We start from the raw sequence: 250,807 nt of genomic DNA, 5'->3' as shown, positions 1-250,807 counted from the left end.
CTTCAGCCTTGTCTCCTCCCCGCTTCCCTTCCTCCCTCCCACACGGACTCCTTCTTACAGCCCCCTGTGTCCTTGTCCCTGCCTGCGATGCTTTTCCCACATCCGTCATCCAGGCTTTATGTTCACCTCCAGAAAGGTTCTCAGCCGTTCACCTCAGGCATCTTTGGAAGCACCTGCTGTCCAAGCCCTGAGGTTTCACAGATGACCAGAGACAGTCCCTGACCTCAGCCATCTTAGAATGGACAAATGAGACACCAATGAAGAGAGTAGGGTAAGTGTCGTGATAGGTAAAATGTGACACAGACTTGCTCCGTGCCAGGAGCTGTTCCAGTATCATCTTCACAACAAGCTAGTGAAGTAGGTTGACTGTTGTCATCTCCTAGATGAGAAATTAAAAGCTCAGGATGAATAAAATAGTTGACCTGAGTCCCACAGGAGGTGGCCGGGTCACAGTGACCCGCCCGTGCTGCTAGCAGTTGGGCTGTGCCACGTGTAGTGAGAACCGAGATGGTTCACTTCTAAGAGGCTAACTTAAAAGCCGTGACGCCTCGGGCTTTTAAAGCCCCTGAGAGATTTGGGGAAAAGGGAAGACGGTGGACAAGACTAAAGAGAACTGAAAACCTGCAGGAAGCTAGGCACTCGGGAGGCTGTGAGGGACAGAAGGGACAGTAGATGAGACAGCATGTTGCGGCTTTCTCTAGGTGCTGGGAGCCGTCAAAACCTCTGCGTTTAGAAGTCGGGGGCTGGGAGGGGAGGAAGACAGGGAAGTGCCACTGAACCCCCAAACCTGAGGCGGAGACTGGGGTGAGCCTTCGGAGCTGCCGTCAGCAGGACTCCCGTCGAACAGACCAACCTCGACAGGGCCGTGGCGCTGTGGCCCGTGGCCAGTCACACTGGCAACACTTTACCGGGTGTTTTGGTTTTGGTCTCTTGCACAGTATTGAAAGGTTTTCTTGAAAAGTAGGAGCTTTGTCATTTCTTTGGTGTTCACTTTGCGACAGGCACGTCGTAATCCTCTTTGGCAAAATGGCTCGCCTACGGCTGCGTCATGTTCTTTCTCGCTTCAGCCAAGCGTCGCCAAACCCTGGCGTCCGGTGAGAGGTCACCTGGTAGTGCCCGTGTGACACGGAGGACGTCAGCTGCCGCGGCAGGAGCTTCATGCGGGATGGTTTCTTAATCAGAAGAGCACGCTTAGGAGCCCACTGCAGTGGTGGACGTGCCCCAGAAGAATTTCAGGAGACGGGGGCTGCAGCGGTGTTCTGCTGCAGAGCGTCCCTGTCCCTGCCCTGTCTCCGACCCACAAGAATGATTTTCTTGTTGACAAAGAGGAAAGTGGGGAGGGGTTGGAAAAATCCCTACAAGATCAGAAGTCCCTAAGATTTGCAGGACTTCCCAGGTTTCGTTCATCGGGAAATCCCTTTTAAAAAGAGCCTTTCTTGTCTCGTTTTGATGCCTGAGAGATCAGGAAATGCAAAAGCTTGTGATGTTAAGCTGCCTGGTCATTCCCATGCCATCGAAGAGCTGTAAGACCCTTGTGGCCTACAAAGCTCTTTATAAGTGTCCAGTTTGGGCCTCAGAGCAGACGTGACCTGGCCCACGAGACTGCGTCAACTCGAGTAAATATAAATGCAGCCAGCCTGATGGCTGGGGCTCAGTCCGCAAGTTCGTGGGATGTCAGAGCTAGAGCTCTGGGGGTCAGATACATCTGGATTTAAATCGTGGGCTCTGTCACTTTGTGACCTGTTGACCCGGCACAGTTTAGGTGATTTCTCTTGAGCCTGTTGCCTTATCTGTGGAACAGTCTCAGAATTGGGGGAAATTGGATGAGCTAACCGCACATAAACAGGATCCAGCTTAGAGATGATACTCAGTACTTAGTGGTTCTGGTCCCTTTTACCCATGCTTATCAGTCAAGGCAAGAGTGCAGGGAAAGAGTTTGCATATAATTAGGGAGTTACTGCCCCACATTAAAACCTGGGGGCGATTTACTGTATCTCTTCACATGACCACAACAGCTTGATTGAAAAGAACTACAGATATAATAACAGAAATTATATTCTCTTTGTAGCTGATTAGCTATGAAGAGAATTCCCGTGTAGAGAGACGTTTCTTAACTGACGAGCTGAACCCCCACGGGCTTAGAGGGTGGAGGGTCAGGTCAACGGGAAAGCCAGGCTGGCGGCCTACCTACCCTCTCCCTCCTTTGCAATGTGGAGCCCTTGCCAGGGGTGAGTCCTGGTGGGATGTGTGAAATCTGCCTCCCTTGCTGTCCCCCAAAATCCTCAGTAAAGGCTGGGGTTCTCAGTGGCACAAAATGCAACCTTCCCCAGGGCAAGGACTCTGCACCAGCGATGGCCGCCTAGCACAAAACTAGGACTGCATCACAGATTTACTTCAATGAGCACATAATTTCCAGCTATTCGCTATAAAGTACATGTTAGGGGCACCTGGCTGGCTCAGTCGGAAGAGCATGCAACTCTTGATCTCAGGGTCGTGAGTTCAAGCCCCCTCCCTCCCCCGGTTGGGTGTAGAGATTATTAAAAAAAATGAATAAACTTTAAAGTACATGGTTATTCTCTGTGGAGTCAGGTCTTCAAACAGTCCTTCTCAAGCTTCAAAGTGTAAATAAATGGGTATCTTGTCGATCCCCAAGGTCTAGGGGACTGGGCTTCTGCACGTTGAGCCAAGGGTCAGGTGAAGCCCATGCTGTTGCTCTGCAGACCACCTTTGAGTAGCAAGGTTTTAAAATGTCTCCAGGGGTACTTGGTTGTATTAAGTGATAATTTGTACCTGTAGTTTTTACCGCCCACCGTGGTGTTGAGGGTCTCTGATCAGCATGAGAGAGCCCTGTGGCCAGCCTGAGATGACAGAACAGCTTACCCACCAGTTTTTATAACACCTGTCTGGTTCCTTTCAGTGAAATCCTAAAACCGTCTCGAGGATGTCCAGCCCCGTTTCCATTCAGTAGCTGGGTCCCCGCTCAGTCCCCACTGCTTTCGCCGGCACAACCAGGCGACCTGGGTGGTCCATGAATCATTTTGATCCTAATGTTCTGGAACCAGAGTCCTCAAATAGGCTGGGTTTGACATCTCGGGGAGACCTGCAAGAAAGGGGACACCTTGCATGGCCCTTCTTTTCTCTGAACGACCACAAAAGGTGGCACAGGGCATTGCCTTTCTCAGGAAATATGTCTTGTGGGAAGTGTGCACAGGACAAAATTTACCACTTAACACTACTTTTAAGTGTGTGTTTCGGCGGCCATAAGAACCTTCATAGTGCCGCACAGCCATCACCACCATCCATCTCTAGAACTTTCTCATCTTCCCAACTGAAACTCTGCCCCCATTAAACACTAACTGTTCATGCCTCGCCACCTCCCGTCCCTAGTAACCAGCATTCTACTTCCCGTCTCTGATTTGTCTAGGTACCTCAGAGCAGTGGGATCCTGCGGTACTTGTCCTTTTGTGTCTGGTCCGGAGGTAACAGTTTTGATCTTCATTAGCAAGGAGATGTGGCCTCAACAGTTCTCACGGTTGCTCTTTAACCCACCGCAGATGGAGTCTTTAGTTTGTCAGCTGTGAAACTCCTTTGATGATGTGTCTGCTGATGGTTATTTATGGACAATTGAGGGCAGTTTAAGAAAAGCATCAAAAGATTGTGCACTAGGCTGACCCAGACGAAATTCATCATGAGGAGTCTGGGCAGAAACATCAGGTATAACAAAGGGAGTTCAATAGATAGGACTTGAAATATGTAGCTCTTGTCAGGACGAAGTCCGGCGAAACCATTTGGTGTTACAACAGATCTCCTACCCCTTCCTTTCTTTCTCATGCAGCCCCAATCCACTTGCGGCCAGACTGTGTAGGCAGACATAGGACGCTGTCTCCTATTAACTGCCTCGGTTTCTCCTTTGCATCTTGTCCGTATCTATAGAAGGAAAAACTTGACTGATTAGAAAATCACAATTCAGCTCGTTCATTTTTTAGCGTTTCATGGCACATGTTCACTTTTTAAAATGTCTTTCCATCCTCCACCTTCCACCTATCACCCTCATGAAGGAAAATAATCCCCTGGCCTTTGGTGTCATGCGGCTGTTTATGTGACCTTGAGGACATCCATATGTCACAATGGACAGTGAGTTATTCCTTCACACTAAGCGTTAGCAGATGCCAGGCTAGCCCACGGGGCTACCAGATGAATGAGACCCAGCCCTGCAGGTTCGTAAACAAGATGGCCACATAAACATAACTGTAAAGCAAGTGGTAAGTGCTGTGATTGACCTACTCCTGGGGCATAATGAGAGAACAGAGAAGTGAACGTTCGGCCAGCCTGGGCTTGGCCAGGAGATGCAGGGGGAAGTGGGTGGTAGGGAGAGAGAAAGCAGAGGCTAGAGCTGAGAGATGTGAAGCTGGGCTCGTGTCGACAAATCAGAGCTGGGAAACCGACCTTCTGGCAGTTCATGACTGCGCCTCAACAGTCCCTCTCTTCCTTCGGGCCTTCTCTCTTAGCCTTGCCCTCTTCATGGATTTCTCTGCCTTCTTCCTTCGCCACCATGTTGCCACTGACTCCTAGCCCTGACCGGCCTCTGTTCTCACTACACCTATAGCCCCTTCCCCCTGTCCCCAAATCCAGCCTCGAGAGTAGAGGTGAGTCTGAAAGAGGAGGAGGAGGAGGAGGAGGTCAAAAAATGGTAGTGAGCTTCCTCTCCCTTTTCTGGAACCAGCTTTTGTGGACAAGCTGTCTCTCATGGGCCCAAACTGAATGGTGGAAATACACGAACTCCTCAAACTGGCTTCCAGGGCAGGCCTGTCCGTCCTCAAGGCCACCACTAAGGCCACTGTCCATCCAACGAATGGAGGCCCTGAGCAGGCACCCTTCCCTGGGGACTGTCCACAGAACAGTAAGCATCAGCCCACGCCAATCCCTTTGGGTGGAATTGTACTGTCCCAACCCATCCCGCCTTCTCCTACCCCAGCTGCCATCCACCTGAGGCCTTCGTTCTAACCTTCTGTACATGCTACCTTACATCTCATGGGTATGTACCCATTTCGCGGGTGCTGAGGGCACCCACAAGTACACTGGCATTGTGGATGGCAGACAAAGCCAAGGCTGGTGACTCAGCCAGTGCTTCCAGACCGGCCTAGGACCCCGCTCCGTGTTCGTCAGGTCCCTGGGGGAGAGGTGGGGAGGTGAGCCCCAATGCCGATGCACAGCTCTTCGGTATCAAAGAGAGTAGAAATGGTTGTAGGTGCAGAGATGGGTGTGGCACCCAGGGACCCCCAAGGAACTCTGTTCCTCCTCCCCTAGATTGCCGAGCAGAACGGTGTCCCTCTTCTCTGGTTTCTGTCTTTGGGAATCTGGCTCCTTTTTGGGATTCCATCCTGTAGGTCAAGTGCTGCCGCCCTCACCAAGCAAACCGGAAACAAGCAGAGATCTTCCCTGGAGGCTACACCAGGTACGATTCCCGTTTCTAAAAGTACTGGCATCCTCCACTGGCCACTCCTGAGGCACCTGAGCTGCCCCCACGTCCCCTTCCCCCAGAGCTTGTGCCACAGGAAACCATGACCTGCCGGCACCACGAGATGCTCAGCACCACGTCCTTTCTAACAGGCCCAGGGGGGATGGGGGCTGGTCCACTGGGGGAGTGCACTGAGGAGCCCCCCTCTTACCACGCGGGGCTGTCTCGTTGCCTTGTTTCAGGCTTGCCTTCCGTGTGCGACCACAGGGCCCCAGCCGTTCCATTGCTAAGCGTCTATGGAGCCCTTGCTATAATCATGCCTTGTACCACGGAGGACACAAAGACGTGCCTCGGGAGCTGGCCCTGTAGGAGGGGGGAGGTGGTGGGAGGAGGAAGAGCACAGCAGTAGCGGCTGGTGGCAGTGGCCGTGATTAGGCAGCCAGCGCTTATAAGAACACGTCCTAGGGGCCGGCCGCCTGGCTGGCAGTCTGCAGGAGTTAAGGGGTTGAGTCCTCACACAGCTCTAGGTGGTTGGCGCCATACTTATCACGCCCATTTTACATATGTGTATACTGAGTACTGAGGCCAATAAATGCCATTGAGGGGGCACAGGAGCCCTGTCCAGGAGGCTCAGAGGAGCAAGAGAGGACTACATGAGGGAACAGAGGATGTCAGAGGGGCGGCTCCAGAAATGTTTGTTTTCTTTCATGTTTACTTATTTTTAAATGTTTGTTTATATCTGGGAGGTAGGAAGACAGTGTGCAAGCTGGGGAGGGGCAAGGAGAGACCTAGACAGAATCCGAAGCAGGTTCCAGGCTCTGAGCTAGCAGCAGAGCCAGCCTGATACGGAGCTCGAACTGCGAGATCATGACCTGATCCAAAGTCAACACTCAACCGACTGAGCCACCCACATGCTCCCAGAGATGGGTTTTCACAAGACACCGCAGCTGTGAGGAGAAGGGCCCCCGGGACCTTCGTATGCAGAGGGCAGATAAGCCGGCACAGATGAGAGTGAGGGTCGTGTGTGGGGAACGTCAGAAGATACGCTACGGGGAGTAGAGTCGCCCGAGAGGGAAGTGATGGGGATACAGATGGTCATGGTTCACGGCTCGGCTGAGAAGCCCCAAGCACGAGGCTGATGTCCTCTGCGCTGTGGGCCAGGGTAGAGCCACTGAGGGTTTTAAGCGTGAACAAGTCGGGATGAGAATTCTCTTTTAGGAAGGGTGACCCGGTGTGGCTTATAGAAAGTAAGAAGTTGGAGCACAGGATTTCTAGGGCACTGAAACTGTTCTGTATGATGGTATGTGTGATGGTGGATACATGTCATATGTTCGTCAGCACCCATTGGACATACAACACAAAGTCAATCCCGATGTAAACTAAAGACTTACGTTGATAATAATATCGGTTCGTCAGTTACGAGTAATGCATCACACTGTGTTAAGATAGTCATAGGAAAAATTGTCTATAACCGTGGGAAATGCTCTCCTTTCCAAACAATTTTCTGTAAACCTGAAACTGCTCTAAAAAAAAAAAAAAAGTCTATCAATTATTTAGAAGTCTTTTTTTAAGAACATTTTTAAAACTTTTAATTTCAATATAGCTAACATACAGTGTTAAATTAATTTTAGGTGCACGATGGAGTGATTCAATAGACATGTTTTATTAGCAAAATAAGACAATAGTTTTACATTCCTAAGAAAACTCAGGTTTTCAAAAATTGCATTTTGAAAGCAATTGCTTCAAAGGGAGAATTGAGTTTCGTTCATTTTTCCTACCAGAATTTCAATGATAAAGGTCATTTTTTTTAATATAAGTAATCATAAGTACACTTAAATACTCCCAGCGTGGGGCTCAAACTCACACCCCTGAGATCAGGAGTCGTGTGCTCTTCTGGCTGAGCCAGCCAGGCACCCCAATAAAGATCATGTTTAATAGTAGGCTGTGGACTGCCATAAAAGCCACACATCAGAAAGCACTCTGGCCTTCGTGTCTGGTCTCTGCTCGAGACCGATAAGCTCTCTCAGCACATCAGCAGCCGCAGGGTGGTGCGTGCAGCCTTCCACAATGCGCTCCCTGAGGCATTGTTCTTGCCTCATCTGCTCTTAGTCAATGCCACAGACTTTTCCTCTCTCTGAGGTGCTGAATCTGATGGATCCATGTTTCCATTTCTGATTGTGTTACAATCAATAGCACATTATACCCCCTAATCAATTGTGTTCTATGCAATTCATCTGAAAACCTGAGCAGGCGGCATGTAGTGATGGAGAACCTAATCTGCACCAGCTGCTAAGCCGGGCAAGCAGATCCTATGGGCAGGCAGATTCTGAGGCTGAGGAATCCAGGGAAATCAGCCAGGAAAAGCCCCCTAGGCATTTTGGTGAGAAATCAGGCAAGAGCTAACGAAGCCCAGACGAATCCTGGGTTCCCTGTGGGCTCTCACCTGCTTCCCAAGGGGGTCCTCTTCTCACTTAGACCAACATACCCAAAGCATGGAACCCCGTAATCTCTCAAGTGGGCCACAGGCACCCGGGGGGTTCAGAGAAAAAGCAACAACACAATAGTAGTCAAACTTCTTGAATTGGGACTGAAAGATTGTAGTTAGTGACTTCACAGAAACCCTATTTTGTTCTCTGCAACCATTCCATATTTAAACGTTGAGCATTTGGGGTCCCTGGGTAGCTCAGTCAGTTGAGCATTCGACTCTTGGTTTGGGATCAGGTCATGATCTCACAGTTCGTGGGTTCGAGCCCCACATCAGGCTCGGTGCAGAGCCTGTTTGGGATTCTCTCTCTCTCTCAAAATAAATGAATAAACTTTAAAAAAATGTTGAGCATTTTCCATAAGGACAGCATCAGATTATCTTAAGTAACATCCGGTTGACAAAGTTCACTGTGGTTTAGTGTATTTTTCATACCATTGGCTGGTATCAAATTTGCAATCTTTATTGTGATTGGGTTATATTTGACTCGATTTCATTTTTCAAGAAAATTAGTGGCCCAAAAGTGTTCACTGAAGCATAAAATAGTGATGGAAACAGTGTTATATATCCTACAAATCGGAAAAATCTTATGAATACCCAAGGTAACTGTCTCTCCAGAAGGATATAGAATGTCAGGATTTACCGGGTCCAGCAAATCTGCAGGTGTGCTCTTACACAAAGAAGTTAAAAATGGAAACTCAATAGGAGATATGACTCCGGATCTTGGGGTCGTGAGTTCGAGCCCCACGTTGGATGTAGCGCTTACTTAAAAACTTAATAGGAGGTGCCACGATGAATATCTGAAAGCTGAATTTAACTAGATTAGAGCTTGTACTTGCCCAGGTCTTCCCCAGCAAAGTTACAAAACCTGGTCAGACGGTACCACTGAAGCTTTTGAGTTATTCGACAAAGATGGTGGGACTTTTCCAGAAGAAGTAAAAAAGTTGCTCTCTAGGACAAAATGATTAATTGCTGAACACAGAGTAAAGTCAAAAATGGCCAACCTGTTATTGAAAAGTTTTACTTATTGAAGCAAAAATAGATGCGGGGCTCAAACTCATGAACCACGAGATCATGACCTGAGCTGAAGTCAGACACTTAACCAACTGAGCCACCCAGGCACCCCCAAAGATCTTATTTTATTTTTACTTTTAACATGTATTCATTTTTTGAGACAGAGAGAGAAAGAGTGTGAGCAGGGGAGGGGAAGAGAGAGAAGGAAACACAGAATCCAAAGCAGGCTCCAGGCTCTGAGCTGTCAGCACAGAGCCCGACGTGGGGCCCGAACCCATGAACTGTGAGAAGATCTTATTTTTTTAAGAGAATTTTTTATTTCTTTTTTTAGAGTGTATTAATTAATTAATTAATTTACTTAAGTAATCTACACCCAGTGTGGGGCTTGAACTTATGACCCTGAGATCAAGAGTCACACACTCTCCCAACTGAGCCAGCTGGGCGCCCCATCAAAAGACCTTATTGTACTGCTATTAATAATATGCAATATGGCAAAAGCATTTCCAGTTGCAGACGCGAGCTGGTCTATAGCTGTTGATGTTATGTGTTGTATATACACATGACGAAGAAAGCCACAGTGATGCTTTGCTCTGCGTTACTGAACATGCAGTGAAGAGCCACTGGAGAGGCGGATTGTAGGCAGAAACAGATGCCCAGGTGTCCTACCTCAGGGGCAGTGGAGGGAGCAGTGGAGGAGCGCTTCATTCCAGAAATGAAGGGCACGTCTCTGAATGCCCCCCGCCCCATACCATCTCACTCCCAGGGAGCTTCCTCTTGGTTTTCATGTCACTGGGACGGATACCGCGAATGCCACGTACGATCAAGTTGTGGCCACTGCGTGCCCACCTGCCCTGTAAAGAAACGGGGACAGAGTGAGACCACTAAGCGTCCGTGAAGATGACGGATTAAAACCTCCAAGTAATTCCATGCCTCCACATTGGAACGGAACTGCAACACTGGGACGTTTCTTAAAAAGACATGACCCAAAGACGAGATCTGGAGAGATGCTAACATCAGAAACATTTTGGAAGTGGGAAGGTAAAAGGATGAGGGGTCGCTAACGGTTTGGCAAGCTAAGAACCGGACGGCCCTATTATGCTTCAGAATTCTCAGAATGCGACTGCGGGTGACACCGGCTTTCCTGGAACTAAGGGCAACGGGGAAGGTGGGCCAAGAGGACGGTTTCTGAGAAGGTGGACCCTCAGATGCCTTCCCCCACTTCATGTCTCTGCCCGTAACCTAAAGAACTTCTCTCTGGAGAGGCTAATCCAGGGGCTGCAGACTTGGGAGGGGCCAGGCCCACCAGGGGGTGCAAGCATCACACTGTAAAACAAGGAACAGACACCCAAACAAAACAAGGGATTATGTGAACGTATGTGCAGTAAGTGCCTGATACGAGGGCCCCCCCAGCCCTCCCCCTCCCCCCCCACCCTACGGCTCTGATTTATCCTGTCACAGTGAGATACTTTAACACCCTCCAGATCAGGGAGGGTGGACTCTTACTGGGAGGCCCAGGAAAGGCCTAAAGATGATCGCATTAGGGGATCCTCCCCCAAATGGTCTACCCAAAGCCTACAAGCCCCATCGGTGAGAGTAGAGTTTCCTGCCAGCTTTTTAGCACCCCATTCGATCTCACAGTTTGTGAGATGGAGCCCCACGTCGGGCTCTGAGCTGACGGCACGGAGCCTCCTTGGGATTCTCTCTCTCCCTCCCTCTACCCCTCCCCCACCCTCAAAATAAATAGACTTTAAAAAAAAAGAAATGGTTGTGTTGGTAAATTTTCTGTTATGTGTATTTTACTGCAATGAAAACTTTAGGTGTGCAGGATGGTTTAGTGTTGGTCTGGCTGTATTTCATGGACATGAGACCCGCAAAAAGCTCCCATGCTGGTCCGCCATCTTGGCTCCTCCCCGTGCAATTAAAATTTTAAAAAGAGGGAAGCAAGTTGAAGGAGAGATCTGTAGAGAGACATATATAGGTAAGAAAACGAGGCGGAGGAGAGAAAAAAAGAAAAGCGAAAAAGGAAGAGAATGCTAAACACTAAATTTAGGAGGGTGGTTCTCCCCGGGTGTGGTAAGGGAAGGGTGGCAGTGAGCGGGGACAGAGTGCTGTTCCTGACATTCTGTCTCTTAGTCCGTGTTTTGGGCACACGGAACTCTATGATTATTCATTCCCATTTGAATGCTGACGTGCTTCTCTATTGCCTTTTCTATTATTTACTCTCTAGTAAAGAAACTGAGCTCTTTTCGCCTATTTAGGCATTGAGTTTTATTATATATATCTGCTGCTGTATTTGGTACCTGCTTGTGATCATTGCTAAACTGGTGTTCTTTTATAGATCAACGTGGTCGAAAAAGAGCAGAATGTGAGTCACTTGTGTGATTTTAAGTTCTCCACTAGCCACATTCAAAAAAGTAAAAGAAACGGGCAAAAATAATGTTAACCGTTTCATTTAACCCAGTGTGTCTGAAATAGTGTATTTTCAGCAGATAACCAGCATGCAAATCCTTAGTGACATATCTTGATTCTTTTTTCTTACTACCGCACGTCTCCGTTTGGACTAGTCACAAATCAAGGGCTTAGTGGCCACGCTTAGCCAGTGGCCACCATACTGGATAGCGCAGACTGAGAGAAACACTGCAAACATCGATTCAACACAGCCTGTGCTACCATATTGCATATGATTAAGGTGAATGAACAACAGGCGTTCAACAACGTCGTTGCCCTGAACAAAATCAGACCGAGCAACACCAACAGCCATGTCCAGTTTCATGCGAGTACAGGCCATGAAGATAGTGTTGTTGATGGCCACTGGGCCAACATCAACCGTGAGACCCCCGCTGGTTGTAAAACATATCCCAGTTTTCAGAGATTTTAAAGTGTGAAGTTGCTACGAGACGGTAGTTACAATGCAGGACGTGTGGTGGAAGGACTGATTATTATATACCATATATGGTATATATATATGGTGTATATACCATTTCTTTATCCATTCATGAGTCGATGGACATTTGGGGTGTCTCCACAGTTTGGCTATCGTTGATAGCGCTGCTATAAAGATCAGAGTGCATGTGCCCTTTCGAATCTGTATTTTTGTATCCTCTGGATAAATACTTGGTAGTGAAATTGCTGAATCATGCGGTAGTTCTATTTTTAACTTTTTGAGGAACCTCCATACTGTTCTCCACAGTGGCTGCCCCCGTTTGCATTCCCACCAACAGTGCAAGAGGGTTCCTCTTTCTCGGCATCCTTACCAACATCTGTTGTGGCCTGAGTTGTTCATTTTAGCCACTCCGACAGGTGTGAGGTGATGTCTTATTGTGGTTTTGATTTGTATTTCCCTGATGATAAGTGATATTGAGCGTCTTTTCATGTGTCTGTTAGCCATCTGGATGTCTTCTTTGGAAAAGTGTCTATTCATGTCTTCTGCCCATTTCTTCATTGGGTTATTTTTTGGGTGTTGAGTATTAACTCATTTATTATGTGTATGATTTTCTGTGTGCCTCCCCTCGCTGGCATGTAAACTTCACAGGAGCAGAAATGTTTGTTCTGCTTGTCAGTGTATCCCAAGGGCCTAAGCTGTGCCTGGTTAATAACAGGTGTTCAATGAATTATTTGTAAATATTTTGGAAATTTTTCCTTTACACTTCATTTGCCTTTGTATTCCTAAGGCTTAGCCCAGTACCTGACACATTATAAACACTAACTGTTGTTGGATCAATGTTGTCTTACAGCCAAAAATTCAGTCAAGAAGGAAGAAAGGAAAGAGAGAGAGAAATAGAGAGAAAGAAAAATAGGAAATAGTAGACACAAACTTCCAGTGAGCGCCATCTGGTGGCACAACAGAACCATCAGACTTCCTGGGCGGGAAAGAACAGATTTAGTTGTGGGAATAAGATAAACTAATACCTTAATTAATTATTTTTTTTAAGATTCTGTTTTATTATTTTAAAGATTTTATTTTTGGGGCTCCTGGATGGCTCAGTCTGTTGGGCCACCGACTCTTGATTTTGCCTCAGGTCATGATCTCACAGTTCGTGGGTTCAAGCCCTTCATTGGGCTCTGTGCTGACAGTACAGAGCCTCCTTGGAATTCTCTCTCTCCCTCTTTCTCTCTGCCTCAAACCCACTCACTCTTGCTCTCTCTCTCTCCAAAATAAGTAAATAAAAATTAGAAAAACTCAGACTTCTTTTTTTTCCTGAAACTCAGTTACTTTACCAGAACATGTCTTAGTGCTAGCCATTCTGATATTTTAACATGTGGATTCAAATTTTCAATTCCAGGAAAATCTTCTTTTTTTTTTTTTTTTTTTTTTGAGTTTATTTATTTTAGGAAAATCTTCCTGAATTAAAAAAAAAAATTTTTTTACATTTATTCATTTTTGAGAGTGAGAGAGACAGCGTGAGCAGGGGCGGGGCAGAGAGTGAGGGAGACACGGAACGTGAAGCAGGCTCCAGGCTCCGAGCTGTCAGCACAGAGGCTCACACTGGGCTCGAACTCACGGACTGTGAGCTCATGACCTGAGCTGAAGTCGGACACTTAACCGAATGAGCCACCCACGCCCCCCATGATTATTTTTCTATTCCATGATGTGGGGCTTTTCCCTTTGAGGTATCCAATTAAATATTTTGTATCTCCATCGTCTACCTTTCAGATCTATCACTTTCTCTCCAAGTCATTTTTAATAGTTTTACTGATAAACAGTTCACATACCATTAAATTCTTCCCAAGTGCACAGTTCAATAATTTTAAGTATATTCAGAGAGTTGTGCAACCATCACACAATTAGTTTCAGAGCACTTTTATCACCCCCAAAAGAAACCCTGTATTGACTAGCAGTCACTCCCCATTCCGGCATGCCCCCCAGGCTTAGGCTACTTTCTACTAATCTACTTCCCGTCTGCATGAATTGCCTATTTTGTTCATTTCATATGAATGCACTCATCCAATATGTGGCCTTTGCGTAATTTTTTCAAGGGTTATCATGTTGTAGCAGGTATGAGAACTTCATTCCTGGTTATAGCTGAATAGTATTCTATTGCATGGAAATACCACATTTTGTTTATCCATTTATTACATGATGGGCTTTTGGACTATTATGAGTAATGCCACTGTGAATGCTCCTATATAAGTTTTTGTGTGGACTGTGTTTTTATTTCTCTTGGATACATACCTAGGAGTAAAACTCCTGGATCACACGGCTGCTCTGTGTTTAACATTTTGAGGAATAGCCAAACTGATTTTCAAAATGACTGCACCATATTTTATTTCCACCAACAACGTATGATGGTTCTAATTTCTCTGAATCCTTGTCAACACTAGCTATTATCTGTTTTTATTACAGCCATCGTAGGGAATGAAAGATATCTTATTGTGGTTTAAATTTGCATTTTCCTGATATTTCATGATGTTGTGTACCTCATGTGTTTATCAGTCATGTGTTTATAGCCACGCAGCCACCCCTCTTGCCTGTTTTTATTTTTTTTTAAGTTTTTTTATATATTTTGAGAGAGAGTGCAAGTGGGGAAGGGACAGAGAGAGGAGAGAGACAGAGAGACAGACAGAGAGAGAGAGAGAGAGAGAGAGAGAGAATCTCAAACAGGCTCTGCGCTGGCAGCACAGAGCCCGATGCGGGCCTTGAACCCACAAACTGTGAGATCATTACCTGAGCCGAAACCAAGAGTCAAATGCTCAACGGACTGAGCCACCCAGGTGACCCCTTGCCCATTTTTAAATCAAGTTACCGTATTTGTCTTTGTATTGTTGTGTTGTAAGTGTTCTTGTGTTCCTGGACACAAGTCACTTGTCAGATATATGATTTACAATTTTTTTCTCCCATTCTGTGAGTTGTGTTTCCCCTTCCTTTAGGGTGTCTTTGGAAACACAGAATATTTATTTATTTATTTATTTACACAGAAGTTTTAACTGATGAAGTTCCAATTTATCTACTTTATTATTCTTGTGCTTAAGCTTTTGGTGTTGTATCGAAGAAACCATTGCCTAACCTAAGATCATGAAAATTTACTCTTATGTTCTTACAGGGGTTTTATAGTTTTACCCCCTACGTTCAGGTCTGTGATCCATTTTATGTTAATTTCATTGTATGGATTGAGGTAAGAGTCCTCTACCTCTATGGATTGAGGTAAGGACTTCATTCTTCTGCCTTGAGATATCCAATTGTCTCTCTACCATTTATTGAAAAGACTATTCTTGGGGCCCCCAGGTGCCTTAGCAGGTAAGCGTCTGACTCATGATTTCAGCTCAAGCCATGATCTCACAGTTCATGAGATCCAGCCCCTCATCTGGCTCCTTGCTGACAGCACGGAGCCTGCTTACAATTCTCTCTTTCCCTCTCCCGCTGCCTCTCCCCCATTCATGCTTGCTCTCTCTCTCTCTCTCTCAAAAAACAAAAAAAACAAAAAAAACAAAAAAAAAAAGACTACTCTTCTTCCACTGAATTGTCTTGCCCACCTTATAAAAATCAATTGATTATACTAGTCTTCCAAAAAGAATTTTTAACTTCTTTTTTCCTATTTACATTTTACTTTTGTTTGCCACAATAGCTACTCAACATTGCACTTCTTTGAATTTCATCTTTAACTCTATTATCTATAAATTTTTATTTAGATTTATATAAAAGAGAAGGAATGCTGGATTGACATCCTGGCTGATTAAATGAGAAGTCAGAGTAAGCACAGACTCAAGCAAGGATGCACAGAAGCACAGGAGATTGTTTCAGAAAAAAAATGAATTGGGCCAGCTGGCTGAAATGGAGAAGACGTTATAGCCTTGCGGTGGCATAGAAATATGATTTTTAGATCATGGGAAAGTGTTAGAAGCAGATTGTGGTTAGTTTTGTAAGTCTGATCAGGAAGATATAAATCTTATCCTAAAAGTGAGTAGTAAAGAACCAAATTAGAAAAAAAGGACTAATGAATGGTTGGATAAAGAGGTGACTTAGGATAGATTACAAAAATAACAACAATAACATAAGGGCTAAGAAATGAACTAGAATAGTTCAATTTGAAGTCAATCAGTCTTCTTAAAGTTTATTTTTAGAGAGAGAGAGAGAGAGAGAGAGAGACAGCATGGTCAGGGGAGGGGCAGAGAGAGAGGGAGAGAGAGCATCCCAAGCAGGGTCCGTGCCATCAGCACAGAGTCTGATGTGGCGCTCGAACCCATGAACCATGAAATCATGACCTGAGCTGAAATCACAAGTCAGATGCTTAACCAACTGAGCCAGCCACACACCCCAGAAGTTAATCAGGCTTCTTATTAGAGTCATGGCAATGAATTTGGAAAGAATAGGTAAGATAGTTTTTAAGAATCAGTTTCAAAACAAAGGGGTAGTTAAGAGTTGAGATGGATAAAAATGAGGACTGTAAAAACAACATTAGAATTGATTAAGAAGTCAGTATTGCCTTCAAGAATGCAATTTTGGAGGTGCCCGTGGGGCTCAGTCGGTTAAGCATCCAACTTCAGCTCAGGTCATGATCTCACAGTCTGTGAGTTCGAGCCCCGTGTCGGGCTCTGTGCTGACAGCTCAGAGCCTGAAGCCTGCTTCAGTATCTGTGTCTCCCTCTCTCTCTGCCCCTCCCCTGCTCATGCTCTGTTTCTCTGTCTCAAAAATAAATAAAAACATTAAAAAAATTAAAAATAAAATAAAATAAAATAAAATAAAATAAAATAAAATAAAGGGCTACTCTAAGGTTTAGTCAATGGGGAATAGCCCAAAGTGAGAAGTATGTTAGTGAAGTCAGAATCAGAATGGATAAAAGCATCTTTGAGGGGCACCTGGGTGGCTCAGTCGGTTGGGCATCCAACTTCGGCTCAGGTCATGATCTCACGGTTTGTGGGTTCGAGCCCCGTGTGGGGCTCTGTGCTGACAGCTGGAGCCTGGAGTCTGTTTTGGATTCTGTGTCTCCCTCTCTCTGCCCCTCCCCCACTCACACTCTGTCTCTCTCTCCTTCAAAAAATAAATAAACGTTAAAAAAATTAAAAATAAATAAATTTTTAAAAAGCATCTTTGAGCTAATGATCTGTTAATAATAGCATTCAACATGAGGGAGGTGTCCTCAATAGTAATTCTGCAAAGAGACACAGCAAGAAGCTAACCTTTCTTGTGTCCCATTCCCTATTGCCAATCTCACGGTAATGAAATGAGTACAGATTTCTCAGATATTGCTTTGAATATATGTATGAAGGGTTGCAAGAGGGGCCACTGATGTCAGAAATCATTTGTCTGCATCAGCAATTCGGACTAAAGTTCAGCGTGTGCGTGTAGTTGGGGCTCGAGCCAAGCCTTCTTTAAGGGGAGAAGGGAGAAAAACGTAGTGTCCACCAGTCATGGGAAAAGGCAGTCCTCTCCTGCTGGGTGGCACCACCAGAAGACAGGTGGCTGCCTGGGAGACGCTGAGAGGTTTTAGATGAAGGAAGCTAGAGAAATATTTTCCTTTGCAAGAACTAACAAAAGTACAATCAAGTCTTATTTTAACTGGTGGTGATAGACATGTTTATGAAGCCACCATGCAAATGTAGGAAAGGGGGTCATCATGCTGCATTATATTGTCTTTTTTTTGGTCATAGATATTGACATAGTGTACTCACTAGTGACTGTAATATATTTGGATATATGTATTTGCATCTCTTTCTATTTATTCTGGATTTTTCTTTCTTTTGCTTTTTTTAATGTTTACTTTTGAGAGAGAGAGAGAGAGTGTGCATAAGCAGGGGAGGGGCGGGGGCGGGGGGAACAGAGGATCTGAAGCAGGCTCTGTGCTGACAGCTGCAAGCCTGATATGGGGCTCGACCTCATGAACCACGAGATCATGATCTGAGCAGAAGTCGATGCTCAACCAACTGAACCACCAGGTGCCCCCATTCTGGGTTTTCCTGTTTTGCCGGGAACAGAGGAAGAACCTAATTGTTGTTGCTTCATCCCAAACACTTTTGGTTCTTCTCTGATTCTCATCCCAGTTACTGCAGCTACTAGTCAGGATACAGTGGTTCCCAGGAAGGTATTTTCCCTCCTATATTCCCTGATCTCCAACAGAGGTTTCACTGGAATAAATTAAATCAAGAATGTGAAGATTGTGGGGTTTATCTAGTATTTATTGCTGTGTAACAATCTGCTCAAACCTTAGTGTCTTGAAATGTCTATAATTCATTTTTAAATTTTTTTAAGTGTTTTTATTTATTTTTGAGACAGAGACACAGCATGAGCAGGGGAGGGGCAGAGAGAGAGAGAGGGAGACACAGATTCTGAAGCAGGCTCCATGCTCTGAGCTGTCAGCACAGAGCCCGACGCGGGGCTCGAACTCACAGACTGTGAGATCATGACCTGAGCTGAAGTCAGGTGCTTAACCAACTGTGCCACCCAGGAGTCCCTATAATTCATTTTAAAAAAAATTTTTAATGTTTATTTATTTTGAGAGAGAGAGAGAGCACAAGTAAGGGAGGGACAGAGAGAGAGAGGGAGAGAGAGAATCCCAAGTAGGCTCTGTGCTGTCAGCACAGAGCCTGACATGGGGCTTGAACTCAAGAACCGTGAGATCATGACCTGAGAAGAAACCAAGACTCAGGTGTTCACCGACTGAGCCACCCAGGTGGCCCTGTAATTCATTATTTGCCATAATTTTGGAGTTGGCCAGCTCAGCTGAGTGGCTGTTGTTCTTCATTTGGGATCATTTGGAGTCACTCATGCAGCTGTAGCCATCTGGAGGCTCGAATGGGGCTGGGTGATTCCGGATGGTCTCACTTACATGTCTAGTGGTTGGTTTTTACATGGTGGCTCAGAATTCCAAGAGTGTGAAGCAGAGCTCCAAAGCTCAAGACCTAGGCTCTGGCATTCACACAAGGCCACTTACACCACATGCCGTCGGTCAAAGACAAGCCCTCATGGTGTTGGTCAAACCCAAGCATAAGGCCAGCCCACGGTCAAATGTGGGAGCAGGCTAGACTACCACTTACTGATGAGACCAACTGTAAAGATTCTGTGCTGTTTCTTTCTTTCTTTTTTTTTAAGAATTTATTTTTGAGCGACCTCTATACTCACCATGGGGCCCAAACTCAACCCTGAGATCAAGAGTCACACACTCTACTGACTGAGTCAGCTGGGCACCCATCTGTGGCCATTTAATCCCTCACAAAGGGATTAAATGCAAGTCCATCTGTAAAATGCATACTGGCATATCTGGCTCAAAGCAAATTATTTCAAAATGTTCATTGTTATTGTTATTTTATTTTTTTTTAATTTTTTTTCTTTAACGTTTATTTATTTTTGAGACAGAGAGAGACAGAGCATGAATGGGGGAGGGTCAGAGAGAGGGAGACACAGAATCTGAAACAGGCTCCGGGTTCCGAGCTGTCAGCACAGAGCCCGACGCGGGGCTCGAACTCACGGACCGCGAGATCATGACCTGAGCCCAAGTCGGCCGCTTAACCGACTGAGCCACCCAGGCGCCCCAAGTTATTGTTATTTTATTATCATTATCATCATCATTGGCCTTTTCCTCTTGAATAAAAAGTACTTTTCCTGAGTAACGAATAAGTGAGTTTTTCTTTGGATAAACTGAAAGTTGTTCAAATATGTCAGACAAAAATCTTAAACCACTCATATAGGATTCTTTGAGTTAGTATGAAATGCCTGAGGATATATGTCATGTAAGAATTTGAGGTGTTTCAGAGAAAACATTTGATGGGCATGTGAGTAATTCGATAGTCCTAAAGGAAGAAGAAAACTTAAAATGGTATAAAATTTAAAAAGTAACCATAAGAGACTCTCAAATACAGAGGACAAACTTAGGGTTGCTGGAGGGGAAGTGGGTGGGGGGATGGGCTGATTGGGTGACGGGCATTAAAGAGGCCACTGTTAGGAATGGGCGTTGGGTGTCATCCTACGTAAGAGATGAATCACTGTGTTCTACTCCTGAAACCAAGACTACACTGCATGTGAACTAACTTGCGTGAAAAAAAACCAAAAGGGCCCCGCTTATGAAGTTTTAGAGACTGTAAAGGTGTTACCCCCGCCAATATACTTTGCTGGATGTTTCATGTTTCACTTTGTCTTCTCTTCTATTGCTTTGTCAGGAAGTCGGGAATAAAATCCCAGCACAATGCTCCTCACCAGGGCCACCGATCCAACTGAAGATGAGATGGCGGACAAGCCTCCCAGGTGTTCAGTACGTGCTTACAATTCTGTAATAATCTACACGGGAAACCTTACATTCAAACATTGTGGGGGGAAAATGTGGAGACACTGAATACCGGTGACATGCCTGGGGGCCACAGGGAATACAGACATTCCTCTTCACTCACTTACGCTCTTTTGTCCCAGTGAAAGGCAACACTTCCGTGGGCAGGCCGGTGTGAGAGCTAAGCTGTCTTCGTGATAATGGCAACCAACTGAAAATGCCATTCACCCACCTTAGCCCGCTCTGTATTTGTTGCTGTTGCACAAAAGTGCCTAGGACCGAAGGGGAGCCCTGCATTGGGCTGACTGATCCAAATTTGGGCTCTCACTTTGGCCTTTTTGGCCTTCCAGCTGAGTGGCCTGAGAAGCTTCTTAGGGATAATGGAATGAAGAGGCAAGATGCTCTGGAAAATGATATTTTATTCCTCCAATACGGGATTTTAAATAAGAAAGGTACTCTGAGGAAATATTTTTGTCTTTGCCAACAACTACTGCCAAACACCCCACAGATGTAACTATTTGCTTTGGTAAAATATCTCCGTGAATTAGGACTTTTATAGTTTCCTTTGCACTGCATTCCAGAACATTCTGAGCCCTTCGGACACCAGGATGAAGCTTTGATATCCATACTATCTGGCTCTCTTTCTTCCTTAAGAGAAATGTAGCCTTCCTCAAAACAAAGGCTGCAACCCCCCACAGCTCTTTCTCTCCATTGCAGCTCACTGACTTTCACAGTGGAAAAACCTTATAGAGTTTAGAGTCTAAGTTTGATGGGCTCCTTTCATAATGGAGGGTTTCAGTGACATGTTCCTAATAATATGTCTTTCTGGAGGGCGCCTGGGTGGCTCAGTCAGTTAAGCGCCCAACTTCAGCTCAGGTCATGATCTCACAGTTCATGGGTTCGAGCCCCGCGTCGGGCTCTGTGCTGACAGCTCAGAGCCTGGAACCTGCTTCAGATTCCATGTTTCCCTCTCTCTCTGCTCCTCTCCTGCTCACACACTCTCTCTCTCTCAAAAATAAAATAAACATTAAAAAAATTTTTTTTTTAAATATGTCTTTCTGGGAATGACTGAGAGATTTGACCCTTTGGTCTCGGTTCCACATTGCCATTCATTATTAACTCGGGTCAGTGAGGCAGACATATCTTCCCTAAGATAGATGCTCCCGTTTTGTGTTATTTTTGTTTATTTCTTTATTTTGAGAGGTGGGAAGGGCAGAGAGAGGAGAGAGAGAGAAACCCAAGCAGGTTCCGCTCCACACTGTCAGCGCAGAGCCCAACTCGGGGCTTGATCTCACGAACCGTGAGGTGATGACTTGAGCCGAAACCAAGAGCCACCCAGGCGCTCCAATGCTTCTGTTTCCATGGTTGTTTGTTATCCTCTTTATTCTAGGGTTTATGGGTCCACCAGAGAATTACATTTTCACCAATCTCATGACTTCCCACTCTTTGTCCTACAGCTGCCAGAATTTTATGCATTTCTTGAGAATTTTAATAAGGAGAGCAAGAAATCGAGTCTCCGAAAAACTCACGGTATTTCACCTAGTGAGGCACAGGAAATGCTTAGTCAAAACCTCAATGCCATGTCATTCACCAGTGGAGCTGATGTGAGGGATGAAGATCCCCGGCCCATTTTCACGTGCAAGGTGGTTAGAAAAGAAAAGGAGCAACCAGAATCGATGACCGAACTGCTGTACCGAAGCTTGTTGACCAGCTCAACCTCTCCGGGGAAGGGACTCTCCAGATCCCAACAGAGGCTCTTGCGGCGTGGGATTCCTCCCCCTGCACACACTTTTCCTCACGAGATTCTCATCGGTCACTCCAGCTCCTCGTCACTGTTCCCCACGCAGAAGACTCAGAGAATTAACATATTACACGGGCTGGGCATTTCCAGGATCATGCCGGAAAATTTCACCTTTGAGCACAAAATTGCTAAGTACTTCTTAGTTGATCCAGGTAATCTACACGGATGAGGATGTGTGAGACGAAATTCGTGGAAATCTGACTGCAATTTTGACTTAGGTTGCCGGAGCCAAAATAGTCAAATAGTGACCCCCGGGAACCTGGCAGTCACGGTGCCCACGACTGATGTGCTTGCCGCCTACAGCGCCAACGCGAGGTAGAGAACAGAGACTCGAACGTTCCAGGGTCAAATCTCAGGTCCAGTCTCAAAAAGGAGTATAGATGCAGTCCTTACACTCACCTTTACAACACGAGCAGGTTAAGCTTGGCCTCTAAGGCACTCATAACTATTCTTTCTTGTTACGTGAACTTAGCCAATTATTTACTGGAAGATGGCTTCTTTTTCTCAAGCATCTTGGCTTTAATGCAACTGAGAGCTTTTTTAGATACTTTTTCATGAACCTTTACCTCTTCTTTACTGTTACATTAACAAGAGGAAACTCCTCCCTTCATTTCTGATTCTTTAATAGGGAGGTATTCATAAAAGACCAAAGGTTATTCAGAGAAAGTTGGAAATGTATGGTGGCGAGTTTTAATGAGAAGGGAGTGTCTTATAAGGTCTCCATTTTCCTTAATTTGAGGGAGGTAATAATTTGTGAGTCTGTGTAGCTGTAAAAAAAATGATAGATTAAATCAACGATATAAAATATTTGAACCTTTCTGAAGTAGGTTCTCGACTCAAGAGAAACCATCTGCACCGCAAATATTTTGACAACACCATTTTTATATTAAAAGTCGTGGGAGAGACAGAGGAGCAAACTTAAAGGCACAGATTGATTAATTTGCTCATATCTGGTCCAAGATACTGCAAGAGTCTTTGCCGTAACTCCCCACACTGATGTCCTGACAGAGTCTAATGCAGGTTTCAGATTCCTTCGGTAGAGTCACACTTTGTGGGTTCTGGAGCCCAGGCAGAAGTAGAAATCGGGGCAATTATAGGAATGGCCTAGATAATCCACAGAAGTGCATAAGGTCAAGCCTTGGACCAGAGAGGAAAAGTCATGGAAAGTATTGGTAATCGGTAGATACTGCCAGAGCTTATTGAAAAGTACTGAAGGCTTTGGATGCTTCATAGGATGTTTGTGGTTTTGCCACACCCACAGGAGACAAATTGTCCTCCCTTCCCTGGCTACCGAACTTCTCCAGGTCTCTCGTGTGACCTTCCAGACTCTGTGTTAGAGTTTCTTCTCTGTCTTCATGACCTGATATCCTCAGATCCTTAGGTAGGATTTCAGGCACACATCCTGTCTGTTCAAGGAACATGCATGAAGCCAGGTAGGCATCCATATGAAGAATACCCAGTAATTTCTTAGGTTTAATTGGTATTGTAACAATTCATCTTTTACAATCCTATATTCCCCAGCATTACTATTATTTTATCAGCCAGCCAGTTTCTAAAGTATTCTCAGCCCAGGAGAACTTTAGGACTCCTGGTGTACCAAAGAATGTTATAGAACATATCCTTACTAACATCAAGCACTGGGGGAGGAAAAGAGAGTGAGTGCTGCCATTTTCTTCTTCTATCACATCAGTTACTCTTGCTCAGGCTAAATCATGTGGGACCATGTAGGTTAAGAATGTGTTTGACAGAGAAAGCAAATGAAGATTATTTTTCTTGTACACTTAGAAGTCTGGAGGCAGGCAGACAGTGTTGGGACAATGCTTTTTTATATTGTCAAGGACCCAGGCTCCACCACCTTTTCGTGTGTGGCTTTTGTCTTCATGGACAAAAGAGGTCTCCTTCACCTCCAGGTACTATGGCCACATTCCAGGCAGGAAAAGGGGCTAAGGCAAAGGACCATATTGGCTACTTCTGTCCTCTTTTAATAGAGAAGCAAAACTTCCTCAAACACTCCTCCTCCGGTGACTTCTCCCTACATCTCATTGGTCAGAATTGCATCCAATAACCACCCCTTCTGCTGGGTGGTGACTAGAGATCTTAGCTTTTCACCCTCTATAGTCAGAGGGTGACCCTCTTCTATAGAAGAGGACCGGAATGGGTATGGAATGAACCAACCTATAGTATCTACCACGGATCACAACATAAAGCTCTGTGGTAATCAAAATAATCAACTCTGTGGCTTTCTCTTGTCAGATATCCCTTTCCTTCCTTCTATAACCAGATCTTCCGATGCCAAGCCTGCCAAGATCTTGTTAAACTCCCTGACAGTTGGTAACTGCCCTTAGGGAAGGACTGTTGACCCCCAGTGTTCACCACCAACAGCCTGCTCCAGTATCTATTCCGCTAGGGAAGGTATTAACTCAATAGTAAGAGAGAAATAGATCAGACTTCCTGCTTGTTTGCTGTACTGTTATTCTCCTTGTATTACATTTACCATCTTGGCTCTTTGGCCTCTGGCTTTACACTCAAATCTCTGCCTTGGGCCTTGCTTTTTTTTTTTTTTTCTCTCTTGAGGGGTGGTGGTGGTGGTTTACAATTTAGTCATTAAAAGATCTGTTCTTGGGGCACCTGGGTGGCTCAGTCAGTTAAGTGTCAGACTCTTGATTTCAGCTTAGGTCATGATCTCACGGTTCATGAGTTCAAACCCCACATCAGGCTCTGCGCTGACAGCACAGAGCCTGCTTAGGATTCTCTCTCCCTCGCTCTCTGTCCCTCCTCTCTCATGTTCTCTGTCTCTCCCTCAAAAATAAAATAAACATTTAAAAGATCCCTTCTTGAAGGGATTGTAACCACTAGTGATACCCCAAATTAGTAGGTCCTGAAAAAGTAGGGGAAACAGCCAAATTCTAGCTAAGCCACTGCCATTTTATACCCAGGGCGTAAGCCAACATCTTGGAAGAAATGACACTAGCAATCTATGTACTTCTAACCAATCCTTGTCCCTGTATTAAGCCCTCATTAGAATCCTCCCTGTTGACCTCAGTGCTCTGTAGGGTCTCTCCATTTGTACATTATAATATCCAAGCACCAAATGAGAGCCCATCCACCTGCTATGGCCCTGCAGCATCCACTCCGGCCCAGTTAGCCAGACCCACCCAATTTCCTATTTGGAGGAAAGCTCTAGATCAGATGAACACTTTAGGTGACCTTTTAGTTTATAAAGCTCTAGAAACAGCTTTCCACCAGAAGGGAGAAGGAGACTCCAGTTCATCTAAGTTTCATTCTGTCCATGAAGCATCTCTGGATAACTGAAGGTTAAGTCACTCCATCATGTAATTCTTTGAAAATGTGATTCTTTGCAGAAAAACAATTCATGGATCTAAGGGATCTGGAGTGGCGATATTACAAGGGGATCGTGAAGTGCAAGCACGGTACTTCAGATTCATTCATAAATATAAGATACAACAGTGAGAAGAGATTTGTGGAGAGCCAGCAGATGCCTGGTGTTATTTCCCCCCCTCTAGTTTATAGGTCTTTAGTCATTTATCCTCAGGTTGATTATCCAGAAAGTACAACTTCCTCTTAAATAAAACATGGAGCTTATTAAAATATCTTGGATGTAGATTTTGCTTTTGACAGCATTGAACTTATACATGAAAAGTAAAGAAGCAGAGGGGAGGAGCCATGGAACATAAGAACTGGATCCATACAATATTCATGGAGGGTCCAAAATCAAGCCATTAATACGGAGAAAAAAAATTCGAATTGATCTGCTTGGGTAAGACCAGGTTTGGACTCGTGAAACCCATCTGGACCAAGGCTGAGGCAAATCTGGATCATGTGAAAGGTAAGGATACCGAGGAAGAAGAACTACCAAGTAAGAATACCTCTTTAAAAAGTAAGCACACGAAGAAGTATATTATCATAAAACTAGTTGGTAAATTTAACAAATGGAAGAATTAACCCCTGAGGATATAGAGATCAATCTGTGAACTTAACAATAATATGTTAACTGCTCAAAGACATGAGGAAGGAAGTAGCATTTATGAAAAAAACAATTTGGAAATCCTGAAAGTGAAAAATCTAATTATTGGAAATAAAATAATAATTATAATGTCCCTCAATAAATTATCTCAGTGGTATACTGGATATATCTTAAGACAGAGGATTAGTGAGTTGAAAGATAGCACTGAGAGAGAATATCACAGTAAGAAAAAGGAAGAAATTACAAAATAAGTTAATGGGGCACCTGGGTGGCTCAGTTGGTTAAGCGTCTGACTTTGGTTCATGTCATAATCTCAGTTTGTGGGTTTGAGCCCTGCATCACGCTCTGTGCTGACAACTCAGAGCCTGGAGTCTGCTTTGGATTCTGTCTTTCTCTCTCTCTCTCTGCCCCTCCCCTGATTGCCCTCTCTCAAAAACAAATAAACATTAAAGAAAAAAAAGAAATAGGGGTGCCTGGGTGTCTCAGTCAGTTGAGCATCTGCCTTTGGCTCAGGTCATGATCTCATGGTTTGTGAGTTCGAGCCCCACGTGGGGCTCTATGCTGACAGCTCAGAGCCTGGAGCCTACTTCGGATTCTCTGTCCACCCACCCCGCTCTGCCACACCCCTGCTTGTATTCTGTCTTTCAAAAATGAATAAACATAAACAGATTTTTTAAAAGAAATAATGGTAAGCAAATAAATGATGAATAATATATGTGTATGTGTAGATATTAAAATGTATTTCTGGATTCTAGTTCCTAATATTTTATTTAGAAAATCTGCCTCCATTTAAGTCAAGTTAGTCTATGTTTTCCTATTTTGGCACTATTTTTTAAATGTTTATTTATTTTCATTTATTTTGAGAGAGAGCAAGTGAGCGAGGGTGCATGAGCAGGGGCAGAGAGGGAGAGAGAGAATCCCAAGCAGGGTCTATGCTGTCAGCACAGAGCCCAACACAGAGCTCAATCTCACGTACAGTGAGATCATGACCTCAACTGAAACCAAGAGTCAGACACTTGACTGGCTGAGCCACCCAGGTGCCCCGGTACTATTTTTTTTTTAATTGGATTTTACCTTCAGCATAATGAATACCTTCAGCATGAGAAATGGGCATGAGGGAGGTTTCTGGGGTGCTCATAATATTCTGTTTTTTCATCTGTGTGCCCAGTTGTGTTGAGCATGCAAAAATCTCCCCAGCTATGCACTTCTGTCGACTTTTCTTCGTGCATGTTATAGTTAAAAAAATTCTTTAAAGTTACATGACCTTCATAAAATGAGTTGGGGAGTTATCATTTTGTATGAGGCCATAGCTATTTAAATATTAGACATATTTATTCTTGGAGCACCTGGGTGGCTCAGTTGGCTAAGCATCCGACTTGGCCTCAGGTCATGATCTCACGGTTCCTGAGTTCGAAGCTTGCATGGGGTGAGCTTAAGCCCCACTTTGGACTTTGTGATGACAGTGCAGAGCCTGTGTGGGATTCTCTCTCTCTCTCTCTGGCCCTCGTGGAATTCTCTCTCCCTCTCCCTCTGTCCCTTGCTCACTCATGCCCTCTCTCTCTCTCTCTCTGTTAAAAAAAAAATACATACATACATAAAAGCTTTAAAAAAAAGAGAATATTTCCTCTTGGGGCACCTGGATGGCTCAGTCGGTTGGGTGTCCAACTATTGATTTTGGCTCAGGTCATGATCTCGCAGTTATGGGATTGAGCCCCAAGTCAGGCTTCATGCTAGGTGTGTATCCTGCTTGGGATTTTCTCTCTCCTTCTCTCTGCCCCTTCTCCCTTCAAAATAAATAAATCAGTAAACATTTTTTAAAAATATATTTATTCTTTAAAATCTAGCTAGAAATCAGCTATAAAACCATCTAGTCCTGACATCTTTCTTCCCATTCTTGCTATGAAAATACTTAAACAGTCATAAAAATAAATAAAATTGTGTAATGAACCTGCACATCCTCATCACCTCGATTCAATATTTATTACGATTTTCCCACACTTAGTTAATCTATTCCTTTTGTTACTGGGTTTGCTGTGTCTGCTGAAATATTTTAAAGATTTTATTTTTCTAAGTAATCTCTACACCCACCATGGGACTCAAACTTACAACCCCAAGATCAAGATTCACATGTTCTATAGACTGAGCCAAACAGGCACCCCTGCTGAAGTATTTTAAAGCAAATCTTAGGTTTCATGTCTAAGATATCATCTTTATATGCTTGAGTGTGCATCTCAGAAAAATATGCACATTTTCTTTCATAACCCTGATACCATTATTATACCAAGAAGATTAACAGTAATTCCTTGGTACCATTTATTTATCCATATTTAAAATCCCCTTATTGTCTCAAAAGTTCCTTTTTCTAGTTGATTTGTTTAAATCAGGATCCAAGCAAGGTCTAAAGATTGCATTTGATTGTTTGGCCTCATAAAGTTCTTTTCACCTAGAGCAATTCTTCATTGTTTTTTTCATCCAAGTGACTTACTGAGGAACTAAGTCTACTGTCCTATAGAAGTTCCCACAAATGAGATTTGGACCCTCATGGTGTCGTGTAACTTCTATTATCCATATTTTGTAAATTGGATGTTTTCTAAAAGTTTAATTAGATTCAGGCTCAACTGTTTTTCGAAAGAATACTTTGTTAGGTGATGCTGTGTACTTCAGACAGCCTCACAACAAGGCAAACAATATCTGGTTGTTCCTGCTTTAGTGATTATGAGATTTAGTGGATCCAGGTGGTGACCCCTCAACCTTTCACCTGATGGCTTCCATCCATTGACGATTACAGTTGGCATCCTCTAGGAGGGTTCCAGTGACCTCTGCCTCCCAGTAGTTACACCCTTGTGTAATTTCCTCCCAGGAGTCTAAGCGAGACTTACGATTTGCTTCTACGTATAGAATACAGCAAAGGTAATAGCATCTCCTTTCAAGATTAAGTTACGCAAAAACTGTGGCTTCTATTTTGTAAGTTACTAAAAATAGTCTATCTTGGTTCTACCTTGGTTCTCTCTTGGACTCCCTCTCTTGCTCTTACTTGCTACCTCATAGGGAAGCCAGCTGCCCTCTTCTGAGATGCCCTATGGAGAGGTCCCTGTGGAAGTAATTGATGTATCTCTGGTCAACAGCCGGCGAGGATCTGAGATCAGCCTACAGCCACATGAGTGAAACTGGGACCAGACCTTCCCCCTGTCGAGCCTGGAGAAGGCAGCTGACTACAACCTAGTGGGAGACCCTGAACCAGGGGCACCCAGTTAAGCCAGGCCCAGATTCCAGATTTATTTTGTGTTTCAAAAATGAATGTTTACTTATTTTTGAGATAGAGGCAGAGAGAGGGGGACAGAGGACTCAACGCGGGCTCTGTGCTGACAGAGCTTGGGGTTTGAACTCACAACCCAGGAGATCATGACCTGTGACGACACCAGACACTCAATCTACCGAGCCACCCAGGTGCCCCAGTGACATGTTTGTTTTAAGCTGCTACATTTTGAGGTAATCTGTTATTAGCAATAGGTAACTACTAGAGTGATCTTCGCCTGGATTATTTTCACGAGGGTTTATTGATTGATAATTTTCTAATTCCGTTGTTAATTCCACATTTATTAATCAGAAATAATTTGTAAAGAAGACCTTTCCCTCATCAAGTCGGGCTATTTGAGTTACACTGAAGTACAGTCTGTACAAGAAAGGAAGTTTCCCTCGTTAGTGTCCAATTTTCCGACCTTAAGGTGTTATTCTTCTAGTTACTTCCAAAGGCCACCAACAAAGTGTTTTTCTCTCTCTCTCTTTGAATAACATTGTGGACTCATTGGTGTTTGTTTTGTTTTTAATAAGCTTTTTAAAACTTATAGTGTCATACACAAAACCACAAGTTTGGTGAATTACAGCAAACTGAAAATGTCCACGGAACCACCGCAGGTCATGAGCTAGAACACTGCCCACAAGCCCCTCGCCTGTCCTCCCCTAATCATTACTCCATCCCTCCCCTCCGATGGTGACCAGCATGTACCTTAGATTCGTTTTGTCTATTTTTGCACTGTTTTATACAAATGTAAACATACATTTGTACATGTATACAATGGATTCTCTTGTACCTGGCTTCTTTCAGCATTATGTTTGTAAGATTCATCTATGTTCTGTATGTAGGAGTAGTCATTTTCATTGCTGTTCAGTATTCAACTGTATGAATGTAGCCTCACTTATTTATCCAGTCTGCTGTTGATGAACATTTGGGTCATTTATTACAAATAATGCTATTGAGATACCAGTGGCAGTTAAGCAAGGTTTGATTGCTAGAAAAGACTCACAGGACCCAAAGTCTGAATGCTTGTAAGTCTCCAAGTTATTATACTAAAAATATTTATGATGGCAAAGCATTAAAATAAGGATATGCATCACAGATAACAGCAGGGGGTCCAGAGGGACCAGACCCAGGCTCTAGTTGTCTTCCCTCTGTAAGGACCATACTCTTTTTCTCCAATCAGGAATCAATGTGTGCATGGAACATTTTCAAATCAGAGAGCATGAATTAGAGTCTCAATTACTTTTCACATTTTGTTGGCCAAGTAGGCATCTGCCTGTTCCATAACCAGCCTCTGATAATCTCATCAAACCAGGTGAGAATCATCCATTTCATCAATAAACAATGTTGAAAAGTATACAAACCATCCCAAAGCTTCTTAGACCTATAGTTACAAAGCAATACTATGTATGAATCAGTAAGCTTCTTGCTTGGCCAAAGGACATTGCAATGCACCTGTAGCAGAACGGCTCAGGCTAATTCCAGGCCTGCTGGAATTAACCCTACAGCACTGTTGTTATGCAGTCATGTTCCTGTCTTTTGATACATGTGCACACACTCCTCTTGGGTGGAATTGTAGGTTACTGGGTCTGAAGATATGTAACTCTAGTAGATAATGCAAAACATTTTTCCAAAGTTGATTGGAGTTTAGAGTTCTACCAGCAGAGTATATGGATTCTCGGTACTCTCTAAGACTATATTGTTGTTCCTTTAAGTTTTAGTTATTCTGGTAGGTGTAGTGATATTTCATTGTATTTTTATTAGAATATCCCTGCTTACTTGTGAGACGATCTCCCTTTTCATGTGTTTACCAGCCAGGTAGAACTACTCTTGTGAAATATGCTATTCAGATTTCATTCCTATTTTGCTATTGTGTTGCCCTTATTTTCCTAACTGATTTGTCAAAAATCCTTATTCTGATATGAATTCTTTGGTATATGTATTTCAAATACCTTCTCCGGTTCCGCACATTGTCTTTTAATTTTCTTAATGGTGTCCTTTGATAAACAAATTCTTAATTCTAATGTAGTATAATTTATCAGTCTTTTCCTTTGTGGCTAAAGCTCTGAGTGTTCTGTTTAGGAATTCTTCACTGAGAATTCTTTACTGAGCCTGGGTGGCTCAGTCAGTGAAGCGTTCGACTTCGGCTCAGGTCAGGATCTCATGGTTGGTGGGTTTGAGACCCGCACTGGGCTCGGTGCTGACAGCTCAGAGCCTAGAGCCTGCTTTGGATTCTGTCTCTTTCTCTCTCTCAAAAATAAATAAAAACCTTAAAAAAATTAAAGAATTCTTTACTTTGGGGCGCCTGGGTGGTTCAGTTGGTTGAGTGTCTGGCCCTTGGTTTCAGCTCAGGTTGTGATCTCACGGTTGATGAGATCACCTTTTCCAAAGTAAAAACTTCAGAATCAATCCCTGAATAATCTGTAGGCTTCCCTATTGAAAAATGAAAGCCATGAAGTCACTCCTATTCAGGCAGGGAATAGATGAGTTTTCCTGGCACTGGATCTTAAAGATAAAATCATCTCTCTCACTAAGATCTCAGTTATATATTGCCATTGCTGTCATTTGAACTTTTCCCACTTGTAATAAATTGCCTCCAGATTTAATGCATCATGCAATTGAGGACCTGTTGTGTGCCAATTTTGTTTCTGATCTCCCTGTAATTTGTATCTGTTTCTAAATGGTAATAAAATCAACCTAAATCATATTTTAAAAAATAGGATTAGGGCCTGCAGAAATATATGGTGTTTCGTTAAAAGAGCATGTAATATAATCAGGATTCTGAAATAATTAAAATATAATCAGGATTCTGAAATAATTAAAATATAATCATCTGCAGAATTACTGTGGGAAAATTAATGCTTGAATGATACAATCATATGATGAAAACGAGCACAATAATTCTGAATTCATGTAGCTCTCTATTAAGAAATTATTAACGGGAAATGGACCAATTAAAAAGGAACTGTTCTTACCAGGTCCAGAAACAGAATAATTGAATGACTGTCAAGTCTGAAAATAGAAATAGACATTGTGATATTAAGAAAGGGAATTATTATTTTTTAAGTGTTTATTCTGAGAGAAAGAGAGAGGGAGGGAGAGAGGCAGAGAGAAAGAGAGAGAGGGAGAGAGGCAAAGAGAGAGAGAGAGAGAGAGGGAGAGAGAATCCCAAGCAGGATCAATTTCCTGAACCGTGAGATCATGACCTGAGCCAAAATCAAGAGTCAACACTCAACCGACTGAGATACCCAGGTGCCCCGGAAGGGAATTATTTTTCATGTCGCCAGAGGCATAGGGTGATAATAAACCAGATCCTTCGGCGACACTAATCAAAGCATTTGGGATACGCATGAATAGAAGGAAGAAAGGAAAATAAGCAAAACCTATCGTGCTGAGCTAAGCCTCAAATCGAGACAGAGCCACCCTGTACCTTCAGGTTTAGATTTAGGATATAATGTTTATTTAGATGCCCCCTTCTTGCCCAAATAATACCTAGGCACTTACTTACTGATTGACTGATTGATAGACTTTGTTTTTAAGAAATTTCTATACCCAACCTGGGGCTTGAACTCACAACCCCAAAATCGAGGGTTGTGTGCTCCACCGACTGAACCAGCCGGACGCCCCTGCCTAGACACTTAATTTAGTCCCAGTTGACAGCATGCCCTTTTCTGATGCACTTTTGTGGTCTCTGAGCTGTAGAGGGGATGATGATTATTTGTTCAGAGTTCTACCACTTATAAAGCATAATCTCAATTTCCTCTCTCACCTAAGATAGGGTATTCAGACAGCATTACTGCTTATTCAAGCAAATACACTAAGGGATGAACATAATATGTTAGTCACTTATATTTTCCACTCACCACCTAGTGACTCTGCTCAGAGCAAAAAAAAAAAAAGAAAGAAAAAGAAAAAACGTACTTCAAGTTGAATTTTTGACTTCAATAAGCAGAGAAACATCTGATAGATGGTTTCACCTTACAAAGAAAGGAAGAAATTTAATTCTACAATACCAAATATTCCATGAAATTCAAAAAGTCTATTTTCTTTTTTGTTGCTTTTAAAAATGTTTTATTTTTGAGAGAGAGAGAGAAAGAGAGAGAATCTGAAGCAGGCTCTAGGCTCTGAGCTGTCAGCACAGATGCGGGGCTCGAACCCACAAACTGTGAGATCATGCTCTGAGCCAAAGTCAGATGCTTAACCGACTGAGCCACCCAGGCGCCCCTCATTTTTTTTTTTTTTAATATTATATGGTCGAAAGCACTAGAAGTGGAAGCATAACTTAACAGCTTTCTGGAGGCCAAGGTTGCAACAAGTGTGGAAGTCTGTCAGAATGCACATACTCGGAAGATGTCTCTCCAGCAGTATGAAAATACGCGTGTAAGCACAAGAGATTGGTTCAATACTCACACACACATTACGTGGAGAAGTACACAGCTACAAAAAAGAATGGGGAAGATCTCTATGTACTGATATGTCGTGATTTCTCGGAGATACTGTTAACGGAGAAAAGCAAAGTGCAAAAGAGCATTATGTGGAAAGCTACATTCTGCTTAAGGAGGAAAATAAGAAAACATACGCATATCTGCTTATTTCGAAAAAGGAAACATAGGGGATCAACCTGGAAACAATGAAGTTGATTGCCGACAAGGGGTGAGGAGGTACAGGATTAAAGGGAGAGGGGAGAGAATGGCATTTTCCATATAAAAGGGCATTTAGTTCTGGCTTTTGGAAACATGTAAGTAATCACGTGAGCAAAAAAGGGCAAAATGCTCTGAGTCATTATTTTACCCCTCCCCTTTGCCCCTCCCCACTCCTCTCCCCACCCCTCCTTGCTCCCAACTCCCCCAGGGCTGAGCACAGGATCTGGCTGGAATGTTTGACAGTTGAATAGAATAGGAATCAGACCTGACATCCACCTTGCTGTCCGGACTCTTCAGAACTGGAAAGAACCATACAGATGTGGCCCAACCCTCGTCTCTTAACAGACGAGAAACCCAAACCCAGCAGGGTAAGCAAAGTCAAGGGTCAAAACTGACTTCTGCATCCAAGGTCCAACACTTTTTTTTTTCCCCTGCAACTATGCCGCCTCTAACTTGAGTTGAACAAAATGTGCTTTGTGTACCTCAATAAATGTTTACTGATTATTATTTTCAATCTCTTATTAAGCAATAACTGATGAACATTCTTGTTCTTTCCTTCTCTTTTCCTCCTTTCTTTTCCTCTTTCATCCTTATGATCACTTTGACCCCAAAAGGATTTTAGACCGAAACACTACTACCACAAGAGAGGCATTCTAATGGATGCTGGGATGCAAAGTGCAGGTCCCCTGCCCTCGGCGGGGGACAGCTGGACACAAACAGGTGCAGGGCAGTGTAAATGCAGTCATTGAACTGGAGCCAGTATAAATGCCTTCCCTGAAGTCCTCTTGGTTTGGACGGATCATGAGCAGCTTCCCAGAGGCAGAGATGTTTAAGTCTCATCTCAAAAAAGTAAATGGGAGCTTTTCAAGTTATTTGGAGCCCCAGGAAGGAGGGTGTCCCCAACAGAGGCAGAGCAGATGTGACATAGCAGAGGCAGTAAGCTTTAGTCCTTGCTATGCTCTTTAGACTTTAAAAAAAAGTTGGGGGGGTGGCTCAGTCGGTTCGTGGGTTTGAGCTTCCACGTTGGGCTCTCTCTCTCCCCCTTTCTCTGCCTCTCCCCCCCCCAAAATAAGTAACTTAAAAAACTTAAAAAAAACCCTCTGACTTAATCAGTTCGTCAGTTGTAATACCACATCTCGCATTCTGCCGTTCTGCTAACTGCTGGTGCTTTTTACTGATGCCCTTTCAAAAAGGAGTAATTGATTTGGCCCCTCCTACGTTGAATCCGCTCCATTTCACAAGTTGGCTACAAGGTTTTAAGTACTCAGTCCACTGCCGGTGGGAACCCTCATCCCCCGCCCCCCCTCACTCCACAAAGCTGTGTCGATTATCACGCGCTGAGGCCTGAGCTAGGTGCTGCTGCAGAATCACAGGTGAGAACAGGGATGGCAGGGGGCTGGCCTGGGGAAGAGAGGAGGTATCATTGCTCATCCACTGGGAAAAGTCCCTCCGTAGACTAATTTCAGCTGTCGTTGTATTGGTTTAAAACAATTTTTTAAATGTTTATTTTTGAGAGGGGGGGAGGGGCACAGTGAGAGGGAGATACAGAATATGAAGCAGGCTTCAGGCTCTGAGCTGTCAGCACCGAGCCCGACGTGAGGCTTGAACCCACGAACCGCGTATTGTACTGGTTTAACTACTGCCCCTTCCTTGAAAGCAGGAACCATGCCTGAAAGTGCCTGGAGGTCACTCCTGACTCTCCTCCTCACACATCCTCCATATCTATCACCGAGTCCTGTCCATTTTACCTCATATGTGTGTTTCAAATCCATCCATTTCTCTCCATCTTTAACACCACCTCCATATTTTGAGCCACCATTATCCCTCCTGTGGATTACCACAATTGGTTTCCTTGCATCATTGCCAATCCTTCTGTAATCCTCTCTGATGTATTGTCCACACCTCAGCCAGCATAATCTTTGAGAGATGCAAGCCTAATCCTGTTCAACTCTCACACAGGCTCGAAATCACTCCGTGACTTCCAACTGTTCTTGGTATAAAGATGTGATCTAATTGCACCCCCAATGGGAGCAGAGACCCCGAGTCAAGCCTTGAGGGCCCTGTGTCTCCATTCTCAGCAGCAAGGTGGGGAAGGACAACCCATGTCATCTGATGCCTCATGGTCCTTAGTCTGCCACAAATGAACGCTCCACATATCATTCATTCACTTAGCATCTAGAGATCTTTCTGTATTGGCAAATAGAGAGTTATTTCTTTTTTCTAATGACCACACGGCATTTCATTGGGCTGATGTTTTCTAATTTATTTAACCAGTCTCAACCCCACTTAAGATTTGTCCAAGGCTGTAGGCACACATTCTTGTACGTATATCTCCAGTGGCTATTCTTTTTCAAAATTATTTTTAGCTCTTCCTAAAACATTCTTCCTCTTTCTGTATCTTCCACATAAACTGTCGATTCAAAAAGCTCCCTAAAAAATTCTCTTGAAATTTTGCTCAAGTAATTGCAAAGAATTGCAAAAAAGTACATAGGGTGTATGTAAAGAATGAACAATGAGGATATGAAATATGATTCTCCGTAGTCTGGCACAAGCTATTCTATGGGAGCAATAATTTTGTGCAAGAAGCCAAAAAAGAAAGAGCAAATTGGAAGCATAATTCAAGAAAGAAAAGAAAATGTAGTTTTGTTGAATTGGGAGCTCATTCAACTAGTGATTAGAAGAAGACTAGTGATTAGAGTCCCATAATCAGGCAAATAGACAATGTCTCTATATTCCAGTAAACATATAAACATGCACATAATGCACATATGCAAAGGTCCCGGATGGCGAGGGGGCACTAGGTGAAGGAATAAACAGCAAGAGATGGGAACTGGGTGACCAGGGAAGCTCGCCCTGAGAAGACACGTTCAAACTGAGCTCTGAGGGACAAGGGTCCAGAGCTGCAAAACCCCAAGGGGAGAGCATTTCGGGCAGAGGAAACACCCAGGGCAAAAGGCCCAGGGCAGGCTGAGATGGGCAGGCTGGAGGAGCCAAGAGATTGTGGGCGGTTGCTGAGGGGAAGCACGGTGCCCTGGAGACAGGCCGGCTGAGTGAAATATGTCAGAGACTGACAAATACCACACCCTCTCACTTATATGTGGAACCGAGAAACAGACAAGCAAAAAACAACAAACACCAGGGCGCCCAGGTGGCTCAGTTGGTTAAGTGTCAGATTCTTGACGTTGGCTTAGGTCATAACCTCACAGTTCAAGAGATTGAGCCCTGCATCGGGCTCTGTGCTGACAGTGTGGATTCTCTCTCTCCCTCTCTCAGCTCCTCTCTTTCTCTCTCTCTCTCTCTCTGGGTCTCTCAATAAGCAAACATTTAAACCCAGCTCAGATACAAAGAAGAGATTGGTAGTCACCAGAGGTGGGGGTAGGGGTGGGGGAAATAGGTGCAGAGAGTCAAAAGGTACAAACTTCCAGTTATAAAAAAAAAAAGGGACGTTTCGGGGGTGTAACATACAGCATGGTGACCGTGGCTGATAATACTGTATTGCAGGGGCGCCTGGCTGGCTCAGTCGGTAGAGCATGTGACTCTTGATCTCAGGGTCATGAGCTCAATCCCCACGTTGGGTGTGGCACCTACTTAAAAAGAATATACTGTATTGCATATTTGGAGTGGATCCTAAAATTTCTCAACAGAAGGAAAAAACATGTAACTCTGTAAGGTGATGGATGTTAACTAAGCTTATTATGATCATTTATATATATATATATATATATATATATATACACATATACACATATATGCACCAAATCATGTTGTACACCCTAAACTTATACAGCATTACATGCCAATTATATCTCAATAAAACTTGGGAGAGCTTGAGAGCCCCGCAGATAATGATCTTCTTCAGCAGGGCCAGAGACTAGCAAACCTGGCCTTCTACGTCTAACTCTCTGGGAAGGACCACAGGTGCCCTGTCAGTACAGAGGTGTGTCCCAATGTCGTCATCGGTCACCTTCTTCCTAAGGGTCCCGATTACCCAGGGCCTTTCTCCCCAGTTCACCTTTGCAACATTCAGGTTGAAGAAAAAAACAAAAGACAGCCCAGTAGGAGCTCAAACAAAAAACTCCTTTGAGGATTCTGCAGGGAAGGACTAAGAAGGTCTCGGCTAGAAAAGAGCAGGGGTCCGGTTTCCTTTCACACCTGGATCCCAGAAAGTCAGTAACTGACGTCTGAGAGAACCTCTAATGGCTCTAGCCTGAGCCAGGCCGATTATGAAATGGAGTTTTCACTCTCACTCCCTGGCTAGCTCCTATGTATCCTTCAAAACCCTGCTCCAGTATCACCTCCCTACATGGTGTGGGTTATTGTTCCCATTTTCCATCTCTTGCCCCAGGCTAACACTAATGCACCTGCCCCCTTTGCGTATGACTTTGCACCTCCTCCCACTAGTGGGGAGAGAGCATATTTCTCTGCCTCCTGGCTTGGCCATGTTGAGCTGTTCTGGCCAATGCCACGTGGGTGGAAGCTGTGCTGTGACAGTTCTAAGCCAAGACCTCAGAGACGTTGCATGTTTCCACTTGTCCTCTTGCATTCCTGCCATTTGCCATGAGACTATGTCCTGGGGTAGCCGCTGGTCCAAAGTGGGTGAGACACCCGTGGAGCAGACCTGACCCCCTTCTGCCTACCAACTTGCAGACTGTAAGTGAAATAAACAAGTATTTGTTATGATAAGCCCTGGAGTTTGGGGGAGGGTTATTATGCAACATTATTGCCTCTGTGAACCCTTCTTGACCCCACACCCATGCACACACATTAACACTCCCTCCTCTGAGCCACTTTCTCACCTCCCACACTGGTTAAAGTGCACACACTTATACATTGGATGTAGCAAGCGTGTATCTGTCTGCTCTGCCAAGTCAAGCACCTTACTTCCCAGCAGGAGCACAATTCACCGAGTAGCTTCGTAAACTTTTCTTGAACTAAAATGAATCCAAAAAAAAGCTCCTTGAACTTTGCATTACATTACATCATTCTCTTCAGACCTCTCTGCCCTCTCCCTTTCTGCCCAAAAGCAGGGCATAAGATTTCCCTTTCCCTTTGTGTCCCCCCTGCATCTTCTGTACCAGCAAGGGGAGATGATTCTTACCAGTGGAGACAGCGCCCACTTGAGTCCACATATCAAATCTTGCTAAATGTCCTTTCTCTTCCATTAATTTTCCCTGTATATTTACCCTCGTACAGTTAGAAGCCAAAACTTTTCTGTCTTGTCACTTCTGCACAATGTATTGCCCTTTTTAAAAATGGCACAAAGCCCCCAGGCTTAACCACCTTTGGGGGTGGGGAGTCACATGGCTCCCCATGTGCATATGAAGTAAACTTTTTCAAAGCATCTGGATAGCTCAGTCAGTTAAGCCTCTGACTCTTGATACTGGCTCAGGTCATGATCTCTCCATTCATGGAATCCAGCCCCACATGCTGGCAGTGTGGAGCCTGCTTGGGATTCTCTTTCTCCCTCTCTCTCTGCCCCTCCCGTGCTCGCATCCCCTCTCTCTCAAAATTAAAAAAAAAAAATTTTTTTTAAAGAAATAAACTTTTTTCTCCTGTTAATCCATCTTTGGTCGGTATAATTTGCAGGGCTCGGTCATTACATCTGAGAGGGTAGAAGAAAAGGTTCTTTCCTTCCCATACAGAATCCAATGCACCTTTAAGGAAAATCTTCCAAAAGTCACTGCTGGATCAATACAACAACAGATACAATTTGGTGACTATCATTAATTTCACACCACTGTTTTGTAATTTCTCTAGCCAGTAATTCACAAGCTGTCATAAAGTGTATGATAAAGTAAAGCTTGAGAGTTTATTAGCACCAGGCAAATTCTGACTGAATAATGACTAAAAGAAAAAAAAATGTTAAGTTCCTTGAGGCTTTGTCTTTAGCCTTATATCTAGGTAGCAAGTGCTTTGCTGTTTAGAGGGCGTCTTCTGTTCTTGAAGAAGAAAACCTCATATTTGTGTATGGAGGGGAGTCCACATAAAAGAAGGGCTTATATTCTTTCCCTTCCCAGGTGTAATCATCTGAGAAGGGTAGAAAGCAAGCAGTGGGGCCAGAGAGAGGACATCCAAACGCCACCCCTCCCCCACATTTATGCAGACCTTGCAGGTCAAGATAAAGAAATGCTATTTTTATTCAAACCAGTGGTAAGTGTAAAGCAAATGTTCTCAAACATCAGAGTGCATCAGGGTCCACCTGGAGGACTTCTTTAAAAAATTTGCTGGCCCATCCCCGGCATTTCTGATCTAGTGGGTCTGGGGTGAGGTCTGAGTATTTGCATTTCTAAATAGTTTCTGGTGGTGGTTCTGCTGCAGCAGGTGCTGGCCCCCATCGAGGGGCCACACTTTGAGAACTGCTGGTATAGAAGAAAGGAATCCGGGGCGCCTGGGTGGCTCAGTTGGTTAAGCGTCTGACTTTGGCTCAGGTCATGATCTTGCAGTTCGTGAGTTCAAGCGCCCCATCGGGCTCACTGCTGTCAGCACAGAGCCCTCTTAGGATTCTCTGCCCCTCCCTGCTGGTGCTATCTCAAAAATAAGTAAACATTAAAAAAAGAAGAAGAAAGGATTCTGTGAAGATTAAGTCACCTCCCCAGGGAATTTTGTGGCCAGGTCACTGACACCTCTTAGGAATCCTTCTGCTTCTCACAGAAGCATAGAAGGCTGTAGTCTTTTTGGTCCATGGATGGTTGGTGTCCTGGGCAGGGTGCAGAAAGGAAAGCTACAAGACAAATGCTCAGAAGCAAGGACCACCCCTTGTGCTAGTTCAGGTTCCCCCCGAAAGCAAAGCCTGAGGCAAAGACTTGGGAGCAGTGACTGTCTGGAGGTGATCCCAGGACGCAGGAGTGAGGGCACCTCGAGAGAGACAGGAAGGGAGGGCACTCCAACATAAGGGCGCACTATTCAGGTCCCTCAGTTCTCCTGGGACCTCTGGGAAGCTGAATGCAAGAAGCAGACGCCAGAGGCTGCAGGCGCAGGTGTGTGTGAAAGCTGGGAGGACCCGGATGCAGGTAGGTACTGTGGGCTCTCCTTGTAAGCCCTTAAAAAGAGTTCTACTTGGGGTGCCCGGGGGGCTTGGCCCGTTAAGCCACCACCTTCGTCTCAGGTCATGATCTCACAGTTCGTGAGATGGAGCCCCCCTCCCCCCACACCGGGCGCTGTGCTGACAGTAGGGAGGGAGTCTGCTTGGGATTCTCTCTCCCCACCGCTCTCCGCCCCTCCCCTGCTCATGCTCGCTTTCTTTCTCAAAATAAATCAACCTAAAAAAAATCTTTAAAGAAATAAAATGAAAATAAGAAGAGCTCTAGTTGCACACCCAGGTTCATAGCAGGACTGTTACAATAGCCAAGAGTAAAAGCAAGCCCTCTTAAACACAGAGAAAAAGCTGGTGGTTGCCAGAGGGGAAAAAGCGGTAGAGGGATGGGTGAAGTACGTGAAGGGGATCCGGAGGTACAAACTTCCAGCTGTAAACTAATAAGTCATGGACATGAAAAGTACAAGGTAGGGAATATGGTGAGTAACGCTGCAATAACGTTGTACTGTGACTACCCTTACTGTGCTGAGCATTGCACAACGTGGAGAATTAGCGAATCACTGGTGCACACCTGAAACCAATATAACCAATTGTAGGTGAATTAGTCTTCAATTAAAAGGACACTAAGGGGCGCCTGGCTGCCTCAGTCCGTAAAGCATGCATTCGTGGTCTGGAGGTTGTGAGTTCAAGCCCCACGTTGGGCACGGAGCTCACTTAAAAAAATAAAATTAAAAAAAAAAAAAAAAAACACTGAAAATTATGAATTTAGACTATCACATCATTGCTTATTCGTTTTATTTCCTATTACCCACAGAAAAGTCCCAGAATAGGCCAACTATAATTTCTGCAGTTTTCATGTCATTTCTTTTTCTTCTTCTTTTTTTTTAATGTTTATTTTCATTTTTGAGAGAGAGAGAGAGACAGAGCACAAGCTGGGGAGGGGCAGAGAGAGGGAGACACAGAATCTGAAGCAGGCTCCAGGCTCTGAGCTGTCAGCACAGAGCCCGACGCAGGGCTCGAACCCACGAACCATGAGATCATGACCTGAGCTGAAGTCCGAAGCTCAACCGACTGAGTCACCCAGGCGCCCCTCGTGTAATTTCTTTAATCCCCTCTCCTTCAAGGTTCACCGTAGACCTTGCCAGACGCATGTGCGATGCACAAGTATGGAAGAATAACGCCAACAGGGACCAGGGAGTGGAGAGCCAGGGACCCCTGCTTCTCTCCTCTCTGGCCGGGCTGTCCCCAACAGCCGTCCTGTGTGTGCCTCTCAGGAGCCAGTCCTGTAAGAAGGAGCCACCAGTCACGGTGAACTCCCCCAGCGGGTCTCCCTCCAGTCCTGCTCCCTTGCTCCACTGTTGTCTCCAGGGATAAATCTGGGGTATGTAAACCTTTGCCTCAGGCTCCACTTTCTGGGAAATCCAAGCTATCACTTTAGTCAAAGACGATGTGATTTCTAAAAAGTGGTTCCATTTTACACTGCCATTTACCCAGGAGCCCAAGTGTGACCAAACCATATCTCTGCTAATCAGATAAATGGAAATAATCCCATTAATTGAATCTGCATTTCTTTTGTGGTGAAAGAAATTGAATACATTTTCATATATGTTTGTTGGCTACGTTTATATCTTATCTTTTCTGAGGTTTTTGATGTGTTGTGGCCTGGGAGCCAATTGTCAAGAAAGCATTCTTAAGATGTTTTTAGTGGGGGCTCCTGGGTGGCTCAGTCGGTTGAGAGACTGACTTCGGCTCAGGTCATGATCTCATGGTTTGTGAGTTCGAGCCCCGCGTTGGGCTCTGTGCTAGCAGCTCAGAGCCTGGAGCGTGCTTCTGATCCTGTGTCTCCCTCTCTCTCTGCTCCTCCCTCACTCATGCTCTGTCTCTCTCTGTCTCAGAAATAAATAAACATTAGAAAAGAAAAAATTTTTTAAAAAAGTGCAAGTCTTGTAAAAAAAAAAAAAGATGTTTTCGGTGCACAAACGTGTTTTTATTAACGCTCATGGGCAAGAAGAGCTTCACTGGGATTGTGAGGAGCGGTTGATTATATATTTTTAAGTTGGGGATGTAGAGATAAAGGAGGTTTCCGGAAGAATTTTGATATGTTAAAGAAGACTTACGGGATCCTGGAGGTCTGGCTCTTGTCAAGCTAAGGTTGCCTTGAAGGCAGTTGTGAGCTCCCTGAGAACTGTCATACTCAGCCTGTCTCAAATACTGGTCCATGGGCGGCAAGTTGTAAGGAAATTTAATTTCTCTACATTTCTTTTGCCTTTCTTCTCCTTATCATTTTGCCCATTTTCCCTTGGGAGTATTTGTCTTTTCTCACCGATTTATGAACACTCTTTGTACTAAGGACATTAGGCTGTTGACAGTCATATGTGTTGCAAATATATTTTCTCAGCTTGCATTTTTTCCTCAGCCATGCAGAGAATTTCAATTTTCACTTATTTAAACTTATCAATTGGCTTATTTATTTGCCTCATCCAACATTATAAATGTATTTTTCTGGGGCACCTGGCTGCCTCAGTTGCTATACTGTACGACTCTTGATCCTGGGGTTGTGAGGTCAAGCCCCACATTGGGCATAGAGATTACCTAAAAATAAAATCTTTTTTATTTTTTGTTTTTTAGAGAGAGAGAGCACAGGTGGGGGAGGGGGCAGAGGGAGAGAGAGACAGAGAGAGGAAGAGAAGCTTAAGCAGACTTGACAAGGGACTCAATCCCACGACCCTGGGATCATGACCTGAGCCGAAATCAAGAGTTGGACACTCAGCGTACTGAGCTACACAGGTACCCCTAAAAATAACACCTTTTTAATGATAATAATAAATAGATAAATGTATTTTTCTATGTTTACTTTTATTCCTTTTTTTGGTTTTGGTTTTTATCCTTGAATCATTGCTATATCTAGGTATTATTTTGCCATGAGGCATTCTATAATTTCATCTAATAAGAGGCCTAGAGTCCAAAATGTACTAAAGAAAAATCTGCCTCAAGAAAACAAACACATAGTTCTGGGTATAAGTGGATTTCTGGCCTACAGTAGCAGCAAAATTTTAAAAATCGGGGATCCTTTATGCAGAAATTAATTCTGAGGTAACATCTTTTTTAAAAAGTAAAAAGCTACATGCACAAACACTTTTATATGCATTTTATTTATAATATAAAAAGTTATACCATGTATAATAATTGTGTTATTTTAATTTGAAATGTTTTCTTTAAAATTATAATTGTCAAAACTATATAAAAACATGAAAATACATATATATTATTGTAAGGAAATACAATATCATATTTATGCAATGATTACAATATATAAAAAGTAACATGGAAAAATGAAAATTTTTTTCCATGAGAATCTGAGTTTTTCTGATGGGGAAAAAATCTGAAGTAACCACAATGAGATCTTGGCTTAGGGAGAAAATGACAAAGATAGGTTATTTAAGGCAAACAAAGGCATGTTGATTTTTAAGAAAAACAGAGGAAAAATACAAAATATATTTCAAATCTTATAAATGTGAAAATATATTTCAAATGAAGTTGTTGCTTGTAATATTCAATGTGAAAAAAGAATGGCCCATAGCAATGGAGGAAGACTGTTGTGGGGTTTATGTTGTCCTTAACTGGGAACTTGGTAACCAAGGCTCTTGAAGGCATTGAAAGATCATAGCTCTCTTTCTGCCCTGTGCAGAAGCCAACACATTCCCTTACAATTTCCAAAAGAAACTAAGTGAATGTTTGGTTTGGTTTTTAATACACTTTATTTTTTAAAGCAGTTTTATGTTTACAGAAAAATGGAGTGGAAAGTCCAAAGAGTTCCCATAATCTCCCCCTCCCCCAGTCATCTATAATTAGCATCTTGTAGAGTGTGGTACTGAATAGGGAAAGAGTTAACATTAGGCAGGAAGAGATAAGGGACCTTCAGGGAGGCTGGCTGCAGCTGAAGGGGGGGAGGCTGCAGCTGCAGGGGGGAGGCTGAGAAAGCTACAGCAGCAGCAGAGTTTAGGAAAAAAGAGGATGAGAGAAACGTGTTCTAGACCTGCCCGAGCTAGGTGCCATGCATGAAGTCTCACAAACTTTCTTTTTTTTTTTTATTAATTTTTTTTTTTTTTTAACGTTTATTCATTTTTGAGACAGAGAGAGACAGAGCATGAACAGGGGAGGAGCAGAGAGAGAGGGAGACACAGAATCTGAAACAGGCTCCAGGCTCTGAGCTGTCAGCACAGAGCCCGATGCGGGGCTCGAACTCACGGACCGTGAGATCATGACCTGAGCCGAAGTCGGACGCTTAACAGACCAAGCCACCCAGGCGCCCCTCTCACAAACTTTCTGATAAGGTTCCAATAAGAAGTCGGGGACAGAAATCCTCAGCGGTAACCCATTCGGGACTCCTCTCACTCTTGAGAACTTTATATTCTCCCTCAATAAACTCCATCTTTGCTCACTCTCTGCTGTTGGCGAGATTCATTCTTCCACTCCATGAGACAAGGGCCACCCTCCTGTACCAGTACATTTGTTACAACTGATGGTCATTATTAACTGAAATCCATAGTTTAGATTTTGGTTCACTGTTGCTGTTGTATATTCTGTGGGTTTCATGTAATGACATCTATCCACCATTAAAGTATCATACAGAAAGTTTTCACTGCCTTAAAAACCCTCCCTTCCTCCCTCCACCTTCCTGGCAACCACTGATCCTTTACTGTCTCTGCCGTTTCTTCTTTTCCAGAATGTCCTATGGTTAGAATCCTACAGTATGTGGCCTTTTAAATTTTTTTTAATTTATTTTTTTTTTAATTTTTTTAAAGTTTATTTATTTATTTTGAGAAAGAGAGTGAGCAAGAGAGAGAGAGAGCACAAGTCGGGGAGGGGCAGAGAAAAGGAGAGACAGAATACCAAGCAGGCTTGATGCCATCAGCACAGAGCCAGATGTGAGGCTCGAACTGTGAATCTCGAACTGTGAAATTGAGAGTCTGACGCTTAACTGACTGGGCCACCCAGGTGCCCGTGGCCTTTTCTGACTGGCTTCTTTCACTTAGCAATATGCATCTAAGTTTCCTCCAAGTCATTTCATGGATGGATAGCTTGCTTCTTTCTTTCTTTCTTTCTTTCTTTCTTTCTTTCCTTTTTTCTTTCTTTCTTTCTTTCTTTCTTTCTTTCTTTCTTTCTTTCTTTTTCTTCTTCTTCTTCTTCTTCTTTTCTTTCTTTCTTCCTTCCTTCCTTCCTTTTTTTCTTTCTTTCTCTCTTTCTTTCTTTCTTTCTATTTTATTTTATTTTAGAGAGAGAAAGTGTGCCCGAGAGGGGGAAAGGGGCAGACTGAAAGGGAGAAGAGCTCAAGCAGTTTCCACGCTCAGCAAGGAGCTTGACATAGGGCTCGATCCCATGCCCCTCGGATCGTGACCTGAGCCGAAATCCAGAGTTGGATGCTCAACCGACTGAGCTACCCAGGCGTCTCTATAGCTCATTTCTTTTTGAAAAATATTTTATTCCATATATCTAGCTGTACCACAGCTTATTTATCCGTTCACCCTAGGGAAGGAAGGTTTAGGTTTTTAATTACAAGTTCTGTTTTAATCAGCTTTAAGTGGCTAATGATAAACTTCCTGATATGCTCATTCATTGAAAATCTGGGCTGAGAGTAAGGGCAAGCAGCATCAAAATGGATGAAAGCAGCCTACTAACCCTGAAATTCATATTTTGGCTTTAAAAAAAAAAAGAAACTTCTCATTCCCTTATTCATGCTTTATTACACTTTGAAAATAAGGGGCACCTGGATTAAGCATCCAACTCTTGGTTCTGGCTTGGGTCATGATCTCACAGTTTGTGGGTTCAAGCTCTGTGTTGGGCTTTGTGCTGGCGGCAAAGAGCTTGTTTGGGATTATCTCCCTGTGTCTGCTCCCCTCCCTGCTCACGAGAGTTCTCCTCTCTCTCTCTCTCTTAAAATAAATAAATAAGCATTAGAAAGAAAGAAAGAAAGAAAGAAAGAAAGAAAGAAAGAAACAAAATGATCAAATACTGGAAAACGTTGATTATATTTCCTGTGTGAAGATATGCTGAGTCCATTTTAATACCTACAATTCAAGTAATACATTATGAACAAACTAGAAAATGCAGGTTGGTAAAAATGAGAAAATGCCAATGACTCTAATTTCCATTCCTTACCCAGAGATAATCACCATTTGTATATCTGTGTATCATTGGCATGATCTTTCAGATCTTCCTATGCACTTGTAGACATTTATGCATGACATCAAACTTATTTAAGTGGGTATATTGGCTCTCATTATTCACAGGAGTTATGTTCTTTAAAGTCACCGCAAACCCCGAGTTAGAGAATATTTAACCATTGCTCCTAGAGAAAATACAGGGTTAGGTTCCTATGACCCTTTGATTGCAACATTTTATTCAGCTGATCAATACGTATTTTATATAGATTTCTGTTTAAAGACCACTTAGTATATGTTGTCGATTCACTAACAACTCATGGCCGACTGCACCAGAGCTCTCCCTGAATGAAGCTTATCTAACGCACGTATTTTCTCCATAAGACACATCACAGTCCTCTCACACCTAGGAGCTCTGGTCTACTTCAGTACTACACACAGGGGCCATTTAAACCAGCAAAGAACACAAAAAATGTGAAAAACATAGCACCAAATAGACAGCAAAATGGACTTGTCAACAGCCTGAGCTGAAAAAAGAAGGCAGAGTATTGACTGTCTGAGCTCAACTGGGAAGATGTGCATCGAGCAACTCCTACTTTTGGCCTCTCTGGGCACGTCTGCAAATGACCATGAAAACACCATGAGGATTGATTTAGGGATTACAAATAAATTTTAGCAAGTAGGCAGATCCACAAACATGGAATCTACAAATAAGACAGTTGACTGTATATGTGCCGAGTCAATCATGTCATTCTATAGCTGGAACTTTCTTCTTAATATATGATTAACAGTCTTCCACATCATCTCCTGTACTTCTACAGGATCATCTGTAATGGGTTAGTGGGTATTTTATTGCATGAATACAAGAACATTGATTTAGACAATCTGTTCGTTTCCTGTGGTTGTTCTAACAGATTACCACAAACTTGGTAGCTGAAAACAACTGAAATTTATTGTCTCATAGTTCTGGGGGCCAGAAGTCCAAAATCAGCATCACTAGACTGAAACCAAGGTGTTGTCAGGGCCATTCTCCCTCCTGCCGTTCTAGGAGAGAATCCACTCCTTGTTTCTTCCAGCTTCTGGGGGCTGCGGGCATTCCTTGGCTTGTGGCCACATCATCCCAGTCTTGAAAGCTGGGATCTTCAGATCTTTCCCTGCTACTTCTTGACATGCCCTTCTTCTCTGTGTGTCAAATCTCCTTCTTACCTTCCTCTAAGAGGGATACCAGTGATTGCCTCTAGGACCCACTCTGATAACTAAGACCTGAGCAGAGGAAAACTCAGGCACAGAGATAGTGTGCAAATCACATTTGCCTGCATCAGGCCTAACGACAGCTTTTAGCAAGAAGGGTGCTCTGGGTGAGGGTGGCTTCTGGCATCTCCTTTTGGGAGATAAGCTCAAGGTGGCGGTTGCAAGGGTCAAAGGTCTGATCTCATGACAGCCAGATCACAACCTGAGCTGATATTAAGAGTCAGATGCTTAGCCAGCTGAGCCACCCAGGTGCCCCAAAAGGAGCATCCTTATCTCCAAGGATGAGGGAGAAGGAGAGGCATCTGAACAAACATTTTTCCAAAGAAGACATATGAATGGCCACGAGACCTGTAAAAAGATGCTCAACATCACTCATCATCAGGGAAAATGCAAATCAAAACCACAATGAGATATCACCCCATACGGGTCAGAATAGCTAGTATTAACGAGATAAGAAATAACAAGTGTTGGCAGGATGTGGAGAAAAGAGGACCCTCGTGCACTGTTGGTAGGAATGTAAATTGATGCGATCGTTCCGGAAAGCAGTATGGAGCTTCCTCAAAAACTTAAAACCAGAAATACTATATGATCCAGTAATTCCACTACTGGGTAATTATCTGAAGAAAAGGAAAACGCTAATTTGAAAAGACATCTGCACCCTTATGTTTACTCCAGCATTATTTATATACCCAAGCTATGGAAGCAGCCCAAGTGTCCCATGAAGATGTGGTACACATACGCAATGGAATATGACTTCGCCATAGAAAAGAATGAAACCTCGTCATCCGCAACAACCTAGAGAGTATTATGCTAAGTGAACTAAGTCAGAGAAAGACTAATACCATATGATTTTACCTCTATGTGGGATCTAGAAAACAAAACAAATCAATAAACAAAACCAGACTCATAAATACAGAGAACAGAGGGAAGGTGGGCGGGACGATGGGCAAAATGGATTCAGAGGTAGAAGTGCCTAGTTCTGAAATAAGTAAGTCGCAGAGATGAAATTGCAGCCCAGGAAGTGTAATCAATAATCTTGCAATAACATTGGATGGTGATAGATGGGAACTACGGCTATAGAGGTGAGTGTTGCCTAATGTATGGAATTGTTGAATTACTAGGTTGTACGTGTGGAACTAATATAACAGTATAATATACCGCAATAATAAATTTTTAAAGATTTCCCTAATGGGGCGCCTGGGTGGCTCAAGTCAGTTAAGTGTCCGACTTTGGCTCAGGTCGTGATCTCACAGTTCATGAGTTCGAGACCCGCATCGGGCTCTGTGCTGACAGCTCAGAGCTTGGAACCTGCTTCAGATGTCTCCCTCTCCCACCCCTGCTCACGGTCTGTCTCTGTCTCTCTCAAAACTAAATAAACATTAAAAAAAATTTTTTTTAATTTACCTAATTTCTTTTTTTTTTTTCATAAAACCCTGAGTCAACCCTCTGTAATTAGGACACTAGATGGGTTTCTAACTAAATCTGCATACCCCCAATTATAATTCTTTGATCCCAAGTAAACACCTTGCCTCTTAAACAGGTTTCTTGTATGTATGTATGTACATATGTATGTATATATTTTAAGATTTTCTTTCTGTGCAATCTCTACACCCAGCATGAAGGTTGAACCCTGAGATCAAGAGTCACATGTTCTACCAACGGAGCCAGCCAGGCACCCCAGGTTTCTTGTTTTTGGAATGACAATATTCATAGTAATATTAGATGAATACATAGTATATATGTCAATGTCCTGTATTGTTATATACATCTCATGTATGTTGTGTGTATCCACGTACATGTCACCTTCTAGTTACTTCATCAGTTCATGAAAGAATAACCTTTTAGTACCAAAATAGTACGAGGAAAATTATCTCAGAAAAAGCAAGTGTCAATTTGGTAACCATGAAAACTCAATACATGCTTTTATTTTTCCCATCGTGCAGCTGACAGGTAACTGATCTGTGGATGGGCTCAGAACCAGCACTGTTCTGTGGGAATCTCTGCCCTTCATTATGGAAAACATAGGATCCGATTTCACCATAGGTGTTGGCCACACAACAAGTAACAGAAAATAGATCACCAGAAAGGTCTGTATAATATAAAACCTTTTTCGGGCAAGTGGTGGAGAGAGAAATCTTCCTGCAGGTAACTCATTCATTCATCCATTTACTGAACAGTCATGAATGGAATATCTACCAGGGTCAGGAGCCACGCTCCTTGGTGCGGTCACAGGGAAGAAAAAGGGATATTTTTTGTCCTCAAGGAGCTCACATTCTCATGACTTACAATACAGTATGATGCATATGTGTACAGGTTTTAGTATTGGATTTCAGAGGGGCTGACCCAGCTTGGGGGGACAGGAAGCTCTAATAGGAGGTGACACCTGAACTCTAAAGGTAGGTGGGCATGGTTGGGGTGGGGGGTGCCTGAGCAGCTCAGTCGGTCAAACCTCCGACTTTGGCTCAGGTTATGATCTCACAGTTCGTGAGTTCAAGCCCCAAATTGGGCTTTCTGCTGTCAGCATTGAGCCCACTTCAGATCCTCTGTCCCCAGTCTCTCTCTGACCCTCCCCAGCTCGTGTTCTCTGTCTCTCTCAAAAATAAATAAATGTTAAATAAATAAGTAAATAAATGTAGGTAGGCAACATAGAGGTGATGGTGAGAAGCAGAGGAGCTATTGGGAGAGGTGCAGGCAGCCTGAAGGAACCAACACATGTCTCACAGGCAGGAATACTGAACCTACTGAGAACTCATAAATACACTCTGACGGCTACACATGTTCATATTAGTGCGATTTTGAACAATTTGTTCATCACATAAAAGAAAAATGAAAGGGAGCTATGGGTTTTTTCCTAGCTGCTCTACATTCATATTTTTTTATTAAATTGCAAATGTCTAAGTAAAATAAGCTTTCTAAAAACTAGGCATTGTCTCCCACGATCAAGGCATCATGTGCAAAATGATTTGTCTTCAGCACAAAACCAATTTTCTCCCCAACACAAGACTTGCTAAACCAAATGAGCTCACACAGAAGGGTCTCAAGGAAGTGGGGAATATTTTCAGTGTTTGTTTCACAGATGGTGAAAACCACACATGTTAAATCCGTTTTTACAGAATCCTGTCCTGAGTCACGTAGTACATCTTCAAGTAAAGGTTTCTTCCTGAAGAAATCACGTGCAACAAAATTACATATTCATATTCAAGTGAGCCTTGCTGCACAGCAGGAAATTAGACAAACATTCATCTAAATAATTCATGGTTAGGACCTCCTACCAAAGACAGAAGACATCAGGATTTCAAGACAAACCTGAGCAGGAATCTGTAGCACCAATTTGTTTTTTACCCAGTAAATGCAGGGAAGTCCTTAAGTGAGCATTTGTTTTTTTGAAAGCTGTTAATTTTCAGGAAAGCTTGGAGAATATCCATTTGGACTCAGTCACATCTCTCCTGTGTGAATATGTTTACCATATTCACAAGTGCATTCCATGTCTGGGAAGATGCATGCCCTTGACTGCTTTTTTTTTTTTTTTTTACCACACCAAAGCCTGACTTACAGCCTTGACCTCCCCAGGGGTAACATGAGGCCAGGTAATCTAGAATCAAGGCAGAAATAATGTGTTAATCAGGAATTGTTTGGGGACAAGTAGCAGAAACCCATTTGAACTAGCTCGGATACAGAGAGGATTTATGGAAAGAATTCACCATGCTGTCTCTCGGACATCTGAGGGGACAGACCGGAAAGGCTGGCCGCCCAGGAACAGGTGGCTATTCACATGGACCACATGTCGGTTTACTTCTTTCACCCAGGATCTGCTGCATTCTCCTGCTGACTCTTTTTTTTTTCCAGTTTCTTTGCTTATTTTGAGGGGGGGGGGGGCGGGGCGGGAAGGGCAGAATGAGAATCCCAAACAAGCTTCATACTGTCAGTGCCCTGACAAGGGGCTCGAACCCACAAACTGTGAGATCATGGCCTGAGCCAAAGTAGCACGCTTAATTGACTGAGCCACCTAGACGCCCCTCTCCTTCTGACTTTTAAAAATAGCAGCTTTGTTATATTTACTTCACATACTGTAGAATTCATTTAGAAGATACAGTACCTTGGTTTATAGTATGTTCACAAAATTATGCAGCTACTCTCTGGTTTTAGAAGGCCTCATCACTCCAAAAATTACCCCTATCTGTTAGCGATGATTCCTCATCACCCCTCCTCCCCTAGCCCCTGACAACCGTGAATCTACTTTCTGAATGCCTCTGGATTTGCCTATTCTGGATGCTTCGTGTATTCTGCATACTTAGTGTATTCTGGATACACTATGTGTTTTTTTATGACTGGTGTATTTCACTTAGCATGTTTTCTTTATTTTTTTTTAAAGATTTTATTTATTTTTTTTAATGTTTATTTATTATTGAGAGACAGAGAGACACAGAGCATGAGCAGGGGAGGGGTAGAGAGAGGGAGAGACACAGAATCTGAAGTAGGCTCCAGGCTCCGAGCTGTCAGCACAGAGCCTGATGCGGGGCTCAAACTCACAAACTGTGAGATCATGACCTGAGCCGAAGTCGGACGCTTAATCGACTGAGCCACCCAGGTGCCCCATGTATTTTTAAAAGATTTTATTTTTTTAAGTCATTTCTATGACCGATGTGGGGCTCAAACTCACAACCCCGAGACCAATAGTCGCATGCTCCACGAACTGAGCCAGCCAGACGCCCCTCATTTAGCATGTTTTCAAGGTTAATTCATGTTGTAGCAGGTATCAGTACTTTGTTTCTTTTTGTGGCTGAATAATATTCCATTGTATGGATATGCCATATTTTGTTTATCCATTCATCAGTGATGGGCATTTGAGTTGTTTCCACTTTTACCTATTATAGAGAAGGCTGCTATGAACATTTATGTACAGGTTTCTGTGTAAATATGGCTTAATTTCTCTTGCATGTATACCCAGGAATGGAATTGCTGGATCATATGGTAACTCTATGTTTCACTTTTTGAGAAACTTCTAGACTGTTTTCCACAGGTGGCTGGGCCATGTGACCCTCCCACCAACAGTTTATGAGAGTTTTTATCTCTCTCTATTCTTGTCAACCCTTGTTATTGTCTGTCCTTTTTATTTTAGCCATCCCATTGTGGTTTTGATTTGCATTTCCCTAGAGATTAGAGATTTTGATCATCTTTTCATGTGCTTATTAGTTATTTGTACATGTTTCTTGGAGAGCTATCTATTCAGGTCTTTTGTCCATTGTAATTGTGTTATTTGACTTTTGATTATTGAGTTGTAAAATTCCTTTATATATCCTAGAGATAAGTCCTTTATCATATGTATGATTTCTAAATATTTCTCCTATTCCATAGTTTGTGTTTGTTTTCTTGATGATATCCTCTGAAGCACAAAATGATTTTTCAAATTTTTAGGAAATCAAATCTATTTTTTCATGTATCACGTGTACTTTCAGTTTCATATCTAAGAAACCATTGCATATTCCCAGGTCATGAAGATTCGTTCCTCTTTTCTTCTGTCTCTCAGTTTTAGCTCTTTCATGTAATGTGTAATTCTATGATCCATTGTGAGTTAATGTTTATACATGGTGTAAGGTAGGAGTCTGACTTCATTCTTTCACATGTGGAGATCCAGTTGTCTCAGTACCGTTTGTTGAAAAAAACTATTTTTCCCATCGAATTGTCTTGACGCTATTGTAGAAAATACACAGTAAGCTTCTACTTTTTTTCTTTTAAGATGAGCTCTCTCTATCTCTCTGCCCCTTTATGATTTCAGCCCATGTTGCAAACCGTGGGACCACCTTGGCCTTGAATCTGCCTGACCTTTCAGGCAGGGGGTCCATTATTCTCTAATTCCCTGTTTCTCTTCAATTCTAGAAAGAGAGAATCTGAATGACGTGGCCCATTCTACAAGTTGGCTTCTGTTTTGATCAGATGTCTGCTATTGTCCAGTCAGCTCTGCCTAGGGTGAGGGCTGGGGCCTGTAGCCCACATCTAGGGTGACCGACTCATCCTGGTTTGCCTAGAACTTTCCTGGTTTTAGCACTGAAAGTCTCATATCCCCCAAACCTTCTCAGTCCTGGGCAAACCACAATGGTTTTGGCCTCCCCCTCAGCAACACTGTGTGTATGTAGGGTTGGGTGGGTCATTTATAAGAGGGACAGCGTGCACATTCAGCACAATGTTGTCACTCTCAGAGCAAATCAAATTTGTAAGTTCATTACAAAAAAAAGTGCAGTCCTAGAAGTATTATCAATGCTTGTTGGTCAATGTGTGCTCAGGGCCATGATGTGAGACGATTTTTAGACACGGCCCTTGGGAAGACCCAACAAACAAAACAGAAAGAAAAGCTGTGTACACGAGATCTGAATCTAGGGATTAAAATCTGGTGGCCCACAGGCCAAACTCAGTCTTCCTTAGTCTGACTCAGTCTTACTCAGCCAACAAGGTGGTTTTATAAAATTTGCGTTTGAATGCCTCTCAGGCTCCCTGGCTCCTTCCTCCTTGTTAACCTCCACGCAAACATCCCCAGCCTGATCCTGGTGTTTGAGTTTGTAACCACCCCCACCCCCCCACCCAACCCCGACCTAAAGAGGACCATTTATCCTATTCCTTGTCTGGTGGTGAGAGACAGAAAAGGGTAAGTGTTCAGGGATTGAGAAATACTATTGCCAGCTGCAAAAATGATCACTTGGGCATTGAAAACATTGGGTTCATTTAAGTGCATAACACGATTGGTGAGCTAATAACACTTCTTGAAGGTCACTGACACTGAAAGGGGAATCCCCAGGAAAGGTTCAAATTGGCACAGGGGACACAACTAGAAAAGTCACAAATCTGTGAAGATTTGGGTGTCCTCGCAAGCAAACCCTGAGGTGAGGACCTGAGTGGGAGCAGTTCAACGGGAGGTGATCCCAGACAACCCTGTAGGGAGTGGGAAGCTGACTGGGCAGAAAGCCAATAAAAGGCATGTCAGTGGGGAATCAGGGAGAGCGAGTAGACCAGAGCCCCAGGGCTGTCCCTCAGGAGGAGTGAGGGGAGCTGGCTGGGGTATTTTGCCAGCAAAGTCTGTCAGCCATTGCTTGAGGGCTGCTCCCTGCCCCAAAGAAAGCCCTGAAAGATGAAGCTGCTGGCGGTTGAAATTCAGGCCACATATGCCGGCCTGGTGCTCGCTGAGGGCAGGGGGACCAACACCCCCCACCGCGTGTCCAACACCCCCCACCCGCCACTCTGCTGTTCAACACCCACCCCCCCCCCCCCCCCCCCCCCGCCACTCTGCTGTCACTGTAGTACCCACATCTGACGGGAACACCGCATGTCTGTCCTGAAACGCAGGTGGTTTGGAATATTCGATTTTGTCAGTCAGCATTCTTGGCTGCGGGCACCAGAGTCACACTAGCTGAGAGAAGCAGAAAAGAAACATATTACTCAGTGTGGTATGGCTGCTGGCATCTCTGGGAGGGCCACGGGGTGGGCCACCACACAGGATCTCCCAGTGAAGACTCCACTGTCCCGCTGCCGGCCGGGGACTGCACCGCACAGAGCTGTCGCGGGGGAATGTCCCTTGCCTGCGTCCTGGGTGGGAATCCGTGAGGACCACCCAAAGGAGAACAGGCAGAGGCCATTTTTGCAGAGTGGGCTGTAGCAAGGGAGTCCGCCACCATCGCTTGCATTTGGCGGAGGCTCCAGGGCAGGCAGGGAGTGGGGCCGCTGGAGGGTGGGGAACAGGGACAGCTTCCGGTGCAGGGCATCCCATACACCTGGGCACGTGGATTTCTCGGGTTGGTCTCGAGTCGGAAGCGGAGGGGAAAATCAGGGAAGCGGGCGGTTATTGATCGCGTCCTGACTGTTTGGGGCTGAGTCGCTGCAGTTTGACTTCCTGGGCTCATGGCTGCAGAGGTGTGGATCCGAGTTCTGTTTTCACGTGCGGTCTGACCATTGTCCAATCGTGTCTTCAGTCTGTCACCCACCAAATCACATGCCTCTGCTGCAGCCGTCTCCAGTCAGAATACACCTGGCACCTGCTTCCTCGCCCCGCCCCTTGCTTTGAATGAACCCCCTGCTGTTGAAAGTAGAGCCCAGATCAGAGGCCTGAGCTGCAGGGGGGTCGCCTAGCTCTTGGGGGGTGGGGTACCTGTGGGAGACCTTCATCCACAAGAGGAAGGGGTTCAAAGATGCTGGACAGCCACACAGTATGACCGCTGTCCACCGCATAAGTACAGCCAGTGACCAAAGATCTGCAAAACTTTGGAGTTTGGATCCAGAATGTTACATGAATCAATAGATAAAAAGAGAAATGATTTCTGGGTGCATATTCCTCCAGGGGATGAAACTTAAGTCTATTCTTCCAGAGAAAGTGCAGAAAAATTTTAAAAAACACAAGGAAATCCTCATGCTTTCTCTACCAAAAAATAACTATGGTTACTATTTAGACACAGTGTATTTCTTTGGTCCTTTTAAATTTTTTTTAATGTTTATTTTTGAGAGACAGAGCACGAGCAGGGGAGGGGCAGAGAGAGAGAGAGAGAGAGAGAGAGAGACAGAATCTGAAGCAGGCTCCAGGCTCGGAGCCGTCAGCACAGAGCCTGACGTGGGGTTCAGACTCAGGAGCGGTGAGATCATGACCTGAGCCAAAGTCGGACACTCAACCAACAGCCACCCAGGCGCCTCTGGTCCTTTTAAAAAAAGTATTGAGATCACACTGTGTACACAATTTCATATTCTGCTTTTTGGTTTAACTCTGGATTACAAACATTTTACTACTTCCCCAAAACTCTTTGTAACAACATTTTATGACTTCATAGTATTCCACCTTGTGGCTGCATATGCATAATTTATGTAACTATTCCCAGAATGGGTTATTCAGATTGTCTCTCATTTTCATTGTTATTATGAGCATAAATCCTTGTCTTTGTTTCAAAGTGGGATAGTTTTAGAAGGGAATTTCTAAGCATAGAGTATGAATGCATTTGCTTTAGTTGACCCTTAGTCTACAGGATTATTTACAAAGACAGGAGGGAGAAACACCTTTAACAATCTTTGTACTATCTCCTCTTTTTATTTTATTTTATTTTATTTTATTTTATTCATTTCATTTCATTTCATTATTTTATTTTATTATTTTTTGAGAGAGAGAGAGAGAGAGAGAGAGAGAGGCAGAGCCCTATGCAGGACTTGATCTCACAAACCATGAGATCACGACCTGAGCCGAAATCAAGAGTTGGACGCTTAACTGCTTAACCGACTGAACCACCCAGGCGACCCTCCTCTTTATTTCTGTATGAACGACTTTCACCAGGAGAGAGGGACAGGGTAAGTGAGGATAATGTAAAGAAATAAACATTCAGGAAGGAGAGGCTCTCTGAAAAACTGTCCTGAGATGCCTCCTGGCTTGGATTGTATTATGAAATGGTTTATCATCTGCTGAGGCACCCTGCAAGTGTACATGGGAAATTTTTGGCTAGCTTGTGGTTTGTACAGAGAGGAGAGAAACTCATCCTGATTCTGAATGAATAATGGGAACATTTTATGGTAAATGTAGTGGCAGCCAATACGTGATACTCTATTTTTTTTAATTTATGTATTAATTTTGAGAGAGAGAGAGACAGCATGAGAGAGAGAGAGAGAGAGAGAGTGTAAGCCTGAATAGGGAAGGGGCAGAGAGAGAGAGAGAGAATCCCAAGCACTCAGCCACCAAGGTACCCGATACTCTAATTTTTAATTGGGGTGAAAAAATTGATGGGTTACTATCTTTTAAAAATGCACATCCTAGGGTGCCTGACTGGCTCAGTTGGTGGAAGGTGCAACTCTTGATCTGTAGGTTGTAGGTTTGAGCCCATGTTGGACGTAGAGATTACTTAATAAAAAATGCATACCCCCAGAGAGAGAGAGGCAGAGCCCTATGCAGGACTTGATCTCACAAACCATGAGATCACGACTTCAGCTCAGGTCATACTCTCGTGGTTTGTGGGTTTGAGCCCTGCATCGGGCTCTGTTGCTGACAGCTCAGAGCCTGGAGCCTGCTTTGGATTCTGTGTCTCCCTCTCCCACTGCCCCTCTTCCCCGTTCATGTTCTGTCTCCATCTCTCTCTCAAAAATAAATAAACATTAAAAAAAAATGCATGTCCTAAATATCAACACATAGGGCCAAGCTTCACAAACATTAGTGGCCCATCAAAGTCACATGAAGGGCTTGTGGAAGCACAGGATTCTGATTTGCTGATGCAGTTGGTTCTGGGGACCACACTGTGAGGCTTTATTAAACCCCATTTTTCAAACAGATTCTTTCCTTTTTTTTTTTTTTTTTTTTTTTGGTGTTGAGTTGTATAAGCTCTTTATATATTTTAGGTATTAATTCCTTATTGGATATATTATTTGCAAATATCTTCTTCCATTCTGCAGGTTGACATTCTGGAGGTTTTGTTGATGGTTTCCTTCACTGTGTAAAAGCTTGGTATTTTGGTATAGTTCCAATAGTTTATTTCTGCTTTTGTTTTCATTGCCTGGGAGACAATTTAGAAAAAAATTGATATGGCCAATGTCAAAGAAATTATTGCCTATGTTTTCTTTTAGGAGTTGGTTTCAGGTCTCACATATAGGTCTTTAATCCATTTTGAGTTTATTTTTGTGTATGGTGTAAGAAGGTAATCCAATTTCATTCTTTGGCATGTAGCTGTCCAGTTTTCCTTCATTTATTGAAAACACTGTCTTTTCCCCATTATGCAATTCTTGCTTCCTTTGCTATAGATTAATTGACCATGTAGGTGTGACTTTATTCCTGGCCTCTCTATCCTGCTCTATGGATGTATGTGTCTATTTTTGTACCAGTACCACACTGTTTTCATTACTATAGCTTTGTAGCACATCTTGAAATCTGGGATTCTGATAACACCAACTTCGTTCTTTCTCAAAATTGCTTTGACTATTCTAGGTCTTTTTTAGTTCCATACAATTTTAGGATTTTTTTGTTTTAGTTCTGTGAAAATGCATTGTATTTTGATAGGGATTGTATTAAATCTGTAGATCACTTTGGAGAGTATGGACATTTTAACAATATTAATTCTTTCAACCCCTGAGGATGGTAATCTTTCCATTTATTTGTGACATCTTCAATCTGTTCCATCAGAGTAAAGGTCTTTCACCTCCTCGGTTGAATTTTTTCCTAGGTATATTATTCTTTTTGGTATGGTTGTTTATGAGATTGTTTTATTAATTTCCTTTTCTGCTACTTTGTTATTAGAGTATAGAAACACAACAAATTTCTGTGTCCTGTAAATTTGCTGAATTCAGTTATTAGTTATAATAGCTTTTAAGCGGATTCCCTAGGGTCTTCTGTATATAGTATTGTGTCATCTGCAAACAGTGACAATTTTACTTCTTCCTTATTAATTTGGATATTTTATTTATTTTTCTTGCCCAAATGTCGCAGCTAGATTTCCAGTACTATGTCGAATAAAATTGGTGAGAGCGGACATCTTTGTCTTTTTCCTGATCTTAGAGGAATTATCTCAGTTTTACACCAATGAGTATGATGTTAACATGGGCTTTTCATATATGGCTTTTATCATGTTGACGTATGTTCTCTCTAAACCCACTTTGTTGAGAGTTTTTATAATGAATAGGTGTTGCTTTTTGTCAAATGTTTTTTTCTGCATCTACTGGGATGATAATACTGTTTTTGTCCTTCCTGTAGTTAATGTGATGACTGATTGATCATTAATTGATTTCAAATGTTGAATCTTCCTAGCATCCCTGGAATAAATCCTAGTTGATCGTGTCGAATGGTCCTTTTAATGTATTGCTAAATGTGGTTTGCTAGTATTTTGCTGAGGAATTTTGCATCTATGCTCATCAGGGATATTGGCCTGTAGCTTTCCCTTTTTGTAGTATCTTTGGTTTTGGTATCAGGGTAATACTGACCTTGTAGAATGAATCTGGAAGTTTTTCTTCCTCCTCTATTTTTTAGAACAGTTTGGTAAGAATAGGAATTAACTCTCTAATCTTATCTTGGGCTTTTGTTTGTTGGGAGTTCTTTTGATTACTGATGCAATTTCATTACTTGTCATAGGTCTGTTCAAATTTTCCATTACTTCCTGATTCAGTTTTGGAAGGTTGTATGTTCCTAGGAATTTATACATTTCTTCTAGGTTGTCCAGTTGGTTGGCATATAATTTTCCTTAGTATTCTCTTATAACTCTTAGTTTTTCTGTGGTGTCACTTATTATCTCTCCACTGTCATTTCTGATTTCATTTACTTGGTCCTCTCTCTTTTTTCTTGATGAGTTTGGCTAATGGTTTATCAAAAACACAGATCTTAGTTTCATTGATCTTACGAAGTTTTGTTTTGTTCTGTTAGTTTCTATTTCCTTTATTTCTGCTCTAACCTTTATTATTTCCTCTGTTCTACTAACTTTGGGCTTTGTTCATCTACTTCCTTTATAGGTAAGATTAGATTGTTTATTTAAGATTTTTCTTATTTTTTAGGTATCAGTATAAACTTCCCTGTTGGAACTGCTTTTGCTGTATCCCAATGATTTAGGACTCTTGTGTTTTCATTTTCATTGTCTTCATGTATTTTTTAATTTCCTCTTTGATTTCTTCAATAACCCATTGCTTGTTAGCAGCATGTTGTTTAGCCTTCATATATTTTGAGGGTTTTTTTTTTTCAGTTTTTTCTCATTGAAAAATGAGAATTGATTTGTAGTTTCATATCATCATGGTAAGAAAAGATGTTTGATATAATCTCAATCTTTTTAAAATTTATTGAGACTTGTTTTGTGGTCTAACATGTGATCTCTCCTGGAGAATGTTTCATGTGCCCTTGAAAAGCATGTGTATTCTGCTGGTTTTGGGTGAAATGTTCTGTATGTATCTTTTAGGTCCATCTGGTCTAATGTGTTATTTAAAGGCATTATTTCCTTGTTGATTTTCTGTCTAGATAATCTACCTGTTGATGCAAGAGGGGTATTAAAGTTCCCCTTTTTTTATTGTATTGATATCCACTTCTCTCCTATATTTGTTAATATTTGTTTTATTTATTTAGGTACTCCTATGTTGGGTGCATAGATGTTTACAATAGTTATATCTTCTTGTGGGATTGATTCCTTTATCATTATGTAGTGCCCTTGTTTGTCTCTTGCTACAGTCTTTGTTGGTTTTGTTTTTGTTGTTGTTTGTTTCTTAGAGAGAGAGAGTGAGCATGAGAAGGGGGGAGGGAAGAAGGGGAGAGAGAGAGAATCTTAAGCAGGCTCCACACTCAGTGCAAAGCCTGACAAGGGGCTCAGTCCCATGACCTTGGGATCATGACCTGAGCCGAAATCAAGAATTCGACACTTAACCAGCTGAGCCACCCAGGCTCCCGGCTACAGTGTTTGTTTTAAAGTCTATTTTGTCAAATATAAGTATTGCTCCCCTGGCTTTTTCCTTCTTCTTCCCTTTGCATGGAGTATCTTTTGCTTTCCCTTCACTTTCAGTCTGTATTATATCTTTAGGTCTGAATTGAGTCTCTTGTAGGCAGCATATATATGGGTCTTGGTTTGTTATGAATGCAGTCATCCTATGTCTTTTGATTGGAGCATTTAGACCATTTACATTTAAAATAATTATTGCTAGGTATATACTCATTGTCATTTTGTTAATTATTTCCTGCCTGTTTTTGTAGTTCTTGTCTGTTCCTTTCTTCTCTTGCTCTCTCCCGTTGTGATTTGGTGACTTCCTATCGTGTTGTGCTTAAATTTCTTTTTATTTTTTGTGTATCTTTTGTAGGGCTTTGATTTGTGGTCACCTTTGATTTAATACATAACATCCCATGTGCATGTATAGCAGTTTATATTAAGTTGATGGTCACTTTAGTTTGATCACTGAAAGCACTAAATTCTAACAGCACTAAATTTTTACTCCCCACTCCCATGTTCATATATATGATGTCATATTTTACATTTTTAACATTTCATTATCCCTGGACTAATTTTTGTACATATAATCGATTTTACTACTTTTGTGTTTTAACCTCCATGCAGGCTTTATAAGGAATTAATTTGCAACCTTTATTATGTTTGCTTTTACCTGCAAACATTTTTTCCTTACATACTTTTCTTACTTCTAGTGATGGCCTTTTCTTTCCACTTAAGTGGTTCCCTCTCACATGTCACATAAGGCCAGTTTAGTGGTGATGGACTCCTTTAACTTTTGCTTGGAAAACTCTTTATCTCTCCTTCAATTCTAAATGAGAGTCTTCCCGAGTAGAGGAACTGACTTGGCTGCAGGTTTTTTCCTTTCAACACTTGGAAGATACCATGCTGCTCCCTTCTGGCCTGCAAGGTGTTGGCTGAAAATTAAGCAGGTGGGTGTATGGGCTTTTCCCTGTATATAACTGTTTTCTTTTGCTGCTTTTCAAATTTCTCTTCAGCATTACTTTTACCATTTTAATTATTGTGTGTCTTGATACATAATATCAAGTTACAGGTTTATCTTGTTAGGGGCCGTCTGTGCTTCTTAAACCTGGATGTCTATTTCCTTCCCCAGTTTAGAGAAGTTTTCAGCTATTATTTATCCAAATAAGTTTTATGCCCCCTTTTCTCTATCTTCTCCTTCTGGGATCCCTATAATGTGATTATCATTATGCTTGATGATGTTGCAGATGGAGTTCCCTTAACCTATTCTCATTTTTTTATTATTCTTTTTTCTTTTTGCTATTTGGCTTGGTTGCTTCATTACCCTGCTTCCAGATCGCTGATCTGGTCTCCTGTATTCTCTAGTCTGCTCCTGATTTCCTCTAGCATATTTCTCATTTCAGGTATTACATTCCTTAGCTCTGATTGGTTCTTTTTTGTATTTTCTGTCTCTTTGTTGAAGTTGTCACTGAGTCCATCCACTCTCTTCTCAAGTCTGGTGAGTATCTTTATGACCACTACATTTTTTATCTATTCCTGTCTCTTTTGATTGGAGCATTTAGGCCATTTACACTTATTTTTTTAAGTTTATTTATTTTTAGAGCACAAGTGGGGGAGGGGCAGAGAGAGAGAATCCCAAGTAGGCTCTGCACTATCCGCACAGAGCCCGATGCGGGGCTCGAACTCATGAACTGTGAGATCATGCCCTGAGCCAAAGTCAGGTGCTTAACTAAGCCACCTCTCTCTGTCTCAAAACAAATAAAAAATAAACTTAAAACAAACTTAAAAAATAAAAATATAAAATAATATAATAAAATAAAGGGGGGACAAAAGAAGAAGAGAAAAAAAGAGGAAAGAGAAAGAAAAGAAAACACCAAAAAGAACAAAACAAAACAAAACTAGGCACCTTATTTTCTGTTCCCTGGTGCCACAGGGACTGGGGTGGGCTTGTAGACCATGGGCTCACTGGGACAACCAGACCTGCTAATTATGGTGTCCAGATCCTGCTTCTGTCTGGACTTTCAAGGTGCAGTGGGAACCTAAACTGTGCTATTTTCCAGTCCCTCTGACCTAGAGACCACTCCTGCAGCTCCTCTGCCACATGGTACAATTCTAGTGTCATCTCTTCTATACAAGAGTTGCTCTTTTAAACTGTGGCTCTTTTCTGTGCCTAAGGACAGAGGAAGCTGTTCCTGGTCCCTCAGTACTATCCCACCCCACCGAGGTTCGTGGCATCAGGCGTTGGGCTTCCCTTTGCCACCATGTCTCTCTCTCACCGTTCTCTTGCTGTTCTCTCTACCTTTGGCTGTTCAGAAGCTGTTCAGTCGGCCCTCAGTTCTTCTTCACGAGGAATTGTTCTATAAACAGGTGTCATTTGGTGTGTTCTGTGGAGGAGGTGAGTTCAGGGTCTTCGCCACCTGAGACCAGAACCTGCCTTGACCTCTTTATCAGGCATACTGTCTATCTCCATTTCATTTAGCTTTTTTTTTTTTTTTCTGTGATTTTTGTCTTGTGCATTCATTTGGGACCTATCTCTGTGTCCTCATGTTATAGAATTCTCTGTGCTTGTTTCTATGTGTTAGGTAGGTCAGCCATGTCTCCTGGCCTTAAAAGTAGTGGCCTTGCATGGAAGAGGTCCCATGGTGTTCTGTGGTGCAACCCCCCTGGTCCCTAGAACCAGCTACTCCATGGGTGTCCCCTGTGTGGGCCACATGTGCCCACCTGTTGTGGCTGAGCCACAGCTGCCATGTGCACGTGGGTAGGTGGCGCCGGTCTTCAGCCCAGGCGGCTGCAGTGACCTGCTTCGGCTGCTGTCACGCACCCTGGGCAGGGTTTGCTCCCCGTGAGGTTGAGAGCCTTGGCTGCAGCTGCCACCGGGTTGCTGTTGGGTGCGGCTGGCGCTCAGCCTAGAGGTTTGCAGTTAGCCTCTGCCACGGCTGCGGGCACACTGATGGGCAGGGCTTCTCCCTAGGTAGCCAGCTAAGACCCCTGACTGCACAAACTGTAGGCACGCTGGTGTTTGGGGCTGTCTCCCCAACTCCCCAGGAGCCACGGTGGAGGGACACCTGCCAGGGCAGGTCTGCAGGGGAAAGTTGGGGCGGGACATGGGGTGCTAGCCTGCCCCCATAAGCGTCTGGCTGTCCAGGCTGGGGGAGGGCAAGAAAAATGGGGTAGCGATTTTGTTCCTGGAGAAATGTCTAGCGGATCCTTGCCCCTCTGGCACACATTCTAAGATTAGTCAGTAAATCTTCTTCCCATAAACCCTAGGCACTTTTCAAACTTGCTGCTTCTGTGCTGTGTCTCCGGCCAAGTTATGTAGCATGCTGGATCTTTAAGGGGGGCCTTGGTTTTGTCTCACCGTCTGGCTCTCCCAGAGGTAGGCCCCGCTAATTTTTAAAGCTCCTAGGGTCAAGCCCTGCTTATTTTTTTTTTAAGTTTTATTTTATTCATTTTTCAGAGAGAGAGAGAGAGAGAGAGAGAGAGAGCAGGAGAAGGGTGGAGAGAGAGAGAACCCCAAGCATGCTCCCTGCTGTCAGTGCAGAGCCCGAGGCAGGGCTCAATCTCATGACAGTGAGATCACGACCTGAGCTCAGATCAAGAGACAGATGCTTAGCCAACTGAGCCACCCAGGCGCCCAAAGCCCTGCTGATTTTCAAAGCCAGACATTATGAGGACTTGTCTTCCCAGTGGGGGTCCCCGTGCCAGGGGGCCCTGTGACAGGGGAGGGGCTGATCCCCTCAGTCCTTTAAGCTTGGCACGTCCCTCCATTTGTACTTAGTTGAACCGAGGGGTTCATGTCTCCCAACAACCATGTCTCCCCCAGTTCCTACCCTTTCTGATGTGTCCTTCTGTCTACAACTCCATGTGGACAGTCTGTCCTGTCAGTCTTCAGGTCATTTTCAGAGTTAGTTGCACAGATGCAGCTATTACCTCTGTGTGACCAAGGTGAGCTCAGAGTCCTCCTACTCCACCCTCCTCCCCTGCTTACATATTTCTTCTTCATTGTTCTTAAGAACAGCGATTCTCAGGGTGGAAGGAAAGAGGTACAGCTGTAAAACAGAAGAGGTTAAGTAGTCTTAACCTCTGTAGTCTTAAATTTGACCTGGAAACACCAGTTGAAACTATGATATACTCTTCATAAAACAAAGTGAAATACTTTTCTTCTATGTCTTTCTACTGGAAAAGCTTTGGAACAAAAAAAAAAAAAAAAAAGACAAGTTTTCATTGGTTTCAGCGAGCACCCTTAGCACATGAACTGTTCTCCAAATCATTTACCATTAAAAGGAACCAGAACTCCTTGAGGAAATCACTTATTCCAGGTTTGAGACTGGAAATGTACAAGATAAGACTGGATCTCCTATCATATTAGAAAACGAGGAAAAAAAGAGAAAGTAAGGAAGTTATCGAAGCTACTGGAGACATATCAAGAGAACCAGAAGCCAACTGAAGGGCTACCATTGACCAAAGATAGATTAATTTGGCCTCTAGGACGGGATCTGCTCGAGTCATAAACAGACCCTGAAAACTGAAGGGTATCTCAATCCCATTTCACCAAAAACCTCTACTCCTGTGCCATGTTGGATATGGTACTATTTGGGATACAAAGTTTGGATCTTCTTTAGGCTATATCTGGGGGAGGAGTGGCCAAAAAGTTTTCAGATTTCCCCAAACTTATTTGATTTTTCCACTCCCCACCTTCTCAACCTCACCCCCCACACACACCCCTACACACAGACACACCAACCACTCACCCCTTCCCTCATCGAAAAGGCCTCTCCATTCTTGATAGTGAGAACAGCTTTCACATGATAACCTCTCTGTACCGTTTCAATGGCTACGGTCAAAATCAGTGATTTGAGTCAACCAAGTCTTGGCTCTTCCTATGTCAACAGATGGTTTTTGAAGTTTAGAAAGACATTTAATCTCTTCACCAAGCCTTTCAACAACGATTGATTGAATGGGTGGGAAGCCAGAGGGTAACCTAAGATTGAAGGGTCTGAGGAGAACACAAAGTTTATGTCTTGAAACCTGATATCCTTCATGTCCTGGGCCCGGTGGCCAATCTCCGTATCCCTAAAGGTGGAACAAAGAGACATTGTGTGTCCCTGAGGGAATGCGATATAACATGTTCATTACCGCTTATGAAACAGTTCTTACCTAAAATGTGGAGTCTGAATCTGAGAATCTAAATATAACTACCAACTGAGTGAAACCAAAGGTCAGAATAAAAGTTAAATCACACCATGGGAAAACAAACATAAATTATGGAACATTCTATGGGATGAAAGCACATGCGAAATAGGGAGAGATAGGTGCTGTAGAACAACAAATACAACACGTGGACCTTGCTTGACTCAGACCAACTTATTATAGAAATACATTTTTTACACATCCCTGATTTTTTTATGCAATCAGAAAACTTTGGCTATAGAACAAACATCTGAAATCAAGGAATCATTGTTTCCTTTGTTAGAGGTAATAACGAATGACATTGTGGTTTTTTTTTTTTTTTAATGTTTATTTTTGAGAGAGACAGAGACAGAGAGACAGAGTGTGAGTTGGGGGAGGGGCAGAGAGAGAGAGAGAGAGAGAGAGAGAGAGAGAGACACAGAATCCGAAGCAGGCTCCAGGCTCTGAGCTGTCAGCACAGAGCCCGATGTGGGGCTAGAACTCACAAGTGGTGAGATCACTTCTTAAGAAAGCATATTTTATCGAATATTTGCTTTTAAGAAACAAGGAGAAGAAACGCTAAAATGTTAGCAACTGAATAATGCAAATACCAGTGTGGTCACGATCAGCTTTGGGCTTCAAATCCTAAATTTGAATCCCAGCTTTGTCACTACAGGTGAAAGCGTTCATATATCTCAGAGGAAGCCTGTTGTGTGTGGCCAGAAAGGACTGTGATATCTAATAAAGCTAGCAGTTAAAGTGATAAGCCCCTGATTGTGGTTTATCACAGCGCAGATGGCACTCACCTTTGAGATAAGTGTCCCCGGGACCTCTGCTTGCCGTTTCTGCCTCGGTCAAAATGCTAGCCAGTGATGGTCTCCCTGCATCTGAAGCCGGTGCAGAGACAACGTGGCCACCTTGACAGATCATCTTGTGCCCACGTAGTGACACTGCTTGAAAAGACGCCCTTGAGGCTTCGGCATGAGCTGCTGTGACGCGCCCTTCTCTGAGCTGTTGGTTACTGCCTCTCTCCCATCCCCCTCCTCCCCCCTCTGCCCAGCCGAGAGGGATATTTTCTGCTCAAGCCCTTGTTGCTGTGGGAAAGCACTTGTGGTCTCTGCAGTTTGCCCCAGTCTCTGAGATTCCAGCCCATTTTGCTCAGATGTTCCTTCCACAGTGTCCTACGCGATTCTTACTCACGCACCACCCATCTTATTGGATGGATCCCACCATCTGTCGGTCGTGGCTGTTTTCTTCTGCATCCAAACACAAAGCTGTTCACTTTGTCTCTTGGTCTTATTTCTCTTGGATTTTTGGTTTTCTCCCTATCTTTCCTGTTTGCAGTGCCCACACAGCCCCCCAGTAACTGTAGGAGCGTGCTCTTACATCCATGTATTTGATGGCTAGAAATTGTAACGTACTAATATTTGTAAACACTGACTGATGGAGGCTGGCATTGATTTTGAGGGGAAAATTGCCATCAGTTCATGGAAGGATCACACTCCATGAGCCCATTTTTTGGCCATGCCCATGTAAGTAAGGTAAGTTCCTACCCCAAACAGATGCTTCTGACTGAGATATTAATCACTTAATGTAATTTATACTGCTTTTTAAACGCAGTCCTTGGGGTGCCTGGGTGGCTCAGTCAGTTAAGCGTCTGACTTCGGCTCAGGTCATGATCTCACGGTTTGTGAGTTCGAGCCCCACATCTGGCTCTGTGCTGAGAGCTCTGAATCTGGAGCCTACTTGGGATTCCGTGTCTCCCTCTCTCTGACCCTTCCCTGCTCACGCTCTGTCTCTCTCAAAAATAAATAAACATTAAAAAATTTAAAGAAAAATAAAGGCAGTCCTTGTTAGGGCCAGAGTACGGCTCTGCAGAGATTATAAGGATGTTAGTAATTTGGAGGGTGGCCCTGGAGGTAGGGGAAGGGAGGAGGGCTTCCTGGGAGGAAGGCAAGGAGCCCGCCCAGCACTGCGGCAGGGAAGGGGTAAGAGGGGCTGACCCCTGTAAGTGGCTTTCCAGAGCCAAGCTATCTACGATCAGATATGAAGTTTTGTTTTTCTGTATTTTTAGTTTGTGACTGGACTTGGTATGACAGACGATCTTGTCTTCTCGGTGCCTTGTGGAAAAAAGAGAAATAAAGGTCTGTGCCCATACTTTGGGAAGAAGCGAACTCACGGTATGAATAAGGATTAAATGTACTTGCAAGTGATAGAAATCTGAAAATGAGCAAGTTTAAGCAAGATAGAAATTGTTTCTCTCTCAAGGAAACACGATCCAGAGATACCTAGTTCAGGACTGGGAAGGCGGTGCCGCGATCCATGGGAACCTGGGATCCTGTTGCCCTGTAGCTCCATGAACATGTGGCTTTGACCCGTGGTCTGAAGTGCCAGCCACCCTGTCCACATGCCGGCTGCCAGGGAGGGGGAAGGAGATAAAGAAAGGCACTCCTCTGGCCTCTAAAGACACCCGGTCAAGTTCCAGATGACACTTCTACTCGTCTAACTGACCCGAACATACTCATGACCTCACTGCAGGGAGGCTGGGAAACGTCACTTTTGCTTGGGTGCACACGGATTCAGCCAGAAATCACAAGTTCCACTAGAATAGAAGGAGGGAAGAGTGATATCAGCCATGTGGCAGTTAGAGTAGTGTCCTCCCCCCCATCCCCAAGAAGTCCCTGTCCTAATCCCCAGAACCTGGGAATGTCACCTTACATGGCAGGAGGGACTTCGCAGATGTCGTTAAGCTAGAGCTCTTGAGATCAGGAGATAATCTTGGATTATCTGGATGCGGCTGATAATCCAGATCACCGCTTGAATCCTTAAAAGCAGGAAATCTTTCCTGGCTGTGGTCAGAGGGAGGTGTGACTACAGAGGCAGGACCAGAGACAACGACATTGCTGGCTTTGAAGATGGAAGGGGCCGCGAGCTAAGGAATGTGGAGGATCTCTAGAAGCTGAGAAAGGCAAAGGAACAGAATTCCTATAGGGCCTCCAGAAGGAATGCAAGCCTGCGGACACTTTCTTTTAGCCAGAACAACTCACATCAGACTTCTGAGACCTACAGGAAATAAATCTGTGTTGTTTTAAGCCACTAAATTTGTGCTCATCTGTTAAGCAGCGTAGGAAACAAAGGTCTACAACCGAAAGTCTCTTCTGCACCCATGCAGACATCAAAGCGGTCCTCAGATGGGTAGCGGTGAGAGACCCGGGCAGGACGGAGCAAGCACCAAGCAAGGGATTTATACAAACTCACACACTCATCCAGGATCCTAAGCAGTAATCCCTGGAGAGGGGGCTGAACGTTCTGCCCACATGCAGGATGAAGACTGTGCTATTAGTAAAGGAGAGGGTGACTTTCCCTTCTTAGGTGATGCAAAGATGTCATATTATCCCCTCTTGCCCCTCACAAATCTGCATTCCCGCAAAGAAAACTATGGCAGGGAATAGATTTTCATTATCTGGATGGAGGGGGTGGTGTGGTGGAAAGTTAAGATCAAGAGGCCCAGATTTCGTTCCTTTTTTTCATGCAACATACATTCATTGAGTATCTACAGGGTGTCCATGAAGTCTGCACACATAAATCATCATTTGTGCTTTCCAAATTGAAGAGGTCCTGGGTGACACTGTGTGCATTTGCCTGTATCCCCGGGCTTTGTGGACACTGGCCGTGCACCCCAGAAAGCAGTGAGCCAGACAGACGTGGGTCTGCTCCTGCGGAGCTTAGCGTCCACCAGGAAGGTTAAGGACTCCACACGGGGCGGGGGTGGGGGGGTGTGACTCTAGGTGGGGAGGGGTGTCGGGATGGGTCTGCTGTCACTGGCTCACATTGTGGTCCAGTCACTTACCAGGCTGTCCTTGAGCAGCTTCGCCTCTGTGTGCCTGGTTTGCAGAAAACAACATCTGGGTGGTTGCTAGGATTAACTGAGTTCACACACTTCCGAAGCATTTAGAACATAGTAAGTGCCCAATATGTATTAGCTGCTTCTGTAATTGTTGCTAGCTATGTGACTTGGAGCCTGGACCTCATTTTCCTGTCTTTTTTTTTTTTTTTTTTCACTTAGAGAGAGAGAGTGAGAGAGTGAGCTGGGGAGGGACAGAGAAAGGGAGAGAGAGGATCCCAAGCAGGCTCCACATTGCCAGCGTAGAGCCTGATGTGGGGCTTGAACCCATGAACTGTGAGATCATGACCTGACCAAAATTCCAGAGCTGGATGCTTAACTAACTGAGCCACCCAGTTGCCCCGATGGGGGGGTCTCCCTGTCTTGATAACCTGGTACACCTCACAGGGTCCATGGGCTCAGACCAGGACAAGTGTAAAAGACATTTATGCGATTAAAGCACATTACAAAGCGAATGGTGCTTTATGGGTTTACTGACTTGAGTCTGTTATGTACTGCCTGTCTCTCCTTCACTACGTGTAAACTCACAACGGCAAGGAATCTTGATCTCTTTTGTCACTGATAATGTCCCAAGCTCCAAGAACAGTGACTAGTACATAAAGCCCTCAATAAGGAATTGTCAACTTCCTTGAATGAATGAACAAATAAATGACTGATTAAGTGATCCTGGGTGTAGTCTGCTTAGGCTGCCATTACAAAATACCACAGATTGGGTGCCTTAACAAACAAAAATTTATTTCTCACAGTGCTGGAGGCCAGAAAGCCCAAGATCGGGAGCTGGGTGATTTGGTTCCTAGTGAAAGGTCACTTCCGGGCCCACAAACAACGGCCTTCTTGCTGTGTCCTTACAGGCAGAGAGAGAGAGAAGGAGAGGGAGAGAAAGAGAGGGAAGGGGAGAGGGAGAGAAAGAAAAAGAGAGAGGGAGGGTTGGCTCTCTGGTGTCTCTTCTTATAAGGACAGGAATCCTACTAGATCAGGGCCTCACCCTCTACTGCTAAGCTGCTCTCTTCCCTGAGTGTCTGGCTGAGCCGCTGAAGGTCACAAACGATTCAGCAGGTGCAAGTACTGTCCACAGACTCTAATAATTGATTTTGTGTTCATGGTGCACTTATTACAGGACGTTGTTCATTATTAACTTGTTGCAATATGCACTTATGCTTATGAATTTATAGGTATCGTAAATAATGTGACAATTGTTCAAAGGCGTATTGCTAAATCTTTTTTTAAAAAATTTTTTAATGTTTATTTTTGAGAGAGAGATAGAGGACATACAGGGGAGGGGCAGAGAGAGAGGGAGACACAGAATCTGAAGCAGGCTCCAGGCTCTGAGCTGTCAGCACAGAGCCCGACAAGGGGCTCGAACCCATGAACCGTGAGATCATGACCTGAGCTAAAGTCGGACGCCCAACCGACTGAGCCACCCAGGCACCCCTACATATTGCTAAATCTTATGTCCATACTGATCACCAGTGTGCAAATATGTCAGTTTTGTGTGAAGGGCAAACATTGTGCGTGGTTCATAATTCTCAGGGCGCTTATCTCTAAAGTACACACATGCCTGGAGATATCAAGTAAAACAAGACTCCAGATGCTAAGTAAATGGCCCCTGTTCTTGTGACAGCTACTTACTGGGTAACAAAACAAATAAACATGAAATCTAGACAACATATAAATCTTACGACCAAGAAAATACGTCGAAACCAAACACAGCACATTGCTCTAGGCTAGATCTCACAAACACACACAGCATCGATTTCACAACGATTTCAGAAGAGACTCGGAAAACCACTCCGCCTCACTCATAGGTTCAATTAGCTTTAGAGTCCCAATTCCAGCGGAGCGCTGACCCAGGTCACACCTATTGCACAGTGCTGCAGGGACTCCAAGGGCCACAGGCATGGTGGCAGCCAGACCAAGAGACCAGGGGCCACTCCAGTATTTCAGCAGAGTCAAGTTAACGGTGGTTGTTATGGAGACAGCTAGTGTTCTTCATGAATGAACAGCCGTTCCTTTGCTCTGCCCAAAGAAACACTGTCTGTGCCTGGGGACCCAGCTGGCTCCTTACAAAGGCACATGTCACCAAAGAGGGGGCTCGGAGGCAGAAGTGACCTAGCCTTCTTCGTACATGTTGATTGAGCTCTGCTATAGAGAACGCGACGCAAGCCTATTTTCTCCCCTCCCTACCTCTGGCCCAAACATGGCTGGATTGTGAAAAGGACCATGAACAACCACAACTGGCTTTTTGCCCTGTCGGTGACTGCACACACTGAGTTTTCCACAACTTTCAAAGCATTTCCTAAAGGGAGTGGTGGGAAAATTCCAGAAGACAAACACTCGGTAAGTGAACCCCAATACAGAGGGGTGTTCTCACAGACCGTAGAGCAGCCTGTCAAGCCCGGAGAGTTTTTCCGGAGATGCCACCTTCTTGCTAATGGACAGTCTGCTTACTCTGCAAAGCTGAAGCCGGCTAGATGCAAACTTTGCGCTGTGCTCTCTCTCTCTGTATCTGCTATGTGCAGAGCAGAACATGGAGGACGAATCGTTTAAATGCATAGCTTTAAAGCATCGGGGCGCCTGGATGGCGCAGTCGGTTAAGCGTCCGACTTCAGCCAGGTCACGATCTCGCGGTCCGTGAGTTCGAGCCCCGCGTCAGGCTCTGGGCTGATGGCTCGGAGCCTGGAGCCTGTTTCCGATTCTGTGTCTCCCTCTCTCTCTGCCCCTCCCCCGTTCATGCTCTGTCTCTCTCTGTCCCAAAAATAAATAAAAAATGTTAAAAAAAAAAAAAAATAAAGCACCAACAACAGGGCTATGCAGCCATCAAAAAGAACAAGGCAGAGCCACATGTGCTAAGAGGGAATAACCCTGGGATCCACTGGACACTGACCAAAGTAAGGAGCATAACAGTGTGTGTGATGTGTTCCCCGTTGGTGGAGACAGGCAGTGGCCAGGGGGAGGAAGAGAATGTGAACACGCAGAGAAAGAACCCAGAAGCATTCCCAAGAAACTGGTGTCAGATTTCCCTTTAAGGACAGAAACTAGGAAATTAGGAGTTGGAGTGGGGGTGGGGCGGGACTTACTTTTCACTACATGTTGAATTTGTTACAGTGTGGGTGTATTAGCTTCTATGATCTTTTGAATTTAATTTAAAATAACTTCTAAGGGGCGCCTGGGTGGCGCAGTCGGTTAAGCGTCCGACTTCAGCCAGGTCACGATCTCGCGGTCCGTGAGTTCGAGCCCCGCGTCAGGCTCTGGGCTCATGGCTCGGAGCCTGGAGCCTGTTTCCGATTCTGTGTCTCCCTCTCTCTCTGCCCCTCCCCCGTTCATGCTCTGTCTCTCTCAGTCCCAAAAATAAATAAAAAACGTTGAAAAAAAAATTTTTTTTAAATAACTTGTAAGACACCTATACGTAGCATTCTTTAAAAAATTTTTGTTTAACGTTTATTTGTTTTTGAGAGACAGAGATAGCACAAGCAGGGGAGGAGCAGAGAGAGAGGGAGACACAGAATCTGAAGTAGGCTCCAGGCTCTGAGCTGTCAGCACAGAGCCCGACGCGGGGCTCAAACTCACGGACCGTGAGATAATGACCTGAGCCGAAGTCGGATGCTTAACCAACTGAGCCACCCAGGCGCCCCTGTTTTTATTTATTTTTGAGAGAGAGATACAGAGCATGAGTGGGGGAGGGGCAGAGAGAGGGAGACACAGAATCCAAGGCAGGCTCCAGGCTTCCAGCACAGAGCCCAATGTGGGGCTCGAATCTGCCAACATGGGATCATGACCTGAGCTGAAGTCAGACGCTTAACCGACAGAGCCACCCAGGCACCCCTCCACAATAGCATTCTTTATTTGGGGTAAAGAGAAGCAACATTATGTGTGTGTGTGTGTGTGTGTGTGTGTGTGTGTGTGTTGAATGCAATCCCAATCCAAATCTCAGCATGCTTTTTTGTAGAAATGGACAAGCTGATTCTAAAATTCAAATGGAGAAGCGCCTGGGTGGCTCAGTCAGTTAAGCATCCTACTTTGGCTCAGGGCATGATCTCATGGTTCATGAGTTCGAGCCCCGCACGGTACTTTGTGCTGACAGCTCGGAGCCTGGCGCCTGCTTCAGATTCTGTGTCTCCCTCTCTCTCTCCCCCTCCCCCACGCACGTTCTGTCTCTCTCTCAAAAATAAACAAACATGAAAAAAATTAAAAATAAAATAAAACAAAATAAAATTCAAATGGAAATGCAAAGACCCAGAAGAGCCAAAACAAGTCTGGAAAAGAACAAAGTTGAAGACCTAACACTACTTGATTTCAAGAATTATTGTAAAGCTGTGCTGTTCAAAACACCATGGTATCAGCCAAAGAGTAGGCAAGAATTCAAGGAACGGGATAGAGGGCATGTACATAGCAAACTCTGGAAGGATATACAAGAAACTAATGGCAGTGACGATCTTTCAGGTTGGGAGCTGGTTGGAGGCAGACCAGGAAGGGACACTTTTCACTGTGTCCGTATTTAACATGCGGATCATGTGAATGTATTAACTATTCAAACAGTGAAATTCAATAAGCATTTATGACACTCCTTAAAGTGCAGTTTATGCTAACTTTCCAGTTGGGAGAAGAGTTATCAGGAAGTATTATACACTTTCCATTTGGCAAGCCAAAAAAAAAAAAAAAAAAAAAAAAAAAGAAATCAAATTGTCCATCAGAACAATACAAGATAAGGTTTAGGTCCTGGGGCTCTTGGACTTTCCAAAGACAGTAAGTTCTGTCTGAGAAGATGAGGAGAGATCACATCTGAGAAAGGTGTTCAGCCTTTGTCAGTCCAGGGGGGTTCACATCCAGTCCCAAAGTCAAGAAACTTTGTCAAGAAAGGGGCTGGATTTCTGATTCTCTCCCCTGTAAGAGGTCACAGTCCACAAGATGGTTTTTTTTTTTTGTCTTCCTTTCTTTTTTTGAAGGTTTTTTTTTGTTTTGTTTTCTTCTCCTTCTCCTTCTTCTAAATAATCTGTATGCCCAGCATGGGCCTCGAACTCATGACCCTGGGATTGACTCTCATGTTCTGCTGTCTAAGCCAGGCAAGCACCCCTGTCTTCCTTTCTTTTTAAAAGCAGCTTTATTGAGGATAAGGCAGCTTTAGTGGCAGATAATAAATTGTACACATTTAAAGTGTATAATTTGATATTGGACGTATGTATTGAGAATTGCAAAAAGTCTCAGCATTAAAGACTCCATCCAGCCCCCCAACACCACAAGAATCTACAACGGTGCCTAGTAGCCTAAGGTCTGGAATGACTGAGCCCCCGCCTGGGAAAGCTCAAGCTGACAAAAGAATTTACTGTTTGTTCCAGCCAAGACAGATAAGCCCCCAACCTCCCTTGCCTTAGAGCATTTGCTTTAGAAAACCTGCAATTGTAAATCCTTTATCCTGTCTCTATAAGATATATACAGATTTTCGGGCACATGGGTGGCTCAGTCCATTGAGTTTCTGACTTCAGTTCAGGTCATGATCTCACAGTTCATGAGTTCGAGCCCCACATCAGGCTCACTGCGGTCAGCACAGAGCCCACTTCGGATCCTCTGTCTCTCTCTCTTCCCCTCCCCTGCTCAGGCTGTCTCTCAAAAAATAAATAAAAACATTTACAAAAAAGATATATACATGTTTCTACAACTCAGGAACATCTTTCTCAAGAATGTGGGAGCCTTTCCTTTGAAATGTGATCATCAGGAAGGACGTGGCCCCCCATTTCCCAGTCTCAGGAACGGTAGGAGCCTAACTTGGAGAAGCACCAGGTAGCAGACACAGATGGTCTTTTCTTTTAACTTTTTTTTTTCCTTAGGGTCAAAGAGAGGGAGAGAAAATCCCAAGCAGGCTGCACCATGAGTGCGGAGCCTGACGCGGGGCTCAAATTCATGACCACGAATCATGACCTGAGCCCAAATCAAGAGTCTGATGCTAAACCGACTGACCCACCCAGGCGCCCCTGGACACAGATGGTCTTAATCACATCCCTGAACATCCTTCAGTGGCCTTCCTTCAGCTCACCCCACTTATTAAGGGCTTCCTGCCTTTTGCTTCTGGGGAGTTAAGCTTAGGTCATACTGAGTCTTTCCCCCACGGCAGTAGTACTGAATAACTCTTGTCCTATGGCCTGTAACTAGTGTGCTGCTTTGTTTCTCTTTGACCCTGTACACCAATGAGATGATCCTCCCGATCCAGGTAGAGAACATGCCCAACCCCCTCAGAAGTGCTCTTGGGCCCCAAGGTAGGGCCGCCCTCCTGACCCTCCCCACCTACTTCCCATCCTAGGTAACCACTGCTATGCTTTCTGTCCATGTAGATGTGTTTGCATTTTCTAGACTTTTATATATACACAATCATACAATATTTATTCTTTTCTCATCTGGCTTCCCCACTCAGAAGAATTATTTTGAAATTCATCCATATTGTTGGGTGTGTCAAGAGTTCTTTCCTTTTTATCACTGAGTAATATTCTGTATATGCATATATTACATTTTTTGAACCCATTTACCCATTGACGGAGGAAGCTTCCTGACTTTGGGTATTACAAATGAAGCTGCTGTGGGGGCACCTGGGTGGCTCAGTCAGTTGGGCATCTGGCTCATGATTTTGGCTTAGCTCATGATCCCAGGGTCGTGGGATCAAGCCCCGTGTGAGACTCCGCGATGAGCATGGAGCCTGCTTAAGATTCTCTCTTTCCCTCTGCCCCTCCCCTACTCATGCTTTCTCTCTCTCTCTCAAAACAAACAAAAACAAATGAAGTTGCTATGAACATATTTGTACAAGTCTTTATATGGATGAATATTTCCTTTTGGTTAAGTATTTAGAGTAGAGGACACCAAGTGTGTGACTCTTGGTCTGGGCGTCATGAATTTGAGCCCCATGTTGGGTATAGTGATTACATATACAATAAATACACTTAAAAAAGTATCTAGAAATGGAATGGCTGGGTCATATGGTAGTTGTACGTTTAACCTTTTGAGAAATTGCCAAATTCTTGGTTCTCGTAGTTTTGTTGTGTTATTAGTTTTGGGGCTTTTTTTGCAGGTTGCATCAGATTTTCTGATACAATGATCTGATTGATGCTGATGTGTGCAAAAAAAAGATAGTTTTCTGACCTGTTATGCCTTTTATTTCTCTTGCCCAGTTGCACCCTTGGTGCGGCGTTAAAAGTGGTGGGAGCAAGCACTCATGCCTTATTCCTGACCTGAGGGGGAGAGTATTCAGCGTTTCACCACGAAGTTTGAAGTCAGACGTAGGGTTTTTGTAGATGCCCTTTATCAGACTGAAGAAGTCCCCTTGTGTTATTAGTTTGCGGAAAGTTCTTAGCAGGAATAAATGTTGGATTCTGTCAAACACTTTTTCTCCATGTAAGGAGATAGCATAAGATTGGGTTCTTGGTTTTGGCCTTTCAGTTAATACAGTGAATTACAATAAATGATTTTCAAATGTTAAACCACTCCGCATTCCCGGGATAAACCCCCTTGGCCATGTTGTTTTATCTTTTTAATATATTGTTGCATTCGGTTTGCCAAAATTTTGTTAGAATTTTTGTATCCACGCTCATGAAGGATATCGGGGTGTAGTGTCCTTTTCTTGTGATATCTTTGATTAGTGTCAGTATGAGGATGATGCTGGCCTTGTAAAATGAGTTGGGAACTCTTTTTCTTCTCCCTCTTCAATGTTTTGGGAAGAGTTTGTGTAGAATTGTTACTATTTCTTCTTTAAATGCTTTTAAAAATTCACCGGTAAAACCACTGGGGCTTTGTCTCTGTGTCTTCAGGCTGCCACAAATAAACAATATAGACTGGGTATGGCTTTTAAATACCAGAAATTTATTGCTCACAGTTTTGAAGGCTGGAAGTCTGAGATCAGGGAGCTTCGGTGGTCGAGTTCTGGTGAAAGCACTCTTCTGGGTTGCAGACTGCTGACTTCTCATTTTATCGTCACACAGTGGAAGGGACAAAGGAGCCCTCTTGGGCCACTTTTGTAAGGACACAAATCCCATCCATGAGGACTGCACCCTCCCAAATGTTCCACCTTCTAATACCACCACCTTGGGGGGTAGGTTTTGATATAGAAATTTTGGGGTGACACATTCAGGCCCTAGCAGCTTGAAGTTTTCTTTATGGGATTTTTAAAAAAAATTTTTTTTCAACGTTTATTTGTTTTTGAGCCAGAGAGAGACAGAGCATGAACAGGGGAGGGGCAGAGAGAGAGGGAGACACAGAATCTGAAACAGGCTGCAGGCTCTGAGCGGTCAGCACAGAGCCCGACGCGGGGCTCGAACTCACGGGCCATGAGATCATGACCTGAGCTGAAGTCGGACGCTCAACCGACCAAGCTACCCACGCGCCCCTATGGGATTTTTTTTTTTAATGTTCCTTTATTTTGAGAGAGAGAGAGCAGGGGAGGGGCAGAGAGAGGGGGAGAGAGAGAATCCCAAGCAGGCTCCGCACTACCAGCACAGAGCCTGATGCAGAGCTTGAACCCACAAACTGAGATCATGACCTGAGCCAAAATCAGGAGTCAGACGCTTAACCAACTGAGCCGCCCAGGAGCCCTTATGGAATGGTTTTTTAATTACAAATTCAATTTCTTTCATAAATATGGGGCTATTCTGACTATGTATGTTTTTCTTTGGTGAGCAAAGGTAGTTTATGTCTCTGAAGGGATTTGTCCATCTCATCTAAGGTGTTGAATTTATTGGCATGAAGTTGTTTGTAAAATTCTCTTACCTTGTAATATCTATAGCCATTATTTATTCTTTCATTCCCGTTTCATTTATTGTTTGGTTGGGTTGTTTAAAAGTGTCTTATTTAGTCTCCAAAACTGTTTCCTGTTTCCCTGTCTTGGCTTACAGCAGAATCTGGGGCAAGGTTGCCCAATGGAGGCAGAGTCTTACAAGAGCTGAGAAGCTCAGTTTGGTGCTTAACCCCAGTCGTTATACCAAGACACAAGGATTTGAAATTGATAGGCATAGCTGATGTGCCCCCCACCCTTTCTTAAGTGCCTATTTATTTTTGAGAGAGAGGCAGAGCGTGAACGGGGGAGGGGCAGAGAGGGAGACACAGAACCCTGTGTCAAACTCACGAACTCTGAGATCATGGCCTAAGCCAAAATTGACCGCTTAACTGACCCCGCCACCCAGCCACCCCATAATGTGCCCCTTTAAGACAGGTGTCAGTGCTCAGGTCAGTGACACAGGGGGGCGGAGGGGGAGGGGCAGTCCCCAAACAACTACCTCAAATTAACAGCTAAGAAAAAACAGGAGGCTTGTTGTGCAAACACAGGTCAAGACAAATGCTCAGTTGGGGATATCTGAATAAGGACAGTACAGATGATATTAGGAAAATTATTATTAATTTTGTTAGGTATCTGAATAATGGCTATGCAGAACAATGTGGGTTTTTTCCCCCATGTGAATATTAAGGTATTTGGAGTGAATTTGGAACTGTAATGTATTTTATTATTTTATTTTATTTTATTTTATTTTATTTTATTTTATTTTATTAAGTAGGCTCCATGCCCTACATGGGGCTTGAACTCACAACCCTTAGATCAAGAGTCGCATGCTCTCCCGACTGAGCCAGCCAAGTGCCCCTGCAATTTATTTTGAAATACTTAAGCAAAAGAAAAAGGGTTCTATCTCCTTCCCTGTTATCGAAACTAAGTTATGGTCTGCATCAACAGAGCCCATGACTCAGCACCACTGAAGCTTTGCAGCTGGATGTAGGATGGAGGAAAGAAAGCCCACACCCCTTCCTGGTAGGGACATGTTGCAGTGAAACCGCTTAAATACATAAAGTGAACAGAAATCAAAATGGCTGTGCTGATGCTTCAGAGAAGCTCGATTTTCAGGGAACCTTTATCCTTTCTTCTGCAAACCTCCTCTCCTCCCTTCTTAGCCTTTTGTATCCAGAACCCGGAACTCAGTACCACCCTGAAAACAGGAGGAAAGAGGCCAGCAGCATACATAATTCCTGTCGAAACTAGCTAGATCCTGTATTTCCCTACGAATCCCCACCCCCCAGCCCCTTCCTCCAAGAGGGCTCACGGTGTTTTGAAGACCACAGCCTGCTGAACCTACTTTGCCCAGCAAAGCAATTAAAGCTACTGTTCCTCTGTATCCCAAACTCTGTCTTCGAGCTGTATTTTGGCTCCAAAGCACGGAGGTTTTCAACACCACCAGGAATTACATACGGCACTTCTTCCATCCCGCTGGCCAGAACTTAGCCACAGGGACAGACTTTCCTGCCAGAGCAGGTGGGGAAATGGAGAATAGAGTCAAGGTGGTCCCATGCCCCATGGAAACTCGAGGTTCCTACTACTGCAAAGAAGAGAACAGATAACAGCGGACAGTGACTAGTGTCTGCCCCCTGTAAAAGTAACTACCAGAGCCAATTCTCAAAAGAATGTGCTGCTGTGGGGTTGAAGAGTTGATTCCAACAGGATACTGGAATCCAGCTGGGAATTCCAGGGAAAACAAGCCCTTATTTCCCACGGTTAGGTGTGAACAGAACATGTGCCCTTTTTATGCAGAACTCTTCAGACCTATAACACAGCACTTCTCAAACTTTAACGTGCAGATTAATCACCAGGGCATCCTGTTGAAATGCATATTCTGATTCCGTGGTCAGGGGTAGACCCCAGGATTACACATTTCTTTTTTCTTTTTCTTTTTTTTAATGTTTATGTAGTTTTGAGTGAGAGAGAGAGAGAGAGAGAGCGAGCGAGCATGAGTGGGAGAAGGGCAGAGACAGAGAGGGAGACACAGAATCCAAAGCAGGCTCCAGGCCCTGAGCTGTCAGCACAGAGCCCCACGCAGGACTTGAACCCATGAACCGTGAGATCATGACCTGAGCTGAAGTCGGACACTTAACCGAGTGAGCCACCCAGGCACCCCAAGGATTATGCATTTCTAACAAGCTCCTGAGTGAGACCACGGCGGCTGGTCTGAGGATCATGCTTTGAGTACAGCACCCTGTAATAGGTTGAATTGTGTCCACCAAAAAGATGTGTTCAAGTCCCAAACCCTAGTACCTGTAAATACAACCTTATTAGGAAATAGGATATAATTAAGACATAAATTACGATGAGGTCTATACTGGATTAGTGTGAGCCCTAAATGCAACCATGGTGTCCTTATAAGAAGAAGAGAGGACCCACGGATTCGCACAGAGAAGGAGGCAGAGGTTGAGGTGGTGTACTTATAAGCCAAGGAATGCCAAGATTGCCAGCATTAAGCAGAAGCTGAAAGAGGCCAGGAAGGACCCTCCCCTGGAGCCTTCAGAGGGATCATGGCCCCGCCTACATCTTGAATTCAGACCTCTAGCCTCTAGAACCTTGAGAGAATACGTTTATGTTTTCTTAAGCTACCCAGTTTGTGCTAATTTGTTATGGCATCCCTCGGAACCTAATACCCACCCTTGATTTGGTATATGGATGAGCTGGAAGATTCTCTCTGGGTTCTGCATTATCAATGTTGTGCCACATTTCATTTCCTTTATTCCCAAGGCAGCATTCTCAAAGTGTAGAGCAATGACTTAGGATCTTCACTTAAAATCCAGATTTATGGGCACCACTCTACACATGGCATCAATATTCCTTTCTTTTTTTTTTTTTAATTAGAGAGAAAGAGGGAGAGGGAGAGAGGGAGGGGGGAGGGGGAGAGAGAGGAGGGAGAGGGAGAGAGAGAGAGAGACAGAGAGAAAGAGACAGAGAGAGAGAGAGAGAGAGAGAGAGAGAGAATCTTAAGCAGCCTCTACTTCCAGCATGGAGCTCGATGCAGGGCTCGATCTCCCAACCCTGGGATCTGACCTGAGCCGAAATCAAGAGTCAGATGCTCAGCTCTCTGAGCCACTCAGGCGCCCCTACTCACGGACTCAATATTCTTCAACACTGGGCCCCACACTCACTTGATCAAGGTGACAGGCTCTGTAGCACTTTCCTTCATGTTCTACGGCATACTCAGGCTCCCTGTGAGCCATGGATTCGAGGCCAAGATGCCTGAAAGCTGCCTTTCCACCTACGGTCTGCCCTAAAATCCCACTGTCAAGACCTCAGTCCTTCAGCTAAAGGGATCAAGGATTGAAATGCAGGTGACCTGGGGCGTTTGGCTGGCTCAGCTGGTAGAGCATCGTGAGTCTTCATCTCAGGGTCGTGAGTTGGAGCCCCACGCATTGGGTATAGAGATTACTGTAAAAAAAAAAAGCTGATGCCACTACATTTGAGCCAGATGCTTTCAATCTCTTCCCAGAGAGCACATCACCCCCTTTATCTTAGATCACTTAATGCACATACAACTCAACGGGTCTCTGTCCTAAGAGATAGACAGCAGTATTTCTCTTGGACACTGGTCAGTGTTGGCACCCAGGTGGTGAGACTGTCCAGGGAGCCATTATCAGTCATTTTGACTGTAGTCTGAAAAGCGCGGCTGCCATGCTGCTCACTGGCCGTGGGTACTTCAGCCATCTGAACCTCAGTTTCCTCTTCTGTAAAATGGGGACAGTAATACCTGCCCATCCTACCGGGCAGGGGCTACTGTGTCTGCCACAGAGCTACAGGGAGTAGAAGCTAGTCCTTAAGAAGGACGCAGGCAGGGAGGGTAGAATAGGAGCTCGCGGGTAGTCCTGGGTGAGGAGAAAACAGCCTGCTTCCCTGCAGAGAGCTCGCACTGTGGTGGCGTTTCGGAAACTGTGATTAATTAACTGTGGCTGACTTGGTTGGCTATTCTTTTTAATCAATTGCCCGGGGGTGACTCTTTAATGCTATGTAAAATTGCTTTAAGAATTCAGAATAATCAGCCTCTATAGATCTTCCCCCCCACCCCCAACCCCAGCCAGATTTAAAAGTGCAATTTTCCTTTCCGATCTTTCTTCCTTCCTGCCCAGCCTCCACTGCGTTTTGAGGGAGCTTGAGACCAATGTGGCAAATGCCTTACAGGCCCCTGGGAAGCTTAAGTGCAAATAAGTCTTTAAGAAGACGACACAGCAGCGCCTGGGTGGCTTAGTCAGTTAAGTGTCCAACTCTTGGTGCCAGCTCAGGTCATGATCTCACGGTTCGTGAGATCGAGCCCCGTGTGGGGCTCTGTGCTGACAGCGCCGAACCTGCTTGGGATTCTCTGTCCTCTCTCTGCCCGCCCCCCCCTCGTGTGTGCGCTCACTCGGGGTCTCTCTCTCTCTCTCTCTCAAAAAATAAAAAATAATAAAAATAATTTTTCCCGAGCAGGGGAAAAATTCGGAACTGTAGTGGCCTTTCTGGGTGGGCAAGGATTAAATTGGAAAGGACGCGTTAGAGATGCCGTGACAATAATATGCTGTATCTTGATAGGGTTTGTAGTTATGCAGGTAAATGCATTTATCAAAACCCAACCAGGGTCCAAATGTCCATGCATTTCATCGTATCTAGATGTTTTTTTAATGACCAGCATTAAAAAAAAAAATGTTTATTTAGAGAGGGGGGGGGGGAGAGGGTGAGTAGGGGAGGCGCAGAGAGAGAGGGAGACAGAAGATCCAAAGCAGGCTCTGCACTGACAGCATAGAGCCTAAAGTGGGTCTCGAACTCATGAACCATGAGATCATGACCTGAGCCAAAGCTGGATGCTTAATCGAAGGAGCCACCCATGGGCCCCTCCTTGTATCTAAATATTAAGAGAAATTGGGGCACGCAGCTGGTTCAGTTGGAAGGGCATGCAACTCTTGATCTTGGGGTCGTGAGTTAGAGCCCCACAGTGGGGGAAGAGATGACTTAAAAATAAAATCATTAATTAATTAATTAATTTAGTACAGCTGAGAAATTGACCGACCAAAAGGTGTCTTTTCTCCTTCACAGCCCGACACAGGGTTCGATCGCACAAACTGTGAGATTCATGGCCTAAGCCGAGATCACGAGTCAGATGCTCAACTGACTGAACCACCCTGGTGCCCTTGTATCATTGTTTTTTCAGAACAGTTTCAGGTTTACAGCAAAACTGAGGGGAAGGTACAGGGATTTCCCATTATTTTTCCTCCCTCCCACACACATGAATAGGCTCTCCCATTAATATCCCTCATCAGTGTGATACATTTGTTACAATTGATGAACCTATACTGATACATCACTAAAAAATTCCATAGTTTACCTTAGGGTTCACTCTAGCTGTTGTATATGCTACAGGTTTGAAAAAAAATGTATAGTGACGTGTATCTATCATTACAGAGTATTTTCATGGCCCTAGAAAAACTCTGTGACCCGCCCATTCATTCTGCTTCCACCCCAACCCCTGGTAACCACTGGTCTTTTTAACCACTTTCTCCACAATCTTGCCTTTTCCAGAATGTCATATTGTTGGAATCATACAGTATGTGGCCTTTTCAAATTGGTGTCTTTCACTTAGTAATACGTATTTAAAGTTCCTCCACATCTTTTCATGGCTTGGTAGCTCATTACTTCAAAAAAAATTTTTTAATGTTTGTTTGTTTTTTTGAGAGAGACAGAACCCAAGCAGGGGAGGGGCTGAGGGAGAGAGAGACAGAGCATGAGCTGGGGAGGGGCAGAGAGAGAGGGAGACACAGAACCTGAAGCAGGCTCCAGACTCTGAGCTGTCAGCACAGAGCCCAATGTGGGGCTTGAACCCATGAACCGGGAAATCATGCCCTGAGCTGAAGTTGGATGCTTAACTGACTGAGCCATCGAGGTGCCCTGATAGCTCATTACTTTTTAGTCCTGAATAGTATCTCGTTGTCTGGATGGACCACAGTTTACTTATCCATTCATCTACTGAAGGACATCTCGGTTATTTCCAAGTTTTGGCAGTTATGAAGATAGTCTCTGTAAACATCCGTGTGCAAGTTTTTGTGTGAGCGAAAGTTTCCACTGCCTTTAAGTGAAAACCAAGAAGCACAATTGCTGGGTCATTTGGGAAGGGTATGTTTTATCAGAAACTGCCCAGCCGTTTTCCAAAGTTTCTGTGCCAGCATTTCCCACTGGCGATGAATGCGAGTTCTTATTGCTTCGCATGCTTGCCAGCATTTGGTCTTACCAGTGTGGTGAATAATTTTTCTTTCACCCTAGTCCTGAGAATCTTCGACAATTCAAAAGTGCATCTTTAGCAACCCCCTCTCCATGTTTCTCTCTTCTCCCTTCTTTGTTATAATATGTGCCTCCTTCTGTCCCCTTTCCAGCTACTGCTATGTGAACTGTGCTCTATTCTGGTACAGGAGAAGAAAAAAAAAAAAAAAAAAATATATATATATATATATATATTTAAAATTACCAAATGTTTTAGTGCCTTGATATATACATATATATTTCTATCTCTGGAGGGTCTGCTTAAATTTTTTTTTTTAACATTTTATTTATTTTTGAGACAGAGAGAGACAGAGCATGAATGGGGGAGGGGCAGAGAGAGAGGGAGACACAGAATCGGAAGCAGGCTCCAGGCTCTGAGCCATCAGCCCAGAGCCCGATGCGGGGCTTGAACTCACGGACCGCGAGATCGTGACCTGAGCCGAAGTCGGACGCTTAACCGACTGAGCCACCCAGGCGCATGGAGGGTCTGCTTAAAAATGCACATATGTGTTAGGGAGAAGACCATGTAAGCAAACAAGGAGATAAAGTTCCCCTGGTACCTATCAGGCATCTGGAACAGTTAGGCTTTTTTTGTGGGGACCATTGGGGTTAGGACAAGCTATAGCCAAGCCTCCCGAATGTCCCCCTCTGCCACCCTGCCCCTCCCCTGGGTTAGGCTGGCTTGGCTGCTGTATTTTTTTCTTCCACCATTAATTCAACTTCTCACGTCTCACTTCTCTGATTCTTTCCAGATTTCAAACTGTGGTCCTGATTTATCCTTTCTTTTATCAAGGTTGCTCTTCCCGGACAGGCTTGAAAAGCTTCCCTGGCTCATTACCATAGCAATAGGAGCACGCTGCAGAAATCAGCGCCAGAGAAGGGGGGTGGTGAGCTTTCACTCCCACACACAACACCAGATCTGGGGCCACAGCCCCTCCAGGCCCACCGAAGAAGCAGCCCTGTGTTTCTGAGCTCAGAGACACTAACAGTGGGGAAATATTATCTCCTGGGCAAATTACTGCATGCCTCCAGACCTCCACCCTCTCTTGTTATCATAGGAGTTTTTCTCCAACCTAACGCAGAGGAAAATCTCCAGATGGTTCTGACCAATCCCACCCAACACAGGCGTGATCAGGTGTATAGATCAGGGCCTCCTGTTCCATGGTGGACCTACCCCCAGAAGGGCCTAGGTCCACCTCATATCTAGGGAAGAGGCAGAAATGGGTTGTTTGGGACTGAGCACAACTGGGTAGCTGACACAGGCACAGGTCTCCTAGGCAGTGCATGGGGGCCTCTGGCTGCAGAGGAAGGCGACCCTTACCAGTGTCTGAGTGAACTGAGACAGGTCTATGGCCTAGGCAAATATAGCACCCACTCAGATGGAGAGCAGAGGGGCTATAGGCCTGGAAGAGCCCCCACAGAGGCCTCCTGGGTGCCAAGAGGGGGCTGAAGTCCTCTGGAGGTGAAACCTACCCTCCATTTCTCCCTAGCACTGGGGCTTTGGAAATTCAAACAACAATTAAACCTTTTTCGTCTTTCTGTTGTACCTGTGCTAGTCACAGAGGGCCTAGATCAGGAGTCTCTGGACACCTTTTCAGAACAAAAACTTTAAATGCATAAAAATAAAATGGGGGCACCTGGGTGGCTCAGTTGGTTCAGATAAGTTCACGATCTCACAGTCCATGAGTTCGATCCCCGCATTGAGCTCTGTGCTTTCAGTGCAGAGCCTGCTTGGGATTTCTCTCTCTCTCTCTCTCTCTCTCTGCCCCTCCCAGACTTGTTCTCTCTCTCTCAAAATAATAATAATAATAATAATAATAAATACATAAAACATAGAAAAACAATAAAGAAACCAATCATATTGAAACATAGTTGGCGATATATTAAAAAATGTGTAATATATGTGCTTGCTTAATATATTAATAAGATCAAGTACCTTGATTTCAAAGTGTTGACTTGCATACATGTTATTTGATACAAATATGTGTTATGAAAACATCTGTGTTCTTATTGGTTACAAAGTCATAGGTACTGTGAATACGAAGAATGTTTTTAAGATTTCTCAATTTCAATGTCTAAAATATTCATAGTGAAACCCACATGATAAAAATAACTCTTTGGGGTCATCAATAATTTTTAAATGTGTTTACTTAAAAATTTTCAGTCCTAAAACCCAAAATTTGAGAACCTCCGGCTTTGCTGATCAAAGATGAGAGATGGGGGCGCCTGGGTGGCGCAGTCGGTTAAGCGTCCGACTTCAGCCAGGTCACGATCTCGCGGTCCGTGAGTTCGAGCCCCGCGTCAGGCTCTGGGCTGATGGCTCGGAGCCTGGAGCCTGTTTCCGATTCTGTGTCTCCCTCTCTCTCTGCCCTTCCCCCGTTCATGCTCTGTCTCTCTCTGTCCCAAAAATAAAAAATAAAAAAATAAAAAAAAAAAAGTTGGAAAAAAAAAAAAAAAGATGAGAGATGGCAGGTGATGAAGGAGCATAAGGCAGGCTGAGGGCAAAGTACAGACTAACAGCACCCACCCCCACAGGTGGGATGTGTATAACATTCCTCTGGCACTCCTGGCTGCCCAAGGACAAAGGAAAGGAAACAAATGGTTGACTGATAGAGATCACAGTCATGCAGGACAGGAGTCTCCTTCAGTTTACAGAGAACTTAGTAAACTGCAAGAAAAAGGCAATCTTATCCATAGTCTAATCTCCGGAAACCTATAGCCTCCATTTCCTGGAACCCTAATGTCACCCTCATCAAGACGTAAGGGGGTTTAACTGCTTGGCATGGCAATGTGGGAAACAAAGGCAAATGAAAAATTAAATTCCCCTTACTGCCTAGAGCCCATTGACAAGTCCTTGAAACGGGCAGAGTGACCTTCCTCTAGGAGCTCAGCTGCCTCAATCATGACACTTTGCTAGGGGCAAAGGAAATCTTAGCTTGACATTATCCCAACCTCTAGGATCCTGTGAGTCTAGTTTAACATATAAAAATTCCTTTGGGGGGCGCCTGGGTGGCTCAGTCGGTTAAGCGGCCGACTTCGGCTCAGGTCATGATGTCATGGTTTGTGAGTTCGAGCCCGGCGTCAGGCTCTGTGCTGACAGCTCAGAGCCTGGAGCCTGTTTCAGATTCTGTGTCTCCCTCTCTCTGACCCTCCCCTGTTCATGCTCTGTCTCTCCCTGTCTCAAAAATAAATAAAAACGTTAAAAAAAAATTAAAAAAAAATTCCTTTGGAAACTTCGTTTATCTCTACCAGCCTCCCTCCCCCCCGACCCAAGATATATGTTGATAATCATATTCCAGGCTTATGGCCCCCTGATACACATCTAAAGGGCCACATGACTGAGGTTTTACTAAACAGTAATAAATGGCATTTTCCTAACAACAGCTAGCCCCTCAAGGTCTTGGAAACCTTGCTTCCAAAATTCCTTACAGACTTATGCTGTCCCTAACCCCCTCCCAACCTAAAGGTATATAATTAGTCACTCTTCACAACCTCAGTGCAGCTCTTTCTGCCCTCAGGTCTGGTCTCAGGTCTTGTGGATTTGTGACTTTAATAAAGTCACTTTTTTTTTTTTTTTTTTTTTTTTGCACCAAAGACATCTTCAAAGAATTCTTTCTTGGCCACTGGCTCTAAACCCCCACCATCACCCCAAAGCACCATCAGCTGGGTAGGCAAGAGGCAGAAAGAAGTGCTGGAAATAATTTTTAAAAAGATATGTTAGATAAGAATAAAAAACATTTAAAAAGAGGATGTTGGACCCAATGATACCTAAGGTCCCAACATTAGGATTCTGTGACATGGGGGACAAAACTCTCCTCAAGCCTCAAGTCTAGGCCACTTTGTTGGAAGATGCAACAGATTACCGGACGGACTAGCTTCCTAGTGAGCAGCCTAGTGAGTCCAAGGCTTAATTCTTCTCTCCACCAGACACTTGTAGAGAGAGCAGAGGAAAAGGAGGAAATCCAGAAGAGATTGAAATAGACATTAAGACATTAACTGGTGGGTTCCGGGCCTTCCCTCCCACTCCATGCCATTCCTGATGGGGGCTCGAACTCACAACCCAAGATCAAGAGTCACATGCTCTATTGACTGAGCCAGCCAGGTGCCCTCAGAAGGGATTCATTCTACACAAGAGAGCAGCTGTGCTCTCCTTACGTATCCAAGTTACCACCATCCTGCCCTGTGACAGGGGTCTGGATGTCAGAGCAGATGGAGGAAATGGTGAGTTAAGGCTTCAAGTCTCCGGAAGTCCAGGGTCAATGTGACGTGATCATCAGGCAATGCCTTGGGGCGAATCTGGGCTTCTGACAGCGGAGACTGAGCCTCTGGGAGGCTGGGGTTGGGGGACAGAGAGAAAACTGAGGGCAGAGGAGCCCCAAAGTAGACACAGAAGTTGTGTTCGTTCCTCACAATTCTGTGTAGGATGACCACAGAAGACGGGAGTGTATACCATTTAGATTTGTGGATACTTTGTCTTTCCTGATTTCCAGTCCTGGCCCCTTGGCACACATAATACATCCCCCCCCTTTTTTATTCACATCGTCTGCTTTTTTTCTGGAAGTATTGTGCAACAGACTAGTCCCACCAAGGTCGAGGGCTGAAGAAGATGCCGTTGTTGAGGAGGAGATGCTGCTGTCTTTCACAACATCCTCTCTGCCTGAAACCTCCATCCCTCCCCCTGGGCCCTCAGTCACTGTGTCCTTGATGCCTCTCCTGATTGATTTCCAGTTGCTGGCCTCAGAATGGTACTGGAGGACTGGTCAATGCTAAAGTATCAATGCCCTGCTGGCTTTTGGTTATCCATTACTGCATAACCACCCCCAAACGTAGTGGCTTAAGACAACAAACATTTTATGGTTATCACTAAGGGTTGGCATGCTGACTGGGCTCAGCTGGCCACTTCTGCAGCCACATTCAGATGGAAAACTCGGGATGGGCACAGATTACCATGGGGGAATCATCTGGGGCTTTCTTCCTACACACGTCTGGCAGTCGATGGCAGATGTCAGCTGAGACCCTGGCTGGGGCTGGTGGGCAGGATACCCACATGTCACCTCTCCATGTGGCCTGGGCTCCCCCTGCCCCAAGCATGGTGGCTGGTTTCCAACAGTGAACATCCCAGAGACAGCCAGCTGGAAGCTGTGTCACCTTTTGTGACCTAGCCTCAGCATGCATTCTGTTGTATTCTTTCTGTTGGAGCAGTCAGAAGCCCCCACTTAGATTTCTGGGGAGGAGACACAGTCCCCAGCCTCCACAGATGAGCATCGAAGAATTTGGGGGCTAGAGCAAGCCAATGCTTTTCTCTTCCCCTGAGTCAAGGCTGGACCACTGAAACCCAGCTTGACCAAATACTAGGGCTTCACCTGGCACTGATGCAGGTAATTGGCCCTCCTAGGAATGGCAAAGACTGCCAGCTGTCACCAAAGATCTCTTCTTTCTTTTTTGGAAACAGTACCCATGGTTTCTAGCTGGGCACATGGCAACCCAGAGTAGGAAGCTCTGTTTCCCAGATACCTTGCAGTTGGGTGTGGGCACGTGCCTAAGATCTAGCGAAGGAATGTAATTAGAAATGTCACATGCAACTTCTAAGAGGTCTCCTTAAATGGAGGGAGCAAGCCCTTCTTTTTCCCCTGTCACGTTCCCTGGGTGGAACGTGGAAGTGACAGCTGCAGCTGCAATTCCCATCTTGGACCCTGTGAATGAGGGTCACATCTGGGCGCAGGGGAGCCTGAATCTCTGCCAAGACAGCCAAGACCGTCGGCTCAAAGACTTATCCTGTGAGAGATGAAACCTTTGTGAGCTTAAGCCACTATCATTTAGGCTTCTTGTCACCGGCAGCTGAGCCTCATCCTAAAATGATGTAAAAAGCAAGGCTCCCTTTCTCGGTTTGAATTTCATGTTCCATACAGTGGAAGCCTACAGGGAAAAAAGCTCCAACTTCCCAGGTCCTTCCACCTGGCGAGTGTCCTTGTACTGCCCCCTGGGTCATTAGATTCTCTGTTGAGACCAGTGTTTGTCAATTGCAGAGGGAGATAGGGAGCCAATGTTGGCATTGGTGGGGGAGCATTTTTTCTTGTGCAGGATACTTACCTAAAGGTCAATAGTAGACCCCTCCCCTACCCTGTGAATCATCGTGAAAAAACAGAACTCTCTTATAGACCACAATATTGTATTACAGTCTTCGAACTTGCCAAGAGACTGGAACTTAATTATTCCAACCACTAAAAAAAGAAAAGATAATTTATGTGGCCTGACAGAGGTGCTGATTATCGCTACAATGGCAATCATATTACATCATATAAGTGTAATCGAACTCACATGTTGTACACCTTAAAACTACACGATGTTAAATGTCAGATATGTTTCAGTTTAAAACTCTTTTCCCATGACTAATACCTGGCATGACCCATCCAGTAACCATAAGGGTGTAACCTCACTCTGGGTAGACACAGTGGAACGACCCATCCAGTAACCATAAGGGTGTGACCTCTGGGTTACTCTGAGTGGACACAGTGGTTCTTCAGTCAGGTTGTTGGAAGATCTTGCTAGGTGTGGGGAACTTGCCAGACTGGGTAAGACAGTAAGTCAGTGGGCACATAAATCAAACTAGGAGAGGGAGCCAGGTACGTGTGCTCTATCCCACAGCACTTTAAGTACATACTTGTATGCAAAAAGAATACACATCAAAACAAAGCATGGAAACCACTGAAATACAATAGACCTTTCAAACTGTACTTTCAAGAAATAGCCTCTTTTTTTTTTTTTTTTTCAAACATCACTGGAAAGTCAGCTCTAATAGGAAAGCCATGAGCCAGGGAACTTAAGTTTGTACATTTTCAAGTATTCTTAATATTGCTGCAAAGTGAAACTGTGAATCTGTCATTCTGTGTTCCTAAGTCTCAAGGTCAAAGAACCAACCCGCTTCAGAAGTCTTTTCTGAAGAGGCTGAGGGAACGTATTTTGAGAACAAAAGAGACGTAAAGCAGGAGATCCACCTTTTCTAGAACAACTTCATTTTGGCACAAAACACAGGACTTATCCTGGGCTATGGCATCACCTTGTATATGCAAAACATCACGTCTTCAGGTTGGTCCCCAGATTTCTGGATACCCTCAGCTTGGCCTTTTTCTTCTCTGCTCAAGGAAGCTGATAGGCATTGCACCGCCCACTCCCCTGCCTCCAGCTGGGTCCTTCATAATCCTTTGCTTCTGGACCATTCCGTAACATGTATGTCACACAGCCAGAAGCAACTGTGAACACAGCTCTGTAAGGGCATCAGTTTTAAAGGAAATTGTAGGTTTCACAACACACAAAGGCACCTTTTTACTGCTTTGGTCAGTGGTAGGAGACCTTTAAAAACTGAGTCTGTCTTTCTCAACTTCAAAACACATTAAGGTTCAAAACACCATGAGTGTATAATTACACTGTTTTACAACCCCGGTTAATACAGGACACTGAAGACAGTTATCTGTGTGTGTGTTTTTAAGTTTATTTATTTTGAGAGAGAGAGAGAGAGACAGAGCGCACGCATAGGGGAGGGGCAGAGAGAAAGGGAGAGAGAACCCTCGATTTTCCTGAGAATATCGAACTGTCAGTGCAGAGCCCAATGAGGCTCCAACTCACAAACCATGAGATCATGACCTGAGCCGAAATAAAGAGTTGGACGCTTAACTGACTGAGCCACCCAGGTGCCCCAAAGATAGTTATATGAATGTCTAAAATTAGAAGAAGCATCTACTTTAGAAAGATTATTCTTACCTTTTGTGCTATAACAACCTGGCTTTCCAAAAGTTTCCGATGATCAATAAAAAAACTTCTTCTGACACAGGATTGCCTTAGCAAAAGCCAAAAACTAAGCATCCAGGTTGCCCAGGTAACTTTGAACTGCAGATAAGTAACAAATAATGTTTTTTGTGTTTTTTTTAGTTATCTGACCCATGCAATATTTGGAAATACTTATGCCAACTTGTTGAAGCTCACATGTAACTCAGAACCCTACACCAGTAACAAAAGGCCTATAAGTCAGAATTCTTTGGCTCTGCTTGCGACAGAAACCCAGTGCTAACTGGCTTAAGTCAAATGGGAAATTAATTGGCTGATATAACCGGAAATCCAGGATAGCCCTGGTTTCAGATACAGCTGGATCCAGAAGATCAAATGACATCAACACTAGGTGTCTATCTGTCTTTCTCAGAATATCAGGCTAATGTCTCCACACTGTGACCCTCGGCTCTAGGGTTATATTCTCCCAGGATGGGCTGCCTTAGTAGGAAACAGAGCTTCTCTTTCCCAGTGGGTGCGGTGAGTGCCAAATGGAGTCTCGCTGAGGTAGCTGGCTCATGTGCCTATCTGTGAACCCGCGGACTCCAGGACTGTGTTAGTTTTCCTGTGGTTGCCGTAACAAATCATCCAAACTGGGTGGCTTAAAACAGCACAAGTTTTATTGTCTCATGGCAGTGGGGATAGGGCTGGGCTCTGTCCAAAGCCGCTAGGAGACCATCTGTTTCTTGCCCCTTCCAGCTTCTGGTGACTCCCGGCCTTCCTTGGCTTGTCGGTGCATCACTCCAGTGGTCACACTGCCTCTGTGATCACATGGCTTCTTCCCCTCTCCGTCTAAGACCCTCTCTGCCCTTCTCTCCTATGGACATTTATGATTGTATTTCCAACCCACCTGGATAATTCAGGACAAGTCCCTCAAGATCTTTAGTTTAATCACATCTTTTGCCCTCTAAAGGTCATGTTCACAGGTTCGGGGATTAGGCCATGGAAATAGCTTTTGGGAGGGGATGGTCACCATTCGGATCGCTATAGACATTTAGGACTAAAAGTCAGTGAGGAGTGATGAAAAAAATGGTGATGCTGGTAACTGGAGACAGGAAAAATGCTGGAAAGCAAACTTGGCAAGATGTATGTGATAAGGACCTTCTATTCTATTTCATTCCATTGATCTCAGGTATTTAATATTTAGAGTGTCTCCACTGTGCTGGGCTCTGTATGTGTGTATATATAGAATATTCTTTAGCCATAAAAATACCCCAGGAAATCCTGGGGTACCTGGGTGGCTCAGTCAGATAAGCTTCTGACTCTTGATTTCCACTCAGGTCATGATCTCATGGTTCATGGATCAAGCCCCATGTTGGGCTCTGTGCTGACAGTGGGGTTCTTGGGATTTTCTCTCTTTCTCTCTCTCTCTCTTTCTGCCCCTCCCCTGCTGTCTCTCTCAAAATAAAAATAAACTTAAAAAGAAAAAGACAGGAAATCCTCCCATTTATGACAACATGGGTGTGCCTCGAGGGCATTATGCTCAAAGGCAAATATTGTATGATTTCACTATATGTAGAATCTTAAAAAACCAACCAACCAGGGGCACCTGGGTGGCCCAGTCGGTTGAGTGGCCGACTTCGGCTCAGGTCATGATCTCGCGGTTTGTGGGTTCGAGCCCCGCGTCGGGCTCTGTGCTGACAGCTCGGAGTCTGGAGCCTGTTTCAGATTCTGTGTCTCCCTCCCTCTGCCCCTCCCCCGTTCATGCTCTGTCTCTCTCTGTCTCAAAAATAAATAAACATTAAAAAAATTAACAACAACAACAACAAAAAACCCAACCAACCCAACCACCAAACAAAAACCTCATAGAAAAAGAGATCAGACTTGTCACCAGAGCGGGTGGGGCCGGGAGTGGGGAATTAGAGGAAGGTGGCCACAAGGTACAAACTTCCAGTTATAAAATAATTGAGCACCAGGGACGTGATGTACAACGTGACGGCCAGAGCTAACGCTGCTGTATGGTGTATGGGAAAGCGGTGAAGAAAGTGACTCGGAAGAATTCTCATCACAAGGAGAAATTTTTTCTTCCTTTTTAACAATTGCACCTATATGAGAAGATGGACGTTAGCTGAACCTCCTGTGGTAGTCATTTCACAATATATATAAATCAAACGATCATGCCGTACGCCTTAAACTTCAATGGTCAGATATGGCAATCATTTCTCAATAAAACTGTAAAAAAGTCACTAATTACTTGCTGATAAATGAAGGGCACAATGGAACCCTACTGAGAGGGAAATGAGATGAAGGTGTGGCCCACCAGCCTAAGAAGGCAAAATATAACGAGGGGAGCCAGAAGGAACAATTAAGGGAATTTATTCTACCTGTCCCCAAACCCTGATTGTGGTCACTTACGGTCACTGGAAGATTAGAAAGAAGTGACACAAGTCTTGGGAAAAGCCAGGGTTGATGTCCAACACACCCTCGGCTCTTGCAGTCTTGGTCCAGCAGGGCAACGGTTTAAAAAGCAGGTAACAAAACTACCACTTGGGGCTAGAGTAGAATATTACTCTAAATTCAGTTAAGAGGTTTTGCTTCATAAAGGATCCTTTTCCTGAATTTAAGGAGACCCTGCTCAGGTGGCAGTAAGGAATCTGGGTCACCTTTCTCAAGGTGAGTCTTTGTTTTGGTTGAAAACCATGTCCACCGTGAGCATTCCCTGTAGGAGTTTGTGTATTTACTTGTTTTTTGTTGTTGCTGGTATTTGGGAAGGGTGAGAGGAAGGCGTTCCTTTCCTAGAAACCAGAGCTACGAAGGCTAGAGAAAAAAGATAAATCTTAAACTTATTCTTAGTCCTGAGCACATGTTAGAATTATCTGTAAAGCTTGATAACAAAGAAAAACACCTACGTTTGGGCTCAAGACTCTGGGGATGGGACCCTAGCACTGAAATATCCCAAAAGCTCTCAGATCATTAAAACGCCTGGCCGAGGCTGTCAGGATCAGGAACCACTGTTAGAATTTTCTAGTCTGGATACCTTGCAGATCCTTAGTAGGTGATCCGGGAGGTGTGGCCTGACGGTGCTTCTGAAACTTCCAGGGGTTCACACTTCCACGCTTCACCCTTAGGGCGTCCCAGAAGGTCTCCCTTGCGCAGCGTCCAGGATTCTTCCTTTTAACCACTACAAAGTCTGGAGGGTCACAGCCCGAAAAATTAAAGCTTGAGAAGGAACAGCCGTGGGGACGTCAGGAACAGGGTAGGGCTGGTGGATGAGAAAAGGCAAATTTGTGAGTCTAGACCCGCGAAGTTCCTGTTACTGGTCGGCCCCTTTCCTCTGCGTAGTTTGGACCGGGACCACCGAGCAAGGAGACGCGAGTGTGGCAAGGTGGGTGGCGCGGGGTGCGGTGTCCTACATTCCGGAAACCCCCCCTGCGGCCCGGGGTCGGAGTGAGGGGTGAGGGGGGTCGTCTCTCCCCCAGGTCCCTTCGCTCCGCGCCGCCGCGTCCCACCTTCGCGCCTCCTCTGCGGAAGCATCGCGCCCGCTCGATGGCCGCCCTCGGAGCCGCGTCCCGCAGGGGTCGCCGGGGGGCCGCGGCCGAGGCGGGGGCGCGACGGCGGCGTCGGGGCGCGGGCCTGGGGGCGGCGGCGGGCCGGGGCGCGCGCACCGTGGGGCCGGCGTTCGGGCGCGGCCCCGGCCTCGCCTCCCCGCGCTCGCGGCGCCGCCTCCTCCCCACGCCGCCGGCGCGGTCCGGGGGCGGGGACTCGCCGCTGCGGAGGCCGGAGACGCGTCGGCGCTGGGCGCGGCGCGGGGCGCACGGCGCGGGGCGGACGAGAGCGCGAGGCCGGCGGCGGGGGAGCGCCAGGCGGCCTGGGAGCCGGGCCCGCAGCGCCGATCGGCCGCCGGAGCCGCGGCAGGAGGTGAGTGCGCGGCGCGCGTGTCCCGGCTCCGGGGCCGCCCCGGCCGCCTTGCCCCTCCCCGTCCCTCCCTGGCGCACCGCCCGCGTCCGGAGACGGTCCCCCGGCTCGCGCCCGGGCCGCAGCCCGTCACCGGAGCCCGCTCGCGGCCCGAGCCTTCGCCGCGGGGCCGCCTCGGCCCCCGGACCCTGGCCGCCGCGAGGGGCCGTGCGAGCTCTCTGCCCCTGCGGAGGCCGGTCGGGACGCGCGGGGCCTTTCTTTTTTGTTCTCCGCTTTGTCACGCGCGTCGGCATCCGAAGTCAAAGGCTTGCAGCCCCGAAGTCGCACTAGTGCCGGTCCCGCGGGCGTGACTGGCGCCGGCGGAGGGAGGGGGGGCGCGGCGCGCCGCTCACCTCCGCGTCCTGGCACTCGGTCGCCGCGCGGGTGCCCACGTTGGCAGCGGTCGCGTCCTGGCAGGTGACCGGGAGCTGGGCGCCGAGTCCCCCCGGCCACGAGCGCCACAGCGCATCCGGAGCCCGTGTCGGGGACGCTCCGGGCGCCCTCCCTTACGTGTGTTTCTCACCTTTGGCTTGTGTGGAGCATCGATAGAACTTTTGCTCTGGTGTAAAGATAGTCTCCTGGGCTTATACATTAGTTTCTGTTTCACACCCTGTGTGCTATTTCAATGATTTTTTTTTTTTTAAACACAATAAGAAAATAACCTAGTTTGATGAATGATCTTTTCAGAGGAATTTGAGAAGCCTTGTATTGGGAATGCCATGATGTTGGTCGTTTTCAGATAGCCCCTTTCCAAATTTGCGTGACCAAACTTGTGTGGCCTTCATGGGTCTGAGATTTCCTTTGTCTGGGTTGGGGTCTTGAAGGCCCTACGGCTCAAAATCCCGCAAATGGTGAGGGGCATTCCTAGGGATGGGTTATTAAGATGTCCCACAGCCTGATGAAATGTTTAACAACATTCTGGTGACTCTGTTTGGCTTATGGCCATCAGATTGACTCAAATTTAGGCAGCTTTAGTATTTCTGAAATTTTTGGAGCATGGGACCTGGGGAGGCGTGGAATCTCTTGGCAGTTTGGTCTTTGTGGGTCTCCTAGGGCATTCTAGCTCCTCCTGCTTGTGTTATAGAAGATTAAGGTAAGCTCATGTGATTGGGAAGAATGCAGAAACCAGTAATTTGGTAAGGCTTGCTGTCCCTAGGCCAGAACTCAATTTTTAAGGCATCATTGGTCAAAAAGACGTTGAATTCTTAGGATGTTTAAAGAAAACAATAAGCTGTTCCAGACGTATCTTGTTCTCCTATGGAGAGGTTTTCATGTGTGTGTGTGTGTGTGTGTGTGTGTGTGTGTATTTATTTATTTATTTTAATTGGTTTAGTTCAAACATGAAGGACTGTGAACGAGAGGACCGAGTGGTGGTAGGGAGTCTGGGGGGAGGGGGTGGGTTATCAGATATGGACGACGTTGCTTTCGGGAGCTAAGGATGTCATCTCCTTTCTAATTGCTGGCCATGGACCCACTTATTGATGGGGCATGACAAGACTTTGTATTTATATTATTTTTTGAGGGGTGGGGTAGAATGAGGTTGGTTGACTGTGTCAGCCCAGGGCTCTCTATCTTCCGTTGGCTTTTGTGGCCACCTTCCCCCAGCAGGGAGGAAACTGCTGACCTTATTGAATATCCTCTGAATGTGCAGGCAGGCTTTCTGCATCTGAAGCACAAAGGGGAGAAGGGCAGAGCCTGGGGGAGCTGCCTCTCCAGGGAAGAGTGGGAGGCGTGGGAGGCGTGGGGTGTCATTTCCAGAAGCCTGGGCTGAGCAGGTCCCATGGCTGAGCACCTTGGTGGAAGGGAGCTTGAAGGCCGCATGGCTCCCAGGAAGGGAGGGACGAGAGGCTCCATGCCCTGGTTTTAATTTAGTTGTATTATTTTTATTCCTTTTTTTTTTTTTTAATAACCTAATGTGAGAAATAACATCCATCATTTGGATAACGGAGGGGGTGGGGTGGGGGGAAGAACCTCTTATTTTTGTTGTTGTAGTTAATATATAAAAAAAAGACTGTTTTACACTTTTTTTTTTTTTTGCAGAAGTAGGAGGAATGGTCTTTATAATGCTTTTGTCTCACTTCAGAAGAGTGTTGAGTGGTATTTCCATTGCCTGCCCCCCCCCCCCCCCCTCCGGAAGAAACATTTTTAGGTTGTGGTCATTTTCTTTTCTAGACTTTTCCAGTTCCTGATGCCATTACATGAACATTCTTGGCTTGAAGTTTAAGAGCTGCTTACTAAGTTCCCAGAGTCTACTTTGCCTCACACAGAAATTTCCTACACTTTTCAGAAAAAAAAGAAGAATAAAGATGCGTGCCTTCTCAGATTGTTAACAATAGCTTGATCTTCTTTTTCTTAAAACCCTTCAGGGCTGTGTTAATAGAACTTCCCCTAGCTAAGATTTTGAAGGTTAATTAGTGCCTGACAGGAGATAAATATCTATAAAAGTACTATATGATTACAATGATACAGATTATAGTTTGCTGTGGTTTCCCAAATTTTTTGATTATTCTCATAATTAAACGAAACACTTAGGATTAATTCAGTGTTGTCTAGCAGTTATCTTAATAGAAAACCATTTTTTAGTTCGTTATTTATAAATCGGGGGCACGTGCTGTTATTATGGTCTTCTATCTCAAGGCCCAGTGTGCAGTCGGGGCTGGATCCCTGCTTCCCCACAGTGGAGGTGGACCCCTGTTCCAAATACTCCTTGAATTTTGAGTATTTTTTGGTCTATTTCTTGTCAGGTCCGATTCTGTCATCATCGATTTTGCTTTGTGATGCGGCTCCTGTGGAGCTGACCTGGGATAAGAAGCCTGCACCTTCCGGGGGCTGGCTTGTGTTTGCCCATGCCTACGTTTATTGCAGTAACGTTAATTTGTGCCTTCTATATGAATCTGAAAGCTTCAGTGCCCCTGTAAGGTTTGGTTTAGTTACAGTTTTTCAGTCTGCCTCGCTGTGCCGGGTGCTAAAATCCAAGGAGTTCCTCAGGCAACTCAGAGGGTGGTGACTTTGACCTTCAACAGAGGGGTTGAGAATGCAGATTTAGTTTCTACCTCTCCTTGCACCCATTAGTATTTTATGGTTGTATAATTAGGATACATATAATATATACTTCTAAGTTATTTTTATGTAATTGTTGTGTTACTGAAACATAGTTGCTCTCACTTTTTGGATAAAAATAAAATGTAACTTTTAGGATTTTCTGCCCAGCCCTGTGGAACATCTGCTATACCCTCTGGGATGCACGGTCCCTGCTGGTAGACTCAATTCTTACAGCCCAACAGCCATAGACCAGGCATACGTGAATGGGAGTGGTTGTGTCCCAATAAAACCTTATTTATGAACACCCACATTTTAGTTGCATGTGCCTTTCACATGTCATGAAATCTTATTCTTTTGATTTTTTTTCCAGCCATTAAAAACTATCAAAACTAGGCTTACGGGCAGTCTACAGAAACAGGTGGCTGGCAGGATTCAGCCTTTGGGCTGCAGTTTGCCAACTCTGGATCTGGAGGAAATATTTGGGAGTTCTTGCCAAGAGGTAGTCTTGGCATTCATGTAGGAGGCGACCTTTCTTCAGAAAACTCCAAGTGCTGGAAAAAAACACAGTGGAATTTGGTTGCTCTCATTCATTTCATTCATCCGTCTTGCTCTCTGATTATTTCCACTATGTAATATTATATATGCTTATTAACCTTTAAGGGTTTTTTTTTAAAGGTTTTTTTGGAGGTATAATTGACATGTGATGTTATGTTAGTTTCAAGATGTACAGTGTAATAATTCAGTCTTTGTACCTATTGCAAAATGATCACCACAGTACGTTTGTCACCACAGTTACAAAATTGTTTTCCTAGTGGGGAGAACGTTTAAGATGTACTCTCAGCAAAGTCAAATATGCAGTACAGTGTTACTAACTGTAGTCTCCACGATGATGAAGCCTTTTCTTTATAAACCGTCAGCTTCCAGACTTGGGGAAAACATGGTGTTTTTAATTGGGGGTTGAGGAAGTGAGAGGAGGAGATTCTCTGCCCTTCCTGGTAAGTTTTTAGAGCAATTTAAGAAGAGTGCAATGGACCTGGTCACTCAGTCCTAATGGTTTAGAGCAGGAGTTGACAGACTTCTCTTAGGGGCCAGATAATAAGTATTTTAACCAGTTTAGTCCTCGTAGTAACCCTGTGAGTAGATGTGGATAAGCTCTTCAACTCTGCCTTGTGGCCACAAAACCACTGTGCGCGATAAAAGGAACAGGCCTGGCTGTATTTACAGAGCAGGCCTACTACAAGGGGCTGGTATGCTGACCCCTGGCTTGGAGACCTTCTTGGGGCATCTTAGAATAGCTTTAAATCCTCAAAAAAATGTTGGTGACTGACAGCACCGAGCTGGGGCATTCTCAGGTCTGTTTGCTCACTGCGGGACGTCTCAACTTCCTGCTGAGCACCTCTCTGGCTGTCCAAGATCATGCGAGGCCATTTCCTTTGAGAAGGAATAAAGGTGGGGCTCTCTCACTGTTTGGAGAAGCCATCTTATTTCTACCGTGGTGATGTTGGTCTAGCAAGCTGTTCTGATCTGATTGCTCTTAGGTACAGCTTTTGCCTATAGGATTAAAAACCCCTATGTGGAGGGCTGCCTGGCTCGGTCAGTAGAGCAGGCAACCCTTGATCTTGGGGTTGTCGGTTTGAGCCCCATGTTGGGTGTAGAGATTGCTTAAAAAGAAAATCTTTATTTATTTAAAAAAAATTTTTTTAAGTTTATTTATTTTTGAGACAGAGAGAGACAGAGCATGAACGGGGGAGGGGCAGAGAGAGAGGGAGACACAGAATCGGAAGCAGGCTCCAGGCTCTGAGCCATCGGCCCAGAGCCCGATGCGGGGCTCGAACTCACGGACTGCGAGATCGTGACCTGAGCCGAAGTCGGACGCTTAACCGACTGAGCCACCCAGGTGCCCCAAAAAGAAAATCTTTAAAAAAACACAACCCTATGTAGAAGTAAGGACATGAGAAAAAAATAAAAGTATTTAACCAGTAGGTTCAAGGGGCCAGTGCATTTAGCAGATTGCTCATTTTCATGTGTTTTTTCTTTTCTTTGAAAAAGTAATTAGTGGTTTTTGTCTTCTATAAAAATTTTTGTCTTCTAGGCAAACAGTAATTTTAACCAGTAGGTTGAATTTTTTTTTTTAAGTTTATTCATTTGAAGAGGGAGACTGTGTGAGTGAGCAGGTATGCACGAGCAGGGCAGGGGCAGGGAGAGATGGAGAGGGAGAATATAGGGCTTGATCCCACGAACCATGAGGTCATGACCTGAGCCAAAATCGAGAGCCGCTTAGCCGACTGAGCCACCCAGGTGCCCCTCAGTAGGTTGAATTTTAAAAATTAAGCTGGGTTTGGGGGGCACCTGGGTGGCTCAGTCGGTTGAACATTAGGCTCAGGTCATGATCTGGCAGTTTGTGGGTTCCAGCCCAACATTGGGCTGTCTGCTGTCGGCACAGAGCCTGCCTCAGATCCTCTGTTCCCCCCCGCCCCAACCCCTGCCCCTTTCACACGTGCACATGCTCTGTCTTTCTCAATCAAAAATAAACATTTAAAAAAAATAAAATCAAGCCAGTAGAAAAAATTGGCGGTTTTTCATGACTTCTCCAATTTACCAAGAGACTTTCGGTGCAAAAAACACACCGCTTTCTCTTTCTGCAGGAAACCTGGGCTTTCACAGAGTTCAGCTAATTTAGGTTAATCATTTTCCAGTATGTCAGATACTTGTAATCCAGTATGAGACAAAGCATTGTGAAGCCTCAGTTGCAGCCAGTGTTAACACGCCTGATGTGTCTCCTAATGCTGCTGCCACCCCCCAGGTCCACAGCACTTCCAAGGTCAAGGGAGGAGAGTGTTTGGTGTGCCTGCCACCTGTAAACCGTGGCTCTGCGTGACCGTCTCAGTGTTCTTCAGGCTCCGGCATTTCCTACCTGGAAGTGCCCTTCTGTTGCAGTCCCGGAAGTCGGCGCTGAAGCACCTTACCAGCCAGGGGTTCGGTGCTGGCCTCCCTTCCGCATCTCACCCTCTTACCTGGGCGGCCCTGTGTCCATTGGGAGCCCAGGGCTTTCCTAACCGTGCCTTCTGGGCAGCCGCACCCCTTCCTGGCCAGCCAAGCACTGGGTCGTAGTGAGGGGCTTCCTCGAACCTCTCTTTTTCATAACGTGGTTCTGGTCGGGGGTGCTCCTGCTGCAGCGGCAGCCAGGAGCCAGCACCGGTGATGGGGGTTACTGTGCTTCGGGACAGCAGAGTCTATAGGATGAGCACGTCAGGCTGGTTCCTTATAAAGCAGCATGGTGGTGGAAGGAAGACATCCGTCACCTTTTTGTTATGAGAAGACTCGCTGTAGAAATGGTTTCTTAATCCTCTTTCCATCTCTAATATAGCATTTATTGAGCAGGTACTATGTGCCAGATGTGGTTCTAAGCCCTTCTCCTATCTCAACTCATGCGGTCCTTACAGTAACCTTGTGAGGAGGAGAGTGATGCTCAGATAGGTCCTGTGGCTCCTGACAGGTGGAACCAGGGCCCCACACTGGCCAGCAGGTTCCAGAGTTTGTTCTGTTAACACTGCCCTGAGCTGCTTGCTGCTAGCACAGCACCTGTCTCCTGGTGGTTGCCCAGTATCTTTTCAGTTGGCTGGCTCAAGAAAGGAGAATATTGAATGATCATCAGAACACTTCCCTTGAAGTGAGAATTGAGTCTATATTTATAGTTTTCAGACTTGTAGTCTACCCATCCATTGACTTCTATCTGCTGGGATAACAAAAGGTCATCCAAGGATCCCATCTAGAAATACAGTCTTAGGGAATTAAGTATATGATAAAGATAGGCTTTCAAAGCCCAAGGTAAAAACAGATTTTTCAGTAAAGGGTGCTGACAGAACTGACTAGCCATTACAAAACAAAGAAACAAACAAACAAACAAAACCACCAAAAAAAAAACACAACCTGTATTTTTTGCATTTTTTTTTTTTTTTACCTCTTACATCAAAAGGGAATTCCAAGTGGATGAAAGATTTAAATAAATATATGAGACTATAGGTATGTTGAGAGGAGATATGGGTAAATGTATTTCTACACTTAGAGTAGAAAATGTCTAAGTATAAACAAAATCCAGATTCAATAAGAGACTGACACGATTAGGTTACTTTAAAACACCACCCACAACTAAAAACTATGGGCAAAAGATTTCAAAGAGAAAGTCAAGGAACAAATGAAAACTTGAGAAAAAAAAGATATTCCCATGAAAGACAAAAGGTTTGTTTAACAAAGAGCTCTTACGGATCAACAAGATGAACACCGAAGTTTAAATATGGACAGAAAATATGAAAAGGCACTTTACCAAAATGAACATACAGATCACCAGTAAATGAAAAGATGTTCATTTATGCTTATAACTAAAGAAATGTTTTTTTTTTTTTACTATTTATTTTGAGAGAGCGGGCGAGCCAGGATGTGGAGGAGGGAGGAGGAGAGGGAGAGGAGAGAAAAAGTCTCAAGGAGGCTCTGCACTGTCAGCACAGAACCCTGGATGGGGCTTGATCCCATGAACTGTGAGATCGTGACCTGAACTGAAATCAAGAGTTTGGACGCTTAACTGACTGAGCCACCCAGGTGCCCCAAGGAATGTATTTCTTCTTAAGTAGATAGACTCCATGCCCATTCATGGGGCTTGACCTCACAACCCTGAGGTTAAAAGTCATGTCCTCTACCCGCTGAGCCAGCAACGTGCCCCAAGAAATGTATTTTAAAATATCATTACTGATGAGATTGCCAAATGTTAAAATGTTTTATTTTGTGTGTTATTGTGTGAGAGAACAGACATTTCTCATACTAGTGGGAGAGTAAATTGTTGGAACTGCTTTGGAAGCCAATATAGTAAGAGCTATCAAACATTTTTTTTAGAGAATTTGGATTTATAAGAGAGTTGCAAAAACAGTACAGAAGGTTCCCATGTATTCTTCACCCAGCAGTCCCCTTAATTAGTTGTCGTGTCTCTATGACAGTCTGTCAGTCTTTCCATTGCTTTTCACGATCTTGACACTTTGAAGAGTGCTAGTCAGGTGTTTCGTAGAAGGTCCCTCGATTTAAGTTCCCCTGAACTTTTCTCCCGGTGCATCGTATTAGGCATTACGTGACGTCAGCGTGGCTCAATGGTGACGTTTACCTTGATCACCTGGCTAAAGTGATATCTGCCAGGGTTCTCCACTGTGTGCCCGTTGTAGTTTGCTAAATATTTAGGAGGCAATAAGATTTATAAGTTTTTTTTAATGTTTGTTTATTTTCGAGAGAGCGAGAGTGCACATGTGCACAGGCAAGCAGGGGAGGGGCAGAGAAAGAGGGGGACAGGATCCAAAGAGGGCTCTGTGATGCGGGGCTTGAACTCACAAACAATGAGATCATAATCTGAACTGAAGCTGGACGCTTAGCCAAATGAGCCACTTGGGTGTCCCAAGGGCCATCAGTTTTAAAGGCCTATGACCCCGCAGTACCACTTACTGAAATTTATCTCCACCTGTCTGTGATTTATTTCATCACCTGCAAAATGGGGGTGACCAGTGCCCCTGTCAGAGCTGATGGGAAGATTCAGTGAGCGCTGTATTTGAAACATTTGATCAGTGCCTCACGCACAGTAAGCTCCTTGCTGGTTCAGCATCCCTTGCCAGAGCCCCTGGAAGCCAACTGTGTTTGGAATTCAGAATTCAGAGGATAATAAGATGTGCTTATATATTACATGACAGCCCCAGCAGGGTCATAACCAGACACTAATGCTTCTGTAGCAAAACCTATGAATATTCACATGAAGGGAGAAAGATAAAGACTCTAAGTAGCTTCAGGTGAGTTCTGATCAGACCTTGATCTGAGTTCAGGTCAGGTTTTGTTGCTGGGTAAGTCTTTTAAAATCCCTTTGGGCTTTTAGAGCCTTTTGGATTTCAGGATTGTGGGTGAGGGATGGCACCCCTGGATAGGAGTTTGCAGACACAAACGTGGATGTGAAAGGTGTTCGTGGCAGCATGGTTGGAAATAAGCCTAGAAAACCCCGAATGGTCCTCTGTAGGAGAGTGGTTAAATAAATCCTGGCACACAGTTGTGCCCCATTCAGACCTTTAAAGAGAAAAAGGCACACCGTAATCTGCCTCTAGGAAAAGTACGATAAGATACATTACTAAATAATTGACATTTACAGAACAGTGTGAATGATCTTGTTTGCACTTAAAAATATGTCACTGCTCGTTTATGCATTAAGAAACATCTAGAGTGACCTCTAGAAGAGTTTCTGTGTATTAGAATCCCCTGGGAAGATTGAAAAATACCAATACCTGGGTCCTCCTCTGAAGCTATTGAATTGGAGGGGCGCCTGGGTGGCTCAGTCAGTTAAGCATCAGACTTTTGCTCAGATCATGATCTCACGGTTTGTGAGTTCAAGCCCCACTCTGTCAACCCAGAGCCTGCTTTGGATCCTCTGTGCCCCTCTCTGTCTGCCTCTCTCTCTCAAAAATAAACACTAAAAACAAACAAACCCTTTAAAGCCACCCAGTTGGAAGTGGAGGAGTGGGGCCCATGCTTGGGTCCCAGGCAGTGCTGGTGTCCTGCAAGGGTTGACATCACCTGGAATACAAGGGGTGATGACATCAGGTGGGAGGAGGGAGTCTTTGCACTGTGTTTTTCTCCCCAGTTGTACTTGTAGTTATATATTTATTTTTTTTTTAAGTTTAAAAAGAGTATAAAAAGACTTTTGGATGGAAATCAGATATAAGGCAGTGAAAAAACACATTTTCAGCAGATACATAGAATTTTCCAGAAGTTCAGGATTTCTGAGCATTACTCTCCTTTAATAGGTACATGCTTGCTGATTGCAACTGATAATCGATTTTTAAAAAAATTCTTTTCCTCTTTCATCCTGAGAGAGCAGAAGCTGGTGAGGAAGGCACCAGCACAGGCTGAGGTTAGTTCTGTGCTTCAGCATTCTGGGGGTGCTTTATTTTAGGTGAGTTGCCGAGATTGTGCATGTCTCCATTTAGACTCCCACACTAGTACTAATTATTCAGAAGGAAGAGGTCTCCCGGTGACATACATAGAAATACTTTAGGGCTAGAGCCGGCCCTGTCAGCTCTTCTCTGTGCTTACTCAAATGAACTTAAGCTGGAGGTTGAGTCCCACATGGTCTTTGATTGCCCCTCCTCTCCCCCCTCGCCCTTCACACCTCCCTCCTGCCTTTATTGTGGCCTACACCTGGCATAAAAAGGTCCCTGTTCTCAGAGATGCCTTTTGTTGTGCGTGCCACCCTCCCTCTGATAAGGTCTCATTTTATCTGGCTCAGCAAAGCCATCTGGAAAGGTCGGCTTTCCTTGTGTGTTGTGCCCAGTGCTGGTGTCTAGGCAGACCTGGTCTTGGGTGGAAGCCCACGGACAAAGCTGATGGCTCCCTTCTTGTAGAGGCCATGTCTGGGCCTCTCTGGAGAAGGGGATCGCTCCGTGCAGTTCTCCTGCTTAACGTGGACATGCACCCAGAGAGAGAAGCAGGCATTCAGAGCAAGACTGGGCCAGTGCCTCACTCCTGCTGGCAGAGCCCTACGGGGGGCGGGCGGTCCACTTACTCTGTGGGCATCCACAGTCCTGGGCGCTTGCCCGGCTTTGCTCACCAAATGGTTTAATTGGGTGTCATTAGTAATTCTGTCCAGTGTGAAAAACCATCTCTTATTAGGCCTCAAATAAAAAAGCCCTCTTTGGGGAATAAATCAGAAATGGATTTTTTTTTCCCCCTAAAGTGACGCGGAAGCATTTCATATTTGCTACTGCTGTTCACAGAGATGAATAATTCTCAACCTGTAGTGGAGAGGCAGGTACTACGCTTATCCCCATTTTACAGAGGAGGAAACAGGTGCATAAGAAGTTGTTATGTGCCCCAGGTCTCGAGCCAGCAGGTGATGGGTCTCCAGGACGATGCTCCCTCCCACGAGCCTGTCCTGGGGAGGCTGGCCCACCCCCTGGGGGCGCACACCAGCGTAGGCTCGGGGTGCACTGCCCACGTGGTCTTCTCCTTGGATGGCTTCTCGTCTTGAGGCGAAAACGCCTTCGCGTTGGCTGTGAGGGTGGATGTGGCCTGCTTCGGGTCCGGCGCTGCTGGCATGGAGGCTTATTTGCTTGTTTTATTTGGCAGATTCTCACGCAGCCTTTGAGATGATGGGCCTGGGAAACGGACGCCGGAGCATGAAGTCGCCTCCCCTGGTGCTGGCCGCCCTGGTGGCCTGCATCATCGTCCTGGGCTTCAACTACTGGATCGCCAGCTCCCGCAGCGTGGATCTCCAGGTGTCTTGCTGGTTTGTTTGCATGGGTGTCTGAGAGTATTTAAAGTTGCCAAGTGGTGGGGTCGACGGGTGTGCCGTTCACTACCCCCTAAAGCACTACACTCAGTGGCTTGAACGCTCCCTACCCTGAATTGGGGCCTCCACATATCCCTGCCCCCTGCCCGGGGCCGGACTTTGCACACCAACTGTGCCCTGGGGTGGGAGAGGACCTCTTTGCTGCCAGAGCAGCCCTCTCTGCTTTTCCTGTGAGCGGACGATTTTCAGTCGAGCCACTGGGGCTGGCTCTGGGAAGGCCGCTTACTTAATTACACTGACCGCAGTCCATCCGGTCCCCCAGTCCTCTCTAGGTCTCAGCGGTGTTGGGAATGTATGTGCATAATGCGTGTGAGAAATGTGTATGTAGAGGTGCCACTTGTTACTGGCTACTGCCAGTAACAAATCATATCAATCATATCATCCGTATCAATTAAGGATATGCATTTTAGTTTTCCATTTTGTTGTTGGTCATCGTGGGTCAGGCAGGTGCTACACAATGACAGAGAGTCTCGTTGACCAGACTCCCGTCAGGTGCCTCTGACCCCTCTTCCCCACGAGGCCTCCGTCTTGGCCTCCCTCCACCCCTCCTGTCTTCAGCTGGCCCAGCCCACTTAGCAAAGAATCCTGCTAAGTCATCCCTACCTCCCAGTATCTGATCAGGCACCTGCTCCCTCTTCCTTGAAGTCTGACCCCTTGGCCTGCCTTTAGCAAGAAATCCGCCTGCCCTCCGTGTCTCCTCCTAATCCCACCACGGACCCCTCACTCTGTTGGCTCTAAACCCTTAACTGTCCTGGCTGTGTTCACAGTGGAGCCGGTCCTCTCCCCTGCTGCATAGACATGACCCCTGTTGCAGGAGTCTTGAAGGAAGTTTTCCTTGCCATGTTAATGGTGTCAGAATACTTTTTAACAGCGCTTACATACACTGTCTTCTTTTGTACACGAACTCTAAGTGTGGGACTTTATTTTCCCCATTTCCCCGGGGGGATGCAGACCGAGGCACAAGAGTAGCTGGGATTCCATCCCAGTCTTTCCAGTGGCAGAGCTTGGGCTCGCAGCCATGAAACCCCATCCCATCTGAGCGTCCCCACGCCTGCCTGCCCTGGGTGGGCGGGGTGCTTTCATCTGATCTTCCACTGGAGCCGTTCTCTGGGCAGACGTGGGCTTGGTGTCCAGGGTTCAGGAACTGAATTTGTCTTCAGAGGATTTGTCTGCCAAAGAGTTAAGTGCTCTGTCAGCAGGGGAGGGAAACGGAACTAAATATTTGAGCACCTGGTAAAGCGTGAGGCCCTTTATGTACTTACCTCATTCCAGCCTCCCCGAGTCCCTGGGAGGGGTACGGTGGTACTTCCTTGGAGGTCACAGTGGCCGCAAGGAAGCCCAGAGAAGTGAAGCCTCTACTTATAACACTTGTCTCTCTCGAAACCCTGTCGTACCTTCTGCACAATTCACTTCCAGTATTGTTCTTAACAGACAGAATCCCTTAAAGCACATTTTTGAGAGGAAGTGGTTTATTCTCTGGGAAGAGAATTTGCAGAAATTCCATGTGGGCTGTGCAGAACATGCAGAGAAGGTCTGGGGCACGAGGCCTCTGCCCAGTTAGGAGTGGGGAGTGTCTGGCTGGGGAAGGGGAATCGGGAGGAAAGGTCCAGCAGGACTGCCCGTGGGGCCCTGGAGCACCTGTGTGCCGCGTGTCGCCGGCTTCTGGGAGGGAGAAGGCCTCCAGGGACGGCGTGGGGTTCTCCCTCACACGCTGTGGGGTCCCTGTAGACGCGGATCCTGGAGCTGGAGGGCAGGGTCCGCAGGGCGGCCGCGGAGAGAGGTGCCGTGGAGCTGAAGAAGAACGAGTTCCAGGGAGAGCTGGAGAAGCAGCGGGAGCAGCTTGACCGGATCCAGTCCAGCCACGACTCGCAGCTGGAGAGCGTCAACAAGATATACCAGGATGAAAAGGCAAGACCCGCTTTGCTTTCCCCTCAGTTCTGTTCCAGATGCCAGCTGAGACAGCGTCGGGTTCGTCTCAGTGGGAGAATGAACGACCGTGTGGGGACTTTTGTGATGACGTGGCATGGGCCTCTTGACCGTGCTGTGACACACTGACTTTTCCCAGTGCCGTACGTGGTGTCCCTGTCTTCTTTATTTTGTGCATGAAAGTTGTGTCTCTTCATCCCCTTCCCCAGTTTCACCCATCCCTCACCCTTTCCCTCTGGAAACCGCCAGATGGTTCTCTGTGAGTCCTTTTGCTTATTTTTAGATTCCGTAGGTAAGTGAAATCCTATGACCCATTTGCCTTTCTCCGGTTTATTTCATTTAGTATAATAGCGCCTAGGTCCACCTGTGTTGTTACAAACGGCGAGATTTCGTTCTCTTTTTATGACCGAGAAATATTTCGTTGTACGTTTGTACCACGTCGTCTTCGTCCATTTGTCTATCGATGGACACTTGGGCTGCGTCCATACCTCAGCTATCCTGAATAATGCTGCGGTGAACATGGAGTGTCTTTCCAAATTAGTATTTTTGTCCAGGTAAATACCCACAAGTGGAATTGCTGGATCATATGGTATTTCTGTTTTTAATTTTTTGAGGAGCCTCCATATTGCTTTCCACGGTGGCTGCACCAGTTTACATTCCCACCAGCAGTGCAGGAAGGTTCTTTTTCTCCACATCCTCGCCAACACTTGTTGTTTCTTGTCTCTTCGACTTTAGCCGTCTGACGGTTGTGAGGGGATATCTCACTGTGGTTTCGGTTTAGAGAAGTACTCTTCATTTACGACATTCACAAATGTGTATTTCTCCTCTGGAAATTGTTCCAGTTTCAATGTTGTTAGAGTAAATTGCTTCCGAATTTTTCTTCTTTTATCTTGTAGGTGGGTGGCACTATTTATGCTCCTTAAATCCCCTGGAACTGATTAGAATAGGACCCAGACATCACTCACAGTGTGTATGCAGAACCCCTTAAGGCAGATTTCGGGGAGAAAGGAGAGTTCATTCTGCAGGAATAGAGTTGGCAGAAACTCCATGTGGGTTTTGCAGGATGTGAAGAGAAGGTCTCTGGCCTCCAGGCCTCTGGCAGGTTGGGAAGGAAGAGTGTGGTGGGAACTGGGGAGTGTGGGGCTGGGAGGGGACCCGGGAGGGACCAGCAGGACTGGGCGGAGATGGGCTCCTTCTCCGGCCAGGGCCAGCTGGGGTCTAGAACCAGTTGTTCTCCTGTGCAGGGAGGGAGGAAAAATAAGGGGGGTGTTTCAGATGTCTGTCTTCCTGCTTCAACATTCCTGTGTGTGTACATGTGTCATTACCTAAAAACTGAACTCTCCTCCTTAGGAAGAGTGGCCTTTTACTCTGAGCCTCTGGCCTTCCTATGTTTTTATTTTTAGGGTTTTTCTTTTTGAAACGGTAGTGATGGGAGATAGGGTGGGTGTGTGTCCATGTGTGGTGTTTGGTTGTTGCTTTTAGGTATCCTTGTTTTCATTTATTTATTTTTCATGTTTATTCATTTTTCGGGGGGGGGGGGGAACAGAGTGCGAGTGGGGGAGGGGCAGAGAGAGAGAGGGAGACACAGAATCCCAAGCAGGCTCCAGGCTCTGAGCTGTCAGCACAGAGCCCGATGCAGGGCTTGACCCACGAACCGTGAGATCATGACTCGAGCTGAATGAAGTTAGATGCTTAACTGACTGAGCCACCCAGGCCCCGCCCCCCCTTTTTTTAACGTAAGTATCTTTGTTTTCTTAACTCCATCAGTCTACCAAGTGCTTTTGAAATTTTACCGTCCTGTGAAATCCAAAATTCTGGGCGTGATAATCTCCCACTCTGTTCAGTCTCCTCCAAACTTCTGAACATTTCATGTATGTTGCATGAAAGTGTGAGTGCACGTTTTGGGTGGGGAGAAGGAAAAGAGGTTGTGGGTTAATTTCTGCTCGTGGGCATTCTGCTTGGGTATGGGTACAAGCTGGTTTGGCTCCAGACCCCTGTAAGGGCGGCAAACAACCAGGTTTCCCATATAGGGTGGGCAGACTCCTCAGAGAATGTGCTGCATAAAATCGTTTGTTCCAGAGAATTCTAGATAATGCAGTCAGTGAAGCATCATCCCACAGGTGAGTCCTCGAGATAGAAATGCTGGTTCATTTAAGTATAAGCCAATGTGGAGATAAGATGACAAGCTTGGAATTCTTTGAAATGTGACTGAGCAGCTGTTTCCTGGAAACGTCTCCCTATATAAGAAGAAACGAGAGGGAACATCTTCCAGCCAGAAACCAGGTGACTCTTTCACCTTGGTTCTTTTTTTTTTTTTTCCCTTAAATGTTTCGTTTATTTTTGAGAGAGCACAAGCAAAGGAGGGGCAGAGAAAGAGAGAGTGAGAGACAGAGGATCCGAAGTGGGCTCTGTCCTGACAGCAGGACACCCGGGAATCACGAGATGATGACCTGAGCCAAAGTCAGATGCTTAACCTATGAGCCACCCTCACCTTAGTTCCTAATGCTTCAGTTTTATGACTTCTTTTTAAAAGGGGGCGTAATGCAAGGTCTTAGCTGTCCTGCCACATGCCCAATAAGAATTGTTGGGGGGTTCAAGGTGGGGGGAGGCTCTTGTAGTTGCAATAAACAACTCACGGTAGATACTGAAAATCGAGGAGTCCCAGTAAAGAGGGTGAAACACACATTTGAAAGACAGACACTGGGGAAGAATAAGAGTCTCTTTTCATTTGGAGTTTTGAACTTTTAGAATAGGTGATAGAAAGTTGGTTTAATTTTGGGCGTGGGGGGCTAGTTTCTTAGCTCTAGGAGGATCTAAGCTGTAACTTGGTGTAGTGGTGAAAGGCATGGGGTGTCCAGTCAGGCAGACCTGGGTTCAAATCCTGTTTTCCGCAGCTCCATGATATCGGGCAAATCACTTAAATTCTCTGGGCCTGTGTTTTCAGCTCTCGAGTGAGAATAACAGCAGAATCCCCGTTAACGCTTTGTGAGGTTTCAGTGAGATAATATTTATGAAAGGCTTAACACAATGCTTGACACGGACTAGCAGCTCAAAACTCAGTAGCTGGTGTTACTACAACTAACCCTAGTGATCATAGTTAACGATAACAGCACAGACACAGGGGTAGTAGTAAACCACAGCATCAGTGGTAGTAATGCTGTTCTTTTGGTAAGGACCTTTTCCCCCCCAGTTAAAACCGTGAAACAAAACAGTCCTACCTTTAAGAAAGGATTAAAAAGATGCTAGGGTGTCCGTGAGAACCAAGAGCGAATACTGCAGCTGGGCCACAGAAAGAGTGTCCTAGTGACAGTCACCACCCCAGCGACGAGAGCTCACGTTCACGGAGTCTCTGCTTAGCCAGGCACCAAGGTAAGCATGTCACAGGGATTGTTCCCTGAATTTCTCTCAACAGCCTCATGAGAACGCCAGTCAGGCTCAGAGAATTCGTAGCCATCCCCCAGGACGAGGCCTAGACCCTGGACAGCCCCCCGGTGGGCCTCCCTCGGCTCTGCAGACACAGGGCCATGGTGAGGGGGCGCTCTCCAGAGCTCTCCATCCTCTAAATAACACGGGGGGGGGGGGGGGGACGGGAGGGGGCTGCAGGAAACCAGTCTGGCCCAAGTCCAAAGTTGTTGAAGCTTGGGTGATGGGATCCCGTGTGTATCTCTATGCTTCAAAAGACCACAGTATTCCAGCTAGCTCTCCTCTGGCCCTAATTCCAAATTCTCTGGCAAAAACACCTGATTCTTTCAATATGGCCAGGAAGTTCGCAGAGAAGTGTGGCTGGTCTGTCACCCCTGTATGTTATTCCCCGCCCCCCACCATATGTATGTATATGTACATAATGTATATGTATATTTATGTTAGGAGGGTAACACCTGTAGTTTGAGTTGGAATGAGGCTCTTTCTCGGAATGATCAAGAGTCACCTGGTGGTCTAATAGATCCCCTGGCTACGTATAGCTGTTGACCACCTAAAATGTGGTTAGCGGGCCTGAGGAACTGAGTTTTGAATTTTATTTAGTTCTAACTACATTTAAATAACCATATATAGGAAAGCACAGGTGTGAATGATAGAGGCAGAACTCTGGTAATAAAAAGGCTGGGTTTGGCTGCTGATTAATAGTCTTGTTCAGTGGGAGAGCAGTTGGGCCAAGGCTTGGTCTTCTTAGCTTCTCTGGTGTCTTTTCCCTTTTGCTGTTTGCTTCAGAATTGGGCCTTGGGAGGTGAGGTCACCTTGTGATCGGGCGACCGGTCTCCCTGTGAATGCATCTGTTGCTCGGATGTTGGGTCTCAGAGACTATTGAATTTTTCTCAAAAGATGATGCACACACGTGTGCAGTTGTTTCTAAGCGCTCAGATCCTTGTGATGCAGGTAGCTCATCTGGAGACCGGTGACGGGAGACGCTGGGCGTTTTGCAGTATTGCATTTTTAAAAATAAAATTGCCTTACCAGGGTTTTTATTTTCATTTCTTTGACCCTCAAATCTGATTCCTCAATGAAATGATTTTAAGTAGAGGGCAGTAAGTTATGGGCATTATGATTAAAAGATAGAATTCTTTTTTTTTTTTTTAAGTTTATTTTGAGGGAGAGAGTGAGCGGGGGAGGGGCAGAGAGAGAGGGGAGAAAGAGAGAGGCTCCATGCTGAAGTGCTGAGCCCAACGCGGGGCTCGATCTCATGAAGTGTGAGATCACGACCTGAGCCGAGATCAAGAGTTGGACGCTCAACTGTCTGAGCCACCCAGGCGCCCCGAGAGATATAATTCTTTAAAAATAATCTAGCAGTGTTGTTACAAGTTAATTGATGTTAATACTTTTTTTTTCCTAAGGTATTTCTTACATCTTTACCCACGTTTACTGGAATCCTGGAAATTTTTTAGGAAGTGCGCCAAGTTGGAAACTTACTGCTCACCACTTTTTCCCCCGAGGTTGCCAGCTCCTCCAGAGTGGGAATATGGGTGTGTGTGCAGCGCCTCAGCTCCGAGGCCAGCTTGCTCGGGCACCCCTTCCCATGTCACCCGGAACGGGTGGGCCCCAGTGTGAAACCTCACGTGAGCTCCGGATAGCCGTGCCGTGGGTCTGTAACAAGACCTAGAACAGTGTTATTTTGCAAGCAGGAACTGCGGAGAAGTCACAAGAATAATAAGCTCGTGCCTATGTGCTCCTCCCCCAGAAAGGATTTAAAACAAAAAATATTATAAAGTTGAGGTCCCCTGTATTCTCCTTCTCCGTTCTTTCCCTCTTTCCTTCCTGCCCGAAGATAGTCACCATCACTAACTTTTATTTAAGAGTTTTAATTCCAGCATAGTTAACATACGGTGTTGCGTTAGTTTCAGGTGGACAGTGTAGAGATTCACCACTTCCTTACATTGCCCAGTGCTCATCACAATAAGTGCTCTCCTTAGTCCCCAATCACCTGTTCACCCATTCACCCCACTATTAAGAATTTCAGAGGTAATAGTTTGTTACATGTGTCGACCGGCCAGAGCATTGATCAGTCAGATTCTATCTTGGTAATTTAAATCCACCCACTGACTTTTTTTCATGTTTATTTATTTTGAGAGTGGGAGAGAGCACGAGCAGGGGAGGGGCAGAGAGAGAGAGCGAGAGAGAATCCCAAGCGGGCTCCACTGTCAGCAGAGTCCAACGTGGAGCTCGATCTCACAAACCGTGAGAGCATGACCTAAACCAAAATCAAGAGTCGGACCCTTAAATGAGCTACCCAGGCTCCCTTCACTGATTTTTTAAAAATTTGAACTGAAGTTTCTGATTTTTTTTAAAATTTTAATGTTTGTTTAATTTTGAGAGAGAGAGAGAACATTAGCAGGGGAGGGGCAGAAAGAGGGAGACACAGATCCAAAGCAGGTTCCAGGCTCTGAGGTGTCAGCACAGAGCCCGATGCGGGGCTTGAACTCCCGAACCATGAGATCATGACCTGAGCCCAAGTCGGATGTTCAACTGACTGAGTCACCCAGGCGCCCTGAGTTTTGTTTTTTTATTGTAATCACTTCAACTGAGACTTCAGCTGATTCTTGAAGATGGACCTGTTGTTTTCATTTCCCTTCTTTTCTGCTTCCTCGTCTATGGCAGAAATAGGTACGGTGAAGATGATTTGACTACATAAACGCAATTATGCAGGCTAACATACACTTCTGTAACTTGGCAGAAACACCAGTGTAGTCGCTTCCTGAGTTGTATATGAGAAGGGATATTCAGTTTTTTGTTTTTTTGTTTTTTTTTTTAATTTTTTTTTTCAACGTTTTTTTTATTTATTTTTGGGACAGAGAGAGACAGAGCATGAATGGGGGAGGGGCAGAGAGAGAGGGAGACACAGAATCGGAAGCAGGCTCCAGGCTTCGAGCCATCAGCCCAGAGCCTGACGCGGGGCTCGAACTCACGGACCGCGAGATTGTGACCTGGCTAAAGTCGGACGCTTAACCGACTGCGCCACCCAGGCGCCCCAGTTTTTTGAAATAAACAACAAAATGATTGTGTAAGGCAGCCTTAAATAACTTTCAGAAAAATTGCCATTTAAATTACCAAGGGGTCCCGGGGTGGCTCAGTCCGTTGAGTGTCTGACTCTTGATTTTGGCTTCTGTCACAGTCTCAAGGTTCACGGGATCGAGCCCTGTGTCAGGCTCTTCACGGACGGTGTGGAGCCTGCTTGGGATTCTCTTTCTGCCCCTTCCCTGCTCGGTTGTGCATGCTTGCACTCTCTGTCTCTCCCCCTCCCCCAAAATAAATAAATAAACATTAAATGACTGAAATACTATTATTATTAGTTTTGAAAATGAAAAACAAATTTTAAATCCCCTGTGCTTCCATCACTCAGAGACAATGCTCTTTTTAAAACATACAGGTTGACATCTAAACTTTTAAACATCATTGTTATATTCAAGTTTTTGTAAATGTAAGTAAGCTATGAAAATAAGCAGCGGTGGGGGGATTAAATGAGAAACACACTTGAACACGTCTGGTTTTTGCACATCATTAAACACCCAGAAACTCTTGGCTTATTATGCATTATTCTCTTAGCAGCGTTGAGGTGACCACCCCTTCCAGACGAGAATATTCTTCATAAATGTTTGCTGAAGGGAACTTTTGTAGACTCCCTTCATATCTATTTGGTACAGGTGACTGTGTTTTGAATAGGAAGATGCACATGTCACGTTCTGGTAATCCATTGTTGCCTCAGAAATTACCGCAAAACTTAGAGGTTTAAAACCTTGACAGCGTTTATTTTGCTCATCTGGGAGGGCTCAGCAGAAGATTGTCTCTGTTCCACATTTCTCTGTTTGGGTGCCCAAAGGCTCAAGGCAGAATCGCCGGAAGGTTCCCTCATTCGTATGTCTGGTGGTCAGTGACACAAGACCTCGGTGGGGTCAAGGCCACAATGCTTGCTTTTCCCACACGGCCGCTCGGCTTCCTTGAAGCCTGGAGGCTGGGTTCCCAGGGTGCCGTCCTGACAGTGAGGGAGGGGGTGGGCCTGGAGGAGGCCGTCACCTTCTGTGTTGGTTTCCGGGGGGCTGCCGCATAACAAGTTCACCCAAACCAGGCGTAGAGCAGTACAAACGTATCGTTTCCCGGCTCTGGAGGCTGGAAGCTCCACATCAAGGTGTTAGCAGGGCTGTGCCCCCTTGAAGGCTCTAGGGGCCTTCCTTAACCGCTTCTGGCCTCTGCCGTCTGTCGTCCCCAGGCTCTGCCTCCGTCCTCACCTGGCCATCTTCCCTTTGTGTCTCTGGAACTTTTGCCTCTTATCTTGAGTCCTGCTAACTTGGGCGCCATCCTCAGGACTTCATTTTATCCTGACTGTATCTGCGTGGACCCCGTTTCTCAATAAGGTGATTCTTGGATTCTGGGTAGACATGAATTTTGGGGGTACACTGGCCAACCCGCTGCCCCTTGTATTGGCTGCTTCAGAAGTCAGGAGGGTCAATGGCATTCCTAGGAGCATGTCGCTAGGGCCGGCCCACGTTGAAAAGGGCCGGAACTAGGCTCCACCTGTGGAACAGTGTCAAAGACCTTGGGGTCACGTTTTTAAGCCACCACAGTTTTGGTGAAATACTTTTATTTTTTTTACGGGTGAATATATTTTTACGTATCAAATGGTTTGTTTTTTTTAATGTTTATTTGTTTGTTTTGAGAGAGAGAGGGAGAGGGAGGATCCCAAGCAGGCTCTGCACTGTCAGTGTAGAGCCTGATGCGTGGCTTGAACTCACAAACTGTGAGATTGACCTGAGTTGAAATCAAAAGTCGGATGCTTAACCAACTGAGCCACCCAGGTGCCCCTCAAACAGGTTAGGTGGTTTTTTTTAATGCTTATTTATTTTTGAGAGAGAGAGAGAGAGAGACAGAGTATGAGTGGGAGAGGGGCAGAGAGAGAGGGAGACACAGAATCCGAAGCAGGCTCCGGGCTCCGAGGTGTCAGCACAGAGCCCGACGCGGGGCTTGAACCCACAAACTGCGAGACCATGACCTGAGCCGAAGTCGGATGCTTATCCAGCTGAGCCACCCAGGCGCCCCTAAGAGTGACTTTCTAAAGAACAAGTGACTAATGTTAAGTCTGGTCATTTGTCCTACTTCAGAGTTTTCAGAGTGCTTTCACACACTGAGTACTTGTCATTGCTGGAAGTGCCCGTCCTTAGCTCTGAGCTGCAGGTGCAGCCTGGGCCCTGGAGAGGTCATGCACTGGCTCTCGGGTCTGCAGAGTGGCCCCGGCTGCTGGTGCTTTCCATCACCTGGGCTTTACCCTGCTGAATTTTCTTACAGCCTTCAGAGTGTTCCAGATTCTTCTCTCTGGGCCAGCTTTTCTTGTGCCCCTGAAAGCATGGTGATGTTCTTCCAGAGAGGTGGTTTTCCTGGGGGACCAGAGTGGACTTGTCTTCGATTTTTATCCCCTTTTATTACTGTGATTGATGGAAGAATCAAGTGTTCTAGAACAGCTTTCCTGTTTTTAGTCGCCGCTGACTTTCCATGTCTGTCTGTGCTCTGCCAGGCGCTGGGCTTGTGCCCCTTGGTGGAATAGTCTGCGTCTGCTGTCTGCCTGTTGGGTGACGGAAAAAGATGAGTAAGTGGGTCTGTGAGGCCGGTTGCAGACAGAGAAACCGTTCTAGCGATGTTAAGCGGAGAGGGGTTAGTGCAGGGAAGTAGGTGCCTGCAGAAAAGTGGGAAGGGTCTGGAGGAGCATCTCATCCCGGGGTGGCCTCCCGGATGGCTGGACAAGGGGGCTGCCACTGCGGCCTTAGCCCAGAGCTGGGGGCACCCCGCTTCTTGCTCCATTCTGTACCTGCAGCCCCCCAACTGCACAGCGTTTCAGTGTCAAGTGAGTGCATCCGACTGGAATCTAAATCCCATAGGGAATGAGTCTGGAAAATGTACTTCGGCGTTAGAGCCTCTGCCGTTCAGGAAGGGACACTAAAAGTTGTGTGCCGGAGACACAGAGGAGTCGTTCCGCCGCCTCCTCCAGGCAGGCAGGGCACGGTGTCCACGTTCTGCACTGCATGAGCCGGGGAAGAGTCCCCTCCTATCTCACTTGGCAGTGCCCTGTGACTGTGTCCCTCCCAGGGTGTGGGGAGGTGGGGGCCGCCCCTGGTGGCTGAGCATGGGAGGTGGGCAGCATTGGGCAGATAGAGCAGAGACACCCCTTGAAGAAGGATCTTTTAACCGCTCAGGAGCTCGGACTTGAGTTTGAGGATGGGAACCATCACACGGGTTAAGCTGTCGGTGGAACAAAGCTGCCAGCTCTCTGGGGGGTTTGAAAGGCAGGTCCGGGGCCTGGGGGGGCCCTGCTTGGAGCAGGGAGCAGGGCAGGGAGGAGGCAGAATGGAGGTGAGCAGCAGGGAGAGGCATCCACGGGCCTCGTGACAGGTGGGATGTGGAAAAGCCTGTGCAGGAGCAGTGGGAACACCCAGGAAGGGAGTCCGTCAGAAATCTGTCTCCCTGGAGAAAGGGTCTATTTAGACTGTAAATTCTGTGGTTTGCTGGCTAGATGTGGCCTTCAGACAGCGTTGTAATTAAACCCGAGTAACTCATCTCCCACGTTAAAAAAGTGTGTGTTACGGGAAACCGCAGAATATGTGACCCTCCCACAGACTCCCTTTTCTGCACTGTCCCTGCATTGCAGCGGGTGTCCCCTCCCTCCCTCCCTCCTGCCCCCGTGGGAAGGGGCCTGGGATTGATTCCAGCAGAAGGTGCGATGCGGAGTTGCGGGGGAGGACTGACAGGTGCGTTTTCTGTGCGTCGCTCTCCTGTGTCTGTGGAGGTGCCGGCTCGGGACTTGGCTTCTTACCAGAAGGAGCATCTCCGTCCTCCTTGCTGTGGCAGGTGTGGGGGGTGGTGGGCTTTCATCTGGCTGGAGACGTGGCATTGCTGGACCCCATGTTTGCCTCCGAACTTCTTAACGCCGCATTGCAGGACGGTGAAATACATAAAGAACATCTGACCTGCCTGTCTCTTTATGTATTTCTCTTTGGCTTGACAAGTGGGGGTCTGGGAGTGGGTTCTGTGACCCCTTACGCATCCTTTTTTATTTTCTCTCTAGTCCCCGAGTATCTGTGTGCACCTGTTTGCAAAAAGTCTGAATTTGCCAAGTTGTGGCCTTTCCCACAGATGAGGGTGGAGAAGTTGTTCAGATTCCCATTTGGGAACAAAAGAACTAATGCCCGCAGAAAGGGCTCAGCCCAGGGCTTCTGCCCCGCAGGGCCAGCGGGGGCGTTTCCTTGGCTGGTTAAGGAGCAGGGGGAATGCTCCACATCCCTGGTGCTGTCTGTGCTGCCTCGAGTGTTTGTCCTCCTCTGAACACAGAGATGTTGATCTCAGGCCCTGCCCTCCACCCGCACCCCCCTGTGGTATGCTCTTCTACCCGGGCAGGACTTCCCGGCTGCTGTCGGGAAAGGAGCAGGAAGAGCTGAGGGCTGGGTATGAGGAATGCAAGATGAAAGGGAGCAGCTCTAGGGGGAAGGGACCCAGAGTCTCTGGCAGCAGGCAGTTGCTGACAGAAGGATGCAGGTTTGTGGACTTAGCCTCAGTCAATTGCTGGAGAAACATCAAGGAACCTTCTGGAGTTCCCAGGGCGTGTCCTGTTCAGGTCCTCCTGGGAGTTCTCTTTGACCCTGATTAAGTAGGTCCCTGCGTGGGTTTGACCTAAAAGACAGTTGTGGCAGGTGCTACGGGGGGGCGGGGGGGGGGGCAGTCTCCTCCATTGGCCCCATCCCTTCCTCCTCCCCTCCTCCCCTCCTCCCCTCCTCCCCTCCTCCCCTCCTCCCCTCCTCCCCTCCTCCCCTCCTCCCCTCCTCCCTCTCTGCAGCAGTGTGCCCCTTCCTGGGGGTGGGTGTGGGCCAGAGTCTGTCCAAAGCCCCCCCCCCCCCCCTGCACGTTGTGCTTGTCACCACAGTGGAAAGTGGGCCTTTCTCTGCAGAGCCGGGGACACCTGGTGACCTGCCTGGGTTATCCTAGGCTCAGCCCTGTCCCCCCAGCCAGCTGGGGTGGGGGATGTTGTTCTTTCTTCACGACCGAGGACAGAAGACAGATGGCCATTCTGGGTGTAGACGGCAGCCGTGCCCTGCGCATAACTGGATGTTTTCCCTGATGGGTGTGTTTCTTTTTTCCAAGCTTCACATAGAGTTTTGCTTAATCCCCCCACGACCTTCTCTCACAACTCCGTGGCTTGAGCCCATTCTCCTGCCCACCCACCTTCTGCCTTCCCGGCGGCCCCCGCTGACCGGGTCCTCCTGCTCGCTCTGCTGACTCTGACCCCCGGAGCACACGCGCTCACCCCCGGTCTCCTGTTCACCCCCTGCCCACTCCTGCTCTCTGGCATCCACGCCCTTGCACGCTCGTTCCCTGCCTCATGCTCTTTCTGGGGTTTTGCTGTTGTTTTTTATTGTGCTAAAATGTGCATGATATAAAATGACCGTTTTAACCATACTTAAATGCACAGTGCAGTGGCGTTAATTACGCTCACATTGCCGTGCACCCGTCACACCAGCCGCCTCCAGAGCGCCCTCATCTTCCCCGGTGAAGCTCTGTCCCCATTAAGCACTAACACCCATCCCCCCACCCCACCGAGTCCTGGCAGTGGTGGTTTTACCTCCTGTCTCGGAGTCTGACTGCCCTGCACATCTCATAAGTGGGATCGTGTGGTGTTTGTCCTTTTGTGTCGGCTTCATTTCCCTCAGCGGAACGTCTGATACTCTCCGCCTCAGTCTGTTCCCATCTCCGCACCCACGCACGGACGCTCACTCCTGTGCCCCTGCCGTCTGCTGGACCTTGAATAAGGTCCAGCTGCAGGTTCCTATACTTTCTGGTGTCCTGGGTCTATGCTTAGACCTAGCCTTTCTGAGGACCGTCTTCTTTTTCACTGGGACTTAGCCCCTCTCTGCTGTGTCACATGTGCCTGCATCCCCTTCCCTCTGACTTCTGCAGAAGGCCTGTCTGGGGAGCCGGGTGGCAGTGTGGAAGGCCCACCTTCGTGCCTCCGGGCCCACGCTCGTGCTGGACATCTGCACACGCTGGGCAGGTGTGCTGAGTTCTGGAATTCTTCACGTGGCCCCTGGGCCGGAGGACAGCGTGCCTCCCAGAGGACTGCCTCCCCCAGTATGTGGCCCACAGGGGCCGTGATGTGAGGTGGTTGGGGTTGCTGGTGATGTGAGTGGTGCTGCTGTGAGTGTGTAATCTTAGCCGAGCACCATAAATAAGTAATTGGTGCTTCTTTGCCGTTGGACTCACTCTCTGCCCTCCCTCCTTTCTTTCTTTTTAAAAATTTTTATTATTTTTAATAAGAATAAGAAATTTTATTCGAGAGAGAGAGAGAGAGAGAGAGCAAGGGAGGGGCAGAGGGAGGGAGAGAGAGAGAATCCCAAGCAGGGCTTCATGCCCAGCCCGGTGCGGGGCTCAAACCCAAGACCCTGGGGCCATGACCTGAGCCCAAATCAAGGGTCGGTGGCTCAACTGACTGAGCCACCCAGGTGCTGCTCAAAGCAGATTATTTTAATGAGCCAAACAAATGCAGCAGAGGTCACCTTTTCTCATTTATTACATGATCCGCATCATACTTGCAGCGAGCTTTCCCAAAGTTATGATTTTTAAAAGTTATTTATGTCTTACAGAGCTTTTAGAGTAATAGAATTTATTGTCAAATTACTACTTTGAAAATTTACTATGAAATGTTGAGCTTTTTTTTTAGGAATCTAATGTAGAAATAATTTAATCACGTGTACTCATTTCCCAGAATAGAATGGTTATGATTAATTTGTACGTGAGTGATTCATCTGAAGGCCTTCTGAGTTCAGTTTCCAGTTACACTCTGGTGGCACTTCCTGCCTCCTCGCCTGCTGCTGAGTGTCCCAGGGGACAGTCCACACACACACACACACACACACACACACACACACACACCCACCCACACACTCTCTCTCTCTCTCTCTCTCTCTCTCTCTCTCTCTCTCTGCAGGAAGCCAGTCAGTACCAAAATGGGAAAAACAGTTGGATTGTTTGGAGTAGCATATGTAATTCATTTAAAAATAATATTGTTTAATGCAGATTTTTTTCTTCATGTTGAATCTCCAAAAAGCTAGAAGCATTTTCATGGTTTCCTGAAAATGATTTAAGGAGATTTTCAATAAATATAAAACTGCACATAAAATATCTTGATGGCGTTTTATGGCTCTTTGCTCATTTACTTCAGCAGAGACTGTACTTTTCCATGCATCACTAAGCAGGCGGGGGAAGAGAACTAAAATGTATTTTCTTTGGAAGAGTGGAGTCACATGAGACGCGGAGATCTCAGGTACTTTGACCACAGCAGTTCCTAAACTTTCCTCACCCCTCAGGTAGTTGCAGACTCCACTGTGGATTTCTTGGAGTGGGTCCAAGGAGAGCAAGTGGAGAAGGAGGGAGTGAAAATGCCATAATTTTTATAGAAATGGTTTAGCCAGGAGAAATCTGCTTTTGAAGATCATCAGAGTGCAGTCTCTTAAGTGCCCCTTTTCTTTCTCTGTTTTTTTTTTTAATGTTTATTTTTGAGAGAGAGCAAGACAGCAAGCGAGCAGGGAGGGGCAGAGAGAGAGGGAGACACAGAATCCGAAGCAGGCTCCAGGCTCTGAGCTGTCAGCACAGAGCTCGACGTGGGGCTCTAATTCACGAACTGTGAGATCATGACCTGAGCTGAAGTCGAATGCTCAATCGACTGAGCCACCCAAGCGCTCCTCTTTCTTTGTTTTGTGTCAGCCCTGCTGTTGGGAGTGAAGGTGGTTTCCATGCATGTGCCAGGGGGGATGTTCAATTGTACATTTCCACTGTTGTGCAGCTGAACTCTCACCCTCACCTTGCAGCACAGGGACTCTGGACCCATTAATTGCTAATGCCCCTCCCCTCTGCCAGCCCCAGGGAGACCATCTTTCTTCTTTCTGTTTCTGTTACCGCCCTGGACACAGCACATGAATGGAATGCAACCATATATGTCCTTTGGCGGCTGGCTGATTTTGCTTTGCATGATGTCCTCCAGGTTCTCCCATGTTGCGACAGCATATGACAGTGCTTTTTTTTTCAAGGCTGCATGATATTCCCTTGGATGTAGATGCCACATTTTCTGTATCCAGTCGTCTGTTGAGGGTGGCTTGCTTCTAGCTCTTAGCGGTTGTAAATAGCGCTGCCGTGAACACGGGGGTGGAGATAACTCTTCAAGATTCTGCTTTAAGTTCTTTCGGCTGTAGATTTAGAAGTGGGACTGCAGCAGCAATCCTGTGGTCATCGTTCATGCCTGCAGCCAAACTTGGGAAAGCCTTAACTGAGCTGTGCAAATCTGACTCCCTGCTGTGAGAGCCGCCCCCTCCCTCCCCCCCCCTTCTCTGCCGGCCAACTTGCCACTCAAGGCTCTCTTCTCTCCCCCACCCGCCAGAATATCTACAAACACCTCTCTGGATGATCTCTCCCAGAGAGATTAATTGTCCGGATACCATCACTGTGACTTCCTTCCTGTTGTGCCAGGAAATGTTCTGTGGCCTCAGAGCTCCCAAAATAAACACGATTGGTTTGGCCACATTTCGTTTCTGGGAGCACACCCCTGTACTCCAGAAAGCCCTGTACAAGCCAAAGGAAGAGTAGGGGCTGGACAGAGGTCCGGGAGGAAGCTAGAAGCAGCGGGTGGCCTGGTTGTCATTGTCCACCAGTGAGCGGGAACGGGGCAGACACACGTCTCTCCAGCCTGTCCGGTGTGCGTGTGGGAGTTTGCAGACTTCGTTGATTGTAACGAGGCAGGAAATGTTCACATGACTGTCTGATGCACAGCTCTGTGTGTGTGCAAAACAACACCTACCTGTGTAAGGTGCTCTACCATTTAATATTTTAGTCCCCTCTTCTTCAGGTTTTCGGTTGCTTTTAGCACTGGGCACAGCCCACAAGCCTGGTATCCTGCTGGGGGTTTAGATCCCAATTTGACAAGTAGTGACCACCAGCTTGCTTTCTGGATCAGGCCTGCCGGGGCTCAGGGTTAGGCTTTGCATGTTTGCTGTGAAGAAAGCCTCATGGCCTTGAGGCTCTTAAGCAGTCTGTGCCTCAGTTTCCTGTCCTTTAAAACGGGATACTCTGCGGGCTACCTCTTGAACCTGGCGTGGAGAGCAAGCGAGTGAGCAGACGGGGAGAGCTCAGAAGGGCGGCTGGTGAAAGCAGTCAGCCGCTCTCAGTCACGGGCTGCTTGTTACGTTATACTCCACACTCCTTCCCTCACTTTTTCCTTGGTTTTCACTGTTCTCCTTAGTCCTGTGTTGTTACTTCCTCCTGTTTTCAGCCTCCCTAGTTTGGTGTAAGCCCTGTGAACCCTCTGTCCGCCCACCCCCCACCTCGGGTGTAGGGAGCCCTTCTTCTCCTCTGCCGACTGTGGTCTGACTTGTGTCTGCACCTGGGCTCCCCAGAGAGAGTCCGAAGTTTATGGAGGGGAGCACGTTGTGGGGCCCAGGTGTAGCTGGAGGATCCGTTTACCCCTTGCTCTGGTTACAGGCTGTTGTTCAGAAAGCAAACCTCCCAACGTGTGAGCTCCTTTTCTGGCTGCAGCACCGTCCGAGTGCCCAGCCAGAGGGCTGTGCCAGATCCTTCCCAACAGCTGCTGGGAGGTGGGGGATGTGGGGGGCACTGCCCCCTTTTGTCCAGTAGGAACATCTTATCAAGGCTCTTCTAAGTTGTTAGGTTGTGGGTGTTTCATATTGTGTTTATCTTCCTTGCAGGCGGTTTTAGTGAATAATATCACCACAGGTGAGAAGCTCATCAGAACCCTGCAAGGTGAGTTCTAATCCCCTTCTTTATACCAGACATTAGATCTTTTAGGAAAAGCCCATCTTTCCTCTTGTCCCTTTGTGGCGACTCCCATTCTAATCTAATGGGTAGGATCACAAGTGATCAAGTAATCTGTTTTTTTGTTGTTGTTGTTTGTTTATTTAAATGTTTATTTTTGAGAGGGGGCAGGGGGGAGGGGCAGAATGAGAGGGAGGACAGAGGATCCAAAGCAGGCTCTGAGCTGACAGCAGAGAGCCCAGTGCAGGGTTCAAACTCATGGACTGTAAGATCATGACCTGAGCCAAAGTCAGATGCTTAACTGACTGAGCCACCCTGGTGCCCCAAATTGAGTAATCTTTGGTATATTCTTTTTGCTAAACTACAGTTCCTTAAAGAGCTTTTCTTTTTTTTTTAATGTTTATTTTATTTATTTTTGAGACAGAGAGAGACAGAGCATGAATGGGGGAGGGGCAGAGAGAGAGGGAGACACAGAACCAGAAGCAGGCTCCAGGCTCCGGGCTGTCAGCCCAGAGCCCAACGCGGGGCTCGAACTCACGGACCGTGAGATCGTGACCTGAGCTGAAGTCGGATGCTTAACCGACTGAGCCACCCAGGCGCCCCAAGAGCTTTTCTTTTTAAAAACATTGTTGAACGCATTACAAGGTGTTATTGTTGTAAGAATTTTTTTTACCTCAATACCCAGGGTTCTTTGTCTCCCCACTTCGAAGAATGAGGAGGTGGACACAAAATGAGCAGTGGGCAAAGTTTGTTAAAGTGTAAGATCAGAAAGGAAGAATAGTATGAAAGCTCTCTTTACAGAGAGAGGACATTCGAAAGTGAATGCTTGAAGACTGTAGGCGAGGGTCCTTGTTTCATAAGGTTCTGGTCACACCGCCCCATCCCTTCCCCGTTATTCCTTCTCAGGTCCTACCCTTACTGACCGGGTAGCTCTCGGTGCTGGGTTGTCCATTCCTGATTGGCTCGTTTCCATCGTGTTGGGGGGGTGGTATCTGTGGCCGTCCATTCCCGATTGGCTCATTCTCATCGTGAGGACCGTTCCTTGTGGGTCATACATTTTAAGGTCTACTTGTTTTCAGTTAGGTCTTTCGTCAATTCCTGAGGGAACCTGAGGGGGAGTAGGTGGTGTCTGTTACATTCTTAAGGGGAACCTGACGCCCGAGGGGGTTTGCTGTGGTCAGACCCTCCCAGCATTGTTCCAAACTATGTGTTTTTCCCCACCCAGGGGCCTCACATCCTAACTTTTTCCTTTCTGCCTACTGAATCCTGTCTATTCCTATCATGTTATGTACACAAGAATTCAGATTGTCACCTTTTGATAGGTTAAGAAGTATATAGAACAGATCACCTTTCATACATATGTGATATATATGGCATGTGATATGTATAATATATATGGTATATATAGGATTTCTTTTAATGGGGCCACCTCCAATTCAGAGTTTCTTTATGAAAATTGTAAAAATGATGCAGCCCGATTCCATTTCTTTGCTGCCCTGATTCAGCTTGGCAGTCAAGGCCGGTGTTCTGTCAGGCCCTAGGAAGCAGCGGTGTGGGTAGTAGTGGGGTGAGCCCCTCTGTGCTTGGCTCCCCCTTCCGCTGGGACTGGGGGCCCACAGCCCACATGGCCACAAGACAAGCCTGGGGAAAATCACAGAGCACTGGGTCCCGCGAGGGCCGGCCTTTGCCGTGGGTAGGAAACTACTCCCAGCCGCCCGAGCCTCAGTTCCGCCTCTGCTCGGGAAGGTTCATCTGGAGCCACAGTATCCAGAGTGGTGGCCACGAGCCGTGTGGCCAATGGACACCTCAAATGTGGCTCATGGGAAGGACAGAAGTTTACATTTTTGTTAATTTTCAGTAATTTAAGTTTAAAACTGAAACTTGACTCCGTTATTGGGAACGTTAAATGTTTGGGGGGCAGCTTGGGTATATATCAGTCTACTTTTCAAGGGTAGATTCTGTGAAAGCTCACTTCAGATCATGAATTCCCAGTGCACATTTAACGTCTGCATGGGGACGTGCTGTAATTGTCCACACCAGATTTCAAAGACAGCGTGAAGGAGAGAATATAAAATATTCATAATTCTTTATATTCATTCTGTGTTGGCATGATAATGTTGCATCGCTGTTGGGTTAGATCAGGTGGTTTATTAAAGTTAATGCTACATCTGGTTTAGTTCTTAAAACTGTGGTTTACTGACGTGGCTTGCATCGTAGTTCTGTTGGACAGGGCTGGTCTAGAATTCTAGTTCCGGCTCTGCTTCTAAGGATCTGAGTAGGAGAGACGCAAGGTCACGTGGAGTTGAGTGGGTTACTTGACTGCCGGGGCCTTTGCAGAGTTTCCTTGTCTTGTCTGGCCTTTTGAGATTCATCCATGCTATGGATGTCAGTATTTTTATTCCTCTTTTTGCCAAGCATTGTTCCCTTGCCCCATACTTGGTTTGATTATGGGAATTTTTTTCTTAAGTGAGGTTTCCTGAGGTGTGATTTACTCAATAAAGTGTACCCTTTTGTAGGGTTCTTTGCGTCCCCTGGACCACTACAGTTGAGACCAGGCCCTGTCCCTCCAGGAGGTGCCCCCCTAACCATTTGTGGTCAGTCCCCTGCCTCAGCCATCTGCTGGGTGGTTCTACAAACCCTGCAGTTTGAACTCTTAGAAGATGTCCTAGCAATGCTTGTGAGATGGATCGTCGTTGCTGTGTGTTTCGGCATTTCGTGGAATCCTTCGCTTTTATTTATTTCCCCCCCGGAGAGCCCTGTAGATACGGGGTTATGAGGACAGACTTCCAGGATGCGGGTGTGTGTCCAGGGCCGTGTCCCGGACCCCGGTGGTGGCCATCTGGCCACTCTGCTGTCACCTTCGTGGCAGCTTCTCTTTCCTGCTCAGCCTGGCCCTTTGTCAGCTGCTGCTTTTTCTGCAAGGCTTTTAGGAGCCCAAGGTCAGGGCAGCAGGGATGGGCTGGTGCATTTCCTCAAGGAAAGCTGCTGTTTCCCAGACGGGGTTTGGGTGGTTAAAGGAACACAGGCCTCAGGAAATTGCTGGTGTGGGTGAGTCGCAGGAGGGGCCGCTGGCAGGGAGCCTGGTGGCTGAGGTTGGGGTCCTCCGTGAGAGACTGCTTCTCTGAGCAGATGTCCAAATCAGTGTTTCACAGGCTGGATGAGTCTGCTGCAGGCCAGGGGACACAGTGGCATGTGTCACCTTGTGGGACAGCTCGTAGGATGTCTAAAAAAGAAACAAGTGAATAGAACCCCCTGACGCTTTTGAAGGGCCAGAGGTCAGGAAGATTTAAGTGAGAGGTTTGGAAAAGAACCTAGGTGCAGATTTGGGTCGGGTTGCTGATTTCCAGGGCTCCTCCATGGTTCTGGAATGTTCTGAACCCTCTCTCCTTCCCTCCTTACTCTCCTGTGTGCCACCGCCCACTGCGTTCTGATGTGTCTGCTGTTGTCGCGATGGCTGTGCCTGTGACCTGCGCAATTCTGGGTCCTCCTCTTGGCTCAGACCAGTTAAAGGCCCTGCAGAAGAATTATGGCAGGCTGCAGCAGGGTGTTCTCCAGTTTCAGAGGAACCAGACCAACCTGGAGAGGAAGTTCTCCTACGACCTGTAAGTGCGTCTCTACATCTAGTGTGTACCCCTCGGGGGCTGATGTGTTCTGAGCAAGGGGGCGGGCGCTGGGCATAAGCTGGGCTCCCCCTTCCCGTCATGGAGCACACAGGCTCTGCGGGAGGTCCAGTCCTTCCAGGGGAGTCCTTTAGAACAATGTGCTTTATTACTTAAGCGTGAGCAGTGCCTCAGAAAGCTGTGGAAAAGCCGGTGGCTCATAATACAAAGTAAACAAGAGGGCGGTGCTCCTTAGAAAGAAATGACTTTGTCAACACACTTCTTTTTTTATAACAAATTTTTTTTAATGTTTATTTATTTAAAAAATTTTTTAACATTTATTTATTTTTGGGAAACAGAGAGAGAGCATGAGCAGGAGAGGGGCAGAGAGAGGGGGACTCAGAACCTGAAGCAGGCTCCAGGCTCCAGGCTCCGAGCTGTCAGCACAGAGCCCAACGCGGGGCTCTAACTCACAAACTGCAAGATCCTGGCCTGAACTGGAGTCAGACGCTCAACTGACTGAGCCACCCAGGCGCCCTGAATGTTTGTTTATTTTGGGGGAGAGAGAGAGAAAGAAATCATGGGTGGGGGAGGGGCAGAGAGAGAGGGAGAGAGAGAATCCTGAGGAGGCCCGGGGAGTGAACCCACAAACTGTGAGCTCATGACCTGAGCGGAAACCAGGAGTTGGCTTAACCGACTGAGCCACCCAGGCACCCCCTTATCAACATACTTTGTAAAGTTACATTAAGTTTTAAAGTGCAGGCGTACTGGTGGTTAAGTTAATAATCGAAAGCCTTTAAAAACATTTTCCTGAAGTGCTCAGATGTGTCCCAAGTCCATCTCCTAGACTGAATGGCACTTTGGCATAATATCAGTGATTTGTTTCTGGGTGTCAGCATTGTGGACGTTCTGTTTCTGTGAGATTTTAGTGTCTTTCTGAATTTCTGCAGTGACAATGGAGTACTTTTATTTTTCAGCTTTACTGAAGTATGATTAACGATCATTATGTGAATGTAAGGAATAAAGTGTGATATTTTGATATGCCTGTACCTTGTGAAATGATGTCCCAAATCAAGCTAGTTAACGATTCCTAATCCTTCTCTGTGTGTGTGTGTGTGTGGTGAGAACACTTACAGTCTTCACTCTCGGCAAGTTCCAGGCATACAGTATGGTATTAGTCACCACAGCCCCCATGCTGTCTGTCCCGTCTCCAGTTACAACAGTCTGTTTTAAGCAGATGACTTCCATTGCGTACAAAAACCCTACACTTTTACTTCTCAGAGTATTTTTATGATCACAACAAAATGATGAACTTCTAGAAAGTTAGCTAGACCCCATAGTAGGATAGTATAAACCAACTTAGAGACTGGAGAGTAAGTTGTAGTCTGTGTATTTTTTCCCCATAAAGGCAGAATAATTCCAGTACAGGGGGTCTGGGATTCACAGGCAACCAGCCACTTAGGAGCCTGATCCTCTCTTCCATTTGCTGACTTCTCCCTAGTCCGTGTTCGAGGTCATACAAATTTTTCACGTAATTGTAGTCACCAGTAGCATTTTAAAATCATTTTTTCCACTTACTTGCATTAGGTATAAATAAAAGTCTGTACTGCTCCAAAATGTTGTATTGTTAAAAATGGCTGGTTAATATTCTACGATGTGGGGGCACCAAATTTAATTCACGATTTGCCTGTTTGGATATTTAGGTTACTTCTAAGTTTTGGTTGTTATAACAAGCTTGACATCAATACGTATAACTTTAAAAAATTATTATTTTGGATTATTTCCTTCTAAAAAGGACTCACCTGTAGGTTTAGTGTTTTGTAAATTGCCAAGTTGCCTTCTGAATAAGGTTCCTCACACCCTGCCCTCGTTAGGATTCTGAAGTCCTTCCAAAAGATTGTCCCCCCACAAAGCAATTTTTTCCTGATTGCTTTAAAACCAAATACAACTAAAACCAGGAAGCCCCAACTACGTAAATACTCAGAGGACCTGCACCAACAGTCAATACAAAGGAAACATAATTCGAAAATATGCATATGGGTTGCCTGGGTGTCTCAGTCAGTTAAGCATCCGACTCTCGATTTCAGCTCAGGTCACAATCTCATGGTTCATGGGATTGAGCCCTGAATTGGGCTTTGTGCTGACGGTGCAAAGCCTGCTTGAGATTCTCTTTCTCTCTCTCTCTCTCTCTCTCTCTCTCTCTCTTTCTCCCTCTCTGAAAATAAATACACATTAAAAAATACACATATGAAAACTTACTCAGCTAGGCCAGTGGTTCTTGATTTTGGATGGCAATTCTGCTCCCAGGAGACCTTTGGCAATGTCCAAGGACCTGATGCTGAGCATCCTATGATGCACAGGGTGGGCCCCACAACAGCATCTTTTTTCTGGCCATAAACACTAGTAGTGCTCAGCAGAGAAACCCTGAGTTAGGCTAGTAATCAACAAGATGCATTCAGACAGAAGTGAAGACTGCCCCAGTCTTATTATTCATCCTTAAAAGATACCCTAATGCACATTTTCCATCCATTGATTGAAATAGGATAAGCCATTAATGGCCTCACTTGATAAATGTTGACCCAGATGAGGTTGGCCCAGCCGGAAATCAGAAATCAGCCAGGCCCGGGGAACGGGGAGGGCAGCTCTGCTCCTCATGGAGGAGCAGACAGTGAGCACAATGGCTGTGCGTGCTGGCCTCACTCTTTTTCTCTTAGGAGGTCGGAAGCTAGATCGCAGCTCTTTCTAGCTGACCTCGTATATTGCAGTGGTTGTGCCCAGAGGCTTGTCCCAGATACAGCAGGTTTCGTGGGGATGACGTTTGTGGAATGCTGGAAGCTAGAATGAGTTATTCTTAATTTCTTTGAAATACAGACCCATTCTGAGAATCTGATAAAAAGTTACGGGCACCTTGTGAGCCATATATTCAAAGTTGTGCATTCAGTTTGTGGGACACCTGAAGCATACCTTCACCCCCTGTGAAGACACCCTGTCTGGCCTAAACCTTTTATAGAAGGCAGTCCTGGCAGTGAAAAAGCCGACAGCAAGGCCAGGGTTCCTGATGCACAAGTTAATATTCTTTCTTTAGGATCAGAGGCGGCCCGCATCCCCACTTCTCACGCCTGCACCTGTGGCAGACATCACTAAGCGATCACTGTATTGATCCACACACTGCTTTGCAGGCTCTCTCCCCAGAGCACTTAGGGTTGCTTTCTCACATGAACTGCTTGTCGTCTCATCTCCACACCATGAGGAAATGGTTCGCAAAAGCTACTGCTGGAATGCAACAGCACCAGTCGATGATCAGTGCCCTGGATGATCGGGTGACCCGCCTTGATAGATCCCTGTACCGTGTACATTCCATTTACAGCGACTCCACCCATTACAATAATCACTGGTGGTCGAGTCCTGTGTGTCTCTCCTTTTAGCTCTAGTTAATGACTGAATGTTCACCACATGCGTGGAAGAGCAAGCTTACCCGAGGCCTTCAGGAAGTAACACTATCACAGTCCACATGACCTGCGACTTAGAATTGGAGCTTCATTCTGAGGTTGTTCCCTTAATGCTGTTGAGCTGGAATGTGGAAAGCTGACCTTCATCCACAAGGCTGGGAGAGAGAGAGGCTCTTTGTACTTGATTTTGGCAGGGCTGAGAGCAGGTGAAAACAGTACATTGTTTCCCATTGGTAGGACTTTAAAGGCTCAGGAATGGCTGTGCACCTGTTCACTTGCTTCTGGGATATCGTCTGATAACAGTGAATTGGAATGGTTAGTACTTTGAGGACAGAGATATCTCTTTTTGTTCTCTGTGTTGAAGCTACTGGTCTATCACCGGGGACTCGTGTGTTTGTAAGAATTTTATTTAAATGAATTTTTCAACAAGCCTTCTCTTGTTCTGTAAGCTGTCCAAGGTCAGGAAGTCTGGCTTTCATTGATGCCCTTCTTTCCCTGTGGGTCATTGAGAGCCACTCAGTCCTTTGAACTGAAGGGCACATTACAGGAGTTCCAGGCTAAGTGCACCCATACCTGGCTCCGAAAGGCCTGTGACTCAGAAGAGGTGGCCGTGTCATAGAGGTCTGGCACAGAGCCAGGAAACCCCAAGTCCCTCCTGGGTTCAGTCTTGTCACTTTCTGTCCTCTGGCTCTGGTCAGTGTCAGACTTTCAGATCACCTCCCAGCTTCCTTATTTGTACAAGTGGGTAATTCTCCCATCACTTTTCAACCCTGACACACAAGATACTCTGAAAATAAATCCTATGCAGAAAGCTAACTGTGATGCTTCAGAATATCTTAGCTAAATAGGGGCTCAGTCTGAATTAGATTATATGTTCCAACAACAGCTCTTTGACACCAGCTGGGTGGGTGTCCTCCAGCTCAGTTCATTTTTATTTTTATTTTTTAAAAATAAATCTTCAATTTTGGAACAGTTTTAGGCTTACATCGTTGCCACAGAGAGTTCCTGTAAACCGCAGAGCCATTTTCTGTATTGTTAACACTCCTACATGGATGTGGTGTACTTGTCACAATTAATTAGCCAGTGTGGATACATTATTATTAACTAAGGTTCATACTTCATCCGCGTTTCCTCAGTTTATCCCTGATGTGCTTTTTCTTTTCCAGGATCCCCCATTAACATTTATTCACCATGTTTCCTTAGAGTCCTCTTGCCTATGACAGTTTCTCAGACTTACTTTTTATAATATTGATAGGAATACTGGTCAGGTATTTTGTAGAACAATTTCCAGTTGGGCTTTATCTGGTGTTTTTCTCATGGTTAAACTGGGGCAACACATTTCCAGGGGAAGGCCACCGAAGTAAAGTGCTGCTTCCATCAGCCTGGTATCAAGGGGACTTACTGTCCATAGGGCTTGTCACTCTTGTTAATCTTTACCTTACTGAGGTGGGGTCTATCAGGCTTCTTCACCGTAAACTTACTGTTACTTCGCCCTCTGTGCTGCCGTCTTAGGAAGTCAGTGTGCGTAGCCTACACTTGAAGATTGGGGTGTTACGCTCCATTTCCCCTAAGGGCAGGATGTCTACATAAGCTATTTGAAATTTTCCTGCACAGGAGATCTGGCCCTTCTTTTTACATATCTGATTATTTATATCAGCGTGGATTTAGGAATATCTATTTTATACCTTGGGTTATAATCCACTACTATTTTATTTATTTTTTGCTCACATTGTTCCAGTTTTGATCATACTCCCAGCAGTGTGCCCCGCCCCCTTTTTGAGCACTCCGTGACATTCTGGCACCAGAAGACGCTCCAGACTCATCTTCTGTGTATCCTAGAATCACCCAATCAACCATGTCTCTGAGGAGCTCCTGGTTGCTTTTTAGTTGGAGAGTGGTGCTAAGAAGCCAAGATCTGGGGACTGGGTGTGTTTGTTGCTGCTGGGGTGGTAGTGTTTCTGGGCCCTATCAGCTACAGAGTAGAGAGACCTGTGTGTGTGTGTACTAACCTGGGTTATATGCAGACATTGATAAATGTTTCTGTATGTTTCCAGCTGTATTCACATTAAACCAAGCATGAATTCATGACGGTGTCTCCAATTCTAACCCTTTTAAGTTAATATAATAGTATATAATTGAATATGTTCTCAACTTGGGACTGTATGCAATCATTAATATTTTGTGGCTCAAAATATTTTTGAAACTGCCTATGGAAAAGACTGGCCATTGCTTCTCTAAATCTGTTACTTTTTATCCCCCAATGTAATTCTGCATTCCTAACCCTCCTTTCAGTTAAGTATGGCCCAGTGACTACATTCTGGCCAGTGGGGAAAGGTAGTGGTAGCGTGGGACTGTAGGAAGGCTTCTGAAGATGAGGACAGTCCACCACACCCTCCTCTCCTTTCCCTTTCCTCTTCGTTTCTTCCTGCTGCCTGGGACTCACACAAGAAGGCTTGGACTCTTCACGGACACCCTCTGACATCACCCCATGGGGAGAGGATGCGTTCCTGTCAGGTGTGGGTGGAAACACGGGCTTCCCACGTGCTCTCCAGTGACACCACCATGGTGTTCTGTGGATCCGAGGTCCCTGGCCGGTCTGCCTTCTTCTCTCTACTGTTCAGTCCTCTTATGTTTGTTTTAAATACAATGCCCAGGGTTTTTAGTTGTGCTTAATGGGAGGACTAGGGAAAAATACATCTATTCCATCTTTCCGGAAGCGGAAGTCCAGTTGGATTTTGACACTGTCCAGAGTTAGCACAGACCCCACAGGTTACAACGGGCTTTGGTCCCAAGACTCTCCCCTCTTCACATGACACCCACAAGTTCTGGGTGTCCCCAGGCCACCTGAACTCTGCTTCCTGTACTGCTTGGGGTTGATAATTCTCTAGAATGATTCACAGAACTCCTCAAGCACGTGCTATACGTACAACTGCAGTTTTATTATAAAGGATGTAACTCAGGAACAAGTTATATGGTAGAGACTTGGTTTTAGGGCATTTGTGGGGGAGACAGCTCCTTTCCTAGTGGAATTCGGTGCTACCTTTCTAGTACATTGGTATGTTCACCAGCTGGGAAGCTTGCCAAGCCTCATCACCCAGAGATTTTATTGGAGGTTTTATTACACAGGCACAATTGATTAAATCATTGGTCGCATGGTTGAACTCCATCTCCACTTTCCCCATTCCCTGGAGGATGGGGGTGGGGCTGAAAGTCCAACCCTATAATCATGGGATTGTTTCCTCTGGCCACCAGCCCCCATCCTAAGGCTTCATGAGCCAGCGAATTAGCATAATCTGAGGTCTGGTCCAGAGAGACTCCCTTTGACTAACAGAAGACTCTCCTATTACTCAGGAAATTAAGGACTTTTAGGTGCTCTGAGCTAATAGCTGGGGACAAGACCAAATGTATGTATTTCTTACTATATCTCAGGTTGTATATATATTTTTAATTTTAACTTATTTTAGAGAAAGCATGAGTCAGGGAGAGGGGCAGAGAGAGAGAGAGAGAGAGAATGAGAATATCCCAAGTAGGCCCCACACTCAACATGGAGCCCAATGTAGGACTTGATTCCACAACCCTGGGATCATGACCTGAACTGAAATCAAGAGTCAGACACTCAACCAGCTGAGCCACCCAGGCGCCACAACACAGATTGTATTTTTTAAAATACTTTTTTTTCTAACCAATAAAATTCACTTGTTTTAGAACAGTGTGACAAATTTTTAGTGAGTTTCAGTCAACTAGTTTTCTTGCCACTTAATAAGTGAAACACACATGTTGCCCTGCCTTACGTATGCTCTTGAGATACAGAGCTGGAAGCAGGAAAACGATGAGCTCTGTCTCTTACTGACACAGTGGATTCCATGGTCGTGGCAGGAAACACTTGGTGTATAGACACATCCCTAAATATTTGTCTTTTTTTTTTGCTTTCTTTCACCAAAGGAGCCAGTGCATCAATCAGATGAAAGAGGTGAAGGAGCAGTGTGAGGAGCGAATAGAAGAAGTCACCAAAAAGGGAAATGAAGCTGTCGCTTCCAGGGACCTGAATGAAAAAAAGGACCAAGGCCAGCAGGTAATCCTCGTTTTGTTCTGTCCAGAATTTCCAGAAGGCTTTCCTCCCCTCAGTTCAGACATTCACTTCCCTTATCTGCTGTCTGATTTGCTCTTACCTCTGCCGTCCCTGGTAGGTTTGGTTCCCTGAGACATACCAGCCTTGTCTCTGGACGCTGGGACTCTGACCGGGTATGCCGGGCTCTGACCCGACCCCGTGCTCAGGGCTTTACCAGGGTGACTTTACCAGGGTGACTCCACAGCCACCCTGGGAGAGAGTTGCTGTTGTTCTGTTTTGAAGGCCCTGAGGCTCATGGAGATGGTTAAATACTGTGGCCCCTGCACCAGCTGGTCAGTAGGGGGGCCCGGAGCCCATGTTGGCAGGGTGCGTGAAGTTTGGCCCACGAAGCTGCTGCTCGAAGCCTTCAGGAAATCTTTGTTTGTTAGTTTCAACTATAACCGTTTTATTGAGAGGTAATTTTCATTCCATACATTCACCCATGTAACAGTCACAATTCATTGGTTTTTAGTATATTCAAAAGTTGTGCAACCATTACAGTAAATTTTAGAACATTTTCATTACCCCCAAATAAACCCATAATTGTTAGCTTTCCCATCTCATCCCTAGAAAACCATTAATCTACTTTCTGTTTCTATAGATTTGCCTTATCTGGACATTTCATGTCAGTAGAATCATATATGTGGCCATTTGTGTCTACATCCTTTCACTTAGCATAATGCTTTCAAGGTTCGTCCATGTGTTTGTATGTATGAATACTTCATTCCTGTTTATGGCTGAATAATATCGTGTGTGTGCACCACACTTTATTGATTCATTTGTCAATTGATGGGGATTTGGGTTATTTCTAGTTTTTGGCTTATTATGAATAATGCTGCTGTGAACATTCATGTAGACATTTTTGTGTGGACCTAAGTTTTCATTTCTCTTAGGTATATACCCAGGAGTGGAATTGCTGGGTCATATGGTAACTCAGTGTTTAATGAGAAACTGCCAGACTGTTTTCAAAAAACAATCACACTCTTTTACATTTTCACCAGCAATTTGAGGGTTCCGATTTCTCCACATCCTTGCCAACTCTGGTTATTATCTGTTGTTGTCATTATAGCCATCCCTGCGGGTGTGGAGTCCTATCTCATTGTGGTTTGTATTTGCATTTACATAATAACTAACATTGAACATCTTTTCTTGTGTTTTATTGGCCATTTGTATATCTTTCTTGGAGAAATGTCTATTCAGATCCTTTGCCCATTTTTTAATTGAGGTTTTTTTAATGTTTTATTATTATTATTATTATTATTATTATTATTATTATTGAGAGAGAGACAGACACACACCAAGCAGGAGAGAGGCAGGGAGAGAGGGGAACAGAGGATCTGAAGTGGGCTCTGTGCTGACAGCAGCTAGCCCAATGTGGGACTCGAACTCACCGTGAGATCATGACATGAGCTGAAGTCGGATGCTCAACTGACTGAGCCATCCAGATGCCTCTGATTGAGTTATTTTATAATTGAGTTGTAGGAGTTCTTTATGTATGTATATACATACACACACGTATGCATATATATATATATGTGTATATATATATATGCACACACACATATATATGTATATATAGAGAGATATCAGCTATATGACTTGCAAATATTTTTTCCCATTATGAGTTATTTTTTCACTTTCTTCATGATGTTCATTGAAATATAAAAGTTTTTTGTTTTGACGAAGTCCAGTTTGTTATTCTGTTGCTTCCTATCCCAAGGTCATGAAGATTTATAATTTCTTCTAAGAGTTTTATAGTTCTTAGCTCCTACATTTAGTCCTGTGATCCATTTTGAGTTAATTTTATGTATATGGTGTGAGGTAGGGGTCCAAATTTATTCTTTTGCGTGTCAATATCCAGTTGTCTCTTGGCACCTTTTTTGAAAAAACAATTCTTTCTTCCACTGAATTGCCATGGCACCTTTGTTGAGAATCAATTTACTGTAAATATGAGGGTTTATTTGTGGACTCTCAGTTCTGTTCCATTGGTCTGTTTGTCCCCTATGTCAATATCATACCACCATGATTATTGTAGCTTTGCAGTAAGCTTTGAAGTCAGGAAGTGATGAATCATCCAACATTGTTCTTTTTAAAGACTATTTTGACTCCTCTTTGTTGGTTGACTTTCCATATGAATTTTAGGATCTGCTTGTCAATTTCTTCAACAAAGTTGGATGAAATTTTGACTGAGATTACAGTGACTCTGTAGATCAGCTTGGAAGTATTGCCATCTTAACAACATAGGACATCTTTTGTTCTATGAATGTGGGATGTCTTTCCATTTAATTAAGTCCTTTAAAAATCTCTTTCAAACATTGCTTCTCAACCTTTTGGCTAAGATCAAGTGTAAAAATCTCTTTCAAACAATGTTTTGTAGTTTACAGAAGTCTTGCACTTTTTTTTGTTCAGTTTATTTGTATCTTTTATGCTATCATAAATAGAATCGTTTAAATTTTATTGTCTTACTCATTGCTAGTGTATAGGAATACAATTCACTGTTCTATATTGATATATATATATCGTATTGCAGCCTTGCTGAACTTCTTTATTCTAATATTATTTGTTGGTGTGTGATTCCTTTGGATTTTCTGTGTACAATATTATGTCACCAAAAAAGAGAGATAGTTGTACATTTTCCTTCCCAGTCTGGATGCCTTTTATTTCTTTTTATTGCCTAGTTGCCCTGGCTAGGGCAGTGCTAAACAGAGGTGGAAGGGCAGATATCCCTGTTCTTGATCATGGAGAGAAAGCATTTGGTTTTTATCATTAAGTCTGATGTTAGCTGTGTGTTTTCATAGATGGACTTTATCAAGCTGAATAAGTTCCCTTCTGTTCTTAATTTGTTGAGTGTTTTTATCCAGAAGAGGCATTGGATTTTTGTCAATTTTTTTTTTTTTGCATCTATTAAGATGATCTTGTGTTCTTTTGTCCTTTATGTTGATATATTACACTGAATGATTTTTGTATGTTTAACCTTACATTCATGGGATTTATCCCACTTGGTCATGGTATATAATCCTTTTATATGTTGCTAGATTTGATTTTGCCAGTATTTTGTTAAGGATTTTGGTGTCTGTATTCTTAAGAGATATTGGTCTGTAGTTTTCTTGTCTTTGGTTTTGGTATCAGGTAATATTTGTTTCATAGAATGAGTTGGGGAGTATTCCTTTCTCTTATTTTTTGGAGGAGTTTGTGAAGAGCTGGTATTGATACTTTAAATGTTTGCTAGAATTCACTAGTGAAGTCATCTGGGCTTGGGCTTTTCTTTGGAGGACATTTTAAAATTACTAATTCAATGTCTTGTAAGTCCACGCACATTTCCTACTTCTTGAGTCAGTTTCGGTAGTTTGTATTGTTCTAGGAACTTGTCTGATGTCATCTAAGTCCTCAAAGTTGACATGCAGTTGTTCACAGTATTCTTTTCTAATATTTTTGTGTAAGGTCTAATATTTTATTTGCATTTATTTTATTTTTGATTTTAGTAATTTGAGTTTTCTCTTTTTCTTGTTTAATCTAGCTAAAGGCTTGTCAATTTTGTTCTTTTCAAAGAATTAACTTTGATTTCATGCATGTTTTCTGTCGTTTTTCTATTCTATATTTCTTAATTCCTGCTCTGACCTTTATTATGCCCTTCCTTGTTTTAGGTTTAGTTTGCTCTTCTTTTTCCAGTATTTTAAGGTGGAAGATTAGATTACTGTTTTGAGATCTTTCTATTTTTTTTCCTTAATATAGGCCTGTAAATTTCCCTCCAAGCACTGCTTTAGCAGCGTCCCTTAAGTGTGGTATGTTATGTATTTGTTTTCATTTTTCTCTCTTATTTGCATTTATTGTTTTTTCTTTGATCCACTGGTTATTCGGGAGTGTGTTGTCTCATTTCTACATATTTGTGAATTTCTCTAATTTTATTGTCGTTGATAATTGCATTCCATTGTGATTGACATCATACAAAGCATGTTCTCCGATCATTTCAAATTTGTTGAGGATTGTTTCGTTGCCTAAGTATGTTTCTCCCTGAGAATGTTCCATGTGCATTTGAAGAATGTGATTTGCTCTTGTCAGGCCAGTGTTCTATAGAAGTCAGCCTGGTGTGGTTGGTTTATAGTGTTCGGGTCTTCCTTGTCCTTGTTGATCTTCTGCCTACTTGTTAATACAGTATTGAAAATACTTTCTGGGAGGTCTTAACCTCAGAGCTTGGATTTATGCCAGCTGGTAGAGCACGATCGGTGTATATCATAGCATTTCTCAAGGTTTCAGTGTGTTGACTGTCAGAAGGACATCCACTCCTTGCTTGGGATTGTTGTGAGGTTAAGGTCATGGAGCCCCCTGGCCGTCCTGTGCTCCTGTTTCAGCTCCGAGCCCCTGACGAGCCTCAGCCCAGGCCACAGGAAGTCGACCTGCCCCAGGCAGAGGTGCCACCAGTGAAAGGAAACGTGCCCAGTGATGGCGAGCCCCAGACACCAGCCCCCAGTTCTGAGGTGGCTGTGGATTTGAGGAGACGAGGTGAGAAAGGTGAGTGAAGCTTGGTAATTATACACGGAAGCCCTCTGCAAAGCCATGTGATGACAGCTCGTGTCCAATATTTGTGCACGGGGCCTCAGGACAGAGTGTCCCTGCTGGAGGCAGTTGGTGAGCTGGGTTTGGGCTGCAGGAGGAAGGTGACGGTCTCTGTGGGCACCTGAAATTGGCCCCTCCCTCTCTTACCTCTCGTCCCTGTAAACCAAGTGCCCTGTTCTTTGGCAGCTGTGTAAAGAGAGGCCCAGGCCGTGCTTTATTGAGGACATCAGCGGGACTGTGGGATTACAGGGAGATGGCTGAGTTCTGGGCAGCTGTCACTGGGAACCAGGGGCTGCTGTGTCCCTGTGGAATGACTCCGTGGCGGCCGGCACAGCCCACTCCCAAGTACTTGTCTCCGTTATTGCCATCAGATAACCTCAGCTTGTTGGTTGTCCCTGTAATCAGGATAACTGAGTCCAAATTTTTTCCCTGAAGCACTTCTCTCTTCCTCATGGGTCTGAAGATGAGCTGCAGGTTGAGTGGCACCTGGAGTCTTTACGGAGTCACAGAGTAAATTACCCAGTTGCTCCCCTAGCCACAGCCCCTGGGAAGGCTCCAGAAACTGAGTGGTATGAGGGGTTGTGTTTTTGTTCCAATGAAAGTAAATGCTGGTGAGGTTGCAGTGAACGGTGTTCTGTGCACAGAGGAGACCAACGAGATTCAGGCCGTCGGTGAGGAGGCTCTTCAGAGGGACGGGCCGGGGCTGCCGCCGGCACCGCCGGGCCCAGAGCAGGCGGCCGATGAAGACAGGCCTGCGGGTGGAAGAGGCACTGGGGAAGCGGAGGCGGTGGGCCACACCCCACGGGCACCAGCAGCCTTGCTGGAGAGCCCAGAGAACCAGGACACTGAGGACCTAGAGCGGGACCAGCTGGTCGTCCCCGACGGGCAGGAGGAGGAGCAGGACGCTGACGAGGAAGGTGTGTGAGCTGCTCTGTGGGCGTCCGCAGACTCCTTTCCTCCAGCCATCCCCTGACACTGGAGGGGCCCCTAGGAAGCTTCCCGAACAGCAGTTTGCCATCTGCTGGTCTCATTCCTTGGGTGTCTTACTGAGTGGGAAGCGGGAGGGAAGAGCTGTGTGCTCGCACCAGTTGCAGGTTCACAGGGAGTCGGTGGGGGGCGGGGGGCGTCTCAGTGGAAGGCCTGACGTGGGTGCTAGGTGTCTTGTGAACGTAGCCCACGCTGGACCACACGCCTGGCCTGCGTCTTCCGCAGCCTCATGTGGTGTGGTGTTGCCACCGGTGCCCTGGGAATGGAGGGAGGGATGACTGGGTAGAGGGGGTTTTGTGCCGATGTGAGCATTGCAGCAAAGTGACACGTGACTCCTCCCTCTCTGGTTTGGTTGACTTTTCTTTAAAGGCTCACGAAAGTGTGGGAAATGGAGATCAGCACAGTATCCTGGGGTGTACTTGGGTCCCTAAAAGGTGTGGAAGACTTCACTCCTGGCCGGGCCAGGAACACTTAGGAAGAGAAGATACCTGTCAGTGGGATGACCCACTAACAGGAGTGGGGAATGTGCTTGTTTGTGAAAATTACCTTGATGTTCTATCGATCTAATTTGTATTCAAGTTTCTCTTTCTGAGGAATGTGCTCTCACGAGGGTGCAGTTGAAGAATTAAAAAGAAAAGGAAAGTCAGGGAGCCGACCCAGTGGCACTCAGGTTTCAGACTGGCCGTGGAGCATAACAGCTGAAGATTGGTTCGAGGTCCCGCAGGGCCTGCAGGATACACGTCATCCTGGGGCATTTGTAGTGACCTGATTTACAAGAAAGTGGCAAGGGCCAAAGGCATGTGCTTCACTTCCATGTCAGGCAGTGAGCACAGGGAAACATACCAGAGTGAAGTCTACCAATATGTGTGTATGAGACATTCATGTGAAACCCTATGAATGTGTCTCTTGAACACATTTCGTCCTGATCTTTTCTGGTTGTTCTCTGCGGTGCTGACTTTAGTGATGAATAGTTGAATTGTGTAGGCAGGATGGAAAAAGCCATCCTTCGACTCCCAGTAGCTGCTCTATTTCCTTCTGTCAGAATCACCAGCCCTTCTGTGGAGGTGCCGTCATTAACTAGAAACCTGTTGTTTCCAGCAACAGTGGTGCCTTCCTTTAACTTTGAGTGGATTGTTTCTTCAGAAAACTGGAATATGGGTTTAATTCATTAGGTTCCTCAGTTCCAGCCCTGAGTATTGACCTGTGTTGAGGGCTATGGTTTATATGGACTCAGAGTTTAATTAGACAGAACATAAGTAGAGACTTCACACCTGCTGTTTGTTCGGGCAGCAGGCACACAAGTCCCCCCTGCCTCCTGAGAGGTCACAGAAAGACTGGATCATTAAGCTGTGACCCGGAAAACCCCAGTCCTGGGCTCGGGTGCCCCTGTGGCCTCGAGAGAGAAATGATGTGGGTTGTGTGCCCTGTGCCTGTGCTTGTTTGCAGGGAGAAACCAGCAGAAGCTGGGAGGAGAGGAGGACTACAATATGGACGAAAATGAGGCAGAATCGGAAACAGACAAGCAGGCAGCCCTTGCAGGGAATGACAGAAATCTGAATGGTAAGAAGTGTAGTGGAGGCGGGGGTGGGGAGTTTCGCCTTGCATTTCCCCTTGTGGTCCTTCACTTTGGCAGTGACTAAATGCGTCCCAACATTACTGTTGTAAGTAATCCATCATTTGAAGGAGACTTTCTTTTCTTCAGAAGCCTTTAAACATCGTGCAGTGGAGGGAGGGGATGGCAGAGAAGCCCAAGATGAAGACCTTTCAGAAAATCTGCGTGTTCAGGGGGCTGAAGCCCTCGGGTATCAGCTGGAGCATTTGTCTTCGTGACTTCTAGGGGTTTCCTGACAGAATGGCTAGGTCACCACTTGATCACTCTGTAGCAACAGTCAAAAGGCCTCACTGTCTGCACAGTACTTCCAAGCAGCTTTTTATAGTGGCACTTTGTGTTATTATTTTGAATTTTTAAAGGATGCAGGGCAGTGGGATGTATCAGATTCTGGATTTGTCCATTGGCTTGTGATTGGATTCTGGTTGGACATCTTGTAGCTGTATGTGCCCTTCTTGTTTCACACCGGGAGGCACATACTGGTTTAGTGACAGCACTGCCTGCCAGGTCTTGACATCGCGAAGGTCCATCTTCCCTTTGTCACTCGAGGGGGATGCTTTGAAATGGTGTGGCTTTAGCATCCATTGGACACCCTGTCTACTGGTGGCTTTCCTGACCCTGTCACCCTTCACATCTATTACCTCCTGTTCTTGAAGGATCCCTCCGACCACATACTCTTGTTTTAGTATCCTGTGCTTCCTTGGTTCCCTTTTTTAAAATTCATTTTTCCGTCAGATTCTTGGTGTTTCCTTTCTTAGTTTTTAAGAGTTCTTTTATATGCTAGGGAGATTGCCCTTTATCCGTGATGTCAGTTGCAAATACTCCCAGTTTGATTTTTGGTTTTATATAGTGTCTTTCTGCCATATGACTTTTAAAATCTTTTATGTCCTCCCCTCCCCCTTCTCCCCATCCTCTAGACTTATCCCCTATCCTGATCTTTCTAGTCGTCGCAGACTTTGAGTCTGGAGTTCTCTCTTGTCCCACAAGAGAGTGGATGCAGAATTGAATACAAGAGAGGCTAATGTCCGGGAGGAAACAAGAACCCTGAGAAAGGGTCCTTGCTCTGTTTTTGTTAGGATCAGAAGGCTTACAAACATGATGTACGTGCAGAAAGAGACAATGAAATAGTGATCATTAACTCGGGTGTGAGATATGTGGTGTTAGGGGTTTGGGTCAATACAAAACAAAATCCCAGTGCTGAGCAGATGGCTGTTTATGGCAGGCACTAGGTGCTATGTCTGTTTATCTTAGCTTTTCTAGGGACTAAGACAGAGCATGCTACCTCAGGGTCAACAAGGCATTTTTCTCACTAATTAGCTCTGGGCATTTTCACCCTGTGGCTTTTGCGCCCTATGCTTTTACTTAATGACTAACCCTGGGCACTTTCGCCCTGCTGCCGTGGCTTTCCGCCTCTACCTGTTTTCGAACAGACACTTTCTTTCTGTGGAAGTGGCTTTCTGCTCTGTGCTTTGTTCTACGATGAGCACTTTCGTCCTGTGGCGGCTTTCCGCCCTAAGCCTTGTTAACCCATTGGTGCAAACTCAGAGAATTCTTAAACTTATTCCCCACATCTAGTAAGCGTTTTCTTGCATTGCTTTATGGGTTTATTGCTCAAGTGGGTCTCCCTGAACACCGTAATTTAGTTTTTCCCATTTTCTTAGAATTGATACATCTTTAAGTCTCTCTCAGTCTACAGCTTCCCCTTCCATTCCTTTCCTCCGTTTGCCCTGGAGTTTTCCACAGTCTATACAGTGCTGGTTATATATTCATAGTACAGCTTAGTATGTTCTTATTTCTGCTCTGTTTCCTGTAAATTGGCAGCTGATATCCAGAGGCTTGATAAGACTCTGTTTGAGTTCAAGCCTGTGGTAACATGGTAGGTGGTGGTATGTTCTTTCATCAGGAGGCAGGTAATGTCTTTGTTTTTGTGATGGAAGGATCAGTTGATGTTCAGTGCCTTCCTTAATTCTTTGGTGGTGGTGTTCTAATTGAACCATTTCTATTTCATTGGTTGATTAGGATATTTTTATAAATAGGCAAGTCAGTGGTTTTAGTCATAGAACGTAGGATAAATGCTTCTTTTTATTTATCAATTTTCACAATAACGAATTATTTTTCCTGTTATCCTTTGAAGGCGATGATTTTAAATATACAAACTTAATGGATTTAAACCTATTATGATGGGTTTCATTCAGTTGTATTTATTCTTTTTGAAGTTCAAGTTGTCCCATCTTCTTTGACTAGTGGGACCTTCCCCACTTTTATCTGCTTTTCAGGTCCCTTGTCCCTACTCAGCCTCTGCTCTCTTTCACACTCAGCTGAGTTTTCTTTTTTTTTTTTTTTTTGCTCGTGGGGCTCTATGTGGGAAGGAGCCCCAGCAGATGAGTTTCAGAAGTTCGTGGGGCTCAGCCTCCCCCAGCCCCCTCGTCTTTGCCATGGCCACTTTGTGGTCACCTGCTGTGGGGGTGGCAGAAACCCTCTTGCTTCAAGCGGCAGTTTGTACATTGGCCCAGTACTTTCTGGTGTAAATGTGTTGCCTGTTTGGGGTTCTTTTCTCCTCTTCTCAGGTCCATCAGGTGCTCCATTGCTCCCATTTTTTTTCTAGACACCATCTGCTGCTGTTTGTCTCTGCCTGTGTTTTGGGGTCTGCAGGATTCCTTGTCATCTACTCTTGCTGTGAATGTCTGTGGTTTTTGAGTTTTTTAATGTAGTGGCTTCATGTGGGGACCCAGAGATTCAAAAACTGTGCCACTGTTGTCACTGTCTTTCCAGGATCATCTGGTTTTATATTTTACATTTAGATCTCCGATTCATTTGATTAACATCAAATGTATTCAAGTATGTGGCACAAGTTTGGGTCCAATTTTCTTTGTCCGAAGAGCCGTTCATTTGGCCCAACACCATCTCAAGGCTAGTGATTTGAGGCACTACCTTTACCAAATAGATTTCCATTTGTACTCAGATCTACTTTTTGGTCTTTTTGTTCCATTGGTTTCTCTGCTTACTCACACTGTACCACAATGTTCTAAGTGTAACAGCTAGTCCTTCTGGAAAATCTCAGTCAAGATCTCTTTGAATAATGCTTCTTCCCATTTTCCTTCTTTAACTCAGATCAGAAATGTTAGATCCTGGGGCAACTGGGTGGCTCAGTTAGTTAAGTGTCCAGCTCTTGGATTTTGGCTCAGGTCATGATCTCAAAGATCACGAGATTGAACCCTGTGTCAGGCTTGGTGCTGATAGTGTGGAGCCTGCTTGGGATTTTCTTTCTGTCCCTCTGCCCCTCCCCTGCCCTCTCTCAAAATAAATAAACTTAAAAAAATCTATCATATTAAAAAAAAAAAAAGACCTTACCATTCTTTTCCTGTCTCTTACCCCCTTTTTCATATTACCCATTTCTTTTTCTTTAAATTTATTTAATGTTTGTTTATTTTTGAGAGAGTAAGAGAGTGTGAGTAGGGGAGGGACAGAGAGAGAAGGAGACACAGAATGTGAAGCAGGCTTCAGGCTCTGAGCTGTCAGCACAGAGCCTGATGCAGGTTCAAACTCATGAACTGTGAGATCATGACCTCAGCTGAAGTCAGACACTTAACTGACTGAGCCACCCAGGCGCCCCTCATATTACCCATTTCTGCCTCTCTACCCTGCATTCAGAATGATTTCCTCAGACATAGCTTCTAGTTCACCAATTTTTCCTTCAGCTATGCCTTCTCTGTTCTTTAACTCATGCTTTGCTTTCATTTCTAAGTATTCTTATTCCTTGCTCCTATTTTCAAACATCTTTTATTTCTTTAAATATATCTGAGTTTTGGGGCATCTGGGTGGCTCAGTCAGTTAAGCATTCAGCTTCAGCTCAGGTCATGATCTTGCAGTTCATGAGTTCAAGCCCTGTGTCGGGCTCTGTGCTGACAGCTTAGAGCCTGCTTCAGATTTCTGTGTCTCCTCTTCTGCCCCTCCCCCACTCATGCTATCTCTCTCAAAAATAAACAAACATTAAAAAACATATATAAATATAATCTCCAAGTTTTCTATACCATGTTTTCCAATTGCAGTGTCTGAAAACCTTGTGGGTATTTCTTTTGTTTCTGCAGATTGTCCTCATGAGAGCTTGCTTCCTTGTGTTTTGTGCTTTTTAACTGTGAGCTAGTTTCCTGGGAACTTTATCTGTAGGAAGTCTCAGGGGACTGAGTTAGAGTAGTATTGCACTAGAGATCATTCACCTCTATTAGTCTCAAGGAGGGTTACAGACTCACTACCACTTCAGTAAATTCTCTTTGGATTTTTTTGTTTCACATAGGAAAATTGAGTTCAAATTATACACTTGCATGGTTGTCTCGATTAAAAGTCCCACATTCTAACCACTTAGGTTTTCTTGTTGCCCATTTTCACTGCACCACTTTTCCATTACCTTTAAACCAAGGACATGAGCATTTGGAGTTTCAGTTTTATATACGGGTCTGCTTCTGGACTTGCTGCCTTGAGTGCAGTCCTCATCTTTATGTTTTGTTCCTCTGCATCTTTTGATGCTATGAAGGGAGAAGCCCGGAGTCTTCAGGCTTCAGAAGTCCTCAGGGCAGGTGTAGCTTTGATGCTTATTACCTTTAGGAGTTCTTTTACTTCATTTTTGGCCTCGTAGATTCCTTCTTCTTTTTTTAACGTTTATTTATGTTGAGAGAGAGTGAGAGAGGGGCACAGAGAGGGAGAATCCCAAGTAGGCTCCACACTCAGCATGGAGTCCTAGGCGGAGCTCCATCTCATGACCATGAGATCACAACAACCTGAGCTGAAATCGAGTTGAATGCTTAACTGACTGAGCCACCCAGGTGCCCCAGATTCCCTTTTATTTATTCCTTTTTATTATAGACGATGCATTTTAGTATCTTAAAATTTAACTTTTTAATTTAAAAATAAAATAATATATACCCTTCACCCAGGTTTCCCAAATGTTAACATCTTATGATGAAGGCATTAATACTGACACAATGCTATTATTCTGATGTAGTGAAGTGTCCAACTAATACCACTTTTCTGATCCAAGATCTAAATCCATGATTAAACACTGCATTTATTGTCATACCTCCTTGGCTCCTTTAACCCCAAACCATTTGTCTTCATCATTTACGACGTTGATAGTTTTTGAAGTGTTGTAGCGAGTTATTTGGTAGAAAGTCCCCCAATTTGGGTTTGATTCAACAGTGCTTCTTTAAAATATCTTTTCATATTTCATCCAGCATGCCAGTGGCTATAGTTGGTAGAGTTGAGGGTTCTAGAAATGGGAATCCTAACTTGATTTTTAAGTTATTTTCCGACTGTGTAGGCAATTTAATGCAGAACATGAACATATTAGCAATTCAGAATTTTAAGCAAATACAAAGCCAGTTTTTCTGTTCCTTATCATTGGTTGCACCTCAGTCCTTGGAGGATTGCACACCTTTTCTGGTGTGGTTACTGCCTTACACCTCTTTCACCATCCTTTTAAGTCAGTAGTGTCCTAAATGTCTGGCTTTGCAGTGAAGCTTTGGGCTCTTTCATCCCCTACACTCAGGTGCTCCAACAAAGCGAGGACAGAGGCAGAGAAAAATGCTCTGTCAGCTCTTTTAAGTTGAAGAATTATCACCATCGTATCATTAAAATAGTTTTCAGACCCTGCTGACTCCAGGGAGGTTAGAGAAAGGCATTCCTTCCAGCTTTAATAGAGAACTTTTTGATTTTTAAAAAATTTTTTAAATGTTTTATTTTTGAGAGAGAGAGAGAACGGGGGAGGGGCAGAGAGAGACACACACAGACACAGAATCTGAAACAGGCTCCAGGCTCCGAGCTGTCAGCATAGAGCCCGACGTGGGGCTTGAACTCAGGAACTGTGAGATCATGACCTGAGCTGAAGTCAGATGCTGACCTGAGCTGAAGTCAGATGCTTAACTGAGCCACACAGGCACTCTGAATAGAGAACTTTAAAAGACAGTTATTAATTTAAGGCAGCCATTTAATTCATTTAAGCAAATCACCATTTAATATGTAGTAGTTGTAAGTCAGCATGGTGGTTTTAGATTTTGTGAGGTCTTTTCCTGTCCTTTGTGTGTCAGGGGATAGAGCAAGGACCGTGGAGCTAGAGGGAGGCTTTGGGCTTCGTCTCCGTAAAGGGAAGACTTTGCAGTAGAGCTGACGGGGGTGGGGGGCGGCGGTAGATGCACCGCAGTGCAGTGCCTGCGTCGGGCTCAGAGTTTCACAAACAGGGATGCGAGCAACACACAAGGGTTGTGATGTTATCAAAAAATGTTAGTACGTTTTGTGTTGTCCATTTTAGAGGGCAATGGGGCATTATTTCACTATTTTAAATAGGGAGTTTTTATTTGATGGCTTTATTTCATGGCACCTTTGTGGCCAGACCTGTAGCCTCTTTGCTCTGCTGTCCTTGATTGGGAATGCAGTGCCCCATGATATTGCCGTGGGAGATGCTGTCCTCTTGATGAGGCAATTTCTGGACACTTGGGTCAAATGCAGCCTGCCTGGCTGGTTTTCCTAAATGTTTTGATATCAGAATATTATGTGTTTTTTTTTTTTCTTTTTTAGTTCTTAATGCTGAAAATCAGAAAGGAGACATAAATTTACTTGATCAGCGTGAAAAGAGGAATCACACACTCTGAATCGATTGGAATCCTGTACTTGATGTCAGGATTGAACAGAGATCACTACAAAATATTTATGAGGGGTTGAATACTGTGAAATGTACTAAGTAAAATACACATCTAAAGATGATTGTTGTGGAGTTTTAATATGTATTTTATGTAGGAAAGTGATGGTCTGTTAGGTGGTTTTTGGGGGTATTTTTGAAGTGTGTACCATGGTGTCAATTTGTCAGCTGATAGGTAAGAGATCAACACCAAAAATAGAACCCAAGGTCTCCTGCAAGTATGGTGACAGTGGCACTTCTTCTGGAATGTAACTTTGCTGAAAACAATCAGAGCCTGTAGGAAGAGTCTGTCTTCTGACACCAAGAAGACCCACCACACCTGGGCATTCTTCTCTGGTCCTTCTGGTGTCCCCATCACATGCTGTGCTGAGCAGCAGGTACCAGCCTGGTATTTCTGTTCTCCCCGATCAGCAATGAATGATTACTGGTTTATGCTGTCATGCGCTCACTTCTGGTTCATTCTGTGGCCTAGAGCGCAAAAGTGTTAATGCAAACATCACTACCAACAGTTTTGAACAAGTCTGTAGACAGAGACATTTTGTGAGAAATTTTTAAAAGACCACTTGTATAACCTTTGTCATTAATGTACAAAAATGCTTCTAAGTGACTTATAATTTGAACATTTGTTCTTACTTTGCTATGTGTGGGCAAAGCAAAATTGTTTCTAAGAAGTCCGTATCACCAAGAGCCACAAATGGATTGACTTTTGCCACTACAGGGGCAGCAGCAGAGCTGATCCTGGGGCTGTGGCAGAGCACGGAGGGCAGCAAGGCACATGGTGGCGTGTTTGCTGTGGACAGACTGCCCGTTCACTACAGGAGGACAGGAAGCTGACGCTTAAGGGTATATACAGTTGTTACACAGATGGAAAGTTTAGAAAGGCTGGAGAAACACAAGTTGTTTTTGGCAGTCTATATGTTTGGCTCGTAGTAGATGACTGTTTTAAAAAGTGATTTAAAAATCAATGTTAATTTGAAAAGGACTAATCCTAATTCACATTGAGCTGCTTCTCAGTATTTCTGGTAAATAGGCTCTTGCCACTTACGAATGACTGGAAGTCACACTTGTGTGACTCTCAGGCCCTCTAAAGGGCAAGTGGGTGGTGATGCTTATTAGAGAGGAAATGGGGGCCCAGAGAAGTTAGAGCCCTGCAGGCCAGACAGCTGGCAAGCTGGACACCGGCCCCTCAGCTGGTCTGGACTCCCCATACCCCTGGCAGGCCCTGAAGGCAGGACCTGGTTTGCATTCAGGTTAAGATCTCCAATGTGAATGTTACTCATGTAGGATATTTTGTTAATCACTAAGATTAAACTCTTCCACCTGGAAAAGGCAAAGAAGGGTGTTAAACACAGCTTTGTAAGGTTTTATCTAAGTCCTTGTCCAACTTCCCTTTGTGTCTTAGCCTTAGGGCTGATAGTTTTGCTTTTTCAATAATTAATAAAGTCTCTTCATTTCACGTTTAATCAGTGTGCATAGTTCTGAGAAATAAAGGACTGTTAGTCCAATTGCTTTGTTTTCCCTTCATGCCGTACTGGGTCCCTGAAGAATCAGCTTGCAAACTGAATTAAGGGTGGTGATTTGCCTTATTAAACCTTTTGTGGACTGAGCTGGGATGTGAATATAAATAAAAAAAAATAACCACACTGATTCCATCTTCATGTGCTGAGGCTCCAAAGGCCATTCATTCAGGAGGGGTGTCCTGTGAGCTGTTTCTCCAGACAGTCGTGCTTTATTACCCCTGGCTTACCTTGAGATCACGCAGGCACCTATTGCAAGGCAACGATTCATAGATGTGTTGTGGTTTTTATTTTAAACAAAAACCTGTGTAATAAGCAAGTAGATCTCAAATCCCCTACACTTCGGTTTTTTGGTTTCAGCCAAAATGAAATCAGCTATTCCCATTTTTAATAGGTGCGAACTTTTAAATTCACACCTTCCTCTATGCTCAAAATGGCGTGTAGACAGGAGTGTGAGGATTCATCTCTTTTCTGCAGATGGGACTGCAGATTCCCTACGCGAGACGCAATCAGATTTCCTGAAGTGTAAGCACTGCACATAATGTACTTTCATGTGATGGAATTTGAGAAATAAACCAATCCCTGTTAAGTCTGTGTGCGGTCATTCTATAACTAGACCAATAACTAGCAGGATTGTTTGGTAGTATCTGGTTATCCATTCACAGTGGAACCTGAGGTACGAATTCAAGGTTCTTTAAAGTCCAAGGGATCAGTCTACTCCCACTAAGAGATTATTAATTACAAATAATCGATAGTTTATAGGACACTCAACTTCTAATGCTGATCTCTGAAGTGAATTTTAGAAAAAACACAAGAAGATTCCATTAACTGGGTTATATATTTTTTCATATTGTCAGCTTAGGCTTTGAAAATGTTCATTAGTGTCTGAGTTGGGGAAATGGCTTGTGTAAATAATGGTATGTGTTAGTTCTCAGAGAGCAGTACAAAGTGTACTAAGCTACTGTCCCTTAGAAAATGGCTTATAAAATTCTGATAATGTATATATTGAAGGCTTACTCAAAGTTGGTATTCTCACATGCATTTAAAAAGCTAAAGTAAAATGCTTCATCGTTGGTGTGCCTGTGAAACACATCTCTGGGAAAGTTAAAGGACTTGACATCTTTAAATTATGTATAAATTTCATACAATGAGCTTTGTAAACCAAGGCCCTCACTAGTTGAGACAAATTACACCATCTAAAGTAGAATAAAAATCCCTGATAGCATGAGAAAGGAAGATGGATGTGCAGCGAAGGAAGGGTGGGGTCTCTAGCGATGGGTCTGCAGGTACAGGTGGACTGAAGTCTGTTTTCCAAGCCAGCAGATCCTGGAAAGATCCCCACTTGAAAATATTTCACAGGTTAAACTGAGTATTTAGTAGTAACCAAAAAGGAGTATGCCACATTTAAACCTAACCCTACACATAATCTATACATTCCTACCTTTTGAAAATGTCACTAGCCAACATTACGCATAATGTTTTAAAAGTGCCAAAAGGACAGTTAAAGGATGTTTTTAAAAACCTCTATATTCTTACAGGTATATAATTTAAGACATCATGACACACAAAATCACAATCCCCATGTAATTTGGTCTCCCTATATAGTCTAGAGCCCCCCCCCACCCGCCATTCCCTTTAAATGTATTTTGCCAAAACCCCATACAAGTGTTTGCTAAATCCCTTGTTTTGAAACTTCTGAATAATCTGTTTGAATGACTTTAAGTGTAAACACCTTCAATTCTTAACATGCATCAACAAAGTGCTGTTGTTTCTAATTTCCAGTGGTGCATTTTTTTTGTCAAGAAATTTATTAACCTTTACAAACACTATTTCCACTCATTCATAAAAAATGATTTATGATTAAATCTGTAATAAAACCATAGAACGTTCATCGATGCATTCAGTAAGACCAGTTTCATCCATGGAACATAACAAACCACTTTAAAACAGCAGTTTTCATTCACGTCGTATAAGGCTGTCAAATTAAAAGTATTTCTTATAATAGGTTGTTATCTAAGAAATCCATTTCACTTCACGTTACGTGGTAAGACTGACGGATGGATCCTCTTAGAATCTGAAAGTAGATTCTACCCCTTTATGACCCTTTCAGTCTCTCAAACAAGTTTCACAACAGGAAAATATTTGTGTGCAGAGAAATCAAATTCAGGAGGAACCTGTAAAGAAAGGCGGAAAGTAAACTAATGTATTTACAAATATTCAGACAGTACAGTTTTTTAGAGTTTCTCCAGATTTTAGAGGTAAGACAGCACAAGAGATACAAAACTGGTTTAATGACAAGTTAGAAACTAAACTGGAAGGAAAACTAGCTTAACTCTGGGTTTATGAAAGAACACTTAACAAAGGAAAATGGACTTAAATTACAGGAAAGAGTCATAGCGCGTTTTTTAGTTCCTGGGTCAACAGAGTACCAAGCAATGAGATGTATCTAGTAAAGCAAGGCAGAAGATAAGCCAGACAGGAAGAAGCTCAGGGAATAAACAGGTACATGTAATGGGCAAATGGTCAGCAGCACACCACATGTTGATACGGCACTGATGGTGTAACACCACCAGCAAGAGAAGTTTAAAGAATTTACCATCTCTTAAGCCATTCAACAAAGTCTGTACCTTTTTTCCATAAATTTGTTTTCACACATTTTGTTTTACTCCAAGTCATTTGGTAATTTACACAGGGAGGGAGGGGAATGGAAGGGCAGATTTTAGAAACCAAGTCCATAAAATCTCTCCGTTTCAAAGCAAAATGGTACACTCAAGTTATTTTCTGCCGATGAACCTCTTTTTTGAATGTTTTAATTCTTTTTGTAATAATATTTATGCATCTTACTTAAAAAAGGTTTTACAATAATTTAACACCCATTTATTTTCCACAATGTACTTACCTTAGATTCCTTTTTGTGTCCTCCTGCCAATAACTTCATGACCACAAAGTTGGGTTTGGCAACCTTTAAAATTCTATTGACCTAAACAATGAGCAACATTAAGCTATCAAAACATAAAATTCATTTATGTCTTTAACATTTTAGATTTTTTTAAATTTTTATTATTTTTGTTTTATTAAACAAAGGCAATTGAGCAACATGGACAGACATACTTTTCCACAGGGCTCTAGTTTGGTCAGCCCGGACAGCCTAGAAGGGCCCCTAGGTCTCCCTCTCATTGAACCTGAAGAATGTCAGGCTGCAGAAGTGGCAGCAGGGCACTTGGTGTGGCCCAGACTGTGCAGTTTGTCTGCTATAAATCCCACCTCTGCCAGGTACTAGTTATGAAACCTTTGAGTTCTCTAGCCTCTTTGTTCCTCAGTTTCTTCATCTATAAACATGGGGGCAATAATGTGACTCATCCTGCAGACATGCTGGGAGGGTTACTAAATGAGCTGATACGTATCGTGAGCTGGGAACCACACCTGGCAGGGAAGCAGTGTCCTGTGTTTACAGTCACTCCTGACTACTACTCGCTCAAGAGCCTTCACCTAGACATGAACAGCAGAGGACAGGAATGCTGTATTCCTCTTCAAAGGGAGTAGTGTGCAGTTTGAGGAAAAATGTTCCCACTGTTCCTTGCTGACCTCTCTCCAGAAACACCCCTCATTGCAGGTCTGGAATGGCTTCTCCTCAGCCTCGTCACACATCCACCTGTCCAGATGACAGCTCCGTCTGGCCATTTAACGGGCACCTCCCAACCTGAGCTCCTGACTTCCCAGCCCTGGCTCCCACCTGTTCTGCTCTACCCGCAGCCCTCCCCACCGGCTCCATCCATGCAGGGGCTCAGGCCCAAACCCTGATGTCCTCCTTAACTCTTCTTTTCCTCACCCACATCCGATCCATCTTGACCTTGGCATACTCAGAGAATGCAGTCACTTCTGAGGACCTCCACCGTCCCCACCACCTCTCACCAGATTATTGCTGTGGCCTGCCAACTGGCTCCTCTGCTTCCACCTCTGCCCCTACCGCAGTCTATTTTCAGCACCAGGGCCAGAGTGATCTTTCAGAACAAAAATCCGCTCTGGTCACTGCTCTGCTCAAAACTCTCCAGCAGCGCCCCCCCTTGTTCACCCCGTTCCAGCAGTGGCCTAGGGACCTGTACACATGCAGATCCCACTGCCCACAGGGCTCCATTCCTGCAGCCCTGTGACTTGCTTTCTCACCTCCCTTTGAGATTTGCTCACAGGCCATCTTAATTAAAAAATGCCTAATCCCCCTCCCACCTCCCTACTTCTATTTGCTATCCCCATTCCTAGCTTGATTTTTCTTCATAGTACTTAGTATCTTCTAGTACACTCTATTATTTATTTGGTGTCTGCCACACACTAGCCTCCACTGCCCTCAGGAGGGCTGGGATTTGTCTATTTTTTTTTCACTATTAAAAAAAAATTTTTTTAAGTTTATTTGAGAGAGAGAGACAGCACGTGCAGGGGAGGGCAGAGAGAGGGGGGAGAGAGAATCCCAAGCAGGCTCTGCACTGTCAGCACAGAGCCTGATGTGGGGCTTGAACCCAAGAACCATGAGATCATGACCTGAGTTGAAACCAAGAGTTGGACGCTTAACCAGCTGAGCCACCCAGGGCCCCCCCCTAGTTTTTTACCACAGGGCTGAGGACATAGTAGACAAGTATTTGCTGAGTAAATGAATGAAGTCCACTGAAAAAAATCTATGCTATCTATTATAGGTACCTTCCTCTCCCCTTGTATTTTCTTTTACTGCATGGTTATACACGACAAAAAGTCCTCTCTCTCCTATCCTTGTTTCCCAAGGCACTCAGTTCCCCTCCCAAGAAGCAAACACTGTTATCAACTCCTATGCATCTTTCTGGAGATATATTATATTCCCATAATCCTTGCACACATACACACAGACTTGGTGGCAGCATACTATACACAGTTTATTACTTTGCTTTTTTTAAACTTCTTGTATCTTGAAGAACATCCCATTACAGTACATAAAGATCTTCTGTTGTCCTTTTATTGCAATATATGATGTATCGTAATTCATTTAACAGTCCCGACTGAGGGACAGTGAAATTTCCTTTGCCATCAGAATCCTGCTGCAATGAATACTCTTGTGTATTAAGCACTCATTTCCCACACGTGCTCATGCAGAAAAAATAAACCCCAAGAAGCAGAACTGCTTGGCCTAAGCATCTCTGTTTTTAAATAGAGAACTGCTATTAACTTCTCTTTCATGGAACTTGTACCAAGATACACTCCCCAAAACAGTCTATTACAGGCAATGCATTCTCATTTACGGAATACATGCATTTCAATGTGATTAGGTACACAGCAAACTGTGAAAATAACAAGACTGCACAACTTTAGTATTCTACAAGTTCTAAGGTCTGTACGATGATATCTCAAAGCGTTCGAACTAGCATTTTAAATGGTCAAGTGGAATAAGGTTTTTACTTCCTGTGATAAATGACTAGATCATTTTTCATATTTAAAAAAAAAAATTTTTTTAAGTGTATTTATTGTGAGAGTGAGAGAGCATGAGTGGGGGAGGGGCAGAGAGAGAGGTGGGTACAGAGGATACGAAGCGGGCTCCGTGCTAACAGCAGAGAGCCCGACATGGGGCTCAAACTTACAAACTGTGAGATCACCTAAACCAAAGTCAGATGGCCACCGATTGAGCCACCCAGGCGCCCCTCATTCTTAATATTTTTAAGATTTATATAATTATATTTCAATATAGTAAACTACACATTAAAATAAATATTTTATATGTTAACATTTCTGAACTGTGGATCATTCTGGATCTTATTTGTGTTCTTCCTACTCATTTTACGGTTCTATGTCTTAATTTCTCCTTGCACTGATTTCTAAATTTGCACAAAAGAGCATTTACTTTCATCACATAAATTTTAAGTCTTAAAAGGCTAGGGTAAGCAAAGCCATTTAAAATCCTTGCCAAAAACACGACAGGCTTCACTATTAATACTGTTAAGGTTCATTTTTATAAACTGTCATCCAGTAGTAAGATACATATTTCCTGCCAAGCTTTTCCTCTAGAATTACTATGACTGCAGTCTTACCTCATGGTCTGGGTTTGGGATATTTTCCAGTATCATTTTTGCCTGCTGAAAGTGCTTACTAGCTGCAACATACAGTTCTGGAGACTGAGGAGGAGGGCTGTATTTATTGAGGTCAGACATTTCCTAAAAAGGGGGAAATGCTATATTATTCAAAACATGTTTAATACGAAAAACTCTAAAATACCTTTTTTAATTAAAGAATTCTTTACTGACTCATGATTTATATAGAGACACTAATGCAAATACTTGGTATATGTCCCTATTTTTCCTGTGTAATATTCAATTCTCAATCTCCATATGATCCTCATATGATCCTCATACTTAAAGTAACTCTCAATTTGATGAGTGCATCCAAAAAAAGCCAAGTAATTTTCACACTAATTAAAACTGCTCTTTTATCACCTTGTCACTGGCCCAATAATGGCTGGATTGGACCATTTTAACACAATGGCTAAGTACAAGACCTAAGGTCTAAGACGGAATGCTTTACAGTTGCTTCATGAGCCAAATCACCTTGAACTGCAGATAGTGCACCGGCGGTGGTGTCATCACACTGTTGAACGGAGCAAATCTGTGCTCATATCGAACTTGTTCACTATCAAGCTCAAACTTGGGTTTTCGAACCTTGCCATCCATGTCAAATGCTACCATGGTCTAAAGGGAAAAGAAAATGAGAAAAAAGATTATATCAACATGACAAAGTGAACATCCTTATTAATACAGAATAGAAAACAAGAAACAGCTATTTACACAGGGCTAAAACAACTTTAAGGCTCAGAAATCAGAAATAGGAAGAGAAAAACTGGCTTCAGTATTCATTATGTAATATGCCATCATTATATAAAAAATTGTCAAGTTCCAATGTTTAATATATTACTACCTTTCCAAGTGAAACTGTACCACATGCACATTATTTTTCTAGGACTTCCGCTTTCACAGTAGCTTTGAAACCTTCAAATAAAAGCTTCTAAAGAAAAAAAGTAGGATATAATACGAAAAGCGCAGGTCCTATTTTTCAAACACAAGTCCGTGCTCTGTTTTATGTATTTGAATATAAAATGCAGCAAATAATCTCTCCAATTGCCAAGCACAACTTACGAGTTAGTATGTACTACCTCCTAAAAGTGCTTTGCTTAAGCTGTGGAGCTCACCCTCTTCCTAATATGCTCCTAAAGAAATACAAACTTCTCTTCCAAGAAACCTCTTCTGATCATGAACCAGAAATAAACTCTTCCTTCTCTTATTACTTGTGTCACACATGTCACCTGACCCGTCATTACCTAGACACTTGAGACAAGGATCACCTCTGATTAGACTCGGTATCCTTAAATGTACTCAGTAGAAGATATGTGACACACAGCAAGGGTGTTAAATTAACATCCGTTAATCAAATGAATTGATAATCAAACACTTGATAAACACTTGATAAACAAATTAATGAAAACTAGACTTGGGCAAAAGGTAATTTTCAAGCAGATGGTTAATAAACACAAAGGTGAAATCAGAATCTGGAAAGAATCACAGAAGAAAGCCCGTTTTAATTAAACTATGTGTTGAAAAGCAAAAAGAACTTCATTTGCGACAACTTACTTTAAACATTCCAGCGCACATATTCTGATATGCCTGGCTCATTGTGATCTCTCGGCTCAATGGGCGAACTGTAATTAAAAAGAAAATCACCCAGTCTTTTCCCCCTCCTCTCGCATTATTGCAGGAGAAAATCTAATTTAAAAAAAATCTTCCACCTTGTTTACTAAAATTAAAAATTCAGTTTGTTCCTACAGGTTAAATTTAGTTTTATGAACAAAATCTACAAATAATAAAATATAACTGGAAGGTTAAAGTCATATTCCCTAAAATAAGTAATACCATAAAATTCTGGTATGAAGTAATTTGGGTTTCTTTTGAATTCACCATTACAGAGACTTAACTTCTGAAATAGGAAACCCATGGCTATAGTCATTTAATAACCCACCCAAGCTGTTGAAACCCTCATGAAACACAAAGTAATATTTTATTAACATTTGGAGCAGTATCTGCACCCTTCCCTAGTGATCCCGAGGGCAGTGCCCCGGAAACATCTCTTCTTCTTCAGTTGCCCACCGCGCTCTATGGTCATCTTTCTGTGCCACTGGACCAGCACAGCTCGGGACCCACTTCCCTCCTGAGCTGTCAGCCTTCTGTCAAAAGATCAAGGATCTCCTGCTGCCTTGTGCCTTAATTTATCTTGCCTGCACACTCCACGTGTCTATTTCATCTTGTCCTAAGGCCCTCCAACACATGGAATAGCAAAGAAGTAAAAGAAAAGCAAGGGAAGGCTCCAAGGAGGCTTATGTCACTAACAGTGGGACTCAGTGTCTATCTTATACTTGGCTCAAGGGAAGATGGGTGAGAATTGAGGTGTTAATGACTAATTCAACCATAACAAGGCACAGGTAGCTCTCCATCTATTTATGTGTAGAAATTAAAGTGCACTCCAATGTTAGTTACTTCTTGAATTTAAAAAGAGCCCACAGTACCTTTCTTCTTTTTCTTTGTTTTTTTACTGCTCCGGCCTTTCTGCTGCTCTTCCATTATCCTTTCCTCTGCCATTTGGGAGCCATCAGCACGACTTAACGTGGACATCAACCATGCATAAAGGAACTCAGAGAGATACCTTAAAGGGTACCAAATGTGAGTTAATGGAAGATGTCTACATGAGACAGCTTTACCACATGTATCTCTTAATGAAGAGATATTTTTAATACTGCTTTAAAAATCTTAAAAAACAAACAAACCCTGGATTATCCAATTAGATAACTGACAGATTTTACAAGAAATTAGCATTACAGATGGTTAACTTTTCCTTTCTTGTAGACTTATATGTTGCTGGACAATGCTTAAAAATGTTTAATTTCCTACAGTGATACACATTTTACGAACTTCTTGATAATGATGTATGTAAATCAAATGAATGCCCATTAAGCTGTTTTTTCCTTTTTACTAACTATATCAGAACACTCTTCACACCTTCAACCTATTAAGTAAATATTTTATTTTCCCATTAATTGTGAAAGAAAGCAATTAATACTGAAAAAATTTTGAATTGTAGGCATTATATACCAAAGCATTCTAAAAAATTAAGAACATTCAGGCTTATAATTTACTTGAGCTTAATCAATAAATGAAATGTGAAACAGGTAACAGTACACCCAATACTAACTTTTCAGAAGTTTAACCAACATTACATTCTCCTATGCCAGAAAAGCAGTTCAAATCTAGGATATGAATATTTATGATTATAACATAATCATAATAAACATTAAGGACCACTACTACATTAAGCTAAAATCAAAGATTTAGAAGAAATTTTATTATGATCAAGGATGAGCATTTAATTCATATTTCCAAAATTCCCCCAAAAGTTGTAAGGCAGGTTACAATACTAAATCATTTACAAAAAAAAAAAAATATTTTAAAGCAAAACGAAAACTAGTCAGAAGACACACCTTAGGATAAACAACATTCCTTTTTGTTGTAGCCAAACAAAACCCACACATTCGATAAATCAAAACAGCATGAACTGGCAAAAAAACCAAAAAAAACCCAAACACCTGGAATGATTTAGGTACTGTAAGTTAAACTGAATGCTATGCTTCCTGGTAGCAATGGCAAACTGGCAAACATATTTTCGTTTGGTTAAAAAAAAAAAAAGCATATAATTTCATATGAAAATAATTGCTGACAGTGAATTTAAGAAAGGCATTTAGAGTATCCTTTTACAGGATACAAATGAATTCCACCCCCCCTGCAAATACACGGGATACAAATGAATCCCCCCCCCCCCCCAATACACTACAAAACCTGAGGGTATCTTAATGAGAGGATTTCTATAGAGAACGAATGCTGCCTTCTACCTTCCAAATATCGAACCCGAGGGGCATATGAGTAAAGGAGATAATTTGGCACATGTCATGCTTTTCTTGTCAAATATCAGACATCTCAGTGAGCTTTTAAGTGCATTATCAAAATTAATACACAATCATATCTATGGAGAGAGAGTCAAAGTACCGATACTCTAGACCAGTGGTTCTCAAATTGTGATCACCGGACCAGCAGCAGTATCGCCAGAACTAGTGAGAAATGCAAATGATGGAGGCCTATCCCAGACCTGCTAAACCAGGAGCTCGATGGACTGAGAAGTGACTATGATGCACTCTAGAGTTTAAGAATCAATGTTTTCCACTGCTGATTTTTAAAGGGCCCACATGCTTTAGGGATGATATTCATGAACAATGTAACACGTTTATCCTGTGAAAATGCTGGAGCCCAATGTATAATTTTGAAACTAAAAGTAGTTAAAACTAACATGAATGTAGACCACAAGGGTATTTATAGGCATACCTAAAATTTTTTTCGTTAACAAGAAATGAATCTGCTCAAATATGCAGATACGTTTCTAATAGAGTGTTTATCTGATTATCATTTATTTGCTAATTAAGAGCCCAATTCCTTGTGCCAAAAAGCATATGTATATAAATTTTATTCTGAGAAATCAAGAGCACAAAAGCTTCCCAAAAGCTGACTCAAACCTCAGAGAAGGAACTTGAGCATGTTCCCCCACAAAATGTCTGGTTTGGATACTTTGTCTACTGTGAGTTAGTAACAAAACATATGCCAAGTAGCTATATTAACACCTGTTGGTAAGAGTTAGTTGTTACCTACATAAATGTCAGGGGGTATAGCAAATAATATTATTCTCGTATTACTTTAGTTCAATGTTCAAATTCAAGTTTCATAACCAAGTTAGGAGCCCTGGCAGCCATGATAACAAAACCATGTCAGCTTGGAAAATTACTTTCCTTCCTTCATAGTGATGACTCCAAGGAATACACACACAGTGTCTTAATTACTGTTAAATAATTCGAATAGGAGTTAAAAAGATGAACCTTATTAAGATATACTAAACTTAGCTGTTTGTGATAAGCAACACTGGTTATTTACCACCATACATGGCCAGACTGAAAAAAAGATCCATTAGCTCTCAATTTATTTTCTTTCTACGGCAGCTTTCCAGTGCCTGAAGTATTTCCAAGCATCCTCTGACTAGGTTTCTCTATTTCATCTTCAAGTGAAAGCAAAGAACTATTGGCTGAGGAGGACAGCTCTTATGAACTCCTTCAAAACTGCTGAGAGAAACCCCCAGGGTGGCAGTGTGCAACAGTTATGGCTCCCAATGATAATCTTCATTTCTTCTCAGAGGAAAGATCTGGTTCAAATTTTGAACTTTAATTCAGTTAAGTACATTCCACAGCTAGCACCTATTGTCACTGAAGTCAGAGCTAAATGTGTGTGATTTTTCTCCCTAGAAACAGAAAAAAGCTCTTCAATTAATCCATTTACTTTGGAATCACTTTTATTAATTTGGAAACAAACATTCAATGGCTGGAAAAAACATTTGTATGGTGTTACAGCACTTGAAGATGTTCAAGATGATCTGGCTCTAATTTCTAACAGATGTTTTTCAATTGTCCCACATTAAATGAGAAAGTACCCTGAAATTATATTCTGTTCTACAGATGCTCTCTCAGATCTTCTCTACTTGCTCCCCACTACCGATTTTAATTCAAATTGTTCTCTTACCAATATATGTAGTAGTACTCGTGCATGCTGTAGAGTTCCAATTCAAAGCCGCTCAGAAGATACTGGATCATAATTCGCAGGTTATGATAAAGGACCCAGGTACCTAAACAGGCCAAATGTTGCCTTTGGGGTTCCTGTTTCAACAGCATAGTGTGAAGGGCTGCATCAACCTTCTCTGCCTATCAGAATAAAATGTCATAACACGGACTTTCGTTTCAAGGTAATGAAAGAATGAAAAAAAAAACACAAACAGCTAAAAATAGCATTTAGAAAATATAAAACTTGTCACTAAAGAATTTATACTTTCAAAACATTTTTTGGTTCCATTCACATTTAAACTTCCCATTTCACAATGGATAACGTTTACCTAAATGCTCCTTAAAACTAGAAAGACATTTTATAAAACAAAAATACGAAATATTGACTTTAGGCTTTTAATTATGTTATCAATTAATATTGCTGCTGATAGGAATATTAAGGTTTTCTTTTCCACAGCTACATAATAAATCAATTTATTATTTTTTTTTAATTTTAGTAATATAATTTAGTGATTCATCACTTACATATAACACCCAGTGCTCATCCCAACAAGTGTCCTCCTTAATGCCCATCACCCATTTAACCCAACCCCCTACCCACCTCCCCTCCAGCAACCCTTATTTTGTTCTCTGTATTTAAGAGTCTCTTATGGTTTGTCTTAAGATTTTTGTTAGAATGTGAACTTGCTATAAAACTATAGTTCTACACATATTTTATAATTTATCCTGATTATCAAAGAAATAATTTAAGAGGTTTCTCAGTTTGGATTATTGTTCTCTTTTTGTAAACTCTTTCTTTGATATATGGAAATGTTACATTTTAAGTTAAAAGTAAATTAATCATGCTAAAAACTTAAATAGTTAAAACGTTGTTCCAAAGAACTGTTTTTAAAAATCTGATCAAGGTAAATGAACTGCTTAATTTTAGAAGGGAGGGCAACTTGTTGGCTCTTACCTCATCCTGCAAGGTAGCAAATTCCTCAAGAATATGACCAAGCTTATCTCTCTGTCGAGCCCGATTATGTCCATGGATCTGAATAAGACTACAGAATGGCTGCAAATACATACGATTTGTTAACTGCCAATGTGAAATTTCTTGACACTAAATAAAACTAACATTCTAAGTTTTCAAAATCTAGTTTAAGGGGAAAAAATTACTGTGGAGGTAAGAATCAGGACTATGCGTATTTCTTACATAGGTATTTCTTTTTAAGGAAACTTAACACAAGATTTTATCAAGAGCCAGAAGAAAGTGGCTATTAATGAAACCTGTTTTCATATGGCAAAAATATGTTACTTCAATCTTTAGATATGTTCCCACAATTCCAAGAGAATAGTTTCCTCTTCTGAGGATCTCAAGCCATAAGCCAATGTTCAAGAGTAACATTTCTGTGCTACTTTAAATATACCAGAATAATTGTAAGGCTTAAGTAATGGCTGATACAGCTGACCTCTGAACAACACATGGGTTGGGGCACTTATATCTTGCAGAGTTGAAAATCCACATATAACTTTTGACTCCCCCAAAACTTAACTACTACTAATAGCCAACTGCTGACTGGAAGCCTTACTGATAACATCAACAGTCAGTTAACTCCTATTTTGTATGTTATATGCATTATATGCTGTATTCTCACAATGAAGTAAGCTAAAGAAAAGGAATTGTTATAAAGAAAATCTTAAGAAAGTACATTTATATTTATAGTACCGTATTGAAGAAAATCTACACATTGAGTGCACCTGCAAAGTTGAAACCCGTGTTGTTCAAGGGTCAACTGTTCTCTATAAACCCTAAGGTTCTTCAATTCCTAATCTATATCCTAAAATATTGTTAACACTTCACTAATCAGACAATATGCACGAATGGTAAGATGCTCTGATTTAAGAAATGAGAATCAGAAAATCCTTCAAATAGAATTGTTTTAAATTTGTACAGTTTGATAGATATTATCTCACTTGATCAATAACTAGCCTATGTATGAGGTACAGGGGCAGTATTAATACCTCACTTCTTAAAGACAGGGGAATTTATAGAAAAGTGAAGTGATCTTCCTGACAATGATAAAATGTTAATGATACAGACGAGATCTGGCCTTTTAGTTCTCCTTTCACCCTCCCAAGGTGCCTTGCTATATTTTAGTAACTGGAATTAGGCCTCCCACACTGTTTCAGTTCTCCAAAAGAAATGTTTATATAATTAAATTAGAATGATTTATGATTAATTTAATCCACTACAAGATTTATATTTTTTCCTCATTACCCTATATTTGAAAAAAATTTGTGCTCCCATCTCAAGTAGTAATTTTAATTTTACTATAATCCTGTTCATTAAGGTAGCACAAAGATAAGTATCTGGGGCTGGTACAAACATTCCTTGTTCATATGGTCAAAAATAGTTTTTGTGCACATTTACAAAAAATTTTAACAGCTTCTGTTTTCCCAGATGGGGGTCATAACTTAATTCTGCTTGTGTGGTCCCTGGGGGTTACAGTGAGAGGACATCAAAGGTGCCTCAGTATTTAACGACCTGCCAGGAAGACTCCACATTAGAAAGCTATCTACTCAAGTGCAAGAACAGACAGAAATTTTTCATTTTTTCAGGGAAAATGACTAAGAACTGTTGGATGAAAAAAGTAACACAAATTAATGTGACTGAAGGAATTACACCCCACAATTTTTATTTTTATTTTATTTTTTAAAATTTTATTTGAGAGTGCCTGTGTGTGAGCGGGAAAGGGGCAGAAAGAGGGAGAGAGGGAATCTCAAGCAGGCATCTTGAGATAGGGCTTGATCTCATAAACCATGAGATCACGACCTGAGTCAAAACCAACAACCAGACACTTAAGCGACTGAGCCACCCAGGCGCCCCACTCCCCACAATTTGTAAAGTATCTATCACAACGATCCAAACTGCAGTTCTTACCCGAACACAGTGAGTAACAAAGGAGTCAATACAGTCCTTAGCCTGGTGATTATTATATAGGCAGCACCTGTAAGATAATGCTCATTAAAATCAAACTATTTGGCCTACAAAAAGCAGCAGGGATACCAACAGACCAAAATTGTGGAAAAAAGAGAAAATGGAACCAAATACCTTACTAAATTAAACACTGTTAGCATTAGATTAAGAAATATTTCACTATTATTGTGTTACTCGCACAACAAATGCACATTTCCAATTCTTCCAGTTCTATACTTGGACTGAGTTGGATCCAACAAGATCAAATTAACAAGGAGAGAAGAAAAATTCCAAAGTTCTACTTTTTCATGGCCCTACTACAATGTTATTTATTTTTCTACAACTAACACCCTCCTAGATTATACCCATAATAATAATTACAAAGAAAATGCTATATAGAATCCTAATTTTTTAAAGATGTATCCACATTTCCAACCACTGGCCCAAATCCTCACTTATACATTTCTGGCAGCTCATCCTCTATCCTCATCAAGTGATTTCCTTTCTGGTGCTCCTTGTCTCAGTTACTAAAGTGACTAAAGCCTTCCTGAGCAGTCTGGGAGGGTCTGCTACCTGCCTGGCTCTAGAGGAGCCAATTCAGCCAATTCAGGGGCTGAACAGATGGGAAGATTATTTTTGTTTCCATCCCTGAGGTCAGTGGCCTTTGCACTTAAGAACATGGGAAAAAAGCAAAGACTTTTCTCTGGCACACTGACAGGAGCAGACAACTCACTACTTCTAAGTATCTGCCATAACTGAACAATCTGACCAGAGCCTCAAAGATCAACAGAGCCACAATCATGCAATGGAAATGACAGTGCACGCAGAAGCCATGAGAAAGAGGAAGCAGAACACCAGGAATAGGTGGTGGCAAAAGAGAAGTGCTAGAAGGTCTGCTAGATCTTTAACTCCAAAGTAAGAAAGTTACTTAAGGTGATTAAAATAAAGCTCTTAAAGGAGGGGAAAAAAAAAAAAAAAAAAGACTTTCTGGATCCCAAAATTAGGATTTTAAAATTTAAAAATTCAACAGATGAAAAGATGCTCACTTGTAGTCTTGAAGGTCAAGGAAGAACTTTCTCACATCACAGCAAAAATGACAAGAGATAAATAAAGGAAAATTACTGATCGGAAGACTTGAGGCTTTAAGGACTGAGTTCCCGACAGGTGTAGCTGAAAATCAGACACGTACATTCTGGTAAAACTCTTAAATTCCAGAAAAACCAACCAACCAACCAACCAACCAACCCAAACAAAACCCAGAAACTTTACAATCTTCCAGAAGAAAGTGTCCAATCACTTAACAAAGCAAAAAAAGAATTAGATCAGGATCACATTTCTTATCTCTAACACTGGAATTCTAAAACAGTGGAATAACATTTACATATTACCATGCAATGAACTCTGTCATATATACAGTCAATTCCCGGTACTCATGATAGTTCTATTCTTTAAAGCTGCTGCAGACACTGGATTAGAGAATACGGCAACATTGCCGCTAGGGTAAAATACTGGGTTAGGTTCCTGCCAGCCACTGGTGACACCATCTTCATCAACTGATCACTACATGACCTTGCATTATGTGTTTAGAGATGCTTTATGTGATGTATATTGCCAATTCATTACCAAACTCATGGCTGAGTGAAGCTTATCTAACATACATATTCTCTCTGAAAGGCATGCCACAGCCTTCTTGTGCTAAGGGACACTAGACAGCGTATCATTACAGATGAAGGTCATTTGAAACTATGAAATCACCAACAAAAAGCACAAAAATGTGAAGAACATGGCACCTAATGAAGCTGTTCACAGTATAAGAACTGAAAAAGAAGGTACAGAGTTTCCTTATTCAGTACCGGGAGACTCTAAATTTTTTTTTTTTTTTTTTTTTGCTGCTCTGCCCATGTCCATGAATTCAGCGAAGCAGAGCAATGATTTGAAGGTTACAAATATATCTTAGCAAGTAAGCAAGATCTGCAAATATGGAATCTTCAAACAATGAAGGTTGAACTGTAACTAACCCTAAATAAGTAATAATAAAAGTGCTAAAGGAGACTGTTAAATAGAAAAGGGAAAGATGCAAATCAGACACAGACACTATTTCACACATATCAGATTGTCAAAAACTGAAGAGTCTGATTATGACAAAGCACAAAGTCTAAGAAAACTGGAATTCTTATACCCTGTTGTCTGGAATACAAATTGGTTAAATTATTTTGTAAAGCAATTTGGCAAAACTAGTGAGGTTGAAGATGCACGTACCCTACAATCAGCAATTAATTCCAGTTCTAAGTATAGACAGCCTATGTGCACAAGGAGACATATTCAAAGAAGTTCACTACAGCACTGTTTTCAATAGTAATAAATTAGAAAGAACTTAAATGCCCATTTATAGAGAAACAGCAAAACAAACTGCAACATATTCAAAGGGTGGATTTCAATGAACGAAGTATCAAACCTGTTGATTTCAAAACCCTAATGTTGAATGAAAAAATCATGTTGCAAAAGGATGTATACAGTGTGACAACATTTATGTGAAGTCTAAAAACATATAAAATAAATGGATGTATTATTTCTGGACACATATTTGGGTGAAGTGTATAAGCATTCATAAGAGACACAAGCTGTAGTGCACAGTGGACACCTCTAGGACCAGAGTGGGAGGAAAGGACTGGGTGGAGTGTTGGGGAGGGGGGGTGCGGGGAGTTGGATTTGAAATGGGAGCCAGCAGCTCTCAGAATGTGGCCCAGGTTCCCCCGGTGGGGGTGGTGACTTTGGGATGCTTTCTAGGGGACAAGGTCAAAACCATTCTCACAATAGCATTAGGATGTTATTCGCCTTTGGTATTCCTTCTCTCACAAGTGTACGGTAGGTGTTTCCAGAGTCTACATGGCATGCGTTAACAGACTGAAAGCAGAAGCAGGTCAAAATGATTCAGCTATCTTCTATTAGGACAGACAGAAAGCAGATCTACAAAAATGTAAAACTGCCACTTTTATCACTAATTTTTCTTAAAAACATGGTTGTCTTCCACAAAAATGTTTCGATTAATGTAATGGGTTTCCTATTTAAAAAAATTAATAAATATTTTTAAAGTATTGTTTTAATTTCTAAAACAGTAGGTAGCAATACACATGACCCATATAAACAAAAGCTATCTGGGTCTTTAATAACTTTTAAGAATGTAAAGGGGTCCCAAGACAAAAAAGCTTAAGCACTGCTGATCTAGATGTATTTCTAATAATTTAATTCGTGAAAATTAGCTACTCCTTGATACTCAAGCTCAGCTCTACTCTAGGACATGATGTTGCTGTCGGAAGCCCACAGCTCACTCCCTCAGTTCACTCACATTTCACCACGTGCTTTCTATAACTATGGCCTAAGAGAACTACCTATCCCCTTTATCTTTCTACAAACTCACATTATGTATTTGTCTACTGTTCAGTCTCTCCCACTGGATGCGAGGTGCCTTGTTAGCAGGTGTGTTCTTCTCTTCCCTAGAACCCAAAAAGGTTCTGGCCTGGCAACAGCAAGTACTAATTTATTATATTTATTACATAAGGGAACTGATAAAATTTATAAATTCATATAAATATGCATTAAGTATTTATCAAATTTTATCAATTCTCCAAAAGGTGAATATATAAAAACCAAAGAAAAATATTGTTTAAATGGATGGTAGTGTATGTCACTTACAAATCTGAATACTGGATGTATTTAATTACAAATTTTAAAATAATTTTTAAGTGTCTGTTTGCAGACGACATATTATGTAGAAAACCTAAAAATTCCATCAAAAAACTGTTGGACTACTTAACTGAGTAAAGTTGCAGGGTATAAAAAATCAATATACAAAAATTTGCTGTATTTCTATACACTGACAATAAACTATCAGAGAAATTAAGAAAGTAATCCCATGTATAAGAGCACCAAAAACAATAAAGTACTTAGGAACACATTTAACCAAGGAGGGGAAAGATCAGTACACTTTTGAAAACTGTAAGGCACTCGTGAAAGAAACTGAAGACACAAATAAACAGAAAGATATTCTGTGCTTTTGGACTGGAAGAATATTGTTAGGGTCGATCCTTACTGAAATTCAAATAGCATGTTTCACAGATATAGAGAAAACAACCCCAGAATTTATATGGGACCCCAAACACTCTGAAAACAAAGCAATCTTGAGAAAGAACAAAAAAGCTGGAGGCATCACATTCCCAGATTTCAAACTATACTACCAAAGTGACAGTATTCAAAACAGAATATTATTGGCATAAAAACAGACACATAGATCAATAAAACAGAATAGAGAGCCTAGGGGGGAAAAAAAAGCATGCATATATGGTCAATTAACTTTTGACAAAGAAGCCAAGAATATACAATGGTGAAACGACAGACTCTTCAATAAGTAAAACTGGGAAAACTGGACAGCCACATGTAAAAGAAATGACATTGGACCCTTACACCATACACAAGAATCAAATAAAAATGGATTAAAGACTCACTTTTGTATGTAAGATCTGAAGTTTCTGGTATATTAGAAGAAAACATAGGGGATCAAGATTTTTTGGTTTTGCACCAAAAGCAAAGGCAACAAAAGCAAAAATAAGCAGCGGGATTACGTCAAACTGAAAAGCTTCTGCTCAGCAAACAATCAACAAAATGAAAAAGCAACCTACAGAATGGGAGAAAATATTTGCAAACCACACGCCCAATAAAGGGTTAACCAGGGAAGGGCCAAGAAAATCCTGAAAAAGAATGTAGCCAGAGGACGTGTCTTAACAAGATATTAAAACTTAAGACAAAGCCACAATAATAAGAATCATCAAAAACAAAACAAAAAGAAAACACTATCATTGGAACTGGAAAAAAATTTCAATACATAAAGGATTTCCAAGTAAAATAAAGGTGGTCTTCTTTTAATCCAGTGGGAAATGATAGTTTATATTGTAAGTGATGCTCACCCAACAGACTACCTAGAAGGAAAATCAGGTTGAACTTCTATCTTCACACCACTTAATCTTAAATGCACAAGAATAAAAATCTTTGGACAAAACCTTGAACAAAAATCTTTGGAAGTGACTAAAGGTACAACCTATGTGCTGGGGAGATTACCTCCAACGAGAAACCTAAAATATTGGATAAAATTTAGTAGCAAAAACTACCACACAGAAGGCAAAAATTGTGATGCAAAAGAAAACTTAAGGAAAAAAAATCTGCAATGCCTATCACAAATGAAGGAGTTGAAAGATAATTTAGTCAGGACTTGTATACTATGAGGAGGTATATACTGTATGATAGATACTATTGTTTAACAATGTATATTAGATACTCATAATGTACAAACAGCTCATATAAATTTTCCAAAAAAGTAAACCACTTAAAAGTTAATGGGCAAAGGATATAAACAATTCATAGAAAAGTATTTCTAAATGTTCAATAAATATTGTATTAAATCCTCAAATTAAAGTAACAATGAGATATTGTTTCCTGCTAAACACACTGGAAAAAATTAAAAGGAGTTAGGGAATGTGCACTCTCATATACTGCTAACAGAAATACAAATTGTTACAATCTTTTAGAATGCAATCTGGTAATACCTATTATAAGTACACATGCCCCCATCCAGTAAACCCCAATGCACAGAATTCATTCACATTATGATATATTTGGCAACCATTATAAAGAATTAATTGGATCTACATCAGATCATTTGAAACACAAATTCATGATGTACCTTTGAGTGAGGGGGAAAAAAAGAATTTTAAAAACAAAAATTTTAAGAAAGCAATCCACAAAAAGTAATTAAAAGTTCATGATAAAAACAGCTTGTTTAACATGATCCCATTTACATAAAGTCAAATGTGTATCATACATCTATGTAGCAAAGATCTAAGGGATCTGAGAGATCTATAGTGATGGTCATCAAAATGTTACCTCAAGGCTAAGACTTCAGGGGATTTTTATTATTTTTCACATTTTATGCACTGTCTAAACTTCAAACACGACCATATATTTATATAATAATATAAACATAATATTATATAATAATATAAACAACCAGCTTCTGGTTTCTTTTTTTTTTTAAAGCAACTTATTTACCTTCTTATTCCTTTCCTTCCCCTGCTGAATCAGTTGTCAAGTCCTATTAATTTTACCTCTGAAATGTTCCTCAGGTCTGTCTTCTTTATAATCCCAGAGTTTAATCCTTTATCATTTCTTGCCTGTAGTACCGAATTAGCCTACCTCAACACTTTGCCTCCTTTATCACTGCCAGTTTGCTTCCTATTAAAAACTACGCACCATAAAAAAAATACATACTATCCTATGCTAATTTCCTCCTAAAAACCTGAGCACTTCCTCACTGACCATAAAGACCAAATTTTACCAAAGCATTCAAAACTCGTAAGTCCCAAACTATCTTAACCATCCAACTGCCATTTATTTATTCACTCATTCAACAAAGATTCATCATGTGCTGTGTGCTAGACAGTGTTCTTGCACCTGTGATACATTAGTGAACAAAGAGCCAAAACGACCTGCCCTGACCTCGTAGAGTTCATATTCTAACGGGAGTGGGGGGAGGACGAGAGGGAAATAAAAAATGAATACAGTGAAGAATTATGTAGTGTATATATACAGCACATAAGCACAGTGAAGGAGCAAATTATACAGCAGGTAGGAAGATCGTTGTTACAGGAGAGAGAACTATATACAGCCCAGTGCTGGGCTGAGGCAGGGGAGAGGTTGTACTTCTTAAACAGTCTGATCAAAGCAGTCCTGACGGAGATGAAGTTAAACAGACTTGAAGGCGGTGAGGCAGTCAGTCTTGGGGATTTCTGAGTAAAATGTCCTCCACCTCAGACTCTGTGTAAAGGTTGTAGGGTGAGAGTGAGCCTGTATGTTCCTGGAATAGCAAGGAGGGCAGTGTGGCTGATGGGGGGAGTGGGGTAAGAGATGAGGCCAGAGAGGCATCAGGACAGGAGTCTAGACCAGAGTGTATGGGACCTCCTAGGCTCAATCATAAGGACCGTGGCTTTTATTGTGAATGAAACAGGGAATATAACCAACACTGAGGCTGCCTGGGAATTTACCTCCTCCCAGGGTCAGTCCTTAATGGACTCGTACGTGGGTAAATTCTCAGACTCCTTTGTTTTATCCCTAACAACTCTGAGGTGCTACCCACACTATCTCCAGAGCTCCCCACCAGGACATAACCAGAGTTACTTTCCCTGAAGTATACCTCTGCACGGTTTTTTTTCCTTTGCATGTCCCACTTGCCAACAACACTGCTGGTTTCTCCTGGGAACATTTTTTTTTTTTTTTTCTTTTAAAGTTCATTTATTTATAAAGAGAGAGAAAGAAAGAGAGACAGAGAGACAGGGAGGGAGGGAGGGAGGGAGGGAGGGGCAGAGAGAGAGAGAAAGGGAGAATCTCAAGCAGGCTCCACACTGCCAGTGCAGAGCTCAATGAGGGGCTTGATCTCATGAAGTGTAAGATCATGACCTGAGCTGAGGTCAAGAGCTGGACGCTTAACTGACTGAGCCACCAGGCGCTGCTCCTGGGAACACTTTCTAAGTCTCAGGATCTGCTTCTGAGAAACCCAAGTTAAGAGAGGAGAAAGTTTTATGTGAGATGTGGCATGATTTATTCAACAAATTGAATGCTGAACCACTAACTGTTCCTAAAATACACAATTCATATGCTCATGTCTTTAGACATGCTGGTTTCTTTGCTAAGAAATAACAACACCTTTCTTCCGTCCCCTTTGGAAAAGCTTTATTCCTTTTCTAAAATGCCAACACAAATGATGATTTCTTGCTGTATGAAATCCTTTCCAGCCTCTTATTAAAGCAACATGTTTCTATCAGAACATAATTTAAGAAATAATTATCTGCATTTTCTATTTTTATCTAGACTCAGATCATTAAGAGACCTTATCTGATTTTTTATAATTACTCCCAAAGTGCTTACCTAACACAGTGCTTTGCACACAGTAAGAATCAATGCAACTTACTGTATTTGATAATTCCTTGTAAGGTTTTCTTCTCATATTGAGCCTAATGTCAACCTCACAAAAACTTTAGTTTAAATCTAAATAATATGCAGCAGAAATCAATTAATTTTACTATGAGTTTTTTATTTTCTGCATGAAGATGTGATTCCAACAGTTTTTATGCCTTGGCTGTAAACGAGCACAGAGACCTGGGGCTTTTAAGAAATGTACACACTATGAAAAGTCTCACAGTACTTACTTTGGGGAGAGCACCGGAGGACTGACAAAAGACCGAAGTGCATCTTTCACCATGTCTTGCATGAGATGGGTTCCAAAGACCTTTTTGTTATCCACCAGGAAAGTAGTCTTAAAACAAATGTTATGTATTAGCAATGCTGTCAAAATCTTGACATATTGTACATATAACTGTCATTACTGTGACATGAACACAACAGAAGAGATTAAAGCATTTAACAGATGATTTAACAGATCATTCAAGTTCTCTGTTTCTTCATGAGTTTTGATAGCGTCCTTCAAGAAATTGGTCCATTTCATCTATGATTTTGAATTTATGGACACAGAGTTGTTTATAATATTTCCCATATATCCTTTTACAGACCCTTTTGGAGTCTGCAGTGGTCCTTTCTTTTTTCATTTGTGGTATTATTAATCTGTACTATACCTTCTTTTTTTTCTTGTTCTGCCTGGTTAGAGGTTCTTCAATTTTACTGATATGTTCAAAAGAATCAGGATTTTAGTTACATTAATTTTCTTTACTGTTTACCTGTTTCCTATTTTACTGATATCTGCTTTTATCTGTAGTATTTCTTTTCTTCTGCCTGCTTTGAGTTTCATTTGCTCTTTTTTTTTTAAAGCAGAAGCTTAAATTTTCAGAGCTTTCTTTTTAAAAAAATTTAATTGAAGTATAGTTGACATACAGTATTATATGAGTTTCAGATGTAGAACACAGTGATTCGACAATTCTATATACCAGGAAATGCTCACCATGGTAAGTGCAGTTACCATCTGTCACCAAAGTTATTACGATACTATTGACTATATTCCACATCCTGTACTTTTCACCCCCGTGACCTATTTATTTTATAACTGGAAGTTTGTATCTCTTAATCCCCTTCACTTATTTCACTCATTCCCCTATCTCCAACCCCTCTGGCAACCATTTTCTTTTTTTTCTCATATAAACATTTAATCCTATAAATTTTCCTCTAAGCACTGCTTCAGTTATATCCCACAGAATCTGTATGTTATATTTTCATTTTCATTCAGTTCAAAATATTTTCAAATTATCCTCAAGACTTCTTTGGCTCAAGGGTTGTTTAGAAGTGTGTTAATTTCCAAATATTTGGAAAATATTTATGGATTACTAGTTTCACTGCAAAATAGAGAGCATACTTTGTATGATTTCAACTGATTTTAAATTATTAAGGTTTGTTTTATAGTCCAGCGTATGGTCTTGGTGAATGTCTAATATTCCAATATTTCTCTCACAAAAATGTAACACTAACTGTTGAACATCCTTTAAAAGCATCTACTTTTGTTCCAGCAATCAATAAAACAATGTCAACACACAAATAATTTGATGTTTAAAGAAGTATTTCAATACTATGTAGAACTTACTTGTAATAGAGATCTTGAAAGAACACAAGGAGATTGTTCACTAAATTCACAGAAAAAATCCTGATACACACAGAAAAAGTAATGTCATTAATAGATTAATAAAAGCCAGAAATGTTTTATTTAGCATGCAATTTTTATCAGACCTTCTGCAAATTAAATACTAGTAGAATTAAAATATGACAAAGAGCTAAGAATCATTTCTATAGGAATTGTCTAATTGTATCAATAGGACGATGGAGGATTTTGGAGCCTAATTTTTTTTTTAACTGAACAACAGTCAGTTGTGTATACAAATATTATGTATGCACACCATGAAAATAATAGTACCAATAATAATTTCCTAACTAATGGTAGAAGTTTACTTCCTACTTCACAGAAATAAATACCAAGTAACCAGGCCAACTGGATTCATATAACTGTTCCTGAAAGATATGCTTAGAAAACTATATATGGGTTTATACATAGATAAAAGAAAAAAGCTCAGAAAATACACTAAAATGTTAACTTCTGTAGATTATATAGGGTAGTAGTTACCTATCATTTTCATATTTTTCTGTATTTTCCAGACTCATGATCCTCAATTTAAAGGGGTGCTCTGCCAAATCCTACCAAGTTTCTCTAGTCAATTCACTTTTTTAACAATTAACTTTTATACCTTGCTCACACTTTTCAAAGTGAATGTTCTCCACACAGATGTCCTCCCATTTAACATTACAAAGAAAATTAAGTCATCTATCCAGCAGGCAATCCTCTGCTTCAGCCTGAATGTTATCACTGAACCCACATTTGTACCTAGATCCTACCTTGCCCACTTTAACAATGGAGGCCCCCCAACTTGCACTACACACTGCATTCCTTCCGGTCTTATCAGAACATTACACATGGTCAATAATCCATCCTTGTTTTTCCCTGATATTTAAGTTCTCCCTTTCTGCCATATCCTCCCCATTTACATTTAAGTAAAATTTTCTCCCATCTTTAAAAAGAAAAATACTGTCACATGCTCCCACATTTCACTCTCAACCACTGCCTTCTCAGCCAAACTTTCTAAAGGAGTTGGCTGCATCATCTCTCCTTATTCAAAGGCCCCCCTCATCAACACAAGCTAGCCTGGCTCTTCACTCTAGTCACCACTGTTGTCTGACATCAAATCCAATCAACATCTGTTTTGGACTTTATTCACCTCTTTCATCTGACCTCTCAGCAGTATGTGACAGGACTTCCTTTTTGAAAAACCTTTTAACTGACTTCCATGAGTTTCTTCCTCTGTGGTCACTTCTCAGTCTGCTCTGTAGGTTCAAAGTTTAGTTCCAGACTATTTTTCTTTTCTCAAGCTATATACTTTTTCCCTCACAATCTTCTCTGTATTCATGCTTCCTTTGATTACTACTTGTAATAGTTCCAAAATTATATATTGAACACAGACTTCTAAGTTCTATCCATATAATCAATACCTAATTCAATATCTCTACATAAATATTTCAAAGGTACCTCAAAATCGGCCTTACTAAGACCCTCAGTTGACTAAGGGTCTTTGAGAGTTTCCCCATTTCGGTAAGCAGCACCAGTGTGTATCAAGGTTTGCAAGTCAGAAACCCTGGGCCTTCCTGAAAGCTCTCTCATGTCCCATATTTTAATTCATCACCAATACGCTATCAATTTTAGTTCATACATAGCTCCTCATGTATGTCTGACATGACAACCTCATGTCACCTCCCTGCCATCCTTCTATTCTCTCTCCCTTGAACTGCAGTAACGGTCTCTTAATTTATTATCCCCCTGTGTTTACCCTGTTCCTTTCCAATCTTTTCTCTACAGTCAACCACATCTCCCAAACTGTTAATCCATTTATTTAACTGCCCCACCCATATTCACCCATGTGAAAATGCAGAAACATGCAGACCATAAACTACAGTCATAACTGACATCTTGATATTTGTTATTCCAGTATTTGAAAAACTGAACTTCGCTGTGTCTGACCATCACTTCTGTGTGACAATGTATAAAATGGGTAAAGTATTTTTGAAACATGACTTGACATTCACAAACATTTCCTTATGTCAATATTTTTCTATAACATGCTTTTTAACGGCACTGTGGCATATATTCTACACATACCCACAGGATGGATAGTGGTATCACCAGTGTTTCTAGTTTTTCAAGATTACAAATGATGACGCACCAAATACCTCTTTAGTTCATCTTCGCAACATATCTTAAATGATTTTCTTATGCTAAATCTCTAGAATGGGAGTTGCTGGGTCAGGATATACACTATTTTTAAGACTTCTGAGAGAGACAGCCACAGGAGTATAGGAGAGCTACTATTTCCCTCCATCAACATTAAATATTGCTATACTTTTCAATCTAGTTGTTATAAACTGCATTTCTTCAATTACTAGTAAGGTTATACCTTTTTCACATTTACTTCCTTTTCAGTGTGTATGCTCATGTCCTTTCCCAATTTTCCACTGAGATGTACTCTTTATCTGAACAGTGACTGGTTTCTTAGGCAGAACTACCAGACTGTTTGGTTCCTTCTCCCTCTAACTTTAATCTTTTCCTCTATTCTTAGCCTCAACTACTCCCTACCTCCCCTCATCCCCACAACACGTATTCCTGTCCCAAGTGCTCCAGGGAGCCAGATTCTTCTCCTTCTATGCCCTCTTCATGTCCAGTGCTGGAAGTGCAGGCCTGACTCCCCCAGCTATGGTGTGTCATTCAGCATTCAACTTTCCGACAAGGCAATCCATAACTTTCTGCCAGAACGTCAAATTCCAACTGTTGCATTATTCTTATTCCAACTCACATTGATCAATTTCTTTTCAAAAATCTTACAATTAATCTGAACACAAATATACATTTACATAATTAAGAATCAAAAAAGGAGATATAGCAGAAGAATAAGAAAGTCTCTAACTCCTGATATGCCACTAACCAATCATCTATTTTGGTTACAAGCCCTCTAAGCCTTAACTTTGTTTACCTATACGATGAACTGTAAAATGAACTGGGTTATGTTTATGATCTTTTCAACCTTTAAGATTCCATGATTCTTATGACAGAATAAGGACAAAACTACAAAAAAAAAAAAAAAAAAAGGCAAACAGAAATGAGGTAACAAAGACACAAACAGGGGAAGTTTCACTAAGCAATGAAGACTCATACTGGTGTTAATGACAAAGAATTAGAAGGGAAAACAAAGTTATTACAAGAAAAAGCATAAACAAAAGCACAAATCTTTGCTGACCATGAAAAAATATATTCCAGAGGCTGCTGCTCAATTCCAGGAATGTAAATGAGATAATAATCATCTCCAGGAATACAGGAACAGAAGCAGCCTAGAACCAACAAGGAAGACCTCACAGGGAAAATGACACGGGCTAGGAATTACGTATCTCTATGCAGAGTTGTGCAAAATAAATTAGTGTGCTTATGTCTAAATAACAACAGTATTATTCTGCATATTTTCTACCTTCCTAACATTGCTTTTCTATATTTTAACCCATAAAGAAGATTAATCCAAAATATGTAAAAATGTATATACTCTTCAACCCAGCAGCTTCATGGTTTAGGATTATAACTTAAGGAAGAAGGAAGCAGATGATACAAAGGTTTACTTACAAAAATGTTCACATTAGTATCGTTTATAACATTAAAACGCTGAAAAGGGCCTCAATATAATATGAATGAACTGGTAAAAATTGTGATCTATGTTTACAATGGAATACCATGTAGCCAATTGAATAACACAGAAATATGTTTATTTGTTGACATGAAAAGAAAGATGTTCATGATATAGAGATTAGTGATAAAAGAAAGCAGGTTAATAAGCACCACGATCTAAGTTTTATATGAAAATATACATGTATACATGCATGTACATATGTATGTGTATACACACAAAAGTTTTGAAGACAGAATCCAGGGTTTAAATTCCCATTCTTCAAACTTGGGTGAATTATCTAGACTTCAGTCTTTTAATCTCTAAGATGGATAGTATATAATCCTTGTGAAGATTAAATAGAAAAATACAGACAATACATATACAACACTTAATCCTCCAGCTATCAAAGAAAGCAAACAATATTATTTATCCATGGGACAGTCTAAAAAGTGATAAACTATTCTGTTGTTCAATCAAAATCATAATCCAAAACAGAGATTTGTACTTACCAGAATACAATGTAAATTTGTTAAATTGACCACCTCACAAACAGTTTTTATTCTATCTATTAATCTTGCAAAATAGTTGACCATTTCTTCCCTTTTAATTATTTTTGCATATCGAGGGAAGGTAGGTGGAAGTAGCCTCTGGTTAACAAGGGGTTCAAAACCCATCATAATTGGATGATCTAAAAAGAAAAAAAGTTAAGATTTTTCAATGTTTTGCTGAACTTTAATCCTCAAATACTAGTAAATATGAAAAGAGGCCAATTTCAAAAGCATCTCCAAATTCTTGTGACAGTATTTTCTAAATGAATTTTATAATTTACACATATCTACACATGTGCATTTTTAAAAATGAGATAAGCAGATTTAATAACCTGAAAATTATACTTCCCATCTACAAGTAATCGGTAGTAGTGATGGAAAGAAAGGGGTTGCTACCTCAAAATTAACTACAAACCATGAATAAGATAAAATAGGGTGAATATATTCCCTCAAAAAAAAGGGCAATGCTGTATTAACTATGAGATTGTGAAAAAAGGTAAAATGGGAACATAAATTTTGGCTGTCTTCCCTTCAATTACTGAACAGCAGAATCAACTCAAACTTAGCTACATAATAATGCAAACTTAGCTCCCACCCCAATGAATCTGGAATGCATTTGATACTGACGTTAATTATGGAAATTCACAGTGCTTTAAAGAAAATAACCCATTACTAAAGACCTAAGGGTGATTTCCTCTTTCCCATTTTCTGTCCACTGGTGACACCACTTTTCACACTAGCGCAAGGCTCCAAACTAAGTCTCTGTCAACTTGAAATCTAAAATGAGGAAGTATATAAAGTGAGAATTAAGAATTTGGGATTCAGGGGCGCCTGGGTGGCTCAGTCAGTTAAGCATCTGACTTCGGCTCAGGTCATGATCTCGCAGTCTGTGAGTTTGAGCCCCACATCGGGCTCTTTGCTGACAGATCTGGAGACTGCTTCAGATTCTGTGTCTCCCTCTCTCTGCCCCTCTCCCACTCATGCTCTGTCTCTTTCTCTCAAAAATAAATAAATTAAAAAAAAAAAAAAAGAATTTGGGTTTCAAAGTTCTCTTGCTGTACTACAAATAGGCTATAAACTAGGAAAAAAAATAGCTTCAGATGTTAATGAAAGATAAAATTAAGCTAAGCAAGCATCATTATTAAAAGACTGATACTTAACCAAATTATAATAACGCTCTGTGACATACATAATTATTCCTGCGTATCAAGCAAATAAAGATGTTCCCCAGGGTTTCTGGCCTTCTTCCTCTCCTCCATACTTAAGTCCTCCCGGGTTGAAGGTATTTATTGTTATATAAATTTCAGTTTAACTAAATCGTTAGCCCACAATCTTTCTTCTGAGCTCCAAATCGGATTTCTAACTGTATAATGGACATTTCTACCTTGGTTCCCCACCTCATGTCAAAAGGCCCATGTCCAAAAACTGCCATGATCTTGCCCCAAACACTGCATCTCTTTATATTCCTTGTAGTCCCTTTCTCAGTAAAATGACCCACTGCCCTTACAATTGCTTAGGCCAGAAACCTCCTTGTCTGCTTTATTTAATCAGTGCGTAAGTCTTAAAGTAGTCTACATCCTAACATCCACTGACCATCCCCCCTCTTCACTCTTTTTTTTTTTTTAAGTTTACTTATTTATTTTGAGAGAGACAAAGACAGTGTGAGTGGGGGAGGGGCAGAGAGAGACAGAATCCCAAGCAGGCTCCATGCTGTCAGTGTGTGAGGAGGGAGATGATTCATTTTCAGAAATACCAAATACAAGCTGTGCTGTCTAGTTAACGGTAGGTTTACAGACTATTGGAAATATGTATGAACCCCCCTCCCCCAGCCCCCACCCCAACAGTAGAGTCCCAAACCCTTAGACATTTCACTTCTGGTTCTTCCCCTCTCCATTTTGTGGGCTTATTTTTGCTCATGAGCATGAGCCATAGAACAAAGGGAGGGGGGACTGAAAGTCTCTGCATCACCTCAGGGAATAAATTTGTTCTAATCAGACTACTTTTTGCCTTACATGGGCAAAGGCCATGTCTGAGTAAGTCTGTAGCCTCTGTAGTGCTCAGCCAATAAGGAACCAAGGGAGGGACTTACATGCTAGGAGATAAAATGTCTGCTGTGACTGCCCCAAGTGTGCCTGTCCATCAGACACCAGTTCTTGCAGGAACCTTGATTAAAGCCTCACTTCGGGGCGCCTGGGTGGCGCAGTCGGTTAAGCGTCCGACTTCAGCCAGGTCACGATCTCGCGGTCCGTGAGTTCGAGCCCCGCGTCAGGCTCTGGGCTGATGGCTCGGAGCCTGGAGCCTGTTTCCGATTCTGTGTCTCCCTCTCTCTCTGCCCCTCCCCCGTTCGTGCTCTGTCTCTCTCTGTCCCAAAAATAAATAAAAAACGTTGAAAAAAAAATTAAAAAAAAAAAAAAAAAAAAAAAAAGCCTCACTTCACTGTGCTCCCAGTCTCTGCATCCCTCCTTTATTGGATCAGTGGGCTTATTTCTCACAAGTGTGGTTCTGACACGGGATTTGAACTCAGGAAACCATGAGATCATAACCTAAGCTGAAGCCAAGAGTCGCCAAGACACTTGACTGAGCCAACCAGACGCCCCTCCCCACTCTTCACTTTTACTACCACTGTAAAAGCCTAACTCATTCCCCTACACTGAATGTTCCCTCATTAATTAATCCTATATGCTGCCACCTCAATTGTTTTATCTAAAATTACAACCTGATTTCATTCCCCTAATCCAAAAATTCTGTTGACTCCCTGTTATATACAGTACAAAGTGTCTGACAGGGCATTGGAAGGTACTTTACAATTTCCTGTCACTCCTGTAGGGAAAAAAAATCTGTATTCCAATGGAAAACTATGCATTGTCAGATCAATTCAAGGCAGCTATTTTACAAATCTACAAATGGTAGGTAACTGACAAGAGACATGCAAAGACTCACCTGACTTCCTCCCAACTCTACAGAAGAGTTCTGCCTCCAGTTATAATTTATTTCAACATTCTGATGCTTCATATAAATTTGAAAGTTTTAAAACTTTTCTATCTAGTTATTTCACTGAATGAGTTTAATAAAATCCTAAACACATGTTCACTGTTGTATCTGTCGGACAGTCACAGTTCTTTTTACTTTTTTCTGAAAATCATCTTTTAACACACTCTATTCCCTAAGCACCATAAACTATAATCAAGCACAATGACTTGGAAGTATCATGCTCTTTATGGCTCTTTACTTAGACACTAACTATTCTTTCTGCCTATAAAGTCTACCCCTTATTCTTAGCCTGAGAGATCTGCGATAGCTTCAGTTCCCTCTCTTGCTAAGTCCTCCCCCAAGTATTGTGTACATAGGCTGCTAAGTGTAATCCACGTGGGATTACATCATTTCTCCCTGGCTCTTTTGAAAGCAATAACTGGCTTGTGTCCCAAACACCGAAATACCTGGCTCATTATAGGCAATGGATACATGCTTTCTGAATGACAAGATTTGCATACTCAAAATAAAATGAAAGACTGTTACCACTATAAAGAACAGTTGGAATTTCTCATTTACAACATTTCATTTAAAACCAAGGTAAATGTAGTAATGAGGATGCTGCAAGAAGCTTTGTTACCATACCAATACATTTTGGGATTTAATAATAAATGCACAGAATCTAAATACCTAATAAATAGTACATTAAATGGTATATTATCCTTATTATCCTTATTTTCCCTGAAAGCATGCTAATTTTCATCTGAAATTATTACCCAGAAATATTCTTAAGGTTTATTTACTTTCATTACTATTTTTTTAAGTTTACTTATTTATTTTGAGAGACAGAGAACACATGTGAGTGCAAAGAGGGGAGGGGCAGAGACAGAATCTCAAGCAGGACCCACACTATCAGCCAAGAGCCTGACGTGGGGCTTGAACTCACGAACACTGAGATCATAACATGAGCCGAAATCAAGATGCTTAACTGACTGAGCCACCCAGGTGCCCCTATTTATTTACTTCTGAGACAGAAAGAGCATGCATGCAAGTGCATGAGCAGGGGAGGGGGACGGACGGACACACACACACACACACACACACACACAGGGAGGGCAGGAGAGAATCCCAAGCAGGCTCTGTGCTCAGCATGGAGCCCCATGCACGGCTTGAGCCCACGACCATGAGATGGCGATGTGAGCTCAAATCAAGAGTTGGACACTTAACCGACTGAGCCACCCAGGTGCCCCAATATTCTTATTCTTAATACACATATTTTAAGGTTTTAAACCACATTTAGAAGATATAGCCACTCATGAAAATCTACACTACCATGAAAAGAAGGAAATATTAATGGGAAATGGATACCACATACAGTATATTTTTCATTACATTTTTATACAAATTTAAAAATGCAACATACAGCATCCCTGACCTCTACCCACTAGATGCTAGTAGAATCCCCACAATTGGGAAGACCAAAAATGGGTCCGGACATTGCCAAATGTCCTAGGAAGCCCCAGTTGAGAAACACGGGTCTAGACAAATACAATAAGCAAATTTAATTCAGTGTGGATAAGCTCAGGATGTAAGAAGAGCATCTAATCCATGATAAAATTAGACGAAAGACTGACAAGAGTAAAATCTAAGGAAAGACTCAAATGATATTAGTAAAATATTAGTCAGAAAAAAGTATTCCAAGCATATCAAAAGCCTAGAAGGACAGAGAATATAGCTCCTGTTCTTTTTTCCATAAGGCACTGTAACTTTCCAAGTTGTAATTTCTCCAATCTCAGGGAGTAAAAATATATGCATCTGAACAGAAAGGGGACAAAGTCCCTATGCATAAAGCTAGAAGTTACCTGTATGCTTCTCTCCATTTTCCACATATATTTAAACTCTTCCCCCCACCCCCCATTTCTCTGGACCTAGTCCTCGTTAATGGTTAAAATGATTCCTAGTAACTATTTTTATGTCTCAGCTGTTGCCGAATCTCATGCATAAGAACTCTGTGACTGTCCTGTAGACATGGTAACCCATCTGAACAGAGAAGAACAGAAGTGCTGAGGTAGAAAAGACTGAAGAAGCTGCTCAGAACAGAGAGCAGTTGAGCAGGAGAGGGGCTAAGAGTAAGGTGGGAGTTTGCACCTGGTTTCCTGTCAACCTAACCTGTGAAGTGTTACAAGAAGTTTTACCACATCCAAACCTCTCCTGGAATAAAATGCTCTAACATTTTCTCACTATACGTCATGTATCTTCTCTACCACAATTTACCTCACACTGTCTTCTGTTAAAATAACCTGAAGAGCCTTTACTAAATGAGTCTGAAAAAAAGGTAATTCACATTACTTTCCACCCAGTGTGGGCTATGCTTAATCAAGTTTTCCTGAATTGAACTGGACAAACCAAACAAGATACTTCTAGTCTCTTTTCTGATGTTCCAAGTCTGCAGATGTACAAAAAATTATCTTGGTTTTCCAGTTAAAATATTTCATACATAAAATGCTTCCTAGTACAAGAATGCCAAATAAGAGGATTTTCCCCTCCCACTAGGACTCTTTTAAAAACAAAGTAATAAAGTCTAATTGCTACTTTCAAAACATACAGCACACTGGATTAGAGTGTTTTAGATTACTAAAATTCTTGTTTGATAACCGGTCATTATCAATAGCAGAAAAGTACTACAAATAGTACAAGGTTCTTAGGTCAAAGATTTATAGTAACAATATACTTTAACAAATTAAGTTATCCTAAAATTAATTAGATGCCATAATTAAAGATCCAGAAATATATTAGTCAAGAGATAGAGATAATATATCATTTTTCAGACATCTCTCCCCAAGTTACATAGACAGTGTAGACTTCCTGAAACAAGCTTTGGATGCTCTGAAGTTGGAAGGAATTCTAGAAAACAATGCAGAAGCTGCTAAGGATTTGTTAAGTGATGCTGCACTTCTTGGCTACATGATTTCCTTTTATAAAATGATTAACATTATGTTATGTGAAACAAGGCAGACAAAAAGGACAAATCTTGCATGACCCCACTTACATACAACAAAAAGCAAGTCTCCAGAGCAGAAATAAATGGAGACCCCATTCCCATAACAGAAAATATCAATGAAATTGCTAGCTGGTTTTTTAAAAGATACACAAAACCAAGAAACATTTAACTATACAATCTTTATCTTTTTATTGGAGATTTTAGTCCATTTACATTTAAAGTAACTACTGACAGTTACAGACTTACCATTTGTTATTTTGTTAATTGTGTTCTATTTTGTAATTCCTATGTTCCTTTTTTTCCTTGTTCTCTCCCATTGGTATTTGGTGATTTTCTATAATGATATGCTCTGATTTCCTTTCTCTTTACACTTTGTATTTCTACTATAGGTTTTTGCTTTGTGGTCACCACAAGGTTTGCAAAAAACATATCTGTAACAGTCTATTTTAAGTTGATAACTTCAAACACATAACAAAACTTCCGCCCCCATTTCGTTTTTGATGTCACAATCGGCATCTTTTCACAATGTGTATCCAATTAAATTACTGTAGGTACAGATATTTTTTAATGCTTTTAACCTTCATACTACAGTTACAAGTGATTTACTCATCACCATTGCAGAGCTGGAGTATTCTGAATATAACTACGTATTTACTTTTACCAGTGAGTATTATACTTTTATTTACCTTTTTTTCCCTCTCAGTTGATAATTTCATTTTATGTCTGTTTTAAAAGAATTAATGATATTTTTCTTTAGCCCTGGTTGCTTAAATGCAACTGTGGCCATATTTAAGGGATCTCTAAAAGGTTATCCGGGTTTTATTGATTTATGTGGTCCCAACAATAAACTCAAAAGTTTATGACAAATAGAGGTTCTGATGACCTGTGTTTAAGTACTTTAGGTGCAGTTATACTGAAAGTCGAATTTGTTTGAAATCCTTAAAAGGTTCCTCTGAATTTTCAAATGGTGCTTGTTATAGCTAACATTGTTACACGCATGCATTGAATACCTGTTATCCAAGCATATATGTTCTACTTTTTTACCACTGCTTTTTATACTTTCTTTTCCTTTTTTAAAATTTTTAATTATTTTTTTAATTTACATCCAAGTTAGTTAACATATAGTGCAACAATGATTTCAGAAGTAGATTCCTTAATGCCCCTTACCCATTTAGCCCCTCCCCCTACCCACAACCCCTCCAGTAACCCTGTTTGTTCTCTGTATTTAAGAGTCTCTTACACTTTGTCCCCCTCCCTGTTTTTATATTATTTTTGCTTTCCTTCCCTTATGTTCATCTGTTTTGTATCTTAAAGTCCACATGAGTGAAGTCATAGGATATTTGTCTTTCTCTAATTTCACTTAGCATAATATCCTCTAGTTCCATCCATGCAGTTGCAAATGGCAAGATTTAATTGTTTTGATTGCCGAGTAATACTCCATTGTGTGTGTGTGTGTGTGTGTGTGTGTATCACATCTTCTTTATCCATTCATCCATTGATGGACATTTGGGCTCTTTCCATACTTTGGCTATTGTTGATAGTGCTGCTATAAACATCGGGGTGCAGTACCCCTTTGAACAGCATACCTGTTTTTGGTGTCTTCCTCAATTTCTTTCATAAGCTTTCTATAGTTTTCAGTGTATAGATTTTTCAACTCTTTGGTTAGATTTATTCTTAGGTATTTATTGCTTCTGGTGCAATTGTAAATGGGATCGATTCCTTGATTTCTCTTTCCGTTGCTTCATTGTTGTTGTATAGAAATGCAACCAATTTCTGTGCACTGATTTTATGTCTTGCCACTTTGCTGAATTCATGGATCAGTTGTAGCAGTTTTTTGGTGGAATCTTTTGGGTTTTCCATATAGAGTATCACGTCATCTGCAAAGAGTGAAAGTCTGACCTCCTCCTGGCCAATTTGGATGCCTTTTATTTCTTTGTGTTGTCTGATTGCTGAAGCTAAGGTTAAGACTTCCAATTGTACGTTAAGTAACAGTGGTGAGAGTGGACATCCCTGTCTTCTTCCTGACCTTAGGGAGAAAGCTCTCAGTTCTTCCTCATTGAGGATGATATTAACGTTGGGTCTTTCATACATGGGTTTTATGATCTCGACATATGATCCTTCTATCCCTACTTTCTAAAGGGTTTTTATCAAGAAAGGATGCTGTATTTTGTTGAATGCTTTCTCTGCATGTATTGAGAGGATCATGTGGTTCTTGTCCTTTCTTTTATTGATGTGATAAATCACACTGATTGTTTTGCAGATATTAAACCAGCCCTGCATCCCAGCTATAAATCCCACTTGGTCATGGTGAATAATTTTTTTAATGTATTGCTGGATCCGGTTGGCTAGTATCTTGCTGAGGATTTTTGCACCCATGTTCATCAGGGAGATTGGTCTACAGTTCTCCTTTTTAGTGGGGTCTTTGTCTGGTTTTGGAATCAAGGTAATGCTGGCTTCGAGTAGGAAAATACTCTTTTCCTGCTACTAACTGGCATTCTTTCCTTTCACCTTGAAAGATTCCTTTAAACATTTCTTGTGAGGTGGGTCTGGTGATGATGAACTCTCTCAGCTTCTGCTTATCTGGAAAACTCTATCTCTTCTTCAATACTGAATGGTAACTTTGCTGGGTAAAGTATAATCGGTTGGCAGTTTTATTGTCCATCACTTTGAATATATGATCCTTCTCCCTTTTGGCCTGCAAGGTTTCTGCTGAAAAATCTGCTGAGTCTTATGGGGCAGGGGGCTGAGAGGGGTTCCCTTTTACATAACAAGTTGCTTTTCTTTGGCTGCTTTCAATAGTCTATACTTGTCTTTTAACTTTTTTTTTTTTAACTCAACACCGAAAATTTTAATGGACTCAAACTGGCTTACCAGTATCTTCAAGGAGAAATTTCAATGAACTTTTCATATTTATATTTCCTTATATCAAAAACATTTTTAGTTCACACATTCAATACCAGGTCAAAGTCTTATTTTCCTTTTAAGTGACTACTTAATTCACACCGTTTCTTCTCTTGGCTGCTACTTTGGTAACAATTAGGTCCCCACCTCTCAAGAACACTGCATTGAACAGGCTGACACAGAGCCAGTGTGAACACAGGCCCCAAACCAGGGCTTGCAGAAGAACAACAGCAAAACCAGCCTTTCTCTTCACTTAGAAAGGGACTGTGAATCAGAGGGTCCACAGTTCCAATTTCCAAACATGGAAAACCTGGAGCTCAAAGTGAAAATGGAAACCAAAATGCATCAGAAATGAACTACAGTACCTCCTCACATACTCAAGGTCAAGATGGTTCATGAGAAATACGTATCTGATCATTTGGCCTTTTACTGGGAATGGCCCCACTCCAGCATTTTTAAAGGAAGATGGTTTTGTTTCTATTTCATTTCCCACAGGGATATAAAATCTACAAGGGAATATAATCAATCAGAATAAATCAGCTCACTCACAAGATACTCCCAGATAACAATTTCTAGTTGCTGAGCATAATCAGGACATTATTTCAAAGAGGCAAAATTCAGGATAATCTGAAAATTCCAAAGTGACAGCTACATTTGCCGGTAGGTTTATGGGAGACACATACATTTTTTCCAGTGTGTATGTCAAAGAACCAAGACCCCTGATCATCAAAATAAGTTATTTTGAACATTACAGTGCACAGAACAACAGAGGGAAAAACACGTTCTGGGAGAATGACCAAAAGGCATCTTACAAAAGATTCATATCACTCTGGAGAAGGAATGGAGCCCAGTGCCTTATGGCCTTCATTAGCTTGACCCTTCCTCTTCTTTGATTACAGCAGCCTCAGTGGAAGCAGTCTCTTCTAAACGTTCTGCTGGCTTCTTCTCCTCCTACTGCTCGTCCTCCTGGGGATAGAGGTCGGGGTATTTCTGCATGTCCCGGAACTGGTCTACACAGTCTGACCTCTTGACATCCTCTGTGCCATAGTGGAGGCAGGAAAAGGCTGACTTGAACTGTTCCCCACAGGGGCCACTGGCCATTTCCCCAAGGCATGGGCAGTTCCAGTTAACGTTTCCATCTAGCAGGATCAATCCGTGCTCCTCATATGGATCATTGGGGTCATGAGCCACCAGCTCTGCATTGCTTGGGGTTTCATGGTCTTCTTTGGTCACAAATATGATTTGATCCTTCCCTTCCTGCTGGCAGTAGGCCATGGCTGCAGCCCCGGCACTCAGACCCCGCGGAGATAGCGGCGGCAGAGGCCTAGGCGGCAGCAGGCTCCCGCTGTGACCTCTCCTCAGGCTGGGCGGGAGCCTTGAGGCACACGCAGATACGGACCCGCCTCCTCCAGGCCTGCCCGCCACGTGCCTATACTTGTCTTTAACTTTTGACAATTTAATCATAATATGTCTTGGTGTGGGTCTCTGGATTTATCTTTCTTGGTCTTCCTAGCCCTCCTAGATCTGGATGTCTCTTTCTTTCCCCAGTTTAAGAAAGTTTTCAGCTTTTTCTGTAAGCTTTCTGCTCCTTTCTCTCTCCTCCTTCTGGGACTACTATAATGCATATGTTGGTTTGTTTTGATGGTGGTGTCCCATAAATCCCCTCAGTTTTTTTTTTCTTTTTTTCCTCCTCTGTAGGAATTCCTCTGTAGGAATTCCACTGCCCCATCAAGTTTGCTGATCTCTTCTTCCACTTGATCTAGTCTGCTTTAAAACCCTCTACTTAATTTTTCAGTTCAGTTATTATATTCTTCAGCTCTGTGATTTCTGTTTGGTCCTTTATATATTTTCTATGTCCTGTAGAAATTCTCACTTTAGTCATACATTGCTTCCTGACCTTGGAGAGAATCTTCATGACTTATTTTGAACTCTCAGGTAAATCATCTATCTCTGCTTCATTAATTTGTTTCTGAATATTTCTCTTGTTCTTTTGTTTAGAACATATTCCTTTGTTTCTTCATTTTCTTTGACTGGTTTCTGAGTATTAGACAAAATGCTACCTTTCCTAGTCTTGACAGAGTAGTATCATGTAGATAAACTCTGCAGATCAGCCAAGCCCAAGCTCCTAGCTGTCCCTCAAACTTTGGACTATCCAAGCCTCTTCCTCTGTTCTTAGCAGCTACCAGTAGTTGAGGGTGTCTAAGCCTTTCCTACCTGTTTTAATGTAGGTATTTTCTCATCTGTCTGACGTGTAGGACTTACTCAGCTAGTTTTTGGATCTCATTCAGAAAGAAGTGTTCCATGTGCAGTTGTGCATTTAGTAGTGTGTCCATGGGAGGAAGGGACCTTCCTATGTCACCATCTTGATCAGCTCCCACCCCTAGTTCATTTTAGTGGACAATGGTCTTGGGAAGCAAGAACTGGATGTTAGGCATTTTCACTTTTAGGGTGTCACTGTTCCCAGGTTCTCTAGATCACAGAGCCAGAAAATGTATGTACATAAGGATATACATACATCTGTGTTTACATATACACATATATGTATCCATACACATACACACTTACATCTACATTTCTATATCAATCTATATATTAAAAACCAGGAATTGGGGTGTCTGAGTGGCTCAGTCAGTTGAGCGTCCAATTCTTGATTTCAGCTCAGGTCATGATCCCAGGGTCGTGGGATCAGCGTGAAGCCTAGTTAAGACTCTCTCTCTCAGCTCTGCCCCTCTCCCCCACTTGCACTCTCTAAAATAAACAAAACCATGAATTTATTCCCATATCTTTAATTTCAGTGCAACACTACAGAGTTCAATCTACTTTCCTCCCTTTCTAGAAATTAGCATAACTCAACTCCCCAACTGAGAAATGGGGCATACCATGATTCTCAATACATTTTTATATCTGATCAATTTCACTATACATAGTTTATCTTTGTATTAGTTTCCAAGGCTGTTGTAACAAATTACCACAAAGTGGGTGAAAACATTTATTCTCTCAGTTCTGAAAGCCAGAAATTTAATATCAGTTTCATGGGCTGAAATCAAGGTGTCGGCAGGGCAGCACTCCATCCAAAGGCTCTAAGAGCAAGTCTGTTCCTTGCTTTTTCCAGCTTCTGTGGCTATTAGAATTCCTTGGTCTACAGCTGCTCACATCAATCTCTACCTCTATCTTTACATCACTTTTTTTTTAAAAATTTTTTCATGTTTATTTGTGTGTGTGTGTGTGTGTGTGTGAGAGAGAGAGAGAGAGAGAGAGAGACAGAGAGAGAGAGAGAGAGAGAGAGAGAGAGAGACAGAGAGAGAGAGAGAGAGAGAGAGAGGGAGAGAGAGAGAGACAAAGTGCAAGTGGGGGATGTGCAGAGAGAGAAGGACACAAAGAATCCAAAGCTGGCTCCAGGCTCCGAGTTGTCAGCACAGAGCCTGATGCAGAGCTTGAACTCTTGGACCGCGAGATCATGACCTGAGCCAAAGTCAGACACCTAACCGACTGAGCCACCCAGGCGCCCCAATCGTCTTCTCCTTTTGTGTGTGTGTCCAATCTCCCTCTGCCTCTCTTTTAAGAAAGACACCTAGGCAGTATTTAGGGCCCAACCAGATAATCTAAGGACAAGTACAAGATAATCAAAACATCTTTACTTAATCACAAATAAGGTCGTGAGAATTAGGACTCTGATGCTTAGGGCTATCACTTAGCCCATTACAATCTCCTATCAATGACACTCACCTCCCCTACACAGATGTGCTCCCATCTTACTTAGGTTCTGACATGCCAAACCATCACAATACCCACACCGTTTGGGCTCTTGTACCTCAAGCCAGGTCATTCTTCCACAGAGATGATTCCTTACCCCATTTAAGCTCTGAAACTCCATGCCAGGCCACTTCTATGTACAGATACCCTTCTTAAGCCTGCTTCAGCTACAACTCCCTTCACAGAGCCATCTTTCCATTCTGACACCCTCTTCTTTCTGCTTAGGCTCTGATATTCAATGCCGGGCTATCCTCCTGTATAGATGCTCTTTTCACTCTGCTTCTGATCTGACAGCCTATACTTCTGTTGCACAGAAACCGCTTCTTCAACATGCATAGGCTCTGAGACCCCACACCAGGCCAGCTCCGTACACAGATGCCCTTCTTCCCTTGCATGGTCTCCAACAACCAGGCACCTAGCTGCCTCTGTGAATCTGCCTCAGGTTCTAACACTCCAGGCCAGGCTACACTCACATGCCCTCCTCACCCTGTCTGGGCTCCCACATTCCTTTTAGGCTATAAAATCCTGCACCAGGCTGCTTCCCACCCCTCCCCCTTGCCCCCACTCTCCTTACCCTATTTAGGCTTTTGACACACTGAACCAAATTGTTCCCATGTAGTCACCCTCCTGATGTTGCCTAGGCTCTGACATCTCAAGGTCAGTTGCCCTATGTGCAGATACCCTTTCTCACCTCATTCGAGAAACAGTGAATCTAACCAGGCAGCCCATTCATGTTGTCTTCTCTCAAGCCACTTTACCTCCAAAATCTTGTTCTAGGACCACCTCTTTATGCCTGCTTCACTCCACTACCATTCTGACACAGACATATCCTCACCCCACACAGGCTTTGATGGCCCTGAGGAATGTCCTGCTATGATCGCATCCTTCCTAACCACATGGTTGCAACACACGGTTCCCTTTGCTGACACCATCCTAATCCTGGGTCAGCCTCCAACATCCTGCTCCAGTACCAAGTCCCTGCTTGCTCAGGCCAACTTCAAGACTTTAGGACTGAATTTTTTTGAGAGCAGAAGGAAAAAACAGCAAGAAACCATTCTTGGTTTTGTTCCCATGTCACAGGAAATATATGCTGTCCTTTGCACTGCTTTTAATTTTTTCTTTCACTACCATTTACTTTGGCATATTTTCTTTCTGATAATTGAGAAGTTTTCTTAAATTTAATAACTAAGTTTCTGAATATCTCTAACGTTCTATATCTTCAGACAGGTATCTATTAAACTCCTCACCCATGAAAATCAATGATTTTCACCTCCCTTTACCCACCAAAATAGAATTATCTCCATCACAGTTACCTTTATATATTTAAATCTAACTATATTTCTGTGGTCGATTTGTTGACTGTTAACTAGTGTCTTTGGACAAAAACAATATAAAAAGAAAAGAAAAATTCTTCTTTCCTCCTTTACCTCTTGACTTTTAAGTGATTACTTTTATACTGTCAAGGTTCATGGCACTTTAGTTATATTTAGTAAAACCAATTTCCTACAATGAAATGGATTTACTACTTACTGCTCATCCTTTATGCCACAGCTTTTCCATTTATGCCTTAGTAAGTTGAATTTCATTCCTTATTCCAATCTTTTTCCCCCAGGAAAGTCAGAGAAAAAATATTTCCAGAGTCCTTGCAAGTTTTAATAATATTTGAGTGGCACTTAAGAGATATGACATTCTTAGATCACATTTCTTTAACCAAGAACTTTTAGATTCTGTTCTACTTTCTGTGTTGAATGCTGATGTGAAGGACTCTGAAGTCAGGCTGCACACTTAACTGTTGCTTTATATCTGAAGTAATTAATACTCATCAATGTTGCCTAGGACATTATGTCATTATACAGGCTTCCAATTAAGCCTGTAAATTTAATTGTATTTGCTTCTTTCTAGAAATGTTTAAGATTTTCTTTCCTGTTCCATAATTTGGTTACTCTCTTAAGGGACATCAATTATGAATATATTGAATCTTCTTTGGCTATTTTTATTCACTTTCCTTTTGCTTAGTTATTTCCTCAGTCCTGATCTCCATGTCCTTTGCAGCTTTTCAGCAATGGGTAGCATACTTTTTACTATTTTTTTTTTTTAAAGTTTATTTATTTGAAAGAGACAGCATGAACCAGCAGGGGAGGGGCACAGAGACAGAGAGGGAGAGAGACAGAATCCCAAGCAGGTTCTGTGCCCTTACTACAGAGCCTGATGTAAGGCTTGACCTCATGAACCAGGAGATCGTGACCTGAGCTGAAATCCAGAGTTGGACACTTAACTGACTGAGCCACCCAGGCAGTCCAATTTTTACTGTTTTCACTTTCAGGACTTTTCTCCTTCTTAGCTGGACTCTGCCTGCTCACTTGTACTATGTTATTATTTTTTACTTTATTTCTAGTATTCCTGCTTTGCAGTCTTGTTTTATAGTTAATTTTTTAATAAACTCTTTGAAGTTGTACAGAAAAATGTCTCTGGTCTGTGTTTTTCATCTGCCTTTTGTGTTTCTTTGTTCATTAAATTTCTGGAATATTTGTGTATAAATATCATGCAATTGCTTTTTTAATATCACATCACTGAATGAATGCTTCTTGAGGCAATTATTTGGCTGAGATGTTAAGAATAGTACTCTAGACTAACAGGAAGCCTCACTGACCTGCAGTTAAGCCCCATATGATGTGCCTATGTAAGCATGCAAAGGAAATTATCTATCTCCTTTATTGAACAAAAATTACCAGTTGTTAGCTTGCTAATTAGCATCCTCTTCATCTTGCAGGAATAACATCTTCAGTGCATTTGCATGGCCCTACTTCCTTTGTATCCCCAGGATATTAATCAGACAGGTACCCACAGCCAACTTAATACCCAACTCTTACATTATTCCAAAAGCGTCCCTGGTTTTGTCTTTCAGATTACACCAACTACTTTGGAAAACATGTGCTTTGCTGGTCCACTTATGTTTACACCAAGAAATCTTGGAATCCATTCTTAATGTTCTCCCTCATCTGGGTTCTATTGCTAATGTGTTTGGCAGCCCTTCACTTTTTTTTTTTAAGCCCTTCTTTTTTTATTTGTATTATAAGGGTTTCCTATTTTTTAAGAAGTTGGGAGGATTCTGTTTCTCATGTTCTTTATAGTTTTCAGGTGGTTGTGTAGAGAAGCTGCAGACATCTTTAACATCCAAAACCAGAAGTCTTCTGGATTATACACAAACACCCACATGGGTGGGACTGTGTGTGCATGGATTTTTTTATTAACAAGAAAAATGTTTTAATTAAGAGTAATATAAATGTTGAAACATTATGGTATATAACTGGAACTAATGTTATAGATCAGCTGTATCTCAACTGAAAAAAAAGTAAACAACTCAAGTTTCTCGCACAAGTACATCACAGCACAGGCCTAACGGGTTGTGATTTTAAAAAAAGTCAGCTCCCATCTCTCTTGTACACTGCCAGCTGGTAAATAAAATCAACAAGACTAAGGAAGCAAAGTTTCTGTTTCAGCACCAAGCTCAGTCCTCAGGAGGTTAGAGGTGCCATATTATGAAATGAAGCCATCTCTTCCATTTCCTCTTAGGTATTTTTTTTTTGGAATTTACTCCCATATCACCAAATAACAGGCTTATAATGCTACTCCATGTTTTTTCAGTTTTACACATTATCTCTGACTTACTCCTTCATCTTCAAGAAGTCGGATATATGTATGTATACTATAAACATGTATAAATTATATACATATACACACTGCCGCCCCCTCATCTCTAATATGGTTAAATCACAATTTTATCATGATCAATATTCAGGCATGTACACCATTATGTAAATGATATTCATATCTAGGCCACAGAAAACTTTGCAAACATGGAAATAACTAACTTTTAGGCTTATTTTGCAATTAATCATTGTCTTACTTTATGTTTGCCTTCTTTCTACATAGTTAACATTTCAACCCCAAATCGTTTGCCAATTGTCTAAAACTCTTACTACATTAAACACAACAGCTATTGTATTAATTTCACTGGTGACGAAAGGTTTTATATTTGAGACATCGCCCCTAGAGCCTTGTGACTGTCTCCAAGCTAAACTTTTTCACCATGTATACATTGTTGAGTTACTATCTGGTGATCTCACTGCATAATTACCCTCAGGATTTTCTTGATTATTCTCTTATGCTGGATTCTCATATTCCCAAAATTCCATGTTTTCCCATTTCTTGATTTACTCCAGTTATGTTCTTAAATTCCAGTAAAATTAACATACAGTATTAAGTTTCAGACGCACTATATAGTGTTCTGCAATTTTATATGTTACTCAGTGCTTATCACGGTAATTGTATTCTTAATCTCCTCACCTATTTAACCCATGCTCCCTCCCCGACCTCCCCTCCGGTATCTACAGGTTTGTTCTCTATATTTAAGAGTCTGATTTTTGTTCATCTTTTCCTTTGTTGTTTTGTTTCTTAATTTCCATATATGAGTGAAATATGGTATATCTGCCTATCCTGACTGACTTCACTTAACCATTATACCCTCTAGATCCATCCATGTTGTTGCAAATGGCAAGGATCATTCTTTTTTACAGGTAGTATTCTATTGTTTGTGTGTGTGTATCATATCTTCTTTATTCACCTATTAATGGACATGTTTGTCCATAGTTTGACTATTATAAATAATGCTACAATAAACACAGGGGTACATATACCTTTTTGAAATAGTGTTTTCCTTTTCTTTAGGTAAGTACACAGTAGTGAAGTTACTAGATTATATGATAATTCTATTTTTAATTTCTTGAGGAACTCCACAGTGCTTTCCACACTGGCCGTACTGGTTCACATTCCTACCAATAGTGCACAGAGGTTCATTTTTTTTCTATATCCTTGCCAACACCGTTGTGTCTTGTGTTCATTTTAGCCATTCTCACAGGTATGAGGTGATACCTCATTGTAGTTTTGATTTGTGTTTCCCTGATGATGAGTGATGTTGAGCATCTTTTCAAGTGTCTATTAGTCATCTGTATGCCTTCTTTGGAGAAATGTCTGTTCCTGACTTCTGCCTGCTTTAAAATTGGATTTGAGTTTTTTCATGTTGAGCTGTAGTTTTTAATATATTTTGAGTACTAGTTCCTTATCAGGTATGTCATTTGTAAATATCTTCTCCCATTCAGAAAGTTGTTTTGTTTCCCTTGCTGGGTAGAATCTTTTAATTTTAGTGTAGTTCCAATAGTTTATTTTTGCTTTTGTGTCCCTTGCCTCAGGGGACCTATCTAAAAAAATGGTGATAATGGCTGATGTCAGAGAAATTACTGCCTCAACTCTCAAGGATTTTTACGGTTTATTTTGTATGTATGATGTAACAAAGTGGCCCAGATTAATTCTTTTACGTGTAGCTGTAAACTTTTTCCAACACTATTTGTTGAAGAGACTTGTCTTTTTCCCATTGCATAGTCTTGTCTCCTTTGTCAAATGAGTTTATTTTTGAGCTCTCTATTGTTTCATTGATCTATGTGACTATATTTGTGCCAGTACGATACTGCTTTGATTACTACAGCTTTGTAGCATAGCTTGAAATCTGGGATTCACATACTTCCAGTTCTGTTCTTTTTCAAGACTGCTTTGGCTATTCAGGGTCTTTTATAGTTCCAACCAAATTTTAGGATGACCGGTTCTAGTTCTGTGAAAAATGCTGTTGGTATTTTCACAGGGATTATGTTAAATGTGTAGATTCCTTTGGGTATTGTGGACATTTTAACAATATTTGTTCTCCTAACCCATGAGCATAGAGTATCTGTTTTTGCCATCTTCAATTTCTTTCATCAACATTTTATATAGTTTTCAGAGTCTATCACCTCCTTGGTTAAGTTTATCCCTAGGTATTATTTTTGATGCAATTGTAAATGGGACAGTTTTCTTCTCTTTCTGCTACTTTATTAGTGTACAGAAATGCAACAGATGTCTGTTTATTGATTTTGTACTCTGCAACCTTACTGAATTCATTTATCACTTCTACTAGTTTTTCTTGTGGCATCTTTAGGGTTTTCATGTACATACAGTATCATATCATCTGCAAATAAGCCTTACTTCTTCCGTATCAATTTGCTCGCCTTTTATTTTTTCTTTGACTGCTTGCGGCTATGACTTTCAGTACTATGTTGAGTAAAAGTAGTGAGAGTAGACAGCATTGTTTTTGACCCTAGGGGAAAAACTTATTCAGCACTGAGTATGTTGGCTGTGCATTTTTCATATATGACCTTTATTATATTCAGATATACCTACTTTTTTGGTTTTGTTTTTAATCATGAATGGATGTTGTACTTTGTTAAATGCTTTTTCTGCATCTATTGAAATTATCCCAGTTTTTAACCTTTTTCATTGATGTGATGCATCATGTTGATTGATTTGCAAATGTACTGAACCATCCTTGCATCCCAGGAATAAATTCCACTTGATCATGTTGAATAATTTCTTTAATGTATTGTTGAATGTGGTTTGCTAGTATTTTGCTGAGAATTTCTGCACCTATATTCATCAATAATATTGTCCTATAGTTCTCTTTTTTTGTAGTTTCTTTATCTGGTTTTGTATAAGGGTAATGCTGACCTTATAAAATGAATTTAGTTTTCCTTCTTCTATTTTAGAATAGTTTGAGAAGAAGTATTAACTCTTCTTTAAATATCTGGTAGAATTCACTTGTGAAGCCATCTGGTCCTGGACTTTTGTTTGTTGGGAGCTTTTTGATTTTTGATTCAATTTCATTCCTGGTAATTGGTCTGTTCAAATTTTCTAATTCTTCCTGCTTCAGTTTTGGTAGTTTATGTTTCTAGGAATGTATCCATTTCTTCCAGATTGTCTCAATCTGTTGACATATGATTTTATATAACATTTTCCTATAATCTTTTGTATTTCTGTGGTGTTGGTTGTTATTTGACCTCTTTCATTTTTTGAGTCCTTTCTCTCTCTCTCTCTCCTTTTTGGGGAGTCTGGCTAATGGTTTATCAGTTTTGTTGATCTTTTCAAAGACCCAGCTCCTGGTTTAATTAATCTATCATTTTTTTTAAGTTCCTATTTCATTCATTTCTGCTCTAATCTTTATCATTTCCTTTCTTTCTTTTGGGGTTTTGTTCTTTTTCTATTTTTGAAATGTATTTATTGATTCTGAGAGGGGACAAAGGGGCAGAGAGAGAGAATTCCAAGTAGGCTCCACACTCTCAGCACAGAGCCAAACGTGGGCTTGATCTCACAAACCATGAGATCATGACCTGAGCCTAGATCAAGACTTGGATGCTTAACTGACTGAGCCACCCAGGCAACCTTGTTCTTTTTCTAGCTCCTTTAGGTGTAAGGTTAGGTTGTTTGAAATTTTTCTTGCTTTTTCTCTCCTGTATCTCTATCAACTTCCTTCTTAGAACAGCTTTTGCTGTACCCCAAAGATTCTGAGCCACTGTTTTCATTTTCATTTGTCTCCATTTATTTTTTCATTTCCTCTTTGATTTCTTGGTTGACCCATTCACTGTTCAGTAGTATGTTATTAACCTCCATGTATCTGTGTTCTTTCCAAATTTTTTTGTGGTCGATTTCTAGTTTCCATCGTGGTTGGAAGATTCATGCTATGACTTTAATCTTTCTGAATTTGTTGAGACTTGTTTTGTGGCCTAACATGTGATCTATTCAGGAGAATGTTCCATGTGCACCTGAAAAGAATGTGCATTCTACTGATTTAGGGTACAGTGTTCCCAATGTATTAGATCCATCTGGTCCAATGTGTCACTCAAACCCACTGTTTCTTTGTTGATTTTGTTTGGATGTTCTATCCATTGAGGTAAGTAGGGTGTTAAAATCCCCTACTATCATTGTATTACTATCAGTTATTTCCTTTATGTTTGTTAATAACTGCTCCATGTATTTGGGTGCTTCCATTTGGGGTGCATACATATTTACAATTGTCGTATCTTCTTGTTGATTGCCTTTATGATTATGTAGTATCCTTTATCTCATTACAGTCTTTGTTATGAAATCTATTTTGTCCAATTTAAGTATTACTATACCTGGCTTTCTTTTCACTTCCATTTGCATGATATATGCTTTTCCATCCCTTCACTTTCAGTTTGCATGTGTTTTTAGGTCTGAAATGAGTCTCTTGTAGGCAGCATATAGATGAATCTTGCTTTTTAATCCATTCCACCACCCTATGTCTTTTGATTGGTGCATTTAGTCCATTTACATTCAAAGTAACTATTAACAGTTATGTACTTATTATTTTATGGTCGGATTTGTAGTTCTTCTCTTGCTTTCTTCTCTCATGGTCTGTTGGCTTTAAGTGAAGCTTTCCTTCCTCTATTATTTCTTGAAATAGCATGATATACTTGGATTTCTTTCTCTTTATTTTATGTATATCTATTACCAGTTTTTAATTTGTGGTTACTATTATGTTTTTATAACAAGTTACCCATACAGCAATCTATATTAATTTGATGGTCAGTTGAGTGTGAACCCATTCTAATATATATATATATTTATTCAGTTTATTTATTTTGAGAGAGAGAGAGAGAGAGAGAGAGCGCGCGCGTGAGCAGGGGAGGGGCAGAGAGAGAGAGAAGATCCAAAGCAGGCCCCACATTGTCAGTACAGAGCCAGATGTGGGGCTCAAACTCACGAACTGTGAGATCATGACCTGAGCTAAAACCAAGAGTCAGACGCCCAAGTGACTGAGTCACCCAGGTGCCCCAAGTTTGAACCCATTCTAAAAGCACTAAATTTTTACTCTTCTCTCCCCCATGTTTTAGGTGTACAGTGTCATACTTTCCATCCTTTTGTGAATCCCTTGACTGATGTCTAACTGTACTTACTTTACAACTTTTGTGCTTCCTACTTTTCTTAATCCTGTTTATGGTCTTTCCTTTCCACTCAGAGTACCCTTTAACATTTCTTATTAAAAAAAAAAAAAAAAAAAGTAACATTTCTTATAGAGCTGGCTTAGTGGTGAAGAATTCCTTCAACTTTCGTCTGGGAAACTCTTAGCTCTCCTATTCTGAATGACAGCCTCGCTAGATAGACTTGGTTGCAGGTTTTTTTCTGTTGTCACTTTGAATATATTATGCTACTCCCTCTGGGCTGCAAAGTTTCTGCTGAAAAATCAGCTGATAGCCTTATCAGGTTTCTCTTGTATAGAACTGTTTTTTCGTCTGGCTGCTTTTAAAATCCTCTTTATCCCTAGTTTTTGCCATTTTAATTACTGTGTATCTTAGTATTGACCTCCTTGGGTTGATTTTGTTGGGGACTCTCTGTACTTCCCGGATCTGGATTTGTTTTCTTCCCTAGATTCAAGAAGTTTTCCACTATTATTCCCTCAAGTAAATTTTCTGCCCTCTTTTCTCCTTCTGAGATCCCTAAAATGTGAATGTTACACTTGACAATATTAATCTACTTAATCTACTTCTCATTTTTTAAATTATTCTTTTTTTTTTTGGTCCTGTTTGGCTTGACTGCTTTCCATTATTCTCCAGGTCACTTATCTGTTCTTCTGCTTCTTCTAGTCTACCATCTATGCCCTCTATTTTTTTTTTAATTTTTCAAATTTTTGACAGAGAGTGAGCACACAAGTGGGGGAGGGGCAGAGAGAGAGAGAGAGAGAGGAGGACAGAGGATCCAAAGAGGGCTCTGTATGGGCAGCAGGGAGCCCAACATGGGGCTCAAACTTGTGAACCTGAGATCATGACCTGAGGAGTTGGAAGCTTAACCAACTGAGCCACCTGGGCGCCCGCCCTAGTGTATTTTCAATTTCGGTTATTGAGTGCTTCACGTCTGATGGGTTCTCTTCTGTTTTCTATCTCCACGTTGAGGATCTCGCTGAGATTTCCCACTCTCTTCTCAAGTCTGGTAAGTATCTTTATAACCATTATTCTGAATGGCATAAAAGGCCTATTACCTCAGTTTCACTTAGGTCTCTTTCTGTGTTCTTCCATTTGGGACCTGTTCCTCTATCCTCAATTTTTATAACTCTCTGTGTGACTGCTTCTATGTTTAGGAAATTCAGCTACGTCTCCTGCTCTTGACACTAGCGGTCTTATGAAGAAGAGGTCCTGTGGTACCATAGTACAATGTCCTCTGTACACCAGAACCTGGTGCTTCAGAGTGTCTATATGTGTTGTGTGCACCCTACTGTTGTTACTGGGGTGTGTTTGCTTTCAGTGCAGTCATCTGCAATGACTCTCTTTGCCTGTTGTGAACAGGGTTTGGTGCCTGTGTTGTTCATGAACCAGTCTGCCACTGCCTTGGGTTTGAGGTGGGTCAGACCAGGCGTTTGCCAGAGCCGTGGTCACAGAGTACTGCAGGCCACCTTCCCTGTGTCTTCCCCTGAGTAGCTTTTGTTGGTGGGCAGGGCCTACAGTCAGACCAATGTGTGTGGTTATCCTTCCCTCTCCCAGGGTAGGAGTCACTTTGAGAGGTGCCGATCCCTGTTGGGGATGCTTGCGCGCTGTCATGCTTGAGGCACCACTCTGGATGGACTCCTGCTGAGGAAGTGTTAGAGGGGGCGGGTCTGCTGGTGAATGCAAGGAGGGGCATACAGTGTTAGCAAGGTTTGTGCTGGTCTGTTGTGATAGGGTAATAGAGTGGCTTTGGAAAACTCCTGCTGTGGGTGGCAGAAGACCACAGAGGTGGGATGTGCTGTTAGCAAGCTAGGTGGAGAGTGTGCATCCTGCACTGGTTCCCGTGACTGTTTATCTAAGCTGGGCAGATGGGAAGGGAAATGGCACCCACCAGCTCTTTTGTTCTTCGAGAAGTCTCCTAAAGATCTTTTCTCCTGCAGCATACTTCAGAGACCAGCAAATAAATCTCGTTCCTGTATACCTCAGATGTTTTTCAAACTGCTGCTTCTATGCAATATCTCAGCAGGGCTGTTGTGCTGTCTCCTGAAGGGCAGTGTCTCAATTTCCTATTGCCTTCTGGCTCAGAGCTGAGCTTGTTGATTTTTAAAGTTCCAGGTGTTAAGCCCCACTGATTGTATGAACACAAGAAGTTAAACCCCTCTGGTTTTCAAAGCCAAATGTTATGGGGATTTATCTTCCCAGCGTAGGTCCCCTTTGCCTGATGTGGGGTCTGCTGCTCTCCCCTCTCCGCATCCTCAGTGTTCCTCATTCCCACAGACAGCCCTGATGATCCATTTAACTCCTGACCACGTCTCCATCCTTCCTACCCTCTTCCAGGTGGCCTCTTCTCTCTATCTGACTATGGAGAGTTGTTCTGACAGGCTTCCAGTGGTTTTCTGGGTAATTAACACTGATGTGGGTGTTGTAAGGTGTATCTGTGAAATGAGGGGATCTAAGGATCCTCCCACTCTGCCATCTTCCCCAGAATCCCCTTAGTCCTTTTTTTGGAGCACATACCCAGTGGTAACTTAAAAAGCTTTGGGGAGATTAATTTGGAGATTTTACTTACAATTATCTTCCTTCACAATTAAATGATACCTTGAAACTAGGATTCGAGATTAGAATACATCCCCTCACCCAAATTCTGAAAACACTACTCCATTTTTTTTCCTTCTTTCTTTCTTTTTTTTTTTTAAGCAGGCTTCATACCCAGTGTGCAGCCCAACACAGGGCTTGAACTCATCACCCTGAGATCAAGACCTGAGCTGAGATGGGAGTCAGATGTTTAACCACTTGAGTCACCCAGGCGCCCCTGGCTCCATTTTTGTTTAATCACAAGTCTATGGAGATACAATTAACATACCATATAATTCATCTACCGAAAGTACAAAATTTAAGAGAATATAAGGGGCGCCTGGGTGGCTCAGTTGGTTAAGTGTCCGACTTTGGCTCAAGTCACGATCTTGTGGTCCATGAGTTCGAGCCCTGCGTCGGGCTCTGTGCTGACAGCTCAGAGCCTGGAGCCTGTTTCAGATTCTGTATCTCCCTCTCTCTCTGACCTTCCCCCGTTCATGCTGTGTCTCTGTCTCAAAAATAAAAAAACGTTAAAAAATTAAAAAAAAAAAAAAAAAAGAGAGAATATAAATATCATCTCGTTATAGTGAGTTTGAAAAATCACTACTGCTACAAATTATCTAAAATGTTAATTCAGCTGCAATTTTTACAACAAAAAGGTACAGTATTCCTTTCATTTTAAGACATATTTCATAAATATAACCTACTGTCAACAATGTGCCAAGCACTTCAGAGATACACAAATAAGACAGCTCCTGGCCTAAGACACTGTCATGGAAAGACAAACAGGCAAACAACTACAATGTGATATACTAAAAACATGTTGTAACACAGGCATGTATGAGTGCAATGAGGCCGCAGAGGGCATATCTAGGCCAAGTATTCAGGGAATACTATGTAATCGAGGTGATGATCTCTCAAAGGAGTAAAGGGGAGAGGTGATTAAAAAAAGAATATAATGCTGACATCATAGAATGATCACCAGACAGGGTAAATATTCAGAGCCCAAACAGTAAGATACAGGAGATGGCCAAGTTCTACACTACATTTTATGTAAGTCTACAGAGTAAAACATCCCATGGTCCCAACAGGCTGACTTACACGAAATTTTAGAACAAACCAAACTATATAATCTGGATGGGTAAGAAAGAAAAAGAGTAAGAGTAAAACAGACAATTACCTCCTTTTGTAGTATCATTCTGAGCCTGGATGCCATGATGCAATGAATTATGAATGGCAGAAAGAAGATCTGCTGCTTGAACCATCAATTTTTGAGCTTCTGCAACAGCACTGGTCTAGCAAATAAATCACCAAAAACATTCTTACATATTCTTTCACTGAAAGATATACATTAAATAGGAAAATCCTATAAACAATAATGAAATTAAATGTTGTAATGACATTGGTTTTCAGAAACTATTCACTTAATACAGGATGCTCAGATCCTGTTAGGATAGAAATTAGTTTTTTACCCCTTCTTATATCTTGTAGGAGCCATTAAAAACGAACAGGAAATAATGCTGGCTTATTCTGTTCATCTTATATTTAAAAAAAAGAAAGGAAAAAAAATCGAGTTTCAGGCAACTGGAAAATTTCAACATTTCTACTATGCTATTCATTAAGTTGAAATTAAAAAAAAAAAAGAAAACAGGAAAACAACAGACTTAGATCAATGGTAAACGTTGGCTCTCTACTCACCACTTCCTAACTATCTACATATTAGTTTGTAATTGACTTCAATTAATGCAAATACACACAAAGAAAAAGTATTCACCATCTAGGGCTTACTTCTGGTTCTATACAAATCCAACAGTTAATTATTTAACTGAATGAAAGATGTCTACCTAAAATTCCCATTTTTGCTTTCTCCTTTTCAATTCACAAAACAAGACTACCCACAAGCAATTTCAGCTTCTATTATTATATCCATTAATAAGTAATATAAAATATATTTATATACCGACAACAGACACGGATATGTTATGGAGCAGAATGTAAATTCATGTGACTTTTTGAAAAAATTATCAGGGCTACTCTAATATTACATATATATGTAATATTATATATATATGCGATAATATACACACACACAAATATATATAAAATCACCAGATAAAAATATACCAAATGCTCAATTCTGTATATGTGTGGTTGGGGGTGCTTTGATGGAAAAGCCTCAGAATTACTTCAATAACGCACTCTATCCCCCCAAAGGGAAAAAAAAATAACCCACTAAAATAGATTATAGTAAATACCCTTACCTCTTTCTTGGTAAAGGCTATGAGCACTGTCAGTAACACTCGAGTGAATTTCACTCTGCTGAATACTGCTAAACATTGTTGGTGCTAAAAAATAAGGACTAGAAGTTAAAAGATGCAAAGTCTGGCAAATGAATTTCATTTTCAAATATAGTATTTTAAGTCCTAAATCTCAATGTTAATGACTTACTATATTACAAACACTTTCACTTATAGTCTTTTAAATGCCTGAAAATAAGCTGCAGAAAACATAAAACCTATTCTACTGAAATAGAGATATAAAGTAAAACTTTTTTATCAATGGGATGGATTTTTCCTTAAGTCAAAAGTTACATTAATATCTCAAAAACTGAATTAGCATTTAAAAAAATTTTTTAATATTTATTCTTGAGAGAGAGAGAGAGAACGAGCGAGCATGAGCAGGAGAGGGACAGAGAGAGAGAGAGGGAAACACAGAATCCAAAGCAGGCTCCAGGCTCCTAGCTGTCAGCACAGAGCCCGACATGGGGCTCAAACTCACAAGCCGTGAGATCATGAACTGAGCTGAAGTCAGATGTTTAACCGACTGAGCCAACCAGGTGCCCCTGAATTAGCATTTTTAACAGGAATAATAAAAAGATGCTGTAAGCAGAGTCAGAAAATTAAGGATCTTGACAAAGGTTCAGCAACTTTTCATACTGTCCAAGTTCTTGAGTTTTGCCAAGTTTTGGTGTATCATCTGTAAAAAGTCATTTTTCTTCCTACCTCACAGGAATACTGAAGAGCTTTGAAATCATGTATTTGAAAGAGCTGTACTATCATTCTATCAAAATAAATACAAGGGAAATAAAATCCCTTGCAATGTCCAACTTTTAAAGAAATACCTTAAAAAGGGCTTCCATAAATTATAACGCAGTTCATAAAACTACAACATTAAGAGGTAGACTTCTCTGATATTATCTACCAGAAAATAAGTTCAATTACTTCTAGTTCAACTTCTGGATCTCTTTCTTCTCCTTGTCGACTTCGAGTACTCTAAAATTTTAAAAAAGGTGAATTAAAATAAACACAAACTTGTAGAAATACTAGTTTATAAATACCAAAATAAAGCACTAAATTAATTTATTGAGTATATGCAAGAATCTGATTTTTAAAAAAATATTTGGAAGAAAAAAACTGTATCTACTATTTATTTTCCTATTAATACTATATACAGAAAGTTCATTTTGATACCAATTATAAAGATCATATGGAAGAGTAAGGTATTAAAAACAGCAAAAGCAAAACAATGAAATAAGTAAAAGCACACGGTACTTCTTTCTTTTTAAAACGATGTATTAATTGAAAGTCTTGACACTCTCAAAACTAACCCTGTTAGGAAAAAATAGTAACCTTTATAAAAATCACATCATAAAAATAAAGTCACACTGTAAATACTGATTATTCTACACTAAAATGCAAAACCTCTCGTTTATACATGACTGACACACGACTATTTTGACAACTGCAGGGCAGTACTATGGGAAGATCTGGCAGAAGATCAGGGTTCTAGCCCCGCACTGCCACTTCCTAGTGGCATGCCCTATATTAATCTCAGACAGCTTACTTAACTCCTTTAAGCTGTGTTTTCCTCATCTAAAACTAGGGCATTGTATGCAACTTATTGCCTAATTCACTGCACAATTATAAATATCAACTAAGGCAATAATATATAATCACTGTGACAACCATGCTGTGTTATACGAGTGTAGAAAAAAAGCAGAAATAGAACTTTTTTCCTTTTTTAAATCTCTGTGCAAACCAAATCGTCACATCATCTGGCTCAAGGATATTATTCACAGAAGGCTTTCACCAGATTTGGGGAGCCACCATTTACTGAGGTCTTCTACTGTGTTGCACACATTGTACGAGCTATTGAAGATACAAAGTTGAAGATGATAGTCCTTACCTCTGAGGAACTTAACACTCTAGAATATTAATATTTAATATTTAATTTAATATTCTTAAAACAGCAGAGTATAATTCTAAAACACTGGCAAAAAAGTGAAACATCTTAAAGGTTACATTTTCAATACTTGAAAGGAACATTAATTCACCAGAAACTCCTCCTGTGAAGCTGTCTTCAAATTCATTGCCAAAAAGACACAGCATATATCAATGAAGAGGGTGGTCCTCCCTTCACTAGCTGTAATTGGCTAAAGGTAACCTCACACTTAGAAGAGTTCAAAGATCCTATAGCAAAGCAACGAGAGATGGAAAATACCTTTACTCTTCTTTGCATGTCATCCTCCACATCTTTTAGCATGCCTAGAAAGAGAGACCATGAGTTTAAACGGGAAACAAATCCAAACACAAAACTTGTGAATCATCGTATAAATTGTCTTACCTGTCACTCGAAGGTCTGTCACACTGTTAGCCATTTTAAATCCGTAAGTCATTGATTGAAAATCTTCCTGTACAGGAAAGCAATAATTAGGCCTTTGAGTACTAGCAAAACCTTTTATTAGATTTCTCTTACAAAATCACAATTTGCTAATACGAACACAGTAATGAAATGTCATCAGCTTATCTATATACATCCACATTTTCCCTATAATGTATCCTTAAAACATCATATTCTAATGCTGTCTCCATCTCTAATTGTTTGTCTTTAGGCAATTTAAATACACTTGCATTTAGTATGTTCATTTGCAAAATAAGGTTAATGCTTATGACGATATCAGAAAATAGTAATTCACACTTACGGAGTATTCTCACATTCACAAGTGAACAGTAAATGCACAGAAATTACTGCTTGATAAGATTGAAAGATTTAAACAAGACTTTTAATTCAAAAATTATCAAATGCTTGTTTACACACTGTTCGGCTACAAAGGTTAAGCCTTCTCAAATAAAATTACTCAAAGTGATAGCAAAAGCACATTTCCACTCAGCCCCACTATCAAGAAAAAGTTATTCATACATGGATTCCTACCTGCAAAGTCATTTAAAACACTGCTAAGACATTAACAAATTAAGTAGTTTGCTAGACTCACTTTGAAGACTAGAAATTTAATATCATTTGGCTGATTCTATTAAGTCACAAGCTCTATTAAAGGAATGTTTCTGTCATGTTAGAATTCTTAACACATATATAGAAGCCTAATACAATGGAATAACAGGCGTTTACAGCAGGGCCCAGAACTATAACAGAATTTTTGGATTCTTAAAAGTATCAGTGTAATCTATATGTAATCTATATCACGTACTATAGGTTACAAACAGAAAAACAAACAAACATCAATGTCCCTGGGTTCAAAGAACTGTTAGTGTTATTACAGGACTCACAGGATTGGGACTTTTAAAAATCTCAGGTTGTGTTACAAAGCTGTGAGCTTATCCTCTAGGTAAAGTTTATGCTCTACCCCTACTTGGCCACCAAATAGGATTCTCGTGTTTTACACGTCTAAAAAGGATCTCTCCCAGTGTTTACCACATTGCTAAATGGCACCTCTACCCACCCATAGTTACTCTGGCTGAAAACCTTCACCTCGATTCCTCTCATTTTCCCACGTTCTGTATCAGATCCTCAGAACAGATGACAGACTCAAACTTCCAATTTCTCATCTAAGCACAGCTCCCGGCTTTCACAGCTGTCTCTAGTGAAGGCACCACCGCCTCTCACTTCCACAACTGCCTCCACACAGGGCCCCCCCCTTCCATGCTTATCCCTGCTACAATTTATTCACCACCAGAAGCCGAAAGGGTTGTTTTAAAATAAGTCATTTCACATCACCTCCTACTGAAAACCTTTCAACTGTTTCCCTCCTCACAGGAAAATCAAAAATCCTACATAGACTGAGGCCCTCCATCAATCACCATGTGGCCCAGCTTCCCTCTCCAACCTCATTTCCTTCTACCTACCATTCTTCTCCACGATCCCTGCACTGCAGCCACACAGGCCTTATTATCCTTCAGACACATCAAACACGTTCTCTTCTCAAGACCTCTGTACATGCTGACCCCTCCCTACAAGGAGTTTCTTCCTAAGATCTCCAAAGCCCCTTCATTTACTGTATTCTAGCCTCTGTTCCCGTGTCAAACCTCAAAACAGAGCTTTGCACTGTGCATTCTCTTTGAAACAGCATCCCCTGCCATTCTACATGCCCTGTGCCTGCTTTACTCTTCTACATAGAACTTACCAACACCTGACGAGATGTATTTGTTTAGTGACACACTGTCTGTCTCAAGGAATGCATGATCAATGACATCAAGGCTTTGTTGTATTCACTGCTTTATCTCCAGGGCTTAGAACTGTACTTGGCACAAAGTACTGTTCAAAATATATTTGTCAACTGAATGATGACCTACTGTAGGACAGGTAGATCAAGTCGGCTCGGGATACTTGTGGGACTGGTGGACACCGTGGCAAACTGGAGAAGACATGCTTCATCTGAAGGAAGCCAGCCACTACTTATCTTACTGAGTAATGAAGGCACAACTAGTGTTTTTCAGAACAAAAACTTAATTTAACATAAAATCCTCCAACTTTTGAATGTTACTCATTTTTAAAAAATTAAGTAGGCCAACACCGTGAAGATGAAACAAAACACACCAGTAAGCCCCATCGATGCAACGTTTTCCAAGAGGAATCATTGCATCTAAGGAAAAGCATTCACATGATAGAATACCGCAGGTCTATGTAAATAAATACTAGCCTTGGTAACAGAACTTCATCTAAGTCACTGGAGGACTGAAGCAGACCGAGTTACATAAGCAGATGCTACCATTAAAAGATCATTCCTGAAACCTTGTAGATTTAACAAGGGCAAAAATCAAAGTGAAACCAGGGAGACAGACCAGTTACTGGACACTACCCAACAGTACAAGCAGGAGCTGACGACGATTTGGATTGAGATTATAACTGGAGGTGATGAGAGGTTGTTGAAATCAGGATATATTGAAAAGGTAAAGCCTACACAATGTGCCAAAGACGCGAATGTGGAGTAGGAGGTAAACTTCACAATCAAGGATCATTTTCAGGTGTTTCGTCTGAGCAACTGGTATATGATAGCACAATTTACTGAGAGGGGGCAGACTTTCAGAGGAGTAGGTTTAAAGGCAGAAATGGAGTACAATTTTGATTAAGTTTATGATTTCTTTAGTTATCCAAGTGAAGATTTCAGGAAGGCACTTGCGTGAGTCTGGAAGTCAGGGGAGGAATCAGGACTAGAGACATAAATTTGGGCTTCATCAGCACAGAGTTGGTATAATATGGCGCAGAACCAGAGGACATCAACTGAAGCAGAAGGGACACAGGAGCCCAGGTGCGTTCCAGCATCTAGAGGAGCAAACATGAGATATGTGCTAACCAATGAGAAAGAAAGAAATCCAAGAGACAGCTGTATCAGGAAGATGAGAAGGAAGTATTTCAAAGAGAGGTCAACTGTGTCAAATGAAGTCAAAAGCTGCAGAGTATAAACAATGGAGTTAGCAAAATGGAGATCATTAAGGGCCTTGTTAAGACCAGTTTCTGTGCAGTGGTAGAAAAAAATGTACAAGAGGGTGAGAAGAGACGAGGAGAAAGTAAAATAAGCAAACATTAACAGCTCACTCAAGGAGTTTTTTGCACAGGGTAGCAGAGAAATGACAGTGTAGATATAAGGAGTCATGGGATCAAAGGAACTGTGGTATTTTGTTTTAAACTGATTGATATTTACAGCATGTTTATATGCCATAAGAATAATCTAGTAGGGAAAGAGACACTAACAATGCAATACAGAGACGGGTTAATGATTGCAGCAGGCAAGAGGGAACAGAATGGAGAACACAAGTGGAAGCTGAGCTTATATTGTCAGGGATACTTGTATTTTCACAAGATAATAGGTAGATGATGTGGGTTCCAATACAGGCTAGCATGTGTGGTTGTGAGAAGATGAGGTACTCCTACCTACGTCTGATTCCATCAAATATTTCATTAAGGTACAAAGTAAGCTGACACTGGCAACGGAGGTCTTGAGAGATAAAAGATGTGGAGAAGTCCCTGAGAGGCTATGAAACCAAGTTTACCACAGAAGCGTTGAAAGATAGGACTGTCTCTAGTGCTGAGTGCCCATCTGAGATTTGCAGTCCTAAAATTAAAGTGAGAATAGACACACAGATGTGGGTTTTCTCGAGCAGCCTTCTGCTGTTTGGGTGCAAGCAGCAAGTAGACAGATGGTTGGGGTTTTGCCATGTAAGTGACACATTATGATGAGATGAGAAGGGCAAGGGAGTTAAGGGTGTCTGAAAACGAATGATTTCACCAGCGGACCATGGAAATGAGGCCACAAGAGAGAAAGGAGCAGCATCTGGGAATCTGGGAGGTCTCTGTGGAACTGAAGGATAGCAGGAGCAGGGGAAGCCAGAAAGTAAGTGGTAGCGATCAAAGGGTAGTATTTTTGAATTCAGCATCTTGAAAGTGTAGATTAGTAAGGAAAGTTTTGCCTTCCTTATCCATTTCTGAACCATTTTCTGAGGACACAATGGTGGCTGGTATGGACTAGATAACCAGGGATACAATGGCGAAACACAACCATAGCCATTATAGAGTCTGTTATCCAGTGAGACAATTAAGACATCTTGACAGGTACAAAGCCCCATGTTCTTTACTGTACTTTACAATACTGCCAAGATACAGTTGCAGAAAGTTATCACGGATATTCAGGGTTCTATAAAACACAGTATTTAAAACAATGCAGCACCACAAGAAAATTTAGAATGATAAAATATTTATAATCATAACTGCAGAACACCCAATACCAGTACTTAATGCGATTCCAACTAAACCAGTAATCTTGACTGTGCTAATAATATAATAGTCTAACCAAGTAAAAATGTTTTCAATCGCTTCTAAAACAATTGCAATATATCAGTTACAATTTAATATTGCTTTAAAAAATCATTTCAGAGGCTCCTGAAATGATTTGATTCATTCAACCAAATCTGAGTACCTTCTACAGACCAGATACTGAGTAACACATTAGGGCTACAAGGAAGGGTAAAACATGGTCACAGATGATTCACATCAAGACTTCAAACAATCTTGGGGCGCCTGGGTGGCGCAGTCGGTTAAGCATCCGACTTCAGCCAGGTCACGATCTCGCGGTCCGTGAGTTCGAGCCCCGCGTCAGGCTCTGGGCTGATGGCTCTGAGCCTGGAGCCTGTTTCCGATTCTGTGTCTCCCTCTCTCTCTGCCCCTCCCCCGTTCATGCTCTGTCTCTCTCTGTCCCAAAAATAAATTAAAAAAAAAAAAAAAAAAAAAAAAAGACTTCAAACAATCTAAATGTCCATTAGCAAGTGCCTTGTAATTTACTGTATATACAATGGAATACTAATAAATAATAACATTATTATGTACTTACTATATGCCAGGCACTCTTCTAAAAATTTTATTGTATTAACTTTACTAACCCTCACAACACTCTGAGGTGGGGACTATTACAAACTACATTTTATAAATGAGGACACTGAGGCATAGAAGCACCACACAGTGTATAGGTGACAGAGGAAGAACACAAACTTAGGTGGCGTCAATCCCTGCAGGCTGTACTTTTTAAACTTTTATTTTGAAAAAATTTCAGAATACAAAGTCCCATATTCCTTTCCGATATTCTTCAAATGATAACATTTTACCATATTTGCATTATGATTCTCTAGATTGTTTTCTTAAACATCTGAGACTAAGTCCTACCCTGTGATGCCATTTTACCTCTAAATCCTTCAGTAAGGGGGCGCCTAGGTGGCTCAGTTAGTTAAGCGGCAGACTTCCGCTCAGGTCATGATCTCACGGTTCATGTGTTTGAGCCTCCCAGTGGAAACTGCTTGGGATTCTCTCTCTCCCTCTCTCTCTCTGCCCTCCCCTGCTCGTGCCCATGCTCTCTCTCAAGATAAACTTAAAATAAATAAATACTTGTGTGATTTTTCCAAAACAAATAATCACTCTCTTACATAATCACACTACAATGATCAAATTAGGAAATTCATGTCTCTTTAATGTGGAGCATTTCCTCCATCCTTATCTTTCCTGCCTGACATTTTGGAATAGTACAGGCCAAAGTTATTCTGTGCACATCCTTCAATATGGGTTTGCCTATGTCTCCCCAAGATTAAATCCAATTTATGTCATATTGGATAGGAATACCACAGAAGTGATGCTGTGTTCTTCATGGAGCATTGTATCTGGAGGTACATGTTGACCTGTCCTATTGTTGGTGATATTAAGTCTGGCCACTTAGCTAAGATGGTATCTGCCACGTTTCTTCACTGTAAACTACTCACTTCCCTTTGTAATTAATATATATCTTGCCAGAAGATACTTGGAGGCTAGGTACAAATCCTGTGCTCATTATACTTTTGTTCACTAGTTTTAGCATCCTTTAATGATTCATGCCACAGATAATTATTCAAAACCTGTACTCTTAACATGATGTTATGCAGCTAATAAAAAACAATGAGGTAGCTCTCCACCTACATGTGTTGGTAGGTATAGAAATCTATTTTCTATTGTCTGTGGGAAAAAGTTGCAGTTTATATAATTTCATCACGTTAAATAAAATACACATGTATACATATTATTAGGAAGTATGTGAGGAAATATACACCAAATGGGTAATAGCATTTACTCTTTACCAGGCAAACCAGAACTTTAAAAAAAAATTGTTTTTAATATTTATTTTTGAGAGAGAGAGAGAGAGAGAGACAGAGCTTGAGCAGGGGAGGAACAGACAGAGAGGGAGACACAGAATCTGAAACAGGCTCCAGGCTCCAAGCTGTCAGCACAGAGCCTAACATGGGGCTCGAACCCACAAACCGTGAGATCATAACCTGAGCCAAAGTCAGATGCTTAACCAACTGAGCCACCCAGGCGCCCCAAACCAACTTTTATAGTTTATTTTTGTATTAGAAATATGTTTGGCTGCAAATAAGACAAAAATCCAACTACAGTGACTTAAGTGATACACACTTCTAGCATGCCAAATAACAGGAATTCCAGAAGTAATCTTTCAGCTCCATCATCCTAAGCTGAGACCATCTCAGATTTTCAAGTTTACAAAATGAAGCAGGAGTTACCTTCAAACATTACATCCATAATCAAAGAAAATGACAGAAGGAGTGGGCCATACATGCATTCATTATTCAAACTGGCACACTATTGAGAGTAAAAAGGGATGCTATTAATAACCATACAGGATAAAAGGTGCCAAGTAAGACTGTTCCATGCAAGCCAGTACGCAGACACCAGCTGTAATAGAAGAATGTGCTAAGAAGAGCAGAGAAGAAAACTGAAATCTGTATGGGCAAGTCAGGAGAGTGGGATCCAAGCCTAAAGATAAATAGGACTTTTCCCTAAATAGGTAAGGAGAAAAGACGTAAGAGCCAGAAGGAGCATACTGTGCACAGGCATGGGATAATGAGAGAATAGCGTACTCAGGAGCAGCTGAACAACAATATGCCACAGGGAGAAGGAAGAGGAGTAATGAATACCACAATGAAATGACAATGTAAGAGTGATCATCAAGAAGGCAAGAGATGACAAGTGTCGGTGAGGATGTGGAGAAAGAGAATCCTTGTGCACTGTTGGTGGGATTGTAAACTAGTTCAGCCACTATGGAGAACAGTATGGAGGTTCGTCAAAAAATTAAAATAGAACTACCCTAAAAAAAAAAAAAAAAAAAAGACCTACCCTATGATCCAACAATCCCAATTCTAGGTATAGATCAAAAAGAAATGAAAGCAGATAACGAAGAGACCTACATGGCTCCCATGTTACTGCAGTACTATTCACAACAGCCAAGACACAAAAACAACCTAAGTGTCCACCAATGCATGAATGGATAAAGATGTGGTATGTATGTATGTATGTATGTATGTATGTATGTATAGACAATGGAATTCTACTCAGCCATAGAAAAAAGGAAATCCTGCCATTTGCAACAACATAGACCTGGAGAATACCATACCACATGAGTAAGTCAGAGACAGAAAAACAAACACTATATGTTACCTCTTACGGTGGAATCTAACTAAGAAAACCAAAATTATAAAAGCTAGTAAAATGGTGAGTAAAAGAATAAAATGGCAGTTGCCAGGAACTGGAGGGTGAGGAAATGGGAGAGGTGTTCAGGGTACATATTGACAACTAGGCAGTAAGTCCTGGACCTAACACAAGCACAGATTATAAACAACAAAACTCTATTATAAACACTAAATGTGCTAAGAGACTAGATTTTAACCGTTCCCAGCACTAACAGAAATGATCATTATGTGATGCAACAGGTGTGAGCTATGGCAATTATACAGCAATATAAATGCATCATATCAATGTGCGCTACACCTTAAACGTCCACAACACTGTATGTCAAATATAACTCAATAAAACAACAAAAAAGATGAGTAATAAAGTTAGGCCTGGCTCACGGACAGCGTTACTCTAAGAGGTTTTTGACTTTTATCATGTAGGCAGCAGAAAGGGTGAACTTCTGGTTAAATGCTGACTTCTACTATACCTCTTAAAATCATACTAACAATGACACTATAGGAATTACAAGTTTGAATCCCAAAGGACAAAGAGAATGGAGGACAAGAGACAAAATGCATAAGACAATTTTTGGAAGATGCAAAGTAATGGACAAAAAGTAACTGACTTATGTGAGTGAAAAAAGCTAAACCAATGCCACTCGGAAGTAAAGACAAAGAAAACTTTCAAGAATTCAGAGTTCCTGGATGGCTCAGTTGGTTGAGTGTCTGACTTTGGCTCAGCCCATGACCTCACAGTTTGAGTTCAAATCCTACATTAGGATTGCTGTTGTCAGTGCAGAGCTTGCTTGGGATCCTCTGTCTCCCTCTGCCCCTCCCTGCTTGCATGGGGGCTCTATTTTTCTCTCTCAAAAATAAACAAACATTAAAAAAAAAAAAAAATTAGAGGTATCAGACACCTTTGTAGACTGAGGTATGGCATCAGAAGAAGCTGATGTTTAAGGAAGGAGCTCTTAGTCTGCCTCCACCCTCACCCTACATAAGCAAGGCAATATATGCCTGTCATTAAGGTGCATTAACACCCAGCAGCACCTGGCACATGCTAACAAATAGATAGTATCAGTCAAAGACAGGCAAACTATTTCTTACAGAGCCAGATAATATATATTTTATCCATTGCAGGCCAAGTGGTAAAGTGGAGAATATTATGTAGGTACTTATATAACTCTTTAAAACGCAGAAACCGTTCTTAGCTCAAGAGCCATAAAAAACAAAGGCAACAGGGTAGGTTGGTCTGCAGGCTGTAGTTTGACAGCCTTTGGTTCACAGGACTTCCTGAGGGTTTATCTGTGGGGAATGAGAGAAAGAGAAGAATCAAGGATGACTGCAGGATTTTTGTTCTACACGAGAAGAACGGAGCTCCATTTGCTGAGATTGAGAAGACTACAGAAAGAAGTAGTTAGGAGGCAAGGGGGAAATCAGCAACTCCATTTTGGAAACGTACTCTGAGACAGACATCTAAATGGAGAATGCAGAACAGGCAGTAAGCACATAGAAGTCTGAGATTTAGGGAAGTCTAAAGTCTAGGCTGAGGATACAAACTTAGGCTTAATTAGTAGAGACAGAATTTAAGACTATGAAACTGCACGAGGTCATCAGGGAAGTGAGTACAGACAGAGGTGTAAAGATGGAGCCTGAGCCACACCAATATTTAGACTGTGCTGTCCAATATGGCCATCACACAACCAGTCAAGTAGTGAGTGCTTCAAATGTGGATGGTTCAAACTGAGATGTGCTGTGAGTGTAACATACATACCACACTTGGAATACTTGGTACCAAAAAATGCAATTTTATGTTTCATTAATGTTTTTTAAATAATTATATACTGGAATATTATTTTAGATATATTGGACTAATAAAACGTTCCAAAATTAATTCCACCGATAAGCTACTACAACATTTTAAATGATATAAATGGCTTGTATTCTGTTATCTATTGGACAGTGCTGGCCTAAAGAATGAGATGACAAACCGGGGCACCTGAATGGCTCAGTTGGTTAAACGTCTGACTTTGGCTCAGGTCATGATCTCATGGTTCGTGCGTTCAAGCCCCATGTCAGGCTCTGTGCTGACAGCTTGGAGCCTGTAGCCTGCTTTGGATTCTGTGTCTCCCTCTCTCTCTGCCTCTCCCTCATTTGTGCTGTCGACCTCTCAAAAATAAATAAACATTAAAAAAAATTTAGGGGCTCCTGGGTGGCTCAGTTGGTTGGGCGGCTGACTTCGGCTCAGGTCATGATCTCGCAGTCCATGAGTTCGAGCCCTGTGTCAGGCTCTGTGCTGACAGCTCCGAGCTTGGAGCCTGCTTCGGATTCTGTCTCCCTCTCTTTCTAGCCCTCCCCCGTTTGCACTCTGTCTCTGTCTTTCAAAAATGAATAAATGTTAAAAAAAAATTGTTTTTAATTTTTTTAAAAAAGAGTGAGATGACAAACAAGAACAATCAGTGAGGCGGGAAACCAGGGAAAAAGAGCCAAGAAAATAATTTGTTTCAAGGATGGACTCCATGTCAAAAATCTGATGACCAATCAAGTTTAAGACCAAACATTAACCAACGGGTTTAGCAACACTGAGGTCTTGGGTGACCATGACAATGAAGCTTTGGTGGAATACCATTCAAAGCCTGACTCGAGTGAATTCAAGAAGTCTGGCTGAAAAGAACTGAGATATGGGGCAGAAGCTGAAGTATGCCAAAAAATGGCATTTTTTTAAGACTGAGGAAGATAAGGCATGTTTGCATGCTGACAGGAATGATCCGGTACAGGGGCAAATTCATTATGCAAGGGACAGAGAGAATTACTAGAGCAATATTTTTGAATATAAGACAGGGTATGGGATCTAATACATAAGCAGAAGGGATCAACCTTAGACGGAAGAGAAGGTTCATCTGGATGGAAGGGCCAAAGAACACAGGGCACATGTGGAGGTAGGTGAGAAGATTACTTCCATTATTTAGTGCAGCAGGAAGGTAGGTTTGCTTCAAGTGAGTAAATTGGAAGCCTGAGGAGAGGGAAGGTGAACGAACCAGGGAAATGTAAGACTGCTAAGGAGCACTCATGGCCCACTTGAAGTTAGTGGTGATGAACTGAAAGTAGGAAATCAGTGTGAATGTATTTTTCTCCAGTTACACTGTGATGTGCTAGTGTAAAGGCACAGGAGATGGAGGGTTGGATTTAACTAGAATTGAGGTCCAATAAGGCAAGAGAGGAAGAGAGCTGCAAGTGTAGGCAAGGGAGTTATTGCAAGGAAGGAAGATGGTATTTAAAATCAGAAAGTAGGACCAAACGGGTAATGACAGTAAAAAAACAATATGACATATACAATGGAGTATTACTCAGCAATCAAAAAGAATGAAATCTTGCCATTTGCAACTACGTGGATGGAACTAGAGGGTATTATGCTAAGCGAAATTAGAGAAAGACAAATATCATATGACTTCACTCATACAAGGACTTTAAGATACAAAACAGATGAACATATGGGAAGCAAAAATAATAAAAACAGGGAGGGGGACAAAACAGAAGAGACTTTTTTTAATTTAAAAAAAATGTTTTAATATTTATTTATTTTTGAGACAGACAGAGCATGAATGGGGGAGGGGCAGAAAGAGAGGGAGACACAGAATCTGAAGCAGGCTCCAGGCTCTGAGCTGTCAGCACAGAGCCCAACACAGGGCTCGAACCCACGGACCATGAGATCATGACCTGAGCTGAAGTCGGACACTCAACCAACTGAGCCACCGAGGCGCCCCAAGAGACTCTTAAATATGGAGAACAGAGGGTTACTGGAGGGGTTGCGGGAGGGGGGATGGGCTAAATGGGTAAGGGGCATTAAGGAATCTACTCCTGCAATCACTGTTGCACTGTATGCTAACTAACTTGGAGGTAAATTAAAATAAATAAATACAATGCAAAAAAACGAACAAACAAAAAAAACAATATGATAAACTGGAGCCCAAGTAGAGATGAACCATAGGAGTCAGAATACAAGCAACCCAGAAACAGAGGTGGGAGTCTGAGAATAGGATCCTTCAAACTGAGATCAGTAAAGGGTTGGAATGACCAAGTTTAAGGTATAGTCATTAGAAAGAAAACTCCTAAAAGCTTCCAAAGAGAAAACATGGGTATAAAAAATCAGGATGGCAACACTGAAATTAAGAGTCAGTAGATGGGGCGCCTGGGTGGCTCAGTCGGTTAAGTGGCCGACTTCGGCTCAGGTCATGATCTCGCGGTCCGTGAGTTTGAGCCCCGCGTCGGGCTCTGTGCTGACAGCTCAGAGCCTGGAGCCTGTTTCAGATTCTGTGTCTCCCTCTCGCTGACCCTCCCCTGTTCATGCTCTGTCTCTCTCTGTCTCAAAAATAAATAAAATGTTAAAAAAAAAAAAAAAAAAAAAAAGAGTCAGTAGAATAAGGCCTTCAAAATTCAGAGGAAAATTATTTTCCAACCTAGAAATCTATTACAACCAAACTTTCAATCGAGTGTGAGGGTAGGGGAGACATTTGCAAACATGTAAGTTCTCAAAGAACAATTCCCTCTCCGTCTCCCCATGGAACTGGAAATACTGCACCAACCAAAGTAATAAAGAATAATAATAAAGGCATAAAATCCAGGTAACCAGAAATCTAACAAAGAGAGGGAAATGAAATTCTCAGGAGAAGGGCGAAGAGAAAACTGGAATCCCAGCTATACAGTGGACCTAGAAGGGCACTGATCCAGCCTGAACCTAGAGAACAAAGGAGCTAAAGAGGATAATTTCAAAAAATACATAAACCGATAAGACGATCTGATGTGTTTCCTAATGATGGGAGAGGGAGAACCAAGTACACAGAAAACTAAGCAAACCAAAAAACAAGAGGCAGTTATCATTTCAAGAAAAACAAAAATTTGTATGAGAACGGAAATGTACGTTTACACCACTTTGGCTCATCTGTCATTAGTACTTATACAATCACAATAATGTCAACACTGATTAATGATTTAACAAAAAACTGAATTACTATTTGGATACAGGACAGGATAATATGTGAACGCTAGTTATATGCTAAAAATGTGCTGACATACCAGCTAAAAATTGCTAATATCGAGGGGCATCTAGGTGGCTCAGTCAGTCAAGCTTCCAACTTCAGCTCAGGCCATGACTTCAGGGTTTGTGAGTTTGAGCCCCGCATCAAGCTCTCTGCTGTCAGCTCAGAGCCCGCTTTGGATCCTCTGTCCCCACTCTCTACCCTTCCCCTGCTCACATGTGTGTTCTCTCACTCTCTCAAAAATAAGCACTTCAAATTGTTTTTATCCAGAAATTAGAATACACGCCTATTATCCAGAAATACGGAATTAACTACTGGCAAAAAGCTAAAAAAAATTTAATATTATTATGGAATGAGGAAAAAAACAGAGAACTATAATTTCTCATTATGCATATTGTGGGGTACTTGATTTTGCATAGTATGTACAAGTACTTTTTAAACATTATTTCTAATGTTTGGTTTTTGAAAGAGAGAGACAGAGTGCAAGCAGAGGAGGAGCAGAGAGAGAGGGAGACACAGAACCCAAAGCAAACTCCAGGCTCTGAGTTGTCAGCACGGAACCCGATGCCAGGCTCGAACTTATGAACCATGAGATCATGACCTGAGCCGAAGTCGGATGCTCAACCAACCAAGCCACCCAGGTGCCCTTGTACAAGTACTTTTATTAAAATACACATAGTAGGAAAAATTTTCAAAGAGCAAAACCAGATATGACCAAATTACCTACTTTTAAGAAGGTAACTAGTGGTCAAGTGGAGAGTGGCCTAGAGGGAAAGAGTGGGCCAGAAGGAAGAGTACAGACACTCACAAGGAATCTAAACCTGAAGCTAAGAAAGGCTCAAAGTAAAGCAGGAACAATGAGAGAGAAGGAAAAGCAATGCCCAGATTCAAGACACTTGAAAGGTAAAAATAAAAGAATTCAATCAGATAACCCTGTAGATACCATTTTGCAAGAATGTAGAATGCAAGTGGACCAGCGGTGTGATGGGGGAACTATGGTTCCCATTTTGTATATGTACACAGGATATTAAGAAAGACACATCTTTAGACAAGTGAAATGTCTCCAGTTCAGAAGTAAAAACAAAGCAGAGACACATCTTTTTTTTGTTTTTTTTTTTTAATTTTTTTTTTTTTTTTTAACGTTTATTTATTTTTGAGACAGAGAGAGACAGAGCATGAACGGGGGAGGGTCAGAGAGAGGGAGACACAGAATCTGAAACAGGCTCCAGGCTCTGAGCTGTCAGCACAGAGCCCGACGCGGGGCTTGAACTCACGGACCGCGAGATCATGACCTGAGCCTGTCGGCGGCTTAACCGACTGAGCCACCCAGGCGCCCCCAAAGCAGAGACACATCTTGAGGGCAAAATATAACAGCACCTAGAACTTCAGAAGCAGCATTTCAAACAAAGAAATGACTGGTTTATTACAGTTCATTCTTACTTATTCATTACTAGTTCTCTTAAGAACTTTCACTAGGCAATCAATTCTTTTTCTAATTTAAAAACAAGATAAACCTATCTAGCAAATCTGAAAAGTTTATAGAAACAAAACATAGGGGCACTTGGGTGGCTCAGTCAGTTAAGCATTTGACTCTTAATTTCAGTTTAAGTCATGATCTCATGGTCATGAGATCCAGCCCTCCTCAGGCTCTGTGCTGAGTGTGGACCCTGCTTGGGATCTCTCTCTCTGCCCCTCCCCAGCACTCTCTCAAAATAAACAAACATTAAAAAAAAAGAAGAAGAAACAACAATCTCTTCAGCCCAGGAGATTTTACTTATATTTCTTCCTAGTTTTCTTTTAATTTTACACAGTTGCTTACACTATGTGCCACTTTCCTAACCGTTTAAAAGTATATACTCTCCTATGATTTTAAACATCATTTTCACTATCACTATGTATAATAAATTATAAATTATTTACTTATAATTATCCATAATAAATTATCCATGGTAATAAATTATCCATAATTTACTTCAAGCATAACCTTAATGGTGGCATTTTGGTTGATGCCAACTTTCACTATTGAAAACTTATTAAAGTATTGGGCATGAAGTGTCCATGCTTCTAATCATTTAAGGCTGAGTTCTAGAGATGAATTAATTTCACCTGTGCTAATGCACACTCCCACTATAATAAAAACCAACTCACTGTATCCTTACCAATACTGAATGGTCTCATTTATAAATATATTTAGTAGATGAAAAATGATCTAATTACTTTTTATTTTAATTGTATTTCTTGGATTACATAAGGCTAAATTTTAAAAATGTGATGGCAATTTATTACCTTCCTCCAAGAGTAAGTTGTTTATTTTACTGCCCATTTATTCATCTGGGCTTCAGTGTTATGCTTTATTTGAATGAGAGCCTAATAAAGAAGTATTTGGTTATTTTTGTTATCCAGATTTTTCTAAAAATTTTTTTATCAGCTTTTTCCTATTAGTCTTTTCCTTTACATTTTCTCCCATTTGTAAGTCCTTCATCCAGAGGATATGCAGAATTTCAATTATAATTATTTATATTACAAAAAAATTATTTTCATTTATTTTAAAGTTTTCTATTTATTTTGAAAGAGAGAGAGCACAGGGAAGGGACAGAGAGAGGTTTTAAGAGAATCCCAAGCAGGCTCCACACCAGCAGCACAGAGCCCAATGTAGGGCTCAAACTCCCTAACTGTGAGATCATGACCTGAGCTAAAATCAAGAGTTGGACGCTTAACTGACTGAGCCACCCAGGTGCCCCATTTTCATTTATTTTAAAACAAATTTATCCAGGCACATAATAAAAATTCCAACAGCACAAAAAAGTATATATCCCAATCCTCAAGATTCCAGTTATCTTGGGGTGCCTGGGTGTCTCAGTCGGTTAAGTGTCCGACTTTGCCTCAGATTGTGATCTCACAGTTCGTGGGTTTGAGCCCCACATTGGGTTCCATGCTAATAGCGCGGAGCCTACTTGGGATTCTGTCTCCATCCCTTTCTCACTTGCTTCCCTTCTCTCTCTCCCTCTCAAAATAAACTTAAATAAAATCTTCCAATTATCTTATTTATGAAGATAAATAACTCCCATTTAAAAAAAAGAAAATAAAATGGTAGTAACCTACTACACACTTTTCTACACCTGACTTACTTTACTTTATTTTGGAGACCTAATCTTACTTGTATACATAAACCTACCTCCTTTGTAAAGGGGCCACAATACCCAACTGTATGAAGGTAGCATCACTTAATGAGTCTCCTGTTGATGGACATTAAGATAGTTTCTAGACCTTAGTTACTACAAACAAAACTACAATTAATGTCCTTGCATACAAGTCTTTGTGCACAGCACAGATCTATTTGTAGAATTCTTAAAAGTGAAACTGCGGAGATAAGTCATACACACTTTAACTTATACTAATATTACTAATTGTTCTTTAAAACAGTTGTGTGAATTTATGATACCATAAAAACATGAGTCTTGCTTACACTGGAAACCTGAGTCCTTACTAACAAATGTGGAGGGCATGCTAAACTTAGAAAATCATCATTTTACAGTGAAGATTAAACTAAGCAAGTATTGATGGATGCTAAATCTAGGGGATAGGTTTTAATGAGCAGGATATTTCCATGATTTTAAAGAGCTTCCCTACAGATTGCTTATTATATGCCAGGCTAAAAACTAACCATACAGTAATCAGAAAACACCTTGGAACAAAATAACATCACCACTGAGGAGGCCGATGGACACTGTATACCTCAGCTGTGGCACCGGAAGGAAGACACAATATTATTTTGTTGTATTCCAGCCAGGATTGCTTAATCTAAATGTAATCATGAGGAAAAACACACAAATCCTAAGTGAGGAACATTCCATGAAAAAAGGCAAACCAGGAGAGGCCTGTGTTCTCCAAAATTATCCATGGTATGGAGAAAAAAAAAAAAAGGCTGAGGAACTTCTGTGGATTAAAGAGACTAAAAAGATAGGCAACCAAATGCAGGACATGATCCTAGACTGGAACCCGTAGTATAGGGTAAAAATGCTAAGAAGGACAATGCTGGGTCACCTGACAGGAACAGAATACAGAGAATGGACTGTTATTACAGATTCACTGAAGTTGATAACTGTGCTGTAGCTGTGTATGAAAGTGCTTCTTTCTTAGGAGATGCACACTGAGAGATGTTTGGAGGGAGAACTTCAAAACGTATGCAACTTAGTCTCCAACGGTTCGGGGGAAAAAATACATAAACATGTGTATTCATACACAACAGAAACTGAAGAAGTAATTCAATTGGAACAATTCATTAATAGCAGCTGAATCAAGGTGAGAGATATATGGTGTTCTTTGTGTGGTTACTATAACTTCTGATAATTTGAAATTATTTCCAAATAAAAAGGTTTTCTTAAAAAGAGAGAAATGATGACTGTTCATCTCTCTCTCACACACACAGCACATGAGAGTACCTGTTTCTCACCCTCATCGACACAGTATAAGAAATTTCTAATCTTTGCCAATAATGGGTAAAAAAAGGCACCTCAGTTTTATTCTACATTTCTCTTATGTATCTTTTCTCATGTTTAAAGGCCATTTTATTTTCTGTAAACTATTTTCTGACTTTTAACAACTTTTTACACTTAAAATATTTCATTGATCTGCAATTATTTAGATGTTGTTATAGGCTGAATGTTTGTGTCCCTCCAAAATTCCTGTTAAGTCCTAACACCCAATGTGATGGTATCTGGTGGTGGGGCGCCTTCTGAGAGATGATCAGGCCATGAGAGTAGAGCCCTATGAATGGGACCAGTGCCCTTGTAAAAGAGATCCCAGAGATCTCCCTTACGCTTTCTGCCATGTGAGGACACAGTGAAAAGATGGCCAACTATGAACCAGTAGTCAGGCCTTCACCAGACACTGGAGCCGCTGGTGCCTTGATTGTGGACTTCTTAACCTCCAGAAATATGAGAAATAAACTTCTGTTGTTACAACAACCCAAAAGATTAAGGCAGATATAAAATGATGATAAGTTAATTCTCAAGGGTGCTAACCAACTGTCCGAGTACTATTTGCTAAATGAATCCTTTCTCTGCCCTAGGACTAGGATTTTTGATGTCCTTTTGGGCATACGTTGAGAATGTAAGTATTTAATAATTTGTGTATCTCTTCTCATTAACTTAATCTTTTTAAAATTTTCACTCAAATGGGTAAGATATTCCATAATGATACCCACAGCAATTAAAATAGGTAGTTAAGTCACAAATAAGTGTATAAAAGTAGGCAGTATTTCATAGACAACTCACAAGCCATATATTTAAATGTGATCATATTAGCTATATATTTAATTATTCTCACATATATAAATTTAGAAAAGCTATACATTGTATACACTGAACCACTGTAGGAGACTAAAATATTTATTTTGGATTAGTAACAGTGTTAAAAAGAAACAGAAGTTTCAACAAAAGGAAGAATTAAAAAAATAATTTTTGTATCAATAATTTTAAATACTATCACATTTCTCCATAAAATTTCTCATAAGGAGAAAAAAAATCTTTCTATGTCTAAAACTTAAAACACTTCCTAAGGGCAAGGTACTTAGTATAAACTGGAAGAAAATATTTATATCCTGAAATATTTTTCATACCTTTGTTTTCCTTAGCTCCCTATTACCCAAAAACTGAAAGTACAACACTTCTGTGTTATAATTTTTAAGAGACTTGAGGCTGTGTCTTCATAGTCTTTGTGAATCCCCATAATATTCAGAGCAAAGTACTCTCTCAGCACATAATGGATACTCAATGAATGGTACCAACAGAACGAACATATACTAAGATGAAAGTTTTTTCTTCGAACTGGATTCTTTCAGTCAATATATCTGTAAACAGCATAGCATCACTTTTAAAAACTGTTTTTAACTACATGTATCAATAAAAACATGTATCATATAATCATTTAAATACATTACAATAAATAAAGTGATCAATGAGTTTCAGGAATTCTTATTATTACAAAATCTTACCTCTTCAAAAACAGCAGCTTTATTTACTTTTTCCCTTGCAATGTCACAGATTTTCAGAATTCCCAGAGCAAAAGCTTTCATGGCAGGATCTTCTATAAAGTCTGGATTATGAATGTAAAGGCACGTGAATACTGTCTGTGCCAACGAATGGCCTTCTAGCCAGGTTATCTATAAAGAAGTAAAAGAATGTATATGTTTAAGATGACACAGAGGGTCTTCAAAGTCTAAATAAATCCGACAGTCAAGGGCTAGAAAGCCACAGACCCAAATAAATATATAATTAACCACAGGGTTTCAAAGATGATTAAAAGGAACCTAAGAAAAGACAGAAGAATTACAATTCACTTTCACTGACTAAAGTCTTTCAAAAATCATACACCATAAATATGATTAGCTATCTAAGGGAAACATTCTTATATAGAATTCAGTGTGCAATATATTTGGAGACTAATGAAATTAGAATGCCACCTTACACAGAATCTAAAAACAATCAATTCCACAGTGGAGTCAATAAAAATCCATTAAGTAGGGAATTCACAATTTTAGAACTAACCAGGTGCTTAGCCACTCCTTTAACTCTCCTTTTTCATCCTCACTACTATTAACTTAGTCAAGAGCATCACACCTCTCCTAGATTACTGCAAGAAACTGCACAATGGTTTTCCTACCTCTCTTCTCTAATTCAATTCTCCCAACCAGAGGGAACTTTCTAGGAAGTCACAGTTTTTAGATTAACCAAGTGTACTCTTACCAAACAGCAAAAACAAGTATCCATTATTCCTATCAATTCAGGCAAGGTGAGGTCTTTAATTTTAATGGTGCCATCCTAAAAAAGGAGAAATATGACATATGAGAAGTTTTTATAAAAGTTACAGTTTCTATGTCCAGTAGCATTTTGGCCTCCAAGAATTAAATACTTAAAAAATAATAATTCTAGAACTATATCATCATCTGATAAAAACTAAAATGCCAAATTAACTCTGTATTCTTGAAATATATCTTAAATAGATCTTCAATACAAAAAAATCAAAGCCTCTTAATTTGAAAAGAATAAAGGCCTTTATAAACAAAAAGTTAAACAAGTATTTAAAAACATAGTTCAAATTAGTTTTAAGCATTAATAAATACGAATCATTTTAATGGATCAAAAGTACTTAGAAAAGTAAACATTTTTAAAAACCCTTCCCTTGGGGTTCCTGGGTGGCTCAGTTGGTTGAGCATCCGACTTTAGCTCAGGTCATGGTCTCACGGTTCATGCGTTCAAGCCCCACATCGGGCTCTGTGCAGACAGCTCAGAGCGTGGAGCCTGCTTCGGATTATGTGTCCCCCTCTCTCTCTGCCCCTCCCCGACTTGTGCTCGCTCTCTCTCTCAAAAATAAAAATAAAAAAATTTTTAAAAAACCCTTCCCTTAAGGTGATTAATTTTACTACTTGTAAATTTTATTTAAATATCCATTTATTTAGCAAATCTTTCTTCATAAAATATGCAAAATTAAACTCTGTGGCAACTGTGAATGAATTTCTAAGTCAATCCTCACAGAATGAATTTCAAATTCACAACCACAAGCATTCTGCTTAGTGTGTTAATATATAAAACTTAACCCCTTAACCAACTACCCTGGTATTTGAATATATACTGAAATGCTTTAAAAAATTAGTAAACACACAAATTTAGTGCCAGCTTGTAATGAAGACCTTTGAACAATTTACAGACTTCAAAAAAAAAGATAACTAAAGCTTGTAACTAAGTTTTGTTTATGTACCTGAGATGCTTGTAAAAAAATTGTATTTTAATATGCCAGGTTTGATGGGCACTGTTTTAACATGTGGAATAACAAATGATAAAACACAAAAAGCACAATGGTATTTACCTTGATAGCTTGTTCAAAATTGAGAACTTTTCGATTAACTTGGTTTCCAATCATGCCAGCATCCATCTTGGGATCCATCATTTCAATGGCAGACATGGCTTCAAAAAGACCAAATCTGCAAGCAAAAAAATTGACCCCACAAATTCTTTTGAACCAGTAAGTTTACCCAGATTCCCTCAATGATATAATAATTATAGTACTTTAAATATATAGTGTTCTATGTATTTAGTCTTCCCAATTTGCTAACACTTCTATTTCAATTAAATAATCTCCCTCTGGGGCACCTGGGTGGCTCAGTCAGTTAAATGTCCAGCTCAGGTCATAATCTCAGGGTCGTGAGATTGAGCCCCACTGTCGGGCTCTACACTGGGCATGGAGCCTGATTAGGATTCTCTCTCTTCCTCTACCCATTTCTGGCTTATGCATGTATGTAACTCTCTCGCAAAAAAAAAGAAAAAAAATTTTTTTAATTAAAAAAATTAAACAATCTTATTTTAACATAAAAATTCTATGTAGCGGTCAAATTATTTGCATACACTGTGCAGGTGAAAAAACAAAAGTTGTTTTTTGTGTTTCCTTTTAAAAGGTTGCACATTAGAAATTTTGGAAAAAAGATCAACTGATCTATAATGGATTTCACTTTGCCTTCTTTAAATGGTTTTCTCTACTTAATATTTAGAAAGTTGTATTGGAATAATCATTACCAAATGTAATTTTTGATTTATTTTCTTTATATCTTGAATAATAAGAATAATGCAGCACATTACCATCTACAATGCCCGAAGTTCTGGCAGTAACATAATGAAAAATAATCCAGGAGTCGTGTTAACTTGTATCTGGTATTTATGGCTTATTAGCCATATAAACAGATAGTTGTGGTGCACTGTGGACTGGTTAGTGAGTATATCATTAACAGATATGCCTTAAAAAATGGGACAGGAAAAAGAAAAGCTTAAAACAAAGTCTGATAGGTGATCAAGCTACTGACTTCACATTTTGCTTAGTCTAAGCTATTATACTACCAGGAAAATAAAGACATTACCTTGTTACAATACATCATTTCCTCTTAGAAAAGCAGCAAGACATTAAAACCAGCTTTAAGGAGACAAACTCTTCCCTGCAATCCCTCAAATCTCTCAATGCTTCAAGATAATCTGACAAGATGAGTATGTTATTATTGAAAACAACTCTAAACTATGCTAATCAAAACCCAAATAGTATTTTTCAAAGAGCTTGTCAAGCCAAAACAGAAAATATGCAAAAATGGAAGAGAATTCTTTCAACAAAAACAGTATTCACCAAATATCAAAGATACTATAAGACATAATAATTACAAACATTCTAGAATACACAGATCAATAGAAAACAGTCTAAACCCACATTTCTGTAGGAATTCTATATGATAAAGACAGAATTTCAAAGTAATGAAAAATAGTGGATTAATCAATAAATACTGCTGAAACAAGTGGCACACAATTTGATTCACACAATTTTAAAAAGTAAACCCAGGCAGATTTAAGTTCTATACCTAAAACAAGCAAACAAAAGATTTCAATAATTTTTGAATTTCTGAACAAAAAAAAGATTTTCAATAATTTCAAAAAACTATAAAAGGAGAAGTTGATGTATGCAATTGTGTAAATATTTTAAATTTATATGCAATGATAATAAACCATAGTTAAAACACCATAATTATCTAGGAAGAGTATTTTTAATATAGGTAATTTTTAAAAAGTTGTTATCCAGAATACAACTGACTCATACAACAAATAAGGCAACTAGTCCAAAGAAAAAGAGGCAAAGGACAGGGGCGCCTGGCTGGCTCAGTCAGTGGAGCATCCAACTTCGGCTCAGGTCATGATCTCACAGCTTGTGAGTTCAAGCCTCGCGTCGGGCTCTGTGCTGAGAGCTCAGAGCCTAGAGTCTGCTTTGGATTCTGTGTCTCCCTCTCTCTCTACTCCTAACCCACTCACATTCTGTCTCTCTCTCAAAAATAAACAGACATTTAAAAAAAAAATTAAAAAAAGAGGCAAAGGACATGAATGGACAATTCACAAAAGAAAAAAATGTATATTTATAATAAAAGTGAAAAGCTGCTCAAATTCAAATGTAATCAGGCAATGCAAAACAAAACAATGAGGAATTGCTTTGGCCACTCAGAAAGCTTAAAAAATATACCTAGTTTACTCTCATATACTGTTGGTGGGAGACTGATACAGACTTTTTTTTAGTAAAGTTTGGCTGAACCTATTAAAATCCAGTCATTTGATTTCTAGGCTTCCATCCTAAAATATATTTGCACATGCATACGAAGAGGTTTGTATAAATTAAATGTCTTCAATTTTCCCATGTTACTAATCCCATGTTCCCATGTTGCAATCTAAATGTCCATCAATAGGGATACTGCAGAATAAATTATGGTATAGTCACTGTAAAATACAAAGCAACAGTTAAAATGAACGAGGTATAGCTTATATACTAACATGGAAAGATCTCCGAGATACACTGAATGGGAAAAGAATTTTCAAAATAATACATACTGTAGACAGGAATTTATAATCAACTATTTTTACAGATTTTATTCATATATGTATTTTATAGGTCCAAAAGGACATGCAACAATCTCATAATAGTGATGATATCTGAGCAAAGAGTAAGCATGGGGGACACGGGGGCAGTACAATGGGAAATTTTTGCTTCATCTCTAATGTTTGAATTCGTTTAAAACAAAGTATCCATTACTTACAAGAGAACAACTAAAAACAAGTTTTTAATGGCACAATTAAAACCCTAGACCAGTGAAGTACTTGCCTAATTAGTAAACGCTCTACAGAAATTATAGCAGCATTAAATTAGGATTTCTCCATTCATTCAACAAATGCTGAGCACCTAATATATGCTAGACGCGGTTCTAGGTTCAAGTGCACAAAACAAATTTGCCTGCCAAGATTCCAGTGAAAAGGAAACAGACAGTAAAGATAAAAAGTTACATATACGTTAGAAGATTGTATAGTAGGGAGAAAATACAAGACAGCTAAGGGAGAGATAAATTACAAGAATATAACTTTAATAGGTGTTCAGGGGAGGCTGCTGACAATCATGTTTCCTGGGCTGAGCCTAAAACCTTGGGGAAATGAAGACCACTTGGTCCCTCTTCAGCTGTCTTCCCTCAAATCTTGTTCCACAGTGAGGAGTCACACTCTTTCCTGCATTTGTTTGTGGTATGGTTTCGTTGTATCTTTCCTAGAACCGCCTGCAGCACCAAAAGGATGACCCAGAGTGGTTCTTAGCGTGGTCAATCCCTGGATCAGCACATCAACCTCACCTGGGAACTTGTTGGAACTTCAACTTCTGCGGGGTCCCACACCAGCCCTAAAGAAGGAATTCTGGGGGTTGGGCCCAGCAATGTGTGTTTTAAAAACCCCTTGATGTCTCTGATTCACATTAGTTTGAGAAAAAATTAAATTTCAGGATCTACTCCTGCTCCTCAAATGTCCCATCTTGGCCATTAACTGATTTAACATTTCACATTCCTAATTTTGAAATTGAGCCTGGCCATAGTAGTACGGGAACTGAGGTTATCTACGGGAGTACAAATAGAATCAAGCATCTCCCTTTTTTCGCCTTTCCCAGGATTCTCTCATCAAGCCATTAAATCATTCATTGTTGGTCATCAATCAGCCTATCACAGATAACACAAAATCTGTATCTTTTCCTCAAGAAATTCCATATCCTATACATCTAACTCTTAAAGAAAGGACCATAAATCATAGTTTTACCAGGTACAACCATTTCATATCATAACTAAGGTCAGCTGCCCCAAAACAGCTCACCAAGATTAAAAATAGATTTCTAATTCATTTTATTTTTACAGCTTTGAAATGTAGTATCACCCAGGCCTCAAGGAATACTATTGCACACACAAAAAAACCCCAGAAATATTAAACTACGCTATTTCAAATACTTACAGCTTATCATGAAGCAGTTCTCCCAACTTTAATTCTAAAAGAAACAAACAGAAAAATCCTTTGAATAACACCGTCTTTATATTTAAATTTTAATTCTAAGAAAAAAAAAAAAGAAACAAAACAGTTTTGTTTGAAAATGGGCTTTCATTCCTTTAAACTTCATTTTCTAAGAAATTATTTCTACTCCATTACTAACATAATGCCTTCTACATGATGAATATTTAATCCCTATAAATTGAACTTTTAATAATTAGCAAGCAACCCACCACAGGCCACAAAAATCCAATCAGAATTACCAACCTCATTTTAAAATATCACTAGTAAATTTCCCCCAACTATGCTTTTTCACAGAACTGACTGCTGTTTTTTAACTTTCTTAAACCACTTTTAAGTTGTTTCTTAAATCGCTTGGGGTCATAATCTAACCTTTTTTTGTCCCAGGAACAGTGTCAAAGCTACTTTTTAAAGTTACATTTTATTTAGGGGCACTTCAGTCGGTTGAGCGTCTGACTTCAGCTCACGCCATGATCTCACGTTCGTTAATTAAGCCCCACATCGGGCTCATGCTGTCAGCCTGTCAGTGCAGAGCCTGCTTCAGATCCTCTGTCCCTCTCTCTTTGTCCCTTTCCTGCTTGTGCTCTCCCAAAAATAAATATAAATATAAATATAAAGAAAAAAGAAAAAAAGGAAATTCCATTTTATTTAAATGTAGAAAACACCTGAGTAAACAGCTAATCAAAACAGTATTCATCCTCTATAAAGCAGTTCTCAACTTTGGCTTCATGTTGGTATCAACTCTGGAGCCTGTGAAAATCCCAACATCCAAGCAGCACCCTAAACCAATTAAATTCTAGGGGTGGCCCCTCTGCAATGGTTTTAAACCACTACAGGTAAAATCCCAATGTGCAGGGAAGGGGAGAACTACTACTGTAACATTTTAAGTAACTTAAATATTGATGGTCAAATCCGGTAAAAGATGCAAAGCCCCTGTTTTCCGAACTGTACCCCTCCTACTGATCTTAAGTTAAAGAACATTCATTTTTAACAATTCCAGGTAACAAAACAGATAAATCAATGAGAAGCATATCAAAAACTACGCTATAGTATGACAGAACATAACAGCAGTTCTCACAGATGGTCTGGGAACGCAGGTGTCTGTAACATTAAAATTACTTTCACAGTAATATTACAACATTTTCTTTTTCATTGTATTGACATCTGCACTGATAATACAAGAGCAACAGCATAAAGGGAAAAATAAAAAAGCAACGAGGGCTATACTGCTTTAGCTTCACCACAAATTAAGACAGTGGCCCCCAAGCTAAATAGTGTATTTTTTTACCTCCAAGCACTTGCAGTTAAAAAGACAACATTTTTAAATGTCACTTAAGTCCTTGATGAAGCAGTAAAATCACTAATCTCAAGGCTGGGACCAGGGTGCAGCAAGTGAAGCATTTCCTGCGGGAAATTTAAGCATGAACTCACTTTCAGGTAGTGAGTTGTTTTTGTTTTTAAGTTTACTTATTTTGAGACGGAGAGAGGGAGAGCATGAACAGGAGACGGGCAGGGAGAGAGAGAATCCCAAGCAAGCTCCACATTGTCAACACAGAGCCGGATATGGGGCTCAAACTCACAAACCATGAGATGAAATCAAGAGATGGACTGACTGAACCACCCAGGTGCCCCTCAGGTAGTGAATTCTTAAGTTTTCCACCCTAGGTGCCTCACTTCATTCTAGTGCTGGTCCTGATTTACCTGATTAAGTCTCAATCTTTGAGTACATCTTTTAAATATTCTATTTGACAAAACAGGAAATATAAACAAACACGTCTGCTGCATACCAAAGTAAGCTGTTATTGTAAGGAAAAGCACTTGCACAATTACAATGGAACACCATTTTTACTTGAAAGAACAAATGACAAACTATACTTACTCAGACTTAAGAATATGCCATTTTCTTGGAAAGGAGTTTGTTGCTTTAAGAAAAACTGAAATTTTGTGTTGCCAATGATAAAATTCGAGCTTGTAAGCAAAACTTAGAATTTGGAGAAACATATCTACCACTGCGAACCTGATAGCTTCCCAATATTAAAAAAGACTTTTCTGATAATAGTGGTAATATTAACAAATGTGCTTTTCAGTATTATATATCAGCATTTAGAAGATATGCTTAAGTCAATGAACCAATATTTTCCAAATGGAGACACACGTTCCAAAATTAAGCATTCCAAGTTCAAGGCACACCAATGGATTTTAATGTAACAGAGAGAATGGAAAGTCCACTGATAACAGATCTTCAGATTCCATATCACAACTGATCTTTAAGAAACTACCACCTGTCAAGTTTTGTTGTACTGTAATATCAAAGAAGTATATCCACAATTATCTGAAAAGGTTCCTGTTTTTCAACTATATATCTGGTGAGGCCAGATTTACCTCATATACTTCCAACAAATACAGACAGATTAGCAATTCAGATGCCCTCTATTACGCTGACATTAAAGAGATTTTCAAAAATATAAAACAACTCTAGTCTTGGAAGTTATTCTCTTTTGAAAAATAATTTATTTTTCATCAAAAAACATATTAACATGGAATGGGTTTATAATTGTTTTTAAATCAATTGGGAGGTATTTTTAAAATTTGTTTTAAGTTTTAATGAACATCTATATCCATATCCATATGGAAACACACAATTTTTGAGTGTAAAGGTATAATTTTTAAAAGTATAATGGGGTCCCAAAATCAAAAAATTTGAGAACTGCTGTAATAATTTATCAAATACTTATGGTAGATTTAGGGTACCAAATAGCTTCACCAAACTTAAAAAGAAAAACACTCCACAGACCTTGAACCAAGTCACTCTGTGCCTTGGTTTCCTTATCTGTAAAATGAACTGCTGAACTAGCCGACTCTCAGTATGGTCCCTTAGAACACCAGGAATCAGATCACAGTAAACTATAGGCAGGAAGCTTGAAAATTTGCTCAACTAAGCAGAGTGCAAGCACTTTTACTGCATGATCAACACCTGGACACGGAATCATGATCTTCTACAGCACTACAGACCTGAGTAGTCTGGGTCTTATCCAACTATGCAGCAGTTCTGAAAAGACTTAGCGAGAAAGATAATGTTTTACATTTATCATTAGCAGTCAGAGCAATGACATCATAACATATCATGTAGTCTCTGGACTACTAATAAGAGAATGAGAGTCAAAAAGGCAAGTTAACATTTTAGTACTACTACAGAAATTGTTTTGATCTTGCATGCTGTGGGAAATGTTGTTGATGATCCTAGGGATTACAGACGCACCAAACCACTGAACTAAGTTAACGCAATGATTAAAAAGTAGTTACTTCTACTTTTAAGTTAAAGCCTTAAATAGGTACAGTAGTACATAGCTTAAACCACTCCAAGCAAAGGAAAAAATTAGATATGAGGAAAAATTGATGATTCAAATTTTTTGACTACCTTGACAATCGTCTTTTTCTTTTATCCTCACTCTCATATAAAGTATGAATGTATCTGCTGTGAGAGAAAATTTAACTCAACTTTGTGGGTCACAGATTTTCCTAACATTTTATTGAGGACATCATTCATTTTGCCTTGGAAATGAACAATGAATCATAACTTGTGGTGGAGTTTGGGTATGCAGCAGTTGAAGCATATGCTCATTTGGATGAAACGTTATCTTGCAAAAGAAAAACATGCACCTATGTGACAGCGCAAATACATATATGTTATCATCTTGTAAACGAGATCATGTGTAAACTGATGTTATAGATCTTTGATAAAATTTCTACCCATAACGTTGTAAATGATGGTTAAGTTCCCAGCTAGGATCCTTATGAATACCCTACTGAATCTATGATATAACCGAAATCCAATACCACTGTAATAGTAATATTTAAACAAAATGACGGAGGTTTACCACTGGGTAAGGGTGGCCAATTGAACACAGGCAACTACCTTTAATTCCCTCCAGAAATTTCATTAAAACAACCAAAGGAAGTATGTATGTGTGTGTTTGTGTTTTAAGAAAGGTATACACTCCAAAGAAGAGAAACAGGTACAGAAATAGTGTAATAGTACAACTTGGAAACAAAAAGACAAGTAGTTTCTTAGCAAACTCAAGAAAACCGAATCCTAAAAAGCAGGAGTGAAGAAAGCCCAAAACATGACCTACCATTTGCCTCTAAAAGTACAGATAAAGAGAGGCTAAAACATGGAACTGAGCAGACAGCGCAGAGCCCTGTCCTAATGTACAGAGCAGGACAACTGCCCTCCCTTCCCCACACGTAACACTGAAGACTTTCTGTGAAGAGGGGGGAAACGTCCCCAGGGACATAAGGTTACCTGAAGGCCAGGGTAGAACACTGGAAAGAGGGGGCATTAAGTGAGTATGTGAAAACCCCAGATCTCTTCCCTCACTTATCTGTTAAATCACAGGCAGTCAAGTCAGAGCACCAGCACCAGTCAAGTCCACGTCAGTAAGTCCCACTCAAAAATTCAGAGCTTCCCACTGGCTTTTGGTCTCCCACCCTCAGACAACAAAGAAATCTTAGGTATCTGAAGTAATCCTCAAACATGAAAGATATAAAGGAAACAAACTTGAAAAACAAAAAGGCAAGTTGGCAGAAAGACACTATGTAGAGGAAAATTCAAAAGAACTATTATCCTTAGAGAGATAAAACGGTGCAACCCTGAAACAAAACCAGGACATTTTACTTAAAAAAAGGGGAGGGGGGAATTGTTCTGAGAAAAGAAGTCTTAAAAACATTACAGTGGAAAAGAAAAAATCAGTAGGTTTGGAAGATGCGAGTCTTAGTCCATTCAGGCTATTGCAACAAAAAATACCATAAACTGGACAGCTATAAACAACAAACATTGATTTCTCACAGTTCTAGAGGCTGGAAGTCCAAGATTAAGGCACCAGCAAATATCTGGTGAGGTATCCTTTTGTAAGGAGAATACAAAATAATAAATAAATAAATAAATAAATAAATAAATAAATAAATAAATAAATAAATAGGAAATAGAGTAATTAAAGAAAGTTTCTTAGAACTGAAGGATCAGACAAGGTAAGAAGACCCCAGAGTCATCAACCAGGCAAGCCACTATGAGAGGTCTGTATAAGAGGTCAAACAGAAGACTCTAAAAGGTTACATAGGAAAGCTCAGTTATCAGAATGTCATCAAACTACTTAATAGCAAAATCAGAGCAAAAACATCAATGGGTCATGCCCTCAAAATTCTTAAAGGTATCCAGACACACTATGTTATCAATAAAGTGGGAGGATAAAATAAAAATATTTTCAGACACCCAGAGCCTCCAAAAATTGTATCTCCCATGCATTTTACTCAAGAGGAGAAAAAAGATGTCTAATCTAGGGGCGCCTGGGTGGCTCAGTCGGTTGAGCGTCCGACTTCGGCTCAGGTCATGATCTCACGGTCTGTGGGTTCGAGCCCCACGTAGGGCTCTGTGCTGACAGCTCAGAGCCTGGAGCCTGCTTCTGATCCTGTGTCTCCCTCTCTCTCTGCCCCTCCCTCACTCTCACTTTGTCTTACTCTGTCTCTCAAAAATAAATGTAAAAAAAATTAAAAAAAAAAAAAAGATGTCTAATCTATATTAAAGTAAGAAACCCCAAGCTGATGATCTCAGGATCACACTATGTACAAAGCTTCAGACTGGAGCAGTAAGTAAGAGGCTCGAGGAGAAATTTCTTCAAAGAGATGAAAAACAATACGATGTCTGAGGTATCTGAATGTCTTAAGGAGCTTAAGACAAATGAACAATCTAAGGTAGAACTAATGATAACTACAAAGATTCTGAATAAGAGTTTTTTGTATATAACAAAACTGTGCGGGAAGGAAAAATAACAGCTTTACTCTTTGACTCCACAATAGGTAATATTTGCTTATCCATAGTGTAGCTATAACTATATGGGTAGAGGTACATACATGATTTCAAATTGGGAGTGCGAGGAATCAAGAAATAACAATAGAAGCATGCTATCTATAATTATGAATACTGGAATAACCACCTCAAAGAGGGAAAGTGGTGAGTTCTGAGGACACCTCTTCTGTTAACCAAACCTCCCAACGTAAAGGAGGATATACAATACCCACCTGATTAAGAAGAAAATCTGATAAGATGCATTCAACAATGCAGAAGAGCCCTCAGAATGTATCAACTGTCCCACTCTCTTCCCACTGCTTGCTCTATGTTAATGCTAGTTGTTAGAGGTGTTAAGACATCCAGTATCCATATGTTCCTTTCCTGAAGAATCCAGGGTCAGAAAGGGTAAATGATAGTTGAACATTCTTGAAAGTTATCTAAACAGAGTGAACTATGCAGTACTATTGACATTTTGTGCAGAATAATTACTTCTTTGTGGGGGCTACCCTGTGCAGCATCTTTGCTGTGTACCCGCTAGACACCAGTAACAGCCCAACCCCCCCCCCCCCCCCAACTGTGACAACCAAAAACATTGCAAGACACTGGCAAGTGTTCCTTGAGGGGCAAAATCATCCCTGGTGGAGAACTGCTGATCTCAAGTGACCCACAATTACCAGCGCTGCCCAGTCCCCATGCCTTACAACTGAAAATACTCTTGATAGGATGGAACAAGGAAAACATAATTTTCATTTCCAAAATCAAAATCACTTAAAGAAAAAAAAGTATTTTACAGGGTGCTCAGATCTTTCACCAAGACAATTTCCATCCATCTTTTTTTTTAATCTTTGAATAAAGTGCTAACAAACAGCAAATTCCTAGAACAATGATTCTCAAATTGGGATTTATGAATTCAGCAGGGGAGGAGTCTATATTTTTTTTACGATAACTGTTAAATGCTATATAATCAGTTCGATAATTTTTTAAAAAAAGATTACAGAAGCATACTGCAAACCAACTGGATAATAAGGTTTATAATCAAGTATTGCTACAATTTCAGTGCTCAATCTTATGTTCATAATGAAGCTAGTTTCAGGCAATCACCCAAAATGATACCATTTAATGTAATGCAGGGGTTCTAAAATTTCTGAAGTAGGAGATCCAGATACTCTGATTTGAAGAAACACAGCCTTAATATATTCATTCATTCTTAAAACAAATATATATTAGGCACCTACAAGTGTTCTGAATGAGAGAAGACAATATAGAAAGGAAGAGAAAGAAGTTTAAGAATCCTAGGTTTTGAAACAGGGAAGAGAAATCAATAAAAGGAGTCTTCTGAAGAAAAGTAATGGGCAAGGGTTGAAGAAAGAGGACGGGAGAAGAGGCCTTAAACAACGGGGTCTCTGAGAAAGACAGACTAATGAGGAATGAGTGAAGCCATCAAAGACATAAGAAGATGGGATGACAGGAAGGGCCCATGTCTTTCTAGACTAAAGCTCAAAAAGAATGAAGTAACGATAACGAACCTTGGATTACCTCTGGGTTCTAGACACCTGAAGGCATGTATCATCATCCTAGGAGAGGCTGTTGGCTCTCCACAGAGTGTGTGGAAGAAGGGAATCTGGTAGGTAGAAGGAGCAACGTACGTTTTATGATCTTCTGTGTTTAAGTGAAATTTCTAAATTGAGGGTTTGTTTGTATTCAGAAAGCACCTAACTTTAGACAACCAAATGAAATACGAAGATAAAAAGCTTTTTATAGGAAGCAGAGATGGTTTGAATTCGGCAAAGTTTCCTGGAGAAGCAAAGCTCAGAGGTGTTATTTAGATGAATATATTATGTATCAGGCAAAGTAACAATAATGGCACCATATATTCAAAATAATTTCAAGGAAAAAAAAGCCAAGGGCCTAAATGTCAGATACAGGAAATGTCAAGGGAATGTGTGCCCTCTGCCTAACAGGAGATAAAGGAAGTGATGAAAGTTACAATTTGATCCAGAGGAGTTTGATGAGCCACTAAAAGAACAAGTAGAAATGTGCATGAGGAACACTGTGATCACTATGCAGATTGTTTTCTCAGTACCAAAATAAATAAATAAATAACCATAGTTTAGCCAAATGCCATCACAGTGTTACTGAAGAGACCACTACAACAGTTAAATGGTATTAAGAATATTCGTTTTAAATTTGGTCTTCTGAAAGTTGCTAGAACAGAAGTCTAAACTAAATTGACGCCATGGGGGCACCTGGCTGGCTCAGTCAGATGAGTGTCCCACTTTTGATCCTGGGGTTGTGGGATCGAGCCCCCTCAGGCTGTGCACTAAGTGTGGAGTCTACTTGAGATTCTCTCCCTCTCTCTCCCTCTCTCTCCCTCTCCCCTGCTTCTCTCCCCCAACACACTCTATTAAAAAATAAACTGAGGGGCGCCTGGGTGGCTCAGTTGGTTGAGCATCCAACTTCAACTCAGGTCGTAATCTCAAAACTCATGGGTTTGAGCCCCGCGTGGGCTCTGTGCTGACAGCTTGGAGCCTTGAGCCTGCTTCTGATTCTCTCCCCCCTCTCTCTGCCCCTCCCCCACATGCACATGCTCACGTGAGCTCTCTTTCTCTCAAAAATAAATAAACATTAAATAAATACAAAAATATTTTGACATCGTGAATCTGATTATTTCAGGAAAAGAAAACCAATTATTAATACCACAGGCTCAAGAACTGCCAACAGCCTTTAAGTCCTAAATCTACATTAATTTTTAGTTTCAAGAATGTCTCACACCTGTGCCTCCTGAGACAAAGCAAGAGCTAATTATGGAAGATTTAACAGAATGGCTTGAGGTTGGCAACAAAATGACATGCTACCCCCTCTCAATCCCCACTGAAACAGGTATTAAACCATATTGCCTATTCAAGGTTTCTTCCATGAAGCAGCAAAATTATTTACTCTTCCTCAAACATCAAACTCTCACTGAACTCTGGCTGTAATGGTTCATCTGTCTAGAATTCCCTCCCATCCACTTATAGAAACTCGACCACTCCTTTAAAGCCCAACTCATGCCTTATGAACTTCATAAAACCTTTCCCATTTAGGTTCAGAATGACAGCCCTCTAATATAGATCATTTAAAAAATTAGTGCAGGGGCACCTGGATGGCTCAGTCAGTTGGGCATCCGACTTCAGCTCGGGTCATGATCTCATGGTTTGTGAGTTCAAGCCCTGCCTCGGGCTCTGTGCTGACGGCTCGGAGCCTGGAGGCTGCTTTGGATTCTGTATCTCCTCTCTCCCCCTCCCCCACTTGTGCTCTGCCTCTCTCTCTCTCAAAAATACATAAATGTAAATAAATAAATAATCAGTGCAAAATGATGGGTATGATCCACTTAATAGTTTAAGATCTCTAGGCACAACAATTACACTGTAACTTAGACTTCTTTCTCTCTCCCTTGGATACACAGATATGAGCAGTCCCCCAATTAGTCCCAGTGTAATGTTCTTTCCACTATCTCACTTACGCATACTTTAACTGGACACGTATTTCGGAACAGTGGATGGGCAGGCACATGATTTATCATTTTGCTTATATTCAGCTGGCTCTCTTTCCACCTTCAGCTGCTCCAAGTCTCTACTCTTCCTCTCAAGAGCACTAAACACGCCTCCTCACCAGCATGAGAAACAACTCATTCAGTAAGGAAACAGAAGCCATCCAGGTGTGCATCCCTCCACCATTCCTCACCATCCACTTAGAAATATGTTTCTTCACCAATCCTAACCTCAGTTCCTCCTGTCTCAGTATGTCCTTATTCTATACCCAAAAGTTAATTTCCCTACTATGTTCTTGATCTCATCCTCTTCAAATTCACTCTACCATTTGTTTCTTTCACTTTTCAGTCTCTCCCTAAGGCTCCTTCCTCTCAGACAACAAGTATGCTCATTTCTCTAATCATTTATGCCTATGCATTTATTAAACTATTACAATGTACCAGGAAATGTTCTGTGTGCTAGGGCTACATCAAGATCTCTGCACTCACAGAGCTTACATTCCAGTGGGGGAGGTTGACAATAAACAAGAAATAACTGACAATGACGGTTTCTGACAGTAGGTTAAGTATTACGATAAAAATAAAACAAGTAATTCAACTGAGGTGGAGTTGTACAGAAGAGAATGGGGCTAACTCTGCTTAGACCGGTTGTTTTGAGAAATCCTCACTGGAGAGGTAACATTTAAGGAGCTGGCTACGTGAGCACCTGGAAGCAAAGGAGTTTAAAACACAGAAAAGGAAATATACAGAGGTCCGAAGGGAAACTGCCTTCGTGTACTTAATGACATAAAAAGGACCTTGTGACTAACATAATGAGGCTAGTGGGGCAGTGGTACAAAAACGAAGTCAGTGTAGGCAGGCACCAGACCATACAGGCCATGGGGACAGAATACGGATTTTATTCTACACAGAACAGGAAGCCACTGAAGGCTCTTAAACAGGGAATGACGTGGTTCGATCATTTACAAACCTCAAACATACAATAATACTAACGTCTTTACTTCCATACAACTCATGTTTCCACAGTTTGAAATTACTGCCATGTACTCTCCACTCTGTTACTCAAAGCTAGACAAACTGAAGAAATTGCTTCAACATCTGTATTTCATGCGATATCAAATACCGACTGGCTTTGAATGAAAGTTAAAATCAGAAGGTAGAGAATGAATACGTGTGGTTAACAAACTTGATAAAGCACACTTACCTGTTGATTTCCTTACATTTAATGAGTTAGTCCACAAATCACAATCAAGATTGTATTTTATCTTTTCCCAGATTTTGAGCTTCTAATCCAAAAATTCAAACTCACCTCGACAAGCTTCTTCAAAATCTTGGGTTATGTCCACCCAGCTTGTATTGCTTTTTTCCATCTTTTCTGGTATACTGAGCTCCCATCCTGAATCATCATCTTCTACAGAAGCTTTCATGACCATAATGCCTATAAAATTAACACTGGTGTAAAAGAGATTGTGGCTTTCAAGGCAAGGGTATTTTTGCAATCCTTGTGTGTTTGCCGAAGTACTCGATGGAAGTCTTACTAAACTGCCAGACCTCATCCGAGTTTGAAGATGGTACTGGAAAAAAAATACCTTAATGCAACTAAATCTTACACGGACACTATCGCTGTTCATTTACTAATAGTCCAGCACCTACCAGGGCTCTAAGAGTTTGCCTTCCCACTATCTAAGAAGAAAAATCACAAGCCGCCCCACCACTGGCCCCAACAGAACCAACTCCAGAGCTTTCAACTTTCCACACTGGCCACAAATGGCCAAGACACTCTTCACAGTCCCCTCCTGCAGCCCGGGAGCCCATGAGGCAACTACTCAAGTCAGGGTGGTCCCTCACCTGGCCGGAACTCTCTGGGCCGACCTGGACCCCCGCATAGCCTCGCACGGTGGGCACGGAGTGCGGGAGCGCCTCGCGGGGTCCAACCCACCCGGCCCAGGGTGGCGGCGCACCTGAGGCGGGGACCCGCCCCACGTCCGCCCTACCCGGGTCAGCTCAGCCCGACCCGGCCCCGGCCCCGGCCCCGGCCCCGGCCCCACAGGGCACGGAAGCAAGGGCAGAGCTGTCGACGCGCGGGAGTGCGGGCACGCCCGGTGCCGGGTCGTCGCCCCGGCAACACCCGGCAAGGCCCGGGCCTCGGCGGGCAGCGGACTCGGGGGAGCCTGCAGCTCCTACCTGAAGCGCGGCGGGAGGGCCGGGGCCCCAGGGTGACCTGGCGTCCCAGGGTCTGCCACACGCACGGGGGGCTGCGACTCTAGGACACTGGAGGGAGGGAGTTTCAATGGCTCTGCGCTGGCGGTCCCTACCTACTTCTCCCGTGGCCGCCCGCGCCGCCACGCACCGTCCAAACCGCGGAAATAACGACGCCGCCTCTGCCGCCGCCGCCCCCTCCCCTCAGCCCTGCCCGACCGGCCGCGTGCGCGCATGCGTACGCCGGGTGCGCGCGACCCCGCCCCCTCTCCCTCACTCCTGGGGACTTCGCATACCCCGGCCACACCCCCTCCCTCACCACCGCCGCCGACGGCAGCGGTCTTCTCTTCTCGCGGGATTAGAGCCAATCGCGAGACCGGAAGCTACCTTCCTTCTGCCTCAAGCCGAGTCCCGGGCAGTGGGCGGGTCCCGATGAGGGGTGGAGCCAGAGGGGGTGGTCTCAGAGCTGGCCCAGACAGGCTCCGTGGGATATTTTTAGAAAGGTACCGCTAAGGGGGGGAAAAAAGCAAGGACAATATTTGTAGACCTTAGCAGTTGTGGCCACGCAGGAAGAGCCTGGCTGTGAATTTCATCGAGCTAGTGCTGCCTGACACAGGATTTATGTTTCCTAGAGAGCCTGGAGGTTTCTTGGGGGAAAAGAGAAACGAAATATCTAGAGTCAAGCCATTTTCTTTGAGACTTGTAAATATTTTACGTTTTTCTTAAAATTAACAAAATGATCAGTTTTAAAGTGGGATTATGCAAGTAGACTTCCAAGAGTAAGAAGCACATCTTTACTACTAATTTAATTCCCATTAAAACGGCCAAAATTTAAAAGACGACACCAAATGTTGACAAGGATTTGGAGCAACTGGACCTCTCCTGTTGCCGACGAGAAAGCAAAATGGTACAATCACTTTTAACAGTTTGTCTTTTACCAGAAAAGTGATCATACACTTACCATTTGATCTAGCAATTCCACTCCCAGGTATTTTCTTAAGAATATGAAAATATGCGTCCACTTGTACCTTACATTTCATAGCTTCATTTTTAATAATCCAAAACTGGAAACCCATATGTTCATCTACTGGTGAATGGATAAACTTATCGCTCATCCATACAATGTAATGAATAATAATTACCAACAAACAGGGGTGAACTACTTGACATGCAAAATCATGAATCGCAAAAAAACATTATGTTGAGCAAAGGAAATAAAAAGCATAAGCAAAAGAATATGATTCCATTTATATGAAACTTAAAAAAAAATTTTTTTAACGTTTATTCATTTTTGAGAGACAGAAACAGAGCATGAGCAGGGAAGGGGCAGAGAGAGAGGGAGACACAGAATCTGAAGCAGGCTCCAGGCTCTGAGCTGTCAACACAGAGCCCAACACAGGGCTCGAACTCATGGAACTGTGAGGTCATGACCTGAGCCAGTCAGACGCTCAACCCACTGAGCCACCCTGGCGGCCCTATATGAAACTCTTAAAAATAAAAATGCAATTTATACTGACAAAACAGAGCATTGAGTGCCTAGATGTCAAGGAAGCATTAACTAGAATAGGGCTAGATGATTTGAGGTGATAGAAATGTTGTTTCTTGATTATAGTAGCCACTATACAGCAGCCATTTTAAAAAAGTAAAAAGTAATCTTTGTGTCTCTTACAGAATAATAAGTTTTATAACAGCAGGAGCTTTGCCAGTTTTGAACAAAATTATATCCACCTCACTTAGGGTGGTGGTTGGCAGGTAGTAGGTTCTCACTAAAGGCACTAAGGATGAAAATATAGGGCAGAATTACAATAAAGAAAATCTATACTGTTTCTCCAAAACCATTTGCTGAACTTTGCAGAGGCCATAAGAAATCTAGAAAAGGATGAACTGACTGCATCTGAGTTATTCAGTATTATGTGTAGATTGTGACAAAAACTGATATAGCAAGAAAACAGAAAAACAAAAACCCCCACCAATGTTTGGAAATAAGACTGCTTCAGAACTCAAAAACAAAACAAAACAAAACAACAACAAAAGATCACCAGAACAAGGCAGCCAAATGAAAAAGGATTTTCTTAATTTCTTTACTAAAATTGTAATTTACCTGAAATTCAAGTTAATTTTCACAAGCTCTAATTACCTCTCCTCTTTAAAAACCATTTTCCCTGGGCACTTGGGTAGCTCAGTTGGTTGAGCAGCTGACTTTGGTTAATGCCATGATCTCGTGGTTCCTGAGTTCCAGCCCCACACTGGGTTTCCTCCTATAAGCCTGTCAGCATAAAGCCTGCTTCAGATCCTCTGTTCCTCTCTCTCTCTCTCTGTCCCTCCCCCATTGAGCTTTCCAAAAAATAAATTTTTTTAAAAAATAAATAAAAATAAAAATGATTTTCCCTGAGAGGCTTAATTTATGATGACATCCCATATGCCTCAGAGTCTTAAAAAAGGATGAATATTTTAGACATTAGATAAACTACATGATGAATAAATGAATGTAAAGTAATTGATCGACAAATAGTCTGTCTACCTAAACATGTCTACAAATATAGAGTAGATGGGCAATTTGGCCAGCTGGAAACAAATTCCTATGAAACTAAATCTTGACTCATAAAATCCTAAGTATTCCATGCTTAAACATTAATATTGAAAGGAAATTTAGCTTGATATGATTATTTTATATTGATACAAGGAACCAGTGTAGCATCAGTTTGATAAAAGCAGAGCTACCAAAGTGACCTTTATGTCTGAGTGTATCCAGTTTTATCACTACATAAAATAAATTAAGGATGTCCTAAAGCCTGTAGGCAGTTCAGAGAAACGCTTTCAAAAAAAGGAAACAGAGTAAAAATACCCTACTGTTCCATGTGACAGAAAGAAACATGGCATTATTTTTTTTATTAAGTATAGGTAAAATCAGTTTAGTTAGTTCTATTGTATTTAATTCTCCTTTTTAAAAGTCTTATACTTATGTATCTCAAGAATACACAGTATAGGGACACCTGGGTGGCTCAGTCAGTTAAGTGTCCGACTTCAGCTCAGGTCATGATCTCGTGGTTGGTGAGTTCGAGGCCTGCATCAGGCTCTGTGTTGACAGCATGGAGCCTGGAGCCTGGAGCCTGCTTTGGATTCTGTGTCTCCCTCTCTCTCTCTGCCCCTCCCCCCGCTCACACTCTGTCTCTCTCTCTCTCAAAAATAAATAAACATTAAAACATTTTTTTAAAAAGAATACATAGTTATACAATAGCCAAGATATGAAAGCAGCCCAAGTATCCATCTATAGATGAATGAATAAAGAAGATGTGATACTCACACTCACACACACACACACACACACACACACACACACACACACAATGGAATATTACCCAGCTATAATAATCATTTGTGACCACATAGATGGACCTAGAGGGTATTATGCTAAGGGAAATATGTCAGATGGAGAAAGACAAATACCATGTGATTTCACTTACATGTGGAATCTAAAAAACAAACCAATAAACAAATAGAAAGCAGAAACAGACCCATAAACACAGAGAACAAACTCTCAATTGCTAGAGGGGAGAGGGCAAGGGAATGGCCCAAATGGGTGAAGGGCAGTGGATACAGGCTTCCAGTTTGGAATGAATAATTCATGGGGATAAAAGGTACAGCATGTAGTCAATGATACCTTCAATGGCTTTGTATGAGGACACTACATTTGTGGTGAGCATAGCATAATGTACAGACTTGTTGAATCACTATGCTGTATACCTGAAATTAATGTAATATTGTGTATCAACTATACCTCTGCATAAA

At 42.3% G+C, this 250,807-nt stretch overlaps 4 protein-coding genes across 12 annotated transcripts; 2 read left to right on the top strand and 2 right to left on the bottom strand.

Moving 5' to 3' along the window:
- Positions 1-4,096: 4,096 nt before the first annotated feature.
- Positions 4,097-25,976, top strand: CD4H9orf153 (chromosome D4 C9orf153 homolog). Of its 6 annotated transcripts, none has more exons than XM_042913106.1 (6): positions 4,103-4,262; positions 4,724-4,900; positions 5,388-5,455; positions 20,043-20,134; positions 21,604-22,099; positions 25,310-25,976. In XM_042913106.1, exons 4-6 carry the CDS (start codon positions 20,069-20,071, stop codon positions 25,531-25,533), a joined length of 786 nt encoding a protein of 261 aa, XP_042769040.1. In that variant the 5' UTR covers positions 4,103-4,262; positions 4,724-4,900; positions 5,388-5,455; positions 20,043-20,068; the 3' UTR covers positions 25,534-25,976. The 6 variants fall into 6 exon arrangements, with proteins under 6 accessions (XP_042769045.1, XP_042769040.1, XP_042769039.1 ...); XM_042913105.1 differs by having other exon boundaries at positions 5,308-5,455; XM_042913111.1 differs by lacking the exon at positions 25,310-25,976 and having other exon boundaries at positions 4,097-4,262; positions 5,373-5,455.
- A 70,928-nt stretch (positions 25,977-96,904) lies between these two features.
- Positions 96,905-154,269, top strand: GOLM1 (golgi membrane protein 1). Of its 3 annotated transcripts, none has more exons than XM_042913104.1 (10): positions 96,905-96,983; positions 108,737-108,885; positions 110,688-110,867; positions 127,103-127,157; positions 130,669-130,771; positions 138,160-138,289; positions 142,675-142,834; positions 143,524-143,796; positions 145,313-145,426; positions 152,043-154,269. In XM_042913104.1, exons 2-10 carry the CDS (start codon positions 108,757-108,759, stop codon positions 152,114-152,116), a joined length of 1,218 nt encoding a protein of 405 aa, XP_042769038.1. In that variant the 5' UTR covers positions 96,905-96,983; positions 108,737-108,756; the 3' UTR covers positions 152,117-154,269. The 3 variants fall into 3 exon arrangements, with proteins under 3 accessions (XP_042769038.1, XP_042769036.1, XP_042769037.1); XM_042913102.1 differs by lacking the exon at positions 96,905-96,983 and adding an exon at positions 97,410-97,516; XM_042913103.1 differs by lacking the exon at positions 96,905-96,983 and adding an exon at positions 106,030-106,413.
- Positions 154,270-155,516: 1,247 nt separating this feature from the next.
- NAA35 (N-alpha-acetyltransferase 35, NatC auxiliary subunit) lies at positions 155,517-247,216 on the bottom strand. 2 transcript variants are annotated; one of them, XM_042913101.1, is made up of 23 exons: positions 247,004-247,216; positions 246,129-246,257; positions 235,392-235,425; positions 231,424-231,538; positions 230,304-230,378; positions 229,553-229,720; positions 210,870-210,936; positions 210,747-210,790; positions 209,468-209,518; positions 208,508-208,591; positions 207,427-207,541; positions 182,151-182,329; positions 177,975-178,034; positions 176,596-176,702; positions 168,308-168,374; positions 166,340-166,438; positions 165,347-165,525; positions 162,244-162,380; positions 161,315-161,382; positions 160,238-160,378; positions 159,725-159,847; positions 156,580-156,660; positions 155,517-155,854 (listed from the first exon to the last, which is right to left on the bottom strand). In XM_042913101.1, exons 2-23 carry the CDS (start codon positions 246,250-246,252, stop codon positions 155,795-155,797), a joined length of 2,178 nt encoding a protein of 725 aa, XP_042769035.1. In that variant the 5' UTR covers positions 246,253-246,257; positions 247,004-247,216; the 3' UTR covers positions 155,517-155,794. The 2 variants fall into 2 exon arrangements, with proteins under 2 accessions (XP_042769035.1, XP_042769034.1); XM_042913100.1 differs by having other exon boundaries at positions 247,135-247,205.
- On the bottom strand, positions 190,563-193,697 carry LOC122205070 (mitochondrial intermembrane space import and assembly protein 40-like). The gene has a single exon (XM_042913116.1). The coding sequence runs from the start codon at positions 192,523-192,525 to the stop codon at positions 192,013-192,015; it is 513 nt and encodes a 170-aa protein (XP_042769050.1). The 5' UTR covers positions 192,526-193,697; the 3' UTR covers positions 190,563-192,012.
- Positions 247,217-250,807: the final 3,591 nt, after the last annotated feature.

Source organism: Panthera leo, chromosome D4 (genome assembly GCF_018350215.1).
Source record: "Panthera leo isolate Ple1 chromosome D4, P.leo_Ple1_pat1.1, whole genome shotgun sequence".
NCBI lineage: Eukaryota > Metazoa > Chordata > Mammalia > Carnivora > Felidae > Panthera > Panthera leo.
This window is presented reverse-complemented; position numbering and strand designations above follow the sequence as displayed.

Bases quoted from the DNA above. Each gene is read 5' to 3' on its own strand.
- CD4H9orf153 (XM_042913109.1), top strand. From the start codon at position 20,069: ATGCTCCTCACCAGGGCCACCGATCCAACTGAAGATGAGATGGCGGAC. The intron at 20,135-21,603 runs GTACGTGCTTAC...TTTGTCCTACAG, and splicing joins ACAAGCCTCCCAGGTGTTCA to CTGCCAGAATTTTATGCATT. The intron at 22,100-25,309 runs GTAATCTACACG...GATTCTTTGCAG, and splicing joins GTACTTCTTAGTTGATCCAG to AAAAACAATTCATGGATCTA.
- GOLM1 (XM_042913104.1), top strand. From the start codon at position 108,757: ATGATGGGCCTGGGAAACGGACGCCGGAGCATGAAGTCGCCTCCCCTG. The intron at 138,290-142,674 runs GTAATCCTCGTT...CTCCTGTTTCAG, and splicing joins AAAAGGACCAAGGCCAGCAG to CTCCGAGCCCCTGACGAGCC. The intron at 145,427-152,042 runs GTAAGAAGTGTA...TTTCTTTTTTAG, and splicing joins GAATGACAGAAATCTGAATG to TTCTTAATGCTGAAAATCAG.
- LOC122205070 (XM_042913116.1), bottom strand. From the start codon at position 192,525: ATGATTAAATTGTCAAAAGTTAAAGACAAGTATAGGCACGTGGCGGGC.
- NAA35 (XM_042913101.1), bottom strand. From the start codon at position 246,252: ATGGTCATGAAAGCTTCTGTAGAAGATGATGATTCAGGATGGGAGCTC. The intron at 229,721-230,303 runs GTAAGAGTACAC...ACTTCTTTATAG, and splicing joins ATACTTGTTTTTGCTGTTTG to ATAACCTGGCTAGAAGGCCA. The intron at 160,379-161,314 runs GTAAGTTGTCGC...TTTTCCCTTTAG, and splicing joins TGTGCGCTGGAATGTTTAAA to ACCATGGTAGCATTTGACAT.